Raw genomic sequence first — 243,793 nt, 5'->3', positions numbered from 1 at the left:
GAACAACAACATTATTATTATTGCATATAATGTAATATAACAACTATAATGTAATCTAATAGCATATAATGTAACATAATAAATCATGCAGTATTTGGTGCTCGCCCCCAGCAGCAGGTTGCAGCATTGTAGCCTCCGTGCAACCAGTGGAGGCGCCGCAGACACAGCAGTGCAGGTGACCGTTCCTCAGGGATTCCAGCAGGGGGCGCCAGTGCGGGTCCCATTATCCAGACGGAAGGGGAAGAGGCAGGCGGCAGGCGGCGCAGGCAGTGCAGCGCTGACAGGGGAGGATTGTGCCGCAGCTGCAGTCTCCTCCGCAGATCTCACTGCTGCTCTCTGATCTCTTTCACTCCCTGAATAATCCTCTGGATCGCCTGGATCTCTGCTATGTCCTGCAATGGATCCTGCACTGGGGGGTGATCCTGAGCCTGTGAGCTGCCTGCAGAAGGCTTTGTAGCTGGGGGTCTTGCACAGCCCATCCCTTTCCTTGGCTTCTCTTCTCCTGTGAATACAAAGATTGCAAATAGGAGACTCTTATCCTACAAGGGGGGGATCTGCTGCCGATCTAGAGGGATCCCGCCTGCTGCCGATCTGCTGGATTTACCTCGCTTCTGTGCTTGGTATCTGGATTGATCCCATCCTGAAAAATGGAGGCTGTGATAGAGAAGGAGTGCAGCGCCCTGGGGGGTCTGTTCCAGACCATTATCAGTGACATGAAGGTAAGAGGATGAGCAGAGCCGGGGGATGGAGCACTATCTGTGCCGGGTCCTGGAGATGCAGAAATCTGCCCGATCTCATTGATGACGGTCGGCTGCTCTGACAATCGGACTGGCTGCAAATTGTGCAGGAAAAAAGCTTCACATCATAGACAGATATTTGCCAAGTTTGGGGTAAAGCTTTGTGTGTAGTCGGGTCGGGCATGACACCTGATGTTTTCTGACACCGACCTAATCTCCCATCTAACCACTGATACTATTGGGGTCCTGTGCACCAGGGGGGCAGTTCTCAGCAATTCTTCCCATCGTGGCACCCAATACTAGGCATGGGGGCTGCCCATTGTGTCTGTGCTGCCAGCTCCACACTAACAGCTGATCAAATTCTCCCCTGGGGGGCAGTAAACAGGTGTGGAGACTGCAGGTGTGCACAGATGGGGGTCTCCCGCCTTAGAGGGGGCTCTTTTCCTGCATTTCATCTCCTTTATATTATTATTTTGTTTATTTTTTTTTTTTTGGGGGGGGTCACCTTGATTTTGGCCTCTGACTGCTATGTGGATTACCACATTTAACCCCTTAGGTGCTGACGCCTTGTGCTGTATCTAGGTGAGAGGCTGGCACCTGACCGCCAATCCCCGGTTATTTGTCGCCCCCTCCCCATGTGACTCCACGTATGGGGGGCTGGACTGGATTCATGTTGCTATGGAGTGAGGAATCTGCAGCATTGGTAATAAAGGGTCGTATAGAAGGTAGCCCTATAGAGGGTGGTCGGCACGGCGCCGGTCTCCAGAGATAGCTTACACATTATAGGTCTTTTTATTTTTTGTTATTCTGCATTTTAGCGTTACTCGGCTGATCTGTAGCTAAATCCTCTGTGTCGATCTCTGTGTACAGGACACAAGTGTTGTCAGCAGTGCGCTCCGCCATAGGTCACACCAGAGAACCTGTCACCAAACTATGTGCTCTAGAGATCCCAACCCTGGATATTCCTCTGCTGTGTGCACCTTGCTAAGAACTGAAGCATTCCGCTCTTTTCCTTTGTTGGGCTGATGTATTAGGCGCTGTTCACACCTGTGCTTCATTGTTTCTGGTTTTACGTCACTTGTTGGTGAACAGAATTCCATTTTATGATGCAGTATTACAGCTGATCGGAAAAAAAGGTTTATAGCAAATATTTAATATTTGTCTACCCTTCTCTCTCTGCTTACCATTCTCTGTCTATCCTTCTCTCTCTACTTACCCTTCCCCCTCTCTGCCTATCCCCCTCTGTGCCTATCCCGCTCTCTCTCTGTCTGCCTATCCTTTCTCTCTGTCTGCTTATCCTCTCTTTCTTTCTCTCTCTCTCTCTGCCTATCATTCTCTCTTTCACTGTCTGCCTATCCTTCTCTCTCTGCCTATTCCACTCTCTCTCTGCCTATCCCACTCTCTCTCTGCCTATCCCACTCTCTCTCTGCCTATCCCACTCTCTCTCTGCCTATCCCACTCTCTCTCTGCCTATCCCACTCTCTGCCTATCCCACTCTCTCTCTGTCTGCCTATCCTTCTCTCTCTGTCTGCCTATCCTTCTCTCTCTGTCTGCCTATCCTTCTCTCTCTGTCTGCCTATCCTTCTCTCTCTGTCTGCCTATCCTTCTCTCTCTGTCTGCCTATCCTTCTCTCTCTGTCTGCCTATCCTTCTCTCTCTGTCTGCCTATCCTTCTCTCTCTGTCTGCCTATCCTTCTCTCTCTGTCTGCCTATCCTTCTCTCTCTGTCTGCCTATCCTTCTCTCTCTGTCTGCCTATCCTTCTCTCTCTCTCTCTGCCTATCCTCTCTCTCTCTGCCTATCCTCTCTCTCTCTCTGCCTATCCTTCTCTCTCTCTCTCTGCCTATCCTTCTCTCTCTCTCTCTGCCTATCCTTCTCTCTCTCTGCCTATCCTTCTCTCTCTCTCTGCCTATCCTCTCTGTCTGCCTATCCTTCTCTCTCTCTCTGCCTATCCTTCTCTCTCTGCCTATCCTTCTCTCTCTCTCTCTGCCTATCCTTCTCTCTCTGTCTGCCTACCCTTCTCTCTCTGTCTGCCTACCCTTCTCTCTCTGTCTGCCTACCCTTCTCTCTCTGTCTGCCTACCCTTCTCTCTCTGTCTGCCTATCCTTCTCTCTCTGTCTGCCTATCCTTCTCTCTCTGTCTGCCTATCCTTCTCTCTCTGTCTGCCTATCCTTCTCTCTCTGTCTGCCTATCCTTCTCTCTCTGTCTGCCTATCCTTCTCTCTCTGTCTGCCTATCCTTCTCTCTCTGTCTGCCTATCCTTCTCTCTCTGTCTGCCTGTCCTTCTCTCTCTGTCTGCCTATCCTTCTCTCTGTCTGCCTATCCTTCTCTCTCTGTCTGCCTATCCTTCTCTCTGCCTATCCTTCTCTCTCTCTCTGCCTATCCTTCTCTCTCTCTCTGCCTATCCTTCTCTCTCTCTCTGCCTATCCTTCTCTCTCTCTCTGCCTATCCTTCTCTCTCTCTCTGCCTATCCTTCTCTCTCTCTCTGCCTATCCTTCTCTCTCTCTCTCTGCCTATCCTTCTCTCTCTCTCTGCCTATCCTTCTCTCTCTCTCTCTGCCTATCCTCTCTCTGTCTGCCTATCCTTCTCTCTCTCTCTGCCTATCCTTCTCTCTCTCTCTGCCTATCCTTCTCTCTCTCTCTGCCTATCCTTCTCTCTCTGCCTATCCTTCTCTCTCCGCCTATCCTTCTCTCTCTGCCTATCCTTCTCTCTCTGCCTATCCTTCTCTCTCTGCCTATCCTCTCTCTCTCTCTGCCTATCCTCTCTCTCTCTGCCTATCCTTCTCTCTCTGCCTATCCTTCTCTCTCTCTCTGCCTATCCTTCTCTCTCTCTCTGCCTATCCTTCTCTCTCTCTCTGCCTATCCTTCTCTCTCTCTCTGCCTATCCTTCTCTCTCTCTGCCTATCCTTCTCTCTCTCTGCCTATCCTTCTCTCTCTCTCTCTGCCTATCCTTCTCTCTCTCTCTGCCTATCCTTCTCTCTCTGCCTATCCTTCTCTCTCTGCCTATCCTTCTCTCTCTGCCTATCCTTCTCTCTCTGCCTATCCTTCTCTCTCTCTCTGCCTATCCTTCTCTCTCTCTCTGCCTATCCTTCTCTCTCTCTCTGCCTATCCTTCTCTCTCTCTCTGCCTATCCTTCTCTCTCTCTCTCTGCCTATCCTTCTCTCTCTCTCTGCCTATCCTTCTCTCTCTCTCTGCCTATCCTTCTCTCTCTCTCTCTCTCTGCCTATCCTTCTCTCTCTCTCTCTGCCTATCCTTCTCTCTGTCTGCCTATCCTTCTCTCTCTCTCTGCCTATCCTTCTTTCTCTCTCTGCCTATCCTTCTCTCTCTCTCTCTCTCTCTCTGCCTATCCTTCTCTCTCTCTCTCTGCCTATCCTTCTCTCTCTCTGCCTATCCTTCTCTCTCTCTCTCTCTCTGCCTATCCTTCTCTCTCTCTCTCTGCCTATCCTTCTCTCTCTCTCTCTCTGCCTATCCTTCTCTCTCTCTCTCTCTCTGCCTATCCTTCTCTCTCTCTCTCTCTGCCTATCCTTCTCTCTCTCTCTCTCTCTCTCTCTCTGCCTATCCTTCTCTCTCTCTCTCTGCCTATCCTTCTCTCTCTCTCTCTCTGCCTATCCTTCTCTCTCTCTCTCTCTCTCTGCCTATCCTCTCTCTCTCTCTGCCTATCCTTCTCTCTCTCTCTCTGCCTATCCTTCTCTCTCTCTCTCTGCCTATCCTTCTCTCTCTCTCTCTCTCTCTCTCTCTCTCTGCCTATCCTTCTCTCTCTCTATCTATTCTTCCTCTGTCCCTATCCTCTCTCTGTGCCTATCCTCTCTCTGTCGGTATCCTTATATCTCTCTACCTATCCTCCACTTTCTCTGATTATCCTCTCTCTCTGCCTATCCACTCTCTCTCCATCTATTATCTATCTATTTATCTATTATCTATCTAGCTATCTATTATCTATGTATTATCTATCTATTTATCTATCTTTCTCCTGTTCAGTGTAAGTACCTGGATTAGGGAGTATTTTACATCACTTTGCTAAAAATTGGATTAGGAGATAATAGTCTGCTTGGATAATATGAACTCCTTGGTGACGTTAAATATCCGTGCATTTTTAATGTTTGCAAGATTCTTAATTCATAAAACATTCCTGTAGTAGCCTTGTGAATAAAGGCCCCGTCTCACTAAGCGATTTACCAACGATCACGACCAGCGATATAACCTGGCCGTGATCGTTGGTAAGTCGCTGTGTGGTCGCTGGGGAGCTGTCACACAGACAGCTCTCCCCAGCGACCAACGATCAGGGGAACGACTTCGGCATCGTTGAAACTGTCTTCAACGATGCCGAAGTCCCCCTGCAGCACCCGGGTAACCAGGGTAAACATCGGGTTACTAAGCGCAGGGCCGCGCTTAGTAACCCGATGTTTACCCTGGTTACCAAAAAAAACAAACACTACATACTCGCCTTTCGGTGTCCAGGTCCCTTGCCGTCTGCTTCCTGCTCTGACTGAGCCGCCGTACTGTGAGAGCAGAGCGCAGCGGTGACGTCACTGCTGCGCTCTCACTTCTCACTGTACGGCCGGGAGTCAGTGAGAGCAGGAAGCAGACGGCAAGGGACCTGGACACCGAAAGGCGAGTATGTAGTGTTTGTTTTTTTTGGTAACCAGGGTAAACATCGGGTTACTAAGCGCGGCCCTGCGCTTAGTAACCCGATGTTTACCCTGGTTACCAGTGAAGACATCGCTGGATCGGTGTCACACACACCGATTCAGCGATGTCAGCGGGGCCTCAACGACCAAAAAAAGGTCCAGGCCATTCTGACACGACCAGCGATCTCGCAGCAGGGGCCTGATCGCTGGTACGTGTCACACATAGCGAGATCGCTATGGAGGTCGCTGTTGCGTCACAAAACTTGTGACTCAGCAGCGATCTCGCTAGCGATCTCGCTATGTGAGACGGGGCCTTTATGGATTCCTGATTGATCCTCTCCTCTGTGTACATTTTCTTCATGTTTCTTAGTTATCCGGTACAAAGTGATGTATCACACAGTCATATCGGCTGAGAAGGAGACCGAGGTGATGGTTGGGTCTCCCGTCTTGAGTTCCTTTGCCCAAAAATTATCAAAGTGTAGAAGAACTGCAACTTGTTGGTAATGTTCAGGGCTTTTGATCACTACATAAGAAGTTGTCACCTATACAGCTATCCACAGGAGAGAACTTCTAGATCAATGGGTGTCTGACCACTGAGAACCCAACTGATCCACTGATGATGGTGACTGGTGGGGTTCTCGTTCATCTAGAAGTTATCAAGTTATCTACCATGGATAAGTAATGGCTTTTTACCTCTTTAAATATGAACGTTCCTGTGATGAGCGCATTTCTATATCTCTGGAACCAGTAAAGCCCAAACCAACTGATTTGGGCACTTTTCGTGCTCATTAATAGTTATCGACAGAGGCCACTCGGGCGTGTGGTGGTAGTTAAGGGGACCTCACTTTATGAGTCAGATTGGAGACCTGTTGGCAGTGAGGACCTGACCCTTCCTTCCACAACGAGAGCGCGTAGTAATGTATTTTCTCAGTTTACTCCAACAATTTGTATAAAGTGCTCATAATTGGGTTTTCCACTTAACACTCTTGTGTGGGTGCAATTAGTTAATTATTAATTACATCCGTTGTCTTCTTCGCTTGTCTCACACGTGGTCATGCATGAAGAAGATGGGGCACATGTACGTGGCTGAGCCAGCTCTGTACTTACGGGCGTTGGAAACAGTGGTGCAACATTGGGGGTAAGGTGGGGTTGCAGTAACAGAATCCTTTTTTGCAAAAAAAAGTTTTTGCGCCAGACTGCAGTGCGCATGCCTCGGACGTCCGACTGGATGCCCCAGATCTCTGGGTGAGCGGCACTTTGAAATGAATGGGTGTCATTATGATACTAATCTAGTTGGATCCTGTGATCGAGCAGGGAGGCAATGGCGAGTCGCCCCATCCTCTGTCCTCTAGGTCACAGGCTGCTGTAGGTTTTCTGCCTACAAGACATCAGTGTCCCCGCGGGGGCAGGCGAAGGAATGACATCACTCCATTGCTCTTCTTGTGCCGGCCCATGCTGTGTGCTGGGGAAAGAGGATTGGATCACTTGGATTGGGTGAATATAAACAACTAGATGGTGGCCCGATTCTAACATATCGGGTATTCTAGAATGTGTAAGTAGTATATTGCACGTAGTATATAACACAACCGACATAGTATATAACATAGCTACGTAGTATATAGCACAGCCACGTAGTGTATTGCACAGCCACGTAGTGTATTGCACAGCCACGTAGTGCATTGCACAGCCACGTAGTGCATTGCACAGCCACTAAGTGCATTGCACAGCCACTAAGTGTATTGCACAGCCACGTAGTGTATAGCACAGAGATGTAGTATATAACAGAGCTCACGCAGTATGTAACACAGCCCACGTAGTATATAGCAATGTGGGCACTATATGCGTTGTAAAAAAAGACTTAAAATAAAAAATAAACATATACTCACCTTCCGAAGGCCCCTTGAAGTCCTGGAGCCTGTGTGCGGTGCACACGGCAGCTTCCGGTCCCAGGGTTGCTCTGCGCTTAGGACCTGTGATGACGTCGCGGTCACATGACTGTGACGTCATGGCAGGTCCTTCTTGCATAGCATCCTTGGCACCGGAACCTGCCGCTTGCACTGCCGAGGACAGCGGGCCACGTCGGAAGGTGAGAATAACCATTTTTTTATTTTTTTATTATTATTTTTAACATTAGATCTTTTACTATTGATGCTGCATAGGCAGCATCAATAGTAAAAAGTTGGTCACACAGGGTTAATAGCAGCGTTAATGGAGTGTGTTACCCACGGCATAACGCGGTCCATTAACGCTGCCATTAACCCTGTGTGAGCGCTGACTGGAGGGGAGTATGGATGGGACACTGAGTGCAGGGCAGTAAGCAGCGGCCATTTCGCTGCTGGACTGTGCCCGTCGCGTTTTGCCGGGACCAATCAGCGACTTGGATTTCCGTGACAGACAGAGGCCACGACAAATGAATATCCATGACAGACAGACAGAAGTGACCCTTAGACAATTTTATATATATTGTGTATATATATATATATATATATATATCTAGATGGTGGCCCGATTCTAACGCATCGGGTATTCTAGAATATGTACGACAAAACTTGTTCAGTAAACGTAGCATATAACAGCCCACGTAGCATACAGCACAGCTACGTAGCATATAGCACAGCCACGTAGCATATAACAGCCCACGTAGTATATAGCACAGCCACCTAGCATATAGCACAGCTACGTAGCATATAACGGCCCACTTAGTATATAACACAGCCATGTAGCATATAACACAGCCCACATAGCATATAGCACAGCCCACATAGCATATAGCACAGCCACGTAGTATATAACATAGCCCACATAGCATATAGCACAGCCACATAGCATATAACAGCCCACGGAGGATATAGCACAGCCACGTAGTATATAACACAGCCCACATAGCATATAGCACAGCCACGTAGCATATAACAGCCCACGGAGGATATAGCACAGCCACGGAGGATATAGCACAGCCACGGAGGATATAGCACAGCCACGTAGCATATAGCACAACCACGTAGCATATAACAGCCCACGTAGCATATAACAGCCCACGTAGTATATAGCACAGCCACATAGCATATAGCACAGCCATGTAGTATCTAACACAGCTCACGTAGTATATAGTACAGTTCATGTAGTATATAGCACAATCCGCGTAGTATATAGTACAGTCCACGTAGTATATAACACATCCACATAGTATATAGCACAGTCCACGTATATAGCACAATCCACGTAATATGGCACAGTCCACGTAGTATATAGCACAATCAACGTAGTATATAGTACAGTCCACGTAGTATATTGCACAGCCACATAGTATATAGCACAGCCACATAGTATATAGCAGCCACGTAGTGTATAGCACAGCCCACGTAGTGTATAGCACAGTCCACGTAGTGTATAGCACAGTCCACGTAATGAATAGCACAGGCACAGCCCACGTAGTATATAACACAGCCATGGAGTATATAGCAGTGTGGGCACCATATCCATGTTAAAAATATAATTAAAATAAAAAATAGTTATATGCTCACCTTCTGGCGGCCCCCGGATCCAGCCAAGGAGTTAGCGATGCTCTCGCCAGGTCCATTCCCAGTGATGCTTTGCGGCAATAACCCATGATGACGTAGCGGTCTCGCGCGATCCTACATCATCTGGGGTAATTTTGCAAAGCATTACTGGGAACGGAGTTGACGAGAGCTTCGCGAGGATGGGGAAGGCTTCAGGGGACGCCGGAAGGTGAGAATAGCACGATTTTTTAATTTTTTAAATTATTTTAACTTTATATCTTTTTACTATTGAAGCTGCATAGGCAGCCTCAATAGTAAAGCCTATCGCTGATTGGTCGCAGCCAGCCGGGCGCGACCAATGAGCGACGCGAGATTTCCGTTACAGACAAACAGACGGAAATGGACCTAAGACAATTATATATATATATACTAGATGGTGGCCCGATTCTAACGTATCAGGTATTCTAGAATATGTAGGTAGTATATAGTACAGGCCACGTACTATATTGCACAGTCACGTAGTATATAACACAACCGACGTAGTATATAACATAGCTACGTAGTATATAGCACAGCCACGTAGTATATAGCACAGCCACATAGTATATAACACAGCCACATAGTGTATTGCACAGCCATGTAGTATATTGCACAGCCACGTAGTATATTGCACAGTCACGTAGTATATTGCACAGCCACGTAGTATATAAACACAGAGCACGTAGTATATAGCACAGCCACATAGTATATAGCACAGCAACGTTGTATATTGCACAGTCACGTAGTATATTGCACAGTCACGTAGTATATTGCACAGCCACGTAGTATATTGCACAGCCACGTAGTATATAGCACAGGGCACGTAGTATATTGCACAGCCACGTAGTAGATAGCATAGAGCACGTAGTATATTGCACAGCCACGTAGTATATTGCACAGTCACGTTGTATATTGCACAGCCACGTAGTATATAGCACAGGGCACGTAGTATATTGCACAGCCACGTAGTATATTGCACAGCCACGTAGCATGTAACACACAGCACGTAGTACTGTATATAGCACAGCCTCGTAGTATTGCACAGTCACATTGTATATTGCACAGTCACGTAGTATATTGCACAGCTACGTAGTATATTGCACAGCTACGTAGTATATTGCACAGCCACGTAGTATATAACACTGAGACGTAGTATATAACACTGTGCATGGAGTATATAACACAGGTTACGTAGTATAAAGCACAGCGATGTAGTATATTGCCCAGCTACATAGTGTATAGCACAGAGATGTAGTATATAACACAGCCCACGCAGTATGTAACACAGCCCAGGTAGTATATAGCAATGTGGGCGCTATATGCGTGGTAAAAAAAGACTTAAAATAAAAAATAAACATATACTCACCTTACAAAGACCCCTTGAAGTCCTGGCGCCTGTGTACGGTGCACGCGGAAGCTTCCGGTCCCAGGGTTGGTATGAGCGCAGGACCTGTTATGACGTCACGGTCACATGACCATGACGCCATGGCAGGTCCTTCTCGCATAGCATCCTTGGCACCGGAACCTGGCGTTTGCACTGCCGAGGACAGCGGGCGATGTCGGAAGGTGAGAATAACCTTTTTTTTTATATATATTATTATTATTTTTAACATTAGATCTTTTTACTATTGATGCTGCATAGGCAGCATCAATAGTAAAAAGTTGGTCACACAGGGTTAATAGCATCGTTAATGGAGTGTGTTACCCGCGGCATAAGCGGTCCGTGAACGCTGCCATTAACCCTGTGTGAGCGCTGACTGGAGGGGAGTATGGATGGGACACTGAGTGCAGGGCAGTGAGCAGCGGCCATTTCGCTGCTGGACTGTGCCCGTCGCTGATTGGTTGTGGGCGTTTTGCCGGGACCAATCAGCGACTTGGATTACCGTGACAGACAGAGGCCGCGACCAATGAATATCCGTGACAGACAGACAGAAGTGACCCTTAGACAATTATATATATATATATATATATATATATATATATATATATATATATATATATATATATATACAGTGGGGCAAAAAAGTATTTAGTCAGTCAGCAATAGTGCAAGTTCCACCACTTAAAAAGATGAGAGGCGTCTGTAATTTACATCATAGTTAGACCTCAACTATAGGAGACAAACTGAGAAAAAAAAATCCAGAAAATCACATTGTCTGTTTTTTTATCATTTTATTTGCATATTATGGTGGAAAATAAGTATTTGGTCAGAAACAAAATTTCATCTCAATACTTTGTAATATATCCTTTGTTGGCAATGACAGAGGTCAAACGTTTTCTGTAAGTCTTCACAAGGTTGGCACACACTGTTGTTGGTATGTTGGCCCATTCCTCCATGCAGATCTCCTCTAGAGCAGTGATGTTTTTGGCTTTTCGCTTGGCAACACGGACTTTCAACTCCCTCCAAAGGTTTTCTATAGGGTTGAGATCTGGAGACTGGCTAGGCCACTCCAGGACCTTGAAATGCTTCTTACGAAGCCACTCCTTCGTTGCCCTGGCGGTGTGCTTTGGATCATTGTCATGTTGAAAGACCCAGCCACGTTTCATCTTCAATGCCCTTGCTGATGGAAGGAGGTTTGCACTCAAAATCTCACGATACATGGCCCCATTCATTCTTTCATGTACCCGGATCAGTCGTCCTGGCCCCTTTGCAGAGAAACAGCCCCAAAGCATGATGTTTCCACCACCATGCTTTACAGTAGGTATGGTGTTTGATGGATGCAACTCAGTATTCTTTTTCCTCCAAACACGACAAGTTGTGTTTCTACCAAACAGTTCCAGTTTGGTTTCATCAGACCATAGGACATTCTCCCAAAACTCCTCTGGATCATCCAAATGCTCTCTAGCAAACTTGAGACGGGCCCGGACATGTACTGGCTTAAGCAGTGGGACACGTCTGGCACTGCAGGATCTGAGTCCATGGTGGCGTAGTGTGTTACTTATGGTAGGCCTTGTTACAGTGGTCCCAGCTCTCTGCAGTTCATTCACTAGGTCCCCCCACGTGGTTCTGGGATTTTTGCTCACCGTTCTTGTGATCATTCTGACCCCACGGGGTGGGATTTTGCGTGGAGCCCCAGATCGAGGGAGATTATCAGTGGTCTTGAATGTCTTCCATTTTCTAATTATTGCTCCCACTGTTGATTTCTTCACTCCAAGCTGGTTGGCTATTGCAGATTCAGTCTTCCCAGCCTGGTGCAGGGCTACAATTTTGTTTCTGGTGTCCTTTGACAGCTCTTTGGTCTTCACCATAGTGGAGTTTGGAGTCAGACTGTTTGAGGGTGTGCACAGGTGTCTTTTTATACTGATAACAAGTTTAAACAGGTGCCATTACTACAGGTAATGAGTGGAGGAAAGAGGAGACTCTTAAGGAAGAAGTTACAGGTCTGTGAGAGCCAGAAATCTTGATTGTTTGTTTCTGACCAAATACTTATTTTCCACCATAATATGCAAATAAAATGTTAAAAAAACAGACAATGTGATTTTCTGGATTTTTTTTTCTCAGTTTGTCTCCCATAGTTGAGGTCTACCTATGATGTAAATTACAGACGCCTCTCATCTTTTTAAGTGGTGGAACTTGCACTATTGCTGACTGACTAAATACTTTTTTGCCCCACTGTATATAGAGAGAGAGATTTTTTTTGTGGGGGTTGGCACAAAGGTGGCACTTTTGATTTCTTAAGGGTGAATTCCGGGGAAATTATTTGTTTGAAGGGTACATTCGGGCTTTAACACTACAATTGGTTCCGGGACACTTGCCTTGACCCAAGAGCTGACAACCTGCACTGCTCTAGTGTAGGCACTTTTCGTGCTGCGATATGGGGTCTACACCGCTGCATTATTCCCCTCTACTAGTAAAATACTTTAGGAAAAGCTCCTTTTTTTTCTTCCTTTTGATGCAGTTTTTTCATTGGACAGCGCCTAGTTTGGAGTGGATTCCATCATGATCCGCTTCAAAAAATGTGGTGTGGCCTTTTATTTTTCCCACCAGACGCGTTTCAAAAATATGTTCGAGTCCCCGCGGCTGCATGTCTCGTGGCTGTTCGATAGCTGCGTGTGTTTGTGGTTGTCGAACAGTCGCGAGACATGCAGCTGCAGGGACTCGAACATGCAGAAGACACTCGCTTAGCACCGGAGCATGCTCAGATAACACCTTACCCCAGCACATTCGCGCATCACTGCTTTCCAAGCATTTTTTTAAGCTGTTTTTAGGTGGAATTTCGATCCAGTCCCCCCAAAAAACTCTCCATATGAACCTAGGCATAGTTATATCTGTCATGAATGGGTGCTGGATAACGAAGGCATCAAGCCCCGTCCAATGTACTCCTCTCGGGGAGCGGTAAGTAGGACGGCGAGTTTAGCTTTGAACCTAAATAGAGAAGGAAACGTCATAAACGATGAGCTCCAGATTAGGGAACATGTGTTTTTCAGACTTGGCCTGATGCAACGTTTGCTTTGTAGAGATGTTTACGTCTGATATCTGCCTGCCCATCTGTATTTGCTTTGCGCCACGTGTATATACAGTGTTCGTGGAGGAAAAACCCCGCGTAGGTGTCTGGTCTGTGATGTCACCATAAAATCTGCCCCCTCCAGGGGATGACCAGCCACGTCAATAGGTGCGACTTTTACAACTTCCTACGCTACGCTGTGGACGCTTATTTATCAGCAGTGACTGGTAGCTTTATAGCGACTTCATGGAGGACAATTTGCAGCCCCAAAATTTATTAGAAAGGTAATTTTCAGGGTATTACATACATGATATGATCCAGGCTGCTTTGCCCAATTTTTTATTTTTTTTTGCACACTACAAAATTATGTTGGCTTTTGTTGCTCCAGACTGACACTAAAAACGGCATACTAATGTCAGGCTGAAATTAACCATTTCAAGCACGAGTATATTTGGGGACTCGCTATACTTTCAAGGTCCGAAACCTTGGTGATGGGGGATTGGCGAGAGCGGTTATGATGGATTATAGCCCTAAAATAATAAGTAAATATCAGATGTAAGCAGATCGCCAGAAGTGTACTGCTTGTAAGGGATACTTTGAAGTCGACCCCACTACAGAATTGGAAGAGTCTTGTCTGAAAGCGAGGGACGCAATTAAAGGGCACTGTTATTGTTTGCGGGTCAGAAAGGTCGCCCTTGTTATTCCAAGGTTCCCTGTTACAGATCTGCTGAAATCTCAGCCCCTTGTGTTGGGAGACCTGGACCTCGACGTGTTTATTTAGGTTTACATCCCTTACAATGGGGCGTTACATTTTTCCTTCCCCTTAATTTTTAGGTTTTTTTTGTGTATCAGAAAAATACAACATCCTAACATGTGCACGAACCGGAACGTGTTCCAAAAGGCGCCTTCCTGAGCATATTATGTGGCCTCTCTTGTTATTGTGGTGGTGCAATAATAGAAATAATAATAAATATTTATATTCCACCCACGCTGGCCACAGATCTGTGCAATCGGGGAAGCAATAAGCATGCAAAATAACATGAGAAAGGGCTGGGGGAAGGGGCACATGAGGCTTTATTGTGATTTTTTTGTTTGCATTTAAAGGGAATCTTTCAGCAGATATTTTGCTATGTTATCTGCGGGAATCATGATGTAGGGGCTGAGATACTGATTCCAGCGATTTGTCACTTACTAGGCTGCTTGCTGTCATTTTCATAGAACCATAGTTTTCTCTGCTGTAGCAGAACTCGGAATGCTGAGCCTTGTATAACTCCGCCCACTCCACTGATTGGCTGCTTCCTGTGTACACAGTATATTGACAGAACGCTGCCAATCGGTGGTGGGGCGTGGTTGGACCAAGAGGCCCCAGACTAGTTGTCCTGTAGTGATAATCTTCTGCTGATAAAACACTGATTTTATTGAAGCTGCAATACTCTGCCCAGTAAGTGACACATCGCTGACCTCAGAGTTTCTTCGCCTACATCATGCTGCTCTCAGATTACATAGCAATAATCAGCTCACAGATTCCCTTTAAGCCACAAGTCCTGGACTTGGCCATGTTGATATAAGACAGTGCTGATGCTAGGTTCCTCCAACAACTGCCATCATCATATAGTCAGCAATACCGACCTGTCGAAGTTGCAGCACGATGGCTCAGAGGTTAGCACTGTAGTCTAAAGTCCTGGGTGAGAATCCCACCAGGGACAGTACCTGCAGGAGTTTGTATGTTCCCCCAGTGTCTGCGTGGGTTTCCTCCAGGTTCTCAGGTTTCTTCCCACACTCCAAAGATCTACTGATAATTTAGATTTTGAGCCCCAATGAGGACAGTGATGATGCTGTACAGCTCTGTGGAGCATGATGGTGCTATATAAGAAAATAACATAGCGCAGTTTGTGCTCGCTCTTTTGGGTACCCCGTGACTTGTCACAGCAGAGACTTTCCATCGCTACTTTACATGGAAGACCAAAGCTGGCAATACTCAAAAGATTGACTCCTGATATGCAACGATAGAGGAGCAGGGGGCTGTATAATAATAAAAATAATAATAAATAATCTTATTTTTTATATAGCGCTAACATATTCCAGAGCGCTTTACAGTTTTGCACACATTATCATTGCTGTCCCCATTGGGGCTCACAATCTAGATCCCCTATCAGTATTGTCTTTGGAATGTGGGAGGAAACCGGAGAACCCGGAGGAAACCCACACAAACACAGGGAGAACATACAAACTCCTTGTAGATGTTGTCCTTGGTGCTATTAGAACCCAAGACCCCAGTGCTGCAAGACTGCTGTGCTAACCACTGAGCCACCGTTCTGCCCCCTGTATATCATATAACTCAGAACCTGAGGCAATGTGAGAGGCTACAGCGGTCACCCGAGTGGGGCTTCCGACAGTCAGACTCCCACTGATCTGATATTACCAACTTGGCCCAATCACTTCTTTCAGAAAAGCAGGTCTGGGCCCCTTTAACGACCGCCGATTTATCACATGCAATCTGTTCGATGGTGGTACAGCCGGAAAAATGCGATGGGAGGAGAACGGGATCGTGTTGTCCGCAGCACATTCCCTGTTTTTACAGTACGATGTTCTATTGATGTCAATAAATGTTTCCCGCTGGTGTAAATGATCTATGCTCGTTGGTCACGCGGCCAGTGGAAGGTTTGCCCAAGCTGGTACTTAGGAATTTTCGGCTTGTTCAAATGTGCCGTAAGAATTAGCCACCATGTAACTGGAGTCACCCCTGTATCTCAGCTCGTCTGTGAAATATCTACAATACTGGTCTGGTTCTCACCATAGAGCCGCGGTTGTGACGCTGGCTAGGATAACACATGATGGGCCTCCCACATTTGGTATGTAAACCACACATACGTGTTCTCGACGGCCCACGGCATTCTTTACGACACCCACATGTCCGCCGCAGGTGCTCTTGGTGCATTTCACATAGGGGTTGCTGGGAGTACCTGTGGCCTCCTAATACAACTTTTAGGTGGCCCCCAACTTTCTGGATAAAGAAATGATGATCACAAGACCCATAACTTTCAGTAGAGCGATGAGGGTCCCCTCTTCCCAATATGTTTGAGCCCTTCCTTTAGGACATCTAATTTTGAAGTTCTCATCCCTTTAGGTGTTTTTTGGGGTGGTTCAGTGTGACAATGTGGCCCTGGGATCAGAAAAGGTCATCCATCCCAGCTACCATCTATTAAAGGGCCAGCGTGGCCACATAATCACAGCTCAGACGCCTCGTGTTTGTTCTTCTTTTGTCAGCTTAATAATAAACCTAAAAGATGGGCTGATTAAATACAGCCGGGGAACAAGAGCCGCCCGTCTCGGGCTGCACGCAGAGCGTATGCCAACACAAATCTGATAGTGGGAGGGTAAGACGGGGGTCACGTCAGGCCTTTTCTTACATCTGCTGGATTGTTTACTTTGCCCCCCTCCTCCATGTCTATTAATTGTGACGGATTTAATTATGGCTTTAAAAAGGGAGGGAGCCGGGTTGGCTGTTCCTAACGCTTATTGCAGCTCGGGCAATTTCACTGACAAGTCGAATTTCGCAAAGATGTCTGAGTCCGTCTTCTCCAACTCTAATTGGGCTACAGTTGAGTTTATCGGCTACCAAAACCATGCCAAACTGGCAGCCGTAAATATTTTGGCCCCAGATGCCTCTACAGCCAAAGTCAGCAATAGAAATCACCCCCGAATACCATACAGCAAAATTAGACCTCTTTGTTCTTCTTGGTAGACCTCCACCTGTAGCGTTGACCGTAGTTTTTTTTTTTTTCTTTTAACGTGTTTGTCTCAACTTCCTGAATGTGTAAAAACGGGCAACTTTACTTTCCACCACCTAAAAAATCGTCACCATTCTCTAGAAGGAGAGTATTTTAATTTCCTAGTTTACCGGGCGTCCCCTGGGTCACTGGCCACCGCTGAAGACTATCAGAGGTAGCCGATTCCTAGGCATGAAGCGCACCCTTGCAAGCTCTTTCCAATGAAGCTTTCGAGTGCTGCTCTGAAGCTTGCCAGCTTGTTGTCTCCCGCCAGCTCCAGTGCCCCTGCTTGCAGCTTGGCAGAGCGCACAGTTTGGCCCGGCGGTGCAGCCATGCTTCTGGTCCAAACTGTCAATCATCAGGAGCGCTCGGCCCTTAAGCTTTCACTCCTGTTGGGATGGAGCGGTAGTGCACATGCTTCACTGACACTCCATTCATTCTCTATGGGACTCCCGAAAAAAAGTTGAGCGCCGTGGTAGTTGCAATCCAACAGGGGTAAAAGTGCCCCTTTCTGCCGATCAGTTGGGTCCCAGTGGTCGGACCGCCTCTGATTAATACTTTTTTCACCTTTCCTGTGGATGGGTGATATCTTGTTTGCATTTGGCAACTCTTTGAACCTTTGTTCCCCGGGATAATGGACCATGGCCTGTGGTTTCCGACAGTGGTGTATTTCCCTTTTGGCATCAGTCATTAGTTAGGCAGATATTTTAAAGAAAACCCCAAAATGTTGCCTTAATTTTTTTCCAAAATTTTCCTTTTTCAGAATTCAAAAATTTGCAGTGGCGTAACCAGTAGGACACTGCGTCAGTATTAAAGGGTCAAGAATTATAATAAGAGTCATACCAGTACATTGTGTACTTGGACCTGGTTTTTGGGATATTTCATTGAATGTGGTCTGTCGGTAGTCCTAGACTAGAAGTAAACCTGGCAGCGTCACCACATCTGGATCTGTTGGCGTGGCTTATATATTCAATCATCCCTCTCGAGAACTCCGATATCTATAATGGTTGTGTTTGGAGAGGTGTGAATTTCGGCACACAACATGTACTTGTGAACTATGCGGTAACTTAATGTCTTGCTTGTTAGCTTTAATGTTCTGGTGATAACTCAGCTGTTACAGTTGGTCTTCATGGGTACAATGGCAACTGCCCAATTATTCTTCTGACCAAGAAAATTAGCGGAGACCATCATTCAGACTAAATAATTCCTGAGGCGTCTCATGATGTCTCCTCGGTCTATCATGTAACTGTCATGACGGCAAGTGATGTCAAATCCATTACCGCTTCGAAACCTTAGAAGCAATGTCCTACAGGAGTTTGGGAACTGTAGAGGGAAAGCCGGGTATAAACCGACACCACCTCCATGACTGAAACCGAAAGCAGCCAGGGAGAATAAAGTTCATTGCCTCCCTGCTGCATTCGGCTGCGTGCAGGCGCCGGGCAGCATAGCATGGTTACCCTGCAGAATAACCCCATATCTGCAGGTTAATAGCGTGTTTTCTGGTAACAGGTTCCCTTTAAGTATCAATGTATTTTTTGTCAAGTATGGAGTAGTAAGCTCACCTTGAGTAGATTCTTGCTCATTTCTCAGTACAATCATTCTCCTCTTCATTAGAAACAGTATAGCACTTATATTCCTGTACATAGGGGGCAGTATTATAGTAGTTATATTCTTGTATATAGGGGGCAGTATTATAGTAGTTATATTCTTGTACATAGGAGCAGTATTATAGTAGTTATATTCTTGTACATAGGAGCAGTATTATAGTAGTTATATTCTTGTACATAGGAGCAGTATTATAGTAGTTATATTCTTGTACATAAGGTCAGTATTATATTAGTTATATTCTTGTACATAGGAGCTGTATTATAGTAGTTATATTCTTGTACATAGGAGCAGTATTATAGTAGTTATATTCTTGTACATAGGGGCAGTATTATAGTAGTTATATTCTTGTACATAGGTGCAGTATTATAGTAGTTATATTCTTGTACATAGGAGCAGTATTATAGTAGTTATATTCTTGTACATAAGGTCAGTATTATATTAGTTATATTCTTGTACATAGGAGCTGTATTATAGTAGTTATATTCTTGTACATAGGAGCAGTATTATAGTAGTTATATTCTTGTACATAGGGGCAGTATTATAGTAGTTATATTCTTGTACATAGGAGCAGTATTATATTAGTTATATTCTTGTACATAGGAGCAGTATTATAATAGTTATATTCTTGTACATAGGAGCAGTATTATAGTAGTTATATTCTTGTATATAGGGGTCAGTATTATAGTAGTTATATTCTTGTACATAGGAGCAGTATTATAGCACTTATATTCCTGTACATAGGGGGCAGTATTATAGTAGTTATATTCTTGTATATAGGGGTCAGTATTATAGTAGTTATATTCTTGTACATAGGAGCAGTATTATAGTAGTTATATTCTTGTACATAGGAGCAGTATTATAGCACTTATATTCCTGTACATAGGGGGCAGTATTATAGTAGTTATATTCTTGTACATAGGAGCAGTATTATAGTAGTTATATTCTTGTACATAGGAGCAGTATTATAGCACTTATATTCCTGTACATAGGGGGCAGTATTATAGTAGTTATATTCTTGTACATAGGAGCAGTATTATAGTAGTTATATTCTTGTACATAGGAGCAGTATTATAGCACTTATATTCCTGTACATAGGGGGCAGTATTACAGTAGTTATATTCTTGTACATAGGAGCAGTATTATAGTAGTTATATTCTTGTACATAGGGAGCAGTATTATAGTAGTTATAATACTGCCCCCTATGTACAAGAATATAACTACTATAATACTGCCCCCTATGTACAAGAATATAGTAGTTATATTCTTGTATATAGGGGTCAGTATTATAGTAGTTATATTCTTGTACATAGGAGCAGTATTATAGTAGTTATATTCTTGTACATAGGAGCAGTATTATAGCACTTATATTCCTGTACATAGGGGGCAGTATTATAGTAGTTATATTCTTGTACATAGGAGCAGTATTATAGTAGTTATATTCTTGTACATAGGAGCAGTATTATAGCACTTATATTCCTGTACATAGGGGGCAGTATTATAGTAGTTATATTCTTGTATATAGGGGTCAGTATTATAGTAGTTATATTCTTGTACATAGGAGCAGTATTATAGTAGTTATATTCTTGTACATAGGAGCAGTATTATAGCACTTATATTCCTGTACATAGGGGGCAGTATTATAGTAGTTATATTCTTGTACATAGGAGCAGTATTATAGTAGTTATATTCTTGTACATAGGAGCAGTATTATAGCACTTATATTCCTGTACATAGGGGGCAGTATTACAGTAGTTATATTCTTGTACATAGGAGCAGTATTATAGTAGTTATATTCTTGTACATAGGGAGCAGTATTATAGTAGTTATATTCTTGTACATAGGGGGCAGTATTATAGTAGTTATATTCTTGTACATAGGGGGCAGTATTATAGTAGTTATATTCTTGTACATAGGAGCAGTATTATAGTAGTTATATTCTTGTACATAGGAGCAGTATTATAGTAGTTATATTCTTGTACATAGGGGCGGTATTATAGCAGTTATATTCTTGAATTTTGGCGCATTCTTACCATTTATTCTTAGCATTATTCACTGTATCATTGACATGCTCATCACTAGTGTCTGGAATATTTTTTTAAGTACCCATCTTTCCATCATATCCATTAATACAATTTCGGGTTTCTGCATGAAGAAAAACAAAGAAAAATGTGTAAAGCTTGTGACCTACAACCTCCCGATGCCGGCTCTGTCTGGTAAGGAGGGGTCTGTTCATGTTCTCAAGTCGAGTTAAATATTTGTCAAGCTCCTTCATTGCTGCGTCCTCCGCTGCGCCGTTGGCCTGTAGAACTTTGAGCTGTAACTCGGAGCTGTTTGCACCAATTGTTCTGCTTTTGCTTTTATCAATTTATGGTGAATAGCTCCAACATTGCAGCATGTAATAGTCTGGAATGGGTTTGATTTCAGCTTTCTCCGCCTGTGCCTCCCCGAGTCTCACTGTCCCATGACTGCCATGTTTACTATGCTAAATCGACTGTGCGGAGAATTGTGTGCAGCAGGGCATGGTGCACATTGAGCAAATGTTTGCAGACAGGCTGTCATTGAAATTACTTGCCGGGCCTGTCTGTAATATGGACATTTTGAATACATGCTTTATGGAAATTTTGTTCAGTAGTCACGTTAGTAGGAAAGCTGCGGTGTGCATAGGGTCGGCTAGGAACCCATGCTGCCCAAATTGGCGGATATTTCTGGTGTAAGTATAATATGCATGTAATTTAAAGGGTTACTCCTATCCTCACAGCTGGATATATAGTCGTGTCATGTTTGTAAAGCAAAGCACTTTTGTAATTTACTGCATGTTTAAATTTGCAGCCGTTCTTGAGATATCAACAGATTCTTTTTTTCTTTAAATCTCGTTGCCTAGGAGACCGACCACCCCTGCTGTCTAGCTTGTAATCACTGTGTTCAAGCTCGCCATTATTAGGTGGAGGGATTTGGAGGCTCCATTGATCCTAGCCAGCTTCAAAACAGTTCTTTTAAGCTTAATGGAAAGGGGCTTGTAAGCACTGTGCATGTTTTCCTGTCTAGCAGCGGTGGTCGGTTTCCAAGGTACCGATCAGTAAACGGAAAATTAGTGTTAATATCTCAAGAACGGCTGAGAATTTTAATAAGCAGTAAATTGCAAAATTGCTCGTATTTACAAGCACTATACAATAATACCCATTTATGAAGATGGGGGAAAAAAATAACCTTTAAATTTGAGGTTGTATGCACCCGTCCTCATAATGTTGTGTGGATACCGCTTGGATAGTGTAGAGTGAAATGTCACTAATTTGAGAAGACACCGCCCTTCTATATTTCAATACAATTTTTGGGTCAGCATCTCAGAGGTTTCAGGTTTTTGGATCATAGCACACATCTGATCCCGTCGTAGTTCGGATCCTTTGGTCTTGAGTTATTACTGATGTTGGATTTGAGTGCTCGTTCAAAAGCAATATTTTACTTGGTTGATCTCTTAGAACAATCGTCTTGTCATTTAGTCACATGAAGTTCCTTAACATCAAGGGCTTCGAGATGGGGAAGTTCCATGAATGTGGATTAGAGATGGCAGTATTATGTCACAGTGGTGCGTTTTTTTTTTTATTACCCATGCAGAGCTATGGCTGAGCACCTGCCCTTGTGGTGGTGAAAGGATCTGGACTTTGTGGATTTTCCCGTGTACTATGTCCTGGTCTTGTGAGATGTTTACTAACTGCTCCTCTCGATGCCGGACAGATCCTATGAACGTTTTGTCCTTCTTTTTTAGCGTTTTAACTTTTTGAGCTTCTTTCTATGGAAGAATCTAAAGAAGCAGCTAAACCAATGTACTTTTTTGAAGTGGTCCGACGGGCTCCTCATTTTTTTAAGTATCTTTGGCTTTACTGCATCTCAGGCGTCACATCCAACCCCAAAAAATGGCCTAAAAATATCTCATTTGATCCTTTTTTAGATGTAGTTGTGATTCACGACGCACTTGGCTTGTTGTGAATCCGTCACACCTAGGACACGCTGTGTTTGTTGCTACTGGCTAGGGTGTGTTTCCTAGCGTGAAATGTCAGCGTCTTTCTTTGCTTTATTTAACTCTGTAAATGACCCTTAGCCGTTTGTGTGCCGTAACCGAGCACCTTCACCGAGACCAGATTCATTTTCCCACTTCCTGATATGTATGTTTCACAAATTATTTCATCTTTACATGTTATTTATATTGGCACATACCAGTAAAAGGTTTGGAGACAGCTGGTCATATAATGGGTTTTTATTGTTCTTATTGGAATGTGCACAAAAGATTCAGGCTGAAGGCAGCAAAACCACGAAGGCAACAGTGATGATCGAACGTGCTGGGATAAGGTGTTATGGGAGCATGGTCGTGTGCTAACCGACTCTCGAATAATGTGTTAAACCTTAGATTCCTCACAGTTCTCCCTTTCTGATGACAACTTTATACCAACTTGGTCTTCTCTCCAACAACTTCAACAGGTCGTCGCCTAAAATTGCTTCTAACAGTAATGAAGAAGTTTCTAGAAGTGCTGAGGATTTGTTGGCTGCTTTGCCTTCACTCTGTGTCCAAAACCAACTCAACTGGGTTGAGGTCGCGTGATTGTGAAGACCATGTCACCTGACACAGCCTCCATCCCACTCCTTCATGGTTCCCATAGTACTGATATATCCTGGGGATGTGTTTTGTGTCATTTATCTCTTGCCATACAAATGATGGTTCCACTAAGTCCTAACTACATGGTACCACATGTAGCTATAGTATGATGTGGTCGCCATGTTGGCTAAGTGAGCCTTGAATTTGGAATAAATAACCAATAGTGTCACCTGCAAAGCTCCGTCACACACCATCATACCTACTCCTCCATACTTCCCGATGAGCACCACATATGTAGAAACCATCCACTTACCTTCTCAGTGTCTCAAAAAGACATGGTGTTTGGTACCGAGAATCTCAAATTTTGACTCAGTACAGGTTTCCACTGATCTAATGTCCAGTCCTTGTATTGCTTGGCCCAAAAAGTCTCATCTTTTGTCTTTATGGTCCTCCGTAGTGGCTTCAACAGGAAAGGCTTACTTCTCACAATCTCCTCTGGACAGTTGATGTTCAGATACTACTAGTCTGGATATATCATTTATGAGGGCTGTTATACGAGGAGCTGTCAATTTATGGTATCTGAAGCTGGTAACTTTGATGAGCTTATCCTCTGCAGCAGAAGTAATTATTTTTCTTCCTTTCATGGGACAGTCCTTTTGAGATTCAGTTTCATCATAGAGGCTGATGGTTTTCAAGACTGTGTATTGAATATCTTCAAGGTTTTAGCAGTTTTGCAGATTGACCGACCTTCAAGTCTTAACAGGGGTGTAACGATAGTGGGCTTGTGGGGAAGGGCGGCTCGCCGACGCCGGCATGTATATCAGCTGGATGTGTGTCTGGCCAAAAAAGGTTTACACACTGTATATGTTATAGCAAGAGAGGACAACATATCATCAAAAATATTTATATTAGATCTAACTGGGCTGTGTTACCGTAGTCTATTTTTTTTAAGGTTCCGGTTCACATTCCCCATGATATGGTATTTGCTGTTGTCACAAAATTGAATTAATGTTGAGTAATTTTACAAAGTTTGGAAAAAATTGCAAATCGCAATATGAGAACCAAAATTGCAACAACCTAGGGTGCCCTTTGTGGGTTTATCATTCCCTATCTCTTATGCCAATGTCTTTAGAGTCTGAAGAGCATAATTTTAGGCCAGGAGACATTTGGATAAGGAACTTTGTCAAATTGCTTCATGATTTTGAGTTTCAATCCAGATCAAAAACTAATTTAAAATTTGTCTTTAGTCATTCATTTTAATACCCTTTATGATGCATTTAGGGCAGCCTCCTGCAGCCATGAACCAGAAAGTCCCAACAATCTAGTTTCCACAGGGCCCCTATGATGCAAAATCTCTTGAAATTTTGACCAGCTTGGGGTTTGCTGAATCTTTGACTATGAAATCGCATTAATAGTCCCTTGGTGCCAATGCCTGTGAGCTGGTGACCAGCCCCCCCAACGGAGAACCACATAGTGCCTTGTGCTCAACTCAGTGTCATGAAGGACCTTAAAGGGGCTGCCCACTTTTGGGAACATTTTTCTTTTTATCACTTAAATTCATGTGTGTTTTGCTAAAAAAAGGAAAAAAAAATCATTTTAGAAATTGGTTTTCATAAAATTTTTTGCATCGTTTTGTCTTCTGTAGCCGTTGCGTTGCACTGTATATTGCTGACTGCAGAAAGGGTAAACTGAGAGGGTGTCAGTGAGCTTATTCTAACAGTCTAGGGGGAAATGTTCTAACTTTTATCTGCCTTTTTTTAAGTTCCTATAAAGCTGATTTATGATCACAGGCAGCATTAAAGTTGAATATGCAGGAAAGCGTTTTTTATAAAAGCCAATTGAATGAAACCCAATTGAAAAATGATTTTTAGCCCCAAATTACGTGCATTTAAACAAGCAAAATATGTCCTCAGAGGTGGACAACCCTTTTTAACAAACATTTACCTTCTTGGCCAAAAATTGGTGGTTACGAAGGTACCTTTTTTTTTTTACCTTTTTTTTTTTTAGAGAGAGAGAGTTCAGTTTTATCTTTGTGAAAATGTCAGGGTGAAATGTGTAATCCATGAGTGAACTGTCATTCAGGGACGACCGGTTGTCAGACAGAAAGCAGCCATTGTTCCAGGTTTGCAGAACAATCTGTTATCGCGCAGAGAGGTTCGCTTCGACCTTTGAATTAATCCTGGTAATTTTTTTCTTCAGTAATGAAAGAAGCCCCGAGCTTCACAAAGAGGCTACGTGAATTACTCAGATGATGAGGTGGATAAAATTTCTTTTAAAAGGCCTTTCAGTGGGAATGTTTTTTGGAGGCTGATGATTCCCCCTATCACTAACTCGTTCCCAGGTATTCCCCGTCTGCCAGACTCCATTTTAAGGGAAACAATAAACCTGAAATTGCTCCTATAACAGGACTACAGACAACTGTGTATGTACAAGTCTCAGAAACTGAAGATGTAGTAATATACTTTGATGTCAGGTTAATCTGATTCCACAACCATCAGCCATCTCCAAAAGCTGCTGTAGATACTTGAGATGGTACAATGTTCATTATATTTTTTTTTATTGTTAAAGGTCTCCACATAAAGAGATCGCGTCATTTGCAATAAATGTATATATATCTTTTTTTTACTCGTTGTGAAAACCCCCATTCTCCTGAATCCAATGGTGTTTTTCTTTTGTTCCTGCGCCTCTCCGTTCCGGAGATATGGACCTTTCTTTTCTGCATGTAAATTGAGTCTTATTAGCAAAGTGGGAGTGGTTCTCTACTCTTCTCTGTGGGCGTGTTCTTGAGCACCACACCCACTACGCTAACAAGACTAGATTTACATACTGGAAACAGAGGGCCATATCTCAGGAACGGAGAGGAACAGGAACAAAAGTAAAACATCGCCGGATTCAGGAGATCAGCGGCATTTACACCAGATAAAAAAAAAGATGTATTTATGGAAAATGACATCTTTTTTTAAAGGGATTATTGGTCCATTGTTCAGCTCTTGTATTAACAAAGGTATCCACTGGCCATACATTTTCACTTCTGATGTTGGATCTGCGAGAGGTCCACCAAAGTGACACCTTGCCTTGGGGGGGGGGGGGGGTGACCACTTCTGACTTGGTGACAACCACCTCTTTTTAAGAATCTGATGAGACAACCCCTTTTAAAGTTTGACTGGCAGGACTGAAGTTTCCTTCTGCATTGATTGGCATTGCTCAGATCTTTATAGTAATCACAAAAAGTCCTTTAAAAGAGTTTTATGACATTAGAAAACATGGCTGCTTCTTTTGCACCTAATAAGTAACACCAAAAATAGCTGATATATTTCCATTTTTTTAGAAAATCGAAGCCACATACTGCTATATTGTAGAAACCATTCTGTAATGGGGAGTAGAGAATACAAGTAAAGGGATTAGAACTTTGTTTTGGTCTAAATCTGTGTTTCATGCGGTTACTAATATTCCGCCTGTTTTCGGCCTGTTTTGCCTTTTCTCTGATCACATCCGGAACTATGTTCAGAATTCACCACTTCATGTTGACAATGAAAAAATCAACATAAAAATGACTGAGTTGACCTATAAAATACATTGCGTGATCAATAATATATATTTTTTGTTTGTCTCTTTTAGGGAAGTTACCCAGTTTGGGAAGATTTTATTAATAAAGCTGGAAAACTGCAGTCACAGCTCAGGTGAGTCGTCTGGAAAAAGTAACCAAAAGTATGAATGATCGAGACGTCCACACCAAAACTCCCCCTGGAATTTGCAGCGAGAGTGTGTGTGTGTGTGTGTATATAAGTATATATGTTTTTTGTTTTTACCCAGATTGTCTGTACAAATATAAAATTTAATATTTGTTTCATTCATCCCTAACATGCTAGTTGCTACCTGCCCTTTAAGTTTGGAGCTTTTTAGCTCGGGGCTCTCATAATTGTTAGGTGTAGGATCCCATCCAAGAAAGGTCGCCTTGTCGTGGCTGGTGGGCTGTCTTGAATTTGTGCACTAAGTAGCGTCATTTTATAAGTGTATTCGAGATCTGTGTTTTAACTGACAGAAGAGCTGTAATATAGGGCTCCATAGCAGAAGTTATAATTGCCCCTCCCCCCAATAAAAAATTAATATTCGGCGGGTCACAGAAGAGCATATTTCACAACTTTGCAGCTCTCACAAAGTATTTTTCCTCCTAATGAATCCATAGATTTCCTTTTATTGCCCCCATAAAGTATGGTGCCAACAAAAGTGCCCTCTAAACACAGTATCTTACCCCCACAGTGAATTTCTCTACAGTATCCTCCACACGCACAGTATGTTGACCCTACTTCACTTCTGATTCTTAACCCCCCCCCCCTCTGGCAAAGTATGGTGAACTTAATAAAGTTTGTGACCCCCAACTCAGCCCTTCACACAATATGATGCCCCCCCCCCCCACAGCCCTCCATAGAGTATAACGGCTCTCACACCGCTCCACACAGTATGATGGCCCGAACACAATCATCCACACTGTATATTGGTCTCCACCAGCCCTCCAAACAGTATGATGGCCCCCGCACAGCCCTTCAATCAGCATAACGGCCCCCACACAACCCTCCGTAAAGTATGATAGACTTCACACAAACCTCCACACTGTATAATTGCTCACAGCATAATGGCCCCCACTAGCCCTCCAAACAGTATAGTGGCTCCCACATATCCCTACAAACAGTATAATGGCTCCCAAATAGCCCTTCGTATAGTATATTGGCCCCTACATAGCCCTTCAAATATTATAATGGCCTCCACATAGCCATCCTTATTGTATAATGGGACCCACATATCCTTCCATATATTATAATGGGCCCCACATAGCCCTCCATATTGTATAATGGGACCCACATATCCTTTCATATAGTATAATGGGCCCCATAGCCCTCCATATTTTATAATGGACCCCACTTATCCTTCCATATAGTATAATGGGCCCCACTTATCCTTCCATATAGTATAATGGACCCCACATATCCTCCCATATAGTATAATGGGCCCCACATATCCATCCATATTTTATAATGGGACTCACATATCCTTCCATATAGTATAATGGGCCCCACATAGCCCTCCATATTGTATAATGGGACCCACATATCCTTTCATGTAGTATAATGGCCCCACATAGCCCTCCATATTGTATAATGGGACTCATATCCTTTCATATAGTATGATGGGCCCCACATAGCCCTCCATATTGTATAATGGGTAACCACATATCCTTCCATGTAGTATAATGGCCCCCACATAGCCTTCTATCTACTATATAATTGTCTAAGGGTCACTTCCGTCTTTCTGTCTGTCCTTCTGTCGGCAACTTCCGTCATGGATATTCATTCGCTGATTGGTCTTGCCAGCTGCCTGTCGTGGCTGCCGCGACCAATCAGCTACGGCCACAGTCCGATTAGTCCCTCCCTACTCCCCGCAGTCAGCGCCCGCTCCATACTCCCCGCAGTCAACGCTCACACAGGGTTAATGCCAGCGGTAACGGACCGTGTTATGCCGCAGGTAACTCACTCCGTTACCGCCGCTATTAACCCTGTGTGACCAAGTTTTTACTATTGACGCTGCCTATGCAGCGTCAATAGTAAAAACATCTAATGTTAAAAATAATTTAAAAAAATAAAAAATCATTATATACTCTCCTTCCGCCGCCTTTACCGCAACTCGCGACCCTCCAGTAACCGCTCCATGCAAGCGGCAGGTTCCGGTAGCAAGGATCGTATTGTAGAAGGACCTGCCATGACGTCACGGTCATGTGACCACGACGTCATCACACCCTGGGACCGGAAGCTGCCGCCTATACCGCGCACAGGCGACAGAACTACAAGTATGGTGAGTATGTTAGAACTACAAGGGGCCCTCGGATTGGAAGGTGAGTATGTTTATTTTTTAACCTGTGACAGACGTGGCTGGGCAATACACTACGTAGCTGGGCAATATACTACGTCGCTGTGCAATATACTACGTGGCTCTGCTGTATACTACGTCACTGGGCAATATACTACGTCACTGGGCAATATACTACGTGGCTGGGCAATATACTACGTGGCTCTGTGCTGTATACTACGTGGCTGGGCAATATACTACGTGGCTGGGCAATATACTACATGGCTCTGTGCTGTATACTACGTGGCTGGGCTATATACTACGTGGCTGGGCTATATACTATGTGGCTGGGCTATATACTACGTGGCTGGGCAATATACTACGTGGCTCTGCTGTATACTACGTGGCTGGGCAATATACTACGTGGCTGGGCAATATACTACGTCGCTGTGCAATATGCTACGTGGCTCTGTGCTGTATACTACGTGGCTGGGCAATATACTAAGTGGCTGGGCTATATACTACGTGGCTGGGCAATATACTACGTCACTGGGCAATATACTACGTCACTGGGCAATATACTACGTGGCTGGGCAATATACTACGTGGCTGGGCAATATACTACGTGGCTGGGCAATATACTACGTGGCCTGTGCAAAATACTACGTGGACATGCATATTGTAGAATACCCGATGCGTTAGAATCGGGCCACCATCTAGTATAGTATAATGGGCCTCACATATCCCTCCAAACAGTATAATGGCCCCTACAAAATACTCCTCTCTCCTCATTTCTGCTTTATTCCAGTCTCCGTAGCATGAGTTCTAAAACTCTGCACTGCTGTACTCAGTGGGAGCAATGTAGGGGCGCTGAGACTTCAGAGCTCAGATGCAGAGGGAGGAGGATGGAGGAGGGAGTTGACTTCTTCTTGTTCCATCATTGCTTTCAAGTATATTAGCATCCAGGATGCCGATACATTTTAAGGTGCAATGCCAGGCAAGAGATTGGTGGTGGTGGGGTGCCGACACTGGAATTGGGCTCCACCGACTCACGGGCCCCATAGCAGCTGCGTATTCTGCCACTATTAGGCTACTTTCACACTAGCGTCGTGCACTGCACGTCGCTATGCGTCATTTTGCAGAAAAAACGCATTCTGCAAAAGTGCTTGCAGGATGCGTTTTTTCTCCATAGACTTTTATTTGCGACGCAGTGCGAAGCATTGCCACACGTCGCAACCGTCGTGCGACGGTTGCGTCGTGTTGCGACGGACCGTCGCCACCAAAAAACGTTGCTTGTAACGTTTTTTGGTGCGTCATCTGCAGCATTTCCGACCACGCATGCGCGGCCGGAACTCCGCCCCCTCCTCCCCACACCTCACAATGGGGCAGCGGATGCGTTGGAAAACTGCATCCGCTGCCCCCGTTGTGCTGTGCTTTCACAGCTAGCGTCAGTGCGCCGCAACGTCGCATAGCGACGTGCAGTGCACGACGCTAGTGTGAAAGTAGCCTTAGCTGTACACATACTGGAGCTGCCGGAGAAGGGCTGTGACAGGAGAAGAGATAAATCGTCTTCTTGACTTGAGTGGCTGGACATGAAGGAAGAATGCTGTAGAAAAAATCCTTTGTGCTCAGTCAGCCAAAGTGAAAATGTATTAGTTCTCCTGGCACACAGTTCTCCTTAGCACATGGAGGTACGTATTCTTACGATACTGGTCATCTTTCAGCTGAGACATAGGTCTTAGAAGCTGCGGTTTTTCAGATTGCGGCCCGATCTGACACATGACTAGGACAGACAGCCATTTGAATTAAATGATGGGGGCCCATTTTATTACATTCGTGGATAACCCCTTTATAGGCCATCTTCACCTTTTGAATATAATTATTTTTATTGCATACACCTGTCCTAAATACAAAGTGAAGCAAATTTCTAAATAGTCTTCATTAGAAATGTTTTACCATTTTGCTTCTTCAAAAGGAGCAAGTCCTTTATCTCCCTGAGTGCTCTGCAGAAACCTTACAAATATATTAGAGCTCCTTCTTCTGACAGCTCTCTGGTGGAGAGGGATATACAGTACATAGAGCTGCAGTGGAAATGGCAGATAGTATCTTGGAGGACATTGGTAAGTCTGTGGAAAAAAGGGAAAAGCACATGCAGGATATATGTGCTGATATATGAAAGCAAATACTCACAGAGCTCACATCCAGCCTATATTACTGGGAGATACACAGTGCTCACATCCAGCCTATATTACTGGGAGAGACACAGAGCTCACATCCAGCCTATATTACTGGGAGAGATACAGAACTCACATCCAGCCTATATTACTGGGAGAGATACAGAGCTCACATCCAGCCTATATTACTGGGAGAGACACACACAGCTCACATCCAGCCTATATTACTAGGAGAGACACAGAGCTCGCATCCAGCCTATATTACTGGGAGATACACAGTGCTCACATCCAGCCTATATTACTGGGAGAGACACAGAGCTCACATCCAGCCTATATTACTGGGAGAGATACAGAGCTCACATCCAGCCTATATTACTGGGAGAGACACATAGCTCACATCCAGCCTATATTACTAGGAGAGACACAGAGCTCGCATCCAGCCTATATTACTGGGAGAGACACAGAGCTCGCATCCAGCCTATATTACTGGGAGATACACAGAGATCACATGCATTGTATATTACTGGGAGAGACACAGAGCTCACATCCAGCCTATATTACTGGGAGAGACACAGAGCTCACATTCAGCCTATATTACTGGGAGAGACACAGAGCTCACATCCAGCCTATATTACTGGGAGAGACACAGAGCTCACATTCAGCCTATATTACTGGGAGAGACACAGAGCTCACATCCAGCCTATATTACTGGGAGAGACACAGTACTCACATTCAGCCTATATTACTGGGAGAGACACAGAGCTCACATCCAGCCTATATTATTGGGAGACACACATAGCTCATATCCAGCCTATATTACTGGGAGACTATAAACATAAAGATGAATGACCTCGGGGAGATCAAAACATCCAACACTGCGGAGACACCATCACGTTTTTCTCAACGCAAGCAATGAATAGCCAGGTCTTTCACCGGGAAAGAACAACCACGGGAAGGGCAGCATCCAATAAAGGAAAACCACCTATGCCAAAACATTGTATCCATCCACAGACAGCTGTTTCGGGGTATTTGCACCTCATCAGTGTGGAGTAGGAAACTGGCTATTAGGAGCATTGCTTGCGTTGAGAAACACGTGATGGTGTCTCCGCGGCTTTTCTATATTACTGGGAGAGACACAGATCTCATATCAAGCCTATATTACTGGGAGAGACAGCTCACATCCAGCCTATATTACTGGAAGATGAATTTAACCGTGAGCACTGCTAGTGTAGGTGCACGGGTAGGCTCCCACACCCTATATCTAATCAATGTAATAAACCCGGCACTCAACTTCAGTATGGATGCTGAATGATTTATTGTGTAGTATCAACGATAAAACGTTTCCGTCCTACGGACCTTCCTCAGTTACTAATTGTGAGGTAAGTAGGGAGTAAACTTCCTTGCCAATAGAGCCCTATTGGAATCACTTATTATCCAGAAGTCGCTCCTGGTTTCAGCTTTAAAGCTGTGGTGTGTCCACAGGAAGTTTACTCCCTACTTACCTCACAATTAGTAACTGAGGAAGGTCCGTAGGACGGAAACGTTTTATCGTTGATACTACACAATAAATCATTCAGCATCCATACTGAAGTTGAGTGCCGGGTTTATTACATTGATTATATTACTGGGAGAGACACAGAGCTCATATTCAGCCTATATTACTGGGAGAGACACAGAGCTCACATCCAGCCTATATTACTGGGAGAGACACAGAGCTCACATCCAGCCTATATTACTGGGAGAGACACAGAGCTCACATCCAGCCTATATTACTGGGAGAGACACAGAGCTCACATCCAGCCTATATTACTGGGAGAGACACAGAGCTCATATTCAGCCTATATTACTGGGAGAGACACAGAGCTCATATCCAGCCTATATTAGTGGGAGAGACACAGAGCTCACATCCAGCCTATATTACTGGGAGAGATACAGAGCTCACATCCAGCCTATATTACTGGGAGAGACGCAGAGCTCACATCCAACCTGTATTACTGGGAGAGACACACAGACCTCACATCCAGCCTATATTACTGGGAGAGACGCAGAGCTCACAACCAGCCCATATTACTGGGAGAGATACAGGGCTCACATCCAGCCTATATTACTGGGATAGACACACCATAGAATACCATCAAAAAGTTCATTTATTTCAGTTCTTCAATACAAAAAGTGAAACTCATATATTATATAGAGTCATTACAAACAGAGTGATCTATTCCAAGTGTTTATTTATGTTAATGTTGATGATTATGGCTTACAACCCAAAAGTCATTATCTCAGTAAATTAGAATACTTTATAACACCAGCTTGAAAAATGATTTTAAAATCCAAAATGTTGGTCTACTGAAATGTATGTTCAGTAAATGCACTCAATACTTGGTCAGGGCTCCTTTTGCATCAATTACTGCATCAATGCTGCGTGGCATGGAGGCGATCAGCCTGTGGCACTGCTGAGGGGTTATGGAAGCCCAGGTTGCTTTGATAGCAGCCTTCAGCTCGTCTGCATTGTTGGGTCTGGTGTCTCTCATCCTCCTCTTGACAATACTCCATAGATTCTCTATGAGGTTAAGGTCAGGTGAGTTTGCTGCCAATCAAGCCCAGTGATACTGTTGGTTTTTAAACCAGGTATTGGTACTTTTGGCAGTGTGGACAGGGGCCAAGTCCTGCCAGAGAATGACATTTCCATCTCCAAAAAGCTTGTTGGCAGAGGGAAGCATGAAGTGCTCTAAAATGTCCTGGTAGACGGCTGCGCTGACTTTGGTCTTGATAAAACACAGTGGACCTACACCAGCAGATGACATGGCTCCCCAACCATCACTGATTGTGGAGACTTCACACTAGACCTCCAGCAGCTTGGATTGTGGCCTCTCCACTCTTCCTCCAGTCTCTGGGACCTCGATTTCCGAGGTCTAGTGTGAAGTCTCCACAGTCAGTGGTAGTTTGGGGAGCCATGTCATCTGCTGGTGTAGGTCCACTGTGCTTTATCAAGACCAAAGTCAGCGCATTTTCTGTACAGCAATCGCACCAGTGTAACACAGCACAAAGTCACAGGGGGGTAGGGGGGAAAAAGAAGTGGCGGCTGTGTCTCATTGGCCCCTTATAATGACTGGATATTCTCCTATTGATAGAAATATTCTACCTCCTCATATTAGACCCGGAGGAGACGCTGCTGGTCTGCGGTGGACGGTGGATGACCGGCATTAGGTTGAGCTCTACGAGACGTGTCAATTTGTCAATGAAAGTGCTAGTCTGGGCGTTCTGAAACTGGGTCGCTGACGGGGGGAGAGGCTGACGTCTCCTATGCGCAATCCTCTCTGCTCAGCAACCCCATCGCCGGCACAAAGGATAGATCTGTCTCCATAGTAACAGAAGAGCGCGGACTGAGAGCGAGCAATGAGTGAAACATGCCCCCATGTCGCCTGGAAATACCGCGGCCCCTGTCTGCACACACCGGCGGGTGTACAAAATAAGGAGGGGAAAGCTGTCCTGCCTGTAACTTATACATCCAGAGACAAAGGAAATAGGAAGCAGCTTATCTATCTATCTATCTATCTATCTATCTATCTATCTATCTATCTATCTATCTATCTATCTATCTATCTATCTATCTATCTATCTATCTATCTATCATCTGTGTTATCTATCTATCTATCTATCTATCTATCTATCTATCTATCTATCTATCTATCTATCTATCTATCTATCTATCTATCTATCTATCTATCATTTATTTTCCATCTATTATTTATTTATCTATTGCTCCATTTATCTCAGATTCCCACACCTGTTTGTCAGGAGCTCCACATTTTCATCCTCGCTCTACGCTGTTTCCTCCTGCCTTTTTTTTTTTTATCTTCGAACCCTCCCAGACATTTGATCTCTCTCTTTAGTAAGTGTCAGACCGGGGTGGCAAAGACCCCATCAGTAACACTGGCTCTGGGGGGCCACTGTTCAGCTACATGCAAATATTACATTACCCTCATTCACAGATTTACTTTGTCTTCTGTATGATAACATACTAGGTAGTTTGGTGGAGGAATGATGAGACACCGTCTTTGTCTCCACATAGTGAATTAAATGTATTGGGCCAAGTACTTCTCATGTAGAGGGCCCACCTGGGGATTTACCGGTCCCCTGTGGGACAGTCCGAGCCTGTATGTGTGTAATTCTTTGTACAGTATGTGTATAATTCTTTGTACAGTGTGTAATTCTTTGTACAGTATGTGTATAATTCTTTGTACAGTGTGTGTAATTCTTCGTACAGTATATGTGTGTAATTCTTTGTAGTGTGTGTAATTCTTCGTACAGTATGTGTGTAATTCTTTGTAGTATGTGTATAATTCTTTGTAGTGTGTGTATAATTCTTTGTACAGTGTGTGTAATTCTTCGTACAGTGTGTGTGTAATTCTTCGTACAGTGTGTGTAATTCTTCGTACAGTGTGTGTGTATAATTCTTTGTACAGTATGTGTGTAATTCTTTGTAGTGTGTGTATAATTCTTTGCACAGTGTGTGTATAATTCTTCGTACAGTATGTGTATTGCTTTGTACAGTATGTGTGTAATTCTTTGTACAGTATGTGTGTAATTCTTCGTACAGTATGTGTATAATTCTTCGTACAGTATCTACTATATAATTGTTTAAGGGTCACTTCCGTCTGTCTGTCTGTCCCGGATATTCATTGGTCACGCCCTCTGTCTGTCATGGAAATCCAAGTCGATGATTGGTTGTGCCCTGCAGTCAGCGCTGAGCGCTCACACAGGTTTAATGCCAGTGTTAACGGACCGCGGTGTAACGCCCTCCGTTAACGCAGCTATTAACCCTGTGTGACCAACTTTTTACTTTTGATGCTGCCTATGCAGCATCAATACTAAAGAGATCTCATGTTAAACCTTTTTTTTTTCTTTTTTTTTTTATTATTTTTTTTCTCACCTTCCGACATCGTGCGCTGTCCTCGGCAGTGCAAGCGGCAGGTTCCGGTGCCAAGGATGCTATGCGAGAAGGACCTGCCATGACGTCACCATCATGTGACCGCGACATCATCACAGGTCCTGCGCTCATACCAACCCTGGGACCGGAAGCTGCCGCATGCACTGCACACAGGCGCCAGGGCTTCAAGGGGCCTTCGGAAGGTGAGTATATGTTTATTTTTTAAGTCTTTTTTAACCACGCATATAGTGCCCACATTGCTATATACTACGTGAGCTGTGTTACATACTGTGTGGGCTCTCTTATACACTACATCTCTGTGCAATATACTACGTAGCTGGGCAATATACAACGTGACTGTGCAATATACTACGTGCTCTGTGTTATATACTACGTAGCTGTGCAATATACTATGTGGCTGTGTTGGTTCTGTTATATACTACGTCGACTGTGCAATATACTAAGTGGCTCTGTTATATACTATGTGGCTGTGCAATATACTACGTAGCTATGCAATATACTACGTGCCTCTACAATATACTACGTGGCTATGTTATATACTACGTGGCTCTGCTATATACCACGTCGCTGACCAATATACTACATAGCTGTGCAATACACTACGTAGCTGTGCAATACAGTACATGACTGTGTTATATACTACGTGGCTGTGCAATATACTACGTGGCTATGTTATACAGTGGGGCAAAAAAGTATTTAGTCAGTCAGCAATAGTGCAAGTTCCACCACTTAAAAAGATGAGAGGCGTCTGTAATTTACATCATAGGTAGACCTCAACTATGGGAGACAAACTGAGAAAAAAAAATCCAGAAAATCACATTGTCTGTTTTTTTATCATTTTATTTGCATATTATGGTGGAAAATAAGTATTTGGTCAGAAACAAACAACCAAGATTTCTGGCTCTCACAGACCTGTAACTTCTTCTTTAAGAGTCTCCTCTTTCCTCCACTCATTACCTGTAGTAATGGCACCTGTTTAAACTTGTTATCAGTATAAAAAGACACCTGTGCACACCCTCAAACAGTCTGACTCCAAACTCCACTATGGTGAAGACCAAAGAGCTGTCAAAGGACACCAGAAACAAAATTGTAGCCCTGCACCAGGCTGGGAAGACTGAATCTGCAATAGCCAACCAGCTTGGAGTGAAGAAATCAACAGTGGGAGCAATAATTAGAAAATGGAAGACATTCAAGACCACTGATAATCTCCCTCGACCTGGGGCTCCACGCAAAATCCCACCCCGTGGGGTCAGAATGATCACAAGAACGGTGAGCAAAAATCCCAGAACCACGGGGGGGGACCTAGTGAATGAACTGCAGAGAGCTGGGACCAATGTAACAAGGCCTACCATAAGTAACACACTACGCCACCATGGACTCAGATCCTGCAGTGCCAGACGTGTCCCACTGCTTAAGCCAGTACATGTCCGGGCCCATCTGAAGTTTGCTAGAGAGCATTTGGATGATCCAGAGGAGTTTTGGGAGAATGTCCTATGGTCTGATGAAACCAAACTGGAACTGTTTGGTAGAAACACAACTTGTCGTGTTTGGAGGAAAAAGAATACTGAGTTGCATCCATCCAACACCATACCTACTGTAAAGCATGGTGGTGGAAACATCATGCTTCGGGGCTGTTTCTCTGCAAAGGGGCCAGGACGACTGATCCGGGTACATGAAAGAATGAATGGGGCCATGTATCGTGAGATTTTGAGTGCAAACCTCCTTCCATCAGCAAGGGCATTGAAGATGAAACGTGGCTGGGTCTTTCAACATGACAATGATCCAAAGCACACCGCCAGGGCAATGAAGGAGTGGCTTCGTAAGAAGCATTTCAAGGTCCTGGAGTGGCCTAGCCAGTCTCCAGATCTCAACCCTATAGAAAACCTTTGGAGGGAGTTGAAAGTCCGTGTTGCCAAGCGAAAAGCCAAAAACATCACTGCTCTAGAGGAGATCTGCATGGAGGAATGGGCCAACATACCAACAACAGTGTGTGGCAACCTTGTGAAGACTTACAGAAAATGTTTGACCTCTGTCATTGCCAACAAAGGATATATTACAAAGTATTGAGATGAAATTTTGTTTCTGACCAAATACTTATTTTCCACCATAATATGCAAATAAAATGATAAAAAAACAGACAATGTGATTTTCTGGATTTTTTTTTCTCAGTTTGTCTCCCATAGTTGAGGTCTACCTATGATGTAAATTACAGACACCTCTCATCTTTTTAAGTGGTGGAACTTGCACTATTGCTGACTGACTAAATACTTTTTTGCCCCACTGTATACGACGTGGCTCTGCTATATACTATGTGGCTGACCAATATACTACGTGCCTGTACAATACACTACGTAGCTGTGCAATACACTACGTGACTATGTTACATACTACGTAGCTGTTATATACTGCGTCACTGTACAATATAGTACGTAGCCTGCTATATACTACCTACATATTCTAGAATACCCAATACGTTAGAATCGGGCCACCATCTAGTATGTGTATAATTCTCTGTACAGTATATATGTGTAATTCTTTGTACAGTATATGTGTAGAATTCTTCGTACAGTGTATATATATGTATAATTCTTTGTACACTCGCTCATTTACCTGCTCGCTCACGTAGTGCTGAATTTAAGATCTGTCACTTGCCATAACTGGTGATGACCTCTCTAGATTTACATAGGACTGCACATACATCTACTCCAGTAACTGTTATCCTCTGTGAGATGTCCAGGTTGTGGTCCGCATAGTCTTCTTCAGACCACTTTGTGGCTCCTGCCGTCCCATAACGAGGCTTTATTAACCCCGTGTAGAACATCAGATGAATGGATTCGCGGTGACCTCTATTTCTTCCCTGTGGGCTCAGCTCCATCTTGTAATTTCATTGGCGTTGCCTCCCGCTGTGTCTCCGACTGAGTGAACGCTATTGTCATTTAATTAGACATATTGTTATATGGAAACGCCGGGTGCCATCCATTATCTGCTTCTGCTAATCTGACCATCATGTGGCCATTACTGGCTTCAGACCAGTAGATTAAACTTCCAAGAAAAAAAAAGTTTAATCAGTTTTTTTTGTTTTTTTTGCAACCATTGCGGCCTGTGTTGCATCTCGTCACCCAGCTTTCCGAGAGATCAGAGTAATAAGTGCCTAATAACTATTATTCTCTCTCCTATAGGACCACCGTGGTGGCGGCTGCCGCATTCCTGGATGCCTTTCAGAAAGTAGCTGATATGGCAACTAACACCCGAGGTAAGTGGCCAAATTCAATAATTCAATTTTACTCCTTTGAAAGAAATCCAAAAGGAACCATCAATGATCAATTTGCAAAAAATCAAAACTCATAAAGCCCCCTTATTTTTATGCTTTGATGTTACATCCCTTGATGCTGTATATTTATGACAAATGTTCTTGTCATGGCTGTGCCTGGTTCTGTAGCTTAGTAAGTAGGACAAAGCTATAGAACCAGACACAGCCACAGCTGTAATGTATTGTGATGTGCCTAGTTAAACAATGCAGGGACCTTGATACTAGGCAGTCTGGGGAGGGGTGGAATATTATTTAGCCTTTGCAACTTTTTTTCTTGTGCACTCCTAGGCAGTACAGACAAAAATAATGACTTACTTTCCCATCTTCATACATAAATACTATTGGATAGTGCTTGTAAATACAAACAATTGTGCAATTTACTGCTTATTAAAACTTTCAACAGTTTTTGAGATATAAACACTTTTGATTATAGCTTGTTGCTTTGGAGACCGACCACCGCTGCTAGACAGCAGAACATGTGCAGTGCTCACAAGCTCTTTCCTATTAAGCATGTAAGCGCTGTTTTAAGTCTGGCCAGGATCTTTAGAGCGCACTATTGCCTTGTAATCCTGGCCAGCTTCAGTGCAGTGCTTAAACTATAAGCTAGACTGTAACGGTGGTCGGTCTCCTAGGCAATGGGTTGTAAACAAAAGAAAAGTGTTAATATCTTAAGAACAGCTGTGAATTTTAATAAGCCGTAAATTGCAAAAGATCTTTTATTTCCAAGCTCTATCCGACAATGTATCCATCTAGGAAGATGGCAATAACCCTTTAACATAACCCTGTGGAAATATTTGCTGATTAGATTGCTTGGCTCGGGGAGATGAACTTGTTTGCATGTTTACGTTTTTCTTTGTGCAAAAGAAGATTTGGCGAGGACTTGTGAATAGTAACCCCTTGCTGACTTCGATTTTTCGGGTCTAAGAGACCAAATTATTTTTAAAATTTATTTTTACATTTTTTTATTTACATTTTTTTTTTTACCATAAAAACAGAACCAGAATGCACGCAAGTCCTCTCTAAAGAAGGTTTGATAAGCGCTTATGAAAACGAAGTACCCCCTTTTAGATCTGACCAGCGGCCGCCTCTCCAGGTGGTGATATTGCACATTAACGTAATATTTTTTAATTAGTTCCTGGATAACGATCCAGTTCCGTTCATTAGCCAAATTATAACCGCGGCTTAGTCCTGACTGCGGTATATTATCAGTTTTAGCAGCTGGATTATCCGTTCAATAACCACTTCTTTTTTTTTTTTCCTTCTATCCAAAGAGCTTAACCCTCCTAAGCTTCACGCGGAGTTGATGTAGTGAGGTGGCGGGCGGCGGGTGTGCTGCTTGGGCCTAACAGTCCGTTTTATAAGAGCCGTGACCTGTTGTCAGCGCCCGGCCGGTTGCGTTTATTGCGAGTGTCGGCATGTGACGGGCGGAGGGTAACACTCTTTATTCCTGTATTCCCAATATTCACACATGGCTTATATGTCATCCGCGGGTACGGAGCACGGACACTCGGTGTCTTGCACTCCCGGCTTCTGTCACATTCTTATACTAGTTTGTAGAGAAGCAGAACTTTCAAGATTTCAAGCGTTCAAAACATCTGCCCAGAGCCAGTGGGGCCATGGGCAACGAGCTACGTGGGTCTCCCCCACCCATGTGAAGCTGCACATATATATAAATGTAATTCCGCCAAACTGTACATAAGTGATACCACTATACTGTATGTAATACTATCCCTCCTGACCATCCTGGATCCAGCGGGACTGTCCTGTCTGCAGATCTGAGCCTCTGTCACAGGTGGTCTGGGGTATGTCCTAAGGTTACAAATGCATCTGAATGTAACTGTGGAGGAAAGGGCCGAAAGGATATAACCATGAATGTTCCAATTCATCAGACATTCTGTGCCGTTCTAATGTCCGCCAGCAAAAACTGAAAAGTAAGGCTAAGATTGTCTGCAGTGGTCAGGTGACCGCAACCAATGACGTCCCATTCCAATCACCTGACAGCTGCCACCAATCATTGGCCTCAGCAGTCAGGTGACCCCCCTCAAAGAAATATGGGCTCATCGGAGTGGTCTACGCGAAGGCCTGTGACATCTTTAACGTTATTTTAGAAGTCAGACGATAAGGAGGAGGAATTGTGTCCTTTACCGGGAGTTGCGTGTCCTCTTTTTCTCTCACATCTTTGAAGGTCGGACGTTTACAGCTTTTTTTTTTTTTTTTTTTTATCTTTTGCATTCGTGTCAGCCCTAAATTAGTGCCGCTTTGATGCTCTTCGCCAAGGGTTTCGCCAGCGCGCGGGATGAAGCAGTTGCTATGGCAACCGACTGGGGTTCACCACCGTCCAGCGCGGGTAGCTGCCAGGCGATGGGACGAGGAGATCTCTCCTGAATCTTGCATGAAATTAACACTTTATGACAGAGCCGATGCTGAGCTGTGCTGTGTGCGGGGCCCTCGGGGGCCCGGATGGAGGAGAGCAGTCATTTTATATATGAGGACGTTGTATGATTTTCTACTACCTATAGGGGAATGACAAAAAGGAAAATACAAACCGTTTTCCTACATCATTTGCCCGTGACCCTAAAATGCTTCTGTAATTTCAGAGCTGAAATTTTGTTACTCAATTTAAAGGGTAACCGTCCCCCGACTTGTAAAACAGGAGCCAAACTTCTTTCCCTAATAACATGTTAATATGGCTGGTCCTTTTTTACCTGGTGATGCCTTAGGTCTGGCAGCGACTTGTTCCCCTGCCAGATGATCTAATATATATGGCCGAATTAAGGGGATTTTCTAACTTTCTTTTATTTTACGTATGACCAACAAGTCACCCTGGAGACCTGGCCAGCTTTATGGGGGACCGTTAAGTATGCGCTATATTACACTCTGATACCATGTAAGGTAAAAGAATAGGGTGGCAAACCCCTTTAAGGAGGACCTGTCACTTTTCATATATATGTATTTTTTTATCTGATATAAATGCCGCTGTTCTTCTGAATCTGGAGATGTTTTTCTTTTGTCCCTGCGCCTCTCCGTTCCTGAGATATGGCCTCCTCTTCCCTGTATGTAAATCTAGTCTTATTTGCTAAGGGGGCGTTGTCCTTAGTTACTTTCTGTGGGCGTGTTTTATGAGGCTCCCACCCACTTAGTTAACGACACTAGATTTGAATTCAGTGAAGAGGAGGTCATATCTCAGGAAAGGAGAGGCTCAGTAACAAAAGAAAAACATAGCCGGATTCAGGAGAACAGTGGCATTTACACGGAGTAAATAAAATACAGATTTATGGCAAGTGATAGGTCGCCTTTAAGGCCAACTGTATCATTTGAGAACTCTAAGGGTACTGTCTCACAGTGGCACTTTTGTCGCTATGACGGTACGATCCGTGACGTTCCAGCGATATCCATACGATATCGCTGTGTCTGACACGCAGCAGCGATCAGGGACCCCGCTGAGAATCGTACGTCGTAGCAGATCGTTTGGAACTTTCTTTCGTCGCTGGATCTCCCGCTGTCATCGTTGGATCGGTGTGTGTGACACCGATCCAACGATGCGTTCGCTTGTAACCAGGGTAAACATCGGGTTACTAAGCGCAGGGCCGCGCTTAGTAACCCGATGTTTACCCTGGTTACCATAGTAAATGTAAAAAAAAAACAAACAGTACATACTCACATTCCGGTGTCCGTCAGGTCCCTTGCCGTCCGCTTCCCGCACTGACTGACTGCCGGCCGGAAAGTGAAAGTACAGCACAGCGGTGACGTCACCGCTCTGCTGTTAGGGCCGGCGCTCAGTCAGTGCAGGAAGCGGACGCCGGGGGGACGCGAAGGTGAGTATGTACTGTTTGTTTTTTTACATTTTACACTGGTAACCAGGGTAAACATCGGGTTACTAAGCGCGGCCCTGCGCTTAGCAACCCGATGTTTACCCTGGTTACCCGGGGACCTCGGCATCGTTGGTCGCTGGAGAGCTGTCTGTGTGACAGCTCCCAGCGACCACACAACGACTTACCAACGATCACGGCCAGGTCGTATCGCTGGTCGTGATCGTTGGTAAATCGTTTAGTGTGACAGTACCCTAAGTGTTGTGTGAAGCTGATTGTAACCACACTCGCTTTTGCATTAGTCACAGTCCTCCTCTCCCCCTTACCCAATTTAGTGTCCTGAGTGAGCAGCTGGATGCCGGGCCTCCGATTGATTATGGGGTATCTCAGTGTCATGCACAAGGAACCTTTCAAATGCATTAGTTTTGGAGTGTTTTCAGTGTCACCCAGGAAATGTGCCTATTCTTCAGGGAACCTTGAAACCTTCCATTTTTTCTCGAGCCTCACAGACATTCCGGGAGAGTTGTCAAGTTTTTAGGCCATGCTTGTAAATCATTGTTAGGATTGGCTGACATCCTATGTGGGCGCCAACCCCCAGTGATTTTTTTTTTTGGGAGGAGACGAATCGGCTTGTTGGTTTCCAATATGTGCAATTTTCCAATTTCCCTTTGGAGATAAACTAATGCCAGAGAGGTCCGACAGCAGCTTGGGCACCATTAGTGTCCGTTATGACACTGACTGGGCACTGCCATCGTGTTGACGGACACAGATGTGAATAGAGCCTTTTGTTTGAGCCAGGCAATTGCCATTGATTGAAGTTTGTCATGGATGAACCTGAGTTTTTGGGTTGTTTTTAGTTGATATCCCAGAAAATTCTTACTGTGGTCCAGGATGGTCACATTGACCCATTAAGCGTTTTAAGTTACTGCATAGTTTGTCCATCGCAAACACTTCTATTTCTCATCTACATTGGGGGGGGTCTAACATTTATGGTTCCAATGCATTTCATCTATGGTGTTGCCATTAAGGTGTGAAACGACTCTCACCATGACTTGGTTAAACTCACTTGATGGGCTACATGACTGAGCATAATTCTCATCATCCTCCCACCAGCACTGTCTACACACAGACACAGCAGATTCATCTTCACTGCTATTTCCTGCTGCTACGTTAATGAATGTTCCCAAAAATAGCTCCTTCATTTGCCTTGTCCTATTTAGCTTTTTTTTTTTTTCCGAGCTGAAGGTTGTAAATGCTGTGTCCGGGACGTACACAATGGTATGTGCAGCTCGCTTTGCATGCATGTGACACAGAAGACCTGGTTAAAGTCTACTATCACAGTCATCTCATCTTTGACCCATGGCGGTTCTATTTATTGTTTATTGCTTTATAGATCCCCAGATTAAAAAAATAATAATAGAGGTAAGGGCATCCAGTCTTATCAAGGTTAATGTCTGCTTTGTATAGCCAGTACGCCTAGAGAGGAACTGGCTATATTGGGAAACCGGAGAACTAGTAACCAGTTAAACATTCCCTGCCCTAAGGCTGACCCTGTCCGTACACTCATAAACTGAAGATCCTAACCTCCAGAAACCTAGAAAACATGGCTAACACAAACCTTCTTTTTGTGGGTTGATTGGCATATTGGTGACGAGGTTGTGGATGACGAGGTTGTGGATGACGAGGTTGTGGATGACGAGGTTGTGGATGACGAGGTTGTGGATGACGAGGTTGTGGATGACGAGGTTGTGGATGACGAGGTTGTGGATGACGAGGTTGCGGATGACGAGGTTGCGGATGACGAGGTTGCGGATGACGAGGTTGCGGATGACGAGGTTGCGGATGACGAGGTTGCGCATGACGAGGTTGCGCATGACGAGGTTGCGCATGACGAGGTTGCGCATGACGAGGTTGCGCATGACGAGGTTGCGCATGACGAGGTTGCGCATGACGAGGTTGCGCATGACGAGGTTGCGCATGACGAGGTTGCGCATGACGAGGTTGCGCATGACGAGGTTGCGCATGACGAGGTTGCGCATGACGAGGTTGCGCATGACGAGGTTGCGCATGACGAGGTTGCGCATGACGAGGTTGCGCATGACGAGGTTGCGCATGACGAGGTTGCGCATGACGAGGTTGCGCATGACGAGGTTGCGCATGACGAGGTTGTGCATGACGAGGTTGTGCATGACGACGTTGTGCATGATGTTTCGGATAACTAAGGCTTCCCATACATACTGTACAACATAACTGTCTGTCATCTCTCTTGACTCTTCCATACACGAGTTGCCGGCCTGGTCGAGTGTTCATGTGTTTTCAACAGGAAGGGAGGAAAAATCCACGGCCAGAGAAGCAGACTATCTCCCTTGGAATCGAAAGCATGTCAAAATTCCAACTGCCCGATCCTTCTCTCCCCCGACATGTGTTGGAGGAGACCCCCTAAATCAGTAGGTCCAGCCGACTTTCATCTATAAAGTTTAAGGAGCTTTAGATTTATGAAGTCTTTAGAGGGTAAAGCTTTTGCGAACATTGACAAGTAACGAGACTTTTTAAGACCCACCATAGGTTTCCCGGAGAAGAGATCACCATCATGAAGCTAAGGAGATCTCTTCTAATTTTATTGCAAAATCTCTTGTTGAAATATTAAATGCATCAAATTGTTACAAACACTTAAAGATCCCTATGTGACCACTATCTTTGGCATAGTCTTGGCACATTCCCAGGGATCAAGCTGAAAGAGGTTTTCTCCACATCCTAAATGGGTAAAATTGCAAATTGCTTGTAAAAACAATTAGCCTCTTATTAAAAAATAACCTCCGCTCCGACTTTCTATATATTTTTTTTTTAGTGCACTGCTCCTTGCCTAGGTTATGGACCACCGCTGCAGTCTATTTGAGTTGGTCAAATTCCTAAACAGGGAACGCAGCGCTTGCAAGCTTACTGATTTGGAGTTTGTAAGGGCTGCTCTGATGCAGGATTGGATCAGCTGTCTTTCTGTCCACCTCCCATGGTGCAAACAGAGGCAGAATTGGAAAACGCACAGTTGGAACCATAGTACTGGCCCGAACTGAGGGTCATTCAGAGGCGCACTGCTTCCCTCACAAGCAGGAAGGTGGGAAGCAGAGCAGTCGTGCGCCGGTGAAGGAAGATCTCAAGGGCTTTTGAGCTATGGACAATCCTTACATGTCAGAAAGGTCCCTTTAGAAGAAGCAAATGTCTACATGAACATAGAACCCCAGGGATCAGCTGTAATCTGTGGGACACATGGTTTACGTTCCTTCTAGCGCCACCTCAGGGGAAGTAAAGCATTACAAAGATTATATTCCTACCAAAGTTTTCTTTGCGTCCTCTAGGGGGTGAGACTTTTTGGCCGGTCTTCTTCAAGACATGAGGATCCTGATCGGAAGACTCAACTAAGGGTCGTAAAATAGTTTTTTTCTAAACTACTTGAATTTTATTAAAGGGAACCTATCACCTGAATTTGGCGGGACCAGTTTTGGGTCATATGGGCGGGGTTTCCGGGTGTTTGATTCACCCTTTCCTTACCCGCTGGCTGCATGCTGGCTGCAATATTGGATTGAAGTTCATTCTCTGTCCTCCGGAGTACACGCCAGCGCAAGGTAATATTGCATCAAACACCCGAAAACCCCGCCCATATGACCCAAAACTGGTCCCGCCAAATTCAGGTGATAGGTTCCCTTTAAGAACATTTGAGTTTAGCCTTGTGAAGTCGATTTCATGAGATTTTCTCGTGTCCTTTTAATGTGCATTTTACTGACTCCAGAATGGGTGGTGCACATTCCTGGTTTTGGAGGACCTCTGTTCTTAGATGAAAGGCCACGTTTTCCCAATAACAGGAAGCCGTGCTTCCATGAATAGATGCTCTCCTTGCTGTGATCTCTAGCAGCTCTCCTCCACGTACCTGCGACATGATGGTGGCGAGTGTCTAATAATCTGGGGTTGCTCCTTCTATTGAGTTTTTGTACGCGGGCTTGAGTTTGATGAGCTGTTTTGAAAGCAGGAATGTTTGGATGGGGGCACAGGATGTCTCGCTCCAGAGTTTTTGATAGCAAAATGTGATGGTAAATGGATTTGTATGGGGAAAAGGATGTATACGAGCAGAAAGCATCCAGTGTTACAGTGCCTACAAGTAGTATTCAACCCCCTGCAGATTTAGCAGGTTTAATAAGATGCAAATAAGTTAGAGCCTTCAAACTTCAAACAAGAGCAGGATTTATTAACAGATGCATAAATCTTACAAACCAAAAAGTTTTGTTGCTCAGTTAAATTTTTATAAATTTTAAACATAAAAGTGTGGGTCAATTATTATTCAACCCCTAGGTTTAATATTTTGTGGAATAACCTTTGTTTGCAATTACAGCTAATAATCGTCTTTTCTAAGACCTGATCAGGACGGCACAGGTCTCTGGAGTTATCTTGGCCCACTCCTCCATGCAGATCTTCTCCAAGTTATCTAGGTTCTTTGGGTGTCTCATGTGGACTTTAATCTTGAGCTCCTTCCACAAGTTTTCAATTGGGTTAAGGTCAGGAGACTGAGTAGGCCACTGCAACACCTTGATTTTTTGCCTCTTGAACCAGGCCTTGGTTTTCTTGGCTGTGTGCTTTGGGTCGTTGTCTTGTTGGAAGATGAAATGACGACCCATCTTAAGATCCTTGATGGAGGAGCGGAGGTTCTTGGCCAAATTCTCCAGGTAGTCCGTGCTATCCATCTTCCCATGGATGCGGACCACATGGCCAGACCCCTTGGCTGAGAAACAGCCCCACAGCATGATGCTGCCACCACCATGCTTGACTGTAGGGATGGTATTCTTGGGGTCGTATGCAGTGCCATCCAGTCTCCAAACGTCACGTGTGTGGTTGGCACCAAAGATCTCGATTTTGGTCTCATCAGACCAGAGAACCTTGAACCAGTCAGTCTCAGAGTCCTCCAAGTGATCATGAGCAAACTGTAGACGAGCCTTGACATGACGCTTTGAAAGTAAAGGTACCTTACGGGCTCGTCTGGAACGGAGACCATTGCGGTGGAGTACGTTACTTATGGTATTGACTGAAACCAATGTCTCCACTGCCATGAGATCTTCCCGGAGCTCCTTCCTTGTTGTCCTTGGGTTAGCCTTGACTCTTCGGACAAGCCTGGCCTCGGCACGGGAGGAAACTTTCAAAGGCTGTCCAGGCCGTGGAAGGCCAACAGTAGTTCCATAAGCCTTCCACTTCCAGATGATGCTCCCAACAGTGGAGACAGGTAGGCCCAACTCCTTGGAAAGGGTTTTGTACCCCTTGCCAGCCTTGTGACCCTCCACGATCTTGTCTCTGATGGCCTTGGAATGCTCCTTTGTCTTTCCCATGTTGACCATGTTTGAGTGCTGTTCACAAGTTTGGGGAGGGTCTTAAATAGTCAGAAAAGGCTGGAAAAAGAGATAATTAATCCAAACATGTGAAGCTCATTGTTCTTTGTGCCTGAACTACTTCTTAATACTTTAGGGGAACCAAACAGAATTCTGGTGGGTTGAGGGGTTGAATAATAAATGACCCTCTGAAAAGACTTTTCACAATTTAAAAAAAAAATAAACAAAGAAATAACATTCTTTTTTGCTGCAGTGCATTTCACACTTCCAGGCTGATCTACAGTCCAAATGTCACAATGCCAAGTTAATTCCAAATGTGTAAACCTGCTAAATCTGCAGGGGGTTGAATACTACTTGTAGGCACTGTATGTTACTTTTCTGCTTATAGGCTTTTTATGCTTTTTGCACTCCGTTCCATAAGCAGAAAGCATGACAATTGTAGAGACATTGGAATGACTTAAAAGCTTCCTATTACTTTCGGTATGGTTCCTTCTGTGGTCAAAGACTGATGTGAACAAGAAACTTGGGCGGATTTACTAATCCTGAAAAAATTTTACGCAGTATAAACTTAGACTGGACAGCTTGAAAACATATCAAATTTCTAGTATAGTGATGGTTCATGTGTCGTCTTTAGGCTTGTCTAGTCCAAGTTGACGCAACCTATTACTTTTTGTCCATAATTTGTTCCGAATTTGCAATTTTTCCATATTTAAACCACGCCTCTCTACTATCACGCCCTTTTCCACCAGGTCAAACCCTTTTTCCTGGTGAGCAAGTGGCACAAGTGTGTAAAATATATTATAAATGTTGAGAGAGGCTTTAAATGGATTTATTTCTACAAATTAAGCTAAAACTTGGCCACATTGACCATAGTAAACCTCCCCAGTTCTTCTAGGGAATATGGCGTAAATTATAGCAGATTTGTCCCTCTTTTTGCTAAGCTCCATCCACTGTTCAAAAAGTAGGCGGAGCTGCCTTGGAAAAATGGCAAAAATTAGCAACTTTTCTAGTCCATTTTTACAGGGGAATAATCCCCTATCTGAATATGGATCATGATATCCGGACAGGCCGTTCGTCTCCAGACGTGAACTCAACAGACTCGTAGGCATATGAGAGATGGTTGAGCTCGGGTCAGGAGGTCCTCAGATGATCCAGACATCACACTCCGGTCCTGGACTCGTGAAACAAACTGGCTGGCAAAACTTTAAAATTTTCCATGGATTCTTTTACGGATCTAATGGTAAAAATAAAATAGGTATCAAGCAGAGATTTTACTGCTGGGTTTGGGACTCCTCTTTATTGAGTTACTTTGTTCACACTGAGGATTATATTTTCTTTTCAACTGATTTCATGTAAAAGCCAACAAAAGACCCAACAACAAAAAAAGAGAGCGAGACCGCAGCTTTGTCTCCCCCATGGACGGAAGTTGGGGATGTCTCTCACATTGGAAGGTTCATCTTTTGTGCTTTGGTTTCGGGCCCACAGCTGGTGCTTTGTGCGGATGGATAAGTCGTCTTTGTCTCTCTCTATAGAATTGTCTTTGCTGAAAACGGCTTCTCTCCTTGTCAACATTTGTGTGTACTGTATGTAGACAGCCGGTGGACCCGTATCTCCGGTCGCTGTGGGAAGGTGGCCACCTCTTCACAAAGAATCAAATTAACAAATCCCGGCTCTATGGACAGTAGCATACAGCGTACCATACAGTTCTGTGAAAAAGTGTTTGCCCCCTTCCTGATTTCCTATTCTTTTGCATGTTTGTCACACTTAAGTGTTTCAGATCACCAAACAAATTTAAATATTAGACAAAGATAACACAAGTAATCACAAAATGCAGAAAAAGAAATCCAAACCTACAGAGCCCTGTGCGATTAAGTGATTGCCCCCTAAACCTAATAACTAGTTGGACCACGCTTAGCAGCAACAACTGCAATCAAGAGTATTTGATGACTGGCAATGAGTCTTTTACAACGTTCTGGAGGAATTTTGTCCACTCATCTTTGCAGAATTGGTGTAATTCAGCCATATTGGAATGTTTTCGATCATGAACCGCCTTTTTAAGGTCATGTCACAGCTGCCCAGTTGAAGTAAGGTCAGGACTTGGACTAGGCCAAAGTCTTAATTTTGTTTTTCTTAAGCCATTCAGAGGTGGACTTTCTGGTGTGTTTTGGATCATTGTCCTGCTGCATAACCCAAGTGCGCTTCAGCTTAAGGTCACGAACAGATGGTCAGACATTTTCCTTAATGATTTTTCGTTATAAAGCAGAATTCATTGTTCAATTTACCACATTAAGTCTTCCAGGTCCTGAAGCAGCAAAACAGCCCCAGACCATCACACTACCACCACCATATTTTACTGCTGGAATGATGTTCATTTTCTGAAATTCTTTGTTACTTCTATGCCAGTTGTAATGAGACAAACACCTTCTAAAAAGTTAATATTTTGTCTCGTCAGTCCGCAGAGTATTCTCCCAAAAGTCTTGGGGATCATCAAGATGTTTTCTCTTTCTTATGGTGGATTCATGAAGACTGACCTTTAATTGAGGCAAGTGAGGCCTGCAGTTCTTTGGATGTTGTTGTGGGGTCTTTTGTAACCTCTTGGATGAGTTGTCGCTGCTCTCTTGAGGTAATTTTAGTCTGCCGGCCACTCCTAAAAAGGTTCACCACACTTCCATGTTATTGCCATTTGTGGATAATGGTTCTCACTGTGGTTTGCTGGAGTCCCAAAGCTTGAGAAATGGCTTTATAACCTTTTCCAGACTAAGGCTACGTTCACATTTGCGTTGTGCGCCGCAGCGTCGGCGCCGCAACGCACAACGCAAACAAAAACGCAGAAAAACGCATGCACAATGCTACGTTTTGCGCCGCATGCGTCCTTTTTTTCATTGATTTTGGACGCAGCAAAAATGCAACTTGCTGCGTCCTCTGCGGCGCAAAACGCAAGTGCGACGCATGTCCATGCGCCCCCATGTTAAATATAGGGGCGCATGATGCATGCGGCGACGCTGCGGCGCCCGACGCTGCGGCGCTGACCGCAAATGTGAACGTAGCCTTATAGAGCTCAATTACTGTGTTTCTCATTTGTTCCAGAATTTCTTTGGATTGCAGCATGATGTCTAGCTTTTGAGGATCTTTCGCCTACCTCACTTTGTCAGGCAGGTCCTGGTTAAGTGATTTTTTGATTGATAACAGGTATGGCAGTAATCGGCAGCCTTGCAGCGCTGGGGTCCTGGGTTCAAATCCCACCAAGGACACTATCTGCAAAGAGTTTGTATGTTCTCTCCGTGTTTGCGTGGGTTTCCTCTGGGTACTCCGGTTTACTCCCACATTCCAAAGACATACTGATAGGGAATTTAGATTGTGAGCCCCATCGGGGACAGCGATGATAATGTGTGCAAACTGTAAAGCGCTGCGGAATATGTTAGCGCTATATAAAAATAAAGATTATTATTATTATGTTTTAAATGTAGGGGGGTGGGTCGCTTTTTCACACAGGGCCCTCTATGTTTGGATTTTTTTCCCCTTAATTTATAAACTGCATTTTGTGATTACTTGTGTTATCTTTGTCTAATATTATAAATTTGTTTGGTGATCTGAAACATTTAAGTGCAACAAACATGCAAACGAATAGGGAATCAGGAAGAGGGCAAACGCTTTTTCACACAACTGTATATATTTAGAAAATATATCCTTACTCTAAGGAAATTTAGAAAAATGTCTGTATATGCACCCTATAGGAGAACTCTAAATGAGCAGACAGAGGTCCTCTCGTCAGGGTCCTCATTTTGTGGCCTGAGTGGAGAGTGAATATAAAGAGCATCTCCCTCTCTCTTTCTGGAGGTCTCTTGCTATCCTGCATTACACGGAAGTCGTTGCTATGAATGGACACTGTGAAATACTTAATTCCCCCAGTGGTGGCGCTGCAGGGAAATTGAACACTTTAATACCAGGTTTCGCATCAAACTATATATGGTCGCTCCGGATCCAAACGGGTAACTAAATATCAAATATAGGAACCACCTAGAAGTAAGCAGGTGTCCTCTATAGTACAAATATAATCCAATATTCTGCATTTTTCTCAATGTTTAAATTTTTGTATCGCCTAACAAGATAGAGACCAACTAATCCCCCCTGTTATGCTGTAGAGCGAAACACTTTTCAAATACTCTTGTCTCTGGTTGTTACCTGCTTAAAGGGGACATTTCAACAGGACAAAAGTGGCCAGTTTTTGTTATGGCTTTATTCCTGTCACTCCCTTGAGTATTCCGCTTTTTGTACTTTTTAATTCCGCCTTACGGTTCCAGAGATAAAGGTCTTTTTAGGGCTAATTTTGATGATCTTTATGTAGGGGGCGGGGCTCAGAAGAATCCCTGTGGGTGTGTTTGTATACAGTTCTGCATAATTACCCTGGTAGCCACGCCCCCTTGATAAAGACTTTAAAACTTAGCAATAAATAAAAATGCTCATATCTACGGAACCGTATGGCGGATTTCAAAAAAACAAAAAACGGAATACTCAGAGGAGCAAAAGAAATAAAACAAGACCAAAAACTTGACACTTTTGACCTGGCGACAGGTCCTCTTTAAATAGCTTTTGCTGCCTAGGTTGTCAAGAGGAGTGATGGCAAGAAATTGACTATGGTCCTGGGCACATTCTTGCCTTACAAGACTAGTTGTCACTTTTCCTATACCATTCATTCCCTTTAAGATGACCATTGTTTTTCGTACATTTAGTGGAAGCCCGGGTGACCTTTGGCCAATGTCTGGGTAAATTTCATCTTAATCCATCCAATCCCTTATTATCAGCTGTGAGATAAGCAGCATCAGAGATGTCTGGCCACTACTTATCTCACGCAACCTAATAAAATAACAGGAGCTGACACGAAAGATTTTCAAATCCATAGCTAATGGCTGCAACTAAGGTGCTCTTAGGGCTAATGATCCAGCTTTCCCAAGACCCTGAATGGCACGTAAATCTGATTAGTTTTACAAAGCCCTATTCACTGCCCGCTTCTTTTTTGCTTATTAGGTGCGCTTATGTATCTAATGCAGTAATGTAAGAAGATGATTCTGATCCGATGACCGACGTGGGCACAGGAAGAGTTAACCGGAGCCAGATTAGATAAATGCCCAGAGAAATAAGTGACTTTTTCCCTGGAAAGATCTGCCTTTTCTATGAAGTGCATTACTGGTTTTGTCCTCATCCAGTTACTACTGGAGTAAACATGAAAGATTAATACGCGGGTTTTATGTTGCATGAAAATGAGCCCAGAAGAGTCAGGTCAACTTACCTCCGATTCACTGCCTCTCAGACATCGAGGGGAGAGCGCGGGGAGGTCACTAGAACATTAACAAGAAGCAAGTAATACACTTTGAAGTTAGTGAAGTGAAGTGACAGCAGCTTTAAGCAGATTCCTGGTTCAGAATTACTTCATTGCTGCTGCACTTAGAATATTTCTCCATATGTAAAAGAATACAACTAATATAATACTGCTCCTATGTACAAACATATAACTACTATAGTGCTGTCCCCTATATACAAGAATATAGCTAATATAATACTGCCCCTATGTACAATAATATAACTACTATAATGTTGTCCCCTATGTACAAGAATATAACTACTATAATACTGCCCCTATGTACAAGAATATAACTACTATAATACTGCTCATATGTACAAGAATATAACTACTATAATACTGCCCCTATGTACAAGAATATAACTACTATAATACTGCTCCTATGTACAAGAATATAACTACTATAATACTGCCCCTATGTACAAGAATATAACTACTATAATACTGCTCCTATGTACAAGAATATAACTACTATAATACTGCCCCTATGTACAAGAATATAACTACTATAATACTGCTCCTATGTACAAGAATATAACTACTATAATACTGCCCCTATGTACAAGAATATAACTACTATAATACTGCCCTCTATGTACAAGAATATAACTACTATAATACTGCCCCCTATGTACAAGAATATAACTACTATAATACTGCTCCTATGTACAAGAATATAACTACTATAATACTGCTCCTATGTACAAGAATATAACTACTATAATACTGCCCCTATGTACAAGAATATAACTACTATAATACTGCTCCTATGTACAAGAATATAACTACTATAATACTGCCCCTATGTACAAGAATATAACTACTATAATACTGCTCCTATGTACAAGAATATAACTACTATAATACTGCCCCTATGTACAAGAATATAACTACTATAATGTTGTCCCCTATGTACAAGAATATAACTACTATAATACTGCCCCTATGTACAAGAATATAACTACTATAATACTGCTCCTATGTACAAGAATATAACTACTATAATACTGCTCCTATGTACAAGAATATAACTACTATAATACTGCCCCAATGTACAAGAATATAACTACTATAATACTGCCGCTATGTACAAGAATATAACTACTATAATACTGCCCCCTATGTTCAAGGATATAACTACTATAATACTGCTCCTATGTACTAGAATATAACTACTATAATACTGCTCCTATGTACTAGAATATAACTACTATAATACTGCTCCTATGTACTAGAATATAACTACTATAATACTGCTCTTATGTACAAGAATATAACTACTATAATACTGCTCCTATGTACAAGAATATAACTACTATAATACTGCTCCTATGTACAGGAATATAACTACTATAATACTGCTCTTATGTACAAGAATATAACTACTATAATACTGCTCCTATGTACAAGAATATAACTACTATAATACTGCTCCTATGTACAAGAATATAACTACTATAATACTGCCCCTATGTACAAGAATATAACTACTATAATACTGCTCCTATGTACAAGAATATAACTACTATAATGATGCTCCCATAAGTTCTATAATGCTGCTCCCAGTGGATAGGAATATGGTCAGATAAGTCTGTATTTTTAGTGCAGCTCCTTTCTGTGGGTGGTATACGGTTCTGGTTAAGTATTAGTTGGGTTAGGAATGCGTGACGGAGGGTGCTGAGTTTAAGGAACCCAGTTATGTAAATGCTGGTACTCATTCAGCTATTTTCATTTCTCTCGTCAAGCAATTGCTTTGGAGAAATTGACCGTGAAGTATTTCTGAGCCTCGGATTAGGGCAGCGCGCCGCCTGCAATGTAATGGAGCAGATTGCATTATAAATATGGGAATACTGCTAACACAATAGAAGGAAGTAGAAGATTTCTCCCATGTTTCCTTATAAATAATAATATTGACCTCTCATGTGGACAAGAGTCTTTATGTTGCTTATGATTAATATACGTGGACTCATAATGGAAAATATCTTGCGACAGCCATTTTGTCGAACATTTCACTGGGTATATTCACCTTACCCATTCGGAGAAAAGCACAGGTTGGATACCACAGGGTTTAAACAAATTAAATCGAAGTTCCTCCAAGTTTATGTTTATGAATTCATATAAATAAATAATAATAATACCCCCTGGAGGAGCCTATTGCAAGCACCCCCTTAAGGGGCCCAGTGCAAGCTTGCGCTAAAGGAGCCTATTATAAGTAATACCATGTGGAGCCCAGTGAAAATACGCCTAACCACCTCCAACCCAATGCATTTATCCATTCTCCCCCAATGATCCCAACGCAAGTTCTCACAGTTTCAGATCCCTTCCTGAGGCGACCTGGAGCAAGAACTGCCCCCGAGGCAAGTACTGCCCTCCCCCAATGAGAATAGGAAAAATACTCTCCCCTTCCCTTTCCCCTAGGAGCGCCATGTAAATACTCTTCCCTCTTCGAGTTGTATGCAAGTACTCCCCCTCTGCAATCAGCCCAGTGCAAGTACTTCCCTCCAGCCCCTGAGGAGCGAGCCCTGGGCAAGAACTCCGCCATTCCACAAGGAGCTCAGTACAAGTCCCCCCTGCTTCCCCTTCTCTTAGGAGTCTGACTCACGTGTTCACCTACTTCCCATCCAAAGCCCTAAGCCAGTACTTCCTCTCCGCCTCTGAGGTTCTCAGGACAGTTCCTCCACCCCTAAAGTGCCCAACGTAAGTGCTCCCTCCATTCTGTTTCATTAAGGAGTTGAACCCAAACATAGCCCCTAAAGGAGCCCAATGCAAGCATCTCCTAAAAATAAGGCATCTGTAACCCCAGGAACACAAGAACTATAGGATGAGAACCTACAACCTAGACCACTTTTCCAACATGTGGCCCACCAGTTGTAGTACTGTCGGCAGTTGCAATTTTGCATCAGGCTGACTCTGGAGAACCTGACTCTCCAGCTGATGGATTAACGCAGGTAAAATGTATTTGCTTCTTTTTAGATGCTCACCAAGCTGAATAAAAAATTAAATAGAAGTTGACAATTTACTGGGGATATTCACTGTAGAAGAACATTTTTCCGCTTGTGGTCATGGGCCCTGGACAGAGAGTGAGATGGCTTCTTCCCTATATCCTCCTGATGATCTGTGCCACAATGAACTCCGGGGGTCCTGATCCTTTTCATCCATCAGTCAATAGAGGTGATACAAGCAGAATCCTCCACTTTTTCCTTAATTGTGGTGAGGGCCTGTAGGAGCTTTCTGGGGTTTCCACTCTTTGTTCTCCCATGGTCACATCCTTTTCCTGCTCTTCCTAATGAATGACAATAGTTTTATTTGTGAACTCTGCTTGGTTTTCCTTTCTGCTCACTAGTGTGTTGTTCTAGCCTCCTACCGCATGTAAAAAATGTCATGAAGACCCATCGACCCAGGTTACAAGTCCACAGCCTGCAACCTTTCTCATCTACATGACAGTACTGCCTGGTATTTCTTTTATTTTGGCAGTTTTGGGATTGTTGGAGGGACATTGGGCCACAATATCGTCTGTGGGTCTTCAGAGTTGGGCCTACGGAGGCTCTCGAATTAAATCTGCTTTTTAATTGTTGATTTACCATAAATATGAATTTTTTTCACTTGGTGTAAATTCCGCTGTTTTCCTGCTTCTGGCGATGTTTTTCTTTTGTTCCTGCTCCTCTCCGTTCCTGAGATGTGGCCTCCTCTTCCTTGTATATAATTCTAATCTTTTTAGCCAAAGGGGCGTCGTCTAAAACTCTCCCCTGTGTGTGTCTCCTTGAAGACCACACGCAGTTGTCTTAAAACACTAGAGCCCCGGTTCATCATTGTCTTTGTGCCTTTTTTTCTGGATTAAATATGGTTTTGAATAGTTACTTTTATGTTTCTGTGTTATTTATTGTTTAATTTATGCCTTTTTTTACTTAGTTTTTTTGTTTTTTTTCGTCACTAAGTCTTCCTTGTTCCAGATATTTTAATCTTATTCATCATTTGCATCATTTCAAAATTTAGAAAAATTATTGCGCAGTTGTGTTCCAGTACCCTAGTGAACAAAATCTGTCTACATTTATTTTTACAGCAGTTGAAGACTTAGCGTGTGACATTTTAAAGGATGATGTGATTTTTGACTCTAAAAAGTTAAAAAAAATACAAGACTTGTCTTTGATTTTGCGTAAAATTCATCAACCTTAGATTTTAACGCAAAAAAAATAGTAACAAATGCCGTAAACAAAAAGGAGTATGTTGAATTAAGGCTACTTGTCAAATTCATAGATATGGCGTAAACACTGCTTTTCTCCTGAATCCGACACTGTTTTTCATGTGTTTCTGCGCCTCTCCATTCCTGAGATATGATCCCTTCTTCAGTGTGTATAAATGCAGTCTTGTTAGCCAAGTGGGTATGGTCATCAGTTCTTCTCTGTGGGCGTGTCCTTGATGATCACACCCAGTTGGCTAACCAGATTACATTTGTATACAGGGAAAAGAGGGCCATATCTCAGGAACGGAGAGGCGCAGAAACAAAAGAAAAACATCGCCAGATTCAGGAGAACAGCGGCATTTATACCAGGTAATAAAATAATCCAAATTTATGGAAAGTAACCGGTGTGTTTTAAATCTATACAGCGTCCTTGTGACATTGGCAGCATTGCGAACATTTGTTTTCATGGGGCTGTTCAGCAGAGGAGCTATGTATATTGTGAAAAAAAAAAATTCACATTTTTTGGGTACATCTTTATGTATGGTGGATGCTGTATATTTTGGATGGAAAGTAATGCTAGCTGTGATCTTTGTGCCGGCTCTGGTTTATTTAAGCAGCTGAGTTCTCGTAGACAGGTTGATGCAGGATTGTTTGCTTTTCTCGTGTGCGTGTGGTTTTCGGAGGAACGAGCTTCGCACACAATGATGATACGTCTGGTGACATTTCTGCCTCAGATCCTGTAATATTGTTTTACTACTTTCCACTAAATGTTCATTTTTCCCTTTTATTATGTGCACTACTTTACGTACTATGTGTGATCTATGTACATTTTATCTACTATTTCCTCTTGGCTACGGATTATTTATCACTTCCATCCTTATACCTGTCATCTTTCCTGACTTATATCACTTAAGTAGATATTTGTGGTCTTGAATTCTGTATGAATTAACAATTCTAGGCATTCTATTGTAGTGCAGAGTATGTCTTTACCAAAATAGACCTATTCAGACTGATGACATGTCGTCTTTAGAGAGGTCCTGCCATGTGCTTTAAATATATTTTCTTTTATCTGGTGTAAATGCCGCTGTTCTCCTGAATCCGGCGATGTATTTCTTTTGTTCCTGCTCCTCTGCGTTCCTGAGATACGGCCTCCTCTTCCCTGTATATAAATATAGTCTTGCTAGCCAACTGGACGTGGTCTTCCTCTTCTCTGTGGGTGTGTTCTTGAGGACCACTCCCAGTTGACAAACAAGACCAGATTTATACTCTGGGGAAAAAGGGGCCATATCTCAGGAATGGAGAGGAGCAGGAACAAACCGAAAACAACGCCGGATTCAGGAGAACGGTGGCATTTATACCAGGTGAAAAATAGTACATATTTATGGTAAGTAACAGGGCCTCTTTAATGTTGATTTTTAAAATCCTAAAGGGGTGTAAAAAAAAACCCTAAACATTATTAGGTATCTGATAGATGAACCACAGCTGTATCAATACAGCAACTCTCATCATTCCAGGAATGGGAGTTCATAACTACCCGAGAGAAACCCTTCCCTGATCAGGTGATGCTCTGCACTTTGAGAGATTTTCGCAAGGATGTGTTCACACCGATTTCAGTGCAAATTCCACCAAAAATCTATGGGTAGCGGGAAATTTATCTTTTTTTTTTTTTTTTTTTAATATCGATACCACTGAAAATACATGTGGGAATTTTAGACAGATGAGTTGATTTTGAATATTCCCCGCTAAGACAATGGTAAAGGGGGGAAAGTACTGGGGTCACCGGTGAGGAACCATTAAAATGTAGTCCTTGTCCATGAGGTCCATAGAGTGGCCAAAGTTGGGTTGATTGGAGCTTTAAGAGTTGGGGCTGATTTGAGGACCCCAGGTCTATTAGCCAAACTTAGGGCCTTTTTGGAAAGGGCATTTTTCACCCTCCTCTCCCATTGTGTGTAGGCATTGTTGTGCCGTAATATGGTGTTTGCCTTCACATTTTCAAGTGGGCCTGAGCTGTTAGCTTCTGAGACATGAGGACGTGTAAGGTAATCCGTTTACACCGGCCGGGCCGCTCTCCGCCCTCTCGGCTTTTCTTTAAGGACACTGATGAAAATGATCTTTTGAAAGTCAGTTTGTCGAATTACCCCCCATAACCCCTGCTTTAGCATTTGCATGGGATAAAATAGCAAAGGGCTCGTCTGTCTGTACTTTTGTGCAGGAATTAGTGGCACAGTGGGCAGCCGAGATCTCCAGGGTCCCTAATGAATAACCTTATGGAAAGCGGGTTACCTACTGACTCTGTAAAGTTCTGAAGCGGCGGAGATTAACTATTTTAGGGATTGCGCGGTTTCTTCTATGGAATGATTAACCTTTTTGACGTCTCATGATAGATTTTGGGGATTTTGTTATCAAACTATTTTGTACGTAATGTAAATCTTATTTGAAAACGATTGATTATGACCACGGAATATCAAATGCTTGAGGAATTAATAATTAAAAAAAAAAAAAATCTGTGTATTAATAGATAAAGATGACATGTCACTTACAATAAATGTCTTTTTTTTTACTTGGTGTAAACGGCGCTGTTCTCCTGAATTCGGCGATGTTTTTCTTTTGTTTCTGCGCCTCTCCTTTCCTGAGATATGGCCCCATCTCTTCTGTATATTAATCTAGTATCATTAGCCAAGTGGGTGTAGTCCTTAGTTCTTCTCCGTGGCAACTTCTTGATGATCACGCCCACTTGGATAAAAAAAAGGCTATGGGTACATACAGAGAAGAGGAGGCTATATCTCAGGAACGGAGAGGCGCAGGAAGAAAAGAAAAACATCTCCGGATTCAGGAGAACGGTGGCATTTACACCAGGTAATTAAAAAATATATTGATGCCAAGTGACCACTTTTATTTAAATGTTTAAAACAGGAAAGAAGGAAAACATTTTGTGAACGAGTAGGAATTAGTATAACAATGAAAACATTACCTGCAAATTTTTACCAGCCATCTTGCATGAAAATAAGTCTTCCTGCGCCTGGTGGTCTCGGAGGTTGCCCTCAATAATTAAAGTTCACCGTTAATGGGACCATTATGCAATATATTTTATTACTGGTAAAGGTGGATAATTAGATCGTGTTTCAGAATCTATTATTACCGCGGCAGATTGATGAGAACAGCCATTTGTACAGGATTAATTGTAACAAGTGTATTAAAGTCATAAAATATGAAATAATCTACTAGGTTTATAGGAAAGTAATTTCCCCTCCGGTATTGTCGCTTAGTCACATTTACTGCAATGGAACTGAGCTGCAATACCAGACACAACCTAGACACAAAGGTGGCGCTGTATCTGGAGGGGAAAGAAAGTGGCTCTTTTTTTATAATCCTGAACAACAAGTTAAAACCACAAGTTTTACCCATCACCAGAATTATGTGAAATTACTAATTTTTATCACCCAAAAAAATTAGTGCAAAGCCATTGACATTTCCCACTTTTCTTGACTATTCATTGTATTACCCAGCAGAGGGCAACAGTGAGCACAAAATAAAGCTCCGCCCATCGTATAGAGAATATAAAATCCACGGTCTATCCTGGTGCATGATGGGAAGTGGAGATGAAATGTTAAAAAATAATAATTGTAAGAAAAAAAATTTGGCAATTTTTGTTCCACATGATTTGAGTGTTTATTTTATCATTGACGTAGATGTTGGTAGTTACTGGAATTACCTTTTAATTTTTCTGTATGATTTGTATATCTTTTAGTGGATGTTCTTACCATGCGTGGGTTCTTTCAGATCTTAAGATCTGTGTTTAGAGACGAGCGGGCGTAAGGTGGTCGTGTGTCAAAAGTTGAGTTTTACGGGGCATTATAAGTGATCCTGTTTAAAGTGTACGCAGCTCCCCTGTTGACACTTGAGTAAACCCTCGCTGAACATAAACCCCTATATGGAATCTCGAGGAGCCTGCACGACGCGTGTCATCCATACATCGTGTGGGCTGTTTATTCCAGGATGGCAAGTAGATTACTCAGGATGCCCCGAAATGGGAAATGAGTGTGTAATGGCTCAGATGTTTATACCACGCTGATCGCTTCATCTCAACACCTTTACGCGCAGATATACTACGACAGTCAGCTGTATAAGTCATTTATGGGCACCGATATAAACATTAATGGCCTTGACGTACTCATCCTTTGTACTATGACCACTGTTTAGAAGACGTTTTTATGACTATTATGCATGTAATAAGAGGGTTGATACTTTAAGTGTTACCTTATTAACCAAAATCTGTCATTTTAAATAAATGTTTGTTTTGTTTTTTTTTTACCTGTTATAAATGCCGCTGTTCTCCTGAATCCGACGATGTTTTTCATTTGTTCCTGCGCCTCTCCGTTCCTGAGATATGGTCTCCTCTTCCCTCTATGTAAATCTAGTCTCTTAAGATCAGTGGGAGTGGTTCTCATCTCTGTGGGTGTGTTCTTGACGACCACGCCCAAATAGATAAGAAGATTCCATTTAAATACAGAAAAGAGGGGGTCGTATATCAGGAACGGAGAGGCGCAGGAACAAAAGAAAAGCAACGCCGGATTCAGGAGAACAACGGCGTTTACACCATGTAAAACAAAATACATATATATTACAAGTGAGATGTTCCCTTTAAGGTTTTTGTTAAAGTTTTATGTTGAAACTAGTAAGTCAGAACAGAATTGTAGAACAAATTGTGCCAAATTCCAGTGTCAATGAGCGCCTCCTGTACCATCTTCAACATACTAAGTAGAGTTTAAACAGACAATGATTTCTATGAGTTGTCACTTTTAGATGGCAAAGGGTCTGGAAAATTTGTAGGATAGTCTCAAACGTGCAGAGAGAATTATAAACTATATTCAATATTTTCCCACAATTGTTTATTTTCTTCACATATCCTGCTCCACCATATTCTCCAGCGCTGTACTGATATCATTGTCGTTGGTCCTGGTCACTACTCTGGGTCCATTTTAAAGTCCCCCCCCCATTCCTCTATGCAGGACTGGGATTTAAGTTTGATTATACCATATAAAGGAAAACAGAAAATCTTCAAGTGCTGAATATTTTGTCCTGAAAGAAATAAGAACATTGGCTAAGTTTAGACTTTTATGGTTTCTTTGGCAGAAGATGACAGGCGCCGAGCCTGCCCATCCCGCTAATGACAATGTTAAACTTCACACAACAGCTGGAAACCACAAAAACAAAAAAATAAACATAAAATGCACACAAAATTTTAGATTTTTTTTCATACAGTAATATGGAATCCATTGCATTGACACAATATGAAGAGTGGAATAGTCTACGATATGTATTTCAACCAGATATATATATCTCAGGGGACAATTAAATGCCCAAATATGAGCAAAAAAACAGTATAATACACTGTATGGCCAAAAGTACGGGAGCAATGGAAAATCCCACTCCAAAAGCTTGTGCGTTAATACTGAGCTGGGAAGACTATCGACAAGTTATTGATGTGGGTTTTGGGGGATTTTTGAACATTCAAGCCAAAGGAACATATGGTAGGTCAGACACTCATGTTTGATGATGTCGGATTTCTAAATCATCCCAATAGTGTTTCATGGGGTTAAGATCTGGGTTCCATTTAGGCCACTAATCTTCTCTTTCGATTTCCAACATGGAAGAAAGGTGTCCATTTTTCAAAGACATACTGGACACTAGAACCTAAACGAGTGATAATCATCTTGTTTGGCTTAGAGTTTCCCCACTTTTTTATATTGATGACCTATTTATGCATAGGTTATCAATGTAAGATCCGTGGAGGTCCAGCACCCGGTTCCCCCCCGATCAGCAGTTCTCGGTGACAGCGGCAGTTGAATGTTAGCAGTTGGTGAGCGGAATTATGTGGTGCTCGCAGCTGGGTATTTCGCAACTTCCCCTACTCTGGTGGATCTGTTTTACCTGGCAGGGGATTCTACACGGTTGATATTGCATCGGCCTCGAGAGCTTATGATTGATGCAAGTGATGGCTATCGGGCCCCCATTGATCTGATATTAATGACCTATCTTTAGGATAGGTCATCAATATAAAAGAAGTAGAGTAACCTTTTAATAGAGCCCCAAAAATTAAGTACAAATCCTTGATCAGATCCATTACATAATTACATACGTTTTTGGTCTGAAGCAAAGTATGGCAGTGGACCATAAAACGAAGAGCGTCTAGAAGCACCAGTAGACCTGAGATCGCTGCTGGCTGGCGGCTATCTTTCCCAACTCCTGCATGCATATGAACACTCGGCAGCTGAGCACTTATATGTTATTAATAGGGAGAGTGGAAACCAATCATCTATGTTGGTGACTTACTCAGCAAAAGAAGATCGGGCCTTGAAATTCATCAAGCTTGGACCTTCTTACTGCAGGATCGAGAAGTCCCAATAAAACTTAAATGGTTGTCTTGTTACTCTGAGAACAGTAGGTGTGGGTGAGTATTCTCTAGTGTGTATGGGGTCATTGCAGATGTTTTATTTCTTTGTAATAAAAATATGCAAATGGACTCTATAGAATGGAAGAGGACTGGAAAGCTAGCGCCACCTATTGGGGTAGGAATTCTAAAAGTCAATATTGACCATTATAACATGACTCAAGATAGGAAGCCAAATCAGAAACTCTGTTTGAAGACACGTGTTCCGGGGTGTTTGCCCCTCATCAGTGTAAAGCAGCAGATCTGGGTGAGAGGACTCTGACAGGGAATCGAATCGGTAACGTTTCTCCTTGTGGAAAGTGCCGAGCCGATGTAAGGAGACTTTTAGGTTTAAGAAGACCCATAGTGCCGAGCTGGTGTAAGGAGACTTCTGTACATTCACAATGTTGGTTTGTCCTTTTTAGTGTATTTTTTTTACTTTTCGATCGATAGATTTCGGGTGATGACACATTTCCAGTTTTGCTTAGTAACTCTGCCACTAGTCCTGATCCAACAGCTGCAAATTATCCCATCGCTCCCTTATACTTTACTCCGTTTACATACTTAGAATTCAAAGGTTGTCGACTGCTCAGGTTGGCGCCGGATAACAAGTCCACAGGATATACTTTTCTCAAGTGGTGTTTTTTATTTTATCCATGGACTTGCCGGAGGTTAACCATCGCTGACACAGTGAGATGGTAAACACCATCTTCACCGGCCTTGATTACAACGATGCAGTGAAACCAGTGATCTTCCAAAGACAAAGGGTTTTTTTTTATCAGTCGGAAAGATGGATATTTGTGGTTACGGTTTGTCTCGGGGCTGAAATTATTTGTAACACAGTAGCTTTTTTATTTTCACGTTTTGTTCCTGGGATAAAAGAATGGGTTTGGTATCTTGGAGGTTGCAATCCGATAACGACAGGTGTGAGATGGCGCTTGTGGGAATGAGAGACCTGACAGTGTCGCTTTGTGATGGGATACAGAGCTTGAATAACGAGCCATGGTGGCTTGACAATAGACCTGAGAAATGGTGATCAGTAGGCTGAAATATTTGTATATAGATATCGATGATAGGAAGTGAATATTTTACCATATGTTAATCCGAAATCCACCAAAGTCTGATTTTAAAGGGCGTGTCCTATAATAATGGATAGTAACCTCAACGGAACGTTAAACTTTTCTAAGTTACGTGGCCAAAAAATAAATCAAGATGAATTCTTCTGAAAATCATAGTTATTTTGAAAATCACTCCCATCATGCCTCAGGGTAAAAGCCAAATTTTGTTTCACTTGCTCTATGGGAGGAGCTTAGTCCCTTGTTCTGCTGATTAAAACATGCAATGAACCGTTGATATCTGACAATAGCAGATGACTTATGACCGGCCCACATGATAGAGTCTCGGAAATGTTGCAGATTTTTTAAAAAATTGCGGAGGGATGCTCGAATACGTAGACGTATCATCATGGCACTATAAAACCCTACAACCTATGGCTGTCCTTTTAAAAATGGATCATTTGCCACCAATTTGGTCCCATCTGCACCATCCTACATGATGTGTTCTCATTGAATTTTCCGTAGACGCTTCTTTCCTCTGGCTCGTTCCTTGCCTTACAGATACGCACGCTGTGAATATGCGAGCGGCTGTCCGCCAGCAATAGAACAGCTTGTAATATGTATTTGTACAATATATCGAGGGCAGGAGAATGGATTGGATCAGAGACACATTTAAAACCTTCAGATAATTAAGCGTTTAACGAAGCTTGGTGAATAACAAATGTCTTAGTTTTGTGTCATTACAGAAGTAGTTTCCAGTCTCTGGTTCTGACGGATCGTATCGGATTCTTCTGATGTATGGTTCTCTTCTTGGCTCTATGCTCACAGCTCAGGTCAGAAAAATGCAGGAAGAAATTTAGTCATCTGAATACCTACCAATATTTTGAAAACCAATTGGATATTTTAAGTCCTGGCCCCTTCGCCCAAAAAAAATAAATCTGGAATCTTGGCAACTATTGCGAGCCCATTAAATGTTGAGAACCAATGGCTGTTCCTGGGTGGTGGTTCTCCAAGCCGCATCTTTTTTAGAAGCCAGCCCCCAAATGTGTGATTGGACATCGGGGCTTCTGATGGCACCATGTATGAGAAAATGTTAAGAATTACGGTTACTTTTTTTTTGACTGTCATTTTTTTCGAGAGTTCCAGAGGTCTACGTTTTTTCTAGGAGCCTCTTGGACAAGTGTGTGTCTTCTCCTCATTCTTCTCTCAAAGGAGGACATACCACTTGGAGTAGAGGTTAAGCATCGGTCCTGGAGGGGATATATGCTTGTTTCTTTGTTTGTTTGTTTTTTGTTTAATAGGCATCTTAGGTAGTCTAGTAGTAATAGGCGGCATGGTCTTTTGCCACTAATTCTTCCCAGAAGCGCCACACGGCTTCCTAGGACGTCCCAGTAGATGTAGTGTATATGGACTTTTCAAAAGCTTTTGATACGGTGCCACACAAAAGGTTGATACATAAAATGAGAATAATGGGGAAAGGGGAAAATATGTGTAAGTGGGTTGAGAGCTGGCTCAGGGATAGAAAACAAAGGGTGATTATTAATGGAGCGCACTCGGACTGGGTCGCGGTTAGCAGTGGGGTACCACAGGGGTCAGTATTGGGCCCTCTTCTTTTTAACATATTTATTAATGACCTTGTAGGGGGCATTCAGAGTAGAATTTCAATATTTGCAGATGACACTAAACTCTGCAGGGTAATCAATACAGAGGAGGGCAATTTTATATTACAGGATGATTTATGTAAACTAGAAGCTTGGGCTGATAAATGGCAAATGAGCTTTAATGGGGATAAATGTAAGGTCATGCACTTGGGTAGCAGTAATAAGATGTATAACTATGTGCTTAATTCTAAAACTCTGGGCAAAACCGTCAATGAAAAAGACCTGGGTGTATGGGTGGATGACAAACTCATATTCAGTGGCCAGTGTCAGGCAGCTGCTACAAAGGCAAATAAAATAATGGGATGCATTAAAAGAGGAATAGATGCTCATGAGGAGAACATAATTTTACCTCTTTACAAGTCACTAGTGCGACCACACTTAGAATACTGTGCACAGTTCTGGTCTCCAGTGGAGCGGGTGCAGAGAAGAGCGACCAAGGTTATTAGAGGACTGGGGGGTCTGCAATACCAAGATAGGTTATTACACTTGGGGCTATTTAGTTTGGAAAAACGAAGACTAAGGGGTGATCTTATGTTAATGTATAAATATATGAGGGGACAGTACAAAGACCTTTCTGATGATCTTTTTAATCATAGACCGGTGACAGGGACAAGGGGGCATCCTCTACGTCTGGAGGAAAGAAGGTTTAAGTATAATAACAGACGCGGATTCTTTACTGTAAGGCCATGTGCACACGTTCAGTATTTTTCGCGTTTTTTTCGCGTTTTTCGCTATAAAAACGTGATAAAAACGCGAAAAAAACGCTAACATATGCCTCCCATTATTTTCAGTGTATTCCGCATTTTTTGTGCAAATGTAGCCTTTTTTTCCGCGAAAAAATCGCATCGTGGAAAAAAAAGCAACATGTTCATTAAAATGCGGAATTGCAGGGGATTCCGCACACCTAGGGGTCCATTGATCTGCTTACTTCCCGCACGGGGCTGTGCACACCATGCGTGAAGTAAGCAGATTATGTGCGGTTGGTACCCAGGGTGGAGGAGAGGAGACTCTCCTCCACGCACTGGGCACCATATAATTGGTAAAAAAATAAGAATTAAAATAAAAAATAGTCCTATACTCACCCTCTGATGGCCCCCGAAGTGTTCCCGCCTCTGTGCTGCACGCTGGCTTCGGTTCCTGTAGCTGGTGTGCGGTGAAGGACCTTGCCGAATGACGTCACTGTCCTGTGATTGGCCGAGACCGCTCACGTGACCGTGACGTCATGGAAGGTCCTGCGCGCACACATCAGCTATAGAAACGGACGCCGGTGAGGAGATCTGATGTCTGCGGGTGAGTATAAGCATTTTTTTTATTTTTTTTATTATTTTTAAACGTTCTATCTTTTACTATAGATGCTGCAAAAGCAGCATCTATAGTAACAAGTTGGTCACACTTGTCAAACGCTATGTTTGACAAGTGTGACCAACCTGTCAGTCAGTTTTCCAAGCGATGCTACAGATCGCTTGGAAAACTTTAGCATTCTGCAAGCTAATTACGCTTGCAGAATGCTAAAAAAACGCAAAAAAAACGGAAAAAAACGCAAAAAAAAAAATGCGGATTTCTTGCAGAAAATTTCCGGTTTTCTTCAGGAAATTTCTGCAAGAAATCCGCAACGTGTGCACATACCCTAAGAGCAGTGAGACTATGGAACTCTCTGCCGTATGATGTTGTAATGAGTGATTCATTAATTAAATTTAAGAGGGGACTGGATGCCTTCCTGGAAAAGTATAATATTACAGGGTATATACACTAGATTCCTTGATAAGGCGTTGATCCAGGGAACTAGTCTGATTGCCGTATGTGGAGTCGGGAAGGAATTTTTTTCCCCATGGTGGAGCTTACTCTTTGCCACATGGGTTTTTTTTGCCTTCCCCTGGATCAACATGTTAGGGCATGTTAGGTTAGGCTATGGGTTGAACTAGATGGACTTAAAGTCTTCCTTCAACCTTAATAACTATGTAATAACTATGTAACTATGTCCCACTTTGGGCCATAATTGCATATGTCACACCCCTCTAAAGGTCCATGAGAGGTGTGTATTAAGAATTTTTATTTTTTCCACTCCATTTTTGTAATTTTAGAGTAAAAACACATCAACTTTGTATTGAGAATTCCTCCTGAAAGGATCATTAAGGGTATGTGTAGTTTTTTATGAAGGAGATCACTTGAAAAACACTTGAAAAGTAGCTTAAAAAACGCCTGAAAAACACTTCCTATTCATTTCTATGGTAAAACCACTTTGATGTTCCAATATTTGAAGCTTTGAGTGTTATTTTCCCACTTCAGGTTTCAAAAAATGTATGGTGGGGAAAAAAAACTGCTTGTTGCTTTTTTTTTTTTTTTTAAACCGATCATAATGGAAAACGCTCCAAACTAGGCCGTATCGAATGAAGAGGCTGCAAAAACAATTCTTATAAAACTCTTCAAAACCACTGCAGTGAGTGAAAAACTATTCCAAAAACTGCACAAAGAAGTAGCGCTTTGTGAAATAAATTCTGCTCAATATAAATACTGACATATTAATTATAATTATTTTATATTAAAATTGAGCAGAATTAAGTATGCTGACATGCCCGCATACATTATGATCCCCTCAGACCCCTATATGCAGTATGAGCCTCTACATAGCCTCCTATATACAATGTGAGCCCTCACATAGCCCCCTATATACAATGTGAGCCCCTACCTAGCTTCCTATATACAGTATGAGCCCCTACGTAGCCCTCTATATACAGTATGAGTCTCCACATAGCCCCTATATACAATGTGAGCCCCTACCTAACTTCCTATATACAGTATGAGCCCCTACGTAGCCCTCTATATACAGTATGAGTCTCCACATAGCCCCTATATACAATGTGAGCCCCTACCTAACTTCCTATATACAGTATGAGCCCCTACGTAGCCCTCTATATACAGTATGAGTCTCCACATAGCCCCTATATACAATGTGAGCCCCTACCTAACTTCCTATATACAGTATGAGCCCCTACGTAGCCCTCTATATACAGTATGAGTCTCCACATAGCCCCTATATACAATGTGAGCCCCTACCTAACTTCCTATATACAGTATGAGCCCCTACGTAGCCCTCTATATACAGTATGAGTCTCCACATAGCCCCTATATACAATGTGAGCCCCTACCTAGCTTACTATATACAGTATGAGCCCCTACGTAGCCCTCTATATACAGTATGAGTCTCCACATAGCCCCTATATACAGTATGAGTCTCCACATAGCCCCTATATACAATGTGAGCCCCTACCTAGCTTACTATATACAATGTGAGCCCCTACCTAGCTTACTATATACAGTATGAGTCTCCACATAGCCCCTATATACAGTATGATATTAATTGTATCACGTAATATTGAGCAGAATTAAGTATGCTGACAACCCGTATACATTATGATCCCACACAGCCACTTATATACAGTAGGAGCCGTCTTATAGCTTCCTGCATACAGTAGGAGCCTCCACATAGCCCTCTATATACAGTATGAGCCCCCGCATAGCCCCTATATACAAACCCACATCTCACACACCTTCATATATAGAAAACAACAAATACAAAAAAAAAATAAACACATATTCAACTTGCTCGCGTTTCCCCGGCGCGCGTTTCACGCTTGTCTTTGCTGTGTGCACTGACTCGTCACTCAGCAGACGCGATGTAGGGATGTTGTACTTTTTTTACATTTCTGAATTAATCCATTAATTTGTAGATTTTATTACATTTTTAAATTTGTATTTGTTTTTATGTAGCGTGTTAACTAAAATAATTAATCATACTAAATTCTAATTATGACTTTACATTATAAAAAGAATCATAAATGTTTCTCCGGGATTCACGGCCCCCATCTGTGCTGCCCCAAACGCAAGAAGTGAAACGCCGGATTCTTTAGATGCAGAATCGGGAGGAAATGCTGAGGGCGGCGTTCTTTTAAAGGCTGATGAATGTAATCTTCTCCGAGCTGTCATGAGGGGCAAAAAGAAAGATCGTGAATTCTTGGCTCTGCCAGTGAATATAAAATAGCATGACGTTTTTATAGAACCTGCGCCCGAAAGAAGCGGAAGCTAAATTGTGCCTTATATCTTCTAATTTCATATTGGAACAAAAAAATGTTTAGGTTTCTTTCTTTTGCACTTATATAGGACATGCTACTTTTTATATAATGTAACCTAGGCATTTCCCGCTTTAAAAAATAAAATAAATAATTAATAATTAAAATTAAATAAGCACATAAAATTAAAAAAATGTATTAAGATATATTTTTAAAATATTATATATAAATATATATTTTTTATACATATATACTGTGTATATATATATGTATGTGTGTGTGTGTGTGTGTGTGTGTGTATATATATATATATATATATATATATATATCTAATATATAAAGCTGAATGTGTGTGTGTGTGTATGTATGTATGTATGTATGTATGTCCGGGATTGGCATCTGAACCGTAGCAGCTACAGCCACAAAATTTTGCACAGTCACACGTCTGGACCCCGAGAGCGTCATAGGCTATGTTGTGAGGTGAAATTTTAACCCCGCGCTTTCCAATTCACCAAACAATTTTGCCCCTATCTACATAATGGGGAAAAAATGAAAGGAAAAGTGTTGGAGGCAAATTAACAGCTGCCAGATGTGAACAAGGGGGACTTAAAGAATGACAGCGATGGCACCAAAGAGTATATACTGTACAGTTGCTAAGGTGGGGCCCCAACATGGGATAATCACACCACCACGGGGATATGAACACACACACAAAATGCGCCACACACTACCACGTGCTCGAACACATATACCACCCTCAGTGCACATTTCACCACACATACACCAACCTCGCCACATAAAAGTAGAAACACAAAAGTCGCCGCTCAAAACTCGCCACGCGCAAAACTCTCCACATGCAAAACTTGCCACACGTGCAAAACTCGCCACACGCAAAACTTGCACACGCAGAAAAATTGCCACACGCAGAAAAATTGCCACATGCACAAAAGTTGCAACACATGCAAAAGTTGCCTCACACAAAACTTGCACATACTCAAAAGGCACCACACATAAAACTCGCCACGCGCAAAACTCGCCATGCGCAAAACTTGCTGCACACAACTTGCTACACTAACCTGTCACATGCAACTCGACACACAAAAAGTTGCTACACGCATGTCGCCACACAAAACTCATCTCACAAAAGTCCCTACATGCATGTCGCCACACGCAACTCAACACACACAACTTGACACACGAAACTCGCCCTAAAACACACACAAGTCTGGTATCCTTCAAAAATAAAAATCTGATTAATAAGCAGACAAACTACAAGAGCAACAAATGTACCATATAGGAATCCGGCAGCTGTCAGTCACATGACCAGTCTATTATGTGTATGTGTGAGCTAATATATACTGCCAGGGGGTGGGCTTACTGTTGGCTGGGGATTTATCAGGCTGCCATTTTAGCTTACAAATACTGAGGTAAAAATACTGACCAAATAACGTGTGAACGAGGGCTAATACAGGAGGAGATGGCATACAGCTATATACTATATACAGGAGATGACACACAGGTATATACTATTTACAGGGGAGATGACACACAGGTATATACTATATACAGGAGGAGATGACACACAGATATATACTATATACAGGAGAGATGACACACAGGTATATACTATATAGAGGAGGAGATGACATACAGGTACATACTACATACAGGAGGAGATGACATACAGGTATATACTATATACAGGAGGAGATGACACACAGGTATATACTATATACAGGAGCAGATTACCTACAGGTATATAGTATATACAGGAGGAGATGACACAGGTATATGCTATGTATAGGAGGAGATGACATACAGGTATATACTATATACAGGAGATGACACACAGATATATACTATATATAGGTGAGATGACACACAGGTATATACTATATACAGGAGATTACATACAGGTATATCTAATATATAAAGCTGAATGTGTGTATGTATGTATGTGTGTATGTCCGGGATTGGCATCTGTACCGTCGCAGCTACAGCCACAAAATTTTGCACAGTCACACGTCTGGACCCCGAGAGCGTCATAGGCTATGTTGTGAGGTGAAATTTTAACCCCGCGCGTTCCAATTCACCAAACAATTTTGCTCCTATCTACATAATGGGGAAAAAGTGAAGGGAAAAGTGTTGGAGGAAAATTGACAGCTGCCAGATGTGAACAATGAGGACTTAAAGAATGAGAGCGATGGCGACAAAGAGTATATACCGTACAGTTGCTAAGGTGGGGCCCCGACATGGGATACTCACCACACACGGGGATATGAACACAAACACAAAATGCGCCACACACTACCACGTGCTTGAACACACATACCACCCTCAGCACACATTTCACCACACACACACACCAACCTCGCCACATAAAAGTCGAAACACAAAAGTCACCACTCAAAACTCGCTACATGCAAAACTCGCCATATGCAAAACTAGGCTCACGCAAAACTCGCCACACGTGCAAAACTCACCTCATGGAAAACTCACCTCATGCAAAACTTGCACACACAGAAAAATTGCCACATGTACAAAAGTTGCACCACATGCAAAAGTTGCCTCACACAAAACTTGCACATACTCAAAATGCACCACACATAAAACTCGCCACGCGCAAAACTCGCCATGCACAAATCTTGCTGCACACAACTTGCTACACTAACCTGTCACATGCAACTCAACACACAAAATGTTGCTACACGCATGTCGCCACACAAAACTCATCTCACAAAAGTCGCTACATGCATGTCGCCACACGCAACTCAACACACACAACTTGACACATAAAACTCGCCCTAAAACACACACAAGTCTGGTATTGTCCTTCAAAAATAAAAATCTGATTAATAAGCAAACTACAAGAGCAACAAATGTACCATATAGGAAATACGGCAGCTGTCAGTCACATGACCTGTCTATTATGTGTATGTGTGAGCTAATATATACTGCCAGGGGGGAGGGCTTCCTGTTGGCTGGGGATTTATCAGGCTGCCAATAGCAACCAATCACAGCTCAGCTTCTATTTTGCTACAGTTAATTAACCTGAGCTCTGATTGGTTAATATAGGCAACAAAGACATTCTCAGTATAACAAAGCTAATATATGTTGTGAAATGCTTCTATTTGCTTAGTTTTTGCCTTTTAATAATTACATTTCTATCTATTTGTTTTGTGGTTTTTGTGTGCAGAATAAATTTTTGTTAACACATTCTATTTTGCTAACAGCAGTCATTAACCCGGGCGAAGCCGGGTAGTACAGCTAGTATATATATATATATATTCTTTTTTATATTATACTTTTTTTATTATGAAAAAATAAATAAAGACGCATGAAAGCTGTGATTTAAAAATCATGGTTATTCCACAAAATATTGATTTCTGAACTCTTCCTGAGTTAAAACATTAGTATTGTTGTTTCTAAATGATTATGAACTTGTTTTTTTTTTTGCATTGTTTGAGGTCTGCAAGCAATGCATTTTTTTTGCTATTTTGACCATTTCTCATATTCAGAAAATAAATACAAAATGTATTGCTTGGAACTTCGGAGACATGTTGTCAGTAGATGTATGTATGGATGTATGTATGTATATATAATATATATATGTGTGTGTATATATATATATATATATATATATATACATATATATATATATATATATATATATATATATATATATATATATATATATATATATATTTATATTAGAGGGAAAAAAAAAACAATCGGCACTCCCAATGTGAACACGTGCAAACTGCAACACATAGATAAAAAAAATAATCACAGCAGCACATGTGCATGAATCGGCCATGTGAAAACACAGACAAATATACATTTCTCAAAAAATATTTTTTCATAAATTTTTTTTCAAAAACATTTTTTTCATAAAACTTAGTTAAAGATGAAATGGAGATTCTTAGCTCATAAATTGGCCAATTCATGTGTGCCCATCATATATATAAAAAATGTTTTAAAATTTTTAAATTTGAATACATATATTTTATATACGGTACATATTTTTTGAATTGTTTCTCATATATATAATATAACTTTATACCTGTATATGAAAATAGTCATAATAAAAAAAAAATATGTATGTATTTGTGTAATTACTTGTTTTCTTAAATATATCAGCGCTGGATGATTTATTATGGCAAGCCCACTTTTTATTAGTATGGTAAATAATATTGATAAGAGAAAAAAAAGGAGAAAGCAGAAGCATTGATGTCCTGCCAGGACTGCGGAGATGGGAGAGACTGGCGCTTGTACCCGGGAATAGTTCAAATCAGGTTAAGAAGACTGCAGCCTTGGAGTAGTCCCGAGCGCTGCTTTGCATTACATCTATATAACATATATATATCCCGTATATACAGTATAGTGTATTCCGCCCTGCTAAAATCATTATACTGAGGTATAATAGCCCAATGGATGCCAAAGGGCCGCTATTTTGGTATCATTTGATGATTGGCACCCTATGGCCAAGTTTTTAACGCAAGTGTGGACCTGCTCTTTTTGTCCTTCTCGGGGGACACTTTGTCCTGAACCTCGCCCTGAATTTACTGGAAGTGCCGAGACCTAGTATGTGCGATCTGTTACTTGTCTCTGGAGGGGAGATGTCTGTTTACACTGCGGTTGACAGGTTTATTCTGTACAGGGAGCGCAGGATTGTTTGAAGAGTAATTTTAGCGTTGATACAAGCTGGCAGAGTCCTCTTCTCTGACTTGTTTCTAGGATTTACCCTACAGAACTGTTACCCACAATGCAATCCCATAATCTAATATTCCCTTTAAATATCTGGGATAGATTCTCCGTTACATCTGTTTTTTTGGAAAGATGGCTGTGGCCACCACGCAACAAGTACCAGAACAAGGACTGTGGTCTACAGCTCATAGGTTCATAGTGTTAAGGTTGGAAGCAGACACAAGTCCATCGAGTTCAACCTAAAACCTTACATGTTGATCCAGAAGAATGCAACAACTCCTGAGTATCGTCATTGAGTAATTGGCTGTTCCTTTGTTATATCAATATTTTGCCAACTTGCCCAAGACATCCAGAAGGCTCCTGGAAAATGGAGACTGTTGTGGATCCCTGATAGAGATATCAAGTCTCCCTGGGGTCATTAAAAACTCGTAGAACCTTTTTTGGAAGCCCAATTGAAGCTCTCTTGTGCGTGACCTCCGGGATGTTCAATCATATGATAGACCCTTGGAATCTAATCACACAATTAGGAGGTAGGAAACAAGTAATGGAGGGGGCATTGAGAGGTGTAGCCTGCAGTAGAGAGAGCTGTAGTCCTCCTCCTCTCAGAAAGCCACCACTCAAAGTTGGAAAGGATATCTGCTTCTGGAAAAGCTGCCGTGTCTCCGAAAGTTTGTCTTTCTACTTTCTCATACTTGCCAACAGCTTGACAAAAGGGCAGGATTGCAAATTTGCATGGAAAAAATGGTGATGCTTTTGCAAAGTGGAGGTGGAGCATGAAATATCTTGTGATTTGGAATTAGAATGTAGAACTTTTGCTTTCTTAGACTTCTAAATGGCAAATCTGACTTTCTATCAAGCTGTATTACCACTAAGCCACTTATGGCAATAAAGTGTGTCTCCTATTTGGCTGTCACTCCATTGTCCCAAAAACAGATATTGAAAGCACTGTTCCCTTATCTGCTCGTATCCTGGACCATCATATGGGTTCTTTTCAGCTCTCCCAAAATCTCCTGGAAGTTCCCAAGAAAAAAGGAGACCTCCTGGGCTTAAGGGAAAAGATGTCGGAGGCCTTCCATTGCCTCTTGGTAAGCAGTTATTCTTGAAGGGTTCCAGTGCATGGCGTTTTGATGCTTCGTCATCACACGGAGCCCCCGCATTTAGATGCATATTTGGGGTCGGGAGCTTGGGTGTGACCAATGCAGACAAAATCGGCATCTACTGCAAGATTTTTGAAGTATGGTCAAAAGTTTTTTTGGGTGCTCTACATTATTACTCATGTGAGCCAAACCCACTTGGTAAAGACCATAAAAATATACAAATTATTAAAAAAGAAAACTGAAAATAAGAGCGAAAACTGGTCAGTTTGAATCTGCCGATAGGTCATCTTTAAGCTTTGCAAAAGTATCTTTATATGGGTATTTGGACTTTAGGCAAAGGTCAGTAGAAGACTAAATAATTACAGGGTGTTGTGGTGTTGAAACCCCCCCAAAGATCAACTACAATTTCTAGGGTATTTGGCAAAAAGTTTTCTATTCTTCTATAGTGCCACTACAGGGGAAACTAAGCATTACTTGGTGCCCAGTAGCATCAGATGTGTTGGGTCCTCCAGAGACTTGGTTGTTCTTTGTAGATGCTTTCTCTGTAGGACATGTGGTGGTCTCTGCTCTATTTAGGGAGTATATAATGGCCCGTTCTTAGGATACGACATCAGTATTTGATTAGCTGGGGTTTGACACCTAGAACCCTTGACAATCAGAATGAAGGGATTGGGACTCTCCCGTATATAACCTCTTGAGTAGGCCAGGACCAGACGTTTGCATTTGTGTCCATTATCTGAACAGGTATTGCCATACTATAATGAGGCATCAAATCCCATGGTGGTTGTGAATCGCAGGAATCAATGTAGTCACACAGCCGTGTCTTTCAGGGTTAATCTCAATGCCAATAACAGGATGACTTTCTGTAGGGAAACTCCTTGTTTTATAAAGGGCCTCTTGGGAACTATGAACTGTGCGGTTCAATATATCAGCAAGGAATGGTTGTACTTCACAATGCCGTTACCAGGGCAACAGTGACCATAGAATGTTGGAACTCTGAATGTACTGATCTATGAACTGCTACTTAGTGATGCTCAGGAAATATACATATATACAGTATTTACAAGCAAACATTTTCTTTTCTTTATATACACGTACGTTATAGATAGTGGTAGATCAGTTCACTTGGCTGCAAATAGAGGTAGACACAGAACACTGTCTCTTTAAATCTTTCACTGGTTTATTAAAAGTACTGCATAAACCAGTGCAACCTTAGCAAAACAAACCCGGCCCTAATGGCCTGACAGGAAAACCGAATCATAACGTATGGCACAGTTCTTGTTGCTTTGGGAATCCGCCCGCTTCAGGAACAAACAATAAAAGGTTCAGTTTTTCATAACATGAAAACTCAGCTCCAGAACTTGCTCCTCCAGACCCACCCCACACTGAAGACTAGGCTTTTATCCTCTGGAGTCCTCCCACTCTACAGCTGTTCACCCATCCTAGCACTAAACATGGCTGATTAATCCCTTACAGCACCTGATGTGCTGCAGCATTTTCCAAGGTTACTATCACCGAAGCTGACGTCCTTAGTGAAACATACCTCCCCTCCAGTACTTTGCCAGAGACTTTGTCACAATATATATATATACTACTCACAAAAAGGTAATGATACTTGGCTCTTGGATGAAATTTCTGGATGATCCTAATTCCTAAAATGCACTCTAGTCTTTTCAGGTGAACTTAATGTGACGTCTCTAAACTTTTGGATGACATATCCAACTATTAAATGTTTAGTACTTTTTGCACGCCTTGCTGTTCTCGAACAAGGAGCTTAATGGCAAAATTCACAACAAGTGTTTGGTCCATGAATCGCCCAGTACATTTCTGGCTTGGTATTAAACAGTCCTCATCATGTTCACATTTGGACATCATGACGACACCTAACCACTGATCACCAGAACCTCATCATTGTGAGGCTTCAAGCAGGATGTTCTCAGGCTGAAGTAGCCACTGAGCAGAAAGGCACACTGACCGCTTCATTGTGACCAATGCCCTTAGGGACTGGATAATTAATGCCACACAACTCCAGGCACATTTCAGGGAGGTGAGAGGCGCCCAAGTGTCACGTCAGACCATTCAAAACTGTTTACATCAGCGTGTGTGTGTGCTAGACGACCTACAAGGGTACCTGACCTCACCACCAGGCACAGGCGTCGCTATGTTCCTATATCCACTGTGTAGCTTACCCCATGTGCAGGGCATTGCCGTAGCTTAGGTATCCATGGTATCGACCTCTAACAGCTGTCACTATATGAGCAGGCGCAACCATGGTCTAAGCTACTGCAATGCCCTGCACATGGGGTAAGCGATATAGTGAATCAGGAGAACTATACTACATGTTTAATTGGAGGAATTTGCTAATATTATTATTACATCTAGTACATATTTGGATAGGATCTTGGAGATGGGAATACCCCTGTAACCCTTATGGTAAAATTATAAATTTGAATTTTATCGAATACTGGATTGGGCATGTAACCTGAATTTTCAGCCTTAAGTTCAAGGGTTCACAGTCTTAGAACCATATATTGCCCAATTGTAATGCCAATGCCTATATCTCCAGCTCCATTACACGTCCAGCAAATAATGTTCCATTTAATCCAGAAAATAGACTGGAAGTGCTATAATAGACCAGTGAGCACAAGAGCCCTCTGTACATGGCCGGGTGCATTAAATGTTCACTGCTGATTATTTTCAATGAGGCCTTTTGTCCCACAGAATGAGGGTGTTTATTGAGCCGAACTGTCCTCTGACATATTGGCCCCTTGGTTAAAAAGCCTTATTCAGTGCCGTACTGTCAGCGCGCTGCTCCCTGGTCTGACCGGCCCAAGACACAGCGCCTCATTCAGTATCGGACAGCAGCGGAATCATGAAATGCACTAATTGTACGCTGCACGGTCATAGAGGATCCATTACAGATCTATCTATTTATTATCTATCTTTTCTCTGTCTATTACTGTATCTATCTATTGCCTATTATTATTATTTATTATTATAGCACCATTTATTCCATGGCGCTTTACATGTGAGGAGGGGTATACATAATAAAGACAAGTACAATAATCTACAATAACAATACAAGTCACAACTGGTACAGGAGGAGAGAGGACCCTGCCCGCGAGGGCTCACAATCTACAAGGGATGGGTGAGAATACAGTAGGTGAGGATAGAGCTGGTCGTGCAGCGGTTGGTTGATCGGTGGTTACTGCAGGTTGTAGGCTTGTCGGAAGAGGTGAGTCTTCAGGTTCTTTTTGAAGGTTTCCATGGTAGGCGAGAGTCTGATATGTTGTGGTAGAGAGTTCCAGAGCATGGGGGATGAGCGAGAGAAATCTTGTATGCGATTGTGGGAAGAGGAGATAAGGAGATATCTATTTTCTATCTATTATCTATGTATCTGTTCTCTATCTATCTACAGTACCTATTGTCTATCTATTCTCTATCTATCACTTATCTATCAGCTATCTATTTATTGATCTATCTATTGATCTATCGAAAAAATAGTGAAGAAGCAGCAACAGGCAGAAAGCGTACCTGGGTGCCGTTTATCCAAGGCAATAAACAAACCTCAGTATAAAAGACAAAAAATGGAGGCAGCACACTAGTTTAAAGTTCTTCAAACTTTAAAGTCCTTTAAACTGGTGCGATGCCTCCACTTTTTGTCTTTTATCTATCTATCTATCTGTCTATGTATCTGTTATCTATCTATGATCTATCTATTCTCAATCTTTTCAAATACAAGTAGACTTTATTTGCGGGATTGGCTGAGTTCTAGCCCCAGGTGGGCGTACTTGTTGGTTTCCGTAAGTGGACAGTTGCCTCTTATGAAGGAGTGATTGCCAGCTGGTTATCTTTCATTTCTAGAACACCATGATATTAGTTTTCTTCCAGTTGCTTTCCAGTGCCCATGTGGTGCTGAAGGTTTCTAGGATTTTCAGATTTTCTTGGAGACCTCTCTCAGTTGGTGATAACTCCAGAAGGTCATCAGCATACAGCAGAAATTTCACCTCTGTATCATGGATGGTGAGTCCTGGTCCTGAGGAGGATTCCAGAGCCACCGCCAGCTGAAGAGTGTTGGGCTGAGGTTGCAGCCCTGTCTCATTCCTCGGTTCTGTTCTCTGTGTAGGAGCTTCGAATGACATCATATACAGTAGTTTGCTTCCTATTCCACTACCCAGCAGCTTTCGGAATAGCCCTGGGAGCCACACTGAGTCAAAGGCCTTCTTGAAGTCCACAAAGCAGGCATAGCTCCTCCCATGCTTTGTATTGTGGACATGTTTCTTGATGAGGCTGTGTAGGGTGTAGATGTGGTCCGTAGTGCCTTGGTTTGGCATGGAGTCTGCTTGGCTTTTGCTGAGGATCTTGTGTTGAGGAAGGTGAGGATCCTCTTGTTTAGGACGCAGTTCAAGAGTTTCCCCAGGTTGCTGCTGACACATTCCCCGGTAGTTTGTCCCGTTTTTGTGTATCGGGGTTATGAGTCCTTAGTTCCAGTTTTTGGTAAAGTAGCTAGCCTGCAGTACAGTATGGACGAGTTTTGCTATCCCACCCTAGATATCTGGAGGGCTGTATTTCAGCATTTCTGGGAGGACCTCATCTGGGCTGCTTGCTTTTCAACCTTTTATCAGTCTGATCCTTTCTGTTATTTCTGGCAATGTAATTGGTGTGTCCTGAGAGTTTTGGAAGGCTTTGATTTTTTTTCTCCATATCCTTTAGTTTGTTTACAAGCTCTTTTTGTGTCGGGTTCAGGTCTTCACTTGGGATGTCTTTGTAAATGTCCTTGAAGTACTGGAACTGGATGTGGAGGTTGTTGATTTTTTTTTTTGGTTGTATCCTAGGTGGTTCCATAGTTCCCAAAAGCTGTTGTCTTCAAGGGCATCTTGGAGTTGGAGGAGCTTGGTGGAAATGTGGTTTTGCTTTTTCTTTTTAAGGATGGCTTTTTAATTTTGTATGGTGTGGTAGGATTCTCTCAGAGTGGGGTTGTTTTGTGTCTCTTGTTTCTTTCATTTGAGGCCACTTTTAGCACCTTCCTTATAGTTTTGTATTCCTTTTCAAACCAGTTATTGGGATTTTGTTTGTCTCTTGTTGCTGCATCTTTTCAGCTCACACATTTCTGACATGGCACAAAGAATGTCGTTAAGGTCCATTACCGCAAGGTGTATTCCTTCTGGGTTAAGTTCATACATGTTGTTATGGAAGCGTTGTAGCTTTTCCATGATCCTCTGGTCTGTTGATGGCATCTGAATATTTTAGGGCCGACATCTTGGATAGAGGCAAGCTAAAGTGGCTGCGGAGTTTGTGAGGGTGATTTGTTTGTGAATTTGATGTATAGGAGCAATTCGTTGTGGGTTGACTATAAAGGCCTCAATGCTTGTAGGGTCTATGTCTGTGACGGCATAGTCTATCACACTGCCACCCATGTGGGACTTTAGGGTGCGTCTTCCCATTGAGTTTCCCTTGGTACAGCCATTGAGGATGCGAAGTCCGAGGCTTCAGCATAGGTTTCCCAGTGTTCTGTCACTTTTATTGACTGTGCCTTTGTAGCTGTCCGTCTCTGTGAGCACTAGATTGTCACAGTTGGTATCTGCTCCGAATAAATAGACATTTCCTTCAGTGGTCAGGTAGTCTTTCCCTTCCCGTTCTTGTATTGAGGTCTATCTATCTATCTATCTATCTATCTATCTATCTATCTATCTATCTATCTATCTATCTATCTATCTATCTATCCCTCCATCATCTTCTCTACTCTTATGCAGCACCGATGGCCATCTGTGTGGCATTTACAGTGAAGGACTTGCCCCCTTTACAACCTCCTAATTCTTCCGTAATATAAACAGCGGCATCAGTTTTAGAGTTGAACCTCAGCCATGTTTACCCGGTACTGTAGTATTTCTGAGAAAAGCACAGTAGGCAGTGATGCTAAAGTTAGGATCTTCAGAGGAAAAAAAAAATCCTTGTTCTGATAAGGAAGGACAACTGTTGCAGTGAAGCATGAAATGTCTGCGCTTGTCCTAGACACTTCCTCCTCTTCATCACTGCACCTACAGCTACTAATCCAGGCGGCTTCAGACCAAAACTGACCAAAACTTTTTTTTTATGACCAGATGAAATCTCGATCAGTGATCAGCAGCAACTGTTTACTTCTTCTACAGCGCCACAGCAGGAGAAACAAAGAATTACATGGTGGACTGTACTGTGCATGTAATGCATGGATGTGTCGGGTTCTCCAGTGGAAGCTTTACTCTCCAATCTGGCTCCTGAAGTTGGTAGCCCCTTCTTCATACATTTTTAAAAGGAAATGCATCAACAGAAAATGACCTATTGTTTAAATCCAGGTTTTTGTGGTAAATTTATTAAAAAAAAAGAAAAATAAATATTTTTAAAAATAGAAATCTTACAATTTTTCACACTGGTCACTGGATTGTTTTTAGACTTTTTAGATCTATATATAGAGGTGTTATCAGTCATTGTATAGAAGAGGGAGGAGGTGAGCTGTGATATCCTCTATTGTGACTGGTGGATCCTTTGTCATCTACTGTATATACATGTGTTATTAGTTATTGTACAGGAGGAGGTGAGCTGTGACATCACGTATTGTGTATGGTGGATCCTGTATTATCTGCTGTATATAGAGGTGTTATCAGTCATTGTACAGGAGGAGGAGGTGTGCTGTGATATCACCTATTGTGAATGGTGGATTCTGTGTTATCTACTGTATATAGAGGTGTTATCAGTCATTGTACAGGAGGAGGAGGTGAGCTGCGACATCACCTATTGTGAATGGTGGATTCTGTGTTATCTACTGTATATAGAGGTGTTATCAGTCATTGTACAGGAGGAGGAGGTGTGCTGTGATATCACCTATTGTGAATGGTGGATTCTGTGTTATGTACTGTATATAGAGGTGTTATCAGTCATTGTACAGGAGGAGGAGGAGGTGAGCTGTGACATCACCTATTGTGAATGGTGGATCCTGTGTTATCTACTGTATATAGAGATGTTATCAGTCATTGTACAGGAGGAGGAGGTGAGCTGTGACATCACCTATTGTGAATGGTGGATCCTGTGTTATCTACTGTATATAGAGGTGTTATCAGTCATTGTACAGGAGGAGGTGAGCTGTGACATCATCTATTGTGAATGGTGGATCCTGTGTTATCTACTGTATATAGAGGTGTTATCAGTCATTGTACAGGAGGAGGTGAGCTGTGACATCACCTATTGTGAATGGTGGATCCTGTGTTATCTACTGTATATAGAGGTGTTATCAGTCATTGTACAGGAGGAGGAGGTGAGCTGTGACATCACCTATTGTGAATGGTGGATCCTGTGTTTTCAGCCATTGTAATTCTGCCTCTTATGATAAGGAGTCTGCTGAAATCTATTCCAGAAAAGTGAGAAGTAGGAGTCTAAAAAACCCGTGGTGGCCAGTGTGAAGCTTGCTAATTACTACCGTATTATATTTTTTTTAATGTTAATGATCTGAAAAAAAAGAAATCTTAAGAGGATCTAAATACATACCGTTTCTAAAAAATACCTGATGTAAACAGTAGGTCATTTTCTGATGACACATTAACTTAAATAAGGCGTCAAAAGAATACAACCTAGTAGACTCCTTTGCCATCTGGCCACTGAGACTTGCCTACGCCTGACATGCTGTGGATGGCACAGAATGATGCCGGCAGGTTAGATGAAAAATACTGTATAATATGTACATAAAGACTCCTTTTGATACCTGTAGGAACTGGGAAATTATTTGTTTTGTCAAATGCTCCTATTTCTTTAGCGTTTCTGTGAAGCAGAACATCTGGCCACCATTGCTCCCATTCAGTAGCTAAATCCAGATGCTTCCGCTTCCAGATCTCTAGAGTGACTGGGCATTAAGCTACAAATCCAGGTCACGTATGGCCGCTCGGCTGGATTTTATCAATGAAGAGGTTTCATCTGCCAGGAGATCATTTATCTTTAGCCCCAATTTCTAGGTTTTGTGGACAATTTTGTGTCTTTAGGTTTAACTTTAGTTCATTACATCTGAGGCTCGGTTATATAAGGAGGAGGCTGGTCTATGGGGCACATTGGCCACCTGTGCCAAAGAAGGCTCCTGATGCCAAATCAGCTGCACAGACTTGTTTTAGATCTCTCCCACAGTAGGCAGTATCTTATTAGACATCCTGATGTTCCTGCTAAGCAGCAGAATGCCCCTCTATGCTGCACAGACTTGTTTTAGATCTCTCCCACAGTAGGCAGTATCTTATTAGACATCCTGATGTTCCTGCTAAGCAGCAGAATGCTCCTCTATGCTGCACAGACTTGTTTTAGATCTCTCCCACAGTAGTCAGTATCTTATTAGACATCCTGATGTTCCTGCTAAGCGGCAGAATGCCCCTCTATGCTGCACAGACTTGTTTTAGATCTCTCCCACAGTAGGCAGTATCTTATTAGACATCCTGATGTTCCTGCTAAGCAGCAGAATGCCCCTCTATGCTGCACAGACTTGTTTTAGATCTCTCCCACAGTAGGCAGTATTTTATTAGACATCCTGATGTTTCTGCTAAGCGGCAGAATGCCCCTCTATGCTGCACAGACTTGTTTTATATCCCTTTCATGGTGAGTAGTATTTTACCAGAAATCATTACATTTTTACTAAGCAGGATTGTGACCTACTATGCTACACGGACTTGTTTTAGGTCCCTCAGATGAAAGGTTTTATTTTACCAGAAACCAAAACATTTCTGCTAAGCAGCAGACTGCCCCATCATTCTGGACCGACTTGTTTCAGATCCCTCCCATAGTAAGGTAGTTTTACTAGAAATCATGACATTTCTACTAAACAGGAGACTGCCCCAATATCCTGTACAGACTTGTTTAAGATACTAGGTAGTATTTTACTAGAAATTGACATTTCTAGTTACTAAGCAGGAGACTGCCGCATTATGCTGCACAGATTTGTTTTAGATCCTTACAGCAGCAGCTAGTATTTCATTGGAAATTATGACGTTTCAGAAATTTAAAAAAAAACTAAAATTAAAAAAATAAAATAAATGGCAAAATTATTTCTACGCAACCTCCATGCTGAGAGGGATTGTCGGTAAGACACTGTGTAGTACACAGAAAAATCTTCTTTATGTGCTGAGCTATTAATTGATTTCTGTGATGGATGATGAGGAACAGATTCTATTAATTATATTGTTTTCCGTTTCCGACACTGAGGAGATCAATAATCGTCTCATTGGTAATTGGATTTCAAGCAGTGATTTAAGTTTGGGGGAAACCGTTGTGTTTAATTGCATGGTATTTTCTGTACTGGGATATAGCGGAGGATCTGTAGGCGGCGGAATCATCATTATTGATGGATGGATCTAATTCTAAGCCGGATTGATAAGCGCTTTTTTCGTTCCCGTAATGGGTGATCTGGTGCAAGCAGGGTGTGCATGTTTCAGATAAGGACGATTGAGGATTAAAAAAAAAAAAAGTGGATGACTCTTATTTTTATTTGTGCGGCCGTCCTAGTTGGGTGATTTCATTTACCAAGTCTTGAATCGTATTATTTTTTAAAGGGGCATTCCACCTCTAAGATAGTATTAGGAAATTACTTAAAGTGGTTTTCCAGGTAAATAAAAAAAATAATAATAAGTAAATGTTTTTATAAATAAATTTCTAAATACCTTCAATTAGGAAATCACACTTATTTTATCTAGAGAGGTAATCACTGTAGAATTAAAATGGCCGCTGTCTTGTTATATTGTCAGAAACCTGAGAACGTCTGAGCATGTGCAGTAGGAATTTCCATCTCCTCCTTTATATTTAGGAAGATGTGCCCTTTGGTCTCCAAGACTAGAAACATTTTTTTTTAAAAAAAAATTTGCCCACTTTAAATTTTGGGGATTCAGGAAGAAGCTGGAGTTCGTTTTGGAGACTTCTGAAAATCGCATACAGATGTTGTCACTACTTACCGTAAATGTTCACACGTCTCACCTGTACTAGAGGTGAATATGTGGCCAAAATGTCACCTAATTTTAGATCGGTAGGGGAGGATAACCATGTATGAAAGAGGATCTGGGAATTAGGTAATTGAAACCACAGCAAAATGCAAGGTTCTAATCCACAACTGGTGGTCACTCTGGTGGATGAGGACTATGAGCCGAGTTGTAGCACAGACGTTCTCCATGGAATGAAGGGGGTGCAAATTCCGCAGGCTCGGGTACAGGATGCCATTGTTAATAGTCAGGCTTAGTGGGCTTGTCCGGAGCTGTTGTGGATTAACTACTTAGAGACTAGCCTTCTGTAAATGAATTTTCTTTCTTTTTTTATGAACTGATGGATGTCTGGTCTTCCTTGCGAGACGTTCCACCTTAAATGCATCTTCATGTAGACGTGACAGAAGAAGTCAACACTGGGACACTTGAGCTCTCGATACCCAAAACCGATAGAACATTGTGACTTTTCGTTTTTGGAGATTTCTATGGTCTTGACCCACAAATTTCCATCAATTTCTATATGAAAGGTGTGAAGATGGATGATAGGGTGTAGACTTCTGACCTTCACCACTTTTGGTCTGAGATCTATCCAGCATCTGTTGCTCCTTGCCTTCATAGACAAGACAGCGTACAATCTTTACCTTCGTAGGAAGGTAAGGCTAATGTTATACACTTATGAGATAACCATATCTGTCTTGCCACTTCCCAGCGTCGGATCCTTAGAGGGAATCGGTCACCAAGTTTGACTGATATGAGATACGGCCACCACCTTTCCGGCCTGACATAGAATGCTGTGTATCTACCCCAACCCAACCTGTAAGAGAAGAAAAAGACCTTTTGTTATATTCACATGCCGGGAGGTCCGGTAGTAGGTGTGTCGCTGGTCTTGGTCCAGTGCCTCCTATCTTCTTATGTCCTCCTTCTTGCTTCTTGTGGATGATGCGTCCGTACGTCATCCACACAGTCTCCTTCCCAGACGTACTTCTCTGCCCTGACTAGGGCAGCGTAAAGTAGTGCAGTGCACATGGACTGGGGTTCTTTGACCTTCCCCAGCGCATGCGCACTGCAGTACTTTGCTCTGCCGTCAACAGGGCAGAGAAGTACCCCTGCGCAGGAGCGCGATGCCGAGGACACTGTGTGGATGACATAGGACGCGTCTTCCACACGAAGCAAGCAAGACAGCATTGCAAGAAGTAGGGAAGCGCCAGACCAAGAAGAGCAACGCCCCTCAGACAGGACCTCCCCGGAGGTGAGTATAATAAAAGGTCTTTCTGTTCTCTTACAGGCTGGGTTGGGGGCAAATATACAGCATTATAGAATGATGTATATCAGCCCTGAAAGGTGATGGCTGTATCTCTTATCGGCCGAACCTGGTGCCAGGATCCCTTTAAGGCTGCGTTCCCACGATCAGGAAGAGCAGCGTTTCGGAAGCAGCGTATTTTCACTGCATCCAAAACACTGTGTTCTACATTACAAGCACAGTGGATGGGAGTTATAGAAATCTGCCCACTGTGCTTCTATTTAACTGCGTAAACTCACTCCCGGTGTGGGTTCATGAGCCGCGGCATGTTCATTTCTCTGTGTACGTTCCCTGAATAGACTGTCATTAGATGCGGTAAATCCGCATAGCTCTAAAAGACAAGTGTGTATGTAGAACACAGCGCTATGGACGTAGCGAAAATACCCTGCGTCCTAAACGCTACTATTCCTGATCGTGGGCACGCACCCTAAGTGATTGTAATGTCTCCCCTTCACATTGAATTGCAGCATTGTTACATCGTAGAAACCCATAAACCTAACTAAAAGGATGCGTGATAAAGAATCTCCAACACAAGCGACATATTTACCCTGAAGGTTAACTCGCAGATGGGAATATCGGAGGAAGGGGGAAATAATGGAAAGAAAAATATATTTGAGTAAAACAGTTAGCGAAGTAGTCAGTGTAATTGGAGTTTTGCTACTTGTTCATTTATTATAGTGGTCATATTCATGTACATAGGGGCAGTACTATAGTAGTTATATTCTTATACATGGGTGCAGTATTATAGTAGTTATATTCATGTACATAGGGGCAGTACTATAGTAGTTATATTCTTATACATGGGTGCAGTATTATAGTAGTTATATTCTTGTACATAGGAGCAGTATTATAGTAGTTATATTCTTGTACATGGGGCAGTATTATAGTAGTTATATTCTTGTACATGGGGGGCAGTATTATAGTACTTATATTCTTGTACATAGGGGCAGTATTATAGTAGTTATATTCTTGTACATAGGGGGCAGTATTATAGTACTTATATTCTTGTACATAGGGGCAGTACTATAGTAGTTATATTCTTATACATGGGTGCAGTATTATAGTAGTTATATTCTTGTACATAGGAGCAGTATTATAGTAGTTATATTCTTGTACATAGGGGCAGTATTATAGTAGTTATATTTTTGTACATAGGAGCAGTATTATAGCAGTTATATTCTTGTACATAGGAGCAGTATTATAGTAGTTATATTCTTGTACATAGGAGCAGTATTATAGTAGTTATATTCTTGTACATAGGGACAGTATTATAGTAGTTATATTCTTGTACATAGGAGCAGTATTATAGTAGTTATATTCTTGTACATATGGGCAGTATTATAGTAGTTATATTCTTGTACATAGGGGCAGTATTATAGTAGTTATATTCTTGTACATAGGAGCAGTATTATAGTAGTTATATTCTTGTACATAGGAGCAGTATTATAGTAGTTATATTCTTGTACATAGGAGCAGTATTATAGTAGTTATATTCTTGTACATAGGGGCAGTATTATAGTAGTTATATTCTTGTACATAGGGGCAGTATTATAGTAGTTATATTTTTGTACATAGGAGCAGTATTATAGCAGTTATATTCTTGTACATAGGAGCAGTATTATAGTAGTTATATTCTTGTACATAGGAGCAGTATTATAGTAGTTATATTCTTGTACATAGGAGCAGTATTATAGTAGTTATATTCTTGTACATATGGGCAGTATTATAGTAGTTATATTCTTGTACATAGGGACAGTATTATAGTAGTTATATTCTTGTACATAGGAGCAGTATTATAGTAGTTATATTCTTGTACATAGGGGCAGTATTATAGTAGTTATATTCTTGTACATAGAGGCAGTATTATAGTAGTTATATTCTTGTACATAGGGGCAGTATTATTGTAGTCATATTCTTGTACATAGGGGCAGTATTATAGTAGTTATATTCTTGTACATAGGGGCAGTATTATAGTAGTTATATTCTTGTACATAGGGGCAGTATTATAGTAGTTATATTCTTGTACATACATGGGAACTTTTCTCTATCTTGTGCTTCATGAAGCATGGTAAATGTAGAATTTACACCCAAAATGTTATTTTGTATAATCCTGCCAGGGTCCATGCTGCAATCTGTCATACCCTCCTGTATTTTTCCTTTCCAAGTCTTTATCCTTCTTAATGCTTAGTGCAAGTCGAAAATCTGCAATCACAGCCAACTGCCAGCAAATCCCCGAAGCTCGGCTTCCACTAAAGCGTTCGGGCTCCCTCGTCTCATTTCATCTATTAATATCACAGCGACTGGATCCACTACGCTGAGAACTGGCAGCTAAAACCGTGACTGAGAAGTTGGATGCCAAATCACCGTCCTTACAATCCCTTTACCTTGACCTAACTTTATAAATGGACTTAATGGAAATAAACACAAATGTAGCAGAGCCGAGTTTTTCGCATATTGGTATGACAGTGATAGGAGCCAAAATACAGACTCGGCTCTGCTGCATCAGCTTCTTATGGTTCCTGATTGTCCTATTCATCCTAATGCCGCAGCTTCCATCTTCAATGCAAATCATAATATTTGTCATAAATTAACAAAATATTTTTTTAATTTGATTCTGATCATGTTAAATAATATTATTCTTCATGGAAAAAAATAAGAAATGAGTAATAGATAATAGTATTATTTATGGGAATTCTTATTTAATTATGTGTCATAGAAGTTCTTTTTGTGATAGAATTTGCAATTATATTTTTTTTTATTTTGGTGTTCAGTTTTGCCTAAGATATTAATTCATTTATATTTTAATTAATTATGGGTCAAAGTGTGAACATATACAAGAATATATATATATATATATATATATATATATATATATATATATATATATATATATATATATATATATATATATATATATATATATATATATGTATATATATATAAACTGAATTCCAAAATACAAATGAAAATTTTCTTCCCAATGAATTCATTTATGTTATTTATATCAGTATCATTCATGGACTAGAGCAGGGGCGGGGAATCTTCTTTTCTGCCAAGGGCCATTTGGTGATTTATACCATCCTGTGGGGGCCGTACAAATTGTGAGCTAAGTCCACCCACAAAGTACGTCCTGACGCTGACCCTGGTGTCAGGACATAATCATTCACTGCACGCAGCTCAGCAGTCAGTAGTGAACACTGCGCGCAGAGAGCAAGAAGAGACTAAAGGGCCGTGGCAAGCAAAATACAGTTGCCTGCTCAAGCACTGCGGTCCCTGAGAATTTGCATGGGGGCTGGATACAAAGTCATAGAGGGTCTAAGGTTCACCACCCATGGACTAGAGTGTGGACATGTTGAAAAATAAACACAAACTGTTCAAGAATATAACTACCGGTACTACAATTCTGCTCCTATATATACAAAAATATAACTACTATAATACTGCCCCTATGTACAAGAATATAACTACTATAATACTGCTCCTATGTACAAGAATATAACTACTATAATACTGCTCCTATGTACAAGAATATAACTACTATAATACTGCTCCTATATACAAGAATATAACTACTATAATACTGCCCCTATGTACAAGAATATAACTACTATAATACTGCTCCTATGTACAAGAATATAACTACTATAATACTGCCCCTATGTACAAGAATATAACTACTATAATACTGCCCCTATGTACAAGAATATAACTACTATAATACTGCTCCTATGTACAAGAATATAACTACTATAATACTGCCCCTATGTACAAGAATATAACTACTATAATACTGCTCCTATGTACAAGAATATAACTACTATAATACTGCTCCTATGTGCAAGTATATAACTACTATAATACTGCTCCTTTGTACAAGTATATAACTACTATAATACTGCTCCTATGTACAAGTATATAACTACTATAATACTGCCCCTATGTACAAGAATATAACTGCTATAATACTGCTCATATGTATAAATATAAATCTTCTATAATACTACTCTCTATATATGTATACTATGTATATGTGTTCTGTACATATGCCTCTAGTCATTAGCAGGCAGAGCAGTTGGATGTTATAGATTTTGAGGAATCATTCCTGTGAGATGAAAGTTTTGGATGTGGATAGAGCGGCATTCATCATAGTGTGATCATACGCTAATATGTTTTCATAGACATATGTTCAGTGTGTGGCGGTGTCATTAATCAGTGCAAGCAGAGAATAAACCTGTGCTGCTATGAATAGAATCTACTCCATGATTCACTGCTTAGCAGATGATGGTAACCGGAGATCTGAGCACTTATAATATATGACCTCTTCTGCTTTCTAGAGCTACATGTGCTAGGCTTCTTCTTAAAGGTACCATACGCCTAATGATGATTGTTAATGATGATATCTTGATCTTTTGATCATTCAGCTAATCTTCTCCAGCTTAGGGAAATTTCCATTTCCTCCTATTGCTGCAGTCATGTACTCCGCCGTGTCTCGTTTTAGTATTTTTATTGATTTCAGTTGCCAACATGCAATGCACCATTTTTCCTTCGGAGGCAGTGCAGGATAATTGAACAGTTTCTGGTGAGTTAATTCCAGCTGATCAATGGAGAGTGCAGCAATCGGACAACCTGTGATTACTTTTTTGACTGTCCATTCCAATGGAAAGAGATTGTAAATGTTGAGGTGTCAGAGAATTATGAATAGAGCCTTTCACTATATTTGGGAACGATTGGACTGGGTTTGCCATGTTTTCTTTACTGAAAAGGACAGGGCCATAATATTCTTTTACGGAAAATTCCATTTGGTCTTATCCTAGCAGTATAGACTACAACCTCTTTGTCTAACAAAATGAATTTTTTAAGTTATAGAGCACCTGTCACTTGCCAAAAATATATATATATTTTTACTTGATATAAATGCCCCCGTTCCCCTGAATCCGGCGCTATATTTCTTTTGTTCCTGCGCCTCTCCATACCTGAGATATGGTTCCCTCATCCTTTTATATAAATCTGTTATTAGTCAACTGGGCGTGATCCTCCAGAAGACACCCATGAGGAGCTGAAAGCCATGCCTACTTGTCTGAAAAAAAGCACCTGGAAGAAGGGTTCATATCTCAGCAACAGAGAGGAGGAGGAACAAAAGAAAAACATCGCCGGATTTGGGAGAACAGCGGCATTTACACCCAGTATAAGAATTACATATTTATGGCAAGTGACAGGTCGTCCTTAAAGGGTTTGTCCAGATGATGCACTTATTTATTAAGTTATTTGGGGTTGAAAAATCGCCGGCTGAGGTTGGTCTCCATTGTGGAAAATAATTGGCTGCGTTTTAAGATGTATCCATGAAGTTAAGACCAGCAGGATCGGGAGCTGCAGGCATCGATGAGCGTGACTATCACCTTTTTTTTTTAAACCCTTTAAGAAATAAATGTTTAGACGGCAGAAGACATGACATAGATACGAGTAGACATTGAACAGATTTCCTAAAAAATGGCATTTTGGGAAGCAGATCTCTCAAATGGACTAACCCTTACCCTACAAGAGTATTATTATTTTTATTTTTTTTTTCATTTTTTTTTTTTAGGCTGTTGATTTATTATACATCTATTAGATGTGCAGAGGCAGACTTTGGCAGATAACCTTGACCAGATGTCTCAGGCTGTCAGGTTTGTCCTACCCAGACATTTTCGCACTACATAACCAGAGTGCACATATTGGATATTTGCATATTTAATAAAAAAGCGTGCCCACCGCTGCAAACATTATGTTGCGCTAATTCAGGCGACTTGTCTTTGTGACACATTTTAATATTTTCTGGTACATTTACATAGGCAGACTCCTCATCCTGAGCACCAACGCAAGATGTCTCTCCTCGCCCGTCCAATATTACGGCTCCTTTGGCCTAGAACTTCTAAAAAATAAGGCCATCACTTCCGCAGCGACTGTTAGAGGGAGCAGAGCTCGAAGAATTATTCGTACGTGTCCTCATCGTGGACGTGATTTATTTTTCTTTTATGGAAAATGTGGTATCGGATGTGAAGCATCATGGAGATGACCTAAAGCTTGGGCCAAAAGTAGCAGTAGATAAGGAAGCCATTTTTAGCCACCATGGTGCTAAGATTTGGTTACCGAGTCTCCCAGGTTTCATAGAACCATGTGGAAAAATCCAGCAACCACAAAAAAAAATTATGTATAAAACATCAGATTTTTGGAATATGGCTAAAAACAAAGAAAAAATGAAGATAGTACAACATGGTGGACACCAGGTCTAGGGGTTTTGAGCCTTACTGGCTCTTGACAGGTTTCTTAGAAGGTCTTGAACCCTGATCTGGATGTTGGTCCTCCTCCAAGGGGTCTATGGCATCCTCCGAGGAACATAGTAAAAAGTCAAGATAACGTTTATATAGCAACATCGATGGACAATATGTGGCCTCCACGATGTGACAATGGTCCATATCTTTGCTCCGTGGCACCGCTGTGTTTCAGTTCCTCTCCAGTCGTGAAATACTAAAGACCCCTCACAGGTGACATGATGTTCCCGTGTGTTTGCGTAGATGTGGTCTCTTTGATGTTTTATTACAGAGATGTATGGATATACTTCCTTTCATCTTCTAGCATGTTTGATGTCAGCTGTGACCAACCTATACGTCTCTTTCAAGGAACACATCATTAGGAAGGGGTGGAAAAATGAGGTTGGCGAGAATTAACGAGGGATGAAAGCATCAGCTATTTCTGGGATTCAAACATCTTTGTATAGAGGACCAGGGATGGACCCCCTCTTTATAAGAGCCCCATAACAGCTGCTCTGGGACTCCCAAACGTGCAGTACCATTTCTGGCCACTATACAGTGTGTGGCGCTATGCCATTCCTATCTTTTTCAGCACTTTGAATCTGGTGATCGATGAGTGTGCCAGAATATGAATCTGATATCGAGGACCTAACAATAGGTCATTTATTTTACGCTCCCGCAAAAAAAACTCACTTAAAGGGGTTGTCAGTTTTAAAATTGTATTTTTCCTTATTATTGCTGATCTATCATAAAAAACAAACGATCCCACCCTCTCTGAGCCTAGAGCTGCCTTATCGCATTGGCCACAATCTCTCTATTCATCGATTCTGCTGACTGTATAGCTTTTAGAGGACTTGTTTCGCCATTGACCAAAGTGAGATGACCATGTCCAGGACTAGGAAACTATGGATTTTTTTTTTATTGTGCCATACCTGTCAATCGATGGATTGTGTCTGGAATGAGGTTGAGCTGCAATACCACATACATCCTGTCGACAGGCATGGCGCTGTTTTTGGAAAAATATGTTTGTCAAATCCTGTCTGCTTTATTAATGTTGACGGATATAGAAGGGAACATTGAAATCTTGGGCAGCTTCTTGGTGCCTGAGCAAGGCATAGATTGCAGGAATTATGCAGCGCTTCGATACAGGGCCAGATATATTTTCCTACACATGGGAAGCACGGTGCATAGTAACCTGCATGCTAATGTCCCAAATCGATTGCATTGTCAGAGGTTTTCATGCCCCACCGGGTGTAATTGGACGTGCGGCCCGTTTTTTCCCAGTACCGGTCCCCCCCGTCTGTAATGGTTGCACTCACTGCACCTAATAACCATTACAAGCCGGAGTGGAATTTATTCCCGTCGCGTTCTATTACGTCAGTGGTTGCCATGTAACCAGATCGGCTTGTATTGTCACATTCCGTGCCTATAGGATAATTGGAACACACATACAGCGGTGAAAGATCTAGAAAAAAAACACGTAAAACCGCATAGCGGTACTAAATGACAAATTCAGCTCTGCTACATCTTTTAGCTTTGAGGACCGCAGCATGTGACCCTTGGTGATGTCCCGATCTCTACTGAGCTACCAGCTTGGAATGCCGCCATATGGAGCACATAAATAAAAGAAGTTAGTAGGACCCGTCCGTCATGTGGTGAGGGCCCACGGAATGCCGGCCTGCTGGGCACCTGTCTAGTGTGGGCTGGAGGAGCAGCTGTGTGGGAATCCGCCGTCCTGTATACTATACATTACCCCGATATTTTTAGATCCCAGCCATCGTTTAGTATTCTGCAAGCTGCAGTGTGTCCTCCGAGCAGCTGCGTCCCGGGTAGAAACATGGAATTATCTACTGTCTGCCCTGCTCCATAACGACAAGCTGGCACAATGGCGCTGCTGCTGTATAATTATTGGTTTCTTAAAGGGAAACTGACATTCCGATGCCCTATCAAATCCTATCTTACTTCCTCCCCTGTGATATGTGGGCATACTTCTTTGATCAGTCTTTTAATACCGGTTTTAAAAACCTGATGAAGAGTTCCATGCACTTGCCATAATATTAATTTTATTTCCTTAGTGTAAACGCCGCTGTTCTCCTGAATCCGGCGATGTTTTTCTTTTGTTTCTGCGCCTCTCCGTTCCTGAGATACGGCCTCCTCTTTCTTATATGCAAATCTAGCCTTGTTATCCAAGTGGGCGTGATCCTCACTCTTCTATGTGGGCGTGTTCTTGAGGACCAAGCCTGCTTGGCTAACGAGACTAGATTTATACACAGGGAAGAAGGAGCCATAACTCAGGATTGGAGAGTCGCAGGAAGAAAAGAAAAACATCTCCGGATTCAGGAGAACGGCGGCATTTGCACCAAGAAAAAAATATATATTTTATGGCAAATGACGGGAATTAAATGGAATTTCTATTTCCGAGCCAATAAAAGAAAATCGACCTGGTTTCTTTTTCCAGTCCTATAGTAGAAGAGCTGAGCTAATATATCTAGTATCCCGAAATGCTGATACTGGTGACCGTACTTGGGCCTTGCCAGGGGCATGCGGGTACTGTGTGGGCTTAATGCTTATTGGTGAACGTAAATGGCCCAAAATATCGTTAAGGCTAAGGTTGGGACTTGAATATTAGTCCTCGGTGAACGAAGGTCTCGAAATGATTTTGGAGGCTAAGTCTGGACTTCTTCATCTTTTTTTAAATTTTTAGCCATGAATAAGACAACAAATGCAAAGCCAAAACCCCTTGGTGATGATCCCGCTCTACTTGGCGGCACCGTGACTACTAAATTGCCTTGTGGCGGCTATGTTTCACCCGGGTACCATCTGCGTTACTTTTGTACATCGATGTGATGTTTCCTTCAAGCAATACATTTTGCTCCCGACATCCAAAAACTCCAGTAGGCTAATTGCCTCTTGTGGCATTGGCCGTAGCGTGCGTGCAGCTCATCGGCACTGACACAGATTTCCATCTGGATGAGGGTCCGAGAACGCTTTGGGGGCTTTTACGATGAATGATTGTTACAGAGCGGAAGAATCTGACAGTTGCTTATTATTATAGAGGAATATAAGGCGAAGTGTAATAATTACTAATGGGATGCTAGAATTGGTAAAGAATTCGGGGCACCCATTAATGAAGATTTTATTTCACCACTGATTTAATTGCCTGAATTTAATGTTGTACAAATCATTTGGTCCTCCAACAATAATGTGGGAAAACGGACGGCAAATGTTCAATTTCCCTGCAGGGCCACCACGGGAGAAAAATAAAGCTTAAACTGGACCCATTGAAATGTGATGCAACGCCATGCGGCTGAACAATAGGGAGAAGGGGGTGAAGGAAAGGTGGGAATGGATGCATTAAAGGGTTAACAAGCTGCAGTAATGCCGAGTATTGCAGAAGAATTGAGGCCACTTCATTGCGGAGAACGTTCCTGGAGGACATGGGAAGAATTAATGGATGATACTGCTGACCTGCGTGTGGATGGAAGGAAGGACAGCTGAATGAGCAAGCTTTATAGCCGGTCGCTTCCCCTACGCCGAGTAATTGTTGAATGCTTTCAGGCGAATGTAATCTCTAGAGCCGGCTGTCAAAAATGGTCTTCGGCGAGCTCCTCTATGTGTCTTTGTTAACCTTCTCATTGCACAAACCTAATATCTACTAAGACACATCCAAGATCTACGCGACAACCCCTCCAAGTGCCATTTGAGATGGAGACCCCCGTTTTCTTTGTGTATGCGTGGCATCTTCCTATTACTCTAACTCTTGTTGGGTTTTCCTTGACCCCATCATACCTTTAGAATGAATCCATGCACTTCACAGAGACCTCAGTACTAGGGTTGAGCGAAACGGATCGGTCATTTTCATAAGTCGCCGACTTTTGGTAAAGTCGGCGTCTCATGAAACCCGACCCGATCCCTGTGTTGGGTCGGCCATGCGGTACGCGATCTTGGCGCCAAAGTCGCGTTTCGTATGACGCGTCTAGCGCCATTTTTTCAGCCAATGAAGGAGCGTGGGCAGAGTGATAACATAGGGGTTAGGGGCGTGCACGCCTATCAACATTTTATCGCTTGTGCGCAGTAGCGATTTTCAATGTGTAACACAAAATTTTCTGTGCTGGGAGAGAGAGAGAGAGAGAGACAGAGAGAGAGAAAAAATAAAAATAAAAAAAATAATCCCCATTGACGTGCATAGGGTTTCGTGTTCCGGCCGATCCTCGACTTTTCGCTGTAATCGGCCGATTTCGCCCGACTCGACTTTTCAAAAAAAAGTCAAAGTCGCTCAACCCTACTCAGTACAATCCCTTGAGCCCTTTGGGTTCATATTCCAGTTTTCTTGCCCCAGTGAAGCTTTTTCCGATATTCCTTGGAAGCTGGCCCATCTAATGGTCACAATTGCATCAACGCCTAAGGCTTCGATATGTGTTAAGTTACTTCTAACCTTCTAACCTGTCAACATGATAAGAAAAGTTTGGTGGACATATTTATGCTCTGCTGTCACCAAAGACCAGATTGACCACCAAGAAACAAAGTTGTTGTTGGATGTTACTATCACACTAGTTCTCATCATTTTTTGAGGAGGATCTAGGACCCACTTTCCCATCCTTAGTAGAACAAAGAGGGAAGAACCCCATCTGGTGTCCTCTCACCGATCGAATAAAGGTCTCATGGTTGAGTGGCAGATTCACTTCTGAAAAATTATGATTTAGGCACTGGGTTATAAACCAAGTGACTGTTTATGTGACGACAATTTTGCCGAATTTCCTTATTAATCTACTTTTGGGCACGATGGTCCTTAAGATGTCAGTCACAACATTTTTTTTCTCATCCCCTGAATGTGCGTTGGAACTCTGGACCTCCTTGTGATGGTGGAGCAACTGTAGGGATACACAATAAACCTTCTAATGGTGCTTCTTTCCAACAGGTCTCCAGAGGCTCTGGGGTTCCCGGAAGATTGGCGAACTCTACCATTCCAGGAGGTTTCAGCTTTTTCCAACATCCTCCTAGGAGTTAGCAAGTACACAGAACTTCTGGAGATGTTAATCTTTCCGCTGAGTTGACAACATTCTTGAATTTGCCATGACTATCCTGAATTTTTGGAAACAATCCCGGCAAATGTGGGCATATTGTAGGTGCAAAAGTGGTGGGGTTGACATAAAACCAATGTACCATGTCGATAATTTTGGAATAGCTGGAAAGCCATCTGATTTTGTTTCTATAGATATAAGGTTATACTCATGATCTCTTTTTTTTTGACAGATTTTTCTGCAGATTTATGATTGTCTACATTAGTACAGATAGAAATGTACCGATGTTCTACCTTGAAGATAAGGTCTTCTGTAAGACTGCTGGTAGACTGTCGTGTCTCATCCAAGGCCTGTGCAGATCTTTGTGCGACGCTACCTGCTGAGGATCAGTATTGATCGCTTGGTGTTCAGCCTCGCACTGCTGAAGACAAACCTTCAGAAAATGTCTATATAAGTGAGAGGTTACGAAGAGGGAGACAAATCCTTCACAAATGCAAAATACTCTGTCCTCATGCACCGTAACTACAGGTCCTACACTTGACCTCCTCTAAATTAGTAGCCAGTATTTCCTTAGTCGTAATGCGTTGGAAACTTCTTAATAGCCACGTTTTCCAGAAAATTCAGACATCCTACCCAGGGGTTGTCTCAAAATCAGTTGATTGATAGTTCGGACTAGTAGAATAGCTCCTTTGCTTGCCTTTTACAACATCGGAGGAGTTCATCTGCACGAAATCTGCAAGTGCTGCGCCTCCTGCCTAGGAGACCGGCCACCTTTGATAGATTTCAGAGGTGGCCGTTACTTTAGCCAATGAGCAGTAAACTATAGAATTAAAAACCCCTCCGATACTGAGAACTTTGCAATATTAACCATTTATGATGTTAAAAAAAAAATATACCGACACGCTCCAGTCCGTCGACGTGGAAGTGAACTCTGTTCTATCTGTTAATGGCTGAATTGGGAGCCTATGGGTACCTTGGTGTGTGTGCTGTATGGGTCAAAGTTGTACGGCATCCTCTACCAACATAACGTGGCGTCCTCGTAAATCACGTCTGATAACTAAAGGCCTGAAGCCTCTCCGGACTCGCGCAGCGCTTGCAGGGGGATGACGCAGTGCTCAGCACTATCTGGCTCCTTATCGTTCCACAGAATGTACACATAACTAGGAAAGTATACAAAACACAGATTGAAAACACCATAAATCGGGTGCCCCCTCGTTGTGTCTCCATAAATATGTGACTGTGGATATGAAAGCACAAATAAAGTTTATTTAGTCTCTATAGCAAGGTCTTTCCACTTAAAGAGAACTCCATTTTTAACCATGCAGTATTCGTATTACTTCCACCATATTACACCTCAAATGTATCCCTTTAAACGTACCTTTAAGAGGGTGTCGTTTATACAATTGTGACCCAAAGCATGAAGCTTTGGGAAGTTTTGTGGACATTTTTAACTAGATCATGGTCTTAAAATGTCATGTAAATTGGAATTAAATTTCTTGGAGGTATATTGGACATAATGCTGCAAGAAATGTCATGTCTTCCTGCAGATTTGGGTTATTTTGTCTAGTCTCTTAACATTTTTATGTTCCCTTTATGCTTCCTGAGTGGGCGGGTTCTTCCTGGTGTGCTGCTGGCTCTAAGCCAATCAGATGTCACCCTCTTGATACTTCCCTCTTATGAAACACTGAATAAAGAGATGCTGCAGCTGCATCCCCCTCCTCCCTGTTTTCTACTTACCTTTTTACTTTAGACTGATGTTTCGTGACTTTTGAGGCTTAAGAGAAAATATAACATCAAAGAACTGTAAGCAGATGGAAACTGATAAAAAAATACACGTTCCCTTTATTTCCCCAGCTAAATAATACAATATATAACTGATTTGATGGTTTTATGTTTTTTTTGTGTGTACACACTAAAATCCCCATCTTGGGAATGTGATCATATATGCGGAGTATCATTTAATTAATTTCCCCATAGTCATTCCAATTCTTAGAAATAGAGAAGAGCCCCATAGTACGGCACCAATTAGATAGTGTTTGTCTCTGTTGAACGCATGGAAAAAATTAAAGCTTCGGAATTAAATTGTGTCAAATTGGCTCAGTCAATATTGTTGAAAGTGCCAGAGGAAGTAAAATATAATGTTTTATTGTAAATGTCATTATTGTCAGATTTAGCATAAAGTAAATGTCAATGCTCCCAATTTAATATATCTTTATGGCGATAAGAGTTCTATTTTTTGATACAGAGCTCCAAATCCCCTGCATTGACATAGAGGTAAATGATTTAATTCTTGCTTACTGCAGCCACCACTAGGGGGAGCGTCAGAGCTTACTGTAGACAGTTTATACATTGGAATGAATAACAAAGCTGTATGCGGTAAGCTCTAGAGCTCCCCCCAGTGGTGAATGCAGGCAGTCAGAAGTAAGCAGATTAGAGTCCATTTGGATATTCTTTGCAATACTTACCTTGTACTGTTTTTGATCTACATCATGCTTTCCTCCAGGAGGGGCTTTTTGGTGAAAGTATCCAACGCCTCCCCTAGGCTTTTCTCTCTATTAATCGTAAAAATCTTTTAGACATTTTTTTTTTGTTTGTGGTCTTTTCATAAGTCCTCACCAAAACCAAAGTTCAAAAATGAATATTTTTTCTGTCCCAGTCCCGGACATCGTTTCATACCTTTACCGCAACCTGGACTGTTCTGAGCCTCCTAGTGGACGTCATTAGGTTGACAATCTTCTATAGGGCTTTCATCTTTGCCCTATTACATGTGCCGGTCTGCGTCATATCTATTGTATACTCGATCCTGATATTTGGAGCCTGTGACAACCACCAAGGATTTCTCCTTGAAACTGCGAATTACCAAGACCTATAGTGTGCAGTTCCCAGCACGTTATTTGCTTACAGTAATTCCTGGCCTGGGAATTTGTGAGGAATGGATTTGACATTTGCTACCATTGAAAAGTATTGTCTGTGTCCTTTACGATCTAAAGGCCCCGTCTCACATAGCGAGATCGCTAGCGAGATCGCTGCTGAGTCACTAGTTTTGTGACGCAACAGCGACCTCAGTAGCGATCTCGCTATGTGTGACACGTACCAGCGATCAGGCCCCTGCTGCGAGATCGCTGGTCGTGTCGGAATGGCCTGGACCTTTTTTTGGTCGTTGAGGTCCCGCTGACATCGCTGAATCGGTGTGTGTGACACCGATCCAGCGATGTCTTCACTGGTAACCAGGGTAAACATCGGGTTACTAAGCGCAGGGCCGCGCTTAGTAACCCGATGTTTACCCTGGTTACCAGCGTAAATGTAAAAAAAAAAAAACACTACATACTCACCATCTGATGTCCGTCAGGTCCCTTGGCGTCTGCTTCCTGCTCTGACTGCCGCCGTAAAGTGAGAGCACAGCAGTGACGTCACCGCTGCGCTCTGCTCTCACTGTACGGCGGCTCAGTCAGAGCAGGAAGCAGACGGCAAGGGACCTGACGGACATCAGATGGTGAGTATGTAGTGTTTGTTTTTTTTTACATTTACGCTGGTAACCAGGGTAAACATCGGGTTACTAAGCGCGGCCCTGCGCTTAGTAACCCGATGTTTACCCTGGTTACCCGGGTGCTGCAGGGGGACTTCGGCATCGTTGAAGACAGTTTCAACGATGCCGAAGTCGTTCCCCTGATCGTTGGTCGCTGGAGAGAGCTGTCTGTGTGACAGCTCCCCAGCGACCACACAGCGACAAAACAGCGACGCTGCAGCGATCAGCATCGTTGTCTGTATCGCTGCAGCGTCGCTGTGTGAGACGGGGCCTTTACTGTCATGTGATGGTGTTGTATTCACAATTTGATCTTTATCAACCTTGCAGAGTTTACAGTCAAGTCAGTGAGACCTTGTGCAGCCCGGTTGTTTGGCCCAGGAGGCAATGTCTTTATTGTGGCCGCAAGTGTTGGTCCCTAGTGTTAGTAGATCAACAGTCATTATGAGCATTTGTTCTAATACTGCCACAATGGTTAACAATTTAAATACTATATTACTGCATTTTATGTATAAAAAACTAATCTAATACTGCCCCATATATAAGAATATAACTACTACTAGATGGTTGCCCGATTCTAACGCATCGGGTATTCTAGAAAATGTATGTTCACGTAGTATATTGCCCAGCCACGTAGTATATTGCTGCTCCTATGTACAAGAATATAACTACTATAATACTGCCCCATGTATAAGAATATAACTACTATAATACTGCTCCTATGTACAAGAATATAACTACTATAATACTGCTCCTATGTACAAGAATATAACTACTATAATACTGCCCCTATGTACAAGAATATTACTACTATAATGCTGCCTCTATGTACAAGAATATAACTACTATAATACTGCCCCTATGTACAAGAATATAACTACTATAATACTGCTCCTATGTACAAGAATATAACTACTATAATACTGCCCCTATGTACAAGAGTATAGCTACTATAATACTGCCCCTATATACAATAATATAACTACTATAACACTGCCCCTATGTACAAGAATATAACTACTATAATACTGCTCCAATGTACAAGAATATAACTACTATAATACTGCCCCTATGTACAAGAATATAACTACTATAACACTGCTCCTATTTACAAGAATATAACTACTATAATACTGCCCCTATGTACAAGAATATAACTACTATAATACTGCCCCTATGTACAAGAATATAACTACTATAACACTGCTCCTATGTACAAGAATATAACTACTATAATACTGCCCCTATGTACAAGAATATAACTACTATAATACTGCCCCTATGTACAAGAATATAACTATTATAATACTGTCCCTATATACAAGAATATAACTACTATAATACTGCCCCTATGTACAAGAATATAACTACTATAATACTGCCCCTATGTACAAGAATATAACTACTATAATACTGCCCCTATGTACAAGAATATAACTACTATAATACTGCCCCTATGTACAAGAATATAAGATTATAATAAAGGGGTTGTCCAGACTTGAGGCTCAAGTATGCGGTAACTCTGAGACTGCAGAATTGTGCAGATTGCACGCCGTCAGGATTCTCTGGAGCTGGTAGCGGGTGGTCATGTGACGGCAATGATGCGATTTGCATACTTTCGGCCACATTCTGACTAGACGTGTTCAGCCTTTCTAAATTCACATGTGTTAAGTGAAGGTACGCACGTCTAGTTGTCATGTGACCACATATATGCAAATCGCATACTTGCCATCACACCCGACCCTGGTGCCTTAGAATCCTGACAGCGTGCACTGTGCGCATTCTGAAGTCTGCAGTCACATAGAATGACTGCAGACTTGAACTCCAGTCTTGATGCAGACTTTATATCGACATTCTTATCCTGGAGTCTTCCATCGCTTCTCCTTATGACTTCTATAAAAAAAACAACCTGTAATTCTGCTGGCTGTTCCAGTAAGTGTTTATATGAAGATTATCTAGAATTATCGGGTAGAGGGTGGAATCTTTTTTTCTAAGGAAAGTTTATTGAAACTTACACTGTAAACGGCAGAAATTTCTGGGAAATCTGTCGGCCGTAGAGGGATTTTGCAGAGGTAAGTGACTGGAATTAGGCACTGGAATTCTAGCCTATTGATATGTTACTTTACATAACAAAAATTCCAGTATTTTGCAATTAAAGTACGGAAATTGTTGAGAAACTGCAAATACTTTCCTTATCGTCTACTTTTTTGGGAGATTTCTCTTCTCTGAGGTCATTGCATTATCTTCAATGCGTCCACGTTTATATCCTTGCTCAGGGTTCGGAGCTTTGACTGGTTGCCCACCTCTATTGGCAATGTTTTGTTTTTTTACTGAATTTCATGTATTTGGGGATAAAAAAAAGTCACTTTTGCAATTACGGTAATTTTTATTAACAATTTTGCACCTTTTGACTTTTACAGATTTTTTTTTTTTTGTTCCATCAGCACATTCAACTTTGATGTGGTCTGTGGTCATAAATGAGCTGAGAGGAGCTCAGAAAAGGACAGATAAGAGTGACAAACTGGAGTATCAGAATGCGCTCACTGACGAAGTCTCAGTAAACTCATTCTACAGCTAGCAATAGAAAGCAAAAATCTTTAATGAGACCCAATTACAAAAGTAATTTTAAACCACAAATGCATGCATTAAAGAAAAAAAATGTCCTCAACGGTGGAAGCGATTAATTTATTTTGACTCTCTAGTGCAAAATGTCCCAGTAGTCAGACGTGCGTCCTTGTACTTGCAGCAGCTGAATGGCGTCCAACCCCTGCCCCATAAACTCCTGTTATTTTCTCCATCTTGGACGCCAGCTGTGTACACAGGACCTGATGAACGTAGACAGCCAGGGTCACACTCTAGACACAACTTGTGTTTGCTGTTACCTGCCCTGAAGCAATGGCCGAACTCTGCAGCAAACTGCTATGTGTCTCCTGGTAAACACTGGCTATAGAGCGGCCGGGGGGGCAGCCAGACCCCAGTGTCTCCCAAGAGCTGACATAAATGCTAACCAGAGAACGCCGATGATCCCGAGCCATTGGGCTTTTTATATTAAATAATCCACTGCCACGGAAAGTTTCATTAATTATCTACCTGTCCTCGGTATACCGCAAAGCTGTATTCAGAGTTCTGCAGACTTCAGAGCTGAACTCGCTCCGCTTTTTTTTTTTTGGGTGGAGTACAGAAATCATGACAAAATTCATATCTCGTTATATCAGAGCTTCGCTATTAGGACGGTATCTGACAACCAACTTGCTGGCTGTTTCCAAAAAAAAGAATCATCACGGGTGAGATTTCAGGTGTGAACGCAGCTCTAGGGGAAAATCAGAATAATTTATGCACGGCCAAAGTCCTCAAATTACAAAACTGCATGGATTGAGCTGTTTTCTGTTCAGGATCATGGAGGGGAGTCCTGAAATAACCCCTTTAACTGAGGGTCAATGTGTGTAAAGTAACTAATATAATTTATTAATAAAGTTACTTACGGTAAATGGTTTATTCTCCTGTTCATAAATGGGTATTATTGGATAGTACTTGTAATTACAAGCAATTTTGCAATTTACGGCTTGTTACCTTGGCGACCGACCACCGCTGATAGGTGGCTACAAGCTTTTTTCTATTGAGCTTCTACTGAAGCAGGGCAGGATTGCTGGAGCGTGCCGTTACCTCCTAATCCTGGCCAGATTCAGCGGCACTGTTTACAGGCTAGACTGCAACGGTGGTCGGTCACCTAGGCAACTTGCTGTAAATAAAAGTGTTAATATCTCAAGAACGGTCTCACATTTTTATTAGTAGTAAATTGCAAAAGTTATTGTATTTGCAAGCACTATCTGACAATATATCCTTCTATGAAGATGGCAATAACTATTTAAAGGGGTTGTACTACTACGTATATTTGTCACCTAGACACAGGGTAAATGTATGATAGCTGGAAATCCAGTCATCAAAAGGATGGGGGTCTCAGGTACCCCTGTGTGAATGGAGCCGTGGTGTGCATGCTTAATTACCGCTCCATTCACTTTACAAAAACAGCACCACTCCTGTCTTCAGGTTGTGTGTGGTATAGCATTTTAGTCCTGTTCACTTCTAGGAGCTGAGCCATACTTTACGAACGCGGACTTGCTAACTCCATTGCTAAATCTGTTTTATCGTGGACATCCCTTTAATATCTGGTTTAAGTCCATACATATATATATATATATGTATGTATGTGTGTGTATATAAGCACAGTAGGCCTCATTTATCAAAACAGTCTGTTGCCGTTGCTCATAGCAACCAATCAGAGCTCGGCTTACATGTTTTAAACGGCTCTAGTAAGATGAAAGCTGCTCTGTGATTGGTTGCTATAAACAGCAAAGTCAGGTTTTTCTTTTTTGAGGCAATTGTGATAAATGTACCCCACAACTTTGAATGCTTAGTGTCTGGGAACATAATGAGACGTCCCCATGTGCCGGAGCATTAGACGAGGCGCTTAGTCAGCGCTCGCCCGTTCTGACCATCTGCTTCAGAAGACGGATATTATCCTGTCGCATTGGCCAAGGATGACACTTGTGGAAAATACTTTGTAGTACTCGAGTAGATGAAATCACGAAGGTGCTAATTACTCATCCCGAGCACAGGGGCCGCTCCGCCTGAGTATCTGCGCTGTCTTGTATAGCGCTTGGGCTCAGTTCTCTTAACTTAAAGGGGAACTCCACCTTTTAAACGTGATAAAATGCTTTTCTGATTATTGTATTGCAGCAGCACAAACTGTTGTTGAGATCAGGTCATTTTTGAAGGTATTTTAGAGAGATGCGCTGTCCCTTTAATTTGGAAATTGAGACCCTCACTAGACAGAAAGGGGCCCCTGTGGAAGAACAATATATGGACCCTTTGCAGTTCAATAGCTCATCATAATGCACAACTCCACCTGTTTTATAGGTGGGAATGGGCCCTGTAACCTCTAGGGCCCCTGCCAGTGGTAGTTCTTGGACTTTATAGTCATTCCGTCCTTCCTGTAGTAGACATTAGCCCCCTATGCGCTGACTTATTAGCCATCTTGAGTCATGATCCTTATGGCTTTGAGTCTCCAGAAGAAGAGCTGCAGTGTAAAGCATGGAGAGAGCGCTCCATACTGCTGGCACTGCATTAGTGGAGCTATAAGCGGCCATCGGCGTAGTGTCTTATATTGAAGAATCAAGACCACACAAGAAGAGGACCCACGCTGAGCGGTCTTGTCGGCCATTGAGTTACCTGTTGTCGTGGCAACAACATATCGCAAAGGCCGAGTTTACTTACAAAAATATTGATTGGTGTACAATTAAGTGCTGCAGAAGGTGGGGGAAGGGGAAACAATGTAAAGGCATGAGACGTGTACAGGTGACATACCGTATGGCGAGGCACTAAGGCCCTGATCATTGCCAGGGCGGGCAGCAACGGGCAAGAGCCAGTGACACATTTCCTAGGGCACCTCAGAGAGCAGGACCCCCCGGACCAAACTATGACCTCTCAGTATTATTTAGCTGTGTAAATTGGTATTTTTAAGCATTCATTATAATGTATTATGACGGTATTATTATCTGCGCACTATAGGGCTGTATTATACAAGACCTGCTGTCACCAGGTCAAAAGGGGCCACTTTTTGCTCTCATTTTATTGAGTATGCCATTTGTTATTTTAATTAAAACTCTATATAGTTCTAGAAGTATGGGCCTTTTCATTTAATGCTAATTTCTTTGGTCATTACCAAATGGGTGTGGCTTACAGGGTAATAATCCAAAGCAGCCTAAGGACACTGCTCGGAGACTGAGAAATCAATCGTAGCCATATTGGTTCAGATTCCCCCATATACAGATCCAGCTGGTGTAAAAGCAGTGCTTCCTGGGAAAAAATATGCAGATTAGCTAAACTTGCCTCCTTTTTCTGCCTCTCCAGTGCCACCTATAGGAAGCTATTTCATAAGGCATTGTATAGAGAAATGGTTAAAGGGGATTTTTTTTTATTTTTTTTAGTATAATCCTTCCTGATTTATGATGTGTACAGTATCTTGTAATCAGACCACCGGCGGTGCCCGTCTCTGTGCCAGTGTTGATATAAAGTAGGCCTTGTGGCTTTATTACGAGGGAACGCACTAATATTTTTCCCCGTCTGGTAGCGGCAGCAGCTGGAGCGCGGCGGACGCTGTCATAATATCGCTCCGGAGTTTATAAAACATTCCGTCCTCGTTAGTTGAATTCCATCATGTCCGTACATTCTGCTGTCACGGCCGCAGCCTCAGGTTGACCCGGGCCGTCTTGGCAGAGGGCACACGGACTTCTCCGCCGTAATGAGCACGTTGCTGCCGCAGGTTCCTTAATTATAAGATGCCTTCCATTTCCTGAACATTTATAGGCGCGCTCCGTCCACCTGCTATTTCCAAAAACCCCAGGATTCTTTCTTTTGTGGCCCGGGTGCTGTAATTGTCAACATATGGCGGCAGCAGAAAACTCCCTTAACTGATTGTGCGCCTTTTCCTGATGCTTAACGTGATTGTCTGCAGCCTGGATGGAGCTAATCGGCAATAAACCTCACCCTAGATGCAGCTTTGGGTGTAACTAGAGCACTTGTCACATTAGAGAATGCTCTGTGCCAGTGCTGAAACAGCAAGGAAGAGTGGGGGCGTGCGAGGTTCTTTATCGCTAAGCTAACAGAAATCCCAAATATTTTGTGAGCTGCTTTGGATGTGACTAGAGAATAATCTCTCATGCCGCACTACAGCGGAATTTTCTATATAGATGATGAAAGAGCACAAGGCAGCAATGCGAGATTAGATAATAGCATTTGGAACAGTTTGAAATTTCTCCATTTTCGAATGCAGCTTTGAATGTAACTGGAGTATCACCCTCCGCCCCCCACACACGCTGCGTGACAGCAGAGAATGCTATGTCTCAGCGCTGACAAAAGCAGGAGTTATGTGACGTTGTGAGCCTGGAGCTTACAGGTATCCAGCAGGGGTCTAAGGAGTAACGTTTCTCCTTGTAGAGAATGACAGACCAAACCTGGCATGTCTGCGTGAGGAGACTTATAAGTCATGCAATTTGCATATTTAATTTCCCAGAGGAGCATGCATGGCTTAAAAGGTCTCCTCACTCTGACATGCCAGGCTTGGCATGTCACTCTCCACAAGGAGAAAGTTCAGAGCCTCTCACTTAGCCAAATCAGATCTCATACTTTGCCCTGATGAGGGGCAACACCCCGAAACAGTGTCTGCAAATTGAGATTTTGATTAGGCTTTTATCCCAAGTCATATTGCAAGGCTTGTTAAAGACTCAATATTGACTTTTAAGATCGCTGCTTTCAATGGGCGGCGCTAAAGTTCTAGTCCTCCCAGCAGCAAATTTTGTGAGCAGCTTTCGATGGGACTAGAGAAAAATCTCTCATACTGCACTATAGCAGAATGTTCTGTATAGATGCTGAAAGCGCAATGGGCAGTAATGAGACGCTAGGTAATGTAGTTTGGAGCATATACAAATGTCTCCATTTTTTTAATGCAGCTTTGACTGTGACTGGAGTGTCACCCTCCGCCCCACATACACACTGCGTGACAGCAGAGAATGCTAGGTGTCAGCACTGAAAAAGCAAGAGGATTGTGGAGTTGTGAGGTTTCAATTGTGGCCCTAACCTAAGGTGGACATGGCCCAGCGGCCACCATTCATGCTATTGTACGATTAGACGTAATATCACAGCGCAGTTCACATTGGATGTGTTCGGAGTAGAAATTTCTCCTTCAACGCGGTTTCTACAAATGACACAAAAAAGGCTTTAATACCAGCAATAAATTACTGTAGCTAAATAGCGCCCCTGTGTGGTGGATTTTAGTATTGCACCCACTGAAGTTTCAGTCTTTCTACAACAGAAATTCCGGGAATGCAAATTACTTCCATTGTTCACAATCGTTCCCTAATAAGGTGTCATTTCTAAAAAGACAGTTCATTGTTGGCTGTATGGTATTGCCGGCGGCCACATCAGTCTTCGGTCTAACCACAAATCAATTCTTTTTGTTTTGTTTTTTTCTCTTTTTTAAAGAGCCTTGTAATATAATAAATCTACTTTGTTCTCTCCTTAATCTAAAATCTAAAAATAAATCTCTGAAAATTCATATATATATTGTAGAAGTTTAAAAGAATTATGTATTCGTAAAATTAGTTATGGTTTGAATCAAGTTTTTACATTTTTTTTAAATAATTTTTTGGTGATTTTTGCTTATAATTTGCCATATCAATAACTATAAAAAATAATTTTTAAATCTATCAGTTTTACGCACAATAGAGTGATAGTTCCTGTTTTCTAGAGATTATTTTTCAGTAGTCAGCTCATTATTATCACAGACGTAATTACAATGAACGGTAATGCTTATTTATCCAATAGATGATACAGGATCCATCATTCACAATAGGAGATTTCACAGCTCACCGCCTCCTCCTGTACAATGACTGATAACACCTCTATATACAGTAGATAACACAGGATCCACCATTCACAATAGGTGATATCACAGCTCACCTCCTCCTGTACAATGACTGATAACACCTCTATATACAATAGATAACACAGGATCCACCATTCACAATAGGTGATGTCACAGCTCACCTCCTCCTCCTGTACAATGACCGATAACACCTCTATATACAGTAGATAACACAGGACCCACCATTCACAATAGGTGATGTCACAGCTCACCTCCTCCTGTACAATGACTGACAACACCTCTATATACAGCAGATAACACAGGATCCACCATTCACAATAGGTGATGTCACAGATCACCTCCTCCTCCTGTACAATGACCGATAACACCTCTATATACAGTAGATAAAACAGGATCCACCATTCACAATAGGTGATGTCACAGCTCACCTCCTCCTCCTGTACAATGACTGATAACACCTCTAGATACAGTAGATAAAACAGGATCCACCATTCACAATAGGTGATGTCACAGCTCACCTCCTCCTCCTGTACAATGACTGATAACACCTCTATATACAGTAGATAACACAGGATCCACCATTCACAATAGGTGATGTCACAGCTCACCTCCTCCTCCTGTACAATGACCGATAACACCTCTATATACAGTAGATAACACAGGACCCACCATTCACAATAGGTGATGTCACAGCTCACCTCCTCCTGTACAATGACTGACAACACCTCTATATACAGCAGATAACACAGGATCCACCATTCACAATAGGTGATGTCACAGATCACCTCCTCCTCCTGTACAATGACCGATAACACCTCTATATACAGTAGATAAAACAGGATCCACCATTCACAATAGGTGATGTCACAGCTCACCTCCTCCTCCTGTACAATGACTGATAACACCTCTAGATACAGTAGATAACACAGGATCCACCATTCACAATAGGTGATATCACAGCTCACCTCCTCCTCCTGTACAATGACTGATAACACCTCTATATACAGTAGATAACACAGGATCCACCATTCACAATAGGTGATATCACAGCTCACCTCCTCCTCCTGTACTATGACTGATAACACCTCTATATACAGTAGATCACACAGGATCCACCATTCACTATGATAAAATAAATAAAACTTGGTTTACATTTCCCTGTCTGCTCCGTTTTATCACTTCCCTGTCCCCCTCCAGCCGTTACTTCTGTCTCCTGATTTTTTTATGCAGCTGCTTCAGTCAATCACCCTCCATAGTCGTGATCTGCTGCAGTCAGTGATTGGCTGCAGCGGTCACATGTCTGTGGCAGGACGTCAGTGCTGTAGCTGGACTTGCAGAGGCTAGTGGATGATTAGTAAGGTGACTTTATGACTTGTGTTATTATTTTATGTCACTCTAAGGTGTTAATTAGCTGGAGAACTCCTATACTTAGTAAAATAAACTCAATGATACATTCCTACTAATGATTTTGCTGAGCGTGTCCCTTTAAGAGATTTCTGCTATGTGTAATGTGTTTATGGTTTATGTGATAGAATTAATGATCATACATATTTTCCTTCTTACAGGGGCCACTAGAGAAGTTGGTTCTGCTTTGACCAGAATGTGTATGAGACATCGCAGCATAGAGTCCAAACTCCGACAGTTCTCCAGGTCAGTATGTGCCGATCCTTAAAGAGGAAAAAGTTGGAGTAAAAGGTGCACATTTATTAAAAGACTGACAATTTTAGCAGATTTCTGACTCTGATCACCAGCTATGAGCAAGTGTAGCTTTACACAGAAGTTTTGGGACATTTTCTGGCTCATGTTTAATGGGGTTTACCAAGAATAACTTTTTAGTCCGTATTGGTTTCCAATAGATTATAATGATAAATTCAGGTGTTACACAACGTCCACTGGTCCAGCACTACCTCTCTGCATTACTGCGGTTTGACAAGCTGCAGCAGTAATATCGCTCGGGTTAGTGCTATCTACATTGGCAGAGCCACTGTTCCCAGTGATTGGCTGCAGTGGTCACATGCACCGTAATCATGACATGAGCCTGTTAGACCAGAGTGGCGGGGCTAGACCTTTGTAATGGCGGGGCTGGACCTTTGGAGTGGTGGCGCTGGACCTTTGGAGTGGCGGGGCAGGACCTTTGGCGTGGCAGCGGGGCTGGACCTTTGGTGTGGCGGCGGGGGCTGGACCTTTTGGACTTGCGGGGCTGGACCTTTGGCGTGGCGGCGGGGCTGGACCTTTGGCGTGGCGGGGCTGGACCTGTGGCGTAGCTGGACCTTTGGTGGAGTGGCGGGGCTGGACCTTTGGCGTTGCGGGGCTGGACCTTTGGCGTGGCGGCGGGGCAGGACCTTTGGCGTGGCGCGGGGCAGGACCTTTGGCGTGGCGGCGGGGCTGGACCTTTGGAGTGGCGGGGCTGGACCTTTGGCGTGGCGGCGGGGCAGGACCTTTGGCGTGGCGGCAGGGCTGGACCTTTGGCATGGCGGGGCTGGACCTGTGGCGGGGCTGGACCTGTGGCGGGGCTGGACCTTTGGAGTGGCGGGGCTGGACCTTTGGAGTGGCGGGGCTGGACCTTTGGAGTGGCGGGGCTGGACCTTTGGCGTTGCGGGGCTGGACCTTTGGCGTGGCGGCGGGGCAGGACCTTTGGGGTGGCGGGGCTGGACCTGTGGCGGGGCTGGACCTTTGGGGTGGCGGGGCTGGACCTGTGGCGGGGCTGGACCTTTGGTGTGGCGGTGGGGCTGGACCTTTGGAGTGGCGGGGCTGGACTTTTGGAGTTTTTTTGTTTTTTTTTTTTTAGTTTTTGCTGAGAACAATGCACAAAAAAATAATCAAAATTTACCACAATTTGCAACTTTTTCTAGTTCAGTTTACTCCGAAAAGCTGGTGTAATCTGAATAATAAATGTGGGCCATAGAGTGTTAAAGGGATATTCTGTACTGAAACACTTCTAGTTTATTCCCAGAATAGGCATTGATCGGAGGTCGTCCAGAAGGACTTTCATTGATGGCAAAAAATGGTGATCCCTGGTCTACCGCATGCCCAACTGTGCTGAGTTGATGCCAAACTTGAGTTCTCTTGCACCATTCAGACAGTAGCGACCATAACTTTTCTAAAAACTTTGATTTTATTTTTTTAGGCTGCATTTTGGCTGCGCTCTTGAGTTAAACACATGTTTTTCCTTATTTTGTCTTGAAATGACGCACTGCCTAAATTACACGGCACTTTGCAATAATATTGTTATATTGTGGGGTTTGGATGCTGGAAGATGCGGCGCCTCTTTGGCTCGATCTTCCTCGCTCACAGATCTTTGGATTCATTACATTTTCCGCCCGCGCTATCTAAACATGAATTATGGAAATGATCTTTTATTTTCCAAACAAATCTCCTCCACACGAGCTGCGCGTTTATCGTCGTCTCCTTATGATGGCCGCTTATCCACCTAAACTTAACACCTAGACGAGCACGGCGTCCACGTGTCCTCCCGAATAACACCAGGACAATCGCACTCTTGTTGTAGAGATCACATGACTGCAATCTAGACGTGCGCGCCTTGTTTTTAGTCCTTTTTAGAGCCCGTCTGGTTTAGAAAATCCATTTTCCAATACTCTGTTGGGGAATCCTGATTTATTAGTGGAAGGTTCCACCATTCAGGGTCCTCATCTGTCAGAAAATGGCTACAAATAGCGTCTCTGGAGGACCATATTTTAGATGAGTAACGTATTGATTTCAGTAGGCACCATGTAATGTTTCACTTCACCTGTGGTGGCGCTGCAGGGAAGTTGAGCACTAGTTTTGGACCTGCCATAGATTATAATTGATTGTTGGGGTCACCACAGCAGGATATTGTGTGGTTATCTTAATTTGAGACCCTACTAACTGAACCCAATAGATATCGTATGGCAAAAGGTAAAGAATGCAATATTCCAAAAATCTCCAACCTATGTCTCTGCCATACCCATACCTGAGAGACCTGATGAAGGAGTTGGTCCAACTCCGAAACGTGTTGTTTAAAAACCTTTCCTTTACTCTATCTCTGGACATCTGTTTCCACTGGCAGCACCCAGCCAATGCCGCAGTCATGACTGCCTGCAGCTTTTACTTTGCCCTCTTGTCTTGGCCGATGAAAAGCACTGGAAGTGCTCAAGTGTCTTTTATCCCACATGGGAATTGTAAAAAGCTAAAAGCGCTAAGGGTGAGTCTATTATGAATTGTGTCGGTCCTCTCCGTACAATGGGGGTGATTCTACGGGTTCCGATTTGCCAGCTAAATTTGGGGACTTGAACACTTCAAAAATATATTTTAAAAAAGGCATAAAAAATGCTCACGATTTTACTGCAAATTGTTTTTATTTTGCATTTTCTGGGGGGTGAAAAATATATATTTTTTACACATGTCAACTTGTGTCACCTGCATCGTCCATTCTACTCTAAACCTTTACTTTCCACAACCTAAGTCCCGTAGTTTCACTATTGCCCTCCATGGGTCTTGTCCACAGCTCTGCCTTTCTTTTCTATTCTACCCTCTCCATTTTGCCTCCTCATCTAAGCACCATTCACTCTGTTCCCAGCCTTTCTTCATTGCCTGCGTTACTCCTTCACCTTTCAGTTTAAACGCATCGTCCATTCTACACTCCACACCTCTTCCTCTGCTCTCCGCTTCTTCCCTCCTTCTTTCTACTCTCCCTGATTTCCATCCTCCATTCTATTCACAATATACTCATCATTCACTCTTGTCTCCTACTGGATTATTCTGCCCTTCATCTCTTTCCTCTTCCACTCTACTTCCTAATTTTTCTCATCATTCACTTTCTTCTCAAACTCTTCCATCCTCTACTCCACCATCTGTATTCTTTCATAATAGCCTACTCTACTCTTCTTCTCTTACTCTTTCCTTCATATTTACACTCATAGTCAATTCTACCCTCCTTAACTTCTCATTCTTATGTTTATAGTCCACTTTTTTCCTCTCCATTCTCCTCTCCAGGTTTTCCATCGTCTCTTCTTGTCTTTTCTCTTCAAGTCTACTTCTTCTCATCGTCCTACTCTCTCTATTCTATCCTCTTCTCTACTCATTCATACGATCTCCACTCATGGCCTTCTCTACTCTTCATCTCTTCCTTCGTATTCCTCACCTTCTCATCATTTCCTCTGCTCTCCACTTTTTTTCTCCTCTCCTTGTCTTCCATTCTCCATTTCATTCACAATGTACTCATCATTCGCTGTTCTCCGGTGACCATTTTGCTCTTCATGCCTTTCCTCTTCCATGCTACTTCCTTTTTCTTCTCACCATTCATTCTACATTTTATCTCTTCTGTCCTCCTCTCTACTTATCATTCACACTGTCTTCCACTTCTGCTTATTGACTTCTCTGCTCTTCATCCTCTTCGTCTGTCCTTCGTATTTCCACTCATCACCCATTCTATTCTCCATTAATTCCTGGCATTATCTCTGCTTTCTACTTCTTTTCTTCTCTTCGACATTCTACTCTTCAAGTCTTCCATCCCCTTCACCACTCATAATATACTCATCATTTTAACAATTCGCCAACTCTTCTATCATCCCTTATTTATTTTCTTGCCTTTAGGCTCCCAAAAGCAATGTCCCGATACAAACTAAGACTGTGTATGTGATTGTTGTCCACCTCACAATACCATTATGGCTTGTTACTAAACCATTTGTTGTGTGTGCGTTACAGCGCTCTGATTGACTGTCTGATCAACCCGCTACAAGAGCAGGTAGAAGAATGGAAGAAGGTAGCTAATCAGCTTGACAAGGATCACGCAAAAGGTAAGGATATCCTACTTGGACATCGTAGAAGCTTACTTACTTTATATATCATGCTCTGTATGTAATAAAGCCGATACTACAAAACCATCCACCTCTAGACACAAATCCATAAGATTTCCTAAGCTATAATCTTCATAAATATCTTTCAGAATACAAAAAGGCTCGTCAAGAGATTAAGAAGAAGTCATCAGACACCCTCAAACTGCAGAAAAAAGCCAAGAAAGGTAATTCTGGATTTCTTATACATGTGACATCATAAGAATGACATCATCATTCTTTCATTTATGTGAAGTATCTCAGAAGAGGAAAGTCATCGAGAAAAGGATCCAAAAGGAAAAAAAAATTGTTTCCTGTGATGGAAGCCAGGGAAATCTGGATGTGTGGATTACATTATTTTCTAGATATTTAGTGCTCTATAATTATAGATAGATAGATAGGCAGATATCTCCCCAACATCGATGATGGGTCTTACATGGTGGCACCTAATTGTCAGATATGCCACAAAGGCACCTACCAGTGAAGAGTTATCATCTACTTTCTTCCTTAGAGAACTTAAAGGGAACCTGTCACCCCCAAAATCGATGGTGAGGTAAGCTCACCAGCATCAGGGGCTTATCTACAGCATTCTGTAATGCTGTAGATAAGCCCCTGATGTTACATGAAAGAGGAGAAAAAGACGTTAGATTATACTCACCCAGGGGCGGTCCCGCCGCGGTCCGGTCCGATGGGTGCCTCCGGTCCGCTCCGGCGCCTCCCATCTTCAAACGATGATGTCCTCTTCGGGTCTTTATGCCGCGGCTCCGGCGCAGGCGTACTTTGTCTGCCCTGTTGAGGCCTCTCTGACCTTTCCGGCGCCTGCGCACTGCAGTACTTTGCTCTGCCCTCAACAGGGCAGACAAAGTACGCCTGCGCCGGAGCCGCGGCATAAAGACCCGAAGAGGACATCATGGAATGAAGATGGGAGGCGCCGGAGCGGACCGGAGACACCCATCCGACCGGACCGCAGCGGGACCGCCCCTGGGTGAGTATAATCTAACGTCTTTTTCTCCTCTTAAAGGTTACATCGGGGGCTTATCTACAGCATTACAGAATGCTGTAGATAAGCCCCTGATGCCGGTGAGCTTACCTCACCAGCCATTTTGGGGGTGACAGGTTCCCTTTAAAGCTCCTACACCCAAATCCAATGTCTGTAAGAGGTCCTCTTCGACCAGGTGTCATTTATAGTGGTCCTCTTATGTGGAAGAATGATTTTGGGACCCCTTCAGGCACCAGCGCCTGGATGTGACTGCTACGTCTGCACCCTCTATAACTACACCCCAGCGAGATGCTGACAGTGTGACTTGGTTGTGTTTGCAGGTAGAGGAGATATACAGCCTCAGCTGGACAGCGCTTTACAAGACGTCAATGACAAGTACCTTCTCCTGGAGGAGACGGAGAAGCAAGCCGTCAGGAAAGCGCTTATTGAGGAACGCAGCCGCTTCTGTTCCTTCATTTCCATGCTCCGGCCTGTCATCGTACGTCTTTGCCATTCTTTATCCTTCCCTGAATTGTTTTGATTAGGTTCTCAGATTTTGTCCACTTAAAAATGTATCCATGTGATAATTAAATGTTCTACAACTTCCTAAAATATTTTGAAGGACATTTATCATTTCACTTGTGACTTTTTTTGTTGTTGCAAATTTCTACATTCAATTGTCATAAATGTCAAATTTATCAATGTTTATGACACCATTGTTTAGTACTAATACCAAAACTTAAATAAATATTTGACATATTGGTCTTAGGCTTTTATGTTACATTACGAAGTGTACCACTATGCTTAAAAGTTACATTTGTGAAATTTGCACCAAATTTATCATATCTTTAAGAATGTAGTAAAATTGCTTAGTTACGTAATTCACACGGCAACACTTCCTAGTCATATGTCTGGAAAGGGCTGTAGACTTGAGACCTGTGTCTCAACTGTCAGAGGAGAGCTATATTGTAAGCGCAGATATGTCAGTCAGAGAAATGCTGCAACATCAAAAGAAATAAATCTCTTCGCTGACTGACTCAGTATGGAGATCTAAGTTTGGAGAAACAAAATCTTTGTCTCATGGAAGTATGTGTGCTTATGCTACAGCTCTTCTTTCAGCTGAGACAGGGGTCTCGAGAGCAGCATTTCTTCAGACTGCAGGGTTTTTTTCACTTTCAACCCACCAAGTGTGTTTGGTTTTCCTTCTATGATGCTTTCCACTCAAAATACGGCCTTGCCCACAGATAAGTTCTATGGTATACGCCCAGATGGTTGAAGGATAAATTTGCATAATTTAGGAACTGAGTGTCACAGAAGAAAAAGAATAACTGTTCTAGAATCAGTAGAAAAACAGCAATTAGAGGAGCTACTCTGTTTAAATTAAAAAGTTTTTTGAAACATCGTTGTTTCATGGAAGTATGTGTGCTTATGATACAGCTCCTCTGTCAGCTGAGACACAGGTCTCGAGAGCAGCTTTTCTTCAGACTGAAGGTTTTTTTTTTCCTCTTCAACCAATTGAACGTATTCCACAGAACTTCTCTGTAGGCATTTGGATTTCCTTCTCTGATGCTTGCCACTCAGAATATGGCATTGGCCACAGAGAAGTTCTATGGTATATGCCCAGATGGTTGAAGGACAAATTTGTATAATGTAGGAACGGAGTGTCACAGAAGAAAAAGAAAAACTCTTCTAGAATCAGTATAAAAACGGCAATTGTAGGGGCTATTCTGTTTAAATTAAAAAGTCCAGCGAAATGTCCCCTCTAAGGGACTTTTCAACCAACCTCTTTCATTCCCTGTCAATCTAGTAAACGTTAGAAGTGATATTAGTGGGGCAAGAGAGTGATGGCACAATGGTGGCTTCTACTGTTCCGGGAACAATTTCTCCTATTGTTGGGATCAACAGTGGTCGGATTTTGCCGCTTCTGACCTTATGACTTTTTTTTTTCCATCTTGTGAACAGGAGGAAGAGATTTCGATGTTGGGGGAGATCACACATTTACAGACAATATCTGAAGACCTGAAAACCCTCACCATGGATCCACATAAGCTACCATCTGCCAGTGAACAGGTGACGGATCTAACTCAATAGTCCATTGGCATGGATTCTATTGTTCCCTGGTATCAGCCATTTGATGCCAGTGTTTTTCAATGTTATTATTGGCATGCAGTCCACATAGATTCCTGCCCCCACAATCACCGCTGTATATACAATGATCACTCGCTATCATGTTGACATTTCGGTATGGATTCTGAGATTTTTTATGTGTCAACAGGTGATTCACGATCTGAAAGGCTCAGACTATAACTGGTCTTATCAGACTCCGCCATCGTCACCGAGTACTACCATGTCTCGCAAGTCCAGTGTCTGCAGGTAGGTGACCGGGGGAGGTCTCTGTTGTGACAAGATATTTCGTCACTTGAACTTACTTTGGTGGTTGACAGTTAGCAGCGGTGCCGCATGTCAATCACCTGGTGGAGGGGGTGGAGTTATGCCGAAAGTGGAGTCAGGAGCTCCGCCCAGAGCACTTCCAGCATATTTGTAGATCACTTCTAAAGTGGATTTCTCTTCAACAGAACAGTGTTTTTGTGCAATAAGGGTGTGGATTCACTTGTGTTCTTACAAACCACCGACATATGTAATCGGTTGGGGGGGGCTAGAATGAGTTGACAGATTCCCTTTAACAATGTTGTTTGATATTAGAAAAAATATGCGATGGCAGCATGTTTGGAAAGTAATCAATAACATTTTTACTAATTCTTTTCAACCCTTTTATTACTCAAGTTATGTGGAGAACCTCTAAGATCCTAAATCCTCCTTGATTGGGAAAACCGCTCCTATATTCCCATTTTGTTCTCTGAATGTTAGTTACAGTGATAGTTAAAAGGGTTGTCCATACAAATGTCATAATGGGGTCATCAACTTAGGACCTCCCTCCATTATCTAGAGCAGTGCGCTGCTGGAGGACCCAAATTGGCGCCTTGTAGTACCACAGTTTGCCTATAGTGGCCACAGCAGTAAAATGTAAAACATCCACATGACATAAGAGCCAATCGCCAGATCTTTTTGCTTTTTTGGACCTGATCTCCAGCACGACGCTCAGAGAAGGTGAGACAGCCACTTAAATTTGACAAGGTAGCAGACAGTAATCTTAATTGCAATTTCCTAATTCCCTCCATTATTATGATGGGTTGTTGGCTACAGCGGGTAAGATAGGACCAGGTGGTCATCTTCTGCCAAGAGTTGGATTTATTTCCTCACCTGGATGTTGAAAGCCTAAGTTCTTGAGATTGAGGTAGTCGGCTTTTAGGCTGTAGGGTTTGGTCACTTAGGTGGAAGGAGAGACCTTCTAAGCGGTAAACTTTTGTTATTTAGTTTTGCCAGAAAAGTCGATGACCAATCTTTTTGATTGCTCCACCACTTTCATGTGCCAGTATAATCCTGTATTAATTAATGACCATCAGATTTTATTGAAGGGAGGACTTAATTTTGGGGTGAGGATTGGTTTATGATGGTACATGTTATTTTGCAAGTTAACCTGTTCATACCTGGTGTAACCAGAGCCTGTAATCTAGCGATACAGTAGGAGAGGACCTGTCGTTGTGTCACATCGACCTCCATGTATAATGCATGGAGTAATGACATTCACCTCCGAGGAACTGTTTTGTGCAATGTAAAACAGTTCAATCTGCATGTTGTCCTATCCTGGATTCTTAATGGTTCTGAAACCCTCCACTGTGATGATGCCTCCCCCCCCCCCATGTCCTGGTCCCACAGGAACGACATGAGCATGCCCAGTGCTGCAACCTGCCTTTCTTTTATATGACGTACCTGCAGTGTATTTCTGCAGCTGGGTATGTTGCTAGACACAGTATATATCCAGCAATGCATGCAATGCCGTCATGTGCAGTATCCACAACATCATCTGGCTGGTTAAAAGGGTTATTCCCATTTTCATAGATGGATATAATGTCGGATAGTGCTTGTAAAAATAAGCACTTTTGCAATTTACTGCTTATTAAAATTTGCAGCCGTTCTTGAGATATTAGCACTTTTTTCTTTTGTTTGCAACTGGTTGCCTAGGAGACCGACCACCGCTGCTGTCTAGCTTGTAAGCGCTGCGCTCAAGTTGGATGGCATTCGAAGGTCCAGATATCCTTGCCAGCTTCAAATCAATGATCACAGGCTCAATAGAAAAGAGCTTTAAGCACTGCACATGTTGGGCTGTCTAGCAGCAGTGGTCAGTCTCCAAGGCAATGAGCTGTAAACAAGAAACGTGTTTCTATCTCCACTGATTGTGGAACAGTTTTTCTTTTTCTTCTGTGATCCTCCATTCCAAAGTTATGCCATTTGGAAATAATAGTGCACATTTTCCCTTTAACCAAACTGGGCGTGTACCACAGAACTTCTCTGAGGGTGCGGCCTTGGTTTGATTGGCCGAAATCAGAGGAGCAAAGGAAAACGCCCACAGAATAGTTCAACCTGGTTTGTTAAAGGGGAAATTTGCATCATTATTACTTGGGGGCATAACTATGGAACGGAGGGGCACAGAAGAAAAAGAAAAACTGTTCTAGAATCAGTGGAGCTTTGGCAATTGGATAATGGACTGATTAATTAAAAAAAATGTAATGAACTTACCCCTTTAAAGTCTTCCAAGAATCCTCCTCTCTGACAGTATGACTACACCAGACCATGGATGCTGCCTAACCCTGTATTTTGTGTGTTTTTTTGCTCATGCTGCCCCCCGGGTTTCTTGGAGATTTTAATTTAGTGCTTGCTTTTTTCCCTCCCTTCTTCTTTCCCTTTGCATTTTCTTTACTCTTTTATCCCCTCGATCACCCCCTCCCCTGCCTTCCCACACCCCCAACTTTTTACCGCCCCTCTTGTCTTTTCCGCGGCCCCTCCTTTGTCTCACACAGCAGTCTGAACAGCGTTAACAGTAGTGACTCGAGATCCAGTGGTTCCCACTCACACTCACCCACTTCGCACTATCGCTATCGCAGCTCCAATCTGCCCCAGCAGGCCCCGATGAGGCTGTCCAGCGTCTCCTCCCATGATTCGGGATTCATCTCCCAGGATGCTTTTCAGTCAAAGTCTCCATCGCCCATGCCACCGGAGGCAGTCAACCAGGTGAGATTCATCCTTTCCTATATCCAACAAGTATCGTTTCTCCTTGCGGAAATTGACATGCTAAGCATGCCGAGATGAGGAGACGAGACCATTTACATCTTTTCCTATAGAAATTATCGAAACTGCAGGATGGCTGGTGAATTGGAGATATCTTGTGTAGGGGCCAGAAATCAGCTACAGGCGGTCAGGGCATGCTGGGAGTGGTAGTTTCACAACGGCTGACGTACGACATGTTGCTGACCCCTGGAGTAGAGGTGTAACGCTTTCTTTTTCCAGTTTTAGGTAACGCAGATTAACCACTAAATAAAAAGTTCTCCAAACTTTCAGGAGCTGAGCCCGCTCCACACACGGCAGGTGTCGGCTGCGTTATACAGCCAGCATCGAGAGCTAGCCGGCTCCTTCAGTGCTGCAGTCAATCACTGACATCAGCATTTAAGAGACTCCATTTTCCTGGCTTGTGAAAGGAAAAAATAAAGTGGGAAAAAAAAGGTTTAAAATATTAAAAACAAAAATGTAGATTTTTTTCGAATATTTTTTTTTCCACTTTCCAGTATATTATAAGGTAAAGTACAAATCCTATATAAAAAAATAAAATAAAAAAAAATAAAAGCCCTTGTATAGCAATGTGGATGGAAACATAAAAAAATATAACTGTTGGAAGAAGAGCAGGAAGAAAAAAAAGAAGACAAGGAAAAGAAATTTGGCTGCCGCAGGAAGGGGGTTAAAGGAGTTGTCCAGCAACCTAAAATAAAAAAACAATACTTTACCATTGTTCCAACACTTCCCAGGTCCTTGCCGACCTCTTAACGTCTTGCTTTACCTGGACATTGATTGGCTGCAGTGGTCACTTTTCTGTACAGTCCGAACAGGAAGTAGAGAAACTAGTCATGTACTTCCTCCTAATTGGGGAACAGACATGTGACTGCTGTAGCCAATCACTGGCTATATCACTGGTCACTGCTGCAGCCATTGATTGGATACCGCAGTCACATGACCTTATAGACAGGATGGTGGAGAGGGCCGTCCTGCTTGTTGACGGTTTCCCTAGATTTGTAGCTTCTTGAACATTCATATTTTTCCCGATGACTAAATGTAATTGTGCCACTTTCCGTTCCTCTTGTGCTGTGTGATCCTGCCGCCTGGAGCGTTCCCGTCACCTCATCCACCTTCTTTCCCTCTTTGCTCTGCAGAATTCGTCCAGTTCAGCTTCATCCGAAGCCTCGGAGACCTGCCAGTCCGTGAGCGAGTGCAGCTCCCCCACCTCGGTGAGCTCTGGATCTACCATGGGAGCCTGGGCGTCCACGGATAAGGTGATTGTACGGTGCCGCTGCGGGTGGGATCACTCTCTAATTGTAGGGGGGGTAGACAAATCTACATCACCAGCCAGATTTTTTCTCTGAGCATCAACTGCTGTGGCCAGTGATTGACTGCAGAGGTCAGGTGAGTGGAGCAGCTCCTCATCCAATTTTTTTTTATGATTTGCTGCTAAGTCACCTGACCGCAGCCAATCACAGTCCGCAGCGGTCCCTTTATAAAGGTATTCCCATCTCCAAGATCCTATCCCAATATGTAGTCTGTGTAATTTTGGCAAATACCTCCAATTAGAAATGTAGTATAGTTCTTCTGATTCGCCGTGTCACTTACCCCATGTGCAGGGCAATGCAGTAGCTTAGGTATCCATGGTTATGAGCACTCATAAAGTGACAGTTAGTTGTTAGTGGTTGTAACCATGGATACCTAAGCTACTGCAATGCCCTGCACATGGGGTAAGCAATATAGCGAATCGGAAGAACTGTACTACGTGTGTAATTGGAGGTATTTGCCAATATTATTATTTTTACATTACTATGACATATTGGGATAGATCTTGGAGATGGGAATACTCCACTCTTCTTCCTAACCATGTGCAGGACCCCTGCACTGGGTCCAGATAGATGTCAGTAGGTGATTATTATTACTAGTCCCAGAGACTTCCCCTTAAAATTCTAATAGAAGTTCCACACTTTTCTAATATTCTTTGAACCCAATTCATTAGTGAATTTGCACCTTTTTTTGCCTTTTTTTCATTTGCTCCTTATTCTTTTAATTTGCGCTTTTCTAAGTGTACTTTATCATGTACTTGCCTGTTTGTCATTGTGGGCAAGGTCTGGTATTTCCATAACTTTCCGGCTAATTAATTAATTGAGATTTTAAGTTTTTATTCTTTAGTTCCATGAATGTATTCTAGTCTCCCACAGTGATTTTTATCTACTCCTGAATAGTTTTGCGCAGTTTTTAGCGCCACATGCGACATATTTGCACAAGCAGAGAGTTTGACAATGATTGAGAAACTGATCACAGGGGAAGCCGATGTTCGCACGTTGTCCTCAGGCGGAAATAAAGGTGGTGAATAGTGAACATTTGTCAATGTGTAGAGAATTAGTGCAGAAGCCTGACCGCACGTAAGCACGGATTGTGTCTGATATTACACGTCCGCACCATTGAAGAGAAGGGCTTGGGTGCAATACCACGCACAGCCTGTAAACAAGTGTGGAGCTGTTACTGCTACAAAGCAGACAGATTTTCTCCTTTGCCTCATTGGGGGACACAGACCGTGGGGAACACAGACCGTGTCCCCCAATGAATGGCTCGGAGAAAAGGATTTTACGGTGAGTACACAAAAATCCTTATTTTTATTTTTTTTTAATCCTGTATAACCATATAGCAACCATGATCAGGTACGGTTGTATTTTTGCTAAGATTTTCCAAGCTGAATGTCTGCACAGTTCTTATCACAACTCAAGATTCCCCCCAGGTCTATGAAAACTAATAATAACTTTTATCTTCTTTATATTGCTTTTACCACATTAGCAATGTACCTTCACGTCACGAAGTTAAGTCTTTTTAAATTAAAGTGTCTAAATTTATGATATTGAGTATATACAATATGTAGTGACTGTGCAGTCACTGTGTACATACAGTGGGTACGGAAAATATTCAGACCCCTTTAAATTTTTCACTCTTTCATTGCAGCCATTTGGTAAATTCAAAAAAAGTTCATTTTTTCTCACTAATGTGCACTCTGCACCCCATCTTGACTGAAAAAAAAACAAATGTAGAAATCTTTGAAAATGTATTAAAAAAGAAAAACTGAAATATCCCATGGTCTTAAGTATTCAGACCCTTTGCTCAGTATTGAGTAGAAGCACCTTTTGAGCTAGTACAGCCATGAGTCTTCTTGGGAATGATGCAACAAGTTTTTCACCCCTGGATTTGGGGATCCTCGGCCATTCTTCCTTGCAGATCCTTTCCAGTTCCGTCAGGTTGGATGGTGAACGTTGGTGGACAGCCATTTTCAGGTCTCTCCAGAGATGCTCAGTTGGATTTAGGTCAGGACTCTGGCTGGGCCAGTCAAGAATGGTCACAGAGTTGTTCTGAAGCCACTCCTTTGTTATTTTAGCTGTGTGCTTAGGGTCATTGTCTTGTTGGAAGTCTGAGGTCCAGAGCACTCTGGGAGAGGTTTTCATCCGGGATATCTCTGTACTTGGCCGCATTCATGTTTCCTTCAATGACAACCAGTCGTCCTGTCCCTGCAACTGAAAAACGCCCCCATAGCATGATGCTGCCACCACCATGTTTCACTGTTGGGATTGTATTGGGCAGGTGATGAGCAGTGCCTGGTTTTCTCCACACATACCGCTTAGAATTATTACCAAAAAGGTCTATCTTCGTCTCATCAGACCAGAGAATCTTATTTCTCATAGTCTGAGAGTCCTTTATGTGTTTATCAAACTCTATGCAGGCTTTCATATGTCTTACACTGAGGAGAGGCTTCCATTGGGCCACTCTGCTATAAAGGCCTGACTGGTGGAGGGCTGCAGTGATAGTTGACTTTGTGGAACTTTCTCCCATCTCCCTACGGCATCTCTGGAGCTCAGCCACAGTGATCTCGGGGTTCTTTTTTACCTCTCACGATTGCTCAGTTTGGCTGGACGGCCAGGTCTAGGAAGACTTCTGGTGGTCCCAAACTTCTTCCATTTAAGGATTATGGAGGCCACTCTGCTCTTAGGAACCTTGAGTACTGCAGAAATTCTGTTGTAATCTTGGCCAGATCTGTGCCTTGCCACAATTCTGTCTCTGAGCTCCTTGGCCAGTTCCTTTGACCTCATGATTCTCATTTGGTCTGACATGCTCTGTGAGCTCTTATATAGACACAGCTGGACTCCAATGAAGGAGTAGAACCATCTCAAGGAGGATCACAAGGAAATGGACAGCATGTGACTTACATATGAGTGTCTGAGCAAAGGGTCTGAATACTTATGACCATGTGATATTTCAGTTTTTCTTTTTTATTAAATTTGCAAAAATTACTACATTTCCCTTTTTTCAGTCAAGATGAGGTGCAGATTGTACATTAATGAGAAAAATGAACTTTTTTGAATTTACCAAATGGCTGCAATGAAACAGTGAAAAATTTAAAGGGGTCTGAAGACTTTCCGTACCTACTGTACTTACATTAGAGATCCTGAGCTGGACTCCCTGTTATATTACCATTTGGTGACATGCATCATCTCACTTCAGTGGTCACATGGGTTATTTCAATAAATGATCACGTCCGGGGCAGTGGTCTCAAATCTCCAAAGCGAGCCCCGAGTGGTCTCAGTTTGCAGACCACTTATCGGTGTTATAGTTGTATTAAGATACCGTACATACTATTTTGCTTTGTGTATGTTCACATGTGACTTCATTTTGTGGTGTTTTTAGATCTTATACTCCATTTTTATGTTTCCTTTGATTTACTATTTATCCGTTTCACGTTGGCCCTGCCGTGGTGTCCAGTATGGGCATAAACCACCATAAATAGCATTATTCACACGAATGTGAGCACCAGTGCGCTCATTATCACATCCTCGTCCTCCACTTGTCCTAACTCATCTAGAATGAAGTAGCACATGATGAGTTGCAAGTTTGTGTATTGAGCACAGCTATGTCCCCATCTTAACAAACTACAACCTCGCAGGCAGATTACCACCCACCCATCTGGAGTGTGATGGCAGGATCCGACTACACGGGGTTTGTAGTCTGTTACCATAGCGGCACATTGTATTGTAGCTATTGGGGGACATCTGCGACAAATCGCTGTTCTGCTCTCATCAGAAATTGAGATCTGCACCACGGGTCGATTTACCTGCAGTAAAATTCTGCACAGTTCAGATGAGATTTGGAAAAATGTTGTTCACATGCCTGCAATGTAAATCCACTGTGGGTTTTGCAAAAATCCACACCAAAAAACTGCAGCTTTTCCACCCTTGGGGGATGTCCCCTAATTCTCTACAGCCTCCTTGGTGATGTCAGTCAATAGGACCCAATCAAACACCATTGGAAACTGGTCTCAAGGTCAGCATGGCTATCTGTAAGGTTCTCTTTAAAGAGAACCTGTCGCCATGCAAAAGTGTCCAGTGTATGCTCTTATTTTATTCCCGCTGCTCCCATGAGTCTTCTGGTTTTTATTGTTTTCTTTTGTTTAATCCGTCATACAGTTCCAGACATATCGGCCTTTTTATTTAGTGCTAATTCTGTGGTTGCTTCAAGGAGGCGTGGCTCCCTTGGTAATTATGCAAGCCAGCCTGAAGACACGCCCCAGAGGATCCTGAGAGCTACGACCATAGCAATCAGCACTAAACCAAAATATCCCAGATCTCTGGAACCATATGTCAAATTTACTAAAAGCCAACACCAGAATAGTCAGGGGCGCATCACAAATACAATTAGAGCAAAATCTGGACATTTTTGACCTGGTGATAGGTCATCTTTAAAGACCACCAATATGGCCATTATGATTTCCACATGAAGCCATTTCCAGATTATGCGCTGCCTAGACTGCATGAACATTTGCTATAAAGCCACCTTACAACTTTTGTGGGGGTCCTTATGGCTGACTTACAAGTTGTCACCCTTTGTGGGTGGAGTGGAGCAGCTGTTGGGTGTTGTACGCGCTCTTTATGTTCTGAATTGCTGTTTATCACATGCCCATTCCTTTGACCCATATTGATTTTTTTTTTCCCATTTTGTTTTCTTTCCTCTGTGTCGTTTGTCCTCAGTTGTCTAATGGGTATTATCACTTTAGTCTGTCCAGTGACCTTTCCACAGCAGGTCATTACACCCATTTCCCACTCCCAGCCTCCCGTCCTTGGACCCGGTCTAGTTCAGACTGTCATCACTATTACACTATCGGGCCGGGCATGTTACCATCGTCTAAGATCCCCAGCTGGAAGGTTTGTGTATATGTGATACAGCCTGACTAATTCACACCTCTCTTCTTCTGTCACCAACTAATATTTTTGGGTCTCTTCCATTCGGAAAACGTTTTCCTATTCTGTAAACCTCAGTTTTGCACAACCCCTTCCCCTCCACCCCCGATACATACATTCATTCATTCTAATAGAAACCATTTAATTTTGGATTCTCAGATTAAGTAATGACCATTGTGCCATGATTGGGTCATAGGCTTATTTATAGACCCCATCGAATATCTTCCGGGGAAATGATGATTGGAGGAGTTGGGTGGTTGCTTCTGCTTGAGCATCACCAAGGAAGTTGACCGCCATGCTAAACTAAGCGTGCCTGCTCTTGTCAGATCGCGGCCATTACGCAGTTTGAGGCTGGGCTAGTGCCAGCATGGGTGACTGGGGGTCCACAGGTTCCGTAATGGTGCCATGGACGAGCGGTCTAAAGCGTTGGTTTAAGTTTTCAGTCTCTTCAGAGGCGTTGGTTCAAATCCCACTTCTGCCAGTATTAAGAGGTTTTCACAACCTATAGAAAGGTTGAACTTCATGGACCTAGGTCTTTTTTCAACCTATGTAAGGAAGTGTCCCACCACCTGACCCTTACCCAGTGCAGGCACATTATCGTGAGCGCTTGGGTCATTCAGACGAGACCATCCAACTGCTATGGTTATGTTCTTGGCAGTTCTTTAAGATGTTTCCCAGTCGTAATAAAGAGTTAACACCTAATTTTCACTTGATAGGTGATATCTGGCTGATCATGGGGCCCCGACTATTGGATGTCTATCGATTTCCTGGCTGGGTTTCTTTGAGAATTGACTGTGCTCTACCAATCTATTCATTGTCTTCGGTACTGCTCCAGGGAATAGGTGAAAATGAATAACTCAACATCCGGAATACCCCTTTCAGAGTAAATCCACCATCTTACATATAATTTAGTGCCCACATCGTCTACAGTCACCGGTGGCAGCACTGTGAGGACCGGCTGTAAGCACGATATGGCACTATAACTGACAGCTGGCTCAGCAACGCATCTGTGAAGTGAGCTGTCAGTCATACTGCCGGTCATGCTCACAGTGCTGTGACCAGTGACTGTAGCCTCTCCGTGCACGCCCCATGACTGAAAGCCACTGGCTTCCGGGAGGAATAAAGTACATTTTCTCCCAGTAGCCTCACAGTCAGTAACTCCTCCTCTTTCTGGGAAGTTTCTGTTCCAAAAAAATCCTGAATGAAAACTTCAGAACACCCTTCTTAGATGATTTTTTTTTTTTTTGCTCTAAATTTTGTTCTACCAATGGCTGCCCATTGACCAGTTCTGGGGATCGTATACTGTAATACAGGCGGGGGTTGTGCATTTTGAGGTACTATTCTGTATTTCTTATAAATCTACTCTGTACCTTTCTTTTCATTTCTGTGTTAACTTGAAAACAAATGAATCTTAGATTAATGCTATGTTAACTATGGGTGATATAGAATTGTGAATCTCTTATTCAAGGATAATGTATAGTGAGTGCAGGTTACGGATTTGTCCTCACCCTTTAGGCTAAATTTAGTGGTTTAGGAACTGTATACGTACATAGGTAGAGAGAGCCCTCTAGTGCTGGCTGCCATTTAAAGGTAAAAATATGTTCCAAAATCTAAAAAAATAAAATGCCTAACATATATATTGTCACTGATCTTCACTGGTCCTCTGTTTATAAGGGGTCTGGGCATGTTTTGCCCATTCTTTGCTATCACATGACCATGGTGCAAAACTGCTGCCTACCAGGTTGTCATTTGGATCCACTATGGCATTACTTAAAAAAATGATAGCTTGAATGTCACATCCCCACCATGCCCCTGCGTTATAAAACATAATCATTGGGAGACATGGACTGCGAAAGTGGGGTAAAAGAGTGAGTAGTTAGTTTTTTGGGGATCAGTAAGGTTATTGGAGAGGACCAGTTGGGGGTGGCAGTGAATAGTAAGTAATTTTGGACCTGTGATACAATTCCCCCTCACTCCCCACAGAAAATCCATTTTAATATTTGAATGTATGGATTGAAGCAGGGGGTTGGATCATCGTAACAGGTGAACTACGCTCCGACCAGATACTGGATGAAAGTTTTGGACCTAAAAGTTAAATGATCAAGACTTGATTAATATCTAGGAATGGACCTCAAGTCAGAGCCAATGTGGACTTTCTTTAGGTTTTACTGCTGAACCATGATTATGGTCTTCACAACTCCCACCCAAGCACTAGGATAGGTCGGTGAATTCGTAGGAAGCGTTAGTCATGGCCAGCCACCGGTAGTTTAGCTATGTAAGGGGGTTAAGTCATCTTTCCTTGAGCGAACAAAGCACTTTGACTATGTCTACATACAGCATATATAACCTTTTATCCAGGACTGGGCTAAGCCAGGTCCATACGACCAACCTACGGTGAACACTCTTCAGAGACGTAAGCGTGAAGCCGAACCCTGTGGAGGAACCTATATCTCGGCTCTAGGACTCAATGGTGAAGCCAGATTGCACAGAAATGCCAGTGTACCTGCATCGACCAGGGTAAAGAGTGATGGTTGGGTCGTCTGGTCCTCTGCTCTTAACCATATTTTCTCGAATGTCTTCTGCTTCTAACATGTGGATGAATTGCTATTTGCCATCTTGACTATTGTAAAGATTTCTTTTGAAGCATTCTGCATGTGTTTAACCGTAAAGTTTAGATACGGGAGAATGATATGTTTGTTGCACTTTCTTATAAGTTTGCTGTGGACTTGGATGAAACTACTTCTGCTGGTGGAGGGTCGTAGCCATGTTGGTTACGTTGTGTTAATTTTACTTCTCTTTTCTATTTATCAGCAGGGTGAAGAAGGAGAAAACTGTGATGACCTGGCACTGGCGTTGAGCAGAGGATTACAGCTCGATACGCAGAGGAGTAGCAGAGATTCTTTACAATGTTCCAGCGGATACAGCACACAGACGACAACTCCATGCTGTTCAGAAGACACCATCCCATCACAAGGTTTGTGCTCTTAGTCCTCACACTAGTTATTGCTCCTGGTCACAGCCATGATTTGTAGACATTTATAACCTAATTATACTGTCCCGATGACCCACAAAGGACAAAAACGAGTGGTGAGACCTGAGCATCGGTTACGATCATGAGGATCTAGACTTCTCTGAGATTCTCCCAGTCATTGATTGCTGTTGTGTCCTCTATACAAACACATAAAATCCTGATAGTCTAATGTGCCTAATTCTGTAGCATTCAGGACTTGCAAAATTCATTTCTTGAAACTAAATTTTTGAACTTTGCTCTTGTCTTCAGTTTCAGATTATGATTACTTTTCGGTGAGCGGAGACCAAGAACCTGATCAACAGGATTTTGATAAATCTTCCACCATCCCTCGAAACAGTGATATTAGTCAGTCCTATAGAAGGATGTTCCAAGCCAAGCGCCCAGCCTCCACCGCTGGACTGCCTGCCGCTTTCGGACCCGTCATTGTCACTCCTGGAGTGGCCACCATTCGTAGGACACCATCTACCAAGCCATCAGTCAGACGTGGCACTATTGGTGGAGGTCCTATTCCAATTAAGACACCAGTTATACCCGTTAAGACCCCGACAGTGCCAGACATGCCAGGTGGGTTCCCCACCAGCATGAGTGAAGAATACTCCGAGCAAAGTCCTGACTCCCCTTCCCTCGTGGAAGGATCGGTGCTTACAGGCGAAATGCCACCCTCACTGTGGAGTGGTCAGGCCTCTGTAAACCCTCCAGTCCCAGCACCACAAGGCATGATCGTGGAAGAACAAAGGCAAGGAAGGTCAGAAAATGATGATGACGACGACGACGATGATGATCTAGATGGTTCTTCCATTCCCGATGCCCCAGTTCAGGTCCATCCAGGAGCCACAGAATCTGCTCTTACGGAGGCGCCTCAAGGAGAAGATATGCTCATTGCTATTCGTCGTGGGGTTAAACTTAAGAGAACCACCACGAATGACCGCTCGGCCCCTCGGCTCTGCTAGGATAAATGGGGATTCTAAAAACGGGACTACAGAACTTCTCCCGGGCAACTCTCTTTAACCCATTCCAGTCCGTGATTGGCGGATTGTTTCGGAGCGTAAGCCGGGTTGACTCTTAATCAAAGAAGATATATAAATCTATATATTCTCACAGTAAAGCAGAGTAGAAGAGCAAGGTTACGATCTGTGTGTGTCATCACACTGTAAATAGCGACTCGACTTCTGCACATAGTTATTCCCCTTTTATGTTTTCATGTTTTTGTTGTTTTTTTTGTGCCCCTTCCAATTTTAACTTTTTTGTTCTCAGTTTTTTTTTTCCATAAAGTGCCAAAATCTTCTTTTAATTTGATATCTTTTACATCTTTGTAAATTTTAAAAACCACTTCAAAACGGAATAGGAGGAAAAGTATGCACCGTAACAGATTAAGGACTGTTTTTGTGAACCTCACCCACCCCCACTCCACCCCTTCCAAAAAAAACAACAAAAAAAAGACTTTGTATAGATCAAGCATGAGCATACTTTTGTGGCATGATTGGAGATGTAGTTCAACAACCGTTGCACTGCCAGAGGATGACGGGGTGTAGAACACCTCCTTCGATATTCCTATACATTACAAGCTTAGAACTTTGTTGTTTTTTACCTTTTCTTTTTAATTATTATTTTTAAATATTTTTTTTTCTGTTTATTTTTATTAACTGTTATAAATTATTAACAATGAAGAGCAATAGAAAAATAAAAAAAATAAAGCATGTAACCAGGGGGGAATTAAAGGTTTAAGACCGCCATGATAACATACGCTGTCATACATACACGTCACCTGTAATCTAGTCATTGCTCGTAGCTCCTGACATCAGTGTTCCTGAACCATTGAGTGCTTTCGACTCCCCCCCTCTCATCTTTTTGAGTATATTGGACCCATTGTGTCACTTTTAGTACAAAAATAGCTCCCCCAACTGTCCATGGTTGCAACTAGTATTGCGGCTCGGCTCCACTGGGAAAAGAAAAAAAAAAAAAGTGGTCAAGTTGCAATACTAAACACAACCTGTAGTGTGGGGGTGGCGCTGTTTTGTAGGAAAACTACCATCCCAGAAACTCTCTTATCAAAGAGAAATTACATATTGAATATGTACATAGGGTAATACTTTGGCTGCCGCTCCGTACACTGGCTAAATGTACTTGTTTTTTCCCCCAATATATTGTAACGTACTTCAGGTTTTTTTTTTTTTTTTAAATAAATGTCTGCACTCACATTATCTCACCGAGTACTAACATAATAAGGGGGGTAAGTATAACGTTAATTATAATAATTCTTAAAAAAAATAAAAAAGGCTAAGGCAATTCTAAAGTTATTAAACCGTTAGCTGGGAGTTTACCAATGTAAAATAGGAAAAAAAAAGAATAAAAATAAAGTGTAAAAAAAAAAAATATAATAACAATTTCAAAAAAATTCCTTATTCACGTTTTTAGGCCCAGCTGGCTGGGACAAGTTTGCAATGTTGGATCACATCTTAGTGACACTTTACACCCAACACATCGCTGTATTAAGTATTGTGGAGGCAAATCATTTTACAAAAAATTAATAATAATTTTTTTTTTTTTCGTTTTGGAAATTTTTGTTTCACGTTTTTGACAAATGTAATAAATTTGGCACAAGGATTTACATGGAATGAAAAGGAAATTCTCTGTGAATAGTTCTCTGGGTTATATGTTATGTACTTTTTAGACTGTTTCATGGTGGGAAATAGCACTGTAGCACATTTTCTTTAAGAAACCAAAAAAAAAAAAAATTCCAAAATGTATGTATATAGTAAGACTGATTACGTTAGGTTTAGCTGTGACTCCCACTTTTAAGAGGTCAAAAGAAATCTGCAGAGGTGTTCAAAAAAACAGATTTGGAATTTTTTTGGGGGGATGGTGGGAACATCAGCAAGACTTTTATCCAGTGGCCATGACGGTAGTTTGTGGCCAGGTAACCAAAGCCCTTCAGACCTCCTATTATCTGCCAGCATTCCCGGCACGTCCTCTGATTAGGAGGCTCTTCGCGACTGCCATCATACCAGTCCTGCTAATTAGAAGAGGCGCCATTGATGCCAGCAGATACGTGGTTCGTGTGGCTTTTGTCCGACAGTCACGGACTAACAACGTGGCCGCTAATCCAGACTCCTACAAATCTTTTTGCTCAATTCTACTGTAAGTGGCATGGCTGTCAAATTTTGACTATGCTTTCGAAATAAGGAGACCGAGGTAGTGATATATTTACCAAAATCTTTGGCACTGGATTGATGGAGCCATATTTGGGCAAGAAATCATGATTATGTAAGAAATAATACATGACGGGAAGGTAAAAATCGAATTGTCAGTGCATCAAATTGAGAAACTTACCTGGATGTTTCATTAGTTCCTCGGGGGCGGGGTTAAGAATCATTGTTCTGTGTTTCTGTAATTTCTAAAAAAAAAATTTAGAATTTTTTTTCACTTGTTTTTTTTTTACCCTACCCCCATTTCTTAAAAATACAGAAAGCAGATCCTTTGAATAGCCAAAAATGCAACTCTTTATAAAACAGGAATGTTTCTCTTTTTAGAGTGATATCACTTGTAGAAATGGATTTCAGTAAAACAGGATTTTGGTTCTTTCTGTTTGAGTGGGTTACCGGAGTCTTAGGCGACACATCCCTCCCCCATCCCACGCCGGGCGCACTGGATAATTATATTGATGCCAAAATGCAATATTGTCAAAGGTGCTAGACTCAGAAAAACCAACTCTGCAAATTCCTTGTTGGCTATCGTTCAAGATGTAAAGTAACTTGTGAAGTTGTCGTGTTTCGTGTATGAAGACGTACGCTACTGTGATTCCTTTCAAGAAGTTATGTTGCAGTGCGTCGTCATTAAAGGGCATGGTAATAATTAAAATAAACTGTTATTTTTCTCTTTGTTAAAAAAAAAAAAAAAAAAAAAACCTTGAGGAATTTCTTAACGAATCCAGAAAAGTGTGACCATTCAACGAGCCACTATTTTCAGCTTATTATGAGTTCCAAGAAAGCAGCCATTTTGTAGTTGGCTTACTTGCAGCTAAGAGAGACAAACATTTTGTCGCTTTCACATGGCTTGGGTGTATATTAATGCTCACATCATGGCCGCAGTACACGGAGCTACTATTGTTCTACTAAACCACACTTTGATCACGAATTGGCTTCTTGTGAGGATCTAAATCCACTTCAGAAGTCGAAATAACGCAAATGTAGTACTCAAAATAGCTTCTAGAGTAAAACAACCCTCTAAGTATATAGCAAGCTAATTGGAGGTAAAGAAGGCTGCCACTCTGAACTAGATGGAAGAAGCTTGCCATTTTGGAGGAAGATTGAACATGATGGACCTGGGTCTCAGCCTATGTAACTATATGGAAGTAAAGAAGACTAGTTGAACTAGTTGGAAGTAAGGCTGCCATTTTGAACTAGTTGGAAGTAAGGAAGGCTACCATTTTTAAGTAGATAAAAGGCTGCCATTTTGAACTAGATTGACGTAAAGAAGGCTGCCATGTTGAACTAGTTTGAAATAAGGCTGCCATTTTGAACTACATGGAAGTAAAGAAGGCTCCCATTTTGAACTAGTTGGAAGTAAGGTTGCCATTTTGAACTTGTTGGAAGTAAGGAAGGCTACCATTTTTAAGTAGATAAAAGGCTGCCATTTTGAACTAGATTGACGTAAAGAAGGCTGCCATGTTGAACTAGTTTGAAATAAGGCTGCCATTTTGAACTACATGGAAGTAAAGAAGGCTCCCATTTTGAACTAGTTGGAAGTAAGGTTGCCATTTTGAACTAGTTGGAAGTAAGGAAGGCTACCATTTTTAAGTAGATCAAAGGCTGCCATTTTGAACTAGATTGACGTAATGAAGGCTGCCATGTTAAACTAGTTTGAAGTAAAGCTGCCAGTTTGAACTACATGGAAGTAAAGAAGGCTCCCATTTTGAACTAGTTGGAAGGAAGGCTTCCATTTTAAACTAGGTCAAAGGCTGCCCTTTTGAACTAGATGAAAGTAAAGAAGGCTACTATTTTGATTTGGTTCAAAGGAAGGCTCCCATTTTTAACTAGATAGAAGGCTGCCATTTTGAACTAATTGAAATTACAGTAGACAGCCATTTTGTCTGAATAATATTCCTTCTAAAATTCCTCATAATGGCTACAGGGGTTTTCTAATGAAAACTGCTCTCTCAATATGCATTAATTGGGTATGTGGACATCATAGAGAGGGTGCAAGAGTAGACGCCATACTGGTAAATTCCAGATGTCTTGTGTTATCATGGTAATGGCTACCATGTGATAATGCTTACCTTCCCTGTATTGGCGTTTGCACTGGAAATTCCTGCCCAAACCAGCTGTTAGGAGCTGGACCCGTAGTGAGCAGTCCGAACTGAAAGGAATTGTCTATAATGAGTACAAGAGCGCAACTCGTGGCTATTGGCACAACCCACAAAATGGCTGCCCTGAATGCGCGTATCCTATGGGTGTGACGCTTTTTTCTCAATGTTTTTGTTACTATAAGGACAGCCCCCCCCCATGTCTGAAATGATTTAACTGGCTCGTATGAAGTACGTGGTTGATGTTAGCATTTAGTACGAGATTACCACCCGCGTTCACCGTAGGATTACGCCCCCTTTTTACTGTTCCTTTTTGTGTTCTTTTTTGCATATTGTACGGCATCGTCCCAGCAGAAGAAGCGGGTCGTTACGACAAGAAATCACGTGACTCTTCTGCTCTTGTGTTTAGTTGCTAGTTTGTACTGAGAGTTGACCTCTCCCTGTGCAGGTTGTTTTACATTGTTTTTATTACTTTTTTGCTGTAACTGTGCCTCCCTGTACATTGTAACGATTGCTTCAGCCTACATAAAAAAATATGAATAAAGAAAAACCGAAAAAGGCATGTGCATGTGTCCCGTCCAAAGTCATTCATTATTGCTTTTCCCCCACACCACATCTAACATGTTAAAGGGAGTCTTCAGTTTTGGTAAAAACAAAACAAAAACTATTATCCATGTGATTATTTTATTTTTTTTTATTAATTTCCATGTAGTGCCTTCCAACTTGCTGCTCTGCTTGTTTATATCCTGGTGCAGAAGGGAAGGGGCGTGTCATTAGTTTAGCAGAACCGCCTACTGGACTCCTCACTACTTCCTGTTTTTTTACTTTTACCTTCAATGTAGACACAGGGCTGCATGGCCATCAGTCTGTGAACAGAAGTAGCAGCAGGTGCTCGGTCTGTGCATGCGCGTTAGACCGATGCCGTCCTGTCGACAGGCCTGAAAGCTCGGGACTAGTGTAGCCAGTAGACTGACGTGATCACAACAGAGGAGTGTGGATCCCATAACTGCAATCCAGAAGACTAAGAAAAGAGCACTTACACAAATGTCCAAAATCGAAGTGGGGGATGGAAGGGGAACAATGCAGAGAATTCCAAAAGGAAACCACCCCTTTTAAATCTTCAAGACAATCCACACTTCCTATCGCAGAATATCTGATCAACAGCCCATCAGTTTATTGTTCTTTTCCATTTTTGTTCAGTTTTCATTCACTGCTGGAAACGATCAGTAAGCTTTTACTTTTTGGCTTATCTTATTCGGGCTTTTAACATGACCCAGGCCCTAACAAGTGATGTTACTTTTTGCATCTAGAGTCACTTTTCCTTGCTGACTTGTTCAATCCAACATGGCTGGCGCAGTCACATGGGGAGCGTAGTGATAAGTGAAAACCATTACGTCCCGTTTTTTGTGTGCTAAGGGATGGACACAGCACCATCATCAATGCGTGACCATCCTTCAACGCATTAAAGGCAGAAGGAATGGTTTAGATTTACTCACCTTTGCGTTCCGTAATGTGCCAGCCATGTTAGATTGAAAGGATCAAGAACCGAGTCAAAGGGAGATTAAGACAGTATTCACAAAATGCATTTGCGATGCATATTTTTGCCACAATTTTCCGAAAAAGTGGCAAATTCAGTTTTGTTGTGTTATTTGCCATGATTTAAAAAAAAAAAACATCTCAAATGCATTTTGTGAAGATCAGCACGTAAAGCGAGTATACATTCATAATATACACTCACTGGCCACTTTATTAGGTACACCTGTCCAACTTCTTGTTAACACTTAATTTCTAATCAGCCAATCACATGGCGGCAACTCAGTGCATTTAGGCATGTAGACATGGTCAAGACAATCTCCTGCAGTTCAAACCGAGCATCAGTATGGGGAAGAAAGGTGATTTGAGTGCCTTTGAACGTGGCATGGTTGTTGGTGCCAGAAGGGCTGGTCTGAGTATTTCAGAAACTGCTGATCTACTGGGATTTTCACGCACAACCATCTCTAGGGTTTACAGAGAATGGTCCGAAAAAGAAAAAAAATCCAGTGAGCGGCAGTTCTGTGGGCGGAAATGCCTTGTTGATGCCAGAGGTCAGAGGAGAATGGGCAGACTGGTTCGAGCTGATAGAAAGGCAACAGTGACTCAAATCGCCACCCGTTACAACCAAGGTAGGCCTAAGAGCATCTCTGAACGCACAGTGCGTCGAACTTTGAGGCAGATGGGCTACAGCAGCAGAAGACCACACCGGGTACCACTCCTTTCAGCTAAGAACAGGAAACTGAGGCTACAATTTGTACAAGCTCATCGAAATTGGACAGTAGAAGATTGGAAAAACGTTGCTTGGTCTGATGAGTCTCGATTTCTGCTGCGACATTCGGATGGTAGGGTCAGAATTTGGCGTAAACAACATGAAAGCATGGATCCATCCTGCCTTGTATGGAGCATCTTTGGGATGTGCAGCCGACAAATCTGCGGCAACTGTGTGATGCCATCATGTCAATATGGACCAAAATCTCTGAGGAATGCTTCCAGCACCTTGTTGAATCTATGCCACGAAGAATTGAGGCAGTTCTGAAGGCAAAAGGGGGTCCAACCCGTTACTAGCATGGTGTACCTAATAAAGTGGCCGGTGAGTGTATATTCAATTTTTAGGGAGAGAGTAGCTTTAAAATAAGCAGAATGGGGTCACGTTGTGACTTGTTAAGGTACTGAGATAAGCAAGTTGCAAAAAAACCCTACTGTCAACTTTTTTTGGATTGCTTCTCGTGGTACCCTAATGGGTCCCAATACTACCCCATTCATCTGCAGTGTTGCATGATCTATGACTGAGAGACCTGTGTCGTAGCCAAAGTTGCTATATACCCCTAGCCACCTGCATTGGGGACCAATGTGTTCGTCAGAACAGCAGATTCCAAGTCTTTGAGAAATATCATCTTTGTGTGTGTAATAAGTCATGAAGATTGCCTGCTCTGCACTGGTAAAGGAAGAATGTTTTGTACCTCCTTCTATCCCACTCACTTTTTCATTGGATGATAAAGCGTCGCAGATGACGTTAAGTGTGCACAATTGGCCGGGATTGTGAACGGGTCTTATTCGTTTAGACATGTGCACGATACCTGTTGCTAGCGCATTAAGTCCTGGCAGGTACCTGCAGATGCAGCATCACCAGCCCTATTATGGAAATGAGAAGCTCCTGACCAACCCCCTTTATGTTTTGGAAAGCCACTGGACCCCATATCAGAAACCCATCCCTATGAGATGACCCCAGAGAATGCATTACAGCTAAGGATGAGCGAATAGCTGCATCGGGAACCCGGATACCTGGAGAGCTCCTGATCAGCTGTTCGGCTCCGCAGCTGCATGTGTCGCGGCTGTGTGATAGTCCCAACCCATGCATGGAGAGCCCAACAAACAGGCTCTCCATTCATGTGTTGGGATTGTCACACAGCCGCGACACATGCAGCTGCGGCGCCGAACAGCTGATTATCGAGAGCGCTCCAGGTATCCGGGTTCCCAATGCAGCTATGCGGTAAGCGCTATAGCTATTCGGATGAGTTACCATAATGTGGGCCTTATGCTCCCCTGAAAAGGAAAGGTCCTTTTCCCAGCAGGGAACAATAATCACAGACCAGCTGTTCTGCAAACCTGTGCAGGCAAGACATCAGGATCCTTCCGTTGCCTTCGTGACTGTTCCGCGTGCCCCTCCAGACATGGAACACTTGGGCTCTTTGGTTTGGACAATGCCTCCTTGTTGGAAAAACGTCTCGACAATAAGGAGATCATAAAGTTACCTCCCAATACTGGGACCCCCAGTGATAAGCAAGTATTGTGGGGAAATCTGACAGTAAGTGTTCTACTCCCAGGCGCGTATTACACAGTGACCATTCATAGCAATGGGTTGTTTTTGCAACACAAGACACAACAGGTCCTCCAGAGAAATATGCCATCTACGCTCACACACACCTGGGATTCCCTAATAGGGTGTCTGAAAATGGATTTTTGAACCTGGACAACCCCTTCAAAGCAACTTCATCTAATCTGGGTAGGCGTAGCATGGCCGAGTTCTGCGTATTCCTATGGCTGCACAATCACCAGGCGGCCAAACATGTACCATCTTCTCCTTGTGGAACACAAATCATACACAGTTTAAAAGGGAATATGACCGCAATTAAATCAAGTTTTAAGGTTACATTTTTTTTTTTTTTTTTTACACACATACACATCAACCTTAACAGTGCAGTTTCAAGAAGGAAAAGTTGTGGAATGATGAATAGACATTACTGCAAATGATGAAACAAAGGAAACAAAATATTAAAGATATCTCAACTTATGCAGTGTGACCGTCACATGCAGAAATCCAGGCACTCACAGCCTCCACTGCTATCAGTGAGGTTATTAATGGGGGACTGAGGAAGATTCTGCTGCGCTAAACGCGCTGGAGAAAATAAAGATCCTCTGCTGGCAGCTCCTGTGTAATCAACGACGTCACAGGTGTGCTCCATGGGAGACAAGGCTGGAGACCACGCAGGATGCTCACATTATAATGTTGAGCTGTTGAAAAATTTGTTCGGGGACATTTTGGAGAAATGGCTGCAGCACCGGTTCCACCACTAAATATCGTGCCGAGCTGTTAGAGGACCTGGAATGCAGACTAGAGGGGGCCGGCTACAGTACATTACTCCACCACAAACCATAAGTAGCACCGGTGTGACGTTCCCTTGTGGACTCCTCTTTATGGCGCTGGCCATATGGGCCTTCACACACTGCAATCTGCTGGATTATTAAACTTTCTTGGTGTTATAATTTCAATGGACACACACAAACGACTTAAACATCACCAATTTATGACGACACATTCCCTTCAGGTTGTACTGGGAAAAATTAAATCTCATTCAGCACTTGGAAAGTAGACATCAAAAATGTGTTTAGAAAGTTATGAGAGATGATAAATGGCGGTTCACGAACGAACAACCAGATCCTAAGATGGGGGAATCCTTCATAGTCCAAACTAGGCACTTAGGCCCCAAAGTCATCAATGGGTTTACACCAGAAATCTGGTGTAAAACATTTTGAAAAGTTGCTACATTTTGGCACAACACAATGGCTTCTCAAAACCCTTGCAACTTTTTGGCATTTTCATGCCAGTTTTGGCCAGCTCGGACAATATGAGCGTAGTGATGACCGCTCATCTAATTCATGATCTTAATTAGGCACCTGACTCCAGCACGAACCCTCATCGAGACTGCAGTCAACAACATTGCTCTTTGTGAATCGTGGCCTTAAAAGTCCTTAATTTCTGAATTTAAGTTCTTAATTTATCCAAATTGTAAAAATACCAAGAAGTGAAGGCTAACAAAGATACCACGAAGTGTTTTTTTTTTCTTATGGAAACTCACTTTCAGAGAAAGCCATTTGACAAACAATATTACAACTGGTGGTTTGTGAACTTTCCCAGTCTGCTGATTTGTAATTTTGGTCCTCACTAAGGATTGCGGTACAATACCATCATTATAGAGATTAATGAGGACCCCAGTGTCAGATCCTCACTATATAGTGAGGCCATAACATGGGGTGAGAGAAATCATTTGAAAAGGTTATCTGACTTTTTAAAATCTTTGAAAAACTCCTATTATCCATGGGTTACAATGGGCACCGTGTATTTCCACAGTGGCAGCGTTATAGGGAATCGGACACTTGCCGATTTCTCCACTGCCGCTCACAGACGGGGTCAAGAGATGCCTCACACAGAAAATGATAACAAAAGAGTCGACACCCAGGAGCAGCTTTATCCAGAACCATTTAATATATACTGATCATGTCACATATAGACGGCAGCTCGCCAAGGGGCGCCATTGTTCTTATGTGGGCCTTTCACGTGGCCTGGTCACATAATCCCACCACAGTGGAGGCAGGTCACCCTCTCGGCGGGCTGGTGGCAAAGCTTCGGTCTGTGCACTTTCGGGTGGACACTCCTCCATAATTTGCTGAACCTGTGAAAAACAAGAACGAGGCATCAGCTGCAGAGGTCCAAAGTTTGGCACCGATGCCGACCCCATTGATGCCGACCCCATTGATGCCAGCCTGGCTCTAGCCCTTTTGTTTTTTCGGGCCTCCGACACCTCCATAAATCAGCTGCTGTTGATTTGGCGGCAGCCAGATGTAAACACTTTGGATGAAGGTGCAGATGGATCCATCCAACGTGTAGCAGCTGCTGTAAGGAGCCGCAGAACAGCTCCGAGTAAGAGGAGCAAACAAAACGCTTATCGGTGAAGGTACCGCGCGTCCGATCTCCACCCACCCCATACTGATGATCTTTCCAGCAGACACTCCTTTAAACCCTTGAGTTAGCAGCTATTTTCTATTATTGCACTTTCCTTTAATCACGTTACAATTTATCTAAATACTTAATTATTAAAGCATATAGGAGATTGTTAAATTTCCTATGAATGTACAAGTCTCAGGTCATTAAAAGGTTACAAAATACCCATTAGGGTCAATTAATAAAGCCGGTTTATATATTTGGACCAGATCAGAGCCAGCAGAACGTAACCGTATGTGCCGTATGGCGTGGGGGTGTACACTACATCGTGCCCAGCACAGCACACCAACCTCGCGGTCCCAGCTCGCTACTCGAAGCTTCTTCCACTCCTCTCTCTTAGCAAAGTAGTCCGGGTAGACGGCTCTCTCAGAGGGATGCCAGTGATCCAGACACCACTCGGGCACCTGGAAACATTCAGAAAAGACAAATAGTGAGCCCCAACATTGACGGGCAGACGGAGAAAGAAGAGGGGGGAGGGAAGAGGCAGACGGAGGAAGGGGGGGGGGGGGGGGGGGAAAGGAGGCAGACGGAGGAAGGGGGGGAGGAGGCAGACGGAGGAAGGGGGGGGGAAAGGAGGCAGACGGAGGAAGGGGGGGGGGAGGAGGCAGACGGAGGAAGGGGGGGGGGAAGGAGGCAGACGGAGGAAGGGGGGGGGGAAGGAGGCAGACGGAGGAAGGGGGGGGGGGAAGGAGGCAGACGGAGGAAGGGGGGGGGGGAAGGAGGCAGACGGAGGAAGGGGGGGGGGGGAAGGAGGCAGACGGAGGAAGGGGGGGGGGGAAGGAGGCAGACGGAGGAAGGGGGGGGAAGGAGGCAGACGGAGGAAGGGGGGGAAGGAGGCAGACGGAGGAAGGGGGGGGGGAAGGAGGCAGACGGAGGAAGGGGGGGGGAAGGAGGCAGACGGAGGAAGGTGGGGGGGAAGGAGGCAGACGGAGGAAGGTGGGGGAAGGAGGCAGACGGAGGAAGGTGGGGGGGGGAAGGAGGCAGACGGAGGAAGGTGGGGGGGAAGGAGGCAGACGGAGGAAGGTGGGGGGGAAGGAGGCAGACGGAGGAAGGTGGGGGGAAAGGAGGCAGACGGAGGAAGGGGGGGGAAAGGAGGCAGACGGGGGAAGGGGGGGGGGAAGGAGGAAGGGGGGGGAGGAGGAAAGGGGAAGGAATTGAGTCCAGAAGATAGGAGACTGTCCGCGGCTTTCCTACAGAACATTAGAACGCACAGCCAATCACATGTATGGGGGGCCGGGAGCGATGGATGTCAGCTGACTGCCATCTAATGTGTACAGGGGCCCTAACTTTCTGAAGTCTCCGACCCCTTCCGGCAGTGCCATGGATACAAGTTAATATTACGACTGACAGGTTGATGGCACCGACCTTGTAGCAATCGTATCTCTCGTATGAGGTTCCTCCCGGGGAGTCTACGAAGATGTACGGCTGGGGGTGTTGGAGCCGGTAGAATTCCTCTTCCCCCGCCTTCAGTAGTAAGGTCGCCTTCACCATATCCTTCTCATTTTTCTGGCTATCGAAACGCGCTCTCAGCAGACAGGCCTCGTAGCGGAACTTGTCTCTGTTATCGGGAACAACACAGCGTCATCGTCATGCGCCATGTAATTACAGCACACAAAAGTTCATGGAAGAACAGGCTTTGGGTTGTAAGGATCACCAGTCACATTGGTGGAGCGATGCGTGAAGGGGGCTGGCTATCGATAGCTAAATGATCCCCCTTCTCTGTCCATACATCGGCCTGACGGGACTGGAGAGGCTATTGAAATGAACCAGAGAGACCCCCGAGAATCCTCTCCTTGGTGGAGCACAAGCTGCTGAATCTGAGACCGGACGCCTGAAGATCTGATCACCTCTGATTAGCAGATTATTAAGTTCTGTAGATTTAGAATAGGAAGCGCACAGACCGGGACCAAAGAGAAATAACACAGGATAAAGCTGATGACCCCCAAGAAACTAACATTAGTATCTCCTCAGAGGTGGTCCGGATCCTGGCACTCCCTGCAGGAGCCGCGATGGATCCTCACTGTGTACCGGGCACCGCAGGGGAGTTCTGGAGGTGGCCGGCGATGAGCTGCAGAGAGGTCACTCATCTCTGACTGTCATGGCCGACAGAAAAGCCTAACAACTGTCATTGGACAAGGTCCGGGCACCGCTCCTGACATCATATAGGAGCCAGAAACCTGCGGCTCTCCAGCTGTTGTGAAACTACAACACCCAGCATGTCCTGACTGCCCGAGGGGTTGTGTCTGGTCAGCAATGACACGGATGCCAGCAGCTTCTTCCGTCAGCTGCTCGGTAATGCTGCCCCCTCCGATCCGATAGTGATGATGAGGAGACAGTAGGCGCAAAGAAACTTTCAATGGAACAATCACCGGGGAAAAAAATCTATTTAAAATCAGGATTTAAATTAAAAAGATTTTTTTTTTTACTATCTATATAATTTTCACAGTCACGACTAAGTCAAATATTAGACTTCCTGAAGGCACATGGACATTGGCGGTAACAGACTCAGACGGTATTTGTTAGTATAGAAGTGTATACACCTCCCGGGCCCCCTCTCACCCGCTGTCCCACCTCCCGAGCCCCCCTCTCGCCCGCTGCACCACCTCCCGGGCCCCCCTATTTCCCGCTGCACCACCTCCTGGACCCCCTCTCTCCTACTGCGCCACCTCACCTCCCGGGCTCCCTCTCACCCGCTGCGCCACCTCCCAGGCTCCCCTCTCGCCCGCTGCGCCACCTCCCAGGCTCCCCTCTCGCCCGCTGCGCCACCTCCCAGGCTCCCCTCTCGCCCGCTGCGCCACCTCCCAGGCTCCCCTCTCGCCCGCTGCGCCACCTCCCAGGCTCCCCTCTCGCCCGCTGCGCCACCTCCCAGGCTCCCCTCTCGCCCGCTGCGCCACCTCCCAGGCTCCCCTCTCGCCCGCTGCGCCACCTCCCAGGCTCCCCTCTCGCCCGCTGCGCCACCTCCCAGGCTCCCCTCTCGCCCGCTGCGCCACCTCCCAGGCTCCCCTCTCGCCCGCTGCGCCACCTCCCAGGCTCCCCTCTCGCCCACTGCGCCCCCTCCTGAGCCCCCTCTCCCCTGTTGTCCCACCCCATCATCTAATGTGGCGGCTCCTCAGGTGTCTTTACAGCTATAACATCACATGACTCTAGCAGCCAATCAGGAAGCACCGCGGTGTTGGGTGACCGCTCGCCGGGTCAGGTGACGTGATGTTGCCGCCATCAGTAGCGCCCTGCGCGGTTTTGCCCTGGAGCCACCACACAGTTGTCAGTTATTAGCTGCCCAGTTGTCAGAGTTTTACAAACCATGTTTTCTAGAAACACGTCAGCTGCAAATAACAAGCCAAATCCTGCAGAATCCGACACCGGCCATAATAAACGTCCAGAAAAACGGTGCAATGTAAACGGTTTCTATAAAAACGGCTTCTGCGGGAAGGTCAGAGGTGACATCCTCCGCGCAGAGGGGAAAACCGGCACAGAGTAAGTAAGTCCACCCCCGCTGTCATTGAGTGTCCTCTCCGGGGCAGCGGCTGCTCGGGCAGCACTCTATCCCTATGGCCGGCGCCTCCTGCTGCTCTCCCTCCTCGTACACGGCTTCTATTACCTGAAGACGCACCACGACTCCAGGTGTCGCAGCGACTTCTTGTACAGCCGCAGCACCTTCTGCTGGTGGTTCAGCAGCGCCGCCATCTTACCGCCCCCTCCTCCTCCAGCCTAATCCTGGAGGAGAAAGTCCTGGGCGGATCGCCGTTCTCTTCACCGATTGGTCATCCGGAAGCCACGTGACGAGTGACGTATTGACGTGCCGCTGTTCCAGCACTAGAGCGAGGAGAGGGACGGACGCGCGTAACGCAAAACGGTAACGTTCCATTGCTGGAGCGAGGTTGTCGGCCATTTTTTAGAAGACCAAATAGTAATCGTAATGTTGCACCACTAGAGCACGGCTTTTGTCCGACATTTTTCGAAGACCATATTAGTAAACATTATTATTATAAAACAGAACCTCTATAACGCAGCTGAATGGGCTGACAGGCGCCGTATAGACTAAAACTGGGTAGTGTTGTGGAAAGGTGTCTGAAGATTTGAGAAAACTAGAGGTGTACCAAGATGGCGGCTTGAAGTGCATGCTGGGAAAAGGAGAGAGCGAGAGGCTCCGCCACGCTGGATGCAATATGTCACTCCTCAGGTTCATAGGTGAGAGGATTCCAGCTCCGTCCTCCTCGCATCCTCCTGTCTGTGTTGTATCCCCGGTGTCTGTAGCTAGTAACTCGGTGCTCGGCTGCCTGCAGGGGCTTAGGACTACAACTCCCAGCATGCCCGGGAAGCCTCAGACTGAGGCTATAGGACAGGGCCAAGTTTCATTGCTAAAGATCACGTTTGTTTGTTTTTTAACCCCTTCACCCCAGGCCCCTTTTTCGTTTTTGTGCTCCTGTTCCATTTTTCGTGATCTCGGGTTAGGTGAGGGCTTATTTTTTGGGTGCCGAGTTTTTAATGATACCATTTCGGCGCAGATACGTTCTTTTGATCGCCCATTATTGCATTTTAATGCAATGTCGCAGCGACCAAAAAAACGTAATTCTGGTGTTTCGACTTTTTTTCTCACTACGCCGTTTAGCGATCAGGTTAATGCTTTTTTTAATGATAGATCGGGCGATTCTGAACGCGGCGATACCAAATATGTGCAGGTTTGATTTTTTTTATTATTGTTTTATTTTGATTGGGGTGAAAGTGGGGTGATTTGAACTTTTAGAGTTTTTTTAAAATATTTTTTAAAACATTTTTTTTTTAACTTTTGCCATGATTCAATACCTTCCATGGGAGACTAGAAGCCGGCATCACCTGATCGGCTCTGCTACATACAGGCGATGATCAGATCGCCTGTATGTAGCAGAATTACTCACTTGCTATGTGCACCGACCACCAGGTGGCGCTGATAGCAGTCTGGCAGTGACAACCATAGCGGTCTGCAGGAGACCTCTGGTTGTCAGGCCAACACACCGGTGACCCACGATCGTGTGACGGGGTCACGATGGGCAGATTTCCGATGCGATTGCCGAATGTGCTTGTTAAATGTCGCTGTCAGAGTTAATACATGAACTAACAGCTGAGCAGGGGGTGTCGGACTCCCAACCATCTGATATTGCCGCCTTATACTAATGTCTGGACAACCCCTTTAAGCCCCAATTATGCTAATGGCCGTGACGACGGCTTGTCCAGTAGTTATATGCTCACGTGTCTGCTGCAGCGCTCATGTGATCTGCTACAACCGTCATGTCCAATTCTTTATTGCGCCGTCTTCTTTTTCTTTTTGGTTATTTTTTGTATTTTCGCTTTTTCTAAAGTCTGTCATCTATGCGGTCACTTGTTATTTTTCTTTATATTCTGACTGATTAATGAATCGAGGTTTTTCAAAAACTTACAAAAAAAAAGAAGTGTTGTGCAATTCTACTATGCCCCGATCTCCCGGTGTGAAATGCGTCATTTTATCAATCAGTAATCGGCCAGTGATGCCTGGTGCCCACAGTGTTACGCGTCCTGGTGTCCATTTCTGCTTTGTGCTTGTTCCTAGACATTGGAATAAATCTGACCGATCCCATGTTCAGGGGATTATACCGAGGCACAAGGAAACATCCCGGTGAGTTTTCCCATAGATTGCTACTGGTAATTAATTTAGAAGTTTCTGGCATTCAGTCGATGTCCGGTGTGAACAGAGAAATACCGACTAACGATCTCCGAGGAATTCCGGAGTGTCCGTATATTTATACCCATGAAAATAGACATTCTGTGCATTACTGTGGGCACTTCATACATCATCGCAAAAGGAAGAAGTCATAATAAGGGATATTAATCTCTGTAGCCACCCAGTTTAGTCACAGCCTTCAATAAGTCTCTGTTTTAGTGTGTTCTTGTGGGAATTACCACTGCCTATGAGATTTAGCTGACCTAAAAACACTAACCCTTCCTTAACGAGGTTATCCACCACTTTAACATTGAAGGCCGAGCCTTAGGACAGGTCACCAATGTCTGACTGGTGGTGGCCAGAACTGCTCAGTTATTGACGGGATAGTGGCCGGGTACGGCACACCCATCCTCTATGGATTTGAATAGGTGGCGGATGTGCAGTACCGGCCGCGGCCACTGTGTAGTAGATGGAGCTGTTGCACCCCCCACTGATCAGACATTGATGACCTATCCTAAGGATAGGCCATGATAAAGTAGTGGACAACCCCTTTAAGCCCCCCATACATACCAGACAAAAGTTGGCCAAACCTGCTAATATCAACAGTTTACTGTGTATGGATTATCCAAACAGATGAAGATCCGGTGTGTACGATATCGGACTTTCGATCCTTTTGTTCTCCATAAGATCTGCCGCTGCCAGAGATGTCTAGAGAAAAATGGCGCACTCCTGTGTATGGGAGGGCCGGGTGTATGGGATCTAACACTACCATACATGTCACATAAATAACACCGCAATACCGTACACGGATACCACAACGCACCACTAGGGGGAGCTGACTACATACAGATTGTTACTCAGATCAGAGACATGCAGGGCAATGAGAGTCAGGGGCCACAGGCCGGAGAGCCACATGTGTCGCTGTTTTCTGACCTCCCAGCACTAATACTTTATGTTCCCTTTACAGATGACTTTGCAGACATTATTGAACGTGCTGTGAAGATCGGTGTGGAGAAGGTAAGAGCTGCGGCCGCAGAGTCATCAATTTACACATTCCATGGGATTATAACATGGGAGAAAATAATAATAATAATAGTAAAAAAAAACAACTTTTATTTTGGGTGTGGTGTCACTTTTGGATACTTTTTTTTTTGTTGACCACGTACAGTGCAATCAATCAGGAGTGATGTGACACTAACCAGACCTCCGATCTCTTACTCTGCAGTGTATGATCACAGGAGGAAACCTACAAGAGAGCAGAGAGGCGATCGAGATGGTCCGGACCAATGGTATCCGTCATGGCGCTATTTCTGGGGAAAGATTTGGTGCTGATTTGTTAATTTTCTATATATCCAGATAATAGACGCAGTCAGCGGAGTAACAAGAAGATGGTCAGACCCAATCTCTAACAGGGAGCCGCACTGTCACGGGTCTTTAGTAGTATTGGTTCTCTCATATTGGGGAATGGGACCTTTTTGGCCCAAGTGCCGAGTCCGACTACACCCACTGTAGTAACAACCCGGGGTTCAGGTCACAAATCCTGCCTGCACTCACCACTAGAGGGCGTCTAAAGGTACCGTCACACTAAACAACTTTCCAACGAGAACGACAACGATCCGTGACGTTGCAGCGTCCTGGATAACGATCTCGTTGTGTTTGACACGCAGCAGCGATCTGGATCCTGCTGTGATATCGCTGGTCGGAGCTAGAAGTCCAGACCTTTATTTGGTCGTCAGGTCGGCGTGTATCATCGTGTTTGACAGCAAAAGCAACGATGCCAGTAATGTTTTACATGGAGGTAACGACCTGTGAGAACGATAAGTGCGTCACCGCTACGTCACTGGATCGCTCCTGCATCGTTCTGGAGCTGCTGTGTTTGACGCCTCTACAGCGACCTAAACAGCGACGCTGCAGCGATCGGCTCGTTGTCTATATCGCTGCAGCGTCGCTGAGTGTGACGGCACCTTAAGAGCTCTCTGAGATCCCTATCAAGAATACCAATGTAACTCACAAAGATCAGCACAGTCACTGTGTACATACATTACATTACTGATCCTGAGTTACCTCCTGTATTATACCCCAGAGCTGCACTCACTATTCTGCTGGTGCAGTCACTGTGTACATACATTACATTACTGATCCTGAGTTACCTCCTGTATTATACCCCAGAGCTGCACTCACTATTCTGCTGGTGCAGTCACTGTGTACATACATTATATTATTGATCCTGAGTTACATTCTGTATTATACTCCAGAGCTGCACTCACTATTCTGCTGGTGCAGTCACTGTGTACATACATTACATTACTGATCCTGAGTTACATCCTGTATTATACCCCAGAGCTGCACTCACTATTCTGCTGGTGCAGTCACTGTGTACATATATTACATTACTGATCCTGAGTTATATCCTGTATTATACTCCAGAGCTGCACTCACTATTCTGCTGGTGCAGTCACTGTGTACATACATTACATTACTGATCCTGAGTTACATCCTGTATTATACCCCAGAGCTGCACTCACTATTCTGCTGGTGCAGTCACTGTGTACATACATTACATTACTGATCCTGAGTTATATCCTGTATTATACTCCAGAGCTGCACTCACTATTCTGCTGGTGCAGTCACTGTGTACATACATTACATTACTGATCCTGAGTTACATCCTGTATTATACTCCAGAGCTGCACTCACTATTCTGCTGGTGCAGTCACTGTGTACATACATTACACTACTGATCCTGAGTTACATCCTGTATTATACCCCAGAGCTGCACTCACTATTCTGCTGGTGCAGTCACTGTGTACATACATTACATTACTGATCCTGAGTTACACCCTGTATTATACCCCAGAGCTGCACTCACTATTCTGCTGGTGCAGTCACTGTGTACATACATTACACTACTGATCCTGAGTTACATCCTGTATTATACCCCAGAGCTGCACTCACTATTCTGCTGGTGCAGTCACTGTGTACATACATTACATTACTGATCCTGAGTTACACCCTGTATTATACCCCAGAGCTGCACTCACTATTCTGCTGGTGCAGTCACTGTGTACATACATTACATTACTGATCCTGAGTTACATCCTGTATTATACCCCAGAGCTGCACTCACTATTCTGCTGGTGCAGTCACTGTGTACATACATTACATTACTGATCCTGAGTTACATCCTGTATTATACTCCAGAGCTGCACTCACTATTCTGCTGGTGCAGTCACTGTGTACATACATTACATTACTGATCCTGAGTTACATCCTGTATTATACTCCAGAGCTGCACTCACTATTCTGCTGGTGCAGTCACTGTGTACATACATTACATTACTGATCCTGAGTTACATCCTGTATTATACCCCAGAGCTGCACTCACTATTCTGCTGGTGCAGTCACTGCGTACATACATTACATTACTGATCCTGAGTTACACCCTGTATTATACCCCAGAGCTGCACTCACTATTCTGCTGGTGCAGTCACTGTGTACATACATTACCTTACTGATCCTGAGTTACATCATGTATTATACTCCAGAGCTGCACTCACTATTCTGCTGGTGCAGTCACTGTGTACATACATTACATTACTGATCCTGAGTTACACCCTGTATTATACCCCAGAGCTGCACTCACTATTCTGCTGGTGCAGTCACTGTGTACATACATTACACTACTGATCCTGAGTTACATCCTGTATTATACCCCAGAGCTGCACTCACTATTCTGCTGGTGCAGTCACTGTGTACATACATTACATTACTGGTCCTGAGTTACACCCTGTATTATACCCCAGAGCTGCACTCACTATTCTGCTGGTGCAGTCATTGTGTACATACATTACATTACTGATCCTGAGTTACACCCTGTATTATACCCCAGAGCTGCACTCACTATTCTGCTGGTGCAGTCACTGTGTACATACATTACACTACTGATCCTGAGTTACATCCTGTATTATACCCCAGAGCTGCACTCACTATTCTGCTGGTGCAGTCACTGTGTACATACATTACATTACTGATCCTGAGTTACACCCTGTATTATACCCCAGAGCTGCACTCACTATTCTGCTGGTGCAGTCACTGTGTACATACATTACACTACTGATCCTGAGTTACATCCTGTATTATACCCCAGAGCTGCACTCACTATTCTGCTGGTGCAGTCACTGTGTCCATACATTACATTACTGATCCTGAGTTACATCCTGTATTATACTCCAGAGCTGCACTCACTATTCTGCTGGTGCAGTCACTGTGTACATACATTACATTACTGATCCTGAGTTACACCCTGTATTATACCCCAGAGCTGCACTCACTATTCTGCTGGTGCAGTCACTGTGTACATACATTACATTACTGATCCTGAGTTACATCCTGTATTATACCCCAGAGCTGCACTCACTATTCTGCTGGTGCAGTCACTGTGTACATACATTACATTACTGATCCTGAGTTACATCCTGTATTATACCCCAGAGCTGCACTCACTATTCTGCTGGTGCAGTCACTGTGTCCATACATTACATTACTGATCCTGAGTTACATCCTGTATTATACTCCAGAGCTGCACTCACTATTCTGCTGGTGCAGTCACTGTGTACATACATTACATTACTGATCCTGAGTTACACCCTGTATTATACCCCAGAGCTGCACTCACTATTCTGCTGGTGCAGTCACTGTGTACATACATTACATTACTGATCCTGAGTTACATCCTGTATTATACCCCAGAGCTGCACTCACTATTCTGCTGGTGCAGTCACTGTGTACATACATTACATTACTGATCCTGAGTTACATCCTGTATTATACCCCAGAGCTGCACTCACTATTCTGCTGGTGCAGTCACTGTGTACATACATTACATTACTGATCCTGAGTTATATCCTGTATTATACCCCAGAGCTGCACTCACTATTCTGCTGGTGCAGTCACTGTGTACATACATTACACTACTGATCCTGAGTTACATCCTGTATTATACCCCAGAGCTGCACTCACTATTCTGCTGGTGCAGTCACTGTGTACAAACATTACATTACTGATCCTGAGTTACACCCTGTATTATACCCCAGAGCTGCACTCACTACTCTGCTGGTGCAGTCACTGTGTACATACATTACATTACTGATCCTGAGTTACATCCTGTATTATACCCCAGAGCTGCACTCACTATTCTGCTGGTGCAGTCACTGTGTACATACATTACATTACTGATCCTGAGTTACATCCTGTATTATACCCCAGAGCTGCACTCACTATTCTGCTGGTGCAGTCACTGTGTACATACATTACATTACTGATCCTGAGTTACATCCTGTATTATACCCCAGAGCTGCACTCACTATTCTGTTGGTGCAGTCACTGTGTACATACATTACACTACTGATCCTGAGTTACATCCTGTATTATACCCCAGAGCTGCACTCACTATTCTGCTGGTGCAATCACTGTGTACATACATTACATTACTGATCCTGAGTTACATCCTGTATTATACCCCAGAGCTGCACTCACTATTCTGCTGGTGCAGTCACTGTGTACATACATTACATTACTGATCCTGAGTTACACCCTGTATTATACTCCAGAGCTGCACTCACAATTCTGCTGGTGCAATCACTGTGTACATACATTACATTACTGATCCTGAGTTACACCCTGTATTATACTCCAGAGCTGCACTCACTTACTCTATATATGATTTGTGTTGTCTGAGACTTCTAATCCGGTGAGTTTCGCAGATCGGTTCTTCAGCACGGTCGGCTGCCATCCCACCCGGTGTGGAGAGTTTGAGGCTGGAGACCCCGACCAGTATTTATCGGATCTACAGCGGCTGATAGAGGACAATGAGCGGAGGGTGGTGGCTGTCGGGGAGTGCGGTTTGGGTAAGTGTAACTCTGATCTCGGCTCTGATAGTACCCGAGCTGTAGGTTCTGACATGTACAGGGTTTATCCCAGTTGCTTCTTCCGCCCGCAGGGTTTATCTTACCCGTTCTTTAATGTTATATTTTGATCTGCCATTTATTTGATTTCTTCCTTTTTATAGTAAAGGGCGATTCATATTTTGACTCTTTTTTTTTTACTTTATTGAATTCCGCTTTCAGTGTGTAAAGTATAAATCGAGTCTTTTACCGTCCCACATTTTATTGTCCCGCACAACTCATGGTAATATCTGAGGTTTTACATAGGACTGCAGGGAATCGTACAGTCGGTGTGTTAATTTCTCTTCTTTTACCCTTCCAGACTTTGATAGACTGCAGTTTTGTCCGAAGGAAACACAACTCAAGTAAGAAACATTTCTTGGTCTACATTGTTTTGTTTTTTAATATATTTAATCTGAAAAAAACTAAGTAGCCAAAAACGATTTGGAAAACTAACAGTAAAACCAAACACTGACTGATCGGCAAACTGTGAATATGAGAAAATGCAACTGTTAATTAAGGCTACTTTCACACTAGTCCGTCGGTACTGGCCGTCGCAAACCGTCGGCCCGACGGACAGTGTGCTAATTAATCACAACGTGGGCAGCGGATGCAGTCTTACGACGTATCCACTGCCCAGTGTGATGAGCAGGGAGGAGGGGGCGGAGTTTCGAAAATGGCGGACTTGACGCACAAAAATAAGTTATATGGAACTTTTTTTGTGCCGACGGTCCGCCAAAACACGACGCATCCGTGCAGGATTTTTTCTCCAAAACGACGCATTGCGACGTGCGTCAAACGACGCTAATGTGACAATAGGTGATGTCACAGCTCACCTCCTCCTCCTGTACAATGACTGATAACACCTCTATATACAGTAGATAACAGGATCCATCATTCATAATAGGTGATGTCACAGCTCACCTCCTCCTCCTGTACAATGACTGATAACACCTCTATATACAGTAGATAACACAGGAGCCACCATTCACAATAGGTGATATCACAGCTCACCTCCTCCTCCTGTACAATGACTGATAACACCTCTATATACAGTAGATAACAGGATCCACCATTCACAATAGGTGATGTCACAGCTCACCTCCTCCTCCTGTACAATGACTGATAACACCTCTATATACAGTAGATTACACAGGATCCACCATTCACAATAGGCGATATCACAGCTCACCTCCTCCTCCTGTACAATGACTGATAACACCTCTATATACAGTGGATAACACAGGAGCCACCATTCACAATAGGTGATGTCACAGCTCACCTCCTCCTCCTGTACAATGACTGATTACACCTCTATATACAGTAGATAACACAGGATCCACCATTCACAATAGGTGATGTCACAGCTCACCTCCTCCTCCTCCTGTACAATGACTGATAACACCTCTATATACAGTAGATAGCACAGGATCCACCATTCACAATAGGTGATGTCACAGCTCACCTCCTCCCCCTCCTGTACAATGACTGATAACACCTCTATATACAGTAGATAACACAGGATCCAGCATTCACAATAGGTGATGTCACAGCTCACCTCCTCCCCCTCCTGTACAATGACTGATAACACCTCTATATACAGTAGATAACACAGGATCCAGCATTCACAATAGGTGATGTCACAGCTCACCTCCTCCCCCTCCTGTACAATGACTGATAACACCTCTATATACAGTAGATAACACAGGATCCACCATTCACAATAGGTGATGTCACAGCTCACCTCCTCCCCCTCCTGTACAATGACTGATAACACCTCTATATACAGTAGATAACACAGGATCCAGCATTCACAATAGGTGATGTCACAGCTCACCTCCTCCCCCTCCTGTACAATGACTGATAACACCTCTATATACAGTAGATAACACAGGATCCACCATTCACAATAGGTGATGTCACAGCTCACCTCCTCCTCCTCCTGTACAATGACCTTTGCCTAGCTTAGAGCATGGTCAGTTTATATATATAATTGTCTAAGGGTTTTTCCGTCTGTCTGTCTGTCTGACCTGGAAATCCCGCGTCTCTGATTGGTCGAGGCCGCCAGGCCTCGACCAATCTGCGACGGGCACAGTATCGACGTAGATGTCATAATGGTTGCCATGGCGACGATGATGTCATAAAGGTTGCCTCGACCAATCAGCGATGGGCACAGTCTGCCGCGAATTCTGGAATCATCATTGTACATATACTACGGGGACATGCATATTCTAGAATACCCGATGCATTAGAATCGGGCCACAGTCTAGTACTTCTATATAGAAATAAGGCCGTTTATGTATAAATAAATGTGTGGTCAGTACAGAGGACTGGCGCATGACTTATTCCTTCCAAAGACCATACTGAGCACCAGCGGCACTCATTATGGGTGGAAGAAAGGCGATTGCGGCAGCTAAATAGGAAAGGGTTCTTTACAGTTAGAGCAGTCAGACTGTGGAATGCCGACCACAAGAGGTAGTAATGGCCGACACTATAACAGCTTTTATACAAGGGCTGGATGATTTCCTCGATACACGTAATATTGTGGGTTATAGTTTAATAAGTGACAAATGTACAATTGGTGGAGAAAGAGTGAACTTGATGGACCGGGGGCTTTTTTCAACCGATGCAACTATGAATATAGAGTGAGATGGAAAATAAAAATTATAAAAAAAATATTTAAACCTTTTTTAGTCAATAGGTCATTTACCAGTCAATCTGAGTCTGCAGTAACTGGGGACATCTGGAGGGGGGCACATGCATTTTTTTTACAAGCCCTGTATTGTTAGCACTTTGCACCTATATAGTCTGGAATTCGAAATTTCATCTTCATTTTCTTTCTATTCAGATATTTCGAGAAACAATTTACTTTGGCCGAGAAATGTAAACTGCCCATGTTCCTGCACTGCAGAAACGCACACAAGGAGTTTTTAGGTGAGTCTAGGAGACTTAAAGGAGACCAAGCGCACATTTTTTACCATGAAAATGTAATTATTGAATCTAAAGTATATGAGAATTTAATAAGACTATTAATAAAATATGGTTAAATGTCATTTATTCAGATACTAAACTCTAAATCTTCTGATATTTACAACCACCACTAGGGGGAGCTAGAGGACAGACGTATACATCTCCCAGTGTATGTAGTTAGCTCCCCCTAGTGGTGGCCTTTTAAAGGAAGCATTTCTGTGAACTCGTGTCCATGTTGCAGTTTGTCTTTCCTGCTGTCCAGCTCGTATAGCGATCCCTGTCCCTTATTATATTATTCATCCTCAATATTTCTTCCTTTGTTCCACTCCAGATATAATGCAGAGAAATCGCGAGCGCTGTGTCGGAGGAGTGGTGAGTATCTGGTCTCCCGAGAGTCCACAGCTTTTCAATATATAATCTTATAATTTTCAAAAACTTTGCTTGATGTCAGTGAACAGAATTTTTTTTTAGTTTACATCTAGGCTGCATACGTGTGCGTATAAATATATCCAAACCAGCACCAGTGAAGTAATGGTGTACCAAGCAAATTCAGGCCCAAATCCCATAGATAACACAGGATCCACCATTCACAATAGGTGATATCACAGCTCACCTCCTCCTCCTGTACAATGACTGATAACACCTCTATATACAGTAGATAACACAGGATCCACCATTCACAATAGGTGATGTCACAGCTCACCTCCTCCTCCTGTACCATGACTGATAACACCTCTATATACAGTAGATAACACAGGATCCACCATTCACAATAGGTGATGTCACAGCTCACCTCCTCCTCCTGTACCATGACTGATAACACCTCTATATACAGTAGATAACACAGGATCCACCATTCACAATAGGTGATGTCACAGCTCTCCTCCTCCTCCTGAACAGTGACTGATAACACCTCTATATACAGTAGATAACACAGGATCCACCATTCACAATAGATGTCACAGCTCACCTCCTCCTCCTGTACCATGACTGATAACACCTCTATATACAGTAGATAACACAGGATCCACCATTCACAATAGGTGATGTCACAGCTCACCTCCTCCTCCTGTACAATGACTGATAACACCTCTATATACAGTAGATAAGACAGGATCCACCATTCACAATAGGTGATGTCACAGCTCACCTCCTCGTCCTGTACCATGACTGATAACACCTCTATATACAGTAGATAACACAGGATCCACCATTCACAATAGGTGATGTCACAGCTCACCTCCTCCTCCTGCTGTACAATGACTGATAACACCTCTATATACAGTAGATAACACAGGATCCACCATTCACAATAGGTGATGTCACAGCTCACCTCCTCCTCCTGTACAATGACTGATAACTCCTCTATATACAGTAGATAACACAGGATCCACCATTCACAATAGGTGATGTCACAGCTCACCTCCTTCTCCTGTACCATGACTGATAACACCTCTATATACAGTAGATAACACAGGATCCACCATTCACAATAGGTGATGTCACAGCTCACCTCCTCCTCCTGTACAATGACTGATAACTCCTCTATATACAGTAGATAACACAGGATCCACCATTCACAATAGGTGATGTCACAGCTCACCTCCTCCTCCTCCTCCTCCTGTACAATGACCTTTGCACGGGTCATTCTCCCTCATAAGTCAGTGCACATTATTATTTGTCATATATGGCTGTTTCAGACCAGATATTAGTTTTCATTATCATAGACAGAAAATAGAATAAAACAATCTGGGATGAGAATTTCTGCTGACTTATGTATTGGGTTGATATCGGACGGTCACATGATGTCTCCTCGTTATCGCTCACATGATATCTCCTCTTTTAGGTCCATTCATTTGATGGCACAAAAGAAGACGCAGAAGCAATCGTGGCCTTAGATCTCTATATTGGCATTAATGGCTGGTGAGTAGAAACTCCTAATTAAAGGGTCATGTTCTGGGATTAAAGGGGTTTTCAGAACTAAATGTTGGATCCCCACAGATCAGCGGACTGAAGAGGCATGGCTGTGACTCCTAGCTGTACTGGTGGCCATGTCTAGTCCTGCAGCTGGACCACAACCACCCGATTCTGACCACTGGCAAGGAGTCATTGACCAGATATTGGTGGCCTAATCTTGGGCCTGGAACCCCTCGTTTGATAGTTGTATGATGGGTTGTATTTTTGCAGTATGGGCCATAGTTTTTATTTGTGCTCTTATGGGGTCCATTGGACTTTTTGGGTTTTTTTATTACATTTTTTTGGGTGAGGAGGCATGAAAAAAAAAAAAAAAACAGCAATGCTGGCATTTGTTTTTTCTGTTGCACCATTCACAGTATTAAAAAGAAGAGTAAATTTTATGTTTATCTAAATCCCATCGATATTTGGTGACCGCCCTTTGCCTTCAATATCCCATCAATCCTTCTGGGCACAGTTACACAAAGTCAGTAGGATTCTCAGAAAAAGTTTGTCTCCACTCACCAGGACGATGGCTAAACCCTCCGCACATATAAAAGTAGGATTATAGTCCTGTGGATGAGTAACTAATTATACCAAACGGGTGAGAATCATCATAATTTCTGGGGTGAGTTCTCAAAGATGTTTGGAACAATCTCCTGCCGAGTTCCTTTAAGAACTGGGTGCAAGTGACAAGAGGCAAAGGGCGGCCACCAAATATTGATCTGATTTTAGATTTCTCTTTTGTTCACTCGGTCGTAAGAAAAATTTAAATACCGCCTCTTTAAATGTTATAATTTCACGGGTCAGGATAGAATGAAAAACATCTGGATGAGGGATATGTGATGGTGTGGTTTCGCCAAGTGTGCGGCATTATGTCCAAACATCTCCACCTTGGTCTTGTCTGTCCAAAAGACATTGTTTCATGTGTTGTGGTTTATTCACGTGCAACTTTGCAAACTTTTTTTTTTTTTTTTTTTTTTTAGAACAAAGGCTTTTTCCAGGCAACCTTTCCAAAACTAGTCATACTCATGCAGTCCCTTTTTTAATTTTACTTTCATGACCTTGAACATGCTGAGGCCTTTAGAGACTGAACTTTAGCTCTTTAGGTTATTTTCTTTGCGACTTCTCTGAGCATTGCACAGTCTGACCTTGGGGTGAATTAGAATGTTCATAGGTGTACAAACATGGCAGACGAGGGAGCCTCAGTAGACCGCCGTCTTACAGTGGAAACCTATCGGCACCCTGTGATTATGCCGCAGTGTCGACAATGGAGAAAAGTGGGTCCTCGCTACTTACAAATGCACTTTCAACTACCGCCTTTATGAATCCCGACAATCCATTATGTGACTACTGTCGTTACGGCATTTACAGTAAAATCCTTTAGTATCTCGGTGATTAGTGACGTAAAGGTGGACGGAGCCCTCATGTTGCCTCATTCACGTTCTTCATTTTCTTCTTCCAGTTCGTTAAAAACAGAGGCCAACTTAGAAGTGCTGAAGTCCATCCCCAGCGAGAGGCTGATGATAGAGACAGGTAGGCACAAGATGGATTTTGCTGGGGAAATTGTACATTTTTGTGCCACATGTAGCCGAAAAGCAAGGATCTCGATCCACATCCAGGAGTGGACAGAAGGGTCTTCTGGTAGAAAATGAAATTACATTTTGGGTTCGGAATTTGTGTACAGAGGATGAAGCTTCTGTTCTGCTTTTACGATAGATGCCCCATGGTGCGGGGTGAAAAATACTCATGCCGGCTCAAAGTACGTGAAAACTGGATTCCCTACCAAGAAGAAGTGGGAGGCAGGACATTGTCTGAAGGACAGGAACGAGCCGTGCCATATTGTGTGAGTATCGGGCCCTTCCGACCGGGGCTTCTCCAAGGGCCGAAACCTTGACGCACGTTCTCTAGTATAACCATCCTGTATGCAATAACATTAAAGCGAATGACCTATAGATTAAATCAGTTTTATGTTAGATGTATCTTTAAAAAAAAAAAAAATATCTTAACCCCTTCATGACCTTGGGATTTTCAATTTTTCCATGTTCGTTTTTCGCTCCCCTCCTTCCCAGAGCCATAACTTTTTTATTTTTCCGTCAATATGGCCATGTGAGGGCTTATTTTTTGCGAAACAAGTTGTACTTTTGAATGACATCATTGGTTTTAGCATGTTGTGTACTAGAAAACGGGAAAAAAATTCCAAGTGCGGTGAAATTGCAAAAAAAGTGCAGTCCCACACTTGTTTTTTTGTTTGGCTTTTTTGCTAGGTTCACTAAATGCTAAAACTGACCTGCCATTATGATTCTCCAGGTCAGTACGAGTTCATAGACACCTAACATGACTAGGTTATTTTTTATCTAAGTGGTGAAAAAAAATTCCAAACTTTGCTTAAAAAAAAAAAAATTGCGCCATTTTCCGATACTGGTAGCGTCACCATTTTTCATGATCTCGGGTCGGTTGAGGGCTTATTTTTTGTGCACCGAGCTGGCGTTTTTAATGATACCATTTCGGTGCAGATACGTTCTTTTGATCGCCCGTTATTGCATTTTAATGCAATGTCGCGGCGACCAAAAAAAGTAATTCTGGCGTTTCGAATTTTTTTCTCGCTACGCCGTTTAGCGATCAGGTTAATGCTTTTTTTTTTATTGATAGATCGGGCGATTCTGAACGCGGCGATACCAAATATGTGTAGGTTTGATTTTTTTTTATTTATTTTGAATGGGGCAAAAGGGGGGTGATTTAAACTTTTATATTTTTTTTATTTTTTCACTTTTTTTTTTTACTTTTGCCATGCGTCAATAGCCTCCATGGGAGGCTAGAAGCTGGCACAACTCGATCGCCGCTGCTATGCAGCAGAAATGCAGGTGTGCTATGAGCACCGACCACAGGGTGGCGCTCACAGGTACCGGCGATCAGTAACCATAGAGGTCTCAAGGACCTCTATGGTTACTGTGCAGAAGCATCGCCGACCCCTGATCATGTGACGGGGGTCGGCGATGCGCTAATTTCCGGCCGCCCGGCCAGAAGCGCTAGTTAAATGCCGCTGTCTGCGTTTGACAGCGGCATTTAACTAGTTAATAGCTATTACGGGCACATGTCAGCTGTTCAAAACAGGGCGGTGAGCCCTGCATCAAAGCGAGGGTTCTGACCTCAGAAGTACTATCCCGTCCGATGTCACAAAGGGGTTAAAATATCAAAATCTTGCAATTTTCACATTTGCCACTAGGCCTAATATTTGATTCTTGTTGTTCTCATGGACATTAGTAGGGTCCGAGTCACATACTGTCTAATTGTGTAGAAGCATATCATAGTTTTTTAGGTTGAAGGTAAACAGAAGTCCATCGAGATCAACATGTTGCTTAACATGTTAATCCAGACAAAGGCAAAAAACTCCATGGGGCCGGTGCTAATTGATCCATTTAACTTGTTTGGTCAATTGACCATTGCAACGTGTCGTGACAATGTTCTATAGTCTTACGAATTCATAGTTTCACTGCTCGTACACTAAATAACCCATAATCTCACTGCTTTTACTGTAAAGAATTCATACTCCCTTTTCATATAAAGTCTCCATAGTCTGTGCTCGTATAGTGTAGTATAGAATCCATGGTTTCACTTCTTGTACAGTAAAGAATCCAGTCTCCCTGCTCTTACAGTAAAGAATCCATAGTCTCACTGCTCTTATAGTAAAGAATCCATAGTCTCACTGCTCTTACAGTAAAGAATCCAGTCTCACTGCTTACAGGAAAGAATCCATAGTCTCACTGCTCTTACAGGAAAGAATCCATAATCACTGCTCTTGCAGTAAAGAATTCACAGTCTCACCGCTCTTACAGTAAAGAATCCAGTGTCACTGCTCTTACAGTAAAGAATCCATGGTCTCACTGCTCTTACAGTAAAGAATCCAGTCTCACTGCTTACAGTAAAGAATCCATAGTCGCACTGCTCTTACAGTAAAGAATCCATAGTCGCACTGCTCTTACAGTAAAGAATCCATAGTCGCACTGCTCTTACAGTAAAGAATCCATAGTCGCACTGCTCTTACAATAAAGAATCCATAGTCTCACTGCTCTTACAGTAAAGAATCCATAGTCTCACTGCTCTTACAGTAAAGAATCCATAGTCGCACTGCTCTTACAATAAAGAATCCATAGTCTCACTGCTCTTACAGTAAAGAATCCATAGTCGCACTGCTCTTACAGTAAAGAATCCATAGTCGCACTGCTCTTACAATAAAGAATCCATAGTCTCACTGCTCTTACAGTAAAGAATCCATAGTCTCACTGCTCTTACAGTAAAGAATCCATAGTCTCACTGCTCTTACAGTAAAGAATCCATAGTCTCACTGCTCTTACAGTAAAGAATCCAGTCTCACTGCTCTTACAGTAAAGAATCCAGTCTCACTGCTCTTAAGGTAAATAGTCATACTTTGTACAGTAGAGAATCCATCTGTGCTTGTACCGTAGATTATCCATACTCACTGCTCTTGCTGTAGAGAATCTGTATCTTGATTATTAACCCTTCTTTCCTTTAGACATAGAGAATGCCTTGTTGTAATGCGGGCTTTGGTGTAACGTCATTAGAAAGATGTTTCAGTTGATGTTCCTTTATATTTTTGTACATTGTAATAACATCTCCCCTAAGCCTTTGTTTTTCCAAACTAAATAACCCCAAGTGTGATAATCTGCCTTCTTCCACCCATTCCCTTAATAACCTCGGTCGCTCGTCTCTGCCCTTGCTCCAGTTCAGCCCTGTCCTTCTTATACACTGGAGACCGAAAGTGTCCCCAGTATGTAAGTGCAGCCGCACTAGTCACTTGTATGGAGGGAAAACTATGCCCCGGTCATAAGCATCGCTGCCTCTTTAATTGATTCCTATGAGTTTTTTTTGCTTGGCAGCAGCTGCCTGACACTGGTCACTAAAGGGGAGTTTGCCGTCCACTCATACACCAATCTGTTACCATGTAATAAATAATTGCTAGTGATGAGCAAATATACTCATTACTCGAGATTTCTCGAGCATGCTCGGGGGTCCTCCGAGTATTTTTTAGTGCTCGGAGATTTAGTTTTTCTTGCTGCAGCTGACTGATTTACATCTGTAAGCCAGCATAAGTACATGTGGGGGTTGCCTGGTTGCTAGGGAATCCCCACATGTAATAAAGCTGGCTAATAGCTGTAAATCATTCAGCTGCGGCAAGAAAAACTAAATCTCCGAGCACTAAAAAATACTCGGAGGTCACCTGAGCGTGCTCGGGAAATCTCAAGTTCCCCCATCTGTCTCAGCGTTACCATCAGAGAGAACTGGATCGACATTTTTCTCACCTGTCATACCAGCTCTTCAGTTTTTTTTCATCTATTTTTTTTCACTAAAAATGTGATATCTTTTGTATATAGAGGTGTTATCCGTCATTGTACAGGAGGAGGTGAGCTGTGACATCACCTATTGTGAATGGTGGATCCTGTGTTATCTACTGTATATAGAGGTGTTATCAGTCATTGTACAGGAGGAGGAGGTGAGCTGTGACATCACCTATTGTGAATGGTGGATCCTGTGTTATCTACTGTATATAGAGGTGTTATCAGTCATTGTACAGGAGGAGGAGGTGAGCTGTGACATCGCCTATTGTGAATGGTGGATCCTGTGTTATCTACTGTATATAGAGGTTGTTATCAGTCATTGTACAGGAGGGGGAGGAGGTGAGCTGTGACATCTACTGTGAATGGTGGATCCTGTGTTATCTGCTGTATATAAAGGTGTTATCAGTCATTGTACAGGAGGAGGAGGTGAGCTGTGACATCCTATACTGTGAATGGAAGAGACTCATCAGCTTTGTATAATGCTGTTACCTTTCATTGCAATCTTGTCTGTGGTGATAAAAAGATTATTGAAAAGGCTCCTGTCCCAGACAGAAACTATGATGCTAACATTAGAATTGCAAGATTCTTGCTTATATATACACACACACGATGATATTGAAAATTGTAAAAACAAAACACTTTTAAAAATACATTTAAAGGGCCACCGTCACCCCCTCCAGCCGTTATAAACTAAAAGAGCCACCTTGTGCAGCGCTGTTTACCCATGAAATCCGGCGCCTGCGCTGTGTATCGCTGTTTGGTGCAGGCGCAGAGAGCCGGCGTTGAGTGACGGCAATGTGGTGTTACAAGCAGGGGGGTGAGGACCTGCCTCCAGGTCTAAAGACAGGTATTTTGCCGAAAATATAAAATGCTTTATTTTGGTAATACATGCACCTAAAACTAAAAGCCACCTTGTTAGACTGCAGCATTACTGCTGCACAAGGTGGCTCTTTTAGTTTATAACGGCTGGAGGGGGTGACAGGTTCCCTTTAAGATAGCAAACTTTAACATGAGGTTATTTTCTGATGACACATGCCCTTTAAAGGGAACCTGTCACCCCCCCCCCCCCCCCCCCCCCCACAGTCGTTTCAAACTAAAAGATCCGCCTTGTGCAGCAGTAATGCTGCATTCTGACAAGGTGGCTCTTTTAGTTCTGGGTGCTGCAACTAGAGAAATAATCCGTTTTAATTTTATAATTTGTCAGAAATACCTTATCTTCAGTCAAGGAGGCAGGCCTTTCCCCCCTGCAGCAGATGCCACACAGCCGTCACTCAAATCTTCTTGGCGCCGCCTCAGCGCTGTTTTCAAAATAGCCGGCGCCTGCGCTCTTTTCCCCTGCCCGGTGCAGGCGCAGTGAGCGCTGCCCGTCTTTTCTCATATGCAGTCTCGGTGACTGCGCCTGCGCGGCCGCCCTGCTTGCGATTCCCAGCCCCGTAGTGACTTATGATTTATTCACATTGCGGGGCTGGGATTCACAGGCAGGGCGGCCGCGCAGGCGCAGTCAGCTGGGGGGGAAACGCCGGCCTACTTGACTGAGGACCAGGTATTTCAGACAAATTATAAAACTGATTATTTCTCAAGTTACAGCACCCAGACCTAAAAGAGCCACCTTGTCAGAATGCAGCATTACTGCTGCACAAAGTGGCTCTTTTAGTTTGAAACAACTGGGGGGGGTGACAGGTTCCCTTTAAAGGGAACCTGTCACCTGAGCCCAAACCACGACCAGCATTAATCAGATCCTAGTCCGACTTATCCCAGCAGTGCTGGGAAGAGTCGCTCACTCTACCATCGTTTATATGGATGCCATACATTAAACATGCTTTAGGATTTTGGGGGGGGGGGTCTTATGATCCCCCCCACTAGAATAGGAAATGACCAGATAATGAAGAATCCATACTGAACGAGTCTATTGTACATTTCTCTATTGCAGGCAGGTGCTGGAGATAATGGCAGCGGTGAGAGAAGAGGAGCCGGAGGAGCTGGCGAAAACTCTGTACAACAACACAACCAAAGTGTTTTTCCCAGACGTGTAGAGTGTGCAATGGGAACTATTCACTATGGGAAGATATACTAATAAATGGGGCGAGAGATCGGGACCATATTCCATGGAGCGTCCGGGATCAGTATGATGGATACCAATAAGTACTTCAGAGCGTCACTCCCACACTGGGCTTGTCCCCAACTGTGCCAGCTACACAAAAAATAAAATTGAAGTTCTGCTTTTCTGTGTTGTGACAATGGATCACATTCATCTGTGGTGCATCATCATCAAATGCAAATAAATTATCTGCCGTTATTAAAGCAGCGATTATTAGACCCTTTCTCGCGGTCCTAGACTTGTGTGGCATCGGCTGCCGCCCGCACTACTTTTGCAAAGTTTCTTGCAAACTGTGGATCACAAAGGAAACCCATGAATTGCCATTAAATCTTGCAGGGGGGCCGCATCAGGCCACTTTATCGGGTACAATGGCGTCAAGAAAGGAAGATGCTTCAGGAAGCCGCCGGCGGTGTTTTCTAGCTGCCGCACGGCTCCCAAAGCCTGGAGTGGTTGAAATAAAGGGAGAAGATGGAACATATGCACAGAAAGCGGTTTTGTCGTAGTTATTTTTCAATGTTTGAGTTCTTTTCAGAGTGGAATCCAGTTGAAAAGGACACTGTGTGCACATACACCAAGACCTACTCTCCACTGGATCAGTGGGGTCTGCGCTTCCTACAGCCCCATCGCCAGGCCTTAGAAAAACCTTCCATGCCTATCAGACCTCCTCCAGCAATGTGCCATCAACGTGGTCCTCCCAGTTTCATACAGAGAAAAGACTTGGACCCTCGGTTCTATTGAACCAAACCATGAGCCCTGGTGGTCCGGGGTGGTCAGAGTTCAGTTCAGCAGATCCTTGTGGTACATTGCGGTCTGGCCATGTTCACCCCAATGCTGTGAATAGATGCATCAGATGATGGATATAATATGAGATCCGCTGTATTCCCGATTGGTGTTTGGTGCGTAGACAACGCTGCCTGTAGTGATATTTTTCCCATAATTACGAGCGAGTCTGCAACAGAGAAGTGGAGCAAATGAAGGTGGGAGCAGAGTCCTCTCATGAGTAGTGTTGAGCATTCCGATACTGCAAGTATCGGGTATCGGCCGATACTTGCTGTATCGGAATTCCGATACCGAGATCCGATATTTTTGTGGTATCGGGTATCGGTATCGAAACAACATTAATGTAAAAATGTGTAAAAGAAAGAATTAAAATAAAAAATATTGCTATACTCACCTCTCCGACGCAGCCTGCACCTTACCGAGGGAAGCGGCAGCGTTCTTTGTTTAAAATTCGCGCTTTTCTTTCCTTTACGTGAGTCCCGGCTTGTGATTGGTTGCGTGCCGCCCATGTGACCGGGACGCAACCAATCACAGCAAGCCGTGACGTAATTTCAGGTCCTTCAGGATTTTAAAATTACGTTCCGGCGTTGTGATTGGTTGCGTCGCAGTCACATGGGCGACGCAAGCAATCACAGCAAGCCATGACGTAATTTCAGGTCCTTAAGGATTTTAAAATTACGTCCCGGCTTTGTGATTGGTTGCGTCGCAGTCACATGGGAGACGCAACCAATCACAAGCCGTGACGTCACGGGAGGCTGGACACGCGCGCATTTTAAAATGGGCGCGTGTCCAGCCTCCCGTGACGTCCCGGCTTGTGATTGGTTGATCGCGGCGCAACCAATCACAAGCCGGGAGGCTGGACACGCGCGCATTTTAAAATGCGCGCGTGTCCAGCCTCCCGGCTTGTGATTGGTTGACCGCGGCGCACAAAATGAGTGAGGATGAACTAAACCAAACAAGGGGAAACTGCCAATGTTGTCAAAACATCAATTATTGCATAATAAGTTTGGTCGAATTTGCAGGATATGTCTCACATTCCCATGTATCACCTCTCAGCTGATGTATTATACAAGCCTCCCGGCTTGTGATTGGTTGACCGCGGCGCAACCAATCACAAGCCGGGACATCACGGGAGGCTGGACACGCGCCCATTTTAAAAAGCGCGCGTGTCCAGCCTCCCGTGACGTCACGGCTTGTGATTGGTTAATGGCGGCCATGTTGCCGGGACGCGGACCAATCACAGCAAGCCGTGACGTAATTTCGTCACGGCTTGCTGTGATTGGTCCGCGTCCCGGCAACATGGCCGCCCTGACCAATCACAAGCCGGGACTTCACGTAACCAAGTAAAAGCGCGAATTTTAAACAAACAACGCTGCCGGTTCCCTCGCTGAGGTCCAGGCTGCGTCGGACAGGTGAGTATAGCGATATTTTTTATTTTAATTCTTTCTTTTACACATTTATATGGATCCCAGGGCCTGAAGGAGAGTTTCCTCTCCTTCAGACCCTGGGAACCATCAGGAATACCGTCCGATACTTGAGTCCCATTGACTTGTATTGGTATCGGGTATCGGTATCGGATTGGATCCGATACTTTGCCGGTATCGGCCGATACTTTCCGATACCGATACTTTCAAGTATCGGACGGTATCGCTCAACACTACTCATGAGGTTTTCTGCTTCTCCATTCACGTATATAACTACGGTAATTAGAGATGGGCGAATCCAATTAGAAATGTTCGTACTGGACAGTCACTGATCAGGACTGAACGCCAAACACAGACTTTCTGCTGAAGTTCGGGGTTGCGAGCACAAGAGATTTTTTTTTTCTTAGCAGTTCGGGTATCCATTATTTTCAATAGGTTTCTGGTCAGAATTCTGATACCCAAACTTTCGAAAAAGTTTGAATATATTCCCCAGTCCACCTAGAACTATATAAGGGGAGATAGCAGTGTGCATGATTTTCCTCCAAATATTGGATGAGCCTTACCTATTAGTCTATGGGTGCGATGGAAAAAAATATATGGGCGTCATACAGAGCCACAGATTTTTACAGACACGTTGGAATGCTGTAGCACAGGAAACTGGACCTGACAAGTGGGGGACAAAAATAATCTCTTTTATGGATTTGTGAAACTACCCCAGGCAGACATTTTAACCCCTTAAGGACACTTGTTTTTTTTTCACTGCCATTTTCCCTCCCCTTCTTTGAGCAAAACTTTATTTTTCCCATTATACAGCTCTGGCAAAAATTAAGAGACCACCACATCAAATCCCTGTCATGGGCAGCCCAATCTCCAGACCTGAACCCCATTGAAAGCCTCTGGAATGTAATCAAGAGGATGATGGAAGAACTGCTTACATTATTGCGCCAGGAGCAGTGTGAAAGACTGGTGGAAAGCATGCCAAGACGCATGAAAGCTGTGATTAAAAATCATGGTTATTCCACAAAATATTGATTTCTGAGCTAAAACATTAGTATTGTTGATTCTAAATGATTATGAACTTGTTTTCTTTGCATTATTTGAGATCTGAAAGTACTGGGTTGTTTTGTTTTTTTAATTTTGACCAATTCTTTTCAGAAAGAAATACAAAATGTACTGCTTGGAAATTCGGAGACATGTTGTCAGACGTTTATAGCATCAAAGAACAATTTACATTTTACTCAAAAATATACCTATAAAGAGAAAAATCCGAGAAACTGAACATTTTGTTGTGGTCTCAATTTTTGCCAAAGCTGTATGACGGCATGTTTTTTTTTCTTCAGGACAAGATAGTTTTGTATGACAAGTAAGGACAAGAAGAAAAATTACAATGGCACCATTTTTCGTTCACTGTGCAGTAAAAATGTCCTAAAATTCTCATGTCGGTACATAATATCAAATTTATCGTATATACTCGTGTATAAGTAGTTTATCAGCACTTATCAGGGGTAAAACGCCCTCCCCTCGGCTTATACACGAGTCATTGTCCCAGAAGACAGCGGAGGAGGGGGAGCAGCAGGTCACAGGAGGCAGAAGCGGCTGTAACTGTACCCGCAGCTAAAGAGAAATGAATATTCACTGCGCTGGCAATGAATATTCATTTCTATCGCGCACAGTTACAGCTGCGCGATCAATAAAGTAATGAATATTCAACTCTCTCTACTCACATAGGCGTGGAGAGAGGTGAATATTCATTTCCTTAGTGAGCAGGGACACATGATTGCCTGGCTGCAGGCACCGGAAAAAGATGCTGCGGGGGCGTGCAGGGAAGGTAAGTGGGATTTTTTTTTTTTTTTTTTTAAATGCTTTTCTCATGAAGCCCATGCATGCAAGGATGGGAATGAGGAAACATGCATACTCGAGTCAGCAAGTTTTCCTAGTTTTTCGTGTCAAAATTAGGTGCCTCGGCTTATACACAATTATATACACAGTATATAGAATTTCTCTTTATATATTAAATGTTGCTACTTTTCCACTTCTGAGGTTGTGTGGAGCTTATTTTCTTTACAGCTATGACGTTAGTTTTAGATTTTGATACTTCTGACTTTTGACAGTGTCAATACCAAATAGGTTTGTTTTAATATTTTTGAAAGTTGAAGATTAAATATAAAATTTTGCATTGATTTCACTTTATTTTTTTATTATTTTTTTTAGGGACTTTTACTATAAACTGCAATACCACAGTAAATAGTAGAAATAATGTCCTGCACCCATAAGGTTGTTTCAGATCAATGAGACCGTTGCAGAACTTTCCGTAACAAAATCCTGCCCCGTGTGAAATGAGTTCTTTTAAGGCTATGTGCACATGTTCAGGATTTCTTGCAGAAAATTCCTGAGAAATACCTGAAATTTTCTGCAAGAAATCTGCATGCGTCTTTGCCGCGTTTTTTCCGGACATTTCCCAATGCATTTTATAGTGGGATATCGCAAAAAACCCGCAAAATTAAGTGAACATGCTGCGTTTTTTACCGCGATGCGTTTTTTTCGCGGAAAAAAAAAACGCATCATGTGCACAAAAATTGTGGAATTCATTCTAAATGATAGGATGCATATTGTATGTTTTTTTGTGGTTTTATAGTGGTTATCGCGAAAAATCAGAAACGTGTGCACACAGCCTAAGAGTCTTCTTAAAAAAAAAAAAATGCATAATTTAGATAACTAAGTGATGTAAAATAACGAACCTCCTCTACCACAATAAGGGACAGCTCAGTCGGCTTTTCTACATCGCTTATCTGATAATTGCACTTTCTGTACTGCCAAGGAAGCAATCCCTTATTACGATCTGTGCATGTGCAACACCATAAAAACTCCTTCAACAAGGCTGTCAAAGAAGCAATGGATGCAAAATCATTTTTTTTTTTATTTCATGTACAAGAATGTACACATTGTAATTAGGTCACAAAAGAGACCATGAGATATTTACAGTAGCACTTAGAGACGCTGATCGGTTCAGACCTTCAGGATTCGGATTGTGCTTTCAGAATAACACAACAAAAGAAAGAGGTTCCACAATCTTATATCCACCTTTCAATGTCTTATTAGTAGAGACACACAACAGCAGAGGAGAGAAAAATAAAACAATAAATTACGCTTAATCCCTCAGACTATCTGGATCTTGAGTAAACTCTTCGGCGGGGATGTAACTGTGCCGATCGGCCGTCCACTCTTCCTCCTCGTCTGCCGTGCTCTCGTCGTCACTTAGATGGTGGCCATCCAGCTCCCGCTCCGGTTCCCCGTCGGCAAGATCTTGCACCGCTTCTTCATTTGGCACGACCTGTCCATTGTTGTTGGAAAATGATGCAGCTTCTTTTGCATCGTCCTCGATGTAGACTTTTTGATGGCACATTGGACAAGTATCTTGGATGTACAACCACTTTCGAAGGCAGAGTGCGTGAAAGTAATGGTGGCAAGGCGTCACCCGAGCTGACGTGCGGAACTCCTGGTAGCAGATCGCGCATACGTCGTCAATCTCGCTGCTCTCGGACACTTGGACTTCTGGAAGTGAGTTGATCTTCTTAACGGCTGTCCTACGGTTGATAAACGTCTTCCACCCATTCTTGGCTTGTAAGTAGATATTGAAGTACGCGTGAAGACACATCATGCACGCTCGAATCTTGCTTCCCGACTCAAACATCATGGTGTAGGCTCCGTTGCCAAACATGATGACGCCAAATATGAACTCTATGATGCTGCCGGTAGAGCGGACATAGTACACGTAGTCGTCCAGCTTCTCCCACACTACACTGTAGTGCCCGTCGATCATAAATAACGTGTACACGGTCAAGGAAACGATGACTTTGAGACAAAGTTCAATGCAGAATGCCGTGACGGCAAATAACCAGGTGTTCAGGGTGTAGTAGTGCCACAAAACGCAACTAAGGAGGATTGGAAGCACAAAGAGGAATGCCGAGACCAAGAGCACTGGGAAATGCCTACGAAAAGAGGACACGTGGGAGGCACTGAGTGACATTAATACCGGGTCAGTCATTCCATGGATAAAATGTAAAATTGCTGTCAACAGAAGGCACATGTTCCGACAAAGGCGAATAAGTCTCTCTTCGGGCTTTAGTCCGCTCAAGCCAGTTTGTAGGGCTAAAATAAAGAACAGGACGGGAGCGACAAAGCCAAGACGTTTGTCTTCTTCTTCGGTGGAGCCGATGAAGGAAAGTATCCCAAGTCCGAGGTAATGTGCTATGGAAGAGATCACAGCGCTCATCCCCAAGACTGTTATTGTGGAGTCGCAGCCGCTGATTATAAGGTGGCAGACCAGTTGCCAGAAGTCATCCCACTGCATAAAGTAGGAGGCTTCTGTTTCGGCATCCATCAGTCTTAGCATGTAGACCATGAAAACAGCCCGGGTGGCTAGTCTAGTCAACCAAAACACTCTCATCACATCAGGGAAGTGGATTTTTTTCCATGCGTCCTCCAACATGATCTGCAGTCCGTAAACCTGATACATGTGCTTCAGCAGGAGGAAGGTGTATTTTGTGGAGTAGTAGAACCATTTGAAGCGAAGGGATAGGCAGATTGTAGTGTAGATGGCAAGTACGAGGCCAGAAATGATGACCAGCGTCTGCTGAACCTCGGCTGGAACTTCAATGATGGAGCCGATGGCAGGGACGAGCATATTCATAATGATGAAATTGGAGAATGTGCACTGGATCTCGAGCAAAGAGATTAATCCAATGCCGAAGAGGAGCTGGGAGCCAATCAGTGGCATCCAGAGGGAAGACCCGCTGGGAGGAAGGTCGACCAGTCCGTAAGGGGAATTCAAGTTCAGAGTAGTGTAGTAGTTGATCAACACTGAAGTTGCAGCAGATAAAAGGGCAATGCTGATGGCATAAAACTTGAAGAGTGCTCTCCGGGACAACACTAGCACTACGGCAGATGCCAGGATGCCTGAGGAAACACAAAGAGAAAGGAACAGGGAGGTTATTATATAGCGGTCGGGGGCACATTTTAGTAAAAACACAAACTATTAAGACAATGGTTCGTAATTCTACTAAAAAAAAAAAATCTGAGCTAATCAATTTCACCTAAATGACAAAACGACATTGTTATTTGGGGAATGTAAAATCACCCGAAGCCCAATAAACAGCGCATGTGTTGTTCACACTTTTGGTTTGAATCTGGTCTTTTTGTCTCAGAAAGCAGAATGTTGTTTAGGTTCCTTTCTATTTTCCCATGTGTAAGACTACAGTCATGACCGAAAGTGTTGGCAGCCTTGGAATTGTTACAGAAAATGACGTATTATTCTCAGAAAATTATTGCAGTTACACATGTTTTGTTATACACAGGTTTATTTTCTTTGTGTTCACTGGAACACCACAAAAAAAAAGGAGGAAAAAAGACAAATTGGACATAATTTCACATAGAACCCCCCAAAAAAATGGGCCGGACAAAATTGTTGGCACCCTCAACTTAATATTTGGTTGCACACCCTTTGAAATAACTGCAGTCACTTCCTATGACCATCAAGCTTCTTACATCTCTCAACTGGAGTTTGTCACCACTCTTCTTTTGCACACTGCTCCGGGTCTCATGTGAAGGCGCCTTCTCGCAACAGCAATTTATAGATCTCTCCACAGGTGTTTCATTGGATTTAGATCCAGACTTATTGCTGCCACTTCAGAACTCTCCAGCGCTTTGTTTCTATCCATTTCTGGGTGATTCTTGAGGTATGTTTGGGGTCATTGTCCTGCTGGAAGACCAATGACCTAGGACGCAAACCCAGTTTTCTGACACTGGGCACTACACTGCGACCCATAATCCTTTAGTAATCCTCAGATTTCATGATGCCTTGCACACAGTGACAGGCAGCAAAACCACTCCAAAACATCTTTGAGTCTCCACCATGTTTGACTGTAGGTACTGTGTTCTATTCTTTGTAGGTCACATTCTGTGTTCGGTAAACAGTAGAATGATGTGCTTTATGAAAAAGCTCTATCTTGGTGTCATTTGTCCACAAAACGTTTTCCCAGAAGGATTTTGGCTTACTCACGTACATTTTGTTAAACTGCAGTCAAGTTTTTTATGTCTGAGTCAGCAGTGGGGTCCTCCTGGGTCTCCTGCCATAGCATTTCATTTTATTCAAATGTCGACTGATAGTTGGCGCTGTCACTGATGCACCCTGAGCCTGCAGGACAGCTTGAATTTCTTTGGAACTTGATTAGGGCCTCTTATCCACCATCCTGCGTTGCAACCTTTCATCAATTATTCTCTGCCGTCCACGTCCAGGGAGATTAACTACAGTGCCATGGGTTGTAAACTTCTTGATTATGTTGTGTACTGTGGACAAAGGAACATCAAGATCTCTGGAGATGGACTTGTAACCTTGAGATTGTTGATATTTTTCGACAGTTCTCTTTCTCCATGCTTAGTGCGACACACACAGACACACAATGCAAAAAGATTGAGTCAACATCTCCTTTTTATCTGGTTTCAGGTGTGATTTTCATATTGCCCACACCTGTTACTTGCCACAGGCGAGTTTGAACGATCAACGCATGCTTGAAACAAAGCTTATCGCCCACAATTTTGGAAAGGTGCCAACAGTTTTGTCCTGCCCATTTTTGGGGTTTCCAAATTATTTCCATTTTGCCTTTTTTTCTTGTGGTGTTCCAATACACACAAAGGAAATAATATGTAGAACAAAACATGTGTAATTTTAATATTGTTCTGGGAAAAATACTTCATTTTCCAGAAAAAAAAATTAGAGGGTGCCAATCCATTCAGCCATGACTGTATGCTTCATTGTAGGATAGGTTCTCACGAGGGAATGAAAAATCATTTAAGACTTTCATCCAGAAAAGAGGATGATTTTTCTTACTTGCCACCCTTGTTTGTTTTTTACAGCATCAATTGTTAAAAAAAAGAAAAAAGGCTCATTGGCACTGCCACACTGAAAAGTATTGGTCCAAGTGCAATTTGTGTTTTGTTTTTTTTTTACGGACAGCATTAAGACCAATAATACGGTGGTGTGAGACATGTCGCTGTGTAGTCACAGCCAATTCTTGATGCTGTTTCCACAGCCAAAGTCACAAGTGGATCCTTAAGAAAGAAGTCTAACAGCATGTGAACGTTGTTTTTGGGAGGAGTCTTCTGAAGTAGGTAGAGACCAAAAATTGCTTGAAGAAAAATAAAATACGATTTAAAGACTCGTTTTTACTGTAAAACGACTTACTGTCCTTTCAGGGTTTTTCTTCTGCTTCAGGTTATGAAAATGGAGGCCTGATACATCATTTGCAATTTTTCATTTTTCAATGCCATTAATGCCATGCCTTTAGTTTATAAGGATCAATCCTGCTGATCGGTTCTCTTTAACCCCTTAATCCCATATGACGCACTATACTGTCGAGGTGGGGTGGGCCTTAATTCCCACCGATGGGATAGTACGTCATAGCGATCGGCCGTGCTCACGGGGGGGAGCACGGCCGATCACGGCCGGGTGTCAGCTGACTATCGCAGCTGACATCCGGCACTATGTGCCAGGAGCGGTCACGGACAGCCCCCGGCACATTAACCCCCGGCACAACGCGATCAAACATGATCGCAGAGTGCTGGCGGTACAGGGAAGCATCGCGCAGGGAGGGGGCTCCCTGGGTACTTCCCTGAGACGATCGGTACAAGGGAATGTACTCACCTTGTACCGAGCGTCTTCTCCCTGCAGTCCCCGGATCCAAAATGGCCGCGGGGCTGCATCCGGGTCCTGCAGGGAGTACTTCCGGGTCAGGAGCAGGCTGCAGCTCTGTAAGCCTGCAGCGATGAGTGAGAGTGCTATGCAAACTGTAAGATCGGCGATCTGTGATGTCCCCCCCTGGGACAAAGTAAAAAAGTTTAAAAAAAAGTTCCACATGTGTAAAAAAAGAAAAAAAAAAAATTCTAAATAAAGGAAAAAAAAAAATATTCCCATAAATACATTTCTTTATCTAAAAAAAACAAAAAAAAAATAAAAGTACACATATTTAGTATCGCCGCGTCCGTAACGACCCAACCTATAAAACAGTCCCACTAGTTAACCCCTTCAGTGAACACCGTAAGAAAAAAAAAAAAAGGAAGCCAAAAAACAACGCTTTATTATCATACCGCCAAACAAAAAGTGGAATAACACACGATCAAAAAGACGGATATAAATAACCATGGTACCGCTGAAAACGTCATCTTGTCCCGCAAAAAACGAGCCGTCACACAGCATCATAAGCAAAAAAATAAAAAAGTTATAGTCCTCAAAATAAAGCGATGCCAAAATAATTATTTTTTCTATAAAATAGCTTTTATCATATAAAAGCGCCAAAACATAAAAAAATGATATAAATGAGATATCGCTGTAATCGTACTGACCCGACGAATAAAACTGCTTTATCAATTTTACCAAACGCGGAATGGTATGAACGCCTCCCCCAAAAGAAATTCATGAATAGCTGGTTTTTGGTCATTCTGCCTCACAAAAATCGGAATAAAAAGTGATCAAAAACTGTCACGTGTCCGAAAATGTTACCAATAAAAACGTCAACCCGTCCCGCAAAAAACAAGACCTCACATGACTCTGTGGACCACAATATGGAAAAATTATAGGTCTCAAAATGTGGAGACGCAAAAACTTTTTTGCTATAAAAAAGCGTCTTTTAGTGTGTGACAGCTGCCAATCATAAAAATCCGATATAAAAAACGCTCTAAAAGTAAATCAAACCCACCTTCATCACCCCCTCAGGGAAAAATAATAAAATTAAAAAAATGTATTTATTTCCATTTTCCCATTAGGGCTAGGGTTAGGGCTAGGGTTGGAGCTAAAGTTAGGGTTAGGGTTGGGGCTAAAGTTAGGGTTGGGGCTAAAGTTAGGGTTAGGGTTGGGGCTAAAGTTAGGGTTTGGATTACATTTACAGTTGGGATTAGAATTAGGGGTGTGTCAGAGTTAGGGGTGTGGTTAGGGTTACCGTTGGGATTAGGGTTAGGGGTGTTGTTGGATTAGGGTTTCAGGTAGAATTGGGGAGTTTCCACTGTTCAGGCACATCAGGGGCTCTCCAAACGCGACATGGAGTCCGATCTCAATTCCAGCCAATTCTGCGTTGAAAAAGTAAAACAGTGCTCCTTCCCTTCCGAGCTCTTCCGTGCGCCCAAACAGGGGTTTACCCCAACATATGGGGTATCAGCGTACTCGGGAAAAATTGGACAACAATTTTTGGGGTCCAAGTTCTCTTTTTATCCTTGGGAAAATAAAAATTTGGGGGGCTAAAATCATTTTTGTGGGAAAAAAAGGATTTTTTTATTTTCACGGCTCTGCGTTGTAAACTGTAGTGAAACACTTGGGGGTTCAAAGTTCTCAAAACACATCTAGATAAGTTCCTTGGGAGGTCTAGTTTCCAATATGGGGTCACTTGTGGGGGGTTTCTACTGTTTGGGTACATCAGGGGCTCTGCAAATGCAATGTGACGCCTGCAGACCAATCCATCTAAGTCTGCTTTCCAAATGGCGCTCCTTCCCTTCCGAGCTCTGCCATGCGCCCAAACAGTGGTTCCCCCCACATATGGGGCATCAGCGTACTCAGGACAAATTGGACAACAACTTTTGGGGTCCAATTTATCCTGTTACCCTTGTGAAATTACAAAACTGGGGGCTAAAAAATCATTTTTGTGAAAAAAAAAAAATTATTTTCACGGTTCTGCGTTATAAACTGTAGTGAAACACTTGGGGGTTCAAAGCTCTCAAAACACATCTAGATAAGTTCCTTAGGGGGTCTACTTTCCACAATGGTGTCACTTGTGGGGGGTTTTAATGTTTAGGCACATCAGGGGCTCTCCAAACGCAACATGACGTCCCATCTTAATTCCAGTCAATTTTGCATTGAAAAGTAAAATGGCGCTCCTTCACTTCCGAGCTCTGCTATGCGCCCAAACAGTGGTTTACCCCCACATATGGGGTATCGTTGTACTCAGGTCAAATTGCACAACAACTTTTGTGGTCTACTTTCTTCTCTTACCCCTAGGAAAATAAAAAATTGGTGGCGAAAAGATCATTTTTGTGAAAAAATATGATTTTTTATTTTTACGGCTCTGCACTATAAACTTCTGTGAAGCACTTGTTGGGTCAAAGTGCTCACCACACATCTAGATAAGTTCCTTAAGGGGTTTACTTTCCAAAATGGTGTCACTTGTGGGGGGTTTCAATGTTTAGGCACATCAGGGGCTCTCCAAACGCAACATGGCGTCCCATCTCAATTCCAGTCAATTTTGCATTGAAAAGTCAAATGGCGCTCCTTCCCTTCTGAGCTCTGCCCTGCGCCCAAACAATGGTTTACACCCACATATAGAGTATCGGCGTACTCAGGACAAATTGCACAACAACTTTGGGGGTCCATTTTCTCCTGTTACCCTTGGTAAAATAAAACAAATTGGAGCTGAAATAAATTTTGTGTGAAAAAAAGTTAAATGTTCATTTTTATTTAAACATTCCAAAAATTCCTGTGAAACACCTGAAGGGTTAATAAACTTCTTGAATGTGGTTTTGAGCACCTCGAGGGGTGCAGTTTTTAGAATGGTGTCACACTTGGTTATTTTCTATCATATAGACCCCTCAAAATCAGGGTGGATTGATTTAAATCACGCCGATTTAAATCATGATTTAAATCACGATTTAAATCAAAAGATTTTTTTCTATTTAAATCGGATCGATTTAAATCATGATTTTAATCATGATTTAAATCACTGATTTAAATCAAAAGGTTTTTTTTAATATAAATCACGATTAAAATGAGAAGTGAGAGCAGTGCGCATGTGCGCCCATAGTTACACGGACGAAACTAGGGGCAACGATCTAACGCCAGGGTGAGGGGGGGACCCCAAAGTAAGTAAAAATCTTTTTTGTTTTACTATATGGCAATAGGTAGGTGTTTAAAAGCAGCATGTCTTAATTGTATAAACTATTAATAGCCTCCACATTTTGTTCATACTGCCCCTTTAATTCCACACTTCTAGCTTGGTTTCACTTTTGGTTTAGTTTCTTTTTCCATTCAGTTGACATGCCCAAACTTGTTGGATAGTCAGCATCCTACAGAAACCTCTGGAAGAGCATGGCATTGTGAATGTTACACATATACAGCCTTTATTCTACTGAGTTAAACAACTCAGCTTTATCTCATGATGGAAGAACCTTTGGATGGTAAAATATTTTCCTCAAAAAGCAGTTTATTGAAAAAAATCCGATTTAAATCAAAAAAATCCGATTTAAATAAAAAAAATCCGATTTTTTTGATTTTTTTAAAAAAACATTGATTTTTATCCACCCTGCTCAAAATGACTTCAAATGAGATGTGGTCCCTAAAAAAAAAAATGGTGTTGTAAAATGAGAAATTGCTGGTCAACTTTTAACCCTTATAACTACCTAACAAAAAAAAAATTTTGGTTCCAAAATTGTGCTGATGTAAAGTAGACATGTGGGAAATGTTACTTATTAAGTATTTTGCGTGACATATTTCTGTGATTTAAGGGCATAAAAATTCAAAGTTGGAAAATTGCGAAATTTTCAAAATTTTCGCCAAATTTCCGTTTTTTTCTCAAATAAACGCAAGTTATATCGAATAAATTTTACCACTAACATGAAGTACAATGTGTCACGAGAAAACAATGTCAGAATCGCCAAGATCCGTTGAAGCGTTCCAGAGTTATAACCTCATAAAGGGACAGTGGTCAGAATTGTAAAAATTGGCCCGGTCATTAACGTGCAAACCACCCTCGAGGCTTAAGGGGTTAAAAAAAAAAAGTAATTTCCTAAAAAAAAAAACCTAATCGAAGTGGTTTACAGCTGGAAAACCCGTTTCTTGACTGCCTCAACAAACTCCTTTACCCAAAAAATGACGAAAAAAAATGCAGAAAACCTGTGTGTAGCCAGCCTTGCCTTTCCTTTACAGCTTTGGTTAGTGTTTTTATTCTGGTGGAAATAAAAACACACAAAATCTCAATCCTATTTTTTTATTGATGATTTAGTGTTTATAGGTGTTTTTTTTGTGATCGAGAACCTCATAGAAAAATGCATGGAAAAAAAATGGCACATGTAGAGCATGCTCCAATCGAAGAAAAAAAAAAATCAAACAAGAACTCCAAAAATGCACCAAAGTAAAAGGGCGCACCGACTGTAGTGTTTCATATTGTCATTTATAAAATGAAGTCACCAACATTACAATAAAATGATGGGTTCAGCCATGATGCCAGAGATACACAAAAGCGTCAGACCCCCCCTATCTATCGAGGGCTCCTTTATGGAAGGGAAGTATTACACAGATGTAAGCGCTTACTAAAAGTCTAAGAAATGAAGAATTCTATATAACCTGTCATCTTCCCCGCGTTCATTATAAATGGTCACCTTTTGGTTTCTGGTTTACATCACTGACTGCTTGCAGTGGTCGTGTGCAGATTGTCTGCAGCGGTCACATGCTGCTGTGATGTCACTAGGGACCAGTGACAGGCGAAGCCTTGTCAGCACTGGAATTTCGGGAATTAAAGTTGAACAAAGGCTGTTCTGTAGCCATTACTATTTTTTTTTGGTTTTTATCTCTTTGCTCAATCCCTTTAAATAAAAAGTCCACGTGAAGCTAGGTCTCACGAGTCACCGGTGTAATGACCGACATACTGGGAAGCCATTCTCCACTGTCTGGATCTGTGCCTGTGAAGGTGGAGGTCCGGTTACTTGGCATGAAACGCATCTTAATAATTGATATCAGCCATGTTTTTGGCATAATAAAAGGGGAAGAATCACTAAACAAATACAGAGGCGGGGGAGGGGAATGCAGATATGGGAAATTTGCATAAAGAGGATGCTAATAAACAGAGTATTCCAGGAGCCAGGGGCAGAGTACAGACTGCCTAAGAGGTCTCCTTTCTGTCAATAGCTTCCATCAGCGGGAGAGGAGTTGGGGGAGGAAGGCTGCATGTTCCTGCACATTATATGAGGGGATATTGGGGATTATAGAACAGGTAATTGCTAACATACAAGCTCAGGTTCAGCAAAGGTGATGGCTCAGAACATGTCCTATGTCAAAGTGCAAAGGACTAAGAGATAGTACGGAGATCGATCATACCGATAGGTTCCAGGAGAAAGTCATTATCTCCTAATAGGAGCCATGTCCGGCAGGGTGTGACAGCTCCTGTCAGTAATTTGGTTGCTCCACGTTAACAGAGCAGCTTTTTTTCCGGGCTGCGCTGTCAACAGGGTTTAACTGCTGGCGTTATGCGGATTGACTACTGGCTCTGCGCAGTTAGGTAGCAGGGAGCTGGCTGTCAATCAGCACGACATCAGCCAGTCACAACCAGTCAACAGGACAGAGCATAAGAGAAGCCGCTGCTGTTAACATGATGTCAGTAGAAGCAGTAGAATCGCCGGAAGGAGCGGTCTGTGTAGGCAGAGATTGGCACCGGCCAGAACAGGCAGGTAGTTAGCAGCTACCATCCTGTTAGTTCTTAGGTTCATAGTAAAACAAAAACTAAATATAAACCATCCAGGATAACCCCTTCTTTAGGAAACCATAAACAATGCAGTCTCCTTGTGTGACATTCGCTGTGCCTTCACACCAGATGTAGTTATAATGGGACAGAACTTGGTATATAAATTGTGATGCCACAGGGAAGACACGCGGCAAGGTCACAGCACACATCCTAATAATAATGCCTGGGCTGATTGGTCGGGAACATGGCGTCAGTCCAACTGCATCTGGGCGAGACATTAGATGGGGAGTTTAGTCATCTGTTGGATCACAAGACACGTCCCGGGGTGATACCGGCAGTGTAAATGTCAGCATCTGCAGGGCAGAGAGACATGGGAGGACTCCAAAAGAGGACCTGCTGCGTTACCAGTGACACTGCACTAAACGTAAGAGGGGGCAACACGGACTGCAACCCCCAACGTGGCCGCTATGGAAAGCATAGAAAAAAAATACTTTGTTAGCATATACATCCAGAAGGGGATTTCCATTTAGTATTTTCAAGCCGCTTCTGTCACTTATACACTTCAATAGCAATTGAGGACAGCATTTAAAGGGTTAAACTGCCGACACTGGGCAAAACTCCGCTGCCTGCAGTCGCAGCTGTGTATTACATCCAGACTTCAGTACCCAGGACGTCATCATGACAGATACCTTGATACCTGTAAACCGATGTCTTATTCAAGAAAAATCCATATACTGCTGAATATGTAAATGAGCTGTTAAGATCTATAGGCCGGACATTGATCTCCCCAAGATTTTGACTCCAGAGCTTATTTTAAATTGAGGGAGTCATTACCAGTGAGGCATGTAATGACTGATAGTCTCACAGCAGAGCTGTGTGTGAATATACCTAACAGTACAGCAGAGCTGAGCTTCATCTCATTAGAAACACACCTGTAGTTGTTCTCAGTCCTTAAGCTTCACAGACAGCGAGTGTGGGGAGGAAAAGGACAGAGCAGAGCTGACAGCACTGAGACATGACAACCGCACGTTTGCACAGAGACAAGGTTCAACTCTGCTGTACTGTGATGGTTATAATCAGGCACAGCTCTGCAGCACAGCTACCAGCACTCAGAGGAGAAATGCTGCTGCAAATGTTTGTGATCAAAGTTCACTGCTGCTGTTCTGTGTCAGATCTCACTGCTGAGCTGTGTGATCAGGAGAGCAGACTGTCAGCCGTTACATGTCTCACTGCTAATGCAGCCTATCATGTCAAATAAGCCATGAAGACAGATTCACAGGGAAATCTATGTCCAACCCAGAGATCTTAACAGCTCATTTACATATTAAGAAAACTGTGGATTTCTCTGGAATAAGAAATCGGATCGCAGATATGAAGGTGTCATTTACGGTATATCACCTTCCTGTGACCTACCTGCCCATATAGACAACTCAGGAGGCGTGATCCTACTGACACATTCCCTATAAAGTCAATGGGATCAGTGCCCGCGTGACTAATTTTATGACCCATTTTATGACCCATGATGTCAGTGCAGCCAATAACTTTTTTCTTCAGACGTTTTGTGTTAGTATCTCTTCTGTGGGATCAGACCAGGTGACAACCTTCACTCCAAAAGGGCATTAAAATGGTATTCCCATTTCCAAGATGCTATCTCAACGTGTAGCAGGTGTAATAATATTAGCAAATAATGCCTCCAATTAGAAATGTAGTATAGTTCTTCAGATGTGCTATGTTGCTTACCCAATCTGCAGGGCATTGCAGCAGCTTAGGCATCCATGGTTATGACCACCAACAACTAACTGTCAATATATGAGTGTTTGCAACAATGGATACCTAAGCTACTGCCCTGCAACATAGCCAACCAGGAAAACTATACATTTCTAACTGGAGGCATTTGCTAATATTATTACACCTACTACATACTGGGGTAGCAGGAAGTGCCGTCACTGTCTTACAAGGTGCCAGTGATGGCGGACCTCCCTGATTTCTGTACAGAGGACCAGCACACAGCAGTGCACCCCCTGGCACCATGAGCAGGTGGCCATATTGGTTGTCACTGTCTGACAAGGTGACAGTGATGGCGGCTATCACTGCTGTCCCCGACTTCTGTACAGAGGGTCAGCACAGAGCCCCCCAGTCACACAGAAGTGCACCCCCCAGGAACCATGTGCAGGCGGCCATATTGCTTGTCACCATCATACAAGGTGCAACTGATGGCCCTCCTGCATTCCCTGACTTCTGTACAGAGGGTCAGCACACAGCCCCCCCAACGACAGTGCGCCCCCCAGTCACTATGGACAGGCGACCATATTGGTGGTCACCACCCTACAAGGTGCCAGTGATGGCTGCCCTCCCTGAGTTCTGTACAGAGGGCCGGCACTGAGCCCCCCAGTCACGCAGCAGTGCACCCCCCCAGGCACCATGGACAGGCGGCCATATTGGTTGTCACCACCCTACAAGGTGCCAGTGATGGCTGCCCTCCCTGAGTTCTGTACAGAGGACCAGCACACAGCCCCCCAGTCACACAGCAGTGCACCCCCGGACACCATGGACAGGCGGCCATATTGGCGGTCACCACCCTACAAGGTGCCAGTGATGGCTGCCCTCCCTGAGTTCTGTACAGAGGGCCGGCACTGAGCCCCCCAGTCACGCAGCAGTGCACCCCCCTGGGCACCATGGACAGGCGGCCATATTGGTTGTCACCACCCTACAAGGTGCCAGTGATGGCTGCCCTCCCTGAGTTCTGTACAGAGGACCAGCACACAGCCCCCAGTCACACAGCAGTGCACCCCCGGGCACCATGGGCAGGCGGCCATATTGGCGGTCACCACCCTACAAGGTGCCAGTGATGGCTGCCCTCCCTGAGCTCTGTACAGAGGACCAGCACACAGCCCCAGTCACACAGCAGTGCACCCCCGGGCACCATGGACAGGCGGCCATATTGGCGGTCACCACCCTACAAGGTGCCAGTGATGGCTGCCCTCCCTGAGTTCTGTACAGAGGAGCAGCACACAGCCCCAGTCACACAGCAGTGCACCCCCGGGCAGGCGGCCATATTGGCGGTCACCACCCTACAAGGTGCCAGTGATGGCTGCCCTCCCTGAGTTCTGTACAGAGGAGCAGCACACAGCCCCAGTCACACAGCAGTGCACCCCCGGGCACCATGGACAGGCGGCCATATTGGCGGTCACCACCCTACAAGGTGCCAGTGATGGCTGCCCTCCCTGAGTTCTGTACAGAGGAGCAGCACACAGCCCCCAGTCACACAGCAGTGCACCCCCGGGCAGGCGGCCATATTGGCGGTCACCACCCTACAAGGTGCCAGTGATGGCTGCCCTCCCTGAGTTCTGTACAGAGGAGCAGCACACAGCCCCCAGTCACACAGCAGTGCACCCCCGGGCAGGCGGCCATATTGGCGGTCAGCGGACACTCACCCAGCAGTCGGAGCAGCACCTGAACCAGGAGGGACACGATTCCGGCCGAGAAGTCGCAGGAACAGTTCAGGATGGCGTCAATGATGAACACAGGCGGAACCCGCAGGGCCACATCCAGCACGGCCCTGACCCGCTGCCCCACCGCTAGTAACTGAGGCGCGGCCATTGCTCTGTGACTGCCGCCCCTGCAGGAGGCTGCCGGGGGCCGCGGGGTCTCCTCGGCGGGTGAAGAACACCCCCGCTTCCCCGGGGCTACTTGCCGCCGTTGCCGGTGTATTCCGACACTAAACCCATGCTCCCCGCACCTGCCAAACGGCAGCTGCTGCGTCACAGGCCGCCCGCGACGCGCCCTGACGTAACGCGTCACCACCGCGCATGCGCGCATCGACAAGCCTTTCCTTTACTTTTTTTTTTTTTCAATGTAACTTTATTAACACAAACAGTCACCGTCTTTTCCTTACACAGCTTTATTATTAACATTTACATATACGAGAGAGGAGAGACACCCATGGGAGCAGTCGTTTTTTTTTTTTTGTTTGTTTTTTTAACCCCATGCTTTTTTTTTTTCATTTTTGTGTTTTATCATCTTTTTTATTTCTCCGGCAACATCGCCGTACGAGGGGCAACTTGTAGTTTTCAATGGCTCCATTCATTTTACAATATAATGTACGAAAATCTCAAAAGTGAGGTGAAATAGTGAAAAAAATGTAATTCCCACTTTGTTTTCAATTTTAGTTTTTACGGCTTCCAGTCTTCTGTAAAAATGGCGGCATGGTTCCCCAGGGCGGCGGTCACTGCGACACCAAACGTGGAAAGGGGTTTTTTTACTGGTTAAAAAAATTCTGAACTATAAAATAACAAATAATTTGTGAGACCTGTAATTTTTTAAAATTTATTTTTGCATTGGGAAAGTGGGAGATTCAAAGTTTTATGTATTTTTATCATTTTTGAAACTTTTTTTTCTTTTCCCTTTGCTTTTGTTAGTTCACCTATGAGACTTCACCTGTGATCGCTTGTATTATAAGATGTCAGAACTCAGTGTTGTTAAAATAATGCTTTGGGTCTTCACAGGAGCGCTTGTATGGCGGCAACAGAGGGGAATAGCAAACGGGAGCACCAATATGGCGGCGACGGAGGGAGATAGCAATAGCAGCACCAATATGGTGGCGACAGAGGGAGATAGCAACAGGAGCACCAATATGGTGGCGACGGAGGGAGATAGCAATAGCAGCACCAATATGGTGGCGACGGAGGGAGATAGCAATAGCAGCACCAATATGGTGGCGACGGAGGGAGATAGCAACAGGAGCACCAATATGGTGGCGACGGAGGGGGATAGCAACAGGAGCACCAATATGGTGGCGACGGAGGGAGATAGCAATAGCAGCACCAATATGGTGGCGACGGAGGGGGATAGCAACAGGAGCACCAATATGGTGGCGACGGATGGAGATAGCAATAGCAGCACCAATATGGTGGCGACAGAGGGAGATAGCAACAGGAGCACCAATATGGTGGCGATGGAGGGGGATAGCAACAGGAGCACCAGTATGGCGGCAACAGAGGGGGATAACAACAGGAGCACCAGTATGGCGGCAACAGAGGGGGATAGCAACAGGAGCACCAGTATGGCGGCAACAGAGGGGGATAGCAACAGGAGCACCAGTATGGCGGCAACAGAGGGGGATAGCAACAGGAGCACCAAAATGGTGGAAACGGAGGGGGATAGCACCAATATGGCAGCGACGGAGGGGGATAGCAACAGGAGCACCAGTATGGTGGCGACGGAGGGGGATATCAACCGGAGCCCCAATATGGCGGCGACGGAGGGGGATAGCAACAGGAGCACCAATATGGTGTATGGTGGCAACAGAGGGAGATAGCAACAGGAGCACTAAAATAATAATAATAATCTTTATTTATATAGCGCCAACATATTCCGCAGCGCTTTACAGTTTAACAGTTTCAAACACAACAGTCATAGGTAACAATGTTAACAATACAGTAATAAAGCAAAATAAGACAAAATAAGACGACCCTGCTCGTGAGAGCTTACAATCTACAATGAGGTGGGGGAGATACAAAGTACAGGTGTGTATTTACCATGATGTATTTACAATGATGGTCCAGCCATCTTCAGGGGGTGGGGGGTAGGTGGAGATAGTGTGCGTGTGAATGGGCTACACACACACAAAATGACTTTGATTAGGGAACGTGATAGGCCGCTCTGAACAAATGTGTTTTGAGGGAGCGCCTAAAACTATGCAAGTTGTGGATGGTCCTAATATCTTGGGGTAGAGCATTCCAGAGGATTGGCGCAGCATGGGAGATGTATTGGAGTCGGGAGTGGGAGGTACAGATTAGTGCAGAGGTTAGTCGAAAGTCATTTGTAGAGCGCAGTGGTCGGTTAGGCCGATAGACAGAAATGAGGGAGGAGATGTAACGGGGTGCCGCACTGTGGAGAGCTTTGTGGGTGAGAACAAGTACTTTGAATTGTATCCTGTAATGAATGGGCAGCCAGTGTAATGACTGGCGAAGAGCGGACACGTCCGAGTAACGATTAGCCAGATGGACAACCCTGGCTGCTGCATTAAGGATAGACTGGAGAGGGGAAAGTCGCGTGAGGGGGAGGCCAATTAATAGAGCATTGCAGTAGTCCAGGCGGGAGTGGATTAGGGCGACAGTGAGAGTTTTTGTTGACTCCATGGTGAGAAAAGGGCGGATTCTAGAGATGTTCTTTAGGTGTAAGCGGCACGAGCGGGCAAGAGATTGTATGTGGGAGGTGAAGGAGAGATCAGTGTCAAACATAACACCCAGACAGCGTGCCTGCTGCCAGGGTGTTATTATGGTGCCACCCACGGAGAGGGAAATGTCAGATTTAGGTGGAAACGGAGGGGGATAGCAACAGGAGCACCAGTATGGCTATGGCGGCAACAGAGGGGGATAGCAACAGGAGCATCAAAATGGTGGAAATGGAAGGAGATAGCAACAGGAGCACCAGTATGTCGGCGACGGAGGGGGATAGCAACAGGAGCACCAATATGGCAGCAATGGAGGGGGATAGCAACAGGAGCACCAATATGGCGGCGACGGAGGGGGATAGCAACAGGAGCACCAAAATGGTGGCAACAGAGGGGGATAGCAACAGGAGCACCAGTATGGCGACAACAGAGGGGGATAGCAATAGGAGCACCAATATGGTGGCAATGGAGGGGGATAGCAAGAGGAGCACCAGTATGGCGGCAACAGAGGGGGATAGCAACAGAAGCACCAATATTGTGGCGACGGAGGGGGATAGTAACAGGAGCACCAATAGGGTGGCGACGGGGGGGATAGCAACAGGAGCCCCAATATTGTGGCGACGGAGGGGGATAGCAACAGGAGCACCAATATGGAGGCGACGGAGGGGGATAGCAACAGGAGCACCAGTATGGCGGCGACGGAGGGGGATAGCAACAGGAGCCCCAAAATGGCGGCGACGGAGGGGGATAGCAACAGGAGCACCAATATGGTGGCGACGGAGGGGGATAGCAACAGGAGCACCAGTATGGTGGCAACAGAGGGGGATAGCAACAGGAGCACCAATATGGCGGCAATGGAGGGGGATAGCAACAGGAGCACCAAAATGGTGGAAACGGAGGGGGATAGCAAGAGGAGCACCAATATGGCGGCAACAGAGGGGGATAGCAACAGGAGCACCAAAATGGTGGAAACGGAGGGGGATAGCAACAGGAGCACCAATATGGCAGCAATGGAGGGGGATAGCAACAGGAGTACCAATATGGCGGAAACGGAGGGGGATAGCAACAGGAGCCCAGCTGCCATGGCCGACCATCGCTACCCTACAAATCTGATCATGGATGGGAGCCGATAGACATCCAGATGCCCCATTCAAATTCTGCTGTCAGATACTAACAGCGGGATTTAAATGGTTAAACAGCTGCAATTGGTCCTCGTTTCACTCGCTGTAACACCGCCGCACCTGCCGTGTACAGTGCAGGCTCATCTCCTGAGCTCGCTCCATACATCTGAACTCGCACTAAAGCGCAATAGTACATCATGGAGCTGCAAGGAGCTAAACAATAACACAGACAATAATGACACAGAGGAGGGTTATTTGAAGCCACTTTATTATAACATATACAGTACTTATATTTGGCTCTGTATTATTCTCCCTCTTCCTACAGTGGACTCGGCTTGTCAGCGCTTGTGAGACTCCATCACATGGTGGGAGTTGTTGTTTCGCTGGAGAGCTGAAGGTTGGAGTTCACACCATTATAGGATATATACTTTTAAATGACGTTGACCCACCTATTTGACATATTACTGAACAAGCTATTTTTTAATTGTTTAGGGTTCTTTTCATCATTGGTTAGTAAAGACCCTTGTACACATTAGATAGCTATCAAGTGAAAAACTGTTTGGCCTACAGTTATTTCCCCATATCAGGACTCCGTCAGACGTCAGTGTATCCGGTATATGTGGTGACAGTTGCCACACATCCCCGAGACACCCACGTAGACCCATTCAAATCTATGGGTCTGCTCACGTCAGTGTGTTTCCACGGACCGTCTGTCCATGTGCAAAACACGGTGACATGTCCATGTGCAAAACACGGTGACATGTCCATATTTTGCTGCAAAACATCCCGCACATGTGCGCACTCATGGCACATGGATGACATCCATGTGTAATCAGTGTAAGACGTACCTGCGTCCGGGAAAGGCTTTCAGTTAGCGCTGTTTCCAGGCACCGGGTGCTGAAGGCAGCTCTCATCATTGTCGCCTGGTCTCCCTGCGATCAGAGAAACCAGGCGACGCCGATGAGATTTATTATCAGCACCGCTGTCTGTGTATTGCTGATATAAAATTAAAAAAACTGTGTGGGGTCCCCCTTCAATTTTCAAATCAGCTGAGGGAAAGCCGACAGCTGGAAGCTGATTTTATTATTCTGGGAAGGAGCCAATAGCCATAAAGGTTCCCTGCCTATTAATAACAGCTCACAGCTGTTTGCTTAGCCTTTGCTAGTTAATGTAGGAGGAACCCCTATATATATTAACCAGCAAAGGCTAAACAGACAGCTGCAGGCTGATATTAATAACCTAGGAATGGGCCATAAATACTGGCTCCCTCCCAGACTAAGAACATCAACCCTCAGCCACCCTAGAAATGGTGCACCCATTAGATGCGTGAATTCTGGCGCTTAGCCTCAGCTCTTCCCACTTGACCTAGTGCGGTGGCAAGTTGGGTAAAAGTTGTGGGGTTGATGTCAGCTGTTTTATGTCCGCTGACACCAAGTCCAGGGGTTAGTAATAGAGAGGCGTCTCCCCAATTACTAACCTCATAGTCAAATTTAATAAAGACGCACACAGAGAAAGTCCTTAATTGGAATAAACACTCGCCGACCGTCTTTTACCCGTTTATTACAGCGATAAACAAAAACAGCAAAGTTATACTCATCTTTCCGCCGATAATCCATAATGCTGATGTCCCACAATGATTTCCAAATCAGTTACATCCAGATGGTGTGGTGAGCGGTGTCATCAGTGATGTGACCGCTCACCACGCCAGCCGGAACATACCAAACTGAGCGTGAGAACCGCTGCCCGTGACCTGCGGTAACCTTAATGATGTCAAAACCGCTCATAGACAGCCGCGTTCTCATGCTCAGCTCAATGTCTTCCAGTTCGGGTGGTGAGCGGTCACATCACTGATGTCACCCCTCACCACACCATCTGGATGTAACTGAGTTGAGGATCATCATGGGGCATCAGCATTATGGATTATCAGCGTAAAGGTGTGTATAACTTTGCTTATTTTTATTTATACCTGTAATAAACGGGTAAAAGAGAGTCGGGGAGTGTTTATTCCAATTAAGAACTTTCTCTGTGTGTGTCTTTATTAAATTTGACAATGGGGTTAGTAATAGGGGTGTCTTATAGACGTCTCCATTACTAACCTCTGGGCTTGGTGTCAGCGGACATAAAACAGCTGACATCAACCCCACAACTATTACCCAACTTGCCACCACACCAGGGCAAGTGGGAAGAGCCAGAATTGGAGCGTCTAATGGATGCACCATTTCTGGTGCGACTGAGGGCTAATGTTCTTAGTCTGGTAGGGGACCAATATCATAACTCCTTCCTAGGCTATTAATATCAACCCGCAGCTATCTGTTTAGCCTTTGCTGGTTAGTAAATATAGGGGGACCCACACATCATCTTTTTGGGGGTCCCCCCCTATAATTAACTGTAAAGACTAAGCAAACAGGTGTGAGCTGATATTAATAGCCTTGGGAAGCTTCATTACTATTGGCCCGTTCCCAGAACATTAACACCGGTCCCCAGCCATCGGCTTTCCCTCAGCTGGTTAGAAAATGTAAGGGGGACCCCACGCTGTTTTTAAATTGAATTATTTATTGTATAACCGCGATACACAGATGGTGGTGCTGACTACAAGTCTCATCAGCGTCGCCTGGTCTCGCTGATCGCAGGGAAACCAGTCGACAATGATGAGAGCTGCAGTCAGCACTCTGTGCCTGGGAACAACGCTAACTGTACTGCTTTTCCCAGGTTCCGGTACGTGTCACACTGATGTGGCATATGGATTATTGTGCCAATAATTAAATGTATGCCACACGTATGTAACACACGGACACAGATAGCACTGGTACTGGTTTTTCTGTCCTCTTCCACCAGATTCCTCTGTCCTCTTCTTCCAGACTCCTCTGTCCTGTTCCTCCAGTCTCTTCTGTCCTCTTCCTCCAGTCTCCTCTGCCCTCGTCCTCAAAAAATTGCTTGTAAGTGACTTCCAATCCCCGGCTTTTTCACAGTCTATCTGCTGCCTTGAGCTTCTTTGATATTAGAACGCCCTAACTCAGAGTAAAGATGATGGCAGTAATGGATCAGCTCAGCACCTGTGTCTCACTAACTCAGGGGAGAAGCTGTTGCAGGAGATAGTTCTGATAAGGCCGGAGTCACACTACAGCAAGATACGGCAGAGTCTCGCAGGTTAAAACCAAGCTCTGGCACCGGCACTCCAGAGCGGAGCGTGCGGCCGCATAGCAATACATGGAGCTGCACGCTCCACTCCAGAGTGCCGGTGCCAGAGCTTGGTTTTAACCTGCGAGACTTGGACGTATCTCGCTGTAGTGTGACTCCGGCCTAAACAGAACACTCAGAGATGGAGACAGGAGCTGACAATATCACTGCCATCATCTGTACTCCGAATGAGGACGTTCTGATATCAGTGCAGCTGATTGTCTTCTTTTTTTTTTAGAAGAAAGAAGACAATTCCTCTAACAAAGCGAATTGCAAAGTTTCAAAACTCTATATTCTGAGAGCCATAACATTTTTAATTCTCCTCCATTGGAGCTGTTCTTGTTTTTTGTTGGGTGTGTTAACATTTTTATTGTCATCATTCTGGCAATCTGACGCAGGATAGCGTAGGGTGCAAGTAGCTTTGCAAGTGCATATATTGGGTATATCAGTGCACTCACAGCCCTCAGCTCCTCTTAGCTTTTCTCCACTTCTTGATTGACTGTGGAGACAGAGGCTCCGCTGCATAACATCAAGACGTGAGTTCAGGCCACGTGGAGAGGCTAAGAGGAGCCGAGGACTGCAAGTGCAATATACCCCCCAGTGCACTTTGAAAGCTAATTTGCATTTCAATAAAAGATGATTTTCAGTGTGATAGAATAAGAATTGTTGGAGATATTTCACCCTACCCTATCTTATGGTACCTCTAGTTTCTTAGTGGTGAAGCATGTATACTTTTGGGTGAGTCCATAGGTGTCTCCATGCTGCTACTCCACCCTAGGGCAGGAGACCATGTTACAAAGGTCTGAGGTATTAAACCAGAAAGTGGTAACTGGCTCCCCATTCTTCCTCTCTTGGGACATAGCCCTCGAAGTGCACCCATTTATCAAGACAAAAAAGGATAATGCACAGGGTGTGCATCCACATCACTTTCTTGGGCTCAGCTGTCCTCTTACAGTGTGAGGCATGGATCCAGTTGTGCTTTCCCTCAAGCTTTACGGCCGTCTCTGTTGTCAGCAGAATTTGGAAGGGCCCATCAAATTGAGGCTCGAGGGCTCTTCCGACGTGTCTTTTGACCACAACCCAGTCTCCAGGCATTTCAATTCCACAGAAACTGGATCTGTAAGAGAAGAGTAAACTCGAGAGTATATGTTAGACATATTGGATTGTGTCAGGAGAGGGGCTGGAGGTCAGGGAAGGTCCTGAAGAGGTGTTGGTCCCATCCAGTGCTTGCATGATATTAACTGGAGGCACAGCCGAGACTTGTGGGGGGTGGGTAGCACTTGAGGCACTGGCAAGCTGGACCACACTGTACAGTATGCAAATGGTTTATGGGGCAATAACAATGAAGCAAAACGTTAGAATCACGCAGTCCTTTACACTAGCGGCTCCTTGTGCGGGCTCCAGGTTTTATCGTCGCCACGTAATGTGGGGCGTTCTGAGACATTGTGCCTGCTCCACATTAAATTGTAAATTCAAATACGTGCACGGAAGAGCCACGCTGATACATTGAGCATCATGGCAGATCTCTCATTATTACATCGTAGGTCAGTGTTTACATAGACATTTTCTGGACATACACTGTTTTAATATAATTGGCTCAACTCATCTTTACATATGTGCTGGCATTAGCATACAGTTGTGGCCAAAAGTCTTGACACCCAATACTTTTGTCCACCCCCTTTTTTATGTTTGGTGTGGAATTATATCCAATTTGGCTTTAGGACAATTCTTTTTGTGTTTTTCATTTAAGACAAATTAAATGAAGATAATAATAACAAAGAATTTGTGTTTGCAATCATTTTCAGGAAGAAACTGAGTATTATCTGACAGAATTGCAGGGGTGTCAATACTTTTGGCCACAAATGTACATACGTCAAATGGGCTAAAGTTAATACTGTGTACACCCATCTGAATAGTGTAGGTGTGGCTCTATCACTTCTTTACTTTCAATTTGCTATGTGCGATCTCTAAGTCTGTTAGACAAAAAAATTCCTGAGAATCCCTTATCTCAAAACATGCACAGACTCCATTTTGGAAAGCAAGGAGATGCACGTACAATAACCAAAATGGAGTCAGGATAGATAAATAACTCCTGCTCTTACAAGATATTTGGTTGACACGATAATAAGTCTATTAATAAATTGCCTAACTTTTCACAGAATGAATATGACTGAAACCGAAATATAGATGTAATACTATGAAAAGAACACTAGATGTCGCCATGAATCTAGTTATCACATGCTGATGATCAGCACAATCCATAGATTGCTGTCAGCCAGTGAGGGCAGCGGATATAGCAGTGTAACATACGGAGTATACAGCTGCGCTATTCATCAGGATATACATAATGTATTAAGATACCTGTAATATATTATATCGCTCCGGAGCCTGTGTACAGTGTGACTCCGGCTGTACCGATATAATGTTATTATAACCCTGACCTTTATTATGTTATATCGCTCCGGAGCCTGTGTACAGTGTGACCCCGGCTGTACCGATATAATGTTATTATAAGCCTGACCTTTATTATGTTATATCGCTCTGGAGCCTGTGTACAGTGTGACCCCGGCTGTACCGATATAACGTTATTATAACCCTGACCTTTATTATGTTATATCGCTCCGGAGCCTGTGTACAGTGTGACCCCGGCTGTACCGATATAATGTTATTATAAGCCTGACCTTTATTATGTTATATCGCTCTGGAGCCTGTGTACAGTGTGACCCCGGCTGTACCGATATAACGTTATTATAACCCTGACCTTTATTATGTTATATCGCTCCGGAGCCTGTGTACAGTGTGACCCCGGCTGTACCGGTATAACATTATTATAACCCTGACCTTTATTATGTTATATCCCTCTGGAGCCTGTGTACAGTGTAACCCCAGCTGTACCGATATAACGTTATTATAACCCTGACCTTTATTATGTTATATCGCTCCGGAGCCTGTGTACAGTGTGACCCCGGCTGTACCGGTATAACATTATTATAACCCTGACCTTTATTATGTTATATCGCTCTGGAGCCTGTGTACAGTGTGACTCCGTCTGCACCGATATAATGTTATTATAACCCTGACCTTTATTATGTTATATCGCTCTGGAGCCTGTGTACAGTGTGACCCCGGCTGTACCGATATAATGTTATTATAACCCTGACCTTTATTATGTTATATCGCTCTGGAGCCTGTGTACAGTGTGACCCCGGCTGTACCGATATAACGTTATTATAACCCTGACCTTTATTATGTTATATCGCTCCGGAGCCTGTGTACAGTGTGACCCCGGCTGTACCGATATAACATTATTATAACCCTGACCTTTATTATGTTATATCGCTCTGGAGCCTGCTTACAGTGTGACCCCGTTATTATCACTTAATGGGCTGCTTGCTACAGTTTTGATCAAATCATAGTGTTATCAGCAGGAGATTATCACTAGAGGACTAGTAATGCTGCTGCCATGTAGTCCTCTATATACACAAGCTCTGTGTAACCGCACCTCCACCACTGATTAGAAGCTTTCTGCCTATGCACAGTGTATGCAGCGCCCCAGAGTCCTGGTCGTTGCAGTACTGTGGCTCCGCCACTAAGGGGGGCTATGGTACGTCTGATGGCACTGAAGGAGTTCATCTGACCAGGTATCACATACACCAATACATTTCACAGTCGGGCCTCCAGGGGGAGCTAAGGGTTCTATTTACTAGGCCACTCTCCACACACTGGTAAAACTGGGGGTCAGGCAGGAAGTTAGACAGAAAGCTGACTGGGTTGGAACCAGGCAACACCTTGTGGCAGAGGGTGTTGTGGGGGAAGATTCGGTAGGGTCCCTGTCAGGTTTGGGATCCTGACAGAGGCCTGGCAACGAGAAAGAACGTCACGGGACCGTGCCTGCTCAGCATAGCGGCGGTGCCCTAAGAAAGGATCAGAAGCGAGATAGATTGTGCTGAGTGAGAAACGGGATCAAAGTAAAAAGGAGAACACCAGTAGGAGTCGTGCTGTGAGACCGAGGCAACATCCTACTGAGGCGCAACTAACCGGCGGCCGGAACGCCGAGGAAGTATTTATATATCTAGCTCCAAGCAATACTTCAAACCAACGGCAGGACAGTCAGTCATAGGCGGGCTGTCTCACCTAAATCACCTAAGAAGACATAGGGGGCAACCTGTGGAGAGGGGCGACTCTAGGGTCCCGGAAGAGCTCCGAGCCTACCCGTCATACGGGTGCGTCCCAACCATAACACCGGGAGGGACGGAGGATTAGCAGAACATCATCTAATCGAGTTGTGAGGGAACTTAAGAAACAGACACAACAGTTGTGGGGACTTTCCGTAAGCACAGCAGGGGAGGACCACAACACATAGCGCTAGCAGGTAGGCACAGATTTCCACCTGCAAAGAGAACTCTGGAAGTGCCATCGGACCGGCCGGACTTGCGCAGCCTGGTGAACCGTATTCCGGACTGAGGACCCAGAGATCTTCAGTAAAGAGGTAAAGAGACTGCAACCTGGTGTCCTCGTTATTGACTGCGACCGGCACTACACTACCACCACACCATCATCCACATCTATTATTTACTGTACGCCCCTCAGCAGGGTCACGGACCGGGCCTAGCCACCGTGACAACCCCAGAGCAGAGACTCAGAGGCCCGGTACCGGGTACCCCTCGGCCCTGCGGCAGTGGGGGCGCTACATGTACACAGAAAGCTGCCAATCAGAGGTGTGGGCGAGGTTATACACTGCTCAGTGTTCAGAGCTCTGCTAGATCTGCAGCAGAGAAAACAGTTCTTAACTATATGGGGTGATCAAAAATGGAAATTTTTAAGTTCCAATTTTTTTTTTTAAGATGTGTTTACCATTCTGGTTAAATTACTTTATATTTGAATATATCAGATTTTTAGTACTCGCGATATCAAATATGTTTTTCTTTTTCGCTGGGGAAAAGGGGAGGGGTGAGTCTAATTTTTAGAAGTTTATTTAAAATTTTAATATTTTTAAAACTTTTTTTTTACTACTTTCTTTTAGTTCCCAAAGGAGACTTGGACCTACAATCATTTAATTGCTTGTGATAGTAAAAGTCGTGGTTTCGCATGAAGACCTGCCTTCATCTGGGGTTCACAGGGGGTTATACAGGACGGGGCCATGTGTCCTGCCCACCTGATGGGGTTGTGTGTGACATAACCACTAGGATTGTGAAGGGACCAGATGCTGCACCATCCATGAAATGGAAAGTGGATCTATTCTGCGCTGCTGGATTTCCAAAAATCAGGATCCGAGACCAAGATTAGAGAAAAGTGGTTTATTGTCAACACGTTTCAAAGTCAATCTGACGCCTTCAGGACAACCACATGTTGGAATCGATCCATTTCCCTTGGGGTCCAGGAGGATTAACATGGCAGCGACGGGGGCCTCTAGGAGACCCTCAGCTATTATAGCAATCCATAGGCCCCTTGTGATCATGTTGCAGAATGGCGACCCCTCCTTGCCTCCATAGAGCATGCTTTAAATGCTGCCGCCAAAGATTAACATGCATTTAAGAGATTAACAGCAGCGGTCAAATCCCAGCCGGCTGTCAGAGCAGATAAAACAGGTATTTTACCAAAACTACAGCAAGCAGCCCAGTAAGTGACACATTGCTGGAATCAGGGTCTCTACCAGTATTATCGGATTATTCCTAGGAATTCTCGTCTCACAATAATCTAATCGTTCTTTGGGTGAAATGATCTTTTATGCTGCACAAAACATCATCGTTCTCGGCAGCACATTGTGCTGTGTAACCAGGACTTATGCTTCTCAGGACAATGGTAGCCTATGCACACCGAGCGATCTATTGTTAATTTGAAGAGCAGTCTGCCAGAATAACAGGATACTAAACGACCGCGAATCAACATACAAGCATCTGATTGCATGGCCATTTAGTGTCCTAGGTTGGCGGTAGTGATGAGTGAACGTGCTGGGATAAGGTGTTATCTGAGCATGCTCGGGTGCTAACTGAGTGTCTTCCACACGCTCAAAAAATACGTTCGAGTTCCCGTGGCTGCATGTCTCATGGCTGTTAGGTAATCCATGAATGTGTTGCAGCTGTCGAACAGCCGTGAGACATGCAGCCGCAGGGACTCGAACATATTTTTGGAGCACGTCGAAGTCACTCGATTCGCACGTGAGCATGCTTAGATAACGCTTTTTCCGAGTACGGTCGCTCATCACTAGTCGGCACCCTTAGAGTATCTGAACACCGAGGGTTTTAAGAGTCTTTTGGAGCAAGTCCACTAATAAAAAAAATTGACGCATGAATAATTGCTGAAAAACTGCTTGAAAGACTTTTCCTATTAATTTCTATTGGAAAACGACTTTGCGGATCATACGTTCCGGCTTTTGATCATTTTTCTATTAGCTTCAGGTATTCAAAGCTGGTAAGAGGTTAAAAGAAGTGACCCGACCGTTCTTCCATTCTTCAGGCGTTTTCCGCTCTGAAGCCGCTCAATACTCTAGAAATGAAGTCAATAGGAAGGTTACAAAAGCTCCACAAACACGTCCGGGTTTTTCTTTTTTTTGAGCATTTTGTAGGTGTTTTTGATGCTTTTTCATCTTCTCTAGAAATGCTAGTGTTTTATTCATTGCTTAAAGGCTTTCTAGACACGTGAGAAAATCCTGCACAAAAAAAGCTGAAAGAAAACGTTAACACTACACTTCAGAGAGCATTAATACAAATGGATCACCACAAAAAAAATCACCACTTTGAAGAAGCGTTTCCTGAAGCAGTTTCCATTTGAAAAACTCGTCTTTTCTGACCCCCTAAAAAAAAAACTTCTATGTGCACATAGCCTTCCAGAAGGTGGTTCCTGACTTTGCTTTACAGAGTCCGTTTTCTGCTTACATCCTTTTCTGCCGGTCAGTATATTTTGTTATACCTTTTGGTCTGGAGTCACACTAGCAGATAAAAAATCGGTACGATGGTGATCCAGAAAAGCTGGAAGAGATTTTTCCCAGCTAGCATCCGTATGACATGCGTTTTTAACGTCTTTCACATACTGTAATTTTCTATGTAATGCAATCTAAAAGACAGATAGATAATAATTAGTTAGATGTCCACATTGCTGAACTGCTCTAGATCTTCTCCTTTTTCCCTGCTTAGGGCTTGTTTCCACTTGCGAGAAACACGTCCGTGTCTCGCATGTGGAAACCAAGCTCTGGCGCCGGCACTCCACAGCGGAGCGTGCGGCTGAATAGGAACACATGGAGCTGCACAGCTCCGCTCCCAAGTGCCGGCGCCAGAGCTTGGTTTCCACATGCGAGACACGGACGTGTTTCTCGCAAGTGGAAACAACCCCTTAACATTCTACTAACATCTTCCATAATATAAACCCCACGCTTCTGTCTCCAAGACTTTGCTCATGCTGCACTAGTTGTCTAGAATGCTCTTTCCTAGACAATCAAATTACATTCCAACATCTACAGTTTTGAGACTATCATAACATGCATCTTTTTAGGAGGCCATTAAGACTCTTCTTCATTCTTCCCTCCTCCATCTAACATGCTGTGTAAAGGTAAAGATTATTATTACTATCTGTGCACTTCTCTTGACATTTATTGTTGATACCATGTCCTCTTTCCATCGATCTGATGATAAGAGACATACAGGGTGTTATTATGATGCCGTACACACCTAGTATTTTTCATTTAGGACACGGTTACACCTACTCAGATTTATAACGCATATTATATTTTTATTGTCCAAGTACATCGTCACTACAAGTTCCTCCTCCTGTTTTACCAGCGAGATGCACATTGTAGCACCCGCAATAAAGTAAAAATGTGAAATGGAAATGTAGTATTACAGGGCAGGCATTCAGGTAAATGACTGTGCATGTAATAAGGAATCGGTGGATCAGAGTTGAATTGACTCAGAGAGATAGCAGAGCTGAGTATGTCACAGAGTACAATGCAGAGCTGGCAGCAGTACGGCATTACTGACTTAGTCCAATGCAAAGCTGGCAGTGAAATAGTTACCCAATAAAGTAACGCAGGTAGTAGGCCGGGGTCACACTTGCGAGTGCAATCTATGAAGCTGAACGCTCCGGTCTCGAGTGACGGGTATTGATGCGAGAGACTCGCATTGCACTCCCAAGTGTGACCCCGGCCGTAGAGTTAGGTTTGTCATAGAGTCAAAGGCAGAACTGGCCAACACTATAGTATCGTTACTTACCGACGTAGCAAAGCAGAGTTTGTCAGGTAGTTCGAGGTAGATTAAGGAAGGATTTTATGGTAGCAGAATGGATGCTAACAACCTGAATACTCAAGAGGCGTCCTGCTGCCTGAACAGACCTTTGAGACCTGGGAGCAATAATGGGAACCTGATGTGTTGAGCAACAGAGAAAACTGGAGGAAAGAGGAAGATGCTGTGCTGCATCTCTGCTGGCTCCCTTAATTTGATGCAGGCACAGGAACTGAGCCCGCATCTTTGCCGGCAGATGATTTCTGCATTATTCTGCCATCATCTGACTCTAACAGCTGTGGGTGAAGTGGAGCTCTGTCCGTGGCTCTTAACCTGTTAAATTCTGCTATTAAACTGTGACAGTGACATTAGCAACACATGTGTCACCGGGATATCGAGACAAAGATTGGACAGAAGATTGCAGCGTCTGGTTTCACGAACCCTTGCACTGGTTAGAAGTACTTCACCATCTTATTAAACGGCAGATTTTTTCCTTGCTGGCAGTGCAAAGGTTAATCTGTTCAGTTGAAGCTCCTTTAATTTTCTTAAATGGATTGTCTCAGCTGTTCAGTGTTGGTCACTCCCCTTTGCTAAATATGCTCACTTCTGGCACTTAGAAATTTGCCAGTGCTAACTCTTACTGCCTGGTTTGCAGTTGGATGTGTAGTTAGTGGTTGGAGTAGGCATTTGGAGATTTGTTCAGAAGACAGTTGCTTGGAGTTTTGTTTGTGTGCACATCCTCATCCTTTCCTATTTTTCCTTCCTTTAACTCCCCTGTGTTCCATTCTGTTTGGTGAGTGTATTTTGTATTATTGCTATTTTCATTTATCCCTTTCTGTCTTCCCTTGTTTGTCTGGTTAGTGTTATCTTATACACTTCGGCTTCCTTTCCCCTGGGGGGGGAGGAGGAGATGGATAAGGGTTGATATAGTAGCATAGCAAAGCATGTGAACCCAGCGGCTTCACCTTCAGGAGTAATATGGGGGACAGGGATAGACTAAGGTGCCCCTAGTTGTATTGATTTGGTATCACCATAATCGTACGGGCCTGGAGAATCATATTGTCAGATCATTTTTATCTTACGATGAAGTCTGCATAAATTAACGCCCCAAAAAAACTATTGTGTATTGGATGCCATCTCATGTGACCCAGGTTTGCGGCCAAGATGGTGGCAGAACTGTCTTGACTACTATAACTTAAGGTGAAATGTCCCAGGTCCTCGCTCTGTCGCTGCCAGGTCTCAGGAGGAATAATGGCTGCTCAGAATAGTAGAAGTGTAATCTTAGTAGTAGTAGGACGGGAGACAGACAGGCAGAGGAGACAGGAATTGCTGGAGAATGGGACGTCATAGACAGCGGCACGTCCTCTACTGTCGATACACTGCGAGACAACTGACCTTTTTGTAACTAATAATAAACAGCTCGCCCCTGCCAGGTACCAGGGAGGGAGAGAGAATCCTTCATAGGGGACAGAATCAGAGCAATGCAAAATGGAAGAAAACAGCTCCATCTTGTTGCCTTCTTCCCCCATATCAAGAATTTGGAGCAAAAAAAATCTAATATGTCCAGGAATTGTCCCTATTCTTATGTAACTTGCATTCTTTTGGACTGGGCGGTTTCTCCTTATCATTCTGTCAGCACTATAGGTGTTGGAACTTGCTTTCCTAGAATGCATTTGTGAAGCTCACCTTGTGACGTGGATCGCTAATTCCCAGGTCTGAGTGGGTACACCAAACCCGTTCGTCGGTGCAGCTGGCAATGGCACGTGGGCAGCACGGACGAGGCACATACAGGAGTCTCAAGAACAGCAGGAATAACAAAGTAAGGGCAGCAGGGATAGAATAAGGTTAGCATGGTGTGGGCAGGAGCAGGAGAATACTAAAATAGACTCTGGAATAACAATCTGGAGACACAGGTGTGTGTCCTGATGGGCTTTAAAAGGCCTAGGTAGATGATGTCACACCTCTGGCATCCTGAAAAGCCTGGCGTGGAGCACAACAGAGGCAGCGGACAGAGGTGAGGGGAGCAAAGCCCGGATCTGGGACAGGTAACAACATTACTCCTGAAATTGACCGAAGAGCATGAAAGGAGACACAAAGACCGAGCCCAATTTCCTGTAGAGAGGCATAGCTTCGCCCCCACATACTGTAGAGAGAGAAAAACCTGGCACCCATTTCCTGTAGAGGCAAATCCCCACCTGCACTTCCTCTAATCCGTCTCGGTGTTTCTGCTGCCAGAGACGGATTACACTTGACAACAGGCAGCGGGCAGAAAGTCACTTAGAATGGAGACACCTAGTTGCCAGCAATGTCGGGGGATTTTTTTTTAGGGGGTAATTGATAAATAAAGTTATTTGCAGACTATATATTTAGCACATTATCTGTCAAAAGATTTCAAGTTGCCTGAAAGCACAGGGATCAAGTTGGTATCATTTCAAGTTGTCTGAAGGCACAGGGATCATTTAAAGGGGATCTTTGATTTAAGTTTTCTCTGCTCTATTGGCCTTTGCTGTGTAAACAAAATACCATTAAATGGTTCTCCCCCAACCCGGGTCAAGTGCTGGTTCTCTGCTGCTGCTCCAGTCTTTATGTATTGGCTGCAACATTGACAACACAACTGTAGAGGACATCAACGCTGCAGCCAATCCCTCAGCCAGTCAGTATTTTATTGCCCCATCATTTCATTAGAAGCAGGAGGTACTTAGAAGGTCTAATACGCCGAGGATATGCATGGATCTTAGATTGACCAGCGGAGCTGGAAGTACTAGATGCAGCAGGGCCATATGTGCGGAATGTACAGAAACAAAAGAGATGCTTAGGCAATCTGGTTTCTTCCAGCAAGAGTTTGATTTGAATTTCACACTGGATCAGGTTAATTTAAACAAGTTGGATAACAGGATATTTGACACAGCAAAATTGAGAGTGAGATTGCACCAGGTTAGCAGACACGAAGTTTATCAGTTACCTTGATTGCAGAAAAGAAGGTGCGAACAACACGGGGAACAGCAAATAGAAGTTGGTTATCTGGTATCTTGATAGCAGAGATAAAAGGGCAATTAACACAAAAAATAGTTAAAAGAAGTTGGTTATTTGGTATCTTGATTCAGCAGAGTTATAGGTGTGGACATCTATAGGACTAAAGGTACCGTCACACTGAACAACTTATCAACGATAGCGATCCGTGACATTGCAGCGTCCTGGATAGCGATATCGTTGTGTTTGACACGCAGCAGCGATCAGGATCCTGCTGTGACATCGTTGGTCGGAGCTAGAAGGCCAGCACCTTATTTCGTCGCTGGCTCACCCGCTGACATCGCTGAGTCGGTGTGTGTGACGCGGATTCAGCGATGTCTTCACTGGTAACCAGGGTAAACATCGGGTTACTAAGCGCAGGGCTGCGCTTAGTAACCCGATGTTTACCCTGGTTACCATTGTAAATGTAAAAAAAACACTACATACTTACATTCCGGTGTCTGTCGCATCCCCCGGCATCCGCTTCCCTGCAATGTGTCAGCGCCGGCTGGCCGTAAAGCAGAGCACAGCGGTGAAGTCACCGCTCTGCTTTCCGGCGGCGCTTACACAGGATGCAGGAGGAGTGTAGGGAAGCGGACGCCGGGGGACGTGACAGGCACCGGAATGTGAGTATGTGTTTTTTTTTTACATTTACAATGGTAACCAGGGTAAACATCGTGTTGCTAAGCGCGGCCCTGCACTTAGTAACCCGATGTTTACCCTGGTTACCCGGGGACTTCGGCATCGTTGGTCGCTGGAGAGCTGTCTGTGTGACAGCTCTCCAGCGACCACACAACGACGAAACAGCGACGCTGCAGCGATCGGCATCTTTGTCTATATCGCTGCAGCGTTGCTTAATGTGACGGTACCCTTAAAAGGCTGAGTCACACATAACGATATCGTTAACGATATCGTTGCAACATCACGCTTTTGGTGACGTAGCAACGATCCCGCTAACGATCTCGTTATGTGTGACAGCGACCAACGATCAGGCCCCTGCTGGGAGATCGTTGGTTGTTGGGGAATGATCAGGACCATTTTTTGGTCGCTGATCACCCGCTGTCATAGCTGGATCGGCGTGTGTGACGCCGATCCAGCGATGTGTACACTTGTAACCAGGGTAAATATCGGGTTACGAAGCGCAGGGCCGCGCTTAGTAACTCGATATTTACCCTAGTTACCATTGTAAAAGTAAAAAAAAAACAGTACATTCTCACATTCTGATGTCTGTCACATCCCCCGCCGGCGTCCACAGGGTTAAAACTGCTTTCGGCAGGAGCGCTGCTAATTCACGCGCTGCTGCCGAGAGCTTCCCTGCACTGACTGTGTCAGCGCCGGCAGTAACAGTGGTGACGTCACCGCTGTGCTCTGCTTTACGGCTGGTGCTGACACAGTCAGTGCAGGGAAGCTCTCGGCAGCAGCGCGTGAATTAGCAGCGCTCCTGCCGAAAGCAGTTTTAACCCTGTGGACGCCGGCGGGGGACGTGACAGACATCAGAATGTGAGTATGTACTGTTTTTTTTTTAACTTTTACAATGGTAACCAGGGTAAATATCGTGTTTGGGGATGTGGAGACGTTTCAGCCAGTCACTGGAGGGGGGGATGGGGAGGCGCTTCAGCCAGTCACTGGAGGGGGGGATGGGGAGGCGCTTCAGTCAGTCACTGGAGGGGGGGGATGGGGAGGCGCTTCAGCCAGTCACTGGAGGGACAGAGGGGCCGAGGGGGGGATACACCCAGGTTTTATTTGCACACATACAAGGCTTGCAGCACAAGTACAGCTCTACTCCTTATCGGCGTCACCACAAAAGATTCCACACAGGACTTGCCTTTCACTCACCGTTATCTCAGTGACGGAAATCAGTCGCGTTATTACTGGTACAGCCTCTACAAGGGAACAAACCGCAGTGATAGAGCCGGCTTCCTGATTTACCGCACATGCGCCGGCTGCTGGTCTCACTCTGCTACTACCGCCTAGTACTGGGGCGGTACGCTTCGTTATCCCTGCGTCTTGTCATGTTAGAATAGAAGGCGGGAGCAGCCACATATACACCACAAAGACAGACGTATCTATTATTGTTATTATTTAGAATACAAATAAATACACACTGGCGCTTCACCTGAGAAGAAGGAAGGGAATACATAAAAGTGGCAGAAGCTGCTGCTGGTGATGTGACAGGGTCTGTGTACCACCCTCTCTGTAAATGAAATAATAAGTAGTAGAAAGAAGTGATCACCCGGGCTAAAGAATAAACCTTAGTTTTGGGAATATAGAGAAACTGACTACCCAGGACCTACTATGTAGATGTTTGTGGTGAAGTTGTGCTGGAGGGGGCCTAACTGTTCTAATAATAAAAGCGGAGCAAACAGTAGAATGATGCTGTTAATTCGCTTATAGACTTAGGCCTCTTCCAGACTTCCGTCGGTACGCGGCCGTCACTAAGCGTCGGCGCGACGTACCGACGGACGTTGAAGTTTTTTAGCACAACGTGGACATCGGGCGCAGTGTTTCAACGCGTCCGCTGCCCATTGTGAAGTCCCAGGGAGGAGGGGATAGAGTTCCGGCCGCGCCTGCGCAGTTTAAAATGCAGGACCCGACGTACGAAAAAACATTCCCTTGAACATTTTTTCAATACGACGGCCCGCCAAATACCGACGCATCCAGTGCACGACGTATGGAACGTGTGTCCGTACGTCACGATGCGTCGGTAATACAAGTCTATGTGCAAAAAAACGCATCCTGCGGGCAACTTGGCAGGGTGCGTTTTTTACACAGAACGACGCATTGCAACGTCTTGTAAAAGTGTGAAAGTAGCCTAAGTTTGTTGGTAGCGGTGAGGTGCTTTCACGATGACAAGTGCAGAGTCCGTTTTTAGGACCAAGTTAGTGTACTGCAGGGTTGTAGATAACGAACCTTCCGGTTCAGAATAGCATGGAGCGCCGAAGCAACCAGGGAATGATGCGGGAGCGTCCTCCCCTCCAAAGGGGTCCTCCTGGCTGGCCGCAGAGAACCACCGGCTTCAGACGTGCCCCAGCTGGAAGCAACGCCGAGGCTGTGGCGGAGTGCGGAGGGGGCGTGTCAAAAAGATTTGAGATGTCACACGGCTGATAGACGGGCGCGTGCAGGGGCCAGATTAGTCCAACGTGTTTCCAAAGATATGTTCCTTCTTCGTCAGGACTATATGTCTCCCCTGTATAGCCCGCCCTTCTACAGTGTCGCCCACCTGTCGCCTCTGTTGCTTAATTAGATGCTATGTGTAGCAGATTTTGTAATTAATTGGAATGACCTGCGTTCATGCTAAAAAGTTTCTTCTAGCTGCCTTTAGAAAACGGGTATGAAACACATGTTAAAGAATGCAATGATTATCTTGAATGTTCAAAAAGTAGATATACAGGGTATATTTATGGAGCATTTGTTGCATCAAAAAAGGGGACACGTGTTTTTTTATACTGAAGATATGCCCTTTTTGTAATAAAATCAATACTTGCTACATATACCATATTTAAAATATGAATTGTGCTTGAGGTTAGAACGAAAGATACTTTTTTGAATGTAGATTTTGCTAAATTAAAAAACAATATTTTATTAACTAAAAACAATTTGTGTAGACCTAAAAATCAGGTAGACTATGCCTGAAGGAATATTAAAAGAAAATGTATTTCATTAGGCACAATAAAATAATAGGAGAGAAATATCCTGGTAAGAACCTGGCGGGTAGCATATAGCACACATGTTCAGCCTACTTATAGGCAACCTTGTTATCTATTGTAAGAGATATTCATAATAAAACATAATAAATAGTGGATAGCCTAATAAAAAGCCTAGCAGGTGATGTGGACTACGTATTACACCTGCTTGTGGTCTCCTGCAGGCTAAACCATTCATCTGGGGGGGACGTGACAGAAAGAGCAAGCTGGAGCCGCAACTTGAGGCGGATCGAGACGTCCAGGAGCGAATGAAGGAAGAGGGTGAGATGGTTGCGAGTGACTGTGAGCTGCTCTTCAGAGGGGTCGTGTTGCCTGCAAAGGTGTTCTGCTTGCTTCGGCCTGTAAACTGGCCACCAGGTTGCCGGCGGTTGCATCCAAGCCCGCAGGAGGCGCTGGTCCTGTTGAAAAGAAGCCTAGTATTAAAAGTAAATAAGAAACAATGCTGGAGGCCCACGGTGATGAGAAGGATGCTGGCATTTTGCAAGGATGGAATAGCGCAAGAGTGAAGGCAAATGACAAGAAGAAAGAAGCATGTGTGCCCTTGTGAAAGGGAATGGAAAAAAGGCATAGAGGAGAGTGATCCCTGCTGGTGGAAGGAAGGAAAAAGCAAAAGCTTACAGCACCTGGTATTCCCAGGCGGTCTCCCATCCAAGTACTAACCAGGCTCGACCCTGCTTAACTTCCAAGATCAGATGTGTTCAGGGTGGTGCAGAGACAGGCCTCTCACTTGCTGCTTTTCTACTTTGCAGTCTGGCTGCCCTGTCCTGTCCTGTCCACTGCTCAGCAAGAGGTCCTTTTGTGCTTTCCTTTCTCTTCACTTTTTTGCTGTCTCCCTTAAAGGGTTTGTAGGCAGAACGCCCCGCTCAGAGCCGCTGAGCTCACTGATCGGCTGCCAACGTGACGTCAGCGTCGCAGCCAATGCCACAGACCTAGAGCAGCGCTGAGACTCTCTGGTGGACCCGGGTAGGGTGAGTACAGGGCGGTTTGTTGCTTTCTAATAGCCTGCAAGCTGGGATGAACTTTTATTGAAAGGAACAACCCCTTTGACTGTCTGCAGCGTGCCATACCTAGGAAGCGCACACTCACACGCAAGCGAGCACGCACATGTGCTTGCATGTGGCCACGCCTATTTGCCCCTGCAGCCTCAGCGCCACTATGCGTCAGACTCTCCTGTTTGTCTTATTATTATGATTATTTCTGTGTCTTAGCAGGAAAACACCCCAAATTCCCTCCTGCTCCTTCCCAGCCCTGAATTGGGGTCCTGGGCAGCCATCTGATTGGGTTAGTTACATAAGCTTCTTTGCAGAAAAAGACGTTACTTCTGCCGGCCGGCCTCTATAAATCATCCCCGGGGCGCCTGCTGAAAATCTGCCCCCTTCACGGTCTGGGATGCTTATAACACCATCATTTCCAGAAGGTGGGCTGCGGGGTCAATAAGCACTCCTAGCCACGGCAGGGATCTCGGTGTGAGGCATGCGAGGAGGCGGCAGGGTAGCGTCCATAGCTGCAAACAGTCTCAGAGGCCTTTTGGGGCTTGGGGCTTCCAGCCTCTAGGTTACGTAAGGTCGGTGTCTGGCAAGGCGCCGCTCTATACTAGCTGAGCTGGGCAAAGGGGCAAAATGTCATCAAAACTGTCTACAGCACCTGGTGTTCCCAGGAGGTCTCCCATCCAAGTACTGTCCAAGCCCAGCCCTGCTTTGCTTCCGAGATCGGACATATCCAGGGTGGTGTGGTCAGTAGACGCTGCTTGGCCCATTGCCTGGCCAGCCTCTCTCAGGCTCGCGTGGTGGTGAGAACTCTGACCATGTGGAGGTGGGCTCCGAAGGGCCCATGCAAAGGCTGGGCTGCCCCTATAGGCGTTGTTTGTTTTGCAGTGAAACACCTGCCGCAGCAGGGCCTGAGCATCAGGTGTCTTTAAAAATGGCTCGACGCAGGGTCTCCTGCAGGCTAAACCATTCATCTGGGGGGGGACGTGACAGAAAGCAAGCTGGAGCCGCAACTTAAGGCTTATCGAGATGTCAAGGAGCGAATGAAGAGGGTGAAGAGCGATGAAGCGCGGCCCTGCACTTAGTAACCCGATGTTTACCCTGGTTACCCGGGTGCTGCAGGGGGACTTCGGCATCGTTGAAGACAGTTTCAACGATGCCGAAGTCGTTCCCCTGATCGTTGGTCGCTGGAGAGAGCTGTCTGTGTGACAGCTCCCCAGCGACTACACAACGACTTACCAACGATCACGGCCAGGTCGTATCGCTGGTCGTGATCGTTGGTAAGTCGTTTAGTGTGACTTAAGGTTTAGACTGAATTTGGTAGTAAACACTGGCAGCTGGATTGAAGTCAGGAATAACTGATGATCTAACCAGACACCTGGTTGGAGCTAAGCCAAATAGAAGGTGAAGCAAAATGTCATGACTCTGTTGTCGGGCGACCCAGGACCAGGGGCTCCTTCCCTGTCCCTAACAATAGGGGGTGCCCTAACTTGCCCTGTTCCCCATGTTACTTCTGAAGGTGAAGATGCCGGGGCCACGTACTTTGCTTTAGCTCCTGAATCCGCCCTCCGTCTGTACCCTTCTCCAACCCAGGGAAGAGGCGAGTAGTTGTGCACCGTAGTACACCAACCAGACAAGCAAGTTAACACGAACAGGGGAAACAGAAAACACCAGGCATACAAATATTCACTCACATACACTCACCGGCCACTTTATTAGGTACACCATGCTAGTAACGGGTTGGACCCCCTTTTGCCTTCAGAACTGCCTCAATTCTTCATGGCATAGATTCAACAAGGTGCTGGAAGCATTCCTCAGAGATTTTGGTCCATATTGACATGATGGCATCACACAGTTGCCGCAGATTTGTCGGCTGCACATCCCAAAGATGCTCCTTGTATGGAGCATGGCAGGATGGATCCATGCTTTCATGTTGTTTACGCCAAATTCTGACCCTACCATCCGAATGTCGCAGCAGAAATCGAGACTCATCAGACCAAGCAACGTTTTTCCAATCTTCTACTGTCCAATTTCGATGAGCTTGTACAAATTGTAGCCTCAGTTTCCTGTTCTTAGCTGAAAGGAGTGGTACCCGGTGTGGTCTTCTGCTGCTGTAGCCCATCTGCCTCAAAGTTCGACGCACTGTGCGTTCAGAGATGCTCTTAGGCCTACCTTGGTTGTAACGGGTGGCGATTTGAGTCACTGTTGCCTTTCTATCAGCTCGAACCAGTCTGCCCATTCTCCTCTGACCTCTGGCATCAACAAGGCATTTCCGCCCACAGAACTGCCGCTCACTGGATTTTTTTTCTTTTTCGGACCATTCTCTGTAAACCCTAGAGATGGTTGTGCGTGAAAATCCCAGTAGATCAGCAGTTTCTGAAATACTCAGACCAGCCCTTCTGGCACCAACAACCATGCCACGTTCAAAGGCACTCAAATCACCTTTCTTCCCCATACTGATGCTCGGTTTGAACTGCAGGAGATTGTCTTGACCATGTCTACATGCCTAAATGCACTGAGTTGCCGCCATGTGATTGGCTGATTAGAAATTAAGTGTTAACAAGAAGTTGGACAGGTGTACCTAATAAAGTGGCCAGTGAGTGTATAACAGAGGAATGCAACCAGGAGTGAAGGATGGGGAAAAATCAATGTAGGTGAAGTACAGAGAATTATCACATTTACTAAACCAAGCAACAGTCACAGATAAACCCACCAAACGTCTTCTCATATAACCACCAACTACTATTCCCCCAGGCATGCAGCAAAAGCTAGCTCTGATGATGTGTGTCAGTCAGGACCCAGATTATATAGGAAATAGGAGTACAGCACCCTGGAATTAGGGGCGACTTAAAAATAAAAAATAATATCAACTTGATATTTTGAATATAAGGATTATTTGTTATCTAGATATATTTCTCTTCAAAACCTACAAGATGAAATTTAGCAAATGTACATGCTACGGGCATCGCCATAGAGGTCTGATTTCTGTTTTTCAAGGAATCATTTGTCAGAAAATCTAAACTCCTTGTGGATCAAGATGAAATTAAGTGCATCACAGATGAACTCTATATATTGAGGGCTCTTATCTGTACTAGAAACTATTTGATGTATACTTTCGGTTCCTTTATCTTGTGGTATACCGGGTATAAAGATTTTCAATTCGATAGAGGCTAATTTAAAATCCTGTTACCACTCTTTCAAATAATACTGTCCCACCACCAATAATGGTCTCAAAATCTTCATATTTAGAAAGTGGTTTACTTATAGAATTTACTCCAGCCACAAAAGGAGATTAAATAGACTTATAAATTTTGGAAAAAAGTATCACATTTTTCCATTTTTTTTTTTAGAAATCAGACCTACACTAACTTTTTTGCATAAACATTTTACAACTGATTCTGATACTAAGGTCATAACTTATTGATATATAAGTAGTGAAGCCAAACAACTGCGGCTCGGCATCAGATTATCCAACATAAGACGTTAATCAACGTTAAAGGCCTCCATGCACACGAGACTAATGTTGGTTAATATCAACAGGATCGTCCGACAGTCTAATGTGTAGGTTGGAAACAGCCATCTGATCATCGGGGGGAGATGTCGATAGGGCATATCCAATTTTGGACAGCCAATCTCATTGTTCTCCTAGCTGACATGTCAGCCAGCGATTTTCTCTCTCGGACGAACAAGTGCTCATGTGTGAGAGAGATGGCCAAGATGGCTGTTGCTGGCCAAACGATCGTCGGAAGCATCATCGTGGCCGAACAAGCGCTCATGTGTGAGAGAGATGGTCAAGATGGCTGTTGGCCAAACGATCGTCCGAAGCATCATCTTGGCCGAACAAGCGCTCATGTGTGAGAGAGATGGTCAAGATGGCTGTTGGCCAAACGATCGTCCGAAGCATCATCTTGGCTGAACAAGCGCTCATGTGTGAGAGAGATGGTCAAGATGGCTGTTGACTAAACGATCTTTCGAAGCATCATCTTGGTTGAACAAGCACTCGTGTGAGAGAGATGGCCAAGATGGCTGTTGGCCAAACGATCGTCCGAAGCATCATCTTGGCTGAACAAGCACTCATGTGTGAGAGAGATGGTCAAGATGGCTGTTGACTAAACGATTGGCCGAAGCATAGTTTGGCTGACAGTCATCGAATGTGTAGCAAGATGCTAGAGCAACATTTATTATCTTATGTCTATAGCCCACTTTATCAATGCATAACCAAAAAAGAGAGAGTCAGGGGAGACAAAGATAAGTGACTTTCCTGCATTTCTACAAAATTATTCATTTTTAAATTTAATTCTAAAATTTGAAAACTTTTTTTTGGAAGAATTTTTAGTTGAATGTTATAGTCTAAAAAATGCACTTGATTTTCTCATTGTCCCACATTGGCCCAACTAATAGACACGGACCATGGTTTTCTTATCTGAATATGACATTATGTGCATGTTACAATCTATGAATTTCCTCCTCTTCCCACCTCCTTGAAGCATATTTCTACAGATCACCGACATACCAGGTCTCTCTTGAGGATTGTGGATCTAACGCTCTACAATAAGTGTATTGAAGGATTGAGCAAGATTGTAATGAAAGGCTTTCTTCATAGCGCAATGGGGAACTAGCATTGATTTGAGTCAAACCCATATTTTCAGGATAGAAGACATGAGCTGTGCACAAATTAGTCACAAGAGAGCACAGCGAGTCGCGGAGAAAAGTAGAGATGTCCCTTAAAGACTCTCAGCGAGGAGCTCATCTTGGACTTGGAGTTTTCGCAGGTGATCGACTGCAGCTGCTCCACATCATCGGTTATTTCTAGGGTTGTAGATTTTTCTAATAAATCTCCTGTAATGAGTCAATTACCCGTCTGTAAATGGCCCCCAGCTTTCTTTCTGATGTGTCTATTACAGGATAGTTGCTCTCCTAGGAATGCATAAAGTGCCATTGCAGCTGGGACACCAAGCCATGCAAGAGCTGCCGATGACTACAACTTTGGCAAACCTGTATAGCAGTAATATTCCACTGCATTTGTGACTATTGGTATACATAGAGAATGGGGGATCCGTAAAATTAAAATAGGGCCCCCTATTGGTTTTGGTTGGACCCAAGACTCCCCATCTCTCCCCCATTATTTTATTGGAATGTAACCCAAGCATTAAACTCTAAAGAAGTTGCACACTTGCTTTTGCAACTCTACTGCGCAGTGTGTAGTGACATCTCTCCATGCCCTATGTCAGACCAGGTGGAAAAGTATGCCATAAAGGACACTATAACCTCTTACCACTGCAGCAAAAAAATTTATGTTTTCTTTCCCCTCCCCCATCCTTCTAACAAAAAAAAAAAAAAAAACATTTTCATTTTCTGTCAATATAGCTGCATAAGCACCTTATTTTTAAAGTTGTAGTTTTGAATGCCACCACTTACTTTACAGAAAAATTGGAAAAAAAATCCAAGTGGCATTTAATTGTCATGCTGGGGGCGAGAGGACGCCCGGCATGCGGCGCAACATGAAAGGAACAACAGGGAGTATGTACAAGGAAAACCCTGGCAATAGGGAGAGGGGTCACCTCCTAACATAAACCTGAGTCTGATTACTGAACTCCCTATCGTCCCTAGATGGGTCCTTCCCCCCATACGCGATCATGTGCCTAAGCCCTCACTGGCTGTGAACTTACCCTATTGCGTAGGCCAGCGAAACACTACTTCAAAAGACAGAAAGGTATGACAAACGGTGGGAAAAGACACAACAAATAACACTATCCTTAGCTTCTCCAACAGGAAACTTCACTGCTCACTGCTGCAACAGGAACATACACCTCAGCTTATCCAGAGACAGGCTCCTTCAAAGAGGTCAGTATAGATGAACTATAACCGGCAAGGAATGAAGCTAGCTTTGGGTTGATTTAGTGAAAGAGAGTGGTCACAAGGTGCTGCACTGAGAACTCAAGCTCCAAGTTCACAGCCATTAGAGAAAGGGTCCTTAACTCTTTTAACACCGAACAAAAGCAAAGCCCCTCCAAGTCAAGGTAAACGACAAAGGGATCCTAAAGAGGTCCTGCGATTAGTTTACCGTGACTTACTGATCCCAGATCCTCCAGGAGTCACATCCGTACGTAACACACCCGTGACAGTAATGGTAAAACATTTTCTATCCCGCCATTGTTTTTGGGGTATTGTTTTTTATGGCGTTCAATGTGCGGCAAAAATGTCCTGGCTACAACATTCTCCAGGTCAGTTCGATTTCGGTGATACCAAACTTCTATAGATTTTTCTTTATATCTTAATACAATTCATAACTTTGTACAAAAAAAAATTGGTTTGTGTCACCATTTTCATCTAGCTTTTTTATGTTACCGTTGGTTGGGGCTGTGATGGCTTGCTTTGTGTATGGTGAGCCGTAGCTTTTAGTGATACCATTTGGAGTGCATACACTTTTTTTATTGCTTTTTATTTTAGTTTTTTGGGGGATGCATCAACTCAGGTGTTTTTCAACTCCTTTTCTTTTCGGTGTTTGCCTTATGGGTTAAATAATGGTTTATTTTTATAACTTTTCACTAATTTATTTAGTCCTTCTATGGAACTTGCAATTATTTGATCACTTGTACTGTACACTGAAATACTACAATATTGCGGTATGTAGTGAAACTGACAACTGGCTGGGCTTCATGGGAGAACAAAGATGGCGACACTGGGACCTTTAGCAGGTTCCTGGGTTCATATAAACCCATCAGCACCCTAATTCGCAGGGCACAGTAGGCAATGGGCTACTAAATGGGCACCACAAGAATCACAACTCTTTTAAAGGCAGCGTCAGAGATCTCTAGTCGCTGCTATTAGACGCAGGTGCAGGCTATATATATAACACAAGTTACTGAGCCCATTCTACTACATACACCCACACTCGAAGTACAGGTACATCCTATGCTGAGATGGTATTTAAGAGGTTTTCAAAAGACCTCTTGACTCCTCGCACTGTGTGTATGAATCAGAGGTGGATGACTCAACTTGAAAATAGAAAACATTCAAAACATTATACAGACATTCAACAGGGTAGCTGAGGCCCTTGTGCTGTACAGCGTGATACCCAAACAATTTATACCTACTATCCTTTCTATAAATTTACCTACTAGTGTGCCTGTGTAAACGGCCGTCTGTTACGTGTTACCACCAGGGTCATACTGGCCCACTGGAGGATTCTGCTGGCATACAGGGTCGGCAGCTGACTAGGGCCCCCGCTGTTTCAGTGGCCCCAGCCAGTGGCGTGTCGCACCATGCAGCAGCAATGGGGCCCATGAGCCAGGGAGACCCGCCCGGTGCCAGCGGAGCAGCAGCAGGTGACAAGAGGCAGGAGCCGGCTGCTGCAGCTAAAGACTGTCCTCGCTGCTAAAGAGAAATTAATATTCACTGCTCCCCACGCCCCCATGAGCATAGAGAGGAGTGAATATTCATTTCACTTTAATAGTGGGTAGTGTTAGCCTCAGGCTGCGGCTAACATTGCTCGCTATCAGGGCCAGCAGACTAGGACCCCCGTTCCCCCCCCCCCCCCCGAGTAATCCAGCCCACACGGCCGCTATGGGGCCCATAAGTCAGAGGGGCCTGGCTCCAGCGCTGCCCCACCAGATGCCAATACATGCCAATACAGTTGAAAGCAGTAATGGAGAAGAGAGTGTCAGATGAGACTCCCTCTCCCATAATTCCCCTATGCCTCTGACACAGCGGGTGCGTGATGACATCACTTCATCACGTACCCATCAGTGAGTGAGTCCTGGTGGCCATAAGACTGTGGGACTGCGGGGCTGGATTATATTCTATGGGGGGGCGGCTACATGATATTCCCTATGGGGCTGCATTATATTCTATGAGGGTCTACATTATATTCTGTAGGGGGCTGCATTATATTCTGTGGGGGGAGGCTGCATTATACTATATGAGGGGGGCTGCATTATACCCTATGGGGGCTGCATTGTACCCTATGAGGGTGGCTGCATTGTACCCTATGAGGGTGGCTGCATTATACCCTATGAGGGGGCTGCATTATACTATATGAGGAGGCTACATTATACGGTATGAGGGGGACTGAATTATACCCTATGAGGTGGGCGGCATTATACCCTATGGGTGGGCTGCATTTACCCTATGGGTGGGCTGCATTATACTTTATGGGTGGGCTGCATTATACCCTATGAGGGGGGCTGCATTATACCCTATGAGGGGGCTGCATTATACCCTATGAGGGGGGCTGCATTATACCCTATGAGAGGGCTGCATTATGCCATATGAGGGGGGCTGCATTTTACCCTATGAGGGAGGCTGCATTATAGCCTATGTGGGGGGCTGCATTATACTCTATGAGGGGGCTACATTATATTCTATGGGGGGAATGCATTATACTATATGAGGGGGGCTGCATTATACCCTATTATGGAGCTGCATTTTACCCTATGAGGTAGCTACATTATACCCTATGAGGGGGTCTGCATTATACCCTATAAGTGGGCTGCATTATACCCTATGAGGGGGCTAGAATATACCCTATGAGGGGGCTGCATTATACCCTATGTGGTGGGCTGCATTATACCCTATGAGGGGGGCTGCATTATACCCTATGAGGGGGTCTGCGTTATACCCTATGAGGGAGCTGCATTATATTCTGTGGGGGGGCTGCATTATACCCTATGAGTGTGCTGCATTATTCTATATGAGGGGGGCTGCATTATACTCTGAGGGGGTTACTGTTGTGAATTCCGTTCTCGGGCTCCCTCCTGTGGTCGTGAATGGTACTTTGGTGAGTTCTGTCCTTGGACACCCTCTGGTGGCTTTGAGTGGAACTGCTGATCTTTGAGGTTGGCTTTCTCAGCTGTCCTCGTTTATTGCTTCTGCTGGCTTCCCTACTTAACTCTGCCCAGGTCGTTAGTCCATGCCAGCTGTCAATGTCTCAGTACTGGTTCAGATCTCTCTTGGATTTCTCAGATGACCTGTCTACTCCAGCAGAAGCTAAGTCCTTGCTAGTCATTTGCTGTTCATCGGTTTTTGAATATATTTTTCAGTACATGCTATGTTTCTAGTCCAGCTTGCTATTATGATATTTCCTTGCTAGCTGGAAGCTCTGGGGGTGCAGAGCTACACCTCCACACCGTGAGTCGGTGTGGAGGTCTTTTTGCACACTCTGCTTGGTTTTTGTAGTTTTTTAATACTGACCGCATAGTTCCCTTTCCTATCCTCTGTCTATCTAGAGAAGATTCGGCCTCCTTTGCTAAAATCTGTTTCATTCCTGTGTTTGTCACTTCCCTCTTAACTCACAGTTAATATTTGTGGGGGGCTACCTTTACTTTGGGGAATTTCTCTGAGGCAAGGTAGGCTGCTATTTCTATCTTTAGGGGTAGTTAGCTCTTAGGCTGTGAAGAGGCGTCTAGGGAGAGTTAGGTACGCTCCACGGCTATTTCTAGTGTGTGTGATAGGATTAGGGATTGCGGTCAGTAGAGTTACCACCTCCTCAGAGCTTGTCCCAGGTTTTTCTGTTTTAACCATCAGGTCATTTCGGGTGCTCCTAACCACCAGGTCCATAACAGGTTACATTATATTCTATGGGGGGCTGCATTATACTATATGAGGGGGCTGCATTATACTCTGAGGGGGTTACATTATATTCTATGGGGGGCTGCTGTTGTGAATTTACTTTTTGCTCCCTCTAGTGGTTACTAGTTTTTTGACTCTGGTTTTTCTGTCATTCCTTTTATCCGCACCTGGGTCGTTAGTTAAGGGTGTTGCTATTTAAGCTCCCTGGACCTTCAGTTCAATGCCTGGCAACGTAGTTATCAGAGCTAGTCTGCTGTGCTCTTGTCTACTGATCCTGGTTCCAGTTATATCAGCTAAGTCCGCTTTTTGCTTTTTGCTATTTTGTTTTGGTTTTGTATTTTTGTCCAGCTTGTTCCAAATATATATCCTGACCTTTGCTGGAAGCTCTAGGGGGCTGGTGTTCTCCCCCCGGACCGTTAGACGGTTCGGGGGTTCTTGAATTTCCAGTGTGGATTTTGATAGGGTTTTTGTTGACCATATAAGTTACCTTTCTTTATTCTGCTATCAGTAAGCGGGCCTCTCTGTGCTAAACCTGGTTCATTTCTGTGTTTGTCATTTCCTCTTACCTCACCGTTATTATTTGTGGGGGGCTTCTATCCAGCTTTGGGGTCCCCTTCTCTGGAGGCAAGAAAGGTCTTTTGTTTTCCTCTACTAGGGGTAGCTAGATTCTCCGGCTGGAGCGTGTCATCTAGAATCAACGTAGGAATGATCCCCGGCTACTTCTAGTGTTGGCGTTAGGAGTAGATATATGGTCAACCCAGCTACCACTGCCCTATGAGCTGGATTTTTGTATTCTGCAGACTTCCACGTTCCTCTGAGACCCTCGCCATTGGGGTCATAACAGTTTGCCAGGCCCGTATTAAATGTTTAATGCATTGCAGAAGAGGGATTATAAGAAAGAAGATTGAGTTTTTTTTTTTTTTCTTCTTCCCCTTTACCTCAGAGTGGCTATGCTTGCTGCAGACATGAATGTCCAGACCTTGATTACAAGTGTGGACCAGCTGGCTACTCGTGTGCAGGGCATACAAGACTATGTTATCAGTAATCCTAGGTCAGAACCTAAAATACCGATTCCTGAACTGTTTTCCGGAGACAGGTTTAAGTTTAGGAATTTTGTGAATAATTGTAAATTGTTTTTGTCCCTGAGACCCTGTTCATCTGGAGACTCTGCTCAGCAAGTAAAAATTGTTATTTCGTTCTTACGGGGCGACCCTCAGGATTGGGCTTTTTCGCTGGCGCCAGGAGATCCGGCATTGGCTGATATTAATGCGTTTTTTCTGGCGCTCGGTTTACTTTATGAGGAACCCAATCTTGAGATTCAGGCAGAAAAGGCCTTGCTGGCTATGTCTCAGGGGCAGGACGAGGCTGAAGTGTACTGCCAAAAATTTCGGAAATGGTCCGTGCTGACACATTGGAACGAGTGTGCACTGGCCGCTAATTTTAGAAATGGCCTTTCTGAAGCCATTAAGAATGTTATGGTGGGTTTTCCCATTCCCACAGGTCTGAATGATACTATGGCACTGGCTATTCAAATTGACCGGCGGTTGCGGGAGCGCAAAACCGCAAATTCCCTCATGGTGTTGTCTGAACAGACACCTAATTCGGTGCAATGTGATAGAAAAATCGCAAATTCCCTCATGGTGTTGTCTGAACAGACACCTGATTTAATGCAATGTGATAGAATCCTGACTAGAAATGAGCGGAAAATTCATAGACGCCGGAATGGCTTGTGCTACTACTGTGGTGATTCTACACATATTATCTCAGCATGCTCTAAACGTATAGCTAAGGTTGTTAGTCCTGTCACCGTTGGTAATTTGCAACCTAAATTTATTCTGTCTGTAACTTTGATTTGCTCACTGTCATCTTTTCCTGTCATGGCGTTTGTAGATTCAGGTGCTGCCCTGAGTCTTATGGATCTGTCATTTGCTAAGCACTGTGGTTTTACTCTTGAACCATTAGAAAATCCTATTCCTCTTAGGGGTATTGATGCTACGCCATTGGCAGCAAATAAACCGCAGTATTGGACACAGGTTACCATGTGCATGACTCCTGAACACCGCGAGGTGATACGTTTCCTGGTTTTACATAAAATGCATGATTTGGTTGTTTTAGGGCTGCCATGGTTACAGACCCATAATCCAGTCCTGGACTGGAAGGCTATGTCAGTCTCAAGTTGGGGCTGTCGTGGTATTCATGGGGATTCCCTGCCTGTGTCTATTGCTTCTTCTACGCCTTCGGACGTTCCGGAGTATTTGTCTGATTATCAGGATGTCTTCAGTGAGTCTGAGTCCAGTGCACTGCCTCCTCATAGGGACTGTGACTGTGCTATAGATTTGATCCCAGGCAGTAAATTTCCTAAGGGAAGACTGTTTAATCTGTCGGTACCTGAACATACCGCTATGCGTTCATATATCAAGGAGTCTCTAGAGAAAGGACATATTCGTCCGTCTTCTTCCCCTCTTGGTGCGGGATTCTTTTTTGTGGCAAAAAAGGACGGATCTTTGAGACCTTGTATTGATTATCGGCTTTTAAATAAGATCACTGTCAAATTTCAGTATCCTTTACCGCTGTTGTCTGACTTGTTTGCCCGGATTAAGGGTGCCAAGTGGTTCACCAAGATAGATCTTCGTGGTGCGTATAACCTTGTGCGCATTAAGCAAGGTGATGAATGGAAAACCGCATTCAATACGCCCGAAGGTCATTTTGAGTACTTGGTGATGCCTTTTGGGCTCTCCAATGCGCCTTCAGTTTTTCAGTCCTTTATGCATGACATTTTCCGGAAGTATCTGGATAAATTTTTGATTGTTTATCTGGATGATATTTTGGTTTTTTCTGATAATTGGGATTCGCATGTGGAGCAGGTCAGGTTGGTCTTTAAAATTTTGCGTGAAAATTCTTTGTTTGTCAAGGGCTCAAAGTGTCTCTTTGGTGTACAGAAGGTTCCCTTTTTGGGGTTCATTTTTTCCCCTTCTGCTGTGGAGATGGACCCAGTCAAGGTCCGAGCTATTCTTGATTGGACTCAGCCCTCGTCAGTTAAGAGTCTACAGAAGTTCTTGGGTTTCGCTAACTTCTACCGTCGTTTTATCGCTAATTTTTCTAGCATTGTGAAACCTTTGACGGATATGACCAAGAAGGGCTCCGATGTAGCTAACTGGGCTCCTGCTGCCGTGGAGGCTTTCCAGGAGTTGAAACGCCGGTTTACTTCGGCGCCTGTTTTGTGCCAGCCCGATGTCTCACTTCCCTTTCAGGTTGAGGTGGATGCTTCAGAGATTGGAGCAGGGGCCGTTTTGTCGCAGAGAGGCCCTGGTTGCTCTGTTATGAAACCTTGTGCCTTTTTCTCTAGGAAGTTTTCGCCTGCCGAGCGAAATTATGATGTGGGCAATCGGGAGTTGTTGGCCATGAAATGGGCATTTGAGGAGTGGCGTCATTGGCTCGAGGGTGCTAAGCATCGTGTGGTGGTCTTGACTGATCACAAAAATCTGATGTATCTCGAGTCTGCTAAACGCCTTAATCCGAGACAGGCCCGCTGGTCATTGTTTTTCTCCCGCTTTGATTTTGTTGTCTCGTATTTACCAGGTTCAAAGAATGTGAAGGCCGATGCTCTTTCTAGGAGCTTTGTGCCTGATGCTCCTGGAGTCGCTGATCCTGTTGGTATTCTTAAAGATGGAGTTATCTTGTCAGCTATTTCTCCGGATCTGCGACGTGTGTTGCAGAGATTTCAGGCTGATAGGCCTGAGTCTTGTCCACCTGACAGACTGTTTGTCCCGGATAAGTGGACCAGCAGAGTCATTTCCGAGGTTCATTCCTCGGTGTTGGCAGGTCACCCGGGAATTTTTGGCACCAGAGATCTGGTGGCCAGGTCCTTTTGGTGGCCTTCCTTGTCAAGGGATGTGCGGTCATTTGTGCAGTCCTGTGGGACTTGTGCTCGAGCTAAGCCTTGCTGTTCTCGTGCCAGCGGTTTGCTCTTGCCCTTGCCTGTCCCGAAGAGACCTTGGACACATATCTCCATGGATTTCATTTCTGATCTTCCGCTATCCCAGGGCATGTCCGTTATCTGGGTGATATGTGATCGCTTCTCAAAGATGGTCCATTTGGTTCCTTTGCCTAAGCTGCCTTCCTCTTCCGATCTGGTTCCTGTGTTTTTCCAGAACGTGGTTCGTTTGCACGGCATCCCTGAGAATATTGTGTCAGACAGAGGATCCCAGTTCGTTTCCAGATTCTGGCGATCCTTTTGTAGTAGGATGGGCATTGATTTGTCGTTTTCGTCTGCTTTCCATCCTCAGACTAATGGACAGACGGAGCGAACCAATCAGACTTTGGAGGCTTATTTGAGGTGTTTTGTCTCTGCTGATCAGGACGATTGGGTGACATTCTTGCCGTTGGCTGAGTTTGCCCTTAATAATCGGGCTAGTTCCGCCACCTTGGTTTCGCCTTTTTTCTGCAACTCTGGTTTCCATCCTCGCTTTTCTTCGGGTCATGTGGAGCCTTCTGACTGTCCTGGGGTGGATTCTGTGGTGGATAGGTTGCAGCGGATCTGGAATCATGTGGTGGACAACTTGAAGTTGTCACAGGAGAGGGCTCAGCGCTTTGCCAACCGCCGCCGCGGTGTGGGTCCCCGACTACGCGTTGGGGATTTGGTATGGCTTTCTTCCCACTTTGTTCCTATGAAGGTCTCCTCTCCCAAATTTAAACCTCGTTTTATTGGGCCTTACAAGATATTGGAAATCCTTAATCCTGTATCTTTTCGTCTGGATCTTCCTGTGTCGTTTGCTATTCACAATGTATTTCATAGGTCCTTGTTGCGGCGGTACATTGTGCCTATAGTTCCTTCTGCTGAGCCTCCTGCTCCGGTGTTGGTTGAGGGCGAGTTGGAGTACGTGGTGGAGAAGATCTTGGATTCTCGCCTCTCCAGGCGGAGGCTTCAGTACCTGGTCAAGTGGAAGGGCTATGGTCAGGAGGATAATTCCTGGGTGGTCGCCTCTGATGTTCATGCGGCCGATTTAGTTCGTGCCTTTCATGCCGCTCATCCTGATCGCCCTGGTGGTCGTGGTGAGGGTTCGGTGACCCCTCACTAAGGGGGGGGTACTGTTGTGAATTTACTTTTTGCTCCCTCTAGTGGTTACTAGTTTTTTGACTCTGGTTTTTCTGTCATTCCTTTTATCCGCACCTGGGTCGTTAGTTAAGGGTGTTGCTATTTAAGCTCCCTGGACCTTCAGTTCAATGCCTGGCAACGTAGTTATCAGAGCTAGTCTGCTGTGCTCTGGTCTACTGATCCTGGTTCCAGTTATATCAGCTAAGTCCGCTGTTTGCTTTTTGCTATTTTGTTTTGGTTTTGTATTTTTGTCCAGCTTGTTCCAAATATATATCCTGACCTTTGCTGGAAGCTCTAGGGGGCTGGTGTTCTCCCCCCGGACCGTTAGACGGTTCGGGGGTTCTTGAATTTCCAGTGTGGATTTTGATAGGGTTTTTGTTGACCATATAAGTTACCTTTCTTTATTCTGCTATCAGTAAGCGGGCCTCTCTGTGCTAAACCTGGTTCATTTCTGTGTTTGTCATTTCCTCTTACCTCACCGTTATTATTTGTGGGGGGCTTCTATCCAGCTTTGGGGTCCCCTTCTCTGGAGGCAAGAAAGGTCTTTTGTTTTCCTCTACTAGGGGTAGCTAGATTCTCCGGCTGGAGCGTGTCATCTAGAATCAACGTAGGAATGATCCCCGGCTACTTCTAGTGTTGGCGTTAGGAGTAGATATATGGTCAACCCAGCTACCACTGCCCTATGAGCTGGATTTTTGTATTCTGCAGACTTCCACGTTCCTCTGAGACCCTCGCCATTGGGGTCATAACAGGCTGCATTATACTATATGAGGGGGCTGCATTATACCCTATGAGGGGACTACATTATATTCTATGAGGGGGCTGCATTATATTCTATGAGGGGGCTGCATTATACTCTGAAAGGGCTACATTACATTCTGTGGAGGGCTGCATTATACCTTATGAGGGGGCTGCATTATACTCTGAGGGGCTACATTATATTCTGTGGGGGGCTGCATTATACTATATGAGGGGGCTGCATTATACCCTATGAGGGGGCTACATTATATTCTATGAGGGAGCTACTTTATATTCTATGAGGGGGCTAGGTTATATTCTATTAGGGGGCTACCCCAACCCCTGCTACATAACTAAGACATGTACTACCTTATATTATACCCTGATATTAGCGTGTTTTACCACACAATTGGTGGTCTTGTATTTATTTCTATGTAGCTACATAGTGGGCCCAAAGAATGATTTTCTTTGGTGTCCCCAAGGTGCTCCAGTCCGAATCTGGTTACCACCCTGGGAAATGGGACAATTATATGAGTGTAACGTACGGGCTCGCCTGCGGTACAGCACAACAGTTTACAATCTTGCAATCAATTTCCTCTATCCCCCAACCAGATATACCTCTCCCGTCCCAATGTGACTTCAATGAACTCGGAGGATTAGTCCATCCTCAACTATATCGAAAATAACCTAACAGTTAATAAACTGCGATGTAGGCTTCGATGTATAATTAGCTGGCCATATACAAGATAAATTAGCAGGTTGTAATCTTTCTCCATAATTAATCAATTTATGTGACTACCAAAGTTGCACTTCGTTTACAGGAGAGATCACAAAAAAAGGAAAACACGTGCCCATTGCTAGTCTCATCCTTCCCAACTTTCAGTAATTTTCCAAATCTAGATCACTTTGCACTTGACTCTGCCTTTCTCCAAAATTACATTTCTTTTACCAGTGACTCTGATCTTTAAGGGAAGTCACAAATCTTCCCTGGCCTTTGTGAATTCAGAAGACGAAGGAAACTTTCATATACCCTGGTTTAAAACCTTCAAATTCCACAATTGTCTGCCCAAGACTTAGGGTCACATCTGGTACCATACAGATATACAGACATATTTTGGCTTCAAGTCAAGTTCTCCACTCTTAAGTAAGATGAATGACGAGTTAAAAACTGTCTACAGTACTCGCTATGGCCTATGTAGATATGTAGTGATGCCCTTTAATCTCTGCAATGCCCCTGTGGCGTTTCCCCAGTTTATTCCTAAGCAATTCATCTCACCCCTCCATGCTGCAGCATTGTTCGCTTGCTCGCAGCTGCCTTCTCTGCCCCTGGGCAATAGCCACATTTCCATTTTAAATGACATCCAGACTGTGTCCCTTGGGTGCAATGCAAGGTTAATACTGATTGTTACTGCATTATCTCTGACTGTGATCCTGATCTTGGTTTTTAACATTGCATTCCTCTCCTGCATTTCTTTTGGATTCCTTTTCTCAAACCTGCAAATTGTTTTTCAGAGAGGAACCCCAATTTGCAGACACGATGTTTCAGGGTACTGCCCCTCATCAGTGAAAAGTATGAGATCTGATCTGGCTAGGTGATGGGCTCTGGACTGAGGTCTAAGGGGTAACATTTCCCTTTGTGGAGAGTGGCATACTGGCCCTGACATGTCAATGTAAGGAGGCTTACTGGCCATGTAATACTCTTCTGGGAAATTAAATATGACCTTCTCTCAAACCTGTAGTTCATCTCCTGTTTCTGAGCCCTGGTCTATCCTCTTACAGCGTCTCAGTCTCATTTTATGGCTCACCACCAAGAGGTGACTAATCTGTGTACTCAGACCTGAAAATCTGAACATTCAAGTCCAAACCTCCTGGCAGGCATTAAGATTTGAAGAACAACTAGATACCTTTGCTAAGGCACCTCAGTTTAACAAGTGTCCGATCGATTTTTAGTCCACTTCTCTAGAACAGCTTCCCCTTCCACCCCCCCACACTATGGTTCTGGTGCATGTCATGCTTTAGGTCTCATGACTCTACAGTAGGTCTCTTCCATCTTCCAGCTCCTAATCTGGTTCCAGTCCATATCCGTCTCTTCACTCTGTCCGTGAACCATTTCTCATTGTCATTTCTAGGTCTGTTTAATTTCCCATTTTCTACTCTGGTTCTGGTCCATCTCTAGTATCCTACAGCTGTTTTGGTTTATCTTCTGCTTATTATACCCATTCAGGTCCAGCTTTTGCTTTCTACTGTATTGCTTGTCTATTTTCTTCAACACACTTTGCTTCTAGTCTATCTCCTGCTTTCAACTCTGGTCCTGAACTACCTGTTGCTGTTAAGTCAGATCAGTTCCATTTCCAACTTTCGACTTTTATTCTGGTCCATCTTCTGCTTTCTTCCCTGGCCCTAAACTATCCCCTGCAGTCTATTCCATATCTGCTCCATTTCGCATTTCCTACTCTTCTTCTGGTTCAGCTCAATTCTCCTACTGCTGTATTGGCCCATCCATTCTTCTCCCGCTTTGGTCATTGCTTCTGGTCTATCTTTTGTTTTCAACCTTAGCTTTGGTCCATTTTCTGCCACATACATAATATTTCTGGTACATCTCTTGCTTTCTACTTCTGTGCCTAAACAGTCTCTTTCTGTTAATTCCAGTCCTGCACCATTTCCTATTTTCTAGTCTGGTCTTGGTCCATCCTACTGTTGCTTTGGCCCATCTCCAGCTTTTGTTCACTGGTTTTGATCTATCTTCTGCTTTGTACCCTAGTTGTTATATATTTTCTGCTACACACTCTGCTTTGGATCCACGACTACTCTCTACTCTGGTCCTGAACCATTTCTTGCCATTTACACCAGATCAGTTCCATCTCCAAGGGTTGACTGTTGTTCTGGATAATCACTGATTTTCTACTGTTTCTCTGGTGCATTTCATGATTTTTGCACTGGTTCATCTCTATTGTATTGCTTTCTAACTTGGTTGTGGTCTATCTTCTATCCTTCTTCCTAATTTAGTGTTACGAAACTGCAGCACAGAACTAGGAGAGAAGGGGAAAAGCTGACCCTGCACTAAGACTAGGCTGAAACTCTACGATGGAGTGGGCGACCCATTCCTTGTGAATAGACCCACCGATGATCCTAGTTTAAACTTAGCGAAGACCTATAGATAAGGGGAAGGAGGTCCCTAAAAGATCTAAGGACTGGGTATAAAAAAAAAACAGGTCACCTCCTAATAGGAAACACAGAGAAGGCTGCAGAAACAAACTGAAAACAGAAACAAAAGATAGCAGAACCAGAGATCCCAGAACTGCACAATATCAAACACAGAAAGCTGTCTAAGCACCTAGCCAGAACTCTAGTGGATTAACACTGTTGTCCAGCAAGGACTGGGAGGCAGGTGCTGGGTAATAAAGGGTGATACAATCACCTGACCTAAGACAACCCAGCACCAGAGGAAAAAGACCAGCAGCCAGAAAACCACAATAAGATGGCGGATGGTAAAAACAAAACAGATTCTAACATTTAGTTGATCTCAAATTTTCTATTCTGTTTCTGGTCAATCTCTTAAATCTCTCAAGTTCCTACCCTGGTTTTTACTTTCCTTCCGATGAAAGACTACTAATGATTTTCTCAGATTGCATTTCAAGAATTGTCTTGCCTCACCGATTTACTTAAATTATTTCGTTAAATTATTATCATTATCATTTTTAATCCCACCAAGGACCACATATACATGGAGTTGGCCCGTCCTCCTTGTGTTTGTATGGATTTCTTTCCACGCCTCAAAATAAGTTAAATTGTTTTCTATGAAACTGGCCCAATTGTGTGTGGGAAATTATATTATGGCGTTACATTTGGAGCAGCGACTGAGATGAATGGTGACAATCTCTGTACACCCCAGGGAATATGTCGGCGTAATTGAAGCAGCTAGAATTATAAATGATTCAGAAATACTGTTATTCTATAAATTGCTTTAATGTGTCCAATTCCTCACAATATAATCCAATCTCTGAGTGATATATCTCAATAAATAAAAGTAGTAGCCGTCAATCCCTCAGCATGGGGAAGAAACATGGGGAGATTTCCATTTATATTCGGAGCTGCTTTTATTTAATCCAGCTGAGAGGCTTATTTTGTGTCTTATTGTAAATCACAAACAAAGCTTTTGGCTCCTGTGATAGATTTATGGTTTCATGTATCTAGAAACAAAATTCTGTAATCTCTGCACTTCAGAGAAGCAATTTATATATTATATATAACCAGGTTCATTGTCTATCACTCAATCATTCATTCAATCAATTCATCTAGCACTACATGCGATGATTAGGTGCGCCTGGATAGCTAGGACTAAGAACCAAGCCATGTGCCCACTGGTCAGTCGGCTGGGGAAGCTGAGCAGAGCGGGTTGTGTTAGAACTGGTGAGAGACAAGCTAGAACCTCTCTGAGAAGAGACTGTACAGGCCAAATGCATCAAACTGCAAGTATTTCTGGTTGCTTTGGACTTCAGCTGTTTTGCGTGACCGAGCTCAGCCATGTCTGAAGTAGCCAGGGACTATATTGTTTAGCTGGCGCCTGGACAAGGCTAGGAATTCTATGTTTATGTTTTATTTTCACCATTGTGCAACCACTGGAAATAAACATTATTCTGCGTGCGATATTAAAACCCTGTGGCTTCATGTTCCAAGTGGCTGCCCGAGAGAGTGAACCCCTACAATTGGTGTTTGGATGCGGGCAGCAAGTTCCAAAGAGCACAGGTAATTACAGTTTAAAGACTGAATGTCCTGGGTAAAGGAAGCAATGGTATTGAAAACACAGTCTTAAATTAAAGTATAGCAGAACTTGTTAAGCAGCTGCACCAATCTGCAGCAACAGAAGCAGAAACAGTGGCAGCAGGAGGCCCAACAAGAAACCAACAAACTCCTGGTCCAGCAGTTGCATCAGCAGCAGATAGCTCTCTTGGTAGAAACTGTCCAGGTCAGAGAGACAGCACTTCTTCACGCCAGCCAAAGGAAGGTAATTGTGTGAGGTGACCAGTAGGCCAGGATTTGCAGAAAACGACTGTGGGAAGCTTTCTTGACTGTCTTTGAGAGGGATAAACTGCACCCACAGCAATGGACAGAGATCCTAACTTACTATGGAATCGCAGATTACTATAATCTTGCCTCTGCAGGATGCCAAGGAGTACGAAAAGCTGAAGGTAGAGATTATGGCACGTTTGGATGCAACCCTGGCAGTCAGAGAGGAATGGGTGCACTTCTAACTATACCAAAGGGACAAGCCTCCCCAGTCCCAGGCATTCTACCTCTCACTCCTGGTGCAAAAATGGTAGCAGTCTGAAACCTGTTGTCCTGCACAGATGGATTAAAGAGTGGGAGTAGACCATTTTATGCATTCACTACCTAAATCCATGCAAAGCTGGTTGCCCAAGGAGATCCCCAGAAGGCAGATGACTTTGTGGAAAGATACTTGGCTGTGGAGAACTCCCTGAGCAATCAAGGGAGCCTGAGGTCACCTTTCTGGGATATGCAAAAGAAGATCCTAAGACCAAGTCTGAGAGGCGCCCAAAGACCCAGAAGGGGTCAGAGCTGGGTTCAAGGGGTACATTTCATACCATATATCAGAGTATTGTCCCCTAGTCTCAGAACCGATGGACTGCTCCATAAGCTGATGCTTTTCATTTTTGCACATCCCGCGTGCAGTGCAGTACCTCATCCTGGTGAGGGACCTCACGTGTGTCTGGACTCGTGGACTCAGGAAGTTTGGTGACCCAATTAAGAACCACAATTCCATGTCTGCTGGTCCCTGTGAAGGGGGTGGAGGTAAGGTGTATCCATGGAGAAGCCAAGAACTATCCTATGGCTTGAGTCAACATATGCACAGACTGTGTTTCCATCCCCCATGAAGGAAGAGTGGTCAAAGATTTATTGCATGCTATTATTGTCGGCCATGACTTTCTGTCGTTCTGGGACTTGTGGGCTAAAGCTATAGTACCAAGTAGTCATCTATGCCACCGGGAGTTGGCTTTGGTAACAAGGTCACATGATGTAAACGGTGAATTTCCTTTCCCTATACTGGCCAGAAAGGATGAGGAAGCATCCCCTTAAACCAATATCCCTGACCTTGAGGAGTCCAAGGACAACTTTGGGACTACCCAGCTCAGGGACTTAACAGTTAAAGGTTATCTGGAAAATATAAGTGTTCTAAATGATGTTCCTCAGGAATCGGACCGATAATCGTTAGCTGCAATTTGAAAATCATAGTGATCTCTTGTGTTGAGGGTCCAATGTGAGGGGCCAGGTAAAAGAGCAACTCCTCAAGGCCCAGTAGGAAAAATCCAGGAGTTATAATCAATCGGCCCCAGTGAGACAATTTAGATCTGGGAATCGGGTACTTGTGTTAGTTCCCACAGTCGAGAGCAAGTTCCTTACCAAGTGGCAGGGACCCAATGAGGTGGTGTAAAAAGTGGTAGAGGTCAACTAAAAAATATACTGACCAGGGAAAAGGAAGCCCTTCCCCATACTGTATATTATGACAATCTACTAAAACACTGGAAGGATAGGGACTAGCTCAAAATACTTTGGCCAAGTCAGAAGTCAAAATTGGGGTTGTTACAGGGGCAGAAACTTTGTCACATTCCCTAAAAAAAACACTATCGGAAAAAGGTATCAAAAATAGGGTCAGGTTCTCTGAGTTACTAGGTTACCCTCATGTCATCAAGCATGAGCCTCACGTTGGGGTGAATTTTAAAAAACGTAGGGTTCTTGAGGCCCACCGGGAGATAGCTTCATAAGAGGCTATACACAATTGTCCCCCTGTAGGCTCTTAGAGTTGGCAGACGTTGTCCAGCTCCTCGGCTTTGGGCAGAGTGGGGTATGTAGGAAAGCCACTGTGGGCGTGATAACATAACTTACAAGGGCCGACATCATCGCTAGTGCAATAGTTACCTCACGCATAGGCGCGGCTTCTGTCCCTCACTGCATTCATCCTCTGAAGCTGGAGGTTTCAATCAATATGGGAAAGAAAAAAAAGAAAAAGAATCTTTCTCCTGCTGAAAAGCATCAAATAATGCAATGCCTTGCACATGGTATGAAAACATTAGATATGTCATTAGATATGTCACGAAAACGTAAGCGTGATCATCGTACTGTGATGAGATTTGTGGCTGATAGCACAGATGGGTTTGTGCAAATAAAGGCATAATGAGGAAGGTCTCCAACAGACAAATTCGTCGGATTAAGAAAGCAGCTACTAAAATACTATTACAAAGCAGCAAACAGGTATTTGAATCTCCTGGTGACTCTGGAGTACTGTGAACCTCAAGGTGTAGGATCCTCCAGAGAATTTCAGTTGTTCATAAATCAACTATTCGGCCACCTTAAACAGTGCTCACAAGCAGAAATGGTCGCAGTGGCCCAGACATACATGTAGACTAATTGTAAAACAGTCTTGTTTACTGGTCCTATTTTACACGTAACTTAGCCTCTGAGTTATGTGCGGGAGGCTCCGGAAGACAGAGGCCTGGAGACAGCAGAGGCCTGGAGACGGCAAAGGCCTGGAGACGGCAGAGGCCTGGAGACGTCAAAGGCCTGGAGACGGCAGAGGCCTGTGGCCTACACGTGAGTGTGATACACCCCACACATGATGGCACATTGGAACTGGGCATCGGTTTTCCTGTAAAGTTCCGGGGTGTCATGGAGCAGCAGCTCGGTCATGGTACCGCCCGTGGCCACTTTACACAGCTACAATGACATGAGCCGCATTTATTTGGCACATCATTAAAACCTTGCATCACAACCAGTTCCAGAACTGTAACTTCAGCCATTTTCAAGGGACGAACTGGTGTAAAGAGATGTTGGCGACCTGACAAGTCAGGATTTCTATGTCACACACCTAGTGATCGCTTGCAGCGCGCAGGAATAATAACAAGACCCAGAAACAACTATTTATTTATTTTTTCATTTTATTTTTTTCGGACTTCACTGTGGTGAACACTTTCTTTTTTTTTTTAACCTCTTCCGAACTTGGATATATTTTGATTTTGCATTTTTCCTCGCCATTTTCCAAGAGCCATAACTTTTTTATTTTTCTGCCTTGTTTTTATGTGGGACGGGTTCTAGTTTTGAAAGGCACCGTTCTTTTTTTTTTTTTCTATCGAATGTAGTGAAAAACAGAAAAAATGCCACCATTGTTTTTTGGGATTTTGTTTTTGTAAAGGGAATCTTATACCAGATTTTTGGCACGCCATCTGAGAGCAACATAATGTAGGGGTCCAGTGTTGTGTCACTTACTGGGCTGCTTGCTGCAGTTTTCATAAAATCCCTGTACTATCTGCTGCAGATCTAGCAGAGCTCAGAATGCTGAGCTCTGTATAAACCCGCCCACACCACTGATTGGCTGCTTTCTGTGTACACTGCGCATAGGCAGAAAGTGACTAACCAGAGGTGGGTATGTGTCTAGACTACCTAACAGCAGGTTTACTAGTCCTCTAGTGATAATCTTTATCAAAACTACAACCTAGTAAGTGATATATTGCTGGAATCAGGGTCTCTGTCTCTACATCATGCTGCTCTCAGATTAGGAGGCAAAAACTTGGTGACAGATTCATTTTAAGGTATTCTTTATGCATTAAAAAATAACCTGGCAAAATGGTTCTCCGGGTTAGTGCAATTATGACAATATTACATTTTTATAGTATATTATTATTTTAGTGATTAAAATTAATTCTGTTTGCTGTTCATGTTAAGTAGTTTTTAGGACTTTTATGGACAGGGCGATATCAAATTTAGTTTTTTATTGATTTTTAAACAGAAAACGGGTAGGGGTGATCAAGATATTTATATACTTTTTTATTTTTTTTTATACAGTTAGGTCCATATATATTTGGACAGAGACAACATTTTCCTAATTTTGGTTATAGACATTACCACAATGAATTTTAAACAAAACAATTCAGATGCAGTTGAAGTTCAGACTTTCAGTTTTCATTTGAGGGTATCCACATTAAAATTGGATGAAGGGTTTAGGAGTTTCAGCTCCTTAACATGTGCCACCCTGTTTTTAAAGGGACGAAAAGTAATTGGACAATTGACTCCAAGGCTATTTCATGGACAGGTGTGGGCAATCCCTTCGTTATGTCATTCTCAATTAAGCAGATAAAAGGTCTGGAGTTGATTTGAGGTGTGGTGTTTGCATTTGAAAGGTTTTGCTGTGAAGTAAACATGCGGTCAAAGGAGCTCTCCATGCAGGTGAAACAAGCCATCCTTAAGCTGCGAAAACAGAAAAAAACCATCCGAGAAATTGCTACAATATTAGGAGTGGCAAAATCTACAGTTTGGTACATCCTGAGAAAGAAAGAAAGCACTGGTGAACTCATCAATGCAAAAAGACCTGGGCGCCCACGGAAGACAACAGTGGTGGATGATGGCAGAATAATCTCCATGGTGAAGAGAAACCCCTTCACAACAGCCAACCAAGTGAACAACACTCTCCAGGAGGTCGGCGTATCAATATCCAAATCTACCATAAAGAGAAGACTGCATGAAAGTAACTACAGAGGGTTCACTGCACGGTGCAAGCCACTCATAAGCATCAAGAATAAAAAGGCTAGACTGGACTTTGCTAAAAAACATCTAAAAAAGCCAGCACAGTTCTGGAAGAACATTCTTTGGACAGATGAAACCAAGATCAACCTCTACCAGAATGATGGAAAGAGAAAAGTATGGCGAAGGCGTGGTAAAGCTCATGACAAAGGGTATCCATGACTCATGCGGGCTCTTAATGAGACCCCATTTCCCAACCCCGTACTATCTCAGAATTACAACCCCCTCCCCCCTTTCTAAACCAAAGAAATCCAGCCTTAATAAACACACGACAGTCATGAATTGGATTAATTGGCCACAGCAGGCATTTATTAACATTTAAATATACAACATATTAAAAACATAAACTCCAGGAAGTGGATGGTCCTCGAAGCCCAAACCATATAACCGAAAAATATCCCAAAACTTCCCACTTTTTTGGCCCTGGGTTAGTCTTACCCCCAGCCGCTACGCACCAGCTCGGAGGCAGATAACAACCAACCTGGCCAAACCACAAGCCTGCTAATGGGTCCCTTAATAATCCCTCCCACGGGATTATATATATACCTCGACCATTTGAATTCACCCAGGGGAGTCCAGGACCTGTTTAGATCCCCCCCCCCACCAATCCGCCATTTTCGAATTCCACCAACTTCGAGGACCTCCCCCCCATGCCAAGCTGCCATGACAAATGTTCTTTCATAATGAAATAAAACTACAATCAAAATAACAAACAACATTCCCAAACTCAAAAACATTGACATAATCGAGTCCATAAACCTTAAACCTCAATAAAGGTAAGGGTGGGTGGGAGCTTCTAAACTTGGCCGGTGAGTACCTAAAATGGTTGCCCCACTAACATGGCCACCCCCATTTATATGGTCCCCTTAACCCCACCTCTGACCCCACCTACTCCCCAGATTCAAACTCCACTCCTCCTATAACCATAGCATTAACCCCATAGCCCACTCCAGAAGTGTCATCTCCCTATATTCCCACGTCACTACTTCATGTCGGTGTCCCCTGATGGCCAGGGGCCCAGAATGGCCTCTCTTGATCCAAAGCTTACCACATCATCTGTAAAACCCGGCGGAGGCAGTGTGATGGCTTGGGCATGCATGGCTGCCAGTGGCACTGGGTCACTAGTGTTTATTGATGATGTGACACAGGAATGAATTCTGAGGTATTCAGAGCCGCCATACTGTGTGCTCAGATCCAGCCAAATGCAGCCAAACTGATTGGTCGTTGTTTCATACTACAGATAGACAATGACCCAAAACATAAAGCCAAAGCAACCGAGGAGTTTATTAAAGCAAAGAAGTGGAATATTCTTGAATGGCCAAGTCAGTCACCTGATCTCACCCCAACTGAGCAGCATTTCACTTGTTAAAGGGAACCTATCACCCCGTTTTTTTCGGTATGAGATAAAAATACTGTTAAATAGGGCCTGAGCTGTGCATTACAATAGTGTAGTTTGTGGACCCCGATTCCCCACCTATGCTGCCGAAATACGTTACCAAAGTAGTCGTTTTCGCCTGTCAATCAGGCTGGTCAGGTCGGATGGGCGTGGTTTCTTCCCCCAGATATTGCGTAGTTTTCCGTTGGTGGCGTAGTGGTGTGCGCATGTCCAAGGTCCCGAATCCTGCACAGGGGTGTGAAAATAGCAGCGATGTCCGTTATTCCATTGGTGGTCGGTGGGCGCGGCCATCTTGCTTTGACCGCGCGTGCGCAGAAGCGGCGCTCTGCTGGCCGCGGCTTCAGGAAAATGGCCGCGGGCATCCGCGCGTGCGCAGATGGCTATCGCGGCGGCCATTTTCCTGAAGCCGTGGCCAGCAGAGCGCCGCTTCTGCGCACGCGCGGTCAAAGCAAGATGGCCGCGCCCACCGACCACCAATGGAATAACGGACATCGCTGCTATTTTCACACCCCTGTGCAGGATTCGGGACCTTGGACATGCGCACACCACTACGCCACCAACGGAAAATTACGCAATATCTGGGGGAAGACACCACGCCCATCTGACCTGACCAGCCTGATTGACAGGCGAAAACGACTACTTTGGTAACGTATTTCGGCAGCATAGGTGGGGAATCGGGGTCCACAAACTACACTATTGTAATGCACAGCTCAGGCCCTATTTAACAGTATTTTTATCTCATACCGAAAAAAACGGGGTGATAGGTTCCCTTTAAAGACTAAACTTCAGACAGAAAGGCCCACAAACAAACAGCAACTGAAAACCACCGCAGTGAAGGCCTGGCAGAGCATCAAAAAGGAGGAAACACAGCGTCTGGTGATGTCCATGAGTTCAAGACTTCAGGCAGCCATTGCAAACAAAGGGTTTTCAACCAAGTACTAGAAATGAACATTTTATTTAAAATTATTGAATCTGTCCAATTACTTTTGGTCCCTTTAAAAACAGGGTGGCACATGTTAAGGAGCTGAAACTCCTAAACCCTTCATCCAATTTTATTGTGGATACCCTCAAACGAAAGCTGAAAGTCTGAACTTCAACTGCATCGGAATTGTTTTGTTTAAAATTCATTGTGGTAATGTCTAGAACCAAAATTAGAAAAATGTTGTCTCTGTCCAAATATATATGGACCTAACTGTAGATCTAAAATAATTTTTTATGGGAAGGGGTTAATTACATACAGGATCTAAACTGTCCTTTACAGACAGTGCTGCCCCCTAGGTTGAAGAATACAGGTGCGGGTAAGCATTGGAATGTTGTCCACTAAAATACACACATAAAGTAAAACCTGTAAGTGACAAACGGATGATGATCAAGTTAGGCGGACGCTGATTTTTAGATAATGGGGACAACAGTGATTGACAGGGGATTGGACACACTGAATTTGGGAGTCATTGTATTAGAATTATATAAAAAAAAATATGTGGCTCATATAAAACCAAAATATTGACTTCTGATTTCCTCTCTTCTGGAGTTACCTTTTATGCACTGTACAGTAGCTGATTTTAGCAGATTAGTTCTGCAGATTGTCAAAGTAACTTATGCAAATAGTTCAGAATTTAGAACAAAGATAACAACCCTTATATTCACATGCAGGAAACAGCAGCACCGAGCGTCTTGTGGATGAGGCGTGGAGGGTGGAGGCTGCACCATGTACATTCCACAATGGAAAACACTCAAAACAATCCCACAAGTGGGAGAATCGCTTCACCGAGAGTCAGGAAAAACAGGTCGATTGAGTAAAATACTGTATATCAAATTGTTTGTGTCCTGCATTGGTTACAGGGGAAATGCTGCCAAAATTATATGTGACTCATTCATATCTCATGGGCTCAGGTTAATAAACCCTTAGAATGAAAGAGCAGTAGAATTGCATTCATAGCCCTCAATACAGTATACTGCACATCCCATAGTTCCCTACAGTATAATGCACTCCCCATAGTCCTCCATATAGTATAATGCACTCCCCATAGTCCTCCATATAGTATAATGCACATCCTAGTCCCCTACAGTATAATGCACTCCCCATAGTCCTCCATACAGTATAATGCATTCCCCATAGTCCCCTACAGTATAATGCACTCCCCATAGTCCTCCATACAGTATAATGCACTCCCCATAGTCCTCCATACAGTATACTGCACATCCTATATTTCCCTACAGTATAATGCACTCCCCATAGTCCTCCATACAGTATAATGCATTCCCCATAGTCCCCTAAAGTATAATGCACTCCCCATAGTCCTCCATACAGTATATTTCACTCCGAATAGCCCTCCATTCAGTATAATGCACTCTCCATAGTTGTCATGGGTGTGTCAGATGCAGCAGACCGTCACACTGCATCTGACTGCAGAAGGTCTCAGCAGTTTGCTTTGCAGACTTCTCCCTGATCCTTCTGACTCTAGGATACAGTGGCAAAGTTCCTTCCACTCTAATGGACACACTTGGACCCGGGTGTTTATAACTCCCAGCTTGCTGCTGGGAGTTGCAGTTGATATTTCTATTTCCATTTCCATGTTGAGGCTTGGATCTATAGCAGTCAGCTATCTTCCTCTCTGGTGTTTGGAGGACATCTGTGTTTCTCTCTGAGTCTATCAAGCTAAGTGTTCCCCTTGTTTCTGCATCCCATCTATCTTTAGTGGTAGTAGGGATTGACTAGTACACATCCTGTCTTTCCCTATGCAGGTCTTATCGCCAGGGTCAGGCAGTGATTAGGTATCCTGCTCGGCAATAAGTGCGGAACCAATATAGGGATGCTTAGTGCAGACAGGGTGACGTTAGATCTGCCATGGGGTCTCCACTCCCCCTTCCCTAGTGTTGCACTTAGTCTTTCCTACACTGTGCATGATAATAATCCTCCATACATTATACTGCACTCCCCATAGTCCTCTATATAGTATAAAAGCCCCCACACTTTATGGAGGCCCCAAACTGTATGAGGGCTCCCACAGTAGTCCCTACAATGTATGAGGGCCCCCCATACGTTATGCTGCACCAATAGTCACACCATATCTTTCAAGTAAAACAAAACCACAAATACTCACCTAATCCAGGATCCTGATGGGTCCTCCTACAAAGCGCCGGCGCACCAACGGATATCAGAGTCCGGGCATGGAGGGATGACTATCATGTTCCTGAGGCGACTTTTACTTGAAAAACTAAGAGGGTATCCTAGTGTCTAAAATGCGCCATGTGCACCTACCCTAACTGAACTGTCCTGACTCTAGCACCAGCCTGCGCCTCTTTCTTCCCTGCAGGCCGGCTTTCTGCTCTTGAGTGCGCTGAGGTGCTATGGCAGAATGGTGCGCACCTTGGGTGTCGCGATCCTAGCTACATGCTGCCTAAGTATTAGCGTAGCATGAGCACGCTGCTGCCATGCACAATCACTCAGCAAAGCTACAAGACCACAAGACTAATCCAGCTGTGCTCCATTATTCCCAGGTGCCATCTGTGCTCCGCTGTTACTGTACACAAGCTCAGCTATGCTGCATCAAAGTGTATGTCTCTCTTAACAGCTCTACTGTTCCAAGGTGCTGTCTGCACACTCGACTCTGCTGCATCAAGATACCTGTCTATCTGCTCAGCTCTACTATTCCAAAATGGGGTCTGCACACTCAGCTCTGCTTTACCAAGGTGTTTGACTACTTACATGGCTCTGCACTCTACGGTGCTGCCTGCAAATTGGCTCTGCTATTCCACAGTACCCGTGCAGCATATCCAGCTCTACTGTTCCACGTTCCATCTGGCCTATTGAACTCTGCTCTGGCAATGCTTCCAGTCAGATCCTGCTGCTGACCCAGACCTCTAACTTTGCGAATCCATCTCACCAGGTGAGCCCAAAGTAGTCGAAAGCAGTTTTGTACATACCATAGAAACATGCCACCCTATTGCAATGGTAAGAATGGAACAAGAACGCAACTGGCCCTAACACATAATGGGGTATATGCACTACCTTCATCCACCACTAGGAGGAGCTCACCGCAAACAGATACTGATAGCTCCCCCTGGTGGTGAATTCATACAACCAAAATTTGATTAATTTATAAAGTCCCAAAAGCAGAGGAGTGTGTACATGTATATGAAAGAAGCAATCACGAACATGTACTACAGCCCCTTTTCCCATGGCAGCGTATCTCTGTGCGGTGCTTTGATCTGGTTTTGTTCACCAGGGTAAAGAGTTTCTTTGCAGGCACAGCCAAGATACTGAGCCTATCTCGGAAAAAAATTTCTAACAAAAAAAATGGAAAAGAAAAGAAAAACAATAAAATCAATGGTCCCATGAAAAATCTACCATGAAAAAATAGTGAAAGAATATTGTGAACTACCCTGGCCAGTGATTTTCTGAGCCGATATATTGGGTGTGCCGATGGCAAAAAAAGAAAGAAAAGACAATGAGGACGAGGTGGGTGTCAGGACTGTACCTGTGGGGGCAAGGCGAGGGTAAGGATTATTTCCTATAACTATGGTATTTGTACTATATACCGCAGTATATAATACAAGCTATCAAATGAATACAGGTTTAGTCCCTAGAAAAAGTAATACAAAAGTTGAGATATAGTTGATATATTTAGCGCCATTTATTCCATGGCATTTTACAAGTAAAAAGAGGTATACCTAACAAAAACAAATAGAATAATCTTGAACAAAACGAGTCACCAACTGGTACAGGAGGAGAGAGGACCCTGTCCGTAACGGCTCCCTTGTAGACCTTCCAAAATGCAATAAAAGCCATCAAAATGTTGTATGTACCAAGCGTCGGACTGGAGCACCTTGGGCCCACCAGAGAAAATCATTCTTGGGGCCCACTATGTAGCTACATAGAAATACAAGCCCATCAATTGTGTGGTAAAACACGCTAATATCAGGCTGTAATATAAGGTAGTACACGTCTTAATTATGAAGCAAGGGTTGGGGTAGCCCCCTCATAGAATATAAAGTAGCCCCCTCATAGAATATAAAGTAGCCCCCTCATAGAATATAAAGTAGCCTCATCATAGAATATAATGCAGCCCCCTCATAGAATATAGAGTACCCTCCTCATAGAATATAATATAGCCCCCTCATAAAATAATGTAGCCCCCCCTCAAAAACTATAATGCAGCCCCCTCATGGAATATAATGCAGCCCCCCCCTCATAGGGTATAATGCAGCCCTCCCACAAAATATAATGCAACCACCTCCTAAGGTATAATGCAGCCCTCCCCATAGAATATAATGCAGCCTCCTCATAGGGTATATTGCAGCCCCCCTCATATAGTATAATGTAGCCCCTTCTCAGAATATAATGTAGCCCCCTCAGAGTATAATGCAACCCCCTAATAAGGTATAATGCAGCCCCCGTAGAATATCCTGTAGCCCCCTCATATAGTATAATGTAGCCCCCAGAATATAAAGTAGCCCCCTTAGAGAATAATGCAGCCCCTACACAGAATATAATGCAGCCCCCGGACAGAATACAATGTAGCCCCCTCATAAAATATAACACAGCCCCCTCATATAGTATAATGCAGCCCCCCTCATATAATATAATGCAGCACCCCTCATAGGGTATAATGCAGCCCCCCCTCATAGGGTATAATGCAGCCCCCTCATAGGGTATAATGCAGCCCCCCTCATAAGGTATAATGCAGCCCCTTCATAGGGTATAATGCAGCCCCCTTATATAGTATAATACAGCTCCCCTCATAGGGTATAAGGCAGCCCCCTCCACCTCCATCATTGTCCTCATCACCACCTCCATCATTGCCTTCTCACCCACCACCCCTATCATTGCTTTCTCCCCACCACTCCATCATTGCCCATTCCACCACCTCCATCATTTACTCCCCCCATCACCATCATTGTCCTTTCCACCACCACCATCATAGCCTCCTCCCCACCACCCCATCGTCCTTTCCACCACCATCAACATTGCCTTCTCCCAAACCACTGTTCTCTCCATCACCCACATCATTGCCCTCTCCAATACACACACACAGTAGCGTACCACTCACGCACACACACAACAGCACCACTCACCTCTCCGCACGTTCCCCGTAGCCGCAGCACATCCCGGCAGCATCTTTGTCGCCAGCAGGTTTCTCTCTGAAACAGCCACGTACTGAAAGATGATGTCATCCAGCCGCGCTGTGTCAGACATGAAGCGCAGGGCAGGAAGGAATCAGATCCCTGCAGCTCTGCTCCACTGCCATTCTCTCCTGTAGGCAGCGGAGCTGCAGGGATCGCTCCCTGCCCACCGATTGCCCTCAGTGTTTGCCGCCCTGCAGGGGCCCACTATGGGGGGCCCGATGCAGCCGCTCTGGCTTTACATGTGGGCAGTGTTAGCCGCAGCCTGCAGCTAACACAACCCACTATTAAAGTGAAATGAATATTTCACCCCTCTCCACGCCCATGGGGAAGCGTGAATATTTATTTCTCTTTAGCAGGGGGTCACGGGCCCCATAACAGCTGGGTGTGCCGCTGTTAGCTGGGGGCCCCTGGAGTAGCCTAGGCCCACCAGAGAGTTCTCCGGTTCCTCAGTGGACCAGTCCGACCCTGTATGTACCTC

At 43.7% G+C, this 243,793-nt stretch overlaps 4 protein-coding genes and 1 pseudogene across 11 annotated transcripts; 2 read left to right on the top strand and 3 right to left on the bottom strand.

Annotated features, from left to right (window-relative positions):
* The first annotated feature begins 216 nt into the window (after positions 1–216).
* MTSS1 (MTSS I-BAR domain containing 1) lies at positions 217–138,972 on the top strand. Of its 6 annotated transcripts, none has more exons than XM_077271197.1 (15): positions 217–719; positions 26,929–26,990; positions 39,456–39,529; positions 113,431–113,515; positions 117,551–117,642; positions 117,792–117,866; positions 118,999–119,156; positions 120,620–120,727; positions 120,933–121,030; positions 123,661–123,787; positions 124,978–125,097; positions 129,868–130,041; positions 132,436–132,594; positions 132,889–133,051; positions 133,358–138,972. In XM_077271197.1, the coding sequence occupies exons 1-15, from the start codon at positions 648–650 to the stop codon at positions 134,056–134,058; spliced, it is 2,268 nt and encodes a 755-aa protein (XP_077127312.1). In that variant the 5' UTR covers positions 217–647; the 3' UTR covers positions 134,059–138,972. The 6 variants fall into 6 exon arrangements, with proteins under 6 accessions (XP_077127312.1, XP_077127311.1, XP_077127315.1 ...); XM_077271196.1 differs by having other exon boundaries at positions 123,577–123,787; positions 132,892–133,051; XM_077271195.1 differs by having other exon boundaries at positions 219–719; positions 123,577–123,787.
* A 5,212-nt stretch (positions 138,973–144,184) lies between these two features.
* NDUFB9 (NADH:ubiquinone oxidoreductase subunit B9) lies at positions 144,185–148,482 on the bottom strand. The gene is made up of 4 exons (XM_077271194.1): positions 148,322–148,482; positions 146,089–146,281; positions 145,014–145,127; positions 144,185–144,394 (listed from the first exon to the last, which is right to left on the bottom strand). Exons 1-4 carry the CDS (start codon positions 148,405–148,407, stop codon positions 144,263–144,265), a joined length of 525 nt encoding a protein of 174 aa, XP_077127309.1. The 5' UTR covers positions 148,408–148,482; the 3' UTR covers positions 144,185–144,262.
* On the top strand, positions 148,179–168,920 carry TATDN1 (TatD DNase domain containing 1). 3 transcript variants are annotated; one of them, XM_077271191.1, is made up of 12 exons: positions 148,179–148,197; positions 150,287–150,352; positions 151,365–151,414; positions 151,623–151,686; positions 156,160–156,303; positions 156,662–156,704; positions 159,188–159,273; positions 159,641–159,681; positions 161,156–161,232; positions 162,728–162,798; positions 162,982–163,108; positions 168,550–168,920. In XM_077271191.1, the coding sequence occupies exons 2-12, from the start codon at positions 150,313–150,315 to the stop codon at positions 168,650–168,652; spliced, it is 846 nt and encodes a 281-aa protein (XP_077127306.1). In that variant the 5' UTR covers positions 148,179–148,197; positions 150,287–150,312; the 3' UTR covers positions 168,653–168,920. The 3 variants fall into 3 exon arrangements, with proteins under 3 accessions (XP_077127306.1, XP_077127305.1, XP_077127308.1); XM_077271190.1 differs by lacking the exon at positions 148,179–148,197 and adding an exon at positions 148,782–148,911 and having other exon boundaries at positions 150,212–150,352; XM_077271193.1 differs by lacking the exon at positions 148,179–148,197 and adding an exon at positions 148,873–148,911.
* Positions 168,921–173,999: 5,079 nt separating this feature from the next.
* RNF139 (ring finger protein 139) lies at positions 174,000–188,225 on the bottom strand. Its single transcript, XM_077271189.1, has 2 exons — positions 187,846–188,225; positions 174,000–175,877 (listed from the first exon to the last, which is right to left on the bottom strand). Exons 1-2 carry the CDS (start codon positions 188,009–188,011, stop codon positions 174,070–174,072), a joined length of 1,974 nt encoding a protein of 657 aa, XP_077127304.1. The 5' UTR covers positions 188,012–188,225; the 3' UTR covers positions 174,000–174,069.
* A 23,217-nt stretch (positions 188,226–211,442) lies between these two features.
* On the bottom strand, positions 211,443–211,552 carry LOC143784075 (5S ribosomal RNA; annotated as a pseudogene).
* Between the last annotated feature and the right edge of the window lie 32,241 nt (positions 211,553–243,793).

This window comes from Ranitomeya variabilis, chromosome 6 (genome assembly GCF_051348905.1).
Source record: "Ranitomeya variabilis isolate aRanVar5 chromosome 6, aRanVar5.hap1, whole genome shotgun sequence".
NCBI lineage: Eukaryota > Metazoa > Chordata > Amphibia > Anura > Dendrobatidae > Ranitomeya > Ranitomeya variabilis.
Note: the sequence above shows the minus strand (reverse complement) of the source record. Positions and strands in the feature narration are given on the sequence as shown.

Bases quoted from the DNA above. Each gene is read 5' to 3' on its own strand.
- MTSS1 (XM_077271195.1), top strand. From the start codon at position 648: ATGGAGGCTGTGATAGAGAAGGAGTGCAGCGCCCTGGGGGGTCTGTTC. The intron at 39,530-113,430 runs GTAAGTGGCCAA...TCCTTCTTACAG, and splicing joins TATGGCAACTAACACCCGAG to GGGCCACTAGAGAAGTTGGT. The intron at 123,788-124,977 runs GTGAGATTCATC...TTTGCTCTGCAG, and splicing joins CACCGGAGGCAGTCAACCAG to AATTCGTCCAGTTCAGCTTC.
- NDUFB9 (XM_077271194.1), bottom strand. From the start codon at position 148,407: ATGGCGGCGCTGCTGAACCACCAGCAGAAGGTGCTGCGGCTGTACAAG. The intron at 146,282-148,321 runs GTAATAGAAGCC...TCCCGATAACAG, and splicing joins GAGTCGTGGTGCGTCTTCAG to AGACAAGTTCCGCTACGAGG. The intron at 145,128-146,088 runs GTCGGTGCCATC...GAATGTTTCCAG, and splicing joins AGAGATACGATTGCTACAAG to GTGCCCGAGTGGTGTCTGGA.
- TATDN1 (XM_077271193.1), top strand. From the start codon at position 148,890: ATGTCACTCCTCAGGTTCATAG. The intron at 156,705-159,187 runs GTAAGAAACATT...CTTTCTATTCAG, and splicing joins CCGAAGGAAACACAACTCAA to ATATTTCGAGAAACAATTTA. The intron at 159,682-161,155 runs GTGAGTATCTGG...CTCCTCTTTTAG, and splicing joins AGCGCTGTGTCGGAGGAGTG to GTCCATTCATTTGATGGCAC.
- RNF139 (XM_077271189.1), bottom strand. From the start codon at position 188,011: ATGGCCGCGCCTCAGTTACTAGCGGTGGGGCAGCGGGTCAGGGCCGTG. The intron at 175,878-187,845 runs GTGAGTGTCCGC...GTGTTTCCTCAG, and splicing joins GGTGCTGCTCCGACTGCTGG to GCATCCTGGCATCTGCCGTA.